At 40.6% G+C, this 231,245-nt stretch overlaps 10 protein-coding genes and 35 non-coding genes across 48 annotated transcripts; 38 read left to right on the top strand and 7 right to left on the bottom strand.

Moving 5' to 3' along the window:
* Positions 1-10,270: 10,270 nt before the first annotated feature.
* On the bottom strand, positions 10,271-17,740 carry LOC133167086 (cyclin-T2-like). Its single transcript, XM_061297631.1, has 9 exons — positions 17,519-17,740; positions 16,975-17,056; positions 16,765-16,893; positions 15,815-15,875; positions 15,109-15,171; positions 14,301-14,346; positions 12,316-12,479; positions 12,172-12,242; positions 10,271-12,103 (listed from the first exon to the last, which is right to left on the bottom strand). The coding sequence occupies exons 1-9, from the start codon at positions 17,674-17,676 to the stop codon at positions 11,099-11,101; spliced, it is 1,779 nt and encodes a 592-aa protein (XP_061153615.1). The 5' UTR covers positions 17,677-17,740; the 3' UTR covers positions 10,271-11,098.
* An 830-nt stretch (positions 17,741-18,570) lies between these two features.
* Positions 18,571-26,133, top strand: LOC133167094 (transmembrane protein 163a). The gene is made up of 8 exons (XM_061297643.1): positions 18,571-19,082; positions 20,339-20,458; positions 23,504-23,547; positions 23,623-23,714; positions 23,994-24,090; positions 25,126-25,237; positions 25,319-25,460; positions 25,535-26,133. Exons 1-8 carry the CDS (start codon positions 18,890-18,892, stop codon positions 25,593-25,595), a joined length of 861 nt encoding a protein of 286 aa, XP_061153627.1. The 5' UTR covers positions 18,571-18,889; the 3' UTR covers positions 25,596-26,133.
* Positions 26,134-26,352: 219 nt separating this feature from the next.
* On the bottom strand, positions 26,353-86,874 carry mgat5 (alpha-1,6-mannosylglycoprotein 6-beta-N-acetylglucosaminyltransferase). The gene is made up of 17 exons (XM_061297618.1): positions 86,702-86,874; positions 82,746-83,195; positions 53,304-53,459; positions 49,467-49,543; positions 49,287-49,376; positions 48,801-48,872; positions 47,727-47,888; positions 46,809-46,978; positions 46,571-46,705; positions 43,706-43,839; positions 40,177-40,310; positions 33,045-33,194; positions 30,500-30,646; positions 30,291-30,407; positions 29,333-29,407; positions 29,076-29,233; positions 26,353-28,975 (listed from the first exon to the last, which is right to left on the bottom strand). Exons 2-17 carry the CDS (start codon positions 82,984-82,986, stop codon positions 28,777-28,779), a joined length of 2,217 nt encoding a protein of 738 aa, XP_061153602.1. The 5' UTR covers positions 82,987-83,195; positions 86,702-86,874; the 3' UTR covers positions 26,353-28,776.
* A 980-nt stretch (positions 86,875-87,854) lies between these two features.
* On the bottom strand, positions 87,855-91,316 carry clic5a (chloride intracellular channel 5a). 3 transcript variants are annotated; one of them, XM_061271376.1, is made up of 7 exons: positions 91,075-91,316; positions 89,871-89,980; positions 89,134-89,259; positions 88,953-89,059; positions 88,712-88,881; positions 88,604-88,652; positions 87,855-88,244 (listed from the first exon to the last, which is right to left on the bottom strand). In XM_061271376.1, exons 1-7 carry the CDS (start codon positions 91,129-91,131, stop codon positions 88,201-88,203), a joined length of 663 nt encoding a protein of 220 aa, XP_061127360.1. In that variant the 5' UTR covers positions 91,132-91,316; the 3' UTR covers positions 87,855-88,200. The 3 variants fall into 3 exon arrangements, with proteins under 3 accessions (XP_061127360.1, XP_061127359.1, XP_061127357.1); XM_061271375.1 differs by having other exon boundaries at positions 88,456-88,652; positions 91,075-91,313; XM_061271373.1 differs by having other exon boundaries at positions 87,855-88,652; positions 91,075-91,313.
* A 2,997-nt stretch (positions 91,317-94,313) lies between these two features.
* Positions 94,314-100,099, top strand: enpp4 (ectonucleotide pyrophosphatase/phosphodiesterase 4). The gene is made up of 8 exons (XM_061271372.1): positions 94,314-94,620; positions 96,311-96,566; positions 96,900-97,193; positions 97,296-97,400; positions 97,955-98,153; positions 98,227-98,400; positions 98,473-98,742; positions 98,846-100,099. The coding sequence occupies exons 2-8, from the start codon at positions 96,312-96,314 to the stop codon at positions 98,947-98,949; spliced, it is 1,401 nt and encodes a 466-aa protein (XP_061127356.1). The 5' UTR covers positions 94,314-94,620; position 96,311; the 3' UTR covers positions 98,950-100,099.
* A 93-nt stretch (positions 100,100-100,192) lies between these two features.
* Positions 100,193-108,945, bottom strand: LOC133148145 (XK-related protein 6-like). Its single transcript, XM_061271378.1, has 4 exons — positions 107,942-108,945; positions 104,153-104,349; positions 103,436-103,853; positions 100,193-102,552 (listed from the first exon to the last, which is right to left on the bottom strand). The coding sequence occupies exons 1-4, from the start codon at positions 108,511-108,513 to the stop codon at positions 102,048-102,050; spliced, it is 1,692 nt and encodes a 563-aa protein (XP_061127362.1). The 5' UTR covers positions 108,514-108,945; the 3' UTR covers positions 100,193-102,047.
* gckr (glucokinase (hexokinase 4) regulator) lies at positions 104,160-119,816 on the top strand. The gene is made up of 22 exons (XM_061271371.1): positions 104,160-104,330; positions 110,884-110,951; positions 111,017-111,134; positions 111,330-111,479; positions 111,552-111,620; positions 111,692-111,760; positions 112,070-112,143; positions 112,318-112,384; positions 112,481-112,534; positions 112,630-112,724; positions 113,324-113,429; positions 113,545-113,663; positions 114,384-114,482; positions 114,582-114,679; positions 114,822-114,898; positions 115,191-115,287; positions 115,367-115,470; positions 115,703-115,780; positions 116,023-116,163; positions 116,289-116,423; positions 116,487-117,948; positions 118,795-119,816. Exons 2-21 carry the CDS (start codon positions 110,947-110,949, stop codon positions 116,598-116,600), a joined length of 1,869 nt encoding a protein of 622 aa, XP_061127355.1. The 5' UTR covers positions 104,160-104,330; positions 110,884-110,946; the 3' UTR covers positions 116,601-117,948; positions 118,795-119,816.
* Positions 117,794-129,375, bottom strand: rp1l1a (rp1 like 1a). The gene is made up of 8 exons (XM_061271377.1): positions 129,229-129,375; positions 127,489-127,741; positions 126,925-127,317; positions 126,090-126,354; positions 122,107-125,993; positions 121,140-122,015; positions 119,996-120,829; positions 117,794-119,027 (listed from the first exon to the last, which is right to left on the bottom strand). The coding sequence occupies exons 2-8, from the start codon at positions 127,720-127,722 to the stop codon at positions 118,812-118,814; spliced, it is 6,705 nt and encodes a 2,234-aa protein (XP_061127361.1). The 5' UTR covers positions 127,723-127,741; positions 129,229-129,375; the 3' UTR covers positions 117,794-118,811.
* A 3,469-nt stretch (positions 129,376-132,844) lies between these two features.
* On the top strand, positions 132,845-132,916 carry trnaa-cgc (transfer RNA alanine (anticodon CGC)). The gene has a single exon. It is a non-coding gene; the product is annotated as a tRNA-Ala (tRNA).
* A 238-nt stretch (positions 132,917-133,154) lies between these two features.
* On the top strand, positions 133,155-133,226 carry trnaa-agc (transfer RNA alanine (anticodon AGC)). Its single transcript has one exon. It is a non-coding gene; the product is annotated as a tRNA-Ala (tRNA).
* A 94-nt stretch (positions 133,227-133,320) lies between these two features.
* Positions 133,321-133,392, top strand: trnaa-agc (transfer RNA alanine (anticodon AGC)). The gene has a single exon. It is a non-coding gene; the product is annotated as a tRNA-Ala (tRNA).
* Positions 133,393-133,486: 94 nt separating this feature from the next.
* On the top strand, positions 133,487-133,558 carry trnaa-agc (transfer RNA alanine (anticodon AGC)). Its single transcript has one exon. It is a non-coding gene; the product is annotated as a tRNA-Ala (tRNA).
* Positions 133,559-133,792: 234 nt separating this feature from the next.
* Positions 133,793-133,864, top strand: trnaa-cgc (transfer RNA alanine (anticodon CGC)). The gene has a single exon. It is a non-coding gene; the product is annotated as a tRNA-Ala (tRNA).
* A 379-nt stretch (positions 133,865-134,243) lies between these two features.
* trnaa-ugc (transfer RNA alanine (anticodon UGC)) lies at positions 134,244-134,315 on the top strand. Its single transcript has one exon. It is a non-coding gene; the product is annotated as a tRNA-Ala (tRNA).
* Positions 134,316-134,409: 94 nt separating this feature from the next.
* On the top strand, positions 134,410-134,481 carry trnaa-agc (transfer RNA alanine (anticodon AGC)). The gene has a single exon. It is a non-coding gene; the product is annotated as a tRNA-Ala (tRNA).
* Positions 134,482-134,575: 94 nt separating this feature from the next.
* trnaa-ugc (transfer RNA alanine (anticodon UGC)) lies at positions 134,576-134,647 on the top strand. Its single transcript has one exon. It is a non-coding gene; the product is annotated as a tRNA-Ala (tRNA).
* A 94-nt stretch (positions 134,648-134,741) lies between these two features.
* trnaa-ugc (transfer RNA alanine (anticodon UGC)) lies at positions 134,742-134,813 on the top strand. The gene has a single exon. It is a non-coding gene; the product is annotated as a tRNA-Ala (tRNA).
* Positions 134,814-134,907: 94 nt separating this feature from the next.
* Positions 134,908-134,979, top strand: trnaa-agc (transfer RNA alanine (anticodon AGC)). The gene has a single exon. It is a non-coding gene; the product is annotated as a tRNA-Ala (tRNA).
* Positions 134,980-135,237: 258 nt separating this feature from the next.
* Positions 135,238-135,309, top strand: trnaa-agc (transfer RNA alanine (anticodon AGC)). Its single transcript has one exon. It is a non-coding gene; the product is annotated as a tRNA-Ala (tRNA).
* A 94-nt stretch (positions 135,310-135,403) lies between these two features.
* Positions 135,404-135,475, top strand: trnaa-agc (transfer RNA alanine (anticodon AGC)). Its single transcript has one exon. It is a non-coding gene; the product is annotated as a tRNA-Ala (tRNA).
* Positions 135,476-135,708: 233 nt separating this feature from the next.
* On the top strand, positions 135,709-135,780 carry trnaa-agc (transfer RNA alanine (anticodon AGC)). The gene has a single exon. It is a non-coding gene; the product is annotated as a tRNA-Ala (tRNA).
* A 566-nt stretch (positions 135,781-136,346) lies between these two features.
* On the top strand, positions 136,347-136,418 carry trnaa-ugc (transfer RNA alanine (anticodon UGC)). Its single transcript has one exon. It is a non-coding gene; the product is annotated as a tRNA-Ala (tRNA).
* A 94-nt stretch (positions 136,419-136,512) lies between these two features.
* On the top strand, positions 136,513-136,584 carry trnaa-agc (transfer RNA alanine (anticodon AGC)). The gene has a single exon. It is a non-coding gene; the product is annotated as a tRNA-Ala (tRNA).
* Positions 136,585-136,817: 233 nt separating this feature from the next.
* trnaa-agc (transfer RNA alanine (anticodon AGC)) lies at positions 136,818-136,889 on the top strand. Its single transcript has one exon. It is a non-coding gene; the product is annotated as a tRNA-Ala (tRNA).
* Positions 136,890-137,122: 233 nt separating this feature from the next.
* trnaa-ugc (transfer RNA alanine (anticodon UGC)) lies at positions 137,123-137,194 on the top strand. Its single transcript has one exon. It is a non-coding gene; the product is annotated as a tRNA-Ala (tRNA).
* A 233-nt stretch (positions 137,195-137,427) lies between these two features.
* Positions 137,428-137,499, top strand: trnaa-agc (transfer RNA alanine (anticodon AGC)). The gene has a single exon. It is a non-coding gene; the product is annotated as a tRNA-Ala (tRNA).
* A 566-nt stretch (positions 137,500-138,065) lies between these two features.
* Positions 138,066-138,137, top strand: trnaa-ugc (transfer RNA alanine (anticodon UGC)). The gene has a single exon. It is a non-coding gene; the product is annotated as a tRNA-Ala (tRNA).
* Positions 138,138-138,231: 94 nt separating this feature from the next.
* Positions 138,232-138,303, top strand: trnaa-agc (transfer RNA alanine (anticodon AGC)). Its single transcript has one exon. It is a non-coding gene; the product is annotated as a tRNA-Ala (tRNA).
* Positions 138,304-138,536: 233 nt separating this feature from the next.
* Positions 138,537-138,608, top strand: trnaa-agc (transfer RNA alanine (anticodon AGC)). The gene has a single exon. It is a non-coding gene; the product is annotated as a tRNA-Ala (tRNA).
* A 94-nt stretch (positions 138,609-138,702) lies between these two features.
* On the top strand, positions 138,703-138,774 carry trnaa-ugc (transfer RNA alanine (anticodon UGC)). Its single transcript has one exon. It is a non-coding gene; the product is annotated as a tRNA-Ala (tRNA).
* A 94-nt stretch (positions 138,775-138,868) lies between these two features.
* On the top strand, positions 138,869-138,940 carry trnaa-ugc (transfer RNA alanine (anticodon UGC)). The gene has a single exon. It is a non-coding gene; the product is annotated as a tRNA-Ala (tRNA).
* A 94-nt stretch (positions 138,941-139,034) lies between these two features.
* On the top strand, positions 139,035-139,106 carry trnaa-agc (transfer RNA alanine (anticodon AGC)). The gene has a single exon. It is a non-coding gene; the product is annotated as a tRNA-Ala (tRNA).
* A 94-nt stretch (positions 139,107-139,200) lies between these two features.
* trnaa-cgc (transfer RNA alanine (anticodon CGC)) lies at positions 139,201-139,272 on the top strand. Its single transcript has one exon. It is a non-coding gene; the product is annotated as a tRNA-Ala (tRNA).
* A 426-nt stretch (positions 139,273-139,698) lies between these two features.
* Positions 139,699-139,770, top strand: trnaa-agc (transfer RNA alanine (anticodon AGC)). Its single transcript has one exon. It is a non-coding gene; the product is annotated as a tRNA-Ala (tRNA).
* A 234-nt stretch (positions 139,771-140,004) lies between these two features.
* Positions 140,005-140,076, top strand: trnaa-cgc (transfer RNA alanine (anticodon CGC)). The gene has a single exon. It is a non-coding gene; the product is annotated as a tRNA-Ala (tRNA).
* Positions 140,077-140,324: 248 nt separating this feature from the next.
* Positions 140,325-140,396, top strand: trnaa-agc (transfer RNA alanine (anticodon AGC)). Its single transcript has one exon. It is a non-coding gene; the product is annotated as a tRNA-Ala (tRNA).
* A 260-nt stretch (positions 140,397-140,656) lies between these two features.
* Positions 140,657-140,728, top strand: trnaa-agc (transfer RNA alanine (anticodon AGC)). The gene has a single exon. It is a non-coding gene; the product is annotated as a tRNA-Ala (tRNA).
* Positions 140,729-140,822: 94 nt separating this feature from the next.
* On the top strand, positions 140,823-140,894 carry trnaa-agc (transfer RNA alanine (anticodon AGC)). Its single transcript has one exon. It is a non-coding gene; the product is annotated as a tRNA-Ala (tRNA).
* Positions 140,895-140,988: 94 nt separating this feature from the next.
* Positions 140,989-141,060, top strand: trnaa-agc (transfer RNA alanine (anticodon AGC)). Its single transcript has one exon. It is a non-coding gene; the product is annotated as a tRNA-Ala (tRNA).
* Positions 141,061-141,295: 235 nt separating this feature from the next.
* On the top strand, positions 141,296-141,367 carry trnaa-agc (transfer RNA alanine (anticodon AGC)). The gene has a single exon. It is a non-coding gene; the product is annotated as a tRNA-Ala (tRNA).
* A 234-nt stretch (positions 141,368-141,601) lies between these two features.
* trnaa-cgc (transfer RNA alanine (anticodon CGC)) lies at positions 141,602-141,673 on the top strand. Its single transcript has one exon. It is a non-coding gene; the product is annotated as a tRNA-Ala (tRNA).
* A 260-nt stretch (positions 141,674-141,933) lies between these two features.
* trnaa-agc (transfer RNA alanine (anticodon AGC)) lies at positions 141,934-142,005 on the top strand. The gene has a single exon. It is a non-coding gene; the product is annotated as a tRNA-Ala (tRNA).
* A 303-nt stretch (positions 142,006-142,308) lies between these two features.
* Positions 142,309-142,380, top strand: trnaa-agc (transfer RNA alanine (anticodon AGC)). The gene has a single exon. It is a non-coding gene; the product is annotated as a tRNA-Ala (tRNA).
* Positions 142,381-220,654: 78,274 nt separating this feature from the next.
* en1b (engrailed homeobox 1b) lies at positions 220,655-224,435 on the bottom strand. The gene is made up of 2 exons (XM_061271171.1): positions 223,594-224,435; positions 220,655-222,038 (listed from the first exon to the last, which is right to left on the bottom strand). The coding sequence occupies exons 1-2, from the start codon at positions 224,117-224,119 to the stop codon at positions 221,719-221,721; spliced, it is 846 nt and encodes a 281-aa protein (XP_061127155.1). The 5' UTR covers positions 224,120-224,435; the 3' UTR covers positions 220,655-221,718.
* Positions 224,436-227,678: 3,243 nt separating this feature from the next.
* On the bottom strand, positions 227,679-228,885 carry LOC133146241 (interferon alpha-inducible protein 27-like protein 2B). 2 transcript variants are annotated; one of them, XM_061269712.1, is made up of 4 exons: positions 228,710-228,885; positions 228,605-228,637; positions 228,347-228,517; positions 227,679-227,719 (listed from the first exon to the last, which is right to left on the bottom strand). In XM_061269712.1, the coding sequence occupies exons 1-4, from the start codon at positions 228,717-228,719 to the stop codon at positions 227,694-227,696; spliced, it is 240 nt and encodes a 79-aa protein (XP_061125696.1). In that variant the 5' UTR covers positions 228,720-228,885; the 3' UTR covers positions 227,679-227,693. The 2 variants fall into 2 exon arrangements, with proteins under 2 accessions (XP_061125696.1, XP_061125688.1); XM_061269704.1 differs by lacking the exon at positions 227,679-227,719 and adding an exon at positions 228,103-228,247 and having other exon boundaries at positions 228,710-228,880.
* Between the last annotated feature and the right edge of the window lie 2,360 nt (positions 228,886-231,245).

Genomic DNA, 231,245 nt, shown 5'->3' with positions numbered 1-231,245 from the left:
GACAAAGTCAGGAACCACAAGAAACAAGACCGACATCAAACGTGACGACAGCAATGATCCAAAAGGGAGTGAGGGGCAGACCGGACTTAAATACAAGACAGGCAACAATAGGCAGGTGACTGTGGTTACATTGATGGAGGTGACAGGAGGGGAGGGGCAACGCAAACAGAAACCATGGCAACATAGACATAATAATCCAAGTTTGCAAATGATGCAAGACAAAGACAACATTGGTCAACAAACGTTTACCAAAAAACAAAAATTAATCACAGATGCAAATTAATGTTTCTAGATTATTATTCTTTTTGTGGTGATTCCAAATCTGCCAAATTTTCTCCGTAGCACATCATGTTATTAGCATTAGTAGTAGTAGGAGGAGGATGAGTAGACGTAAATAATAATACATAATGCATATTGGAAATTTTCATAGGTAAAAAATATAAAAATAACACAAAAACCTGAAAAAAGTAAAGAAATGTTTATGAATCAGCATCCAAATTATGCTTCAGGACACATAAAAACATGGCTGATTTAAATTTTCTATTGAGCAATTTAATCAATAATACAGAAATCTGAGAATAGTTACTGTTCCCAGGATTTTTGCAATTTGGCTTTATTTTCAAAAATAATTTTGGATGAATGTGCTAATCAATTAGCTGTCAATTATTCAATGAATCATACCTCTAATTTTTATGTACCTACGTCAATAGACATGCTAAATTGAGAAGCGCGAAAGAGGAAGTCTATTAAGCTACGAATTAACACCACCACAACCACCAAGTGTGCAATTTGATTGACAATTTTCTTCTTAAATAGAGGCTGAAGTGCCTACAAATCTGCTTCAGACCAATTGATCTTGAAGCCCAACTGGAGGAATGGATTGGTAGGAAATCCGATCCATTTAGGAATGTCTCCATATTATGATGATTCCATGATGGAAAAGAGGGATTTGGATGTCGTTTCGTTTGAGCTCCGCTGCTCTATTCGGGCAGGCAGCGTAAACTATACAAATAATTCATAATTCCATTATAATTTGCATTCACATTCCACCAGGCCGTCGGTTATCCCATTCCGACCTCGTCTGCCTCTAATCCACTTTGGTTCTCTCAGCAAAGAAAAGCGCTCCTCCAAACCCAATCTTGTGTGACAGGTGTGATGGAGAGTGGCCAATAAAAGCCGTTGCTGTCACCGCATCTGAGCGTTGTTTGATTCCCGGCCGCCGTGCTCACCATTGTCATCGCTGTGGGTCCGCAGCCCCTGCTCACGCGTCCGGGCTGGGCTGCAGAGGAAAAAAAAAACAAAAAAACAGACGTAGAGGTCGGGGGCAAGGGGTGATGGGTTTTCTAACTGGAGAATGCCATTACAGTAAAGGAACGGCGCTCCAGTCTGCGTGGTTGTGTTGTTGGCTTTTAAAGCACCACGGCTGATGACAGGCTTTGTCTTTATTGTCACATCATGTGGTGGGACGCCGAGGGGATGGATGATGGATGGTTCCCTGCCGCAGCCTGGCACTAGCTGAATGCTGGCACGGCTCTGCGGGGTGCAACAAAATGATTTTACGGCTGGAGTAATTGGTGGCAGACCATTGCTCATAAGCGGTCTCATTAATCTCATTAAAATAGAGTTTCTGGTTTGCAGACGCTTGGTCTTAAGGGCCACTGCGACGAAAAGAGATTGCTGCTAAAATGGAATTTGTCATCCCGATAAGTTGCGTGGTCGATGATATGACAAGGAAAATGTTCAGCCAGTAAAAGGAAATCAATTGAACTGGATGTCAACCGCTATTCTTTGACTGTCACCCTGCGTGGTGGGGGAGATCCAGCTGTAAAAGGATGCTTTCTCATTGCTCAGCTGGAGGTGGCTTTTGTCAAGTCCAAATTCTATTTATTCAAGATGGCTCTCCGCTTACTTCCCAAGACGCACGGCGTGGCGGGGATTAACAGCAAAATCGCAATCAATTCACCCAGCAAGAGATGAGACCAAATAACAGATAAGGTTCTTAGCATGATTCATACAGGCTCCAATCTGGCGTGGGTTTATGTACGCTCGGTGGCGGCGCGGGGCTTAGTGGCGGCGTGTGATGCCTTTCTTTCAGGCTTTGGTTGGAGAAGCGGTCAGGACTTGACCGTCAATTAGCCGCTCCACTTGCTGGTGGTGCGTATTGTCACACTGGAAAAAATGTTTTTTCAGATTAAAAAATATATATATCCGTGTATCTGGATCCAGATGATTTTATTTTGTGCAACCACTTGGCTCAGCAGTTTCTGCATCATTTGGATCCTTGAGGACACCTGTAGGCTCGAAAAGACAAAAATAAGCAAGCTACTTCCGAAATAAGTATAGGAGACCCCAGTACTCCTCCATGGTTGTTTAGGCTTTCCATGCAATTTGTTTTTGGCAGTGTGAGAAGATGCTAATTCAATTTAATTTCGACCTTGATTTATCCAGCCGGTCTGGCATTTGCAATGCTGACCTGGCTCCGGGGAACAGAGAGAAGAAAAAGCAAAGAAATACAAACTAGTCATCTGTCCATGGAAGACACCACATCAGGGCTATTCAATTAAGAATTCAGTTGGACTGAATGTTTGAAGTCAAGAAATGTACATACATAAACGGACATGCCTCACCTCTCTGCATCTTGCAACTATTCCCGTTTTTAGCACCGCCAGTCGCGCTTCAAAATAACACCGTTAGCAATGCTAGGCTTTCACAGTATCAAGCACTGTCGGAATTTTTGAAATCTTACAAACCGGGATACCCTCTGCTTCTCTTGAATGCAATTCAAATTAGACAGCCTGGACCACAGACTGGGCCAGTCGTTAATTGAATAGCCCTGCCTGCACTAGGTCATTGCGAGGCCAATGTGTCAGCTGAGAAGCATTTAAACCTGCCTTTGGATTTGAAAGGAATAAAAGGCTGGAATCACAAAGACCTTATCTCTGCCCCCGTGTCTGAAAAATAGAGTGATGTTATGACTTTCCGGCAGCCTGTTTGACTAACAAATGAAGACAAACCTTTGCATTGAACCAAAGCAATTCATGTTAAAACCATAATGTGAGTTATTGAAAGAGAAAGCCACACTGAGCTACAGCTTTATCGTCTCGCCCTTTCATGTATTCTGCGGTCCAATGATTGAGGTTAAAAATGAGAAGCTGAACAAAACGCCCTGCCAGCTCCTTTTCACAAGACATCTTTTCATCTCTCTTCTCTGTACCGAGGCCATTGATCAGACATCTCTCACTCACCGACTGCTTTCAGACAGGAATTTCGTCGTGGTAACACTGCTCAGCATGTCTCTCTTTCACCGGCCTGAATCACAAGGTCGACCTTTTACACTTACTTTAAAACTCACATGGCAGCCCTCTGTTAATTTGCAATGCACCATCCATTTTCAGGACTTATTATTTGCATAGGGAGTTTGCTATCGATGCTAAAACTTCCTTGCATTTGCTTCATCTTCTCGAATATTATTGTGTTTCTTTGAGCCAGCAAAAAGGTCACGTCAGCATTGTGATGCGAGCGATGCTAGCAGGGCATCATTACGGAGGCGCTCTGCCTAATCACCTTTGGTCACCTCATGAGAGGCCGTTCCCATCGCAACGCTTTCGGCCCTAATGAGGACAGCCAGCCTTACGTCTAATGAGAGGAGGGGCATTTGCAACAGTCTCGCCAAAAAAAGCATCTCGGATTGCCAAGAATACAAGAAGCGAGAATTGTCAGTCCTCAGTCATCATCAGCCCTCAAGTATTTTTTTCTCCCTTTCCAGCAACATCCTTGTGATACTTAATCACAAGGAGCACTGTGTGATTAAGCCTTCTTCAATAAACGTAAATAGAAGAGATGCCGCTTAATGCGTCTATCAGGTGTTGGATTCGAGTCGTCTATATGCTTAATTCCCATTTAGTGGGATCAGGAAGGCTTTTTCTCTTGTGGTCAAAGGATGGTTCATTCCTCAAGGTGTAGCTTGGTTTCGTTTGGTGTGGAGGAATTTAGACAAAAATCAGGCCGTCCTGTTCAGCGTCAGACATAAATCGTTGATATTTCAGAAAGGCAAGAAAAAAAAAGATCCTGGTCGGCAAAAAAAAAAAAATGGATAAAAATGACTGACAGATATTGCTTTAATTAACTAACTAATAATAAACTGGCCTGGACAAAAATGATGGTCGATCCCCACAACAGTCTATTGTTGTGTTCTTCACCATTCCTTGGTGTTTTTATCTGCCTGTTTTGGGACATTATCATGAGCTGCAGCTTTTTTTTAAAACTGGCCAGAACATTTTACTCCGTGATGCCTTGAATTGAAACTGTATTGTACTTGGCACATATTCGAGATATACACAGTTAACCTTGACAGAGGTCTGCAATCAACTAGGCAACAATGCAGTTATCTTTTGTGATAGAATTGTCAAAACAACAAATCAAATAATGTTTGCACGTTGATTTTGGCGAGCTTAATGTCGACCCATCCATCTATGTTGTCCTAATGCGTCCATATCAAGTGTGAGCATGAAGGTGGATGTGGTGGGCGTGTTTTTGTTCCTCACCTGACTCAAGGAAGCCAACTGTTGTGTGAAATTTTAATGTCGGCCAAGAATCTTGAAGTTTTATTTCTCAGCAGAAACAGTTTACTTATTATCCGGATCTGGGACTTACGCCACCAAATAATTATCACCTTGTAGTTAGAAAAGAAATGAAAAGAACACGAGTTTGTGTTCAAAACTTTGCAGTGTAAAGTTGTCAAAGTAAGTGATAAAACCTGAGGGCATTTCGGAAACCATTTAAAGCATTTTGAATTCATTAAGCACTACACCAGACGAGTTTTTTTAAACTGGTGGTGTTAAAAGATAATTCATGAAGATTGTTCTTGACATGAGGTGACAAAAAGAGCAGAATATAAATAAATGACACCCATAAGAAAAGCCAACTGAAATGCAACACACATCTTTCATCAATCTTTCATCATGTTCATCAGATTCACAGTGATGCTCAAATGTCCACTGAAAGCTTTTGATAAGGACTTCCACAATTGGGTTTGAGTGGGTAGAATCTGGCCACTCAACTGTGGACATCTTCACACCCACTGCCTCTTCTTCTTTTTCTATATTCAGTTTTGCCAGGTTCTCAATTACTGCGCGAGTGGGCCGGTGTGAAAAGACAGGAGGGAGGGTGAGTTGGATATAGCAACATTCCCTGTCAGCCCACACAGAATTATTCATTGTGATGATATAAATCTTATTAAACGCGGTGATAACGGGTCGGTTGGGCGGCGGGATGAAAGCGGTGAGGTGTCCAATGCGTACCTGGAGGAGTTTAGGGGGGCCGCACGATTGAACACACTGCAGACACTTGTGTGTAAAAATAGAGACACGCTTACATAAGTCCAGAACATTGGCTAAGCCAACGCTTTGGGAACGCTTTTGGAACTTGTTATGTCATGTTGACGTCATGTTACGTCAAGAAGCAGAGGTGTCTCATGCATGGGACTTGCCATGAACCCGTGGGTGAATGAGATGGCTCATTAGTCCATTCAAATGCCGAACCTCAGAACTGTGAATCAGATGTTCTAACCACCGGGCAACCGTGCTGCTCTATTTTTTAAAACTCTGTTGTGGTCTTTAATAAATATAGCATCAAGGAATATAGAAAATGCTATAATAGCCAATAAATATAAATCCTACATGTCTGGACATTTTTTATGCTGCTTTTAGATTGCCATCATGCAGTTGCTCCCTGGGCCCTGAAAGAGGATTGACCCAACGAAATCCACCTCTTAACAATCACATAATTAACTAGTATGGAAACCATCAATACGGCACAAAAACGTAATTGGTTGTGACTCGAGACCAAGCGACTGTGATGTCATTTTCAGTCGACAGCTGTGATTTATAAAAACAGGTGGATTTTGCTGCTTAACTCTTATTCCACCAACGCAATGTCATCTTTAGACCAATGGCAGCACACACAACATATTATTGTAAATACATTTTGGGCGTTAGACTGTCCCTTTAAGTAAAACACATTCCAAAACAAAATTACAACTCAATTGGTTTTATGAAATCCGTTTCAGATGGCTCTTACGAAACAGCAGTAGGGCACAATGTATGTTCTTTCATGAGAAGTGTCAGTGCATGCAAAGTGATGAGCATAATGTATAAAAATCTTCATTATCATTATTTTATACATAATGAGCGTTTGTGATTAAATAATGAGTTTCATTTGTTTGTGGCCCATGAGGCAAATGTTCCCCAGCCCCAATATACCAGTAAAATGAGGTGCAGATACTTAAGCTACTTTTCATTTTCATACATAAGAAATAGGTAATGGTGTAACACCTGTGCTCTTTGCCACTGAGAAAAAAAAGTCATCGGTGACATTTTGTCCCCTAAAAAAAACTGCCAGCACTTTCTTGAACATTCAGGAGGGGGGGATGTCTCCCAAAAATACTGCAGCAGAACATTTCTCTATATTATGCAACGCCATGATTTTGGCTCCGCAGTAGATTATCTTCTTTTCAGATGATATTTTAATAACGGCTTTTGGCAATTTTGTACGCTAAAAGTACAGAAAAAGAATGAATCTTTGTACACTTGACAAATCTTTTCCTCGTCCTTTGTCGGTCCCTCACATTGTAAAATCTGTTACGATGTTAAAACAATATACGAGTGCACACCCCTTTGCCGTGCTCTGCTGTTAAAAGTGCTTCTGCTCATCTAGAACTATCAGAAGTGGCTATTTGCATGTTCCCCTTAAAATACCAATGAAGCCTTGGCACTGCTTCACCCCGCCGCTCGGAGCGCAGAACAACACATTTCCACGCTCTGTCGACACAAATCCAGCTTTGGAAAGACTTGACTCCCACCTTTCCCATTCGACGTTCCCCATAAGCAACTCATCCTCCTCCTCACACTCCCACTCGGCCTAGTAATCCATACTGTTTTGTTTCGCCGCCACGCTGATCATGTCTCTCCCACTGAACGCTGACGAGCCAAAGAATTACTTCCGCCGTGTTGAGTACATAATGACCTAGAACTTCCCAATATGCTTCAAAGACATAACTCAAGTAATGTATTTGATTTATATACAAATGTACTGTATTTTCTTTCCCTAAATGCAGTGACTTACTTTCCATTCTAAATCTTTTTGTCAGAGTTTCCTTGGAATAGGTTCCCAAAGCTCAAGTAAATAATACTACTGAGTGATGAATTACTCTAGGCAACACTTAGCATCTGGAGAAAGCTGAATAAAAACAAATGAAGAACATAAATTCGTGATTTTTCAAAGCAGTAAATGGAAAACTTCAGTTATCACTGAATTATGGCTTAATGAGCGTCCGATTATACTACACTCCGAATGCGCAATCTTGTCGGACCTCTGAACAGCAACCTGGCTCTATCCCAAGCCCAGATAAATATGATGCATAGCACTAGGCAGTAAATTGTGATTTTCCAGTTGATTGTGATAATCAACTTCTTTGATTAACAAGCATGTCTTCTCAAGACACATGCCTGTGGGAATTAGTTGCGTGGTGTGCAGCCACTCTAAATGCTATTCACAGCACCTTTATCTTCCTGGACTGTCCTCTAATTTGCACTTAAATTCTTTACATGGATGATTGGCACCGCATAGCCACTGACAACACAATACCTGGCTCCTCGCTTCTGTCCTGCACAGTCCCGTTCTGTCCTACTCACGACACATTGCATCTCTTCCATATGCTGCTGATCATCCACTCCAGTCTTATGTTACTGTTGTCATATACTAGGTATTTTGTTTTTGCTTAAGATTGTTGGGAGCTTAAGATCAGGGGATGCTTTGAGAATAATTGTCCATTTGTTTTGCATATGTGAAGCCCTTTGAGACTGCTTGTGATTTAAGGCTATATAAATAAACTTGACTTGACTTGACTTGACTTGACTTGACTTGACTTGACTTGACTTGACTTGACTTGACCTGCTTGTCTCTTTTTCCCAAACAAACTTCAAGCTGTTTAACTTCATTCAGTACATTTCCGATAAATATCCATCTCAATACAAATGACAACTGAGAGTATATCACCCTAATTTCTGGCATAATACCTCATACACTATGTGTTGTGTTGTGTTGTGTTGTGTTGTGTTGTGTTGTGTTGTGATGGTGTCACTTTTGAAATAAACCAGTAAAAAGACTTGGTCCAAATTTGTTTTTGTCAGGTAGTGAGAGAAGAACAGTGAATACATTTGGAAAGCAGCAGCATAATTAAAAGTAGAGCGGAGCGGCCGAAGAGGTCACGCAACAAGCCACATGGGCGCTGTGTGTTTGTGAGAGCTACTGTAGCACATCATGTTTATGCATGTGTGTATTTGACTGGAACAGGCACCAGCGTCAACTCCATGTGCTGCTTTCAACTTTCATGTGACCTGGACCTAGTTTAAATGGGTCATACTAATGCACCTAAATTAGATCAAACATTCAAGATTGGTTCATTATTGATGACTGGAGACGGAACATTTGGTCAACTGGGCCCAATCAGTGTGTGGTTATTTATGTGTCCATCTTTTCTGTCAGTTTCCTTTTAAATGACAGCTGCTCTGGGCTTCCCACGATAAACCCGGCCACAAGATTTATTTTTATTTTTTTTTCCCAATCAGGTTGTCACAGAAATCTGATTATATTTAAGCCATTTATACTAATGAAAGGGAAACATGAAAATAGAGAACGAAATGTTAATCTTTCATGTCCTTACTTTATTGACAGACCGTTCATGCTGCATAGTGTCAAGAGATCCGAATTAAAATAAGCTTTCAATGTTTTTTAATTGTTCCTAGTTGTTCATACATCATTTGCATTAAGTTTGGTGGTGTACGCTCATGAAACGACGCTTCTCAGAATGTGTTAATTAGATGGATCACATCCAAATGTTTCAAGTCGCGAGCGAGGCACCTTGGATTCATGGTATCAAAAACAACCAGCGTGCCTTTCAAGGTTATTCAACACAAGTTTTTTTTTCCCCCAAAATAAATTTATCTAAAAGTGAGAAATGAGTTTTGCTGGGCACAAGCCTCCCGGTGGGGCTGGCTGGAAATCAGAGCCAAAAACAACACTGCTCTCTAGTGGACACAGCGCGACATAGCCAGTGCTTTGACAATTGAACGCTGCATTACATTACTATATGGTCCGCGGTTTACGTTTACCAGCATTTGCAAAGGACGACATTTCGATGTTATGAACATCGCGCGTGAAAAAAATCACGCGAAGGCACGCACAGTCACCACACAAGAGGATAGTTGCAAAAAAATAACGTTAATCACATTAAACATTACATATCTTGTTTCTGTAGTGTATTCGAATGAATATAGGTTTTTGCAAATAATGTATTCTTTGTCTGTAGATTTTACTCAACAACCCACCCACGAGTGTTTATTAATTATGACTGTGTGCGCGTGCGTGCAAGCGTGCGCGTTGCCGCGTGCGTGTTTTTGTGATTAATGTCATGTTCCTAATTGTATTCATTTGAGAAGTACTTTATTTTCCGTGCGTTTAATTAAACTATTCGATCAAGTTGTTTACATGTGGCCACCCTCTTCCCTCCGTGCGTATGTTTTTCAGGATGTGGGCGTCAAATTCGCTTCTTGGTTGTGCGCTGAGAATAAACCATCAGCCACCCACCAGTGTGACACAAGTCCAGATGGATTTCTTTGCACTTAATGTCCCTCAATATCTCTCTAGTCGGCCTTAAAATTAGACATAAGTGTACTTAGAGCTGGTGGTGATTTTTTTTTTTAGGTTGTATTTCTATTTAAATGTTCCTCCCACAAATGAGCAGAGCATGGTGCACTGGACCAGGTTTAATCTAAACGCAAATGTATATCGTTCGTTTGTCACATTCCTAAAATAATGGCCACGATGATCTCTTTTTTTTATACACTGAACCGCTTATCCTCATAAAGTTGCGCGTTTCTGGGTGAGTAGAATACACTCTGAACTGGTCGTCAGTCGTCAGCATGCGCAGTATTTAAAAAAAACGGACTTAAATTTGCATTATGTTTCCTGATATTTATTTAAGTTGCATCAGACAGTGGCGAGAAAAAAAAAGGTGTTTTCTTTTTCACGAGCAAACAAAAAGGGCCTTAAATTTAATGGGGACTAAATCCAATATTACGATTGCATAATTTGCCCTCACTTGTTTAAAATATGAAGTGAGCCATGTGAAGTAATTCGAGTAAACCGTGTTTCATCCAAGCACATGACCTCACCTCATTTTAAGTATAACTGGCACAGTGAATGACAGAAGTCACTGTAACATCTTTATTTGGGTTCCCAATACACAAATTGAAGAGGAGTCTGCTTTATATTCCAAGAGACAGCAAACGCATTGACCACCAACTTTAAATGTTAACTGCAGTCCTATTTACACCATCTTGTAACAGACACTGTATTTTCAGACAATTCCATGTATCACAAACCATGGAGAGAGAGAGTGCTGTGATTTGCAGTCCAATCAAAAGGCCTCTTGCAATTTCAGTCGATGGAGCAGAAATGCACTTTTCACAGACTTCAATCAACTTCAATTGGGGATCTAAACTGGGCCTGCCCGTGGAGCTCAGGTGCTGCTGCTGGGCGATTTAAACAAAACAAAAAAAAAATAACTACAACAGAAATAGCGCAGACTGTGCCCCAGGGAGGTACCAAGGTTCTATATATTGAATGAGGCGGCGAGTCTCCAACACAAGCAGGTACTGAAACCCAAAGATTTGATCTTATATTAAAAAAGTTCATGACCTGAGATTTTTAGTGGAACATTGGATAAAAAAAACAACAGCAAATTATTTGTGTAAACTGATATGATGGCTGCAAGCACTAGCTATGCGGCTTCCCTTTGTTTTAAAACGTCAAACATGCACATTAATTTCATAAAATGAAAATTTAAGATTGAACATGTCTGCCACACAAAGCTTGATGGATAATGCTGTTACATTAGACAGCTTCACAAGAATCATCAGCAGTGTGGGTGACAAAAAATCCATATAACTTAAGACAAATAAAATCCTTTTTTCATTTCGTTTTCTTTTTTAAAAGTCTATTCAATGTGGTAATACAGTCGCGTGGACAACACTGGAGGTTATAAGTTCATTCCTTGGGCACTTAGTAAAGAGTCCAGCATGTCAAAAGTGTCTTTGTAGTCGGTGTGTTGGCCGTTGGCTGTTAACAGGCCATTGGTACCATCGTGGCCGTGATGCTCAATCATCCGCTGGCTGCTATCCGAGTAGTGGGCAGAGCTGATGGCCGCCTTCGAGCTCCTGCTGCTCTTGGACGAGTGATGGCGGTGGTGGTGGTGGCCTCCATCAGGGTGAGGCCTCTTTCGAGAAGAGCCAGAACCACAGTCACCGGCGTGGCTGCTCGGAGGTCGCTGGGATGCCGAGGCGACGTCCGCCCGGCAATTGGCGCTGAGGGAATACGGGTGGGAGTGAGCGTGTTTGGAGTGGCGGTGGCTCGTGTGCTCCTTGTGCTTGTCCTTGCTCTGATCAGAGCCACCGTGACGCTCTGATGAAACTTTGATCCTCATCTTTAGCTCCTCGCCAGTGGCCGAGCCGTTTTCCGCGAAAGAACTGGGCGCTCGAGTCTTTTTGGAGCTCAATTTCTCTCGTCTAGCATCGCCCGACTGGCCACCCGGTAGTGTCTGACAGCGCTTCTTGTGATGATGCGAGGCAGCAGAAGGAGGTGGCGTGTACATGTCTGTTCCAGCCTCCTCCTTGACGCCGTTCTGCAGAGCCAGCTCCGCCGCATGTTTCTCTCTGTACTTTTCTAGAGTTAACACTTTCTGCGGCCGCAAAAATGGTGCCGCGTTTGCCGTCAGCTGCTGGGGTTTACTAGCAGAGCCACCGGACGTTTTGTGTTCGTGTTTCAACAAGGTGAAGTCCAAATGGGGGGGCTGCGAGAATGAGTCACTGAGCGGCTGGTAGGACGCATAGGAGCCTGTCATGGCAGCGAGGGACATTTCTGCAGAGTCTGAGGTGGAGGGGAAGAAGGAGCCGGAGACACCGGGAAGGCTGTCTAATGATCCCCCCTGGAATACACCGTCCACAGCAGCACCTTCCGTCTTTGGCTTCTTAGCAGCTTGAATGGCCTGGAAGCAAACAAATCAATATGACGCAAAAGAAACCTGGAGCTAAAAGTTTGGCAAACGTCACATACCCTCCAGTTGCGTATTCTCTTCAGCCTGCTGGGCGTCTTCTCCAGGATCTGAAGAAACTCGTGCGTGAGCTCTGCAAACACAAACAGTGGGATCAGGACCCGGCTCCTGGACAAACCATTACGAGAACTGAGCGGCGCCTTCACCGTCCAACAGCTGCAGCGTCACCGTGCGGTCCACATACTCCCACCAGTGCTTGCCGTCGGTCGACACGGGGATCTCCCAGTTGGACCACTTACACGCCAGGTGGATACAGACGCAGGCAACCACAGTGGGACGATACTGCAGGCAGAACGTGGTGAGGTGCAAACTGTAGGGAAAGACGACAACAGCGAGGAGAAGAGACAAAGGTCAGCACACACAGCGCTTTTAAAAGACCACATATTCAATCAGAGCAATACAGCTTTCCACCAAACAGAACACTTCAGTTTGGCATACTCAGTCGGGGCTTGTGTCCATTTCACAGGGTGTAGTATGCCAATCAATAACTAGCTTCGTGCTAAACAACCATAGCTACAGATTGTCAATATTTACTCATTTTAAAAATGGGGGTGAAAGTGTACTGAAGTAAACCAAACTGTGCTGTTTTGATTGAAAAATTCTACATCACATACGCAGGCCCTCAGCTCAAACTTTAAAATACATTGCTCAGTGCAAGTACCTTTGTGGCCTTAGATTTTGACTTAAAAAAGGGGGTAAAGCTCAATGTTAAAAAAAAAAAAAAAAGTTTTTCAAGCAGTTCTTTCATTAAACAAATCCACGGACATTTGTTGGCCCGGAACTAAATATGTGGAATGTGAGGCTGTGAAACAAAAGCCTTCTCTTCCTATACCCACAATCCCAAACTCCACTGCAAACATCCTGTCAGCAAATCAGTGAGAAAGCCTCAACTGGAAAGTGGACCAAGGCACTAACACTTGCTGCTCCTCCATATTGAAGTCTCTTGGGCATCTGATGAGGATGCTCCTTTGGAGAGGTGTTACAGACATGTTCCACTGGGAGGAGCCCCCGGGGAAACCCCAGGACACACTGGAGAGACTATGGCTGTGTCCGAATGTCCACAGTTATCTACTCATCCGCTATATTGTCCCACATCACTAAAACTATTTTTCTCCTCGTTCCATTATCAGATGACCACCTTATGGGTCATGACCAACCGACGCAATAAGATCTATGACAATTTATTGCGAATTAAAGAAAAATATTTAATGCTCCCTGTACATTCAAACACCCCAACAAAATGGCGTGACCCCTTAACAGCGCACTAGATGGGATATAACGTGCGCATTCGGACACAGGCTACGTCTCCCGGGTGGCTTCAGTACCTCCCTGAAGAGTTGGATGAAATTGTTGGAAATGGGATAGTATGGGGATTGCCGCTTAAGCTGCTGCCCTGTAACCCGACCCCGAATAAGCAGAAGTAAACGGATAGAGGGAAGGAAATTATTAGGACATTCAGCCAAGTCAAGAGCAAATTCCCAGTCAATTAAGAGCATTACGTTTTTTTCCCATCAACAAATGTCAATATGCTGTTTTTTTGGTCAATACTCCCTTAGCGACGACAATCTTACAATACAGGACAAGAAGGACATTAGATCCAATATGTCCTAAAATCAAGACTAAAGATGGCCATTAACTCGTACTATGAGGAACGACTTCCCACAGCATTCATTTTGTGCGTGTGCTATAAAATCAGTTTCACGTCACCTTGGAACAAAACTGAAGACCAAATGGTCTTACAAGACATTCATGCTCCTACAGAAGCCACATTCAGTTTGCAGTATAGTTTGGTGGGTATGTGTTATTCAATTTGGGATTAAGAGAGAAAGTGTCCCAACAAAGGCGGTGGTGCCTATACTTCTAACAAGGTACTCAGGCTACCATCTGAGTGTTTTTGACCTATGCACTGTGTACCAAACAATGAGAGGTAAAGGACATCACTACATTCCACGCTATGCATTCAACCCCCCTGTGCCAAAGCCCTTGTACAATACACCGCATACGGCAGTCTGGCTGGTTCTGGATTCCCAGGGTCCAGGTGCACACAAGGTGATGGACACAGGAAGGGGTCCTGCAGGACATGAAGCTATAGTGTGCCATTAAAGTGCAATAATGGGAACAGGATAATAACCTGTTGGTAGCCATGAAATAGGAAGTCTGTGCCAAATCCTTGCTTGCTGTAAAAGGAAGGAGAAAGTTGGTTTTAGAAGCCAGTTAATGGGTTGCTTGCTACAAAACAGTCATGGTCTTTGGGGGTGTCACGGTTTCACTTTCACGGACTTGTGTCCACTTAAAGAAATGAACCTTCACATGGGTCATGTAGAATTCAGTTCAAACAAGCTTCCGGTGTGCTGGATCGGCTCATGCGGTTCATTTAGTTAAATGCCAACGTTATCACCCAAATCTTGGTGCGCGCCAAACAAGTGGGTCGTAAATGGCAGCCTTGGTCCATTTGCCAGCAAACTGTGGTGTGGTTTGGTCAATTTGAGGTCAAAAGCACAGAGACTAGCCTTAAAATGGCATATCACCGCAACAAAATGTGAGCCCCGCACCCACAATTTCATCTGAGCTGGTAAAATAAAAACTGTGGACTGAACTGTTTGGTATTTATTAATTGTGAATTTATGCATAGCCTTATGAGAAAAACAGTAGTTTGACCATCAGGTGAACCAGACCAAACAAATACTGTTCATAAGCCTGAAAGTCTTTATCCAATGCAGATGAATCAAAAGCCTGCAAGTCTTTATCCAATGCAGTTGTGAGAGTAAGTGACAGCATTAATAACACCAGAAACTGTGACACCCCTCATAACGTTTAAGTCACAAGTCATGCAATTGCGGAAGACAAACTCCGTTCCCAAATTTTACCTGTACTAAGAAAAACATCACCTTTATAGAACTCAACCAGGAGCTAAACAAACAACAATAAAAACACTTTACCTCGTACTAGCTGGGAGCACCTCACAACATCTGTGTGTGGATGATCTACAGTTATTTCAAAACCTGTAAACATGACGGCGAAGGGAGAGACATTAAAAAATGGAGGTTTACATTTGTTGCAGAGGAAACACATATTGCACATATCTCTTACTAAGGTTGGTCGATATGTATTGAGCCCTGTGATTGTCTGGCAACCTGTTCAGGGTGTCCCCTGCCTACTGCCCGATGACTGCTGGAATAAGCTCCAGCACGCCCGCGACCCCCATCAGGACAAGCAGAACAGATAATGGATGACTATACATCCATGTGAACTTTCCACGCCAGCGCTGAATGAGGCTCAGGCCAACCAACCACATACCTCCTGTTAAGTTTGTTGCTAAAGCCAGCATTTGACAATCTCACAGAGAGGGAGAAGCACGCAGGCTGTGCGATGTGATATCGGTTCACACATTGCTGTATTTTAAATGAAATTATTAATCGCAAACTTTTTGGCTGACAATTATCCATGTTTTAATTAAAATAGTCTCATTCCACATCCTGTAGGGTTTGTATTTTACTTTGTCTTTAAAAAGATTTTATAGTTTTCACTGAACGCATTGTAATATTCTTGTTGTACTGTTATCAAGATATCTGACATGGGCACGGAGGTATAAAAGGTATTCATATCGCCCAGAGCTAGTCTGAATGTGTGAGAAACAAAGCTCACCCAGGGTTTGCAGGACGATGGTTTCCAGTATTCCAAGCTCTTGTGACTGCTGATGGAATGCCTGGAAAATGCCAAACTGTCAGACTACACAGGTCTGCTGCATGTATTATCTTCATGCTCTGTTCTAGGTTACGCATCAGAAATTTCCCTCAATGCAACAACTATGTGGTGTGAGAAAATCGATTCTCTGATGGGAACGGCTGCGATCCCCAATTATCACGAGGCACACCAATGGTAGATGGAAAATCCTCAATGAAGAGAAAGTATATTGAAAAAATGTTTTAAAACAGCTTAAACTCTGCCTCATGCTTGAATAAATTTTAACCCATTGAAACATTTTATAATTATCAGCAGCTGTACCACCTGCCCCAAAAATGAAATCATATTTAAAACCACGTTCGCAGCACCCAGAACCAATGTTTGGCCGCTTCTGTGTATCCACATGGATCGTTGTAGCTGCGGACACAATATTCCTGTAACAAATGTCCGTAGACATGAAGATGCCCAGGGTGTGTCTCTGCCTGCACACTCACTTGCCCTGGCTTCTGCATTCTCTCGCAACACTTGTGTGCACATCACACCAGTCGTAGATCCCATACTACCCGATACTCTGTTAATACTTTGTGTCACTGCCATTATTCCTCACTGCTGACATGAACAGTAGCAAATGGGTTAGTCCCAAGAATTGAGCTGTTGGTTAATGTTCGACTCATCCACTAGCTTTACTGCTCATGATTGAGCAATATCGCATTACGTCACCGGTACCACAAGCTTTTATTAGCAGCAATATTCAGCGGTCAATGATTTCCGTAAGAAACTACGTAACAGTTGGCAGCTCTGTAAACATGAGATGATGGTCTAAATCATCTGAGAAGTTCAATACCATTTTGAGAAGACAAAATCATCCAACCGCGGCAAAACACAGCACACAAACCAGATGTCATACTCACATTGCTTTTAGTGTCGAGGGCAGGCTCTTGGGGGTTTATGCAGGCATGAGCTATTTTAATGACGTGCTCCAGCTTCCGGGGCTGCTCCTCAACTTTAGCTGCTAGGAACAATGTGGTTTGGGAGATAATCTACGATAACAAATGTCAGTCCGTTAATGACTTTTTCCACACTGCGGGATCTGTTATCAAAGGGCTGAGCGCAGTACTCACGTTTCGGTGGAACTTGGTGAAAGAGTGAATCATATAAAATCTGTGCATGTATACTATTGCGGTGTTTATGATCAGTTGAGAGCTGGGGGTACTGTTAAGGGGGGATTTAATGACGACACCATAACGGTTACAACGAACACGTTCGTGCTAAACATTGAGTAGTGGGTGGCACTTGTACATATTAAAAAACACACTTCAATTACCACTCTGAGAAACAAAAAAAGGGTTTCACTTCACTCCAATGGCGAATTTAACGACACGCGGTCCAATTCTACAGCAATTTGCTTCAGTTAACAAAGAAAGGTAGAAAACAAAAGCTAAGCTAGCGTGAAGGCCCAGACGCTACCAATAAAACGGTACTGACAGGTTTGCTGAGAGACCATCTTGTGTATTTAACAAGCAGATAATTGCCAAAGACCAAGTAACAATGTACAATAATTCATTTTTATATATGTCGCAAGTAAGAATGAGCAGCAAACCAAATGCTAAAGCTAACCGAAACCCGTCCGTTCTCAGGAGAGCTTCAAAGAGGTTGAAAGGATACACGTTGAGCCTCTGGCCGATATCTTGAATTAGGTTGGCGGCTTGTTGTCGGTAAGAAAGCTCCCTGTCAGCCTCGATACCGCAGCGTCGAGACGGCGTGTTTTCAAGCTGTTCCCGGGTGAAGAGCCATTTCGTTGAGGGTCCCCGGTGCACCGCCATTACGCACCAACAACCAAGCCCGACCGGGAGGGAGCTAGGTGACTGGAGCACCGGAAAGACGTCAACAAAGGCCGGAGCGGCTTCCAAACCGGTAGGCCACAAAAGTAACAGCGCCCACTAGCGACTGATTTTGCAAACTGACCTTTCAAACTACTTCAGCTTGTTCGTGGCTATTTTATTTCCTGCAGTTTTCATTTTTCCTTTGCCGTTTGGAACTGATAGTCCCTAAATGTTTAACCAATACCATTTCTTTTCACTTGTTTATTTTTCGGGTTATTCGATTTTTTTTGCGCAAGATCATGTATTACATAGCTCAGTACCAGGTTTTGCAGGTATATTGTCTTTCTGCAGCCAGCAGAGGGAGCTACCACTTCCTAAATTGAATGCAGAAAATAGACCTCATAACCGAATTGCACCCTTGTCCATAAATAGATTAATTGCGTAATCTGGTAGTAACCACAAAGTGAAATATTGTAAGTGTTGAACGTAAAATCAAAACAGACACAAACTATCATTCCGTCCAAAAAATTATAATGGAGTTTCAAATTTTATTTCACTTGCGCTAGAAGTGTCCACGATAGAACAATTGGGTACAGTTGGATGTAAACAATTGTTTGCTCCATTAATGTATTTAAAGAAACAAAGTTTAAATGTTAAAGAACTGAATTAATACAATCTGACAAAAATCTGTTGCTAGATTTGAAATGGATAGAAATTATTCTGCAGCGGTTAGAAAGAGTCGTGCTGTATTTTGGTTTTAAAAATTTGGGCGTGTTATGACAAGTGGCGACGTGACGTGAAGTATCGCGCCCCACGAGGACAGATCACTATGGCAACTGGTGCCCACCCGCTGGGGTGGGTCACGAGGACTTGGTCAGTCTGTGTCATTAGTGGCCATGTGATGTTTTATCACCACGGCGCCATGCACTTGTGCACCGGGGAGGCGCGGTCACTTTGCTGCACGGGACAAAGCACTTTGATGCCGTTTGGTTTGTTACAAATGTTAGTGTTGTCTTGTTTTCCCGTTTTTGTCAGTGTACAAATCAATTAAACCGCGTGATGACCTTTAATCGAAACCGTGTGTAAGGGTCACAAATCAGCATTGAAAGTGAGGTCCTCCCGTCTCTCCTCACGGTCCGCCCCCGTCCACCTTTCTCACGCGGGTGTGACATTTTCTGAGCGCCACATAGAAGTCGCATAGCAGCGCGGCGACATGACGGACCCCAAACTGCCGGACTCGTCCGCCGCCCCGGACTCGGTAGCAGCAAAAGAGCCCACGGGGGGAAACGATCAGTACCAACAGACGGACTCCCCCAACCAGCGCCACCAGGCCAGCAACGGCAGTCAGGGAGAACTGATCAAGATGGACCAGGAGATGAGGATTACCGAGAGCATAGAAGACGGAGGTAAAGTTGACACGTGGATGAATACACGTCACTGTGCGTAAAGGTTAGAAACTTGTGTCAAGTGAAACTCAACACTTTTGAGGCAAGCGAGTTTACTTGGAGGGGAACGCTCCACTTTGTGTATGTACTGAATAATTTGTCAACTATATGGATTCACAGGATATTTCATTTCACATCACACTATAAAATGCTCAGAAAATGTCTGTGCCTTAAAATCTATAGTGTAGTGAGGCCAAGTGGTTTTCCAAAACAAGTTTTATTCCTAAAGACTATATTCAATGCCAGTTTTTGCATAGATTGAATCTCAACACATGCACATATGGGGGGAGGCTGAATTTAAATGGTTTCAGTGAAATGTATATAATAAAAAAATTAAAACAAACAATTCTAAAAGGTTAAATACAATTGGATTGTATATAACAGCCATCCATCTCCGCTTCTCCTCACAAGGGTACACCCTGAACTGGTTGCCAGCCAATCACAGGGCACGCAGAGACAAACATTCACACTAACACCTGTGGGCAATTTGATGGGCCTACCATGCATGTTTTTTTTGGAATGTGGAAGGAGTACCCTGAGGAATCCCCTGCATGCATGGGGGAGAACATGCAAATTCTACTCCAAAGCCTGCACCTCTGAACTATGAGACAGATGTGCTAACCAGTGCTCTTGTATATAACAGTCAAATACAACTAAACTGTATATTTAAAAAAATAACTGTACTCTAATTATACACAATGATTCTTTCACTTACCATTAAAGGGAGCCTGCGTAAATGAAAAATTATCATCTTTAAATTGACATATTTAATAATCCGTCCAGAAATCGGTTATTGTGGAATTTATCGCAGTTTTCAAAGCACAAGACACGGCAGTGTTTACAGAAGTAAATATGGCGCAGCGTGTAGAGGCTCATCTTTCTATCATCTAATATCTTTAGAGGAGTGATGCAGGGCAAGGTAGAAATATTTTGGGGGAAATGAGAACACTTTTCTTTCTTTTCATTTTATGGAAACATCTACTAAAGATGATGTCACGTTATTGCTGGGCTTAATTGTAAAATTGGATGATAGTGACAAAGGAAATGTGTGTGTGTGACAATATCAATCAATGTACAATATAATCAAGGTTGCATAAAGGCTCGCAGGGTGCCATCAGCGTCACAAACAATTGTGCTTCTTAGGTGAAATGATGAACTGTAAGATATAAAAAAGTGACCGGCAGCTTGATCATTGCATCCCGTGATTCTGCTTGCAGGTCTTCTGGAGAGCAGCATGCGCCTGAAACCACATGAAGCACAAAGCTACCGCAAGAAGGCACTGTGGGTGTCCTGGGTGTCCATTGGGGCGACCATCATCCTAGCCATCGCTGCCTTCAGTGAGTGGCCAGTTTCTGAAATCTCTCAAAAGAACTACAAATACGAGGGATCCCATAGGCGAGCTGCACCATATTTTCAAAGAAAATAATGTTCAGCGTTGATTGACATTATAAGAAATGTATATTTAAAATGTATGTAGTTTGCAGTAGTGTAGCACAACACTGCATCATACTGACAGGTGTTTCTAAAATTGTTATCCTCTCATGTACTGTGAAGCAAAAAATAAAAATAAAAATAGAAACACAATTTGACATAATGTAGTGCAGCTCAAATTAAATGGCAATGAATGTTGAGTTTACACTGAAGGACTAGTCAGTCAAATCATGTTCCTATTTTCTGTATGATAATTAATTCATTTTCCAATCCCATTAAATATACTCAGGCCAACACATCCTAAAGACCAGACAGCCCATTCCAAGAAAAACAATTTGGTGTATGCTGCAGTACTGTGAGAAGTTCGCCGATGTGTGTTTATTAGGGACAAGCAGCCACCGAGGAGGCGCATGCTAATATACAGACGGGCCAACTCTTTAGCTCAAAAGTAGTCCATTTCACAAGGCGATGATACTACAGTAGCTACTCAATTGAGTTTAAGACTGTTTAAGAGTGACTTGAGTTGACTTGAGTCCTCTTCCCTGGTATTTTGTGTCAATATCAGTGGTGAGCCAAATTTCACCAGCCCGTCCTTCTTCCTACATCCTCGACCTGGGCATCCTTCCGTCCTCATAATATAAATTATATCATGGAAAAATGAAGCTTCAAATTTGCTTCATCAACCAGCTGTGTTTTTTGACTCCTCTACATGACACTGTTTTAAATAAAGTTGATTAAGGAATTTCAAGTCGGTGAGCCCAATGTTGAACAGATAGTGCCATCTAGAGGAGTCAAAAAATACAACAACAATAAATACAAGCCCCCATTTTTGTCAATGTTATCACTCGAAAATAAAATTGAAAAAAAAATCACTTAATTTGAGTCTCCTTTTGATACCTTCTGCATGAAGAAACAAATGACTGCCTCCATTTCTGGTAGTGTACTGCAGGTTGAAAGTAAGTCCACTTCTTGTCTTGGTATGGTTGCTAGAGTGGAAGGTCAGCCGCTCTAACATTTGGCTTCGCGGTCATGTGAAAGTTAAACTGCTGTGTGTGGCATGCTAGACTCCGACCGACATTACGTTATCTCATTGCTGTTTTAAAGGGGATCTCTCGTCTTCCTTGCTGGCCTATTTCTCGTGTGAATTTTGTCTTGTAAAACAGCGTCGGTAAACCCAGTTTGGATGTGAGCCAATCACACCATCTGCTACCATTCCTTGACAGATCTTTCTCTGTCAAACATTGCACCGTTCGCTCATGTGAAACTTGTCATGTGCAGCGGAGCCGTGTTTACGTCATCACACTGGTCTCTTGTACCTCTTGGCATGTTCACGGGACACCTATAATTTTACCGCCAGCTCGTGCAACGTCTTGTTGACCTCCTTGACAGAATTTAAGCGAGCTCAAATTTTAGTGTGTCTATGTTAAAAAGCCTTTGCAACACTGGAGTTTCAGCAATATGGGAGCCAGCACGCTTGTCAGATGTGACAAGCATGGAGTAGGAGCCAATTAACTAGTGACAGGTTCAGTTTGTAGACTTCTTCATGCCATTCCTCCTCTCAGTTCCTAATGAAGGAAACAGGAACCATGAAGTGTGGAGGAAGAGATCGACATGACTGAATCCAATCCGCAGCTAATAACATTTCAGGCACATGCATAAGGCCTTAGCCTCGGGGTGTTGTGCCACACATTAGATTTAAAAAGAAAATCAGACAGATGGGCCAGGTTATTCAAGAAATTAAACTTTTTAAAATGTAAGAAAAATGTCAAATGCATATCGTTGAAACAATCATTACATTTTTTTAAATGTTATTTACAATAAATCAACTAATTCTTTGATGTGATTAATCTATTCAATCTCCATGCACGTACCAATAGGAAAACCTCTGCTGACTCCAAGTGCGCCAGATACAAGTCCTGCATCGGAAAAAGACCATTCTCATTTTCAAATTTTGACTTGAATTATTTTTAATTTAAAGTTTGGTTATAGTTTGCACATTCCACTGTGGTGCAGAACAAAACAGCGATGCAGTAAGGTTTGACTTGATTACAATTCTCTTCCTTAACATTTTGATCACTAATTGGTAAGCAGGTTGTTGATACTGCCCTGGGTGTGGCAGAAACATTCCTCCATGATGGTAATGCTCAATATATCATGAAACACAGGCAGAAAAAATGTGTAGTGAGATTAGGAAAGTGAAGGAGAAAATGGAGGGGGGGGAAAAAAGCTCTTATCGTGCGTAGCTGAGGAGCGGTTGTCAGCCCCCCCAGTGTTGTGCCTCTTACTAAAAATAAACCTGGGAGGAGAGGTACCCTCCCCACTTCTCATTTGCATCTTCCGTCCTCCTTTGTCTCCTCTTTCAGTCCATTGCAGGTGTGTAAGATGAAACAAAGCAGTGTTTACCATTCACATCTGATTCCTGAAAATCACTGTGCAGAACATTCAGTTTTTTTGTAAACAGGTTTACAGAAGGATTTAACAATAAAAGAACAAAAATATATATATAATTCATTGAAATGCATGTTTAACACTTGAGCACTTGCCTATCATCCACAATTCAGTTGATGCAGAAATTAATACCACGTCTTTCTGTCCCCATTTTACACAGTATTACTGATGCCCTGCCTGACAGCGGATCACAATTTCCCAAACCCTAATGATCCTAGGAGCCAAGTTGTCTGGGGCTTTAAATCCTTGGCAGGTCACCCGTGGCAAAAAGGCCAGACAAAGCACGGCTCATAGATCCCTTATGATGAGAAAAAAATAAAACATATTGGGAACAACATCCTCCCAATTCCTGCGTGTAATAAAAACTAAAAACTAGCAAGATCAGATGAGACAGACACTGTCACAATCAGATTGATTTGTCTCACATAATTTTGTCTCACTTATTTGTGACTCCAAAGAAAACAATACTGTGTATTTTATACCATTGTTCTGGTGTTTTTCAGCTGTCTCCATCATGCGACACAGCGCTTCTGCTTTTGGATTTGCTGTAAGTGACATTTACATGGTTAAAATATCTGAAACGTACACAAATGTTCCTAAATCGTATTTCTTTGTCTCCCAGTTTGACGCTATGCTGGATGTCCTGTCCTCAGTTATTGTGCTGTGGCGTTACAGCAATGCTGCAGCCGTCCACTCAGCTCATCGGGAATACATGTGAGTCGGGTAATAAATGTGTGTGTGTAAAGTAAACATCCCCCACCACGCGTTTAAGGTTTACAATCTTACTATTTTGCAGATTTATTTTTAGAGCGGTTGTAACTCAATTATGTGGTTTATTTTGAAGTGTAATTCCACTTTCAGTCTTTAAACCCAAACGAATGCGTTCATGTAAACGTAGCCAGTTGTTTTGAGGTATTTTGTCGGAAGAGGTTCCACTATATTCTTTTGAAGTCGAGGTTCTGCAGTTGATAATGTGCATTTTCTCTACCACAGAGCCTGCATAATCCTGGGTGTGATTTTCATCTTGTCATCCTTGTGCATAATGGGAAAGGCCATCCATGACCTGGCCACCAAGCTGCTGCCTGAAGTGGTAAGAATTGCAACACGAGCAGCAGATGAAGCAGCACTTTATATTTTAGCAGCAGATTGTGAGCTTAATCCTATCTGAAGATGGAGATCTTCTGTTATAAAACACATGTTATTTATTTAATGGGGGGGGGGGGGGGGGGTGACACACACTGCTGGTTTTCTATTTCAAACCCATCTGCTTAATATTTCACCACTTGAGTCACGCTGGAGTGGAGGCCGGTCATTCCTTGCATCCAGCACAGAAGCGTTACTTCTTGGTAATAAGTACTGCGCATCTTTGTTCGACATTTCTAGAGCAGGTCCTAAGATGAACACATTTGTTAAATGACGGGACATGCGTCTGTGTTAAAAGAAACACATTTTCACCAGGTGATCGTGTTCTTAGCCTGTGCACATCCTCAGCTTTTCTACCCAGTGACAACAAACAAAGACAAACTCAGAAATCTGCATGAAATAATAGAATTTCACTCTGAGCAGAACCAAACCATGAGATATTTGTGGAATAGCAGGATTTACACAACCGCAGGGCACAGAAATCTCTAGCGAAAGATTATCCCCACTTGCTGATGCTCCTTCGATTTAGCTTTTTCAATTCCACAGAGGATTTTTTTTTTTTTTTTGCTGTCCAAAGTAAATGTCAAAGCATAATTCGCATTCTGTGCAGAGCTTCTGTGTCACACAGTCTGTTTTTTTCTTTTTTGGGTAGTACTCTTCTCCCAAATGCCAACGCAAGCTTGGTGTGTGTCAACGTGTTGAATTCCAATGTGCTAAAGGTCACTTTTGGGGCTTGGTTTGGGTTCACGTACAGACTAAGAGCAGCTTACAGTGGAAGCTCTTATGGTGGAATACAATCAAAGAATACGCACAACAATCCTTTTACGACTGTCTGAATTGAAGCTGTAGTGGTTTGCACAACTGCCTTACGGGTGAGAGGTCAAGGGTTAGAATTTCGGCTCAGGGGCAATCAAATCTAGTACTTAGTTCAGAACCCTGAGGAATGCCGCAATTGCACTGTCAAACTTTCCTTTCCCGCTAGGATGACTTCCTCTTCAGTGTCTCCATTGTCAGCGGAGTGGTCTGCATCTTACTGGCCGTGATCAAGTTCATGCTTGGAAAGGTGCTCACGAGTCGGGCCCTCATCACGGACGGTACGCCAGTTACACTCGGGAAGAGCAGACAGCGGTTATCGAACAGCACAAGCAAATAAGCTGCTTTGTTTCTTTTTGAAGGCTTTAACTCAATGGTGGGGGGCGTCATGGGCTTCTCCATCCTTATCAGTGCAGAAGTGTTTAAGCACGAGCCCATGGTGTGGTACCTAGACGGGACAATAGGTGTCCTCATTGGCCTGATCATCTTTGCGTATGGAGTCAAGTGAGTGTCTTTCACACGGTTCCTGCATGGCTTTAAAAATGTCTTCACCTTGTTGACCTTCTTTCTATCTGCAGGTTACTGCTGGACATGGTCCCACGAGTGAGACAAACCAGAAATTACGAACGCTTTGAGTAACGCCACACTGTCTGGCTCATAGTGGAGATGTTGACAAGGAGAGAGAGACTGAAAAGAGGAAGGGGCCGGTCAACACAGCACCCCCTCTCTGCAGAATTTATGTGGCAGATACCGCTCCATTCAATTCTTTAAACTGCATTGAGAATGTTGACTGTTTTAGAATGCAATCTACTCCACACGACATCAACTATCGTTATGAGGTTGATCAAGACGGCTTCGTATTTGAATAAGATAAGGGGACTTTCCCTAAGTTGCTGACACAAACTGCCACATGTTGTTTTTTCCCACAGTCATTCAAGAAGCCTGCCTTCCTCTATGTGGCAGTAGTCAGTCATGAGGGAATTGGACCACAGCAGGAGTCAAAATGCAATAGGAATGTAAAGAACTGTGCTGGTCTGCTGTTTTCAAAGAATTTTCATGATGGCATCGATGAATATAACTGACTGTATGCACGTTGCTGTTAATCTTTAAGAGCATTTGGGAGCTTTTGATGAAAACACAGTCAAATCCAAATAGTTTATGCCTACATAAATATTTTGTATACTAAGTGTAGGGGTACAAAATGTATTTAATTGGAACTACATGACAATAATTTGTATATTATCTATTATTCTGCGCCCGCATTCCAAATGCAGATATAAAAGATACTTTTGTATGATAACAACCAACCTGCCGGGCACTCAGTGAGTCATCTGTCCTGCTGTAATGTCAAATGATCAACCGGTCTGAGCCCTTTTTTCCACAGAAAAAGAAAAGGTTTATTTAAAAATAAAATCACATCCCTTTTATTGAGATTTGTTAACACAAAGACGCAATTGTGTCCTCCTTTTTGCCAGTGGGAAACATTGCCGCTCTGGATGATACGTGACAGCACCAAAGAATATCAAAACATTGAAAGTCATTTGGACAAAGGACAGATTTGTACATTTGAAATAAAGGTCTTGTATCTGGGCCAATATCCAACGCTCCATTAACCGCGTGCTGCACTCAAATTGTCATCAGTTGCTTCCTCAAATAAAAGGACAATCCAGTGGATTTATTCTCTTCGGATGGAAAGGCCAATTAAAATCCCTAATGGATGTTACGTACATTTATTTGATGGGCCTAATAAAACCAGTGATAAATAACTTAGCTGCAGATGTGAAATGCAGATTTACATTTAAGCCACGGTGGTCAATGTAAATGGAGAGACATGCATTTTTTTATAGCAGGCATGGTCAAACGTATAAGGCAAAAAGTAACTCAACTGCACTGGGTGATAACATTACAGCTCACTTGGAGCAAAGCGTTGCAAGCTAACAGTTTAATCCATTGACAGTCGCTTCCAGCACCCAGGACAGTTACCTAATACACTGCTTACATTACAAATGTCAAATGCATTTAAAACAAGATGAAAAGCGATTCGATTCAATTCACTCGAGGAAAGCAGAACACCAGATTCTGGTGATGAAATCACAACAAATTCAAGTTGACAGTGGCAGATGAGTTAGGAACTCCACGTTTGTTTCTATTTTTGGCAGGTGATTGAAGCTTGTGATTAGATGGACGCGGGATTGTAAAGGCACATCATGCTCTGAAACAGAAACTTATCTGTCGAAAAGGAAGAAGATACAATGACTGAATGAAAAAAAAAACAGTCTGTGTCAGAGGCGTCGTCTCTGGACTCACGAGCAAACCTTGAAAAATCGGCTATGAGCGCCTGCACACTGTCACAGTATAATGAGGCACGTTTGCTGCCGCTGCTGTACTTTTTAAAAGACAGAAATGAGAAGAATGAAAGTAAATGATAAATGGCCAAACTGTCTTTGAGTGATATCAACCAAAAATGGGGCATGTATTATTGATCTAACCCAAACAATGCGCCTCCTATTACTGCTCAAACCAACAGAAGCATACAATGCCACCCTCTGGTGGTCATAAACGAAAGACTTTCTCTTCATAAATAAGACACGCCTCATATAAATAAAGGTCAAAAGCAAAAACAAAGATGAACATCAGTATACAAAATAAATAGAAATTTTAGAAACCCATATAAACAGTGTATACTGCTAATAATATTTTGTTAACTTAGGCAAATACAAATGTAGTGCACGTTCACCCACAATGTTTTGGAGTGTTTTTTTTTTAACCTGTTCTTTGAATGCACTGATATCTGCAAGAATTTTGAAACCATTCGGTTGCCATCAGAAGATTTGGGGCCGTTTTGTTTTCAAGGATTAGTGTACGAAACAACATTTCTCCAAGTTTTCCATGTCTAGGAGAAACATTATTTAACATTTCAATCTCTTGCTATCCTCAGGGTATCACTGATCACTGATACAGACCACAGTAATCTATTGTGACATAGTAATAAAAAATCTATCCATGATTAACCCGTGTTCTAAATCCACCAAAATAAAGTCCAGCTTTCATGTGACCCTGAACAGGATAAGTGATGAAAAATATGAATGAATGAATCATAAAATGACAATAATCATAGTCCTGCCGCAGGGCAGTTTTACCTTCAGAAACTGGGGTCTCTGTTTCTGAATTAACCATTTCCTACAACCTACTGGCCTCTATATTCAGCATACGCTGTCGGTCCACTTTACATTTTTACATAATTTAAATTAAGTGTGCAATTTGTGTGAAGAAAAAAAAAAAAACACTTTCATGGCAAAATATCTGCAACTAGACATTTCAGAAAATGATCATACTTACAGGATACAAATCTAGATCTCTATACAATAGTTAACTTTCATGACTTTTTGACAGAGATTTATTACAGTGTAAAACTAGCTGTCTGTTTAGTATGCCTGTTGGTGTTCCAGTGTAAATCTACCTCAAGAAAGAACAGATTCTAATTAAGCAGGGAACACGAGTGGAGGATGTCGGGAACACTATTTAGCTGGCTTGCATTTCTGCCGAAACTGGAGACAAACGGGACGCCACTCACTGATATGTGCTGCATTTCTTCTTTTTAAAAGTCCAAGATGACTCCCTTTGTTGATTCAAGTAATTTTATATTGCCGCTGCTCTATTCCCGTAGAGGTGTTTTTCTTTGAGCAGTCGACAAACGAATAAATATATTGAAAACTCACAGTCCTGTGTTTGTCCAAAATGCTTCCCTCAGAGGAGTCCGGTTGGGTTTCATCAAACACGGCGGCTCTTCTTCCTCTTCTACGGGTGCGCGCTGCCGCTGCTATAGGCAGGTTTTGCACAGCGCCACCTGGCCCTTCATGTAGTCACGGCAGGGGCAGATGCGCTTTAGGGATTGGTGGGCGCCAGCGCAGCTGAAGAGTAGGAGGTCAGACTGAAAGATGCAGTGGCGACGGCTCTCGCTGTAGGCCGGGACCACTGTGTCAGCGCTCGACTCCACCGTATGGCAGTCCACGCCGAATCTGTCGGGTGAAAATAAAAACTGAGCCTTCTGGTGCTTACGAGTCAACATCACAGAAATGTCACAGAAGTCTCATTTGCAGTTTTGCGCTTATACACCACCTGTCCAAGTCCTTGTCCTTGTTGAGGTGTTGAAAGAAGGACGGCTCGCAGATGAGCCGTTGCTCTTGACACACCTGCTTACAGGAACGCCCTGGTTCGGCCATTTTCATTTGCAACGCACTGAGTGGAGGCCACATCACCTGACCGTGACAGAAGTCCTGACGACATATGACAATGAGCCCAATCAATCCATGGGAATTGAAGTTTCTGATTTGCTTAATAATATCTCACACGCGGGAGGGGATTAAGGAATGTACCTGGTTTTCAATGAAGGCATTGACTCTCTGTAGCATCCCCTCACAGGTGAACTCAAATGGCAAATAAGGCTCGATCTGCTCACACAAACACACAAATACAATACTGGCAATATTACAAGTGTGACAGTGCGGACGCAAAAGGCAGAACGAATGTGTGTGGCTAAACATTCTAGTGCACAGGTTAAGGCCCGGGGGCCAGATACAGCCCACCACATCATTTTAGTATGTGGCCCGCGAAGACAAATTGTGGATCAAATTCCTGTCATTACTAGAATTGCAAATTGTCTTCATTTCTAAAAATATCTTCTTCTTTTTTTTTTTTAATTTGACCAGTTTTTACTAGTCTGATTTGAAAACAAGTTATTTGTCGGTTTGTTTTGTAGCTTATACTGTATATAATATGAGGTGCTCACATTTATTTGGGTTGACAGTCATAATGGCCCTCCGAAAGAGACTACAATGCGGCCCGCGAGAAAAAAAAATAAAAGAGTTTGACACCCCTGTTCTAGTGGGATCTGTTGTATTTTCTGTGTGCGTGCGTGTGTCTATAGTTCACAATGAATTGATATACAATATGTTCTGTTGCTTCATTGTATTAAGCTTCTATAGCGGGTTGAAATCAACTGAACTGTACTGTGATTGGGGCTTTTGAACAGGGCAGATGAATAAGTGAGGCTTTTGTTATCGCACCAAATCTTCCACAACTCATACAGTGTCCTTGAGTAGGGCGGTGGACGAGAACAGGGACAGTCAAGGACAAGGGAGGATGTATGCCAAGGCAAGCTGGAGCCTGGCAGGCTCTGGGATCGCAAAGCATATGGGGGGGCTCTGTCCAGTGAACAAAGCAGTTGTTCATAATGTGACAAAGCACAATGAACCAGTAGCAGCAGCCTGATATATTTGCATCTTGGGTTGGTCGGTTAAACGTCATTCAAATTAAAAACTGTGACGTGCTTACCTTCTGGCTGAGGATGGAGCGGATTGCTCTTTCTACTTCAGCGGCATTATCAATATCAACAGTCCACACATGGGGTTGACCAATATAAACCTCAGCGTAGGGATGCTGAGAGGTCAACTGAACACATGGAGGCACAAAATAGGTTCAAATACATTGGGAAGGACTTGGCCATTTCAAATGGTTCATTTTGAGTCTATAAAACGTGTCACCTCTCTCAGGGTGGGCTTTCCTTTGAAGAAGTCAGTATTCTTGCTGCTTTTCGGTGGTTTGAATTTAGGATTGAGGAATGCACACCCATTGGCGATGGCCTCCAGGGGAGCAGGTCCCTCGTAGGGAAAAGACAGACCCACAAACAACTGCAACAGATGTAAAATAGCGACAACATTCGGGTCAATAGAATTTCCAAATTCAAAATCAGTTTAAAAAGAAGAAAATACTAGCAAATACAAACACCAGCTGGCTCTAAGTTGACACTAACCTAACAACCAGGAAATCAAACACTGATGCAGTGTGGCAGCAGCATGTGGCAGCAGCCAGCTCGCAGCTACTAAAGCGAGAAAATTCACAAGGCGTGTGTGAGAAGCCTCTGGTGTTTGCGGATAGAAGAAGTTAGTGTGCTGAAATAAACAAGCCACGGATGAAACCGAAAGAAAATTCGAGTTTATGAAAACAAGCGAAATGCTACGTCAATGTACAGTGCTGGGAATTTTAAGTCCTCATTGGACTGTGCTGAGCTGGCTACAATTATCTTCATTGATATGGCATTAGAAACATTTATTTTTAAGATGTGTGTTGTAAACATGTTCCTTTTTGATATTCAATATTCCCAGTTAGACTAGCACATCTTATGTGGTTAGATAATGGAATACAGTGAATCATTGTCTGTCACAGGGGACACATTCCAAACTCATTTGCAATACTTGAAAATCTGTGCTGCAGCGAGACTGCACAGTATAATCACTTGAAAAAAAATGGTTTTTACCCTTTTCCACACTCACACATTTAAACTTGTTTGAACACCTACATTTTCAAACTTTTCTGCACTATTATTGTCGAATAAAAATGCAAGCATACAATGCTCTTCCTTCCCACAAGTCAGGGAATTACATCAAGTATATTAAAAATATATTAAAAAAATGACCATCTAAATAAATGTTACTGCTTTTTTTCAATTCTGAAATGTATTTCACTATTCTCAAAGTGTTGACTGCAATAAGGAAATGTTCAATTTTTTTTATTTGTTTGGTCTTTGTACTATTTTATTCTGCTTGATGATTGATGTCATTTGTTTGGAGAAAAAAAAATAGTGGTGACATTTTGTTTGTGTTCTTTTTCAATTGGAAAAGCACTCAAAAGTTGGCATCAATACGGCCCAAACTATATACAGTAGGGTAACAGCCAGCCACCAATTATGCAAGTTCTCCCACAATACATGTCCAGGCCCGTCTGAAGTTTGCTAAAAAACCATTTGGATGATCCAGAAGAGGATTGTCATTATTACATATTTTCCACCATAATTTGCAAATAAATACTTTAAAAATCCGATGGATTTTTTTTTTCATTTTGTCTCTCATAGTTGAATTGTACCTCTGATGGAAATTACAGGCATCTCTCATTTTGTAGGTCGGAGAACTCACACGATTGGTGGCTTTGCCCCACTGTAGTAGTTATAGATTGTCATTACAAGTTAACTTCACCAGCTCCAGTCTGGTTGCAAATTTTGGATTTTGAAGTGTCAAAAAAAGTATTAAATATCAAATTGAATAAACATTCATATATATTAATATAATATAAATATGAATTGAAAGAAACAAACATTAGTAACTCATTCTACGAAGACAAATGCAAGCAACTAACAATATGCACAGCATTACATTTTGGAAGTAACTTGGCATGTTACAGCTTGTTGAGTTCACTCAATGCAAAGGAGACCCTGGCAACATTTCAGCAGATACCTGCTTACTAGCAAGTTTCAAACAACAGGTGGCAGCAAAGCACACCACTTCTCTACATGTGAGCTGTGTTGTGTAAGTGCAGGCAAAAGATGATCTTCAACCTTGAGGAACAGGCAACCTCTATTTATAGGGACTACAGAGTTGAGGGGAACAAAGACAGACACCGAGAGAGCTATTGTAGCTGAGAGGAGTGCATGCTGAAATATTCAAAGGCAAGCCAGCTGGACCCCAAATGATTAGGTCTATAGCACTCAATGATGAATGACTGCATTTTGTTGTTGTAGAACAATAAAGCTGACCTTTTGGATGGAAAATGTCATCGCTTCCTCATCTTATTGTGACATTTGTGCAAAATGTTAAGATGAATGGTGCTAAATTCACCACTCATGGTCACAGAGATGTTTTGTGAAGTCACAGCGGTCTTGACCTTTAAGTGAATTTGAATGGCTCCATCCTCATGTAATGAGTTCCACATGTGGTCACAAATATTAAAACCAGATCAAAATGACAACGGCGTCATCCACAGAGATGTATTTTGCACCATGAGGAGAGGCAGAGCTGAGCACACTCAGTGAGTAAATATTTAGTGTTAGATGGAAAAAAAACACAGACGGACGTTCCCTACGGACATTTTCCAGTACAGCTGAATGTTCAACCCCTTGAGGCCAATTAGTTCAGGTAGTCTCTTGATTGGTACACAAAAGGTGAGGAAAACACACCCTTGCAAGACTGTTCAGTTTCTGTACACCGAACTGACACTCAGAAATGCTTTGCTTTGTTTCATGAAAGACGAGCTAACCTTGGTTTCTCGGAGGAGGAACTGCAAGTCTCGTCCACTCAAGATGCCGTGGTTCCTCACGTAGCTTGGGAGATGGACAGTGCTGGTGCCATGCACGGTGCCGTGAATTTCCATGTAGCTGTGTATGATGTCAAGGTATTTTTTCTTGTCCTAAGACAGACAAAAAGTGTTCATTAGGGACAGGTCAACCCAACTAAATTGTTTGTTTTGATTTCATGATGACCACAGCAACAGTATTTCTATTACAAAAGATTTGGCTACAGAAAAAAAGTAAATAAAATAAAATGTCAAACAAACTGTGCAACTTGTTTTGATTTCATGGTGACCGCAACAGTATTTCTATTACAAAAGATTTGGCTACAGAAAAAAATAAACAAAATAAAATCTGTAAAACAAACTGTGCAATGTGTGATTTGGCTACAGAAAAAAAATAAACAAAATAAAATATGTACCGTAATTTTCGGACTATAAGTCGCACCAGCCATAAAATGCCCCAAAAAAGTGAAAAAAAAACCCATATATGTATAAAAGTCGCTCCTGAGTATAAGTCGCCCCCCCCACCCAAACTATGAAAAGAAAACGCGACTTATAGTCCGAAAATTACGGTAAAACAAACTGTGCAATGTGATTTATTTCCTTAATAAATTAGTTCAGAGCATGTAAAAGATTCATGACAGACTAAAAACAGATGCCGTGACCATGTACGGTAACCCTCAATAACTTTTCTAAATCATAGTGGGATGAATGAGGTCAATGATGTATCAGTACAGCAGGCACAGTCACCTTCCTGCTGCTGCAGACTTAAGCAAGGAAGACAAACATTTACTTTACTACTGTAATGCTAATAAATCAAACACACTAAACAATAAAATAACTGACATCTGCATGATTCACACGCTTCTCTTCAAAACTGCTGCTATGGACCAGGTTCTCATTCATCTCAGCAGCTGGTGAGGACACGCCAAAGAGGATACGGATCTATCCATACAATCCCCAAGGTGTGATGAATCCTGTTAGAGGACTGCTTTCGTCATCAAGGAAACCTTGGTGGTGCGCTTCCCCTTGGTCCAGAACAAAAAAAACCGAGCACCCTCCCAATGTGTCCAGTGCGAGACCCAGAAGCGATCATTCTCATCTTTCCTTGCCGTCATTGGAATGGCACCACTCACTAATAAGCCCACGAGGAAGTGATGTGCTTTCCAAGCTGCTTGGTAATTCTAGTCTTGAAGAAGAAACAGTTTTTACAAACTTGGCTAATAAAGACGATTCTGATTCCATAAATTTCTATAAATTAAATTATAAATTATAAATTAAGGGGGACATTTAATTACAGGATTAGGAAGGCACGTACAACAAAAAGGACATTCTGTATTTCAATATGTGGAGTTAAATTATGGAATACTTTGGAGGAAACGCTCAGGGAATGTTCAAACATCTATCAGATTAAAAAAAGATATAAAGAAGAAATTATTTTTACAAGGTACAGGAATGAGGGTGTATAAGTAATAAGGGGTGCTTAGTAATTATTGATTTACGTTTCTTTGTTGGTTTTGTTTGTCTGTTTGTCTTGTTCAGGCTGTTTTTTATTTTGTTTTTATTTGGTTTATTTCTACCATTCAGGTATTTTGTGTTGTATTTGAGGTATGTATGAATGTTAAGTGTCTGTGTGTGAAATATACGTACGTATTAATAGTGTGTTGGTGCATGTTTAGTGTCTAGTGAGCAGCAGGTGGGGGATAATTTAGTAATTTAGTACTTTGTTGGGATAACTGAGGCAAAATGATTTATGGCTGGGTATTTAGGGATTATTAAATAGGGGGTGGGATTAAATAAGTTATACTTCTTCCTACTCCTTTTCAGACATGTGAATGTGACTTATGGTTCTTTTGCGGCTATATGTATATGTATGAATGTAGGTACGTCTGTATGTGTATATGCATGTATTTTGTCATGTCCTTTATTGTGTACAATAAGCTTATTCTTCTTTTTTCACATGTTTGAAATAAATAAATAAACGAATAAAGCTTACGGACAGAATCAGTGCCAAACGGTCAACAATTGACAAAGTGGTGCTTTTTCCCTATAGCGACAGAATTCATCAATGGAGCATTTCCCAGGGTGTGTGCTCTGATGCACTCAGAGAGTGTTGATTGATTACCAATACGTAACTTGAAGACTTCTAGGGGTAGATCGGCTTCTTTTTTGCTGAGATCTGCAGTTTAAAATTTGCATACCAGCCGACTTAAAATGCAAGGCAGCCTTTTCCTAAAAAGTTGCTTCCAACACATTTGACTGCTCTCCCCCATGTGTGGCTCAGTGCTTGGAGCTCAAATTTCAGGTAGCCACTTGTCAAATTCCCAGTGGGCCAGGCTATCTGATGCCTCCAGCCGCCCAGCTGTAACTAAAGCAGGCAGGTGTGTGTATGCGTGTGTGGATGAGAGAAAGATGAAACAATTAGAAAATGAAATCACTCCACTGTAATCTTTTCATTCGGGGGAGCTGAGGATTTGTATGCACGGAGGTGTGCTTGACAGCAGGTATCTATTCAACTCATTCCCAGGGGCTGTGATGTCGAAACGATTCGGAGTGCAACTTACTGTGACAGTGAGGAAGTAGGCGTCAGTAATACTTTCCAAGCAGTTTCCTGCATCAGTTTATTTGAACAGGTTTTCAGTTCCTTTTTCCTTTTCTATACGATCACCAACCCCGTAGCATTTAAAAATGTTTTGTGCATCATCAGGAATTTGTTAATGCCACCATGTTCGATAATCAGCTACTAGCTGAGGACATTGTAGCCAAAGCTCCTCAAATATTTCCTCCATATTCTAGGTGCTGTCTAATCTTTTAATGCCATTTTGTCTTGTGCACCATATCCAATCGCTCATCATAAGTCGGAGCGCACTGTATTCCTTCTGGTCAATTGCAACGAACCACTCGACTGACATTGTAGGTTATGTCACACTATCCGGCAAGACAAATAGAAATTCGGACATGCCAGACTTTCATCGAGGTGGTCGTGAGCGACCGTTTGGCAAACATTTGTGACGGCCGCTTAGTGGAGTAGAGGCTTCACTTAATTCAAGCATTATTTAAGCAAAGGGTCATGGGGTCAAGAAAAAGGTGGCTCGAGATGCGTGCCTCGACAGTAAACAGGTATTCATGGTTTTGAGTTTAGACCTACAAAAAGTCAGTTATGAGTGGAACAATGTAATTGAACCCCCCAAATGCTGTTTCGTAACTAAAACCAAATTAAAAGAGGAAAATTGGTTACTTGTTACATGCAGAGAAAATATCATAACTTGAAGCAAACTAAAAGGCAAAAGCGTGTGTTTTTTGTAAGCTCTCGGCTTGAGCATCTGTGCTTCACTGTCAGAGCACATCACTCGCCAAATGCTATTTGAAGCATCGCTCTCAAACAACTGCACCCCATTTGCAGATTGAGAGAAAGAAAAAGCAAGGAAATGCAGAGAAATTATGGTTATGATAGCAAAGTCCTCAGAAAAAAAACAGACACAACTTGACCGTTCATTCTTATACACAAGCAATATGTAATGTGAAACCAGGAAGTGGATCGATTGCGGGAGGAATAAAAATAATTGCGTTAGCTAGAGAGGTTGATTGAAGTGGGCCAAATGGAGGAAGATGAGGTGAGGTAAACGATCTTATAAATCAGAGGGGATTGGAACCCCCTAGCTGGGAGAAGAAATGGGAAAGACGGCATCGGCTTTCTGCCAGCTTAGACAAAGCGCGGAATGGAATGAACCCAAAGACTTAATACCTTGATCCAACAATCTCCAAACAATGGATTACATTTTGTTCATAATATAATGGAAATAATGCAGAATTATTGTTTACAGAGGCCTGCAGAGGGAAGTCCTCTCTATTAAATGTACAGATTGGACTGAGATCAAAAAGTTTGATTCTGGAGTCAATCAGACATAACTCAGAGAACCGCTATGTTTACAGTGGTTGAAGATTTAAGTGGCTATCTGAAAACTCTGCTCTATAAGGTTGGGGCTTATCAATAATGAGATATTCTTAGTTCACACTAGGCCTTGTGAAGCTGCAACCAAATAAAAGGTCTTATGTTAAAATGTCACTTTGGTCTGTTAAGATGCATTTGATCATTTGATTTCAGCAAATCCAAAATTCAAATCCGGAAATGAACATGACTCTTTTCAGTTCTTTACAAACTGTGAAAGGACTTAAAACAGTGCCATGCATAATTTGGAAAACACTACTTGCCCGTTTGAATTTTTGTTTTTCACACTGAATAAAGATCTTTGCACGATACAATTTCAATTCACTTTTGTAGTTGAAAGAACATGTGAAGATGATTTACAGTTTATTAGCGTACGAATGTGTGTGGGTGTTACAATCATCCACATTAACAGACTAAGTGCATACGTATGTATGTGATGTGGTGGAAATTAGCTGCAAAGCTAGTGTAGAAATAATGGAACTGAATATTGGCCCGTTTCCCTAGAAACTCATTTTATTTTATTTGTACTGCAATATACTTTCCATTACAATTCTAACCAACAGTTGTTCCCACATAGCGCATGTAAACTTGAACCTATGGTTTATGTGGCAAACGCTTCCTGGAGTCAACATTTCCAATCATCCTTCCACCAATGTCCACTAAAACACCGTCATGCATCAGTAACATTATCTTGCAGATAAAAAAAAGTGTTCAAGTAAACTCATAAACCAATCGTAAAACAAGGGCACACTGTTGTCTGTTTATGAGAGGTGAGCCTGTGGGTTGCATATGCCGACTTTATTGAGCGTAAATGTGCCTGTGAGCTAGCTCAGTGTATTTCTCTATGTCGTCTGATCTGCTGCCAAGGGCCTGAAGCTCTCCTTCACACTCCCCCTCTCATTCCTGCTCTTATCATGCTCCTTCTGCTTTATCAGAAGGATTAATTAGAAACTAAAATGGTAGAAACTTGAATGGAAAACATCTCAGTCGCTATAATGGTTGGATGAGTGGGGTGCATTTTGCATAGAAAAGTCTTAGTCCACTTATTTAAAAAAAAAAAAAAAAAACATGTATAACTGCATACACAGACTGGAGATGGCATTTGAATGATATTTTCCAATTGCTTAGAGTGGGCTTCTTTTTTTAAAAGAAAAACAAAATTGAGGTATCGATGTTTGTGGCTACTACAGACAAAGCTCATCTTTCGTGTTTCCTTTCCAATACTTTAACTGGGTTTCCATGGAAACTGCTCTTCTCAGATGTCACTCCATTTTAATTTAGGATGGAAAACAGTTAGTCAAATCCTGAAGTGAAAATAAACATCAAGATGAACTCAAAATAGAGATTAGAAAGACGTTAGACTAAATGTCTGTATACGAAGCGAGAGAACAGTTTGTATAACAAAGCATCTATTTAGCATCTCATTTGACTTTCAGTACAATGGTAATTGCTCTATTGTAATTTTAGAGAAGAACAGTAAATAATAAATACGGTGGTCCTAAAATATTTACTGTAAGGGCTTAATGCAAAAGAAAATACAATAGAGTCTCTAATCACGGTTCTATACCAGTGGTGCGGGGCAATTTACAAACAAAGAAAAACAAAATCACAAAATATTCTGCCTCACACAATTATTCCCAATATTTTTTTGTCTCAAATACAGATATGGCATCCACCAGAGATTCTGAATAGGTTAAACCCAGTTCTTACCGTAATAAACCTTGAAATATTATCGGGCTGACTTCTTTTTCCAACCTCAAACATGAAAGCACTTGCCCCACTTTCAATTTACAAACAATCATTTAAAAGTGATAATGATAACATGGATTCCCCCAACATGAACAAAGGGACGGGAGGAAAGACAGACCAATTTAAAAGATTGCGGGAGGGAAACAAAGCAAGCCAGTCGGCTACTAGTTATCAGTCGGCCCCAAAATGGCCCTTTAATTAAAAACAGGAGGTAATGAACACACTGGGAAATGTGATTAGCAGCTAATGCCTCATGCTGTGAACTGATGGGTCTCCCTGGTCAGCCTTTTGAAAGTTAGCATGAATGGAACACTGCTGCGTGAGGAAATCAGAGACCATTGACCTCTATGGAAATCAACAATTAGTAGGGCTTTTATTCCTGTTGATAATTTTGGATCTGGCTTCTTAGTACTGGAGGCTGGTCCCAGATGATCCTTGTGTCGAATACAGTCTTGCACATTGCTTTTGGTTCATCAAAAAGTCTGCGATTCACTTGCAAAGGGAGTTGGGCACATTGAGCTGGGAGAGCTTGTCTTGGAGTAGAACTGGGAGGATGGAGTTAAAGGGCTGAGCGGAAGTCCATAAACAGGATCCTGGCATAGTTTCCAGAGGAGTCTCAATGCTGCAAAGGTGAACGGCCAGGTTGATTGCATTGTCTAGTGTGATTGACTTGAATTTTGGGAGGACAATGTGGTCAACTTCATGACTACACTGATGTCTGATGTTTAAGTCTCAAAACGCAGGGCCATTCTCACTCAAATGACCTTTTTTCGCATCCATTCATACGTAAACACTTAAAACATGCGAGCCTGCATTTTCAAGCGAACTCCAGCTTGTTTACAAACAAAGGGGTCCATCCTGCAGAACATGCATTGGAGGACTTACGCAAGGTAAAAATCTATAACTTCAGATACCAGGTTGGCTCAAGTAGAAAGAAACGAGCCTTCCAAATCAATGAATTCATTTAGGTCCAAAACAAATCTTTTATCCATTAGGCAAATAATGAATGCGACTGATCCACTGATCGGAAGGAGCTTACTGATAAACTGTGTGTGAAACCTCTAAAACCTCACTAGGACAGGAGCAGTAATCCTGCTAGCCACAATATGCTAAACAATGTGCAAGTCTGTCCAAGTCTCATCATTTTCGTTGGACACTTTGCTCTCTATGCTGCAGTGTGAGCATGAATTTGAATATATTACAAGTCCACAGAGAGGCTGAAAAGCAGAATTGGGTCATCTCTACTACACTGCTATTTAGTTGTCTGCAAGTTTTACCCATACTTGTCCTAAAGAGTGGAGAGCACTTAATGATCTGGGAATTGGTTTCTCTAGGGTCGGGGTTGTTCTTCATACAAAATTAAGCAGTTATCGGCGATGTGTTAAGGATGGGTTGTCCTACCTTCCAGAAGTTGTCAACCTTGCCGTAGACTAGAGACTGATTTTGTCTCTTGATGTCATCAATGTGTTTGATGTCGCTGGCATTAAGATGTTGCTCCACTACAAAGCCCAGGAAGCTGTTGTCTGGAGTGTGAGCTGGAAAGGAGAAAAGCAATGATTTATTTTCATACAAACTAAAGGAGTTTTTCATTATTCATTATTTTGTTGGGTGCCTTAAATCAGAAGCTTTATGGCACTTTAAGTATTCCAAGGATAAAGATGACAGAATATGCCTCTGTATTTTTACACACATTTTACCCCTAATAAGAACCTAATTTTTGTGTGACAAGTTGGCACAGAAGGATGAAGGTCTGCACAGAACTACTCTTCCTGAATGCTGGCATTTTGCACCCTCTGTGATGTTTTGTTTTTAACAGATTTGTGATTACTAAGGTAACTAAAATCCAGGCTGCATCCATACCATGAGTGTACTTTGCTTCTCGCACAAAGAAGACAAGTGGTATAGGAAATAGATGATTCAGTTGGAAATTAGAAAAGGATAGCCCGAAAAAAATAAAAGATCATTTGTTCTTGAAAGAGAGCAAAAAATAAAAAGTGTCTGGGGTTGTTATAGTGTGTATTTGTGGGAACCTAATACTGTGGTCAGACCAAACGCAAGCTAAACATTTCTGTCGGCCTGTTTCCATATATAGGCATTACAGTTTGCACGGTCAGGCGCAGTTGCGTGTCGTTTGAAGCAAAAATTTTGTTCCCCTCTCCTATTTTGCTGAGGTGGGCTAAAGTAAACGTTTGGAGGCGGAGACAGACACACACACACACACATAATATCTGAGACTATATCACTGCGAAGAGCTTAGAAGTATACAACACAGCCAGTTTCAAATACAGGCCGGGGTCGAGACCAAAAAGGAGCAGGGAAATGGTGAGAAAGAAAGTGTAAGAAGATTGACTTGTTTCGAGCTGTTGAACTGTTAACCAAGATAGCTCAGCCAACACAATCACAGGTCACCACATTGACTTGCATTATCTGTTTCTGTCAGAGAACCCCCTCCTCTTCTCCACTTAACGCAACCCTGATGTAGTCAGTCACTTCTGTCAACAAACACGCGATATTTCTCGTTCGGTCTGAACCTAGCATTATGGTGTTGCTGTGGTCTAAGTTCACTTACCAGAGGCCAATTTTGGTTGGCTTTTCCAAAGGAAATCGGTTTCGCAGAGAAAATAATAATGTTGGAACCTGTTTATGTTAAAACACCTGCTCTAGATCTCAAATGTATCTTAACTGATGTCCATAATTTATTATTTATTATTACTCTTATTATTTATTGTTTGTGCCTTTTTGTTTATGATGTTTTTTACTTTTGCGCTATGCTTGCTGGCTCCGTTTTGCTCCTCTTATTTATTGTGTTATCTGTTTATTTATTATTTATTCATCACTCTTACTATTGATTGTTTGAATTTTTGCCTTCTTGTTTTTATATTGTGTCGCGTACTTGTATGTCTATCGTGTTATGTGTCTCGTCACCGTGGGATAGAGAAAAACGTAATTTCGGTCTCTTTGTGTGTTGTGACATGTGGAGAGATTGACAATAAAGCTGACTTTGACTTTGATAACTTAAATGCATGTGATGTTTTGAGATTAATAATACGTTTCTCCAAAGCGTTTCATTTGTACAATGTGATTTTTTTGTAAACTGTGATGCAGCCTGTCTTAACTCAGGAGCCTGACACACTTTCCTGTCTGGACATGTTGACTAAGTAAGACGTACGCTGTTTTTTGTCTGGGAAGGGTGCCATACACTTGCTACTACTACGATGAAAGGTTGTCTTCACGCTGCAAGTGATTACAAATGTCAGTAGTTGGCATGCAGTCGGTTTGCGCATTAGATTTTGTTCCGTTTGCTTTTGTACTGCCAAGCAATGTTACGCACAGTGGAGGCTTTTGTCTGCTCTGCCATATGATTTCAGGGACTTTGTATCACATGTGAGGGTTAGAGCACAGGAAGCTAAAAGCAGTAAGACCTGTCAGGCAATTCTAATTCTGAGTGTTTGTTTGTGAGTTGTTTTACTTTATGAAGCTAAAATACCTGAAACAAACTCATTAACATCAATGTATTTATTATCTGTAAAATGTTCTCCACCAGGTTGTAGGTTTAAACAACACAGAGGTCAAAAGGGCCACTTGGAAATGAGTCAACTTTAATTGATTAAAAGGCGATTTTTTTTTCTTTTACTTGTTCCAAGCAATTACAGTGGACTCCCCGTATATTGTGCTTGCTGTCAGTCAAACCATCCAGCAACCACTTATTCTCGGCAGACTAATCAATATTTTGAAGCTGATGTAATCCCTCCTCAGCTGTTTACGTTTTTCTTTTTATAGACCACGGTGACACCCAGCGGGTCTTTAAAAAAACAAAACAAAAAAAAAGAAGCCAATGCTGATTTACAATGAAATGAAATAAATTTATTAGATTGACGGTCGAGAAGTTGAAGGAATCAAGTCGTAAATATTTTGAAATTGCCATTGATTTGGAAAATAGTTTAGTATTTGTCAAGATTTTGGGGTGGGCCACAACAGTAGAATAAAACGGCTCTCTACATTCAGGGCCAAAATAACAGCAATTTGTAGTAACATGGTGACAACTTTTGAAGCAGTTACTTGAAGATCAAAATGATAAGTTTGGACCTTGACTCGTGACAGAAGAGGGAAAAAATATTTTGCTTTTGAATTATTAACTGTGGCACAGTGGCCGACTGGTTAGCACATTCACCTGACCTTCAGAGGTCATGCGTTCAAGTCCGAGCTCCAACCTTCCTGTGTGACGTTTGCAAATGTGGCCTGTGGTGTGTTTTCCCTGGGCACTGCGGCTTCCTTTCACGTTCCAAAAACACGGTAGGTAAACTGAAGACTGAATTATTCGTAGGTGTGAATGTGAAAGAGAATGGTCGTCTCTGTATGTGCCCAGTAATTGGCTGCCAACCAGTCTAGGATATACACCACCTCACGCCCAAAGTTAGCTGGGATATGCTCCAGGACACACTAGTAAGGTTGAGCACTCCAGAAAATGGAAAAATGATTGAATTATCTACATTTGCCACAGTTTCTTTGCATGAAATGAAATATGAAAAGAACTATATTCCTATCTTCTTTTTTACAATTATTTATTTATTAGTTGTGGTGTTTGCAATCAGGGGTGGGGCACCCAGAAGGAATGTGGGTACAACAAGTACAAGCTAATCCTTGTGCAATGCAGAACTGCACACGCTAATCAGTGCTGATCGTTGCCAACTATGTCTTTGTTACCGGCTGATTAGGGCGGGTATTTAAACCCTGCAAGCCCATCAGTCTGCAGTGGTTCGTCTGCCTCCATACTTGGTTCTGTTCTGGCATGAATCTAAGTGCAGTTTTGTCCGTTATGTACACCATTTAAAATTTTCTGTATGCATCCCAGCCTTCTTTTAGCCATATAGAAAGTTATCGGAAGTGTTGTGTTGAGGGATTCATAGCGTGTGGTTTTCTCTCGACTTACGAAACATGGTGTTAAACTGCTGAGGATTGAGGTTCCACTTCCCCCATGGTGTCTTGTGACCTTTGGACTGGGCATAATGGGCGTGATTGAATTCTGGTTCTGTTCCAAAGGAATCCAACACCCTCAACATGCACCTGCAGAGAGGACAAAAAAGGTTTAGTGCACAGCAACAGAGACTAAAACAGTGATATAAACAAGTTATATATAAACAAGTTATATAACAAAACCACTGATGTTATTAAGTATTTTCTTTGTCAGTTCAAGGGTGGCTATCATGACGTAATGCCAATGTTTCTGGTTCCACACCCAATTTGAAGTACTTAGTAAATGGCATTTGTTCCAACACATTTTTTCTCATTCAAGCTATTTAACAAGCATGACAAGCCGAGTAGTGAATGGACAAACGTGCTGTATAAGAAGTTGGACAATTCTCCATGAATGGTCGGAAATATTAAAAAAAATAATACAGTAAATACAATGCGAGGCATACTCTTAACTTTCAACAACAAAAGTGTAAATGACGAGTTTGAAAATATTATATCTGTCAATATTTAGTTATGGGTCCTAATAATCAAATTGATGGACAATCACTGATAAAAATAGAAACCCAAATAAGCAGAGAAACAAGGTCAGTTTTGTCAAGATTCTTTTTTTGTTTTATTGTTGTAACCACCGAGCAGACCTACATTGTGTATTATTATTTTACTGGTTGAAATGACTAAATGGATCAAGGGAGCAACATTTACAATCATAAATCAAAAAACATCGACAATCATCATAGGAGCACGATAGAATTCTATCTACATTTGCAATAACATTGAGTGCTTGGACATGAATAGCAGAGGAAATAAAAGAGTGAACAACAGCTGGAGCTTAGATAACATCTGGACTTTAGATTACGCCTTACTCTGACAAAGGGAACGGATGTAAACGGTGCTATCTCAAAGTGAACCAAAAAAAGCTGGTGACAAAGAGGAGGAACCACAGGGGTATTAAGTTCCCCCGATTTACTGCTGCTATTTTTTGCTGCCAGCATGAGCTGATGAGTGCTACTTCAAATAAAAACAAAGAGAACTCGCCTCCAGTTCTCAATGGAACAAGTGGACAGAAATCAGAATTGACAATCATACCAACAGCCTTTTGGTTTGCTTTGTAATGTATGAGAAGACAATAGACACATTGTCTCTACTACAGCCCAAAATGTCCTTTCTTTATTTTGTTTTAAGGTTGCGAGGGCTTATGTAGTGGTTTGCTGCTGGCTAGCCCTGGATCCAAATGAAAATAAGAGAGCCCTTGTAAAGAGTAAAAAGCATTGATTGTTAAGTTACTCTTGGAATGACACTTCATCACCAAGCAGCTAAATCGCACTTATCAATTAGTGTAATGATCCAAGCATGTTGCAAATGGTGCTTACATTGCTAAGCATAAATTGCACCCCCCACTTGAGAACAAGCTCTGAATGGCTTGCTTACAGACAAGTCTTTGGAAAAAAGGCATCTTAAAAAGAGATTTCTTCAGTTGGACAGTCTCACGTTTGAAGGGGAAGTCAAGTCAACAATTTTCCTTGGAGTTTATAGTACGTAATACGTTCTCAGTGCATGTGCTGTATTCTCATTAATATTGCATTTGTGGAATGAATTAAGCATATTGTTGTAGATAAATATCAAACTTGTTTACTCGATTTTCATTTTAATGGCTGCAGAGGTCCAACGATTACAGTAATTAGCAGGAAAAGCAAATTTTGCTTATGACTTGCTTGAATAAAACATTCTCAAAACATTAAGCTGCAGCTTCAAGGCCAGGATGCATTAGCGTGACAAAATGCTGAACGTGTGACTGTGTGTTTTGCCAACAAAGACGAATTCTGTGACTTCCAAGAAATTTTGCAAGTGGGTGTTTGGGTAGTCAAATCAAAAGAAAAGCAAAGTTCATACGACAGCAGTCCTGTCTGAAAATGGCCAGCGACATGAGCAGGTGTTCAATGAATGAAAACAAAGACAGAGTCAGTCTGAAGAATTGCCATTTATATAAGTAGTGGGGCGTGCGGCATAAGTAACATGGTTACTTTGGACACTGATGTGATTGCCTTTGTTTAAATCTAATTGTTCAATAGCACCCCTATTTTTCATGGCTATAAATAGCTGGGAGGGGCGCTGTGACGCCACTTCATTCCCATTGCTGCTGAGGTGAGTTGGGTCGTGCTGTGCACTTGCTATTAGCTAATTAGATTAAAAAGCTAACCTAACAATTTAGCTTTTAGCGCGCCCATCAGGCGTGTGTTTTGTGCAGAAGTGTCAAAAACAATCACATCTCCTGGCACTAATTTCCACAACACAACGCAGAGACCAGGAGATTTGGACTCTACAGTGGAACCCTGGAAGCCAACCGCCTCGGAACTCAATATTTGTTTTTCAAAGCAAAATGTCAGGAGCTGAAAAAGGGAATCATAGACAAGTATGAAAGAGGCGTTTGAGTGACGGACTTGGCATCGGAATTCAAAGTTACGAGATTGACCAGATCTTCATTTTTGAGGAATAGAGAGGTGATAAAAACTGCAAGTGTTGCTAAGAGGTTTATGAGGGGTTACCAGCGAAGTCCCAGTGGACAAAACAAAGAAAGGAAAAACCCTGACAAAATGTAGCCACCTGATTTTTTGACGTAAGAGGATTTCCCTTCCAAACAATGATTCGCCCCGCACCACCTCTGCATTTAAAGATTCAGCGCCACATCAATGTCAAGATTTCTTATTTCATTTATATTGTATACTCAACTCTGTGAATTTTCGCACTCTAATTGCATTGAAATCACTTGACAATAGAAACCTGCAAATTTCAGTGTTTTAATTGAAAATAGAAAACTACTTACTGATAGTGGACCCATGAAGGTCCAAGCGTTTTCTTAAACTGGGTGAGCCCCACAATATCAATGTAGATGAGCTCAACAACCTTGTCACCTTGAGTGGGGCAACTGGACTTATTCCCCATCACTCGCCGCATGATCCTGGAGAGAAATGTTTGCAGCCATTTAACAGTAACTGTGGGATACCTTCTTTAACAGAAGGATACAAAGAAATGTCTCCCTAAGTGTCCTTTGCTGTACTTACTCTTTGAGCTCAGCCAGGGAGGCAGAGATGCGGACATCGTGACCTAGCAGGTAAAGCGTGGTCATGAGGTCACTCCACTGGACCAACTCCCCCAGCGGGCCACCACTGAAGGCATTTTCTGCTATTTTGAAGCCTGACTCCTTTGTCAACAGACCCAAGTGCACCAAAACCTGATAAAAAAAAGAGAAAGTAAGTCATCCAAGGGTGCAATGTCAGGACACAACACTCCAGGGAAGATGTATAGGAAAACCTTAGCTCGATGGTCAAACGGTACAAATGGGCCTGTTGTGGCACAATGTGAATTTTGTGCACCAGCTCGGTCATCCTTGATCGGTATGCAGGTTAATTACACTAGGATGAAATATGTATATGTCTGCCCAACCTTTTAAAATGAAGAATCAAGGACTGTAGATTTTAATGTGCAAGCACAAATGGTAAGAACCAGGTTGAGGTCATACCTTTTAACTGAACGCACCTTTCATCTTCAGGATACAATGAAACACATACACACTTGCGACTTCCACTCTGTAAAACCGACCTGAGCAAGGTCAGCAAACTAAGCAACAGTTTTACATCTTTCTTTCATTATTTATTTGACAAAATGTCGGATAATAATTATAACAGAATAGCTTCATTTTTTTTTAGCAATTTTGTAAATCTACAACCATTTAAGGAATAACTTTATTTGTCATTCGTTCAATCATTTATGTGCAGGTTAGGGCTAGGAAATTGTAGCAAGATTTAAATTGATAAAAATGACAATATAGTGAATGAACAATTGTATATAGAAACAACAGTTTTACTTTCTTAAATGTATAAGAACATTTATAAAAATTATTAAAGGAATATAAAATGATTCCTTTATTTAGACTGAGAAAAAAAAATAGTACGAAACCCTATGTTGCACCAGTGTGCTACCTTCTTTCTCCTCCGTTTGGTCAGGTTCTGCTTGGCGGCCAACGATCGAATAGCACGGACCCATGGCTCAGCCATACGTTTGATCCTCAGCATCATCCAGCGGAACTCCTCCCGTTGAGACATCACACGGTATAGTTCCTCAAAACTGGTCCGGATCTCCGCCTAAATATTTGAAACAACGTGGATCCTCAGAAATGTCTATTTAGATCCGTATACACAATAAATTGGGCTAAGACAGAGTGAAAGACGAGAAGATGATCGGTAAGTATATGGCGCCATAGAACAAGGTTGCAGTGGTACATCAGCATCCCCTATAATAATGACAGGATATCATTTCTGCTGAACCTATTAAAATGTGAATCTGAATTAAAAAAACCAAAGCCTGTCAATTGTACTTCCTCACCACAGAGGGATCAGGTCTGTTGATGTGTTCAGAGAGGATAAAGAGTGATTAGTATTGATTCAACCACAGCCGTGAAACTGGGACTTTTTTTTCCCCCAGCACTTATACCATTCTCTGTCCCAGCACTTATGCTGTGGTCTGTCAGCCCAGAGAAACACTCCAAGTGGGATTTGAATGAACTGCTGCATGGATAAGACCATTTAAGATCATTCCCAATTAATGGGCCCCATAATTCTGGCTTTGGCAGTGGAAGTTGCTCATTCTTTGTTATGCTATTGAGAGACTGGGACTATTGCATGTTGTTACGTTGTTGCATTTGGGATCACAGTCATCACGGAAACTATAGCTACAAAAAATTAATTTGATATCGTTGTTTTAAGCCATCCAAAACGGTCTAAAATGTAACAAATGAGCTCTCAGCAGCAGCTTTTTGGAACAATCTTGATCTGTGACAAGCATAACAAGTAGAGATTCGGTAATATTGGGAAGCTCTGCGTTTTGTCATATACACCCTGGCTCATTCGCAGTTTTGATGCCTTTGTTTGAGGTGCAAAATACATTACGTAGCAAACAGCGAGACTAAACTGCTTATTATGAACAAAGCGAAAGATGACCGTAAGAACAGACCTAATACAAATTTCTCGATAAAAGCAACATTCCATGTGCCATACCTGCCCCCTCCTGTCCATGTCGTCATTCAAGCGCTTTGTCCTCCAAGGCAGATGAGGACACCAGTTCTCCACCTAACAAAAAATAATGATAACTTGCAGGTACTGACCGCATTCCTCAAAATTCAACACTTACAAAATGAGTAACCCGAACTAGTTCTCTTTCATATTCTAGCATAAAGTTAGACAGAAATAGCTGGTGCTCTTTTTATACACAAATTTTCTTATTAGAATAATCTAGTTTTTTTAATGCATTAAAGCATCAATGTAAACAAACCCTTAGATTAACAATAGTCAACCTTATCTATTGAAGAAAAGATGAAAAAAAAACATCAAGAAAGTGACAGCAAATGATCTGTTTGGAGGACTGAAAGAAAAGCCAACATGCAGATTGATTTAATTTTTAATCATAGTTTGTGGACATGATCTTGATTAAAAACAATCTTGCTCCCGTTACATGTCTGCCATCCTTGCAGTGTATGTACTCACTTCACTGAGGTAAATGAAGAAGGAACAGGTGGATCCATCCACACCATAATTGGTATAGCAAGAGTCTGAGCGCCACATCTCCTTCATCCACTAAATTAAGAATTAAAAGAAAAAAGAATGAAAACATTTTGTTGACTTGCATAAATCACAGTGACTGTTTGGTGTGTAGACTGATTTTACCTTGAGCTTGCCCTCACAATGAGGAAATCCATCCAAAGACGGCAGCTCACACTTCTCCTGGGCTCCATTAAGAAGATCTGATGAGAACAGCGATGGAAAGGGAAAGAAAATCAATAAGGTCAAGGGGATTGGTTACAAATCCTTTTATTGTCCAAGGAACATCATATTTCAGACTTGGGCAAGGAAGAAAAATCCTGCCGTGGTACATTCTCAATATCTGTGGATAGCTAATATGGCCGATGGCTACACAGACATAGCTTGAAAGCAAGTTTGGATTCAAGATCACCTTTTTGGATGCCCACCAACAATGACCTTTACATGCTGTGACAGCAACAGCCATTGCTGAATGCTAAATGAAGACAATGTTAAGTCTTACTGCTCAAGTAACAGAGTTTAAGAATTTGACACCCTATCATGGCCAAAATTATCATGCCCTGTATCTTAGCAAATAAATGTGAACAACAAAAATTATACACACGCTGAAAAAACTAGGTGTGTGGATTTCCTTGAATTTAGGTGATCGGTGTAGGCTTGTGAAGACCAATGCGGATAGAAGAATAAGACGAACATTAGTAATCAGCAGTTATTTTCCCTGAAGATATTTATGAACGATTTTAGAGGTGTTGGGTGAACGGCTCATTCCATGTTTTTTTTTACAAAACCTTCAAATCATGTTGCTTGTCACAGGAGAATGGGAACATCCAAACCAAGCAGAATGTGAGTCATAATGCATAACGACGACTGCAGTTAATAGCATAAACATGAAGCTGGCATCTTAGGACGAGGACAATGTCTGTAGTTTGGTCATATTTTTCATTGGAAAAAAACAATGGTACAAGAGTGACATGTAAAACAAGTAGGGTCGAGGAATAAAGCATTTCACAAGGAAATGAAACTTGGTCATTTCAATACTAGACTTGGTCTTTGATACGCACAGCACTGAAACTGGATTTTAATTGTGACTGAATGTAAGGTTTAGTAAAGGGGCTCATCTGGCCAGGATGATATTATACCAAATAAACTATTTTCAACCAGGATGCTTGCATTTTCAGTTTTATCAATTTGTTTTGAAGAAATCTGTGAATAATTCCACGTCTATCCGTTTGTCTGTCCATTTGCTCGTTCCTTTGCCGTCCACAACAGGAATAAAAGAAGATGCTATACGTATATTCTATCTTCTTCCCAGTCAACCAGGGAGTGCTAAATCTTCCTCTCTCTTTAATCAAGCGGAAGGGCCCCACTGCTGTGAAGCAGCTAAATATAGCACGCTTCAGATTCAAATATTGAGGTGTAGGTTGAAATACACTAGCCTCCTTCACCTCTCTAGAGTGAATGACTGATTGTCTATGATGGCCACCAAAAAGCTTATTCAGATCATGCAGAAATGAACTTGTTAGCATTGACTAGGGCACAGTGTCAAAGTCAAGGCCCGGGGGCCAGATACAGCCCGCCACATCATTTGATGTGGCCCGCGAAGACAAATAGTGCATCAAATTTGTGTGTCATTACTAGAATTGGAAAATGTCTTCACCTTTAATTTTTTTTTTTTTTTTTTTTTAATATTCAACCAGGTTTTACTCGTCTGATTTGAAAACGAGTTATTTGACAGTTTGTTTTGTAGCTTTTACTGTATATAATATGAGGTGCTCATACATTTATTTGGGTTGACAGTCATAATGGCCCTCCGAAAGAAGCTATGACTACGATGTGGCCCGTGGAAAAAATGAGTTTGACACCCCTGGACTAGGGTGCCATGATGGCAGATGGGTGTAACAGACCAAAATTCAACGTTGGAGCTAAAACAGAGAGTCATAAAACTGATAAAAGCAATAGAAAGAAAGATGGCACCAGGAAATGAAAGTGAGTTAAAGGGTGATGTAGCAATCCAGCAACATAAAATGACAAAACAAATGAGATCATAATTTGACAAATCCCAAATCGATTTAGGGCATCTGGTTTATGTTAAATGCGGTTTGCTTTTTATTCTCTTGTTTTCTTCATGTACTACGCAGCTGCTGTCAGAAGTGAAACATCCCCACTATATAACCTAAGTAGTATTTTTGAAAAATAGACATCATCAGACATCATCTTGGTTTAATGCAACAACCACTGCAACCTTTGGTTTTATTCCTTGGGAGAAGTTTGGCAGTTAAACAACTCTGTCTCCTTGACTTGACTACAGCCACAGTCAAAGTCCAAATGTTGTAAGGCACTTAAGGGTGGGAGCGGAAGGAAAGGACGGCTGAGGTTATTCTGTTACAGATCCTATCTAGCAAGACTCATGAAGAGGCAATAGAATCTCATAGCACCAGAAACACTCACTGGTACTTGAGAAAAGCTGTCCACCAGAAGGCAAATATGCAGCTGTTTATTAAAGCAAAGGGGCTTCCCAGAATAGAAAATAAAATGGGGAAGAAAAAAAAAAACTGCAGTGCTCTCAGTAAGGTTCTGGACTACAATAATCCAAGGTCTCTTCTTTTCTCTCTCAGCCCTTGCTAAAACATGCCGAAAATAAATCAGGGTTTTGTGCAACAGCAACCTGTTAATCACAGATTTTGCTCTTTAAAAGAAATTCACGTGATGGATGCAGGATTTGAAAATGATTGTAGGTCAGGGACACAAGAAAATCATGCTTTGGTGCAGTCATTGCTAAGCTCCGGCTCACGTTTCTCTCTTTTTCCACTTGTGCAGGAAGCTGCAGAGATGTGACCAAAGGGCTTATGTCATGTGACTGAGGAACCCATTGTGGTGGGAATCTGAATTGAAGCAAAGAAGGTCATTGATGAACACACTAAGCTAACTGAGAAATGTTTTCTGTTCCTCTTGAGGGCCAGTACTGAGGAAACTTGTATGTATTTCTTGTAAGTGATGCAAGAGAAATGCCGTGAACAACCAAGTGAGGAGTTGGATTATGAATTCAACATTGAGAGCAGACAAAATGGTAAATTATATATATTATATAGAGAGTTACTATATGTGATTTTATGAAAAACAGTGCAATTTTGATTTATCGGCTGGAAATGAACACTAAGTGACGAGGGTACTGCAACACACAAGCACCTATTTTGGTGTTTTGCGACTTCCTTTTTGATAGTTTAGAAGGATGTGGGTTGTGATGACAGCATTCTTCAGGCATTTATTTGCACTGAGTGTTTTATTTTCGTACGTGTAGTTATTACTATTGATCTGGACACTGGGAAAGTAAACAGGCTAATGAAGACCACAAGCCATCGTATAAATTTAAGAAGGCCCTGTGAGAGCATTTTCCTGGCAGATTGAATTCTAAATATCCCACTTCTTCTGCTTTTACGGCTCCGCTTCAACAACAGAGTGTCTTAATACAATTTTAAATAATTGAATCTCTTTAATAAAACCTTTTGGGTAACATATGGTGTCGATAAAGCACTGTAGAAGCAAACAAACTCATTTGCATTGTATCATTCCCCTCACCCTATCAGAAAAATGAGACAACTGATAAGGAATTCAGGTCATTAACAATATTGATAATCAAACTGGAATCCATATCTTTTTAATTTCACCTCTTAATAGTCTGGATTTGGCCTCACAGGCTGTGTGTTTTCCAGCAGTCCTACACCAATTAGCATGGTGCTAATTTCTGCTGTTACTCATTGTTTCTGGTATTATACTGGTGAATTATGACTCATTTGTGTGCACAGTTCCAGTGCCAATATATCCCACAATTCTTCATTTTGTTTACTTTTGCAAAAGAATGGATTGCCAAATGATCTACCACAGCTGTTTCCTAACCCTTTTTTGCACCACGGACCGGTTACATGTCAGCCTAAGAATAAACCTTGCTCATAATCCAAAATTTACCTGCCACATTGACTTTTTCTGGATTGTTGGAGCTTGGTGTTGAGCCATTGGTCAGATTATTTCCTGTGCCATTGTAGATGTTGTCAACCTTGGATTCGAGCTTGTCCAGCCTTAACATGATGTTATCTAGCAGTACTGCAAGGGTCTTCTTTAAGTCTGGAATAAATGGGGTCAATTAGAGTCAGGCACAACATTTTCTTTTTTGTTTTAAACTCAACCAATAAATACGGTAGATAGTAAGGATGGGACGAGATTTCGTACCATGAGATCTCGCGGGATTACAACGCCAATGGATTTTACGTCCTTGCGCAGGAGGACATCTATTTTGTTCAGGATGTCTTTTTGTGTTGTTTTGACTCACCCTCGTTCTGAGACTCGCACCGGAGTGAATGTAGCCGATGTTTTAAAGTTATCTGTCACCAATTTAGAGCTTTCTAGATGAAATCATGGAGTCGCTGTTGTGACCGACAACTCATGCAACTTGGAAGCGGTGATAAATGAGGCTGAGTGCACACAACATATTTATATTGGTCTTAAATTTAGCCAGGTATCACGGTTGCCTGTATGCACATGTCAGTCACCACAGTTTATCTTTTTTTTTTTCTTCTCCTCAACAACAGCTGCACTTTTGACATTCAAACGCACAAATATGGAGCAACTAATTGTGGACGTTGTCAGGCACCATAGATGCCTTGATACGGTGGCCCATATTAATGCTATTTGCTCAATGTTTGGCAGAATGAAAGTATTTTTATTTGTTGAACTTTTCAGTAAAAGGAATGAGCTCAGCTGCAGCTGTTATTCCAACAGCGTTGGAAAAACGAGCCTGTAACAAATGTGTTTATGTTCACATTTCAACTTTAGCGCTAGATCGTTCTTTTTCTTGCGCTCTGCTCGGTAAAAAGTTGGAAACTCAAACATTGATATTCAGCATGATTTTATACGAGACATTTTGCAAAAATCTCATCTCATTATCGTGGACTGGATCTCGGGAGACATCTCATGTCGTGGCATTTGTTTTCTGTGATACACACCTATAAAATATGACAAATAAAACTCTGCGTTTAATCCCTTATTGTGTGAAGGCGAAGGCCTTCACACATATGTTATTCTACACCATTCTCTATTATTGTGTGAAGGCGAAGGCCTTCACACATTGATATTGTACTTTATTATTAAACAACTTATTCCTCCCACTTTTTTGACATCTAACTACTCCCACATGCTTCAACCGATTCACCTCGTTCAAACTTTCACACGTTCCAAAAATTCATGGCACGCTTGCCAGTATTTTTCGCGTTCATAACATTTACCGTTTTTAAGTAATTAGCAAATTTGTGCCTTTTATTTCCCCATTCATTCTTAATGGCAATGTCAACCCGAGCCAGTTTCCTGTAGTGGGTTCGATTCCCACATTGGGCGTCATTAATTATTTTACTCTTTATTCTTCCCGCTTATCATTTTCAACGCTTATCATTTGTAACTAACATTCGCATTCAACATTCATTACATTAAGCAATTTCCACCACTTTGATTACGTATTCGCATTCAACAAACACATTCATTACATTAACCAAATTCAACCAGTATGTAGACAGGGACACAATTAGCTCGTGGGAAACACAAGTGATTCCAGTACACGAGCATCTTTCCCGAGTGGTATCAAAACCCGCGTCAGTTCGATTCCCACATTGGGCGTCATTATTTATTTTACTCTTTATCCTTCCCCTTATCATTTTCAACGCTTATCATTTGTACCTTTTTTGTAACATTTGTAACATTTCATTTTTAACGCTTATCATTTGTACCTTTTTGTAACATGTATTTGTAACATTTTCCCATTTATTTCACAATAATTTATTTTCCCTTTCTATTCTTCCCGCTCATCATTTTTAACGCTTAACGTTTGTAAATCAACATCTGCCTTCGCCTTCACACGCAATTTCTTCCGAAATTGCAATTCTAGTTATTATTATTCTCTTTTATTCTCCACACTTTTTTGACACGTTTCATCTTCCACATAATTCATCCGATTCACTCCATTCCACTTTTCACGTATTCCAAATATTCACGCGACGAGCGCTTGTATTTTTCTCGTTCCGAAAATTTTCCGATTCCGCAAAATTCCCAAAATTCCGACAAATTTTTCCCCATTCATTCTTAATGGCACATTCGACATTTCACATTTACGTCGTTCCAATTTGAAATTCACATCATTCAGCACATTCTAATCACATTCGGAAGGATTCTCGACATTCCCAAAATTCCCAAATTCGAAAATTTCACGTTTTCACGTTAAAAATTCCGACAAATTTTCACAAAATTTCGTTTTTCACCTCTAACTTCTACATTTTTCAACCGATTCAACTCGTTCCAACTTTCAACTGTTCATCTTTTGCCTACCTATTCCACAACGTCCCACTTACCAAAAGCTTCACATCTTTTATTTTGAAATTCAACCAAAATTCTCTAAAATTTCGTTTTTCTACTCTAATTTCTACATTTTTCAACCGATTCAACCCATTCCAACTTTCAACTGTTCATTATTTTTCTACTGATTCCACAACTTCCCACTTACCAAAAGCTTCACATCTTTTATTTTGAAATTCCCACCCAATTCCTTTTCCCTTCTCATTTCTACATTTTTCAACCGATTCAACCCATTCCAACTTTCAACTGTTCATCATTTTTCTACCTATTCCACAACTTCCCACTTACCAAAAACTTCACATCTTTTATTTTGAAATTCACACCCAATTTCCTTTTCCCTTCTCATTTCTACATTTTTCAACCGATTCAACCCATTCCAACTTTCAACTGTTCACTATTTTTCTACCGATTCCACAACTTCCCACTTACCAAAAGCTTCACGTCTTTTATTTTGAAATTCACACCCAATTCCTTTTCCCTTCTCATTTCTACATTTTTCAACCGATTCAACCCATTCCAACTTTCAACTGTTCATCATTTTTCTACCTATTCCACAACTTCCCACTTACCAAAAACTTCACATCTTTTATTTTGAAATTCACACCCAATTTCCTTTCCCCTTCTCATTTCTACATTTTTCAACCGATTCAACCCATTCCAACTTTCAACTGTTCATTATTTTTCTACCGATTCCACAACTTCCCACTTACCAAAAGCTTCACGTCTTTTATTTTGAAATTCACACCCAATTCCTTTTCCCTTCTCATTTCTACATTTTTCAACCGATTCAACCCATTCGAACTTTCAACTGTTCATCATTTTTCTACCTATTCCACAACTTCCCACTTACCAAAAACTTCACATCTTTTATTTTGAAATTCACACCCAATTTCCTTTTCCCTTCTCATTTCTACATTTTTCAACCGATTCAACCCATTCCAACTTTCAACTGTTCATCATTTTTCTACCTATTCCACAACTTCCCACTTACCAAAAACTTCACATCTTTTATTTTGAAATTCAACCAAAATTCTCTCAAATTCCGTTTTTGTACTCTAATTTCTACATTTTTCAACCGATTCAACCCATTCCAACTTTCAACTGTTCATCATTTTTCTACCTATTCCACAACTTCCCAAATACTTCACATCTTTTATTTTGAAATTCACACCCAATTCCCTTTTCCCTTCTCATTTCTACATTTTTCAACCGATTCAACCCATTCCAACTTTCAACTGTTCATCATTTTTCTACCTATTCCACAACTTCCCACTTACCAAAAACTTCACATCTTTTATTTTGAAATTCACACTCAATTCCCTTTTCCCTTCTCCTTTCTACATTTTTCAACCGATTCAACCCATTCCAACTTTCAACTGTTCATCATTTTTCTACCTATTCCACAACTTCCCACTTACCAAAAACTTCACATCTTTTATTTTGAAATTCACACCCAATTCCCTTTTCCCTTCTCATTTCTACATTTTTCAACCGATTCAACCCATTCCAACTTTCAACTGTTCATCATTTTTCTACCTATTCCACAACTTCCCACTTACCAAAAACTTCACATCTTTTATTTTGAAATTCACACCCAATTCCCTTTTCCCTTCTCATTTCTACATTTTTCAACCGATTCAACCCATTCCAACTTTCAACTGTTCATCATTTTTCGACCTATTCCACAACTTCCCAAAACCTTCACATCTTTTATTTTGAAATTCACACCCAATTCCTTTTTCCCTTCTCATTTCTACATTTTTCAACCGATTCAACCCATTCCAACTTTCAACTGTTCATCATTTTTCTACCTATTCCACAACTTCCCACTTACCAAAAACTTCACATCTTTTATTTTGAAATTCACCACAAATTCTCCAAATATTCTACATTTCTCAAGTAATTCAACACGTTTCAACATCGTTCGGCAGCATTCCCCGAAGAAGTTATTCATACATTTCGCCTTCACACGCAATTTCTCCAGAAATTGCAAAATTCTAGTTATTGTGTGAAGGCGAAGGCCTTCACACATATGTTATTCTACACCATTCTCTATTATTGTGTGAAGGCGAAGGCCTTCACACATTGATATTGTACTTTATTATTAAACAACTTATTCCTCCCACTTTTTTGACATCTAACTACTCCCACATGCTTCAACCGATTCACCTCGTTCAACCTTTCACACGTTCCAAAAATTCATGGCACGCTTGCCAGTATTTTTCGCGTTCATAACATTTACCGTTTTTAAGTAATTAGCAAATTTGTGCCTTTTATTTCCCCATTCATTCTTAATGGCAATGTCAACCCGAGCCAGTTTCCTGTAGTGGGTTCGATTCCCACATTGGGCGTCATTAATTATTTTACTCTTTATTCTTCCCGCTTATCATTTTCAACGCTTATCATTTGTAACTAACATTCGCATTCAACATTCATTACATTAAGCAATTTCCACCACTTTGATTACGTATTCGCATTCAACAAACACATTCATTACATTAACCAATTGCAACCACGACATAGTAAGGGACTCAATTAGCTCGTGGGAAACACAAGTGATTCCAGTACACGAGCATCATTCCCGAGTGGTATCAAAACCCGCGTCAGTTCGATTCCCACATTGGGCGTCATTATTTATTTTACTCTTTATCCTTCCCGGTTATCATTTTCAACGGTTATCATTTGTAACTTTTGTCATTCGCATTCAACATTCATTACATTAAGCAATTTCCACCACTTTGATTACGCATTCGCATTCAACAAACACATTCATTACATTAACCAAATTCAACCAGCAAGAAGGAAGGATCCTCGTTAGCTCAGTCGGAAACACAATGGAAATGTCAACCTGCGCCAGTTTCCTGTAGTGGGTTCGATTCCCACATTGGGAGTCATAAATTATTTTACTCTTTATTCTTCCCCCTTATCATTTTCAACGCTTATCATTTGTACCTTTTTTGTAACATTTGTAACGTTTCATTTTTAACGCTTATCATTTGTACCTTTTTGTAACATGTATTTGTAACATTTTCCCATTTATTTCACAATTATCTATTTTCCCTTTGTATTCTTCCCGCTCATCATTTTTAACGCTTAACGTTTGTAACTTAACATCTGCCTTCGCCTTCACACGCAATTTCTTCCGAAATTGCAATTCTAGTTGTGTGAAGGCGAAGGCCTTCACACATTGTTATTCTACTTTATTATTATTATTTTTTTTATTGTGTGAAGGCGAAGGCCTTCACACATTGATATTGTACTTTATTATTAAACAACTTATTCCTCCCACTTTTTTGACATCTAACTACTCCCACATGCTTCAACCGATTCACCTCGTTCAACCTTTCACACGTTCCAAAAATTCATGGCACGCTTGCCAGTATTTTTCGCGTTCATAACATTTACCGTTTTTAAGTAATTAGCAAATTTGTGCCTTTTATTTCCCCATTCATTCTTAATGGCAATGTCAACCCGAGCCAGTTTCCTGTAGTGGGTTCGATTCCCACATTGGGCGTCATTAATTATTTTACTCTTTATTCTTCCCGCTTATCATTTTCAACGCTTATCATTTGTAACTAACATTCGCATTCAACATTCATTACATTAAGCAATTTCCACCACTTTGATTACGTATTCGCATTCAACAAACACATTCATTACATTAACCAATTGCAACCACGACATAGTAAGGGACTCAATTAGCTCGTGGGAAACACAAGTGATTCCAGTACACGAGCATCATTCCCGAGTGGTATCAAAACCCGCGTCAGTTCGATTCCCACATTGGGCGTCATTATTTATTTTACTCTTTATCCTTCCCGGTTATCATTTTCAACGGTTATCATTTGTAACTTTTGTCATTCGCATTCAACATTCATTACATTAAGCAATTTCCACCACTTTGATTACGCATTCGCATTCAACAAACGCATTCATTACATTAACCAAATTCAACCAGCAAGAAGGAAGGATCCTCATTAGCTCAGTCGGAAACACAATGGAAATGTCAACCCGAGCCAGTTTCCTGTAGTGGGTTCGATTCCCACATTGGGAGTCATAAATTATTTTACTCTTTATTCTTCCCCCTTATCATTTTCAACGCTTATCATTTGTACCTTTTTTGTAACATTTGTAACGTTTCATTTTTAACGCTTATCATTTGTACCTTTTTGTAACATGTATTTGTAACATTTTCCCATTTATTTCACAATTATCTATTTTCCCTTTGTATTCTTCCCGCTCATCATTTTTAACGCTTAACGTTTGTAACTTAACATCTGCCTTCGCCTTCACACGCAATTTCTTCCGAAATTGCAATTCTAGTTCTTATTATTAAACAACTTATTCCTCCCACTTTTTTGACATCTAACTACTCCCACATGCTTCAACCGATTCACCTCGTTCAAACTTTCACACGTTCCAAAAATTCATGGCAAGCTTGCCACCTTTTTCCCCCTTCATAACATTTACCGTTTTTAAGTAATTAGCAAATTTGTGCCTTTTATTTCCCCATTCATTCTTAATGGCAATGTCAACCCGAGCCAGTTTCCTGTAGTGGGTTCGATTCCCACATTGGGCGTCATTAATTATTCTACTCTTTATTCTTCCCGCTTATCATTTTCAACGCTTATCATTTGTAACTAACATTCGCATTCAACATTCATTACATTAAGCAATTTCCACCACTTTGATTACGTATTCGCATTCAACAAACACATTCATTACATTAACCAATTTCAACCACGACATAGTAAGGGACTCAATTAGCTCGTGGGAAACACAAGTGATTCCAGTACACGAGCATCATTCCCGAGTGGTATCAAAACCCGCGTCAGTTCGATTCCCACATTGGGCGTCATTATTTATTTTACTCTTTATCCTTCACGGTTATCATTTTCAACGGTTATCATTTGTAACTTTTGTCATTCGCATTCAACATTCATTACATTAAGCAATTTCCACCACTTTGATTACGCATTCGCATTCAACAAACACATTCATTACATTAACCAAATTCAACCAGCAAGAAGGAAGGATCCTCATTAGCTCAGTCGGAAACACAATGGAAATGTCAACCCGAGCCAGTTTCCTGTAGTGGGTTCGATTCCCACATTGGGAGTCATAATTTATTTTACTCTTTATTCTTCCCCCTTATCATTTTCAACGCTTATCATTTGTACCTTTTTTGTAACATTTGTAACGTTTCATTTTTAACGCTTATCATTTGTACCTTTTTGTAACATGTATTTGTAACATTTTCCCATTTATTTCACAATTATCTATTTTCCCTTTGTATTCTTCCCGCTCATCATTTTTAACGCTTAACGTTTGTAACTTAACATCTGCCTTCGCCTTCACACGCAATTTCTTCCGAAATTGCAATTCTAGTTATTTTTTTTATTGTGTGAAGGCGAAGGCCTTCACACATTGTTATTCTACTTTATTATTATTATTTTTTTTATTCTTATTATTAAACAACTTATTCCTCCCACCTTTTTGACATCTAACTACTCCCACATGCTTCAACCGATTCACCTCGTTCAAACTTTCACACGTTCCAAAAATTCATGGCAAGCTTGCCACCTTTTTTCCCCTTCATAACATTTACCGTTTTTAAGTAATTAGCAAATTTGTGCCTTTTATTTCCCCATTCATTCTTAATGGCAATGTCAACCCGAGCCAGTTTCCTGTAGTGGGTTCGATTCCCACATTGGGCGTCATTAATTATTCTACTCTTTATTCTTCCCGCTTATCATTTTCAACGCTTATCATTTGTAACTAACATTCGCATTCAACATTCATTACATTAAGCAATTTCCACCACTTTGATTACGTATTCGCATTCAACAAACACATACATTACATTAACCAATTTCAACAACTCCATAGTAAGGGACTCAATTAGCTCGTGGGAAACACAAGTGATTCCAGTACACGAGCATCATTCCCGAGTGGTATCAAAACCCGCGTCAGTTCGATTCCCACATTGGGCGTCATTATTTATTTTACTCTTTATCCTTCCCGGTTATCATTTTCAACGGTTATCATTTGTAACTTTTGTCATTCGCATTCAACATTCATTACATTAAGCAATTTCCACCACTTTGATTACGCATTCGCATTCAACAAACACATTCATTACATTAACCAAATTCAACCGTCACTGAGGTAGGAACCTGATTAGCTCAGTTGGAAACACAATGGCAATGTCAACCTGCGCCAGTTTCCCGTAGTGGGTTCGATTCCCACTTTGGGCGTCATAAAGTATTTTACTCTTTATTCTTCCCCCTTATCATTTGTACCTTTTTTGGAACATTTGTAACATTTCATTTTTAACGTTTATCATTTGTACCTTTTTGTAACATGTATTTGTAACATTTTCCCATTTATTTCACAATAATTTATTTTCCCTTTTCATTCTTCCCGCTTATCATTTTTAACGCTTAACGTTTGTAAATTAACATCTGCCTTCGCCTTCACACGCAATTTCTTCCGAAATTGCAATTCTAGTTCTTATTGTGTGAAGGCGAAGGCCTTCACACATTGTTATTCTACTTTATTGTGTGAAGGCGAAGGCCTTCACACATTGATATTCTACTTTATTGTGTGAAGGCGAAGGCCTTCACACATTGTTATTCTACTTTATTGTGTGAAGGCGAAGGCCTTCACACATTGATATTGTACTTTATTATTAAACAACTTATTCCTCCCACTTTTTTGACATCTAACTACTCCCACATGCTTCAACCGGTTCACCTCGTTCAAACTTTCACACGTTCCAAAAATTCATGGCACGCTTGCCAGTATTTTTCGCGTTCATAACATTTACCGTTTTTAAGTAATTAGCAAATTTGTGCCTTTTATTTCCCCATTCATTCTTAATGGCAATGTCAACCCGAGCCAGTTTCCTGTAGTGGGTTCGATTCCCACATTGGGCGTCATTAATTATTTTACTCTTTATTCTTCCCGCTTATCATTTTCAACGCTTATCATTTGTAACTAACATTCGCATTCAACATTCATTACATTAAGCAATTTCCACCACTTTGATTACGTATTCGCATTCAACAAACACATTCATTACATTAACCAAATTCAACCAGTATGTAGACAGGGACACAATTAGCTCGTGGGAAACACAAGTGATTCCAGTACACGAGCATCTTTCCCGAGTGGTATCAAAACCCGCGTCAGTTCGATTCCCACATTGGGCGTCATTATTTATTTTACTCTTTATCCTTCCCCTTATCATTTTCAACGCTTATCATTTGTACCTTTTTTGTAACATTTGTAACATTTCATTTTTAACGCTTATCATTTGTACCTTTTTGTAACATGTATTTGTAACATTTTCCCATTTATTTCACAATAATTTATTTTCCCTTTCTATTCTTCCCGCTCATCATTTTTAACGCTTAACGTTTGTAAATCAACATCTGCCTTCGCCTTCACACGCAATTTCTTCCGAAATTGCAATTCTAGTTATTATTATTAAACAACTTATTCCTCCCACTTTTTTGCCATCTAACTAGTCCCACATGCTTCAACCGATTCACCTCGTTCAAACTTTCACACGTTCCAAAAATTCATGTCACGCTTGCCGCCTTTTTTCCCGTTCATAACATTTACCGTTTTTAAGTAATTAGCAAATTTGTGCCTTTTATTTCCCCATTCATTCTTAATGGCAATGTCAACCCGAGCCAGTTTCCTGTAGTGGGTTCGATTCCCACATTGGGCGTCATTAATTATTTTACTCTTTATTCTTCCCGCTTATCATTTTCAACGCTTATCATTTGTAACTAACATTCGCATTCAACATTCATTACATTAAGCAATTTCCACCACTTTGATTACGTATTCGCATTCAACAAACACATTCATTACATTAACCAAATTCAACCAGTATGTAGACAGGGACACAATTAGCTCGTGGGAAACACAAGTGATTCCAGTACACGAGTATCTTTCCCGAGTGGTATCAAAACCCGCGTCAGTTCGATTCCCACATTGGGCGTCATTATTTATTTTACTCTTTATCCTTCCCCTTATCATTTTCAACGCTTATCATTTGTACCTTTTTTGTAACATTTGTAACATTTCATTTTTAACGCTTATCATTTGTACCTTTTTGTAACATGTATTTGTAACATTTTCCCATTTATTTCACAATTATTTCTTTCCCTTTTCATTCTTCCCGCTCATCATTTTTAACGCTTAACGTTTCTAAATTAACATCTGCCTTCGCCTTCACACGCAATTTCTTCCGAAATTGCAATTCTAGTTATTATTAAACAACTTATTCCTCCCACTTTTTTGACATCCAACTACTCCCACATGCTTCAACCAATTCACCTCGTTCAAACTTTCACACGTTCCAAAAATTCATGGCAAGCTTGCCACCTTTTTTCCCCTTCATAACATTTACCGTTTTTAAGTAATTAGCAAATTTGTGCCTTTTATTTCCCCATTCATTCTTAATGGCAATGTCAACCCGAGCCAGTTTCCTGTAGTGGGTTCGATTCCCACATTGGGCGTCATTAATTATTTTACTCTTTATTCTTCCCGCTTATCATTTTCAACGCTTATCTTTGTAACTAACATTCGCATTCAACATTCATTACATTAAGCAATTTCCACCACTTTGATTACGTATTCGCATTCAACAAACACATACATTACATTAACCAATTTCAACCACTACATAGTAAGGGACTCAATTAGCTCGTGGGAAACACAAGTGATTCCAGTACACGAGCATCATTCCCGAGTGGTATCAAAACCCGCATCAGTTCGATTCCCACATTGGGCGTCATTATTTATTTTACTCTTTATCCTTCCCGGTTATCATTTTCAACGGTTATCATTTGTAACTTTTGTCATTCGCATTCAACATTCATTACATTAAGCAATTTCCACCACTTTGATTACGCATTCGCATTCAACAAACACATTCATTACATTAACCAAATTCAACCGTCACTGAGGTAGGAACCTGATTAGCTCAGTTGGAAACACAATGGCAATGTCAACCTGCGCCAGTTTCCCGTAGTGGGTTCGATTCCCACTTTGGGCGTCATAAATTATTTTACTCTTTATTCTTCCCCCTTGTCATTTGTACCTTTTTTGTAACATTTGTAACATTTCATTTTTAACGTTTATCATTTGTACCTTTTTGTAACATGTATTTGTAACATTTTCCCATTTATTTCACAATAATTTATTTTCCCTTTTCATTCTTCCCGCTTATCATTTTTAACGCTTAACGTTTGTAAATTAACATCTGCCTTCGCCTTCACACGCAATTTCTTCCGAAATTGCAATTCTAGTTGTGTGAAGGCGAAGGCCTTCACACATTGATATTGTACTTTATTATTAAACAACTTATTCCTCCCACTTTTTTGACATCTAACTACTCCCACATGCTTCAACCGATTCACCTCGTTCAACCTTTCACACGTTCCAAAAATTCATGGCACGCTTGCCAGTATTTTTCGCGTTCATAACATTTACCGTTTTTAAGTAATTAGCAAATTTGTGCCTTTTATTTCCCCATTCATTCTTAATGGCAATGTCAACCCGAGCCAGTTTCCTGTAGTGGGTTCGATTCCCACATTGGGCGTCATTAATTATTTTACTCTTTATTCTTCCCGCTTATCATTTTCAACGCTTATCATTTGTAACTAACATTCGCATTCAACATTCATTACATTAAGCAATTTCCACCACTTTGATTACGTATTCGCATTCAACAAACACATTCATTACATTAACCAATTGCAACCACGACATAGTAAGGGACTCAATTAGCTCGTGGGAAACACAAGTGATTCCAGTACATGAGCATCATTCCCGAGTGGTATCAAAACCCGCGTCAGTTCGATTCCCACATTGGGCGTCATTATTTATTTTACTCTTTATCCTTCCCGGTTATCATTTTCAACGGTTATCATTTGTAACTTTTGTCATTCGCATCCAACATTCATTACATTAAGCAATTTCCACCACTTTGATTACGCATTCGCATTCAACAAACACATTCATTACATTAACCAAATTCAACCAGCAAGAAGGAAGGATCCTCATTAGCTCAGTCGGAAACACAATGGAAATGTCAACCCGAGCCAGTTTCCTGTAGTGGGTTCGATTCCCACATTGGGAGTCATAAATTATTTTACTCTTTATTCTTCCCCCTTATCATTTTCAACGCTTATCATTTATACCTTTTTTGTAACATTTGTAACGTTTCATTTTTAACGCTTATCATTTGTACCTTTTTGTAACATGTATTTGTAACATTTTCCCATTTATTTCACAATTATCTATTTTCCCTTTGTATTCTTCCCGCTCATCATTTTTAACGCTTAACGTTTGTAACTTAACATCTGCCTTCGCCTTCACACGCAATTTCTTCCGAAATTGCAATTCTAGTTGTGTGAAGGCGAAGGCCTTCACACATATGTTATTCTACACCATTCTCTATTATTATTGTGTGAAGGCGAAGGCCTTCACACATTGATATTGTACTTTATTATTAAACAACTTATTCCTCCCACTTTTTTGACATCTAACTACTCCCACATGCTTCAACCCATTCACCTCGTTCAAACTTTCACACGTTCCAAAAATTCATGGCACGCTTGCCAGTATTTTTCGCGTTCATAACATTTACCGTTTTTAAGTAATTAGCAAATTTGTGCCTTTTATTTCCCCATTCATTCTTAATGGCAATGTCAACCCGAGCCAGTTTCCTGTAGTGGGTTCGATTCCCACATTGGGCGTCATTAATTATTTTACTCTTTATTCTTCCCGCTTATCATTTTCAACGCTTATCATTTGTAACTAACATTCGCATTCAACATTCATTACATTAAGCAATTTCCACCACTTTGATTACGTATTCGCATGCAACAAACACATTCATTACATTAACCAATTTCAACCAGTATGTAGACAGGGACACAATTAGCTCGTGGGAAACACAAGTGATTCCAGTACACGAGCATCTTTCCCGAGTGGTATCAAAACCCGCGTCAGTTCGATTCCCACGTTGGGCGTCATTATTTATTTTACTCTTTATCCTTCCCGGTTATCATTTTCAACGGTTATCATTTGTAACTTTTGTCATTCGCATTCAACATTCATTACATTAAGCAATTTCCACCACTTTGATTACGCATTCGCACTCAACAAACACATTCATTACATTAACCAGATTCAACCAGCATGAAGGAAGAAGCCTCATTAGCTCAGTCGGAAACACAATGGCAATGTCAACCCGAGCCAGTGTCCTGTAGTGGGTTCGATTCCCACATTGGGCATCATAAATTATTTTACCCTTCATTCTTCCCCTTATCATTTTCAACGCTTATCATTTGTACCTTTTTTGTAACATTTGTAACATTTCATTTTTAACGCTTATCATTTGTACCTTTTTGTAACATGTATTTGTAACATTTTCCCATTTATTTCACAATTATTTCTTGCCCTTTTCATTCTTCCCGCTCATCATTTTTAACGCTTGACGTTTGTAAATTAACATCTGCCTTCGCCTTCACACGCAATTTCTTCCGAAATTGCAATTCTAGTTATTGTGTGAAGGCGAAGGCCTTCACACATATGTTATTCTACACCATTCTCTATTATTGTGTGAAGGCGAAGGCCTTCACACATTGTTATTCTACTTTATTATTATTTTTATTAAACAACTTATTCCTCCCACTTTTTTGACATCTAACTACTCCCACATGCTTCAACCGATTCACCTCGTTCAAACTTTCACACGTTCCAAAAATTCATGGCAAGCTTGCCACCTTTTTTCCCCTTCATAACATTTACCGTTTTTAAGTAATTAGCAAATTTGTGCCTTTTATTTCCCCATTCATTCTTAATGGCAATGTCAACCCGAGCCAGTTTCCTGTAGTGGGTTCGATTCCCACATTGGGCGTCATTAATTATTTTACTCTTTATTCTTCCCGCTTATCATTTTCAACGCTTATCATTTGTAACTAACATTCGCATTCAACATTCATTACATTAAGCAATTTCCACCACTTTGATTACGTATTCGCATTCAACAAACACATACATTACATTAACCAATTTCAACCACTACATAGTAAGGGACTCAATTAGCTCGTGGGAAACACAAGTGATTCCAGTACACGAGCATCATTCCCGAGTGGTATCAAAACCCGCGTCAGTTCGATTCCCACATTGGGCGTCATTATTTATTTTACTCTTTATCCTTCCCGGTTATCATTTTCAACGGTTATCATTTGTAACTTTTGTCATTCGCATTCAACATTCATTACATTAAGCAATTTCCACCACTTTGATTACGCATTCGCATTCAACAAACACATTCATTACATTAACCAGATTCAACCAGCATGAAGGAAGAAGCCTCATTAGCTCAGTCGGAAACACAATGGCAATGTCAACCCGAGCCAGTGTCTGTAGTGGGTTCAATTCCCACATTGGGAGTCATAAATTACTTTACTCTTTATTCTTCCCCCTTATCATTTTCAACGCTTATCATTTGTACCTTTTTTGTAACATTTGTAACGTTTCATTTTTAACGCTTATCATTTGTACCTTTTTGTAACATGTATTTGTAACATTTTCCCATTTATTTCACAATTATCTATTTGCCCTTTGTATTCTTCCCGCTCATCATTTTTAACGCTTAACGTTTGTAACTTAACATCTGCCTTCGCCTTCACACGCAATTTCTTCCGAAATTGCAATTCTAGTTGTGTGAAGGCGAAGGCCTTCACACATATGTTATTCTACACCATTCTCTATTATTATTATTATTATTATTATTCTCTTTTATTCTCCACACTTTTTTGTCCACTTTCATCTTCCACATAATTCATCCGATTCACTCCATTCCACTTTCCACGTATTCCAAATATTCACGCGATGAGCGCTTCCATTTTTCTCGTTCCGAAAATTTTCCGATTCCGCAAAATTCCCAGAATTCCGACAAATTTTTCCCCATCCATTCTTAATGGCACATTCGACATTTCACAAAATTTCGTTTTTCACCTCTAACTTCTACTTTTTTCAACCGATTCAACCCATTCCAACTTTCAACTGTTCATCTTTTGCCTACCTATTCCACAACTTCCCACTTACCAAAAATTCCAAATTTTCAAATTTGAAATTCAACCAAAATTCTCTCAAATTCCGTTTTTCTACTCTAATTTCTACATTTTTCAACCGATTCAACCCATTCCAACTTTCAACTGTTCATCTTTTGCCTACCTATTCCACAACTTCCCACTTACCAAAAATTCCAAATTTTCAAATTTGAAATTCAACCAAAATTCTCCAAAATTCAGTTTTTCCACTCTAATTTCTACATTTTTCAACCGATTCAACCCATTCCAACTTTCAACTGTTCATCTTTTGCCTACCTATTCCACAACTTCCCACTTACCAAAAATTCCGAACTTTCACGTTTGAAATTCAACCAAATTCTCCAAAATTTCGTTTTTCCACTCTAATTTCTACATTTTTCGACCGATTCAACCCATTCCACATTTATTCCCTTTATTCATCTTATGCTTACCACATTCACTCCCATTCACCCCCACTTCCACTATGCTTACACAATTCAACCCTTGACCCCCAATTCCAGTGTGGCGGCCATCTTGGATGACCCTGAAGTGCCACCAATGAACCCAGAATGAACCGGAAGTGCCCCAAATCAAACCGAAAGTGACCCCAAATAGACCGGAAGTGACCTCAGGTAAACCGGAAGTGACCCCAAATCAAACCGGAAGTGACCCCAAATTTACCGGAAGTGACCTTTTTAGACCGGAAATGACCCCTAATAAACCGGAAGTGACCTCAGACGAACCGGAAGTGACCCAAATTAAACCGGAAGTGACCCAAATAAACCGGAAGTGACCCCAAATAGACCGGAAGTGACCCCAAATAGACCGGAAGTGACCTCTGGTAAACCGGAAGTGACCCCAAATCAAACCGGAAGTGACCCCAAATGAACTGGAAGTGACCTTTTTAGACCGGAAATGACCCCAAATAAACCGGAAGTGACCTCAGCTAAACCGGAAGTGGCCTGTTTTAAACCGGAAGTGACCCAAATAAACCGGAAGTGACCCAAATTAGACCGGAAATGACCCGAATCAAGCCGGAAGTGACCTTATTTCAACACTAAGTGCCCCAAATAGCTACATTTGCGCTAACGTCTTCGTTTTTTGTCCGATTTAACCCGTTTCAACATTTTTACCCCAAAAGTGAACCTCCTGAGGCTGTTTTTTTTTGTTTTGTTCGGAATTTAGAAAGATTTTGGCGCAATTGCTTTTTTTTATTTTCCCCTTCATTCTCTATGGGGATTCAACATTTGCTCTAACTTCTACATTTTTTAACTGATTCAACCCGTTCCAACTTTCAACTGTACATCTTTTGCCTACCTATTCCACAATTTCCCACTTACCAAAAATTCGAAATTTGAAATTCAACCAAATTCTCCCAAATTTCGTTTTTTACTCTAATTTCTACATTTTTCAACCCATTCCAACTTTCAGCTGTTCATCTTTTGCCTACCTATTCCACAACTTCCCACTTACCAAATATTCCAAACTTTCAATTTTGAAATTCACCACAAATTCTCCAAATATTCTACATTTCTCAAGTAATTCAACACGTTTCAACATCGTTCGGCAGCATTCCCCGAAAAAGTTATTCATACATTTCGCCTTCACACGCAATTTCTCCAGAAATTGCAAAATTCTAGTTATTATTATTATTCTCTTTTATTCTCCACACTTTTTTGTCCCGCTTCTTCTTCCACAAAATTCATCCGATTCACTCCATTCCACTTTTCACGTATTCCAAATATTCACGACATGAGCGCTTGTATTTTTCTCGTTCCGAAAATGTTCAGATTCCGCAAAATTCCCCAAATTCCGACAAATTTTTCCCCATTCATTCTTAATGGCACATTCGACATTTCACATTTACGTCGTTCCAATTTGAAATTCACATCATTCAGCACATTCTAATCACATTCGGAGGGATTCTCGACATTCCCAAAATTCCCAAATTCAAAAATTTCACGTTTTCACGTTAAAAATTCCGACAAATTTTCACAAAATTTCGTTTTTCAGCTCTAACTTCTACATTTTTCAACCGATTCAACTCGTTCCAACTTTCAACTGTTCATCTTTTGCCTACCTATTCCACAACGTCCCACTTACCAAAAACTTCACATCTTTTATTTTGAAATTCAACCAAAATTCTCTAAAATTTCGTTTTTCTACTCTAATTTCTACATTTTTCAACCGATTCAACCCATTCCAACTTTCAACTGTTCATCATTTTTCTACCTATTCCACAACTTCCCACTTACCAAAAGCTTCACATCTTTTATTTTGAAATTCACACCCAATTCCTTTTCCCTTCTCATTTCTACATTTTTCAACCGATTCAACCCATTCCAACTTTCAACTGTTCATCATTTTTCTACCTATTCCACAACTTCCCACTTACCAAAAACTTCACATCTTTTATTTTGAAATTCACACCCAATTTCCTCTTCCCTTCTCATTTCTACATTTTTCAACCGATTCAACCCATTCCAACTTTCAACTGTTCATTATTTTTCTACCGATTCCACAACTTCCCACTTACCAAAAGCTTCACATCTTTTATTTTGAAATTCACACCCAATTCCTTTTCCCTTCTCATTTCTACATTTTTCAACCGATTCAACCCATTCCAACTTTCAACTGTTCATCATTTTTCTACCTATTCCACAACTTCCCACTTACCAAAAACTTCACGTCTTTTATTTTGAAATTCACACCCAATTTCCTTTTCCCTTCTCATTTCTACATTTTTCAACCGATTCAACCCATTCCAACTTTCAACTGTTCATCATTTTTCTACCTATTCCACAACTTCCCACTTACCAAAAACTTCACATCTTTTATTTTGAAATTCACACCCAATTTCCTTTTCCCTTCTCATTTCTACATTTTTCAACCGATTCAACCCATTCCAACTTTCAACTGTTCATCATTTTTCTACCTATTCCACAACTTCCCACTTACCAAAAACTTCACATCTTTTATTTTGAAATTCACACCCAATTCCCTTTTCCCTTCTCATTTCTACAGTTTTCAACCGATTCAACCCATTCCAACTTTCAACTGTTCATCATTTTTCTACCTATTCCACAACTTCCCACTTACCAAAAACTTCACATCTTTTATTTTGAAATTCACACCCAATTCCCTTTTCCCTTCTCATTTCTACATTTTTCAACCGATTCAACCCATTCCAACTTTCAACTGTTCATCATTTTTCCACCTATTCCACAACTTCCCAAAACCTTCACATCTTTTATTTTGAAATTCACACCCAATTCCTTTTTCCCTTCTCATTTCTACATTTTTCAACCGATTCAACCCATTCCAACTTTCAACTGTTCATCATTTTTCGACCTATTCCACAACTTCCCACTTACCAAAAACTTCACATCTTTTATTTTGAAATTCGCCACAAATTCTCCAAATATTCTACATTTCTCAAGTAATTCAACACGTTTCAACATCGTTCGGCAGCATTCCCCGAAGAAGTTATTCATACATTTCGCCTTCACACGCAATTTCTCCAGAAATTGCAAAATTCTAGTTATTATTATTCTTCTATTTTATTCTCCACACTTTTTTGACACGTTTCAGCTTCCACATAATTCATCCGATTCACTCCATTCCACTTTTCACGTATTCCAAATATTCACGCGACGAGCGCTTCCATTTTTCTCGTTCCGAAAATTTTCCGTTTCCGCAAAATTCCCCAAATTCCGACAAATTTTTCCCCATTCATTCTTAATGGCACATTCGACATTTCACATTTACGTCGTTCCAATTTGAAATTCACATCATTCAGCACATTCTAATCACATTCGGAAGGATTCTCGACATTCCCAAAATTCCCAAATTCGAAAATTTCACGTTTTCACGTTAAAAATTCCGACAAATTTCCACAAAATTTCGTTTTTCAGCTCTAACTTCTACATTTTTCAACCGATTCAACTCGTTCCAACTTTCAACTGTTCATCTTTTGCCTACCTATTCCACAACGTCCCACTTACCAAAAACTTCACATCTTTTATTTTGAAATTCAACCAAAATTCTCTAAAATTTCGTTTTTCTACTCTAATTTCTACATTTTTCAACCGATTCAACCCATTCCAACTTTCAACTGTTCATTATTTTTCTACCGATTCCACAACTTCCCACTTACCAAAAGCTTCACATCTTTTATTTTGAAATTCACACCCAATTCCTTTTCCCTTCTCATTTCTACATTTTTCAACCGATTCAACCCATTCCAACTTTCAACTGTTCATCATTTTTCTACCTATTCCACAACTTCCCACTTACCAAAAACTTCACATCTTTTATTTTGAAATTCACACCCAATTTCCTTTTCCCTTCTCATTTCTACATTTTTCAACCGATTCAACCCATTCCAACTTTCAACTGTTCATCATTTTTCTACCTATTCCACAACTTCCCACTTACCAAAAACTTCACATCTTTTATTTTGAAATTCAACCAAAATTCTTTCAAATTCCGTTTTTGTACTCTAATTTCTACATTTTTCAACCGATTCAACCCATTCCAACTTTCAACTGTTCATCATTTTTCTACCTATTCCACAACTTCCCAAAAACATCACATCTTTTATTTTGAAATTCACACCCAATTCCTTTTTCCCTTCTCATTTCTACATTTTTCAACCGATTCAACCCATTCCAACTTTCAACTGTTCATCATTTTTCTACCTATTCCACAACTTCCCACTTACCAAAAACTTCACATCTTTTATTTTGAAATTCACACCCAATTCCCTTTTCCCTTCTCATTTCTACATTTTTCAACCGATTCAATCCATTCCAACTTTCAACTGTTCATCATTTTTCTACCTATTCCACAACTTCCCACTTACCAAAAACTTCACATCTTTTATTTTGAAATTCACACTCAATTCCCTTTTCCCTTCTCATTTCTACATTTTTCAACCGATTCAACCCATTCCAACTTTCAACTGTTCATCATTTTTCTACCTATTCCACAACTTCCCACTTACAGAAAACTTCACATCTTTTATTTTGAAATTCACACCCAATTCCCTTTTCCCTTCTCATTTCTACATTTTTCAACCGATTCAACCCATTCCAACTTTCAACTGTTCATCATTTTTCGACCTATTCCACAACTTCCCAAAACCTTCACATCTTTTATTTTGAAATTCACACCCAATTCCTTTTTCCCTTCTCATTTCTACATTTTTCAACCGATTCAACCCATTCCAACTTTCAACTGTTCATCATTTTTCGACCTATTCCACAACTTCCCACTTACCAAAAACTTGACATCTTTTATTTTGAAATTCGCCACAAATTCTCCAAATATTCTACATTTCTCAAGTAATTCAACACGTTTCAACATCGTTCGGCAGCATTCCCTGAAGAAGTTATTCATACATTTCGCCTTCACACGCAATTTCTCCAGAAATTGCAAAATTCTAGTTATTATTATTCTTCTATTTTATTCTCCACACTTTTTCGACACGTTTCATCTTCCACATAATTCATCCGATTCACTCCATTCCACTTTTCACGTATTCCAAATATTCACGCGACGAGCGCTTCCATTTTTCTCGTTCCGAAAATTTACCGATTCCGCAAAATTCCCAAAATTCCGACAAATTTTTCCCCATTCATTCTTAATGGCACATTCTACATTTCACATTTACGTCGTTCCAATTTCAAATTCACATCATTCAACACATTCTAATCACATTCGGAAGGATTCTCGACATTCCCAAAATTCCCAAATTCGAAAATTTCACGTTTTCACGTTAAAAATTCCGACAAATTTTCACAAAATTTCGTTTTTCACCTCTAACTTCTACATTTTTCAACCGATTCAACTCGTTCAAACTTTCAACTGTTCATCCTTTGCCTACCTATTCCACAACGTCCCACTTACCAAAAACTTCACATCTTTTATTTTGAAATTCAACCAAAATTCTCTAAAATTTCGTTTTTCTACTCTAATTTCTACATTTTTCAACCGATTCAACCCATTCCAACTTTCAACTGTTCATTATTTTTCTACCGATTCCACAACTTCCCACTTACCAAAAGCTTCACATCTTTTATTTTGAAATTCACACCCAATTCCCTTTCCCTTCTCATTTCTACATTTTTCAACCGATTCAACCCATTCCAACTTTCAACTGTTCATCATTTTTCGACCTATTCCACAACTTCCCATTTACCAAAAACTTCACATCTTTTATTTTGAAATTCACACCCAATTCCCTTTTCCCTTCTCATTTCTACATTTTTCAACCGATTCAACCCATTCCAACTTTCAACTGTTCATCATTTTTCTACCTATTCCACAACTTCCCACTTACCAAAAATTTCACATCTTTTATTTTGAAATTCAACCAAGATTCTCTCAAATTCCGTTTTTGTACTCTAATTTCTACATTTTTCAACCGATTCAACCCATTCCAACTTTCAACTGTTCATTATTTTTCTACTGATTCCACAACTTCCCACTTACCAAAAGCTTCACATCTTTTATTTTGAAATTCACACCCAATTCCTTTTCCCTTCTCATTTCTACATTTTTCAACCGATTCAACCCATTCCAACTTTCAACTGTTCATCATTTTTCTACCTATTCCACAACTTCCCACTTACCAAAAACTTCAATTCTTTTATTTTGAAATTCACACCTAATTCCCTTTTCCCTTCTCATTTCTACATTTTTCAACCGATTCAACCCATTCCAACTTTCAACTGTTCATCATTTTTCTACCTATTCCACAACTTCCCACTTACCAAAAACTTCACATCTTTTATTTTGAAATTCACACCCAATTCCCTTTTCCCTTCTCATTTCTACATTTTTCAACCGATTCAACCCATTCCAACTTTCAACTGTTCATCATTTTTCGACCTATTCCACAACTTCCCACTTACCAAAAACTTCACATCTTTTATTTTGAAATTCACACCCAATTCCCTTTTCCCTTCTCATTTCTACATTTTTCAACCGATTCAACCCATTCCAACTTTCAACTGTTCATCATTTTTCGACCTATTCCACAACTTCCCAAAACCTTCACATCTTTTATTTTGAAATTCACACCCAATTCCTTTTTCCCTTCTCATTTCTACATTTTTCAACCAATTCAACCCATTCCAACTTTCAACTGTTCATCATTTTTCGACCTATTCCACAACTTCCCACTTACCAAAAACTTCACATCTTTTATTTTGAAATTCGCCACAAATTCTCCAAATATTCTACATTTCTCAAGTAATTCAACACGTTTCAACATCGTTCGGCAGCATTCCCCGAAGAAGTTATTCATACATTTCGCCTTCACACGCAATTTCTCCAGAAATTGCAAAATTCTAGTTATTATTATTATTCTTCTATTTTATTCTCCACACTTTTTTGACACGTTTCATCTTCCACATAATTCATCCGATTCACTCCATTCCACTTTTCACGTATTCCAAATATTCACGACATGAGCGCTTATATTTTTCTCGTTCCGAAAATTTTCCGATTCCGCAAAATTCCCAAAATTCCGACAAATTTTTCCCCATTCATTCTTAATGGCACATTCGACATTTCACATTTACGTCGTTCCAATTTGAAATTCACATCATTCAGCACATTCTAATCACATTCGGAAGGATTCTCGACATTCCCAAAATTCCCAAATTCGAAAATTTCTCGTTTTCACGTTAAAAATTCCGACAAATTTTCACAAAATTTCGTTTTTCACCTCTAACTTCTACATTTTTCAACCGATTCAACTCGTTCCAACTTTCAACTGTTCATCTTTTGCCTACCTATTCCACAACGTCCCACTTACCAAAAACTTCACATCTTTTATTTTGAAATTCAACCAAAATTCTCTAAAATTTCGTTTTTCTACTCTAATTTCTACATTTTTCAACCGATTCAACCCATTCCAACTTTCAACTGTTCATCATTTTTCTACCGATTCCACAACTTCCCACTTACCAAAAGCTTCACATCTTTTATTTTGAAATTCACACCCAATTCCTTTTCCCTTCTCATTTCTACATTTTTCAACCGATTCAACCCATTCCAACTTTCAACTGTTCATCATTTTTCTACCTATTCCACAACTTCCCACTTACCAAAAACTTCACATCTTTTATTTTGAAATTCACACCCAATTTCCTTTTCCCTTCTCATTTCTACATTTTTCAACCGATTCAACCCATTCCAACTTTCAACTGTTCATCATTTTTCTACCTATTCCACAACTTCCCACTTACCAAAAACTTCACATATTTTATTTTGAAATTCAACCAAAATTCTCTCAAATTCCGTTTTTGTACTCTAATTTCTACATTTTTCAACCGATTCAACCCATTCCAACTTTCAACTGTTCATCATTTTTCTACCTATTCCACAACTTCCCAAATACTTCACATCTTTTATTTTGAAATTTACACCCAATTCCTTTTTCCCTTCTCATTTCTACATTTTTCAACCGATTCAACCCATTCCAATTTTCAACTGTTCATCTTTTGCCTACCTATTCCACAACTTCCCACTTACCAAAAATTCCACATTTTCAAATTTGAAATTCAACCAAATTCTCAAAAATTCAGTTTTTCAACTCTCATTTCTACATTTTTCGACCGATTCAACCCATTCCAAATTTATTCACCTTATGCTTCCCACATTCACTCCCATTCACCCCCACTTCCACTACGCTTACACATTCAACCCTTGACCCCCAATTCCAGTGTGGTGGCCATCTTGGATGACCCTCAAGTGCCCCCAATGAACCCAAAATGAACCGGAAGTGCCCCAAATCAAACCGAAAGTGACCCCAAATAGACCGGAAGTGACCTCAGGTAAACCGGAAGTGACCCCAAATCAAACCGGAAGTGACCCCAAATGTACCGGAAGTGACCTTTTTAGACCGGAAATGACCCCTAATAAACCGGAAGTGACCTCAGACGAACCGGAAGTGACCCAAATTAAACCGGAAGTGACCCAAATAAACCGGAAGTGACCCCAAATAGACCGGAAGTGACCCCAAATAGACCGGAAGTGACCCCAAATAGACCGGAAGTGATCTCTGGTAAACCGGAAGTGACCCCAAATCAAACCGGAAGTGACCAAAAATAAACCGGAAGTGACCTTTTTAGACCGGAAATGACCCCAAATAAACCGGAAGTGACCTCAGCTAAACCGGAAGTGACCTGTTTTAAACCGGAAGTGACCCAAATAAACCGGAAGTGACCCAAATTAGACCGGAAATGACCCGAATCAAGCCGGAAGTGACCTTATTTCAACACTAAGTGCCCCAAATAGCTACATTTGCGCTAACGTCTTCGTTTTTTATCCGATTTAACCCGTTTCAACATTTTTACCCCAAAAGTGAACCTCCTGAGGCCGTTTCTTTGGGTTTTGTTCCAAATTTAGAAAGATTTTGGCGCAATTGCTTTTTTTTATTTTCCCATTCATTCTCTATGGGGATTCAACATTTGCTCTAACTTCTACATTTTTTAACTGATTCAACCCGTTCCAACTTTCAACTGTTCATCTTTTGCCTACCTATTCCACAACTTCCCACTTACCAACAATTCCAAATTTAAAATTCAACCAAATTCTCCAAAATTTCGTTTTTCTACTCTAACTTCTACATTTTTCAACCGATTCAACCCATTCCAACTTTCAACTGTTCATCTTTTGCCTACCTATTCCACAACTTCCCACTTACCAAATATTCCAAACTTTCAATTTTGAAATTCACCACAAATTCTCCAAATATTCTACATTTCTCAAGTAATTCAACACGTTTCAACATCGTTCGGCAGCATTCCCCGAAAAAGTTATTCATACATTTCGCCTTCACACGCAATTTCTCCAGAAATTGCAAAATTCTAGTTGTGTGAAGGCGAAGGCCTTCACACATTGATATTGTACTTTATTATTAAACAACTTATTCCTCCCACTTTTTTGACATCTAACTACTCCCACATGCTTCAACCCATTCACCTCGTTCAAACTTTCACACGTTCCAAAAATTCATGGCACGCTTGCCAGTATTTTTCGCGTTCATAACATTTACCGTTTTTAAGTAATTAGCAAATTTGTGCCTTTTATTTCCCCATTCATTCTTAATGGCAATGTCAACCCGAGCCAGTTTCCTGTAGTGGGTTCGATTCCCACATTGGGCGTCATTAATTATTCTACTCTTTATTCTTCCCGCTTATCATTTTCAACGCTTATCATTTGTAACTAACATTCGCATTCAACATTCATTACATTAAGCAATTTCCACCACTTTGATTACGTATTCGCATTCAACAAACACATTCATTACATTAACCAAATTCAACCAATAAAAGAAAGGGACTCAATTAGCTCGTGGGAAACACAAGTGATTCCAGTACACGAGCATCTTTCCCGAGTGGTATCAAAACCCGCGTCAGTTCGATTCCCACATTGGGCGTCATTATTTATTTTACTCTTTATCCTTCCCGGTTATCATTTTCAACGGTTATCATTTGTAACTTTTGTCATTCGCATTCAACATTCATTACATTAAGCAATTTCCACCACTTTGATTACGCATTCGCATTCAACAAACACATTCATTACATTAACCAAATTCAACAGTTACTGAGGTAGGAACCTGATTAGCTCAGTTGGAAACACAATGGCAATGTCAACCTGTGCCAGTTTCCTGTAGTGGGTTCGATTCCCACTTTGGGCGTCATAAAGTATTTTACTCTTTATTCTTCCCCCTTGTCATTTGTACCTTTTTTGTAACATTTGTAACATTTCATTTTTAACGTTTATCATTTGTACCTTTTTGTAACATGTATTTGTAACATTTTCCCATTTATTTCACAATAATTTATTTTCCCTTTTCATTCTTCCCGCTTATCATTTTTAACGCTTAACGTTTGTAACTTAACATCTGCCTTCGCCTTCACACGCAATTTCTTCCGAAATTGCAATTCTAGTTGTGTGAAGGCGAAGGCCTTCACACATTGATATTGTACTTTATTATTAAACAACTTATTCCTCCCACTTTTTTGACATCTAACTACTCCCACATGCTTCAACCGATTCACCTCGTTCAACCTTTCACACGTTCCAAAAATTCATGGCACGCTTGCCAGTATTTTTCGCGTTCATAACATTTACCGTTTTTAAGTAATTAGCAAATTTGTGCCTTTTATTTCCCCATTCATTCTTAATGGCAATGTCAACCCGAGCCAGTTTCCTGTAGTGGGTTCGATTCCCACATTGGGCGTCATTAATTATTTTACTCTTTATTCTTCCCGCTTATCATTTTCAACGCTTATCATTTGTAACTAACATTCGCATTCAACATTCATTACATTAAGCAAGTTCCACCACTTTGATTACGTATTCGCATTCAACAAACACATTCATTACATTAACCAATTGCAACCACGACATAGCAAGGGACTCAATTAGCTCGTGGGAAACACAAGTGATTCCAGTACACGAGCATCATTCCCGAGTGGTATCAAAACCCGCGTCAGTTCGATTCCCACATTGGGCGTCATTATTTATTTTACTCTTTATCCTTCCCGGTTATCATTTTCAACGGTTATCATTTGTAACTTTTGTCATTCGCATCCAACATTCATTACATTAAGCAATTTCCACCACTTTGATTACGCATTCGCATTCAACAAACACATTCATTACATTAACCAAATTCAACCAGCAAGAAGGAAGGATCCTCATTAGCTCAGTCGGAAACACAATGGAAATGTCAACCCGAGCCAGTTTCCTGTAGTGGGTTCGATTCCCACATTGGGAGTCATAAATTATTTTACTCTTTATTCTTCCCCCTTATCATTTTCAACGCTTATCATTTGTACCTTTTTTGTAACATTTGTAACGTTTCATTTTTAACGCTTATCATTTGTACCTTTTTGTAACATGTATTTGTAACATTTTCCCATTTATTTCACAATTATCTATTTTCCCTTTGTATTCTTCCCGCTCATCATTTTTAACGCTTAACGTTTGTAACTTAACATCTGCCTTCGCCTTCACACGCAATTTCTTCCGAAATTGCAATTCTAGTTATTATTATTATTCTCTACGTTTCTCCACACTTTTTTGACACGTTTCATCTTCCACATAATTCATCCGATTCACTCCATTCCACTTTTCACGTATTCCAAATATTCACGCGACGAGCGCTTGTATTTTGCTCGTTCCGAAAATTTTCCGATTCCGCAAAATTCCCAAAATTCCGACAAATTTTTCCCCATTCATTCTTAATGGCACATTCGACATTTCACATTTACGTCGTTCCAATTTGAAATTCACATCATTCAGCACATTCTAATCACATTCGGAAGGATTCTCGACATTCCCAAAATTCCCAAATTCGAAAATTTCACGTTTTCACGTTAAAAATTCCGACAAATTTTCACGAAATTTCGTTTTTCACCTCTAACTTCTACATTTTTCAACCGATTCAACTCGTTCCAACTTTCAACTGTTCATCTTTTGCCTACCTATTCCACAACGTCCCACTTACCAAAAACTTCACCTCTTTTATTTTGAAATTCAACCAAAATTCTCTAAAATTTCGTTTTTCTACTCTAATTTCTACATTTTTCAACCGATTCAACCCATTCCAACTTTCAACTGTTCATTATTTTTCTACTGATTCCACAACTTCCCACTTACCAAAAGCTTCACATCTTTTATTTTGAAATTCACACCCAATTCCTTTTCCCTTCTCATTTCTACATTTTTCAACCGATTCAACCCATTCCAACTTTCAATTGTTCATCATTTTTCTACCTATTCCACAACTTCCCACTTACCAAAAACTTCACATCTTTTATTTTGAAATTCACACCCAATTCTCCAATATTTCCTTTTCTCCTTCTCATTTCTACATTTTTCAACCGATTCAACCCATTCCAACTTTCAACTGTTCATCATTTTTCTACCTATTCCACAACTTCCCACGTCCCAAAAACTTCACATCTTTTATTTTGAAATTCCCACCCAATTCCTTTTTCCCTTCTCATTTCTACATTTTTCAACCGATTCAACCCATTCCAACTTTCAACTGTTCATCATTTTTCTACCTATTCCACAACTTCCCACTTACCAAAAACTTCACATCTTTTATTTTGAAATTCACACCCAATTCCCTTTTCCCTTCTCATTTCTACATTTTTCAACCGATTCAACCCATTCCAACTTTCAACTGTTCATCATTTTTCTACCTATTCCACAACTTCCCACTTACCAAAAACTTCACATCTTTTATTTTGAAATTCACACTCAATTCCCTTTTCCCTTCTCATTTCTACATTTTTCAACCGATTCAACCCATTCCAACTTTCAACTGTTCATCATTTTTCTACCTATTCCACAACTTCCCACTTACCAAAAACTTCACATCTTTTATTTTGAAATTCACACCCAATTCCCTTTTCCCTTCTCATTTCTACATTTTTCAACCGATTCAACCCATTCCAACTTTCAACTGTTCATCATTTTTCTACCTATTCCACAACTTCCCACTTACCAAAAACTTCACATCTTTTATTTTGAAATTCACACCCAATTCCTTTTTCCCTTCTCATTTCTACATTTTTCAACCGATTCAACACATTCCAACTTTCAACTGTTCGTCATTTTTCGACCTATTCCACAACTTCCCACTTACCAAAAACTTCACATCTTTTATTTTGAAATTCGCCACAAATTCTCCAAATATTCTACATTTCTCAAGTAATTCAACACGTTTCAACATCGTTCGGCAGCATTCCCCGAAGAAGTTATTCATACATTTCGCCTTCACACGCAATTTCTCCAGAAATTGCAAAATTCTAGTTATGTATGACATTCTGCTCTTATGGATATCACCCACCATAAGCTGTCATGGTGCCCACATAAGGCCCATCCATGACACTTTGGTTCTCCTCAGCTAGTGCCTTGATGTAGCGCTTGCTGAGATCCAGGATCTGTTGCCGGAGCATACCGCTGTTTTCATGGCTGGCTCGCTGCTGGATGGTAAAGTGTAGCAGCATCATGCCCCAGATAAATCCAAAGCTGACCAGGAAAAAGCCAAGCTTTTGGGACGACAGCTTCCACAAGAAGGGTGTAGCCATGCTCACGAGACAGCGAGTGGAAGGTCACTAGTTAAACTACCGGAGAGCTGCAATGGTGCAGGTGGGGATCAGGATGGGCTGTAAGGCATGGCTGTCTGTTTGTTTGTGGGGCTGTGATTTTTGTTGGGCACGGATCCTCACTAATGTGATTTCCTTCTTTGGCTTATCCTGACGACAACGCAGCATCTCAGGCTCCAACCTTCTTCATTCTACAGGAGAAAAGACAGAGGGGGTACCAGGTTAGATGATCATTGATAAAACAGCTGTGTTATCAATCAGTAACTGGAAATTGTGCATAAAGTGGCTCCGAACAACCCTATCCAACTACCGTCCCATATCAATCCTCCCACCTATATCAAAACTTTTAGAAAAAATCCTGTCAAAACAATTTATAGAACATCTTAAAACAAACAACCTTCTCAACAACTCACAATTTGGCTTCCGATCAGCTCATTCAACACTATCTGCACAGCTACTTTCTAGATTTCCGTAAAGCCTTTGACACAGTTAATCATCAAATACTCCATAACAAACTAGCTTTCTTTCATCTCTCCCCCTCAGTTCTAACGATGCTCTCTTTATACCTCTCGGATAGAATCCAGGTTGTTAATATTTGTCAGGCCACATCTACTCCATTACCATCTCCCACTGGTGTTCCCCAGGGCAGCGTACTGGGCCCATTATGTACATCAATGACATGCCCAAAATATGCAAACAAACTCAAATCATATTATATGCTGACGACAGTTATTTACACCTCAGATCCGAACATCAAAACCATAAACTCCAAGCTTACTTCTGATCTCCAGCTCCTACATGAGTGGCTAAAAGTAAACCATCTGACGACCAATATAAAAAACCCCTGAAATAATGTATTTCCACCCCCCTAGGAAAAAAAATCTCCATAACTGTCCCCATTACTCTATCCGATCGAACTCTAGTAGTCACTGACACATATGAATATCTTGGAGTACACTTAGACTCCCACCTCACCTACAAAAAACATGTTAACACTCTCACTAATAAGCTCAAACAGAAAATATATGTCTATAACAAGGTTAGGCCCTATCTCACCCATAATGTCTCAAATATTTATCAACATTCTATCATACTGTCTAACTTATCATACTGTCTTCCCATCTGGTCTCTCACCACAAAAGAAACTCTGGATCCCATAGCCAGACTATACAATAGAGCATACAAAAACGGTTGCGCGTTCGGCGGTGCGCTGCAGTTGCGCGATCGGACAAAATGAAGATCCCTGCGCACTGATGTCCACTTAAGTTTTGGAAAGTAGAGCAGGACTTTAAAAATAAGTTCTAAATTTCTGCAACGGCTCTGTCACAATATTGCGACCAGTGCGGTGCAGTTGCGCGGTTGGCGACGCGCTATGGTTGCGCGTTCGGCGGTGCGCTGCAGTGGCGCGATCGGACAAAATTAAGTTCCCTGCGCACTGATGTCCACTTAAATTTCGGAAAGTACAGCAGGTCTTTAAAAATATGTTCTAAATTTCAGCGACGGCTCTGTCACAAAAATGCGACCACCGCGGTGCAGTTGCGCGATCGGCGACGCGCTACGGTTGCGCGTTCGGCGGTGCGCTGCAGTTCCGCGATTGGACAAAAATGCGCAAATGAAAAAAATGCTTTAAAAAGGTGTTTTTTTTGGTTGTTCCTTGGAACGGATTAATATTTTTCCCATTATTTGTAATGGGAAAATATGATGCAGAATTCGAACGATTCACTTCTCGAACAGCCTTCTGGAACGGATTGTGTTCGAAAACGGAGGCTCCACTATATATATATATATATATATATATATATATTATATGCGCCTCTGAAGCAAATGTCCTTTCTTTTCCCCAGGATTTATAATCCCAATGTCACGTGAGGAGCAGGATTTGGACCCAGAAGCAGACATAACTGACACAGAATACACGGGGAAAAAAAGTAGACGCTCTACTTGGAAGAAAGCTTGATGCACAAACAAATTGTCACAGCGTAACGCAAGTTTATATACTGTGAGACATCAGGCCTCTATAGAATATGCTTCCATCCATCTATTTTCCGAACCAGTTCAGAACTGGTCACCAGCCAATGGCAGGCCACGTTCACATGACCCAAACTCATACCTACTATGGGGAGATTTGGAGTGGCCTCCCATGCATATTTTTTAGGATGTGGGAGGAAACCAGAGTACTCAGAGGAAACCCACACAAGCACGGTGAGAACATGCAAACTCAACACAGGAAGGCCAGCACCGGAACCAAATAAAAAAAACTTCTGCACAGCAGCTGATATAATCGATGACAGAATGAACACAATATTGACAAACACCCAGTCACAACACCCAAGGTCTTCGGCGGCTGAAAGAGTTCTTTGTAAAGACAGAAGGGCTAGTGATGGCAAATCACCTCTTGATGTTCATAACTCTGCATTACTTTCAAGCCTGCAGCTTAAAGCTTCAGCTAGGTCACGCTGAATTATATAATAGTGCAAATTATTTAACCTACAAATGCTCACGATGAACTGTACAACAAACTTTGTTTGTAGTATGTTGTCGTATATTTTTCATTGATTTATTTGGGCTAGTCGCCTGCTGCAGGCTGAAAACGGCTCTCATCCACAAATTGGGATGAGATGCAAAAATATATGCAAGTCAACATTTTATTGCACCTATTACAGTGACAATAAAGTTCTAGTCTTGAACTCAAGCATCTGTCTTATCCTGCAAGACTGATACGAGTTTTGGGTTTTGCTGTCTTTGCAAATTCTCATACCCGCGGTAAGTATGCAGGTGTAGCCGAGTAAATATTGAGTCGCAGTTAAACCATCAAACATTAAGATATCGTGCAAAGGCTGCCACAACATCGCAGGACAGGTTCTGAAGCCTCCGGCAGCTCTTTGCTTTGACTTGAACATCCACTTTTTCATTGATTTTCATATTACGTATTTTATGTGCAACCATTGCAGCCTAGTGATCCTTCCATCTGTGGTCCCTTCTCCAGGTTTCTCATTTTTCCCCTGGTAGGTTTTTTTCTTTTTTTCTTTGAGTTTTTCCTTGCCCCTTTTGGGAGCTTAAGATCAGGGGATGCTTTGAGAATAATTGTCAATTATTTGTCTATGTGAAGCCCTTTGAGACTGCTTGTGATCTAGGGCTATACAAATAAAACTGACTTGAAGCCAACACAACTAACAGCTCACCTGGCAGGTGATGACCGAATAACAGAACTTTGTTAAAGAGCGAACTTAAAGAGCAAAGTAAATATCACAAAGAGTCGCCCTGGTGAATACAACATGCGCACGAGGTCGTAAGGACAATATGCAAGGGGAGAGCAATTTTGTTCGAGTATGGTCCGAAAAAGTATACGAAATGAGTATCCAGTGTTCTCTGCAGAAAGATGCTACTGCGGGTGAAGATCTTCCAATACGCTACATTAGCTCGTACACCTGCAGAATAAAAACAATGAGGCCGCTTGCATGCGACGCCAAGCAGCGCCATCAAGCAGTCAATTCGACCAAGCATTAACGCGAGCACAGCGGTGGTAGCCCCGTTTAGTTGCGCAAAGGCGCCTTCTTGGGCGACAACAGCAAGTCGGAGGGTGGAAGTAGCCTTGGTTAACCACCGCTCACTCCATGACGAAACGAGATCCCCCCCCCGCGCCGCGAATGACATGCCAACAAGCGCAGAACGAGCAAGACGGGTGTCACCACCTTACCTCATGTGTCACTTTGTGTTGAGAGTCAATTGCAAGGCGGCTCAATCGGGAATGGACTGATAAAGCATCCATAAAGAACGGCGAAGGGGATCGCGAATTGGCCCGCCTGGTTTGTAATTCCAGATACAGCGCACAAGCCTCCCTTGCTCTGCCCACGAGCAAAAATCGAGTGGAGGAACTATCTGCAAGTGTCCAACCCCCGTGGAAGCGTAAAACCACGTCCGACACAATTAGGATTTTTACTCTTTTATATTTACTAGACAATTTTCTTTTAAAATATTTTAGCTGTGTTTACATTTTTTTTCATGGGATTTCAATCGTGTGTATTCGTTTTGAAATTGTTTCAACACAAACACGGTGACAAAAAACATCAGACGCTCTCTGAGAATCCGTTCAATGAATGCTCTGTTTTCACTGCCACCTTCTGTTTAGGAACAGACTTACATACAATCTGCACCGAGTGGTGAAGTGCGCCCTCTTGCGTTTGAAAGCAAAGAAATAAAGCTGATGATTCTGGTGGGTCAAACTGGGTGTCGGGTACATTGGGGGGGCAGCTATTAAAACTGACAGTGGCTGCTACGCAGTTGTATTTATGAGATTATCATTAAAATATTACGAAAATAAATGGGCATTGTTCTTGATTAAAAAAAAAAATGCGGCGGCTTTGCAACAGGGAAAGACACTGTTTAAGACAACACTAATTGTACGTGTACAAATGCACGCGCGTACGTATGCGCGTCCGCACGCACGCGCATTACGCACGCACCCACGCGAACAAAAACACGCACTCACACCAACAGGCTGTTAGGATCTTGAACTCGCTTCCCCTTTCTGCGTAGCGTCCTGTACTTTTGCGCTATGCTTATTGTCTGCTGTATGCACACTGGCTCCGTTTTGCTCCTCTTATTTATTGTGTTATCTGTTTATTTATTATTTATTCACCACACTTATTATTTATTGTTTGTGCCTTCTTGTTTTTATATTGTGTCGTTTACTTGTATGTCTATCGTGTACTATGTCTTGTCACCGTGGGATAGACAGACGTTTTTCCACAGTTTCATAATGAACAATTGTAGTACATTAAATTGAGTAATTTATAGCAGAGTAGACTTTATGTCATTACAAGGGAAAATAATTTGTATGAATACAAATGTAAAGAAGTTCATTGTCTTTGTTTGTTTTTTCAGAACATAGTAAGTACTTCAGATCATCTCTGAATTTAAATCACATTACATCCATAACCAGCTGACACAGCTGCAGAATAGTGCAAAACAACAACACAGTTACAAATCATTTTGACAAAAATTCCCATTCACGTTGTTATACACAGTTTGCAGTAGAATAGAAAGAGAGAATATTTATGTCCAGCCAGAAACACAGAATACAATGCAATGTGAAAGCCTACTGCACTAAACTTCTCATTTATTTGTGCGTGTGCAAATGTTGAACCCATCCTATCAAATGCAAACTTAAGTGGCTTTTACAGTCAAGTATGTCAACTATGAAAGTGTACATAGGGATATAGAAGTGAAAATCATTCCATCTGAAGAAAGACGAAAAAACATAAAAAAATCATTTAGTGCATTTTGCTCGGTTATAAGACAGTGTTCGTTCACAAAAATATTCTAGCGATATTCTCATCGAGTTAATTGTAGGACAGCAATTATTCAACAATTATTTTGCCATAATCTGATTTGCAAATTGGTCTGTTTTCAGACGCACAACAATAAATTGTGTCAGATGCACAATTTTACCATTATGAAAAGTATGACAGGGATTTTGCAGCTCATTTTCCGAGTGTTTTAGCAACATCCTTGTAGGCTAGCTCAATTTCCACATCAGCTGCACACGTGTTGGTGAATTCATCTCTGCTGTAAGCGTTGCCAAGGTAACGCCACACACCTCTATACTGGGAAGGGATGTCGTAATTGCGGTATTTCTTCGCCACCACCTGAAAGTTAGAACCACTGTCAACGCAGGCACCGAGGTAGATACACCACTTCAAATTACCTTGACGACATGAAGTTTGGGAAGGAGGTTGCAGTCAGCCAGCGTCAGCTCATCACCATCCAGGTATTTGCGCGTAGATTCTCCATCGACAAGATGAACCTCATTGGGTAGCGGGTTCATCAAATACTCGTCCAGTTTTACCAGAGCCTTGTTGAGACTCTGCTCTAATGCTGATGAACAAATTACAAGGTAAAAAGAGAACGGAAGCAGCGGGATCATAATGCTTACAAGTTTGACTCACCCTTATTCTTATTGGGACTTGTGTTTTTAATGTAAGCTGAGAACTTGGCGAACACATCGTTTCCCGCTGTGTTGGACTGGTGGTTCTTCGCTGCAAGTTTGGGATACCTGAAGAAGAGACATTTTTTACCTGGAGGAGGTGTGTGCGTCTGAGTGCACGTGAGTGAGTGTGTGAGGCCTACTTGGGTGGAGCCAGCATTTCCTCCAAGTACTCCTCTATTTTATTGACATCAGTGAGCACCTCCCCCTGGAATGTGAGGAAGGGTGGGTGTGTCCCTGGGGCCAGGTTGTGAAGGTCAGCTGGTGTCCTAATAAGAAAGAAAACACGTACTTTACACTGTGTTCCTAATCTTGACGCAGATGCAGTTTTTATTTTTGTAAATACATCTATAATATCCTGACATTTTAATGACTACAGTATATTTTTGTGCAAGTTTGTAATTAGCATTTTCACACACATCCTGATAGAGTGAAAAATTTATATTTTGCACCATTATGTGTATAAAGTCAGTCAATTCTGTCATTCCCTTTAAAATTGACTCGCAAGTGCAGACCTTTTGACATATCATAAGCAGAAGCTGATTTGTTTAAAGTCCATGCAAGTGGTCAAAAGTACATTTAGGCCTATAAGGAACTCCAAACAGAGCGTCACGGTTGGATAATTTAAAGTTGTTAAGGGAGTTTATGGATCTGAGAATTGATCACCTAACCTGATCGATTGTCCTTGATCGCTGCACACCCTCCAAATCAGTCTGTTTTTTTCAAAGTCGCATTAGACTATCTGCGCCACGACTAGTTAGCTGTGGTTCCAGTAGGCGTAAAGTTTAGTCGACTTTCAGGTTTCAACTACGAAATTATCAGGTGCGATAGGCACAAAGGAAACAACAATGATTGATAGTTGTGCTATTATGATTACTACCTTTTGAGGTCAACTGTGGTGACATTGAAGACCACGCCTTTCAGCCAAAGGATCATGAAAAGACGTTGTGAGAATGGACAATTTCCAATGCTCTCCCCATCACTGCCAGCCTGCGCGCGCACACACACACGCACACACACACGCACGCAAACACAATGGGGATTTGTCAGTAATAGGTTCAAAATTCAAGTAAAGTAGTATCTTTTATTTCTGTTAGCACAGACTACACAAAGAGATTAAAAAGAAAATGAATCAGTGCCCTTTTTTTGTACGAGGGAAACCGGGTGGTGTGTGTGAGACAGGACGTGTAACACGAGCCTAAAGTCAGCATGAATAATCCACATTGCTTCCATTAGTTGCCTGACTGCTCACAATGACTTTTTCCTGTGGTTTTCCATTGAGACTTTGCCACCTTTACCTTAACCTGACCATCGTCATTGCTTCTATGATTTTCACTCAAAATAGTAACTAATACATCAAATGCATCGAATTTGTCTGCAGACATACGTATGTAACTCGTGTCGGTAGCAAAAAGTTGCACGTGCAAGCAAAACAAACAAAATAAGGAAATCATAGCATCAACATCCTCTTGCATGACACGTACAAAGACAAGATGAGTTACTGTTTTAAATATGCAGGAAAGATGTGAAATAATTGTGAATAATTTAACAAATTTGAGCTAATCCAGAGAAATTCCTGTCAGCAGCAGATTACTATAATTGCTATTATAAGAAAGGTAAGAAATATTTATACGATTTTCAAAGTAGCAAGCACAATGTTAGGTACACAGTCAAATGAGATCTAGTTCAAAAGCTGTATCAGAATGTTTGTCTAACTTCCTCATTCTGCGTTATTGTCAAATGAAATTAAACCTTGAACGAAACAGGATGCAAAGTGATGCGGGTCTGATATGTTATCTCATCAATTTTTATTCGTAGTAAGGAGCCGAGCATCATTATTTGTCAGTAGGCTGTCAGAAAATAACCACTTACAGACTCTTCATATAAAACTATTTAAAGCTGCAGCGTTCTACAAAGAAAGTACTCTGCTAATAATTTAGTGAGAGGGATAGAGAGTGGTTGCCCATGCATGTGGGTGTCAGGTTCACACAGGGGGAAATCAACATAACAAAAACATGTCCTGTACAGAAAGCCTACATTATCTTTGTATTTGCATTGTTGCACACACACTTATAACACCCCACCTTGACGAACAATTCGATGTCTGGGTCCTTATCTTCCTCCGCTGCGATATCGGTCATAGTCAAACACACACACACAAAAATTGCTGCTTGTGCGCCTCCGCTCCACAAGTGTGTATTTGTGTTTGCAGATTCTACTCCACGTCCATTAAGTGTAGCTTGGTTGGCGCTATAGCGGCTCTGTCACAGTCAGCTGATGACCACCAGGGATGTGTGTGTGTGTGTGTGTGTGTGTGTGTGTGTGTATGTGTGGGTGTAAGTGTAAGTGATAGGGAGAGGTGTTCAGTTTGTACCCATGGGCTCAGCGGTGGGGCATGACGTGCCAGTCAAAAATAGCCCCCTGGGTTGAGCCAGGGTGGGCTAAAAAAACAAGCAGTTGACAGTAAAACATGAATGCTCATTTGACTCACTTATAAATGATCATTTTGCTCCACGATGCAGCACATTGCCTTTTACAACAATGGAATGCTACAAATAAGTCACCTTTACTCTTGCGCAATTCAACCTCCCATTGTATTAGTGTAATTTACAACACTGGGTTGTTCAAAGTGCCAGATTTATAAGACCCATTTGGACTTTAGCGTAGGCAAAAGGACTGATGCCACAATGACAGCAGTTGGTTAATGAGTGATCACATGATTCTCGAGGCTGCTGGACAGAACATTCCCCCCAGTTCAAGTTATATTTGGAATCATAGCCACTCCCTCTGATGCGAAACACACACACTGCCACTCAATGTGAAGGTGGCTGACAGGTATAAGATTAACGTCAAAAAAATAATAAAATCAACCGTGCAAATAAACATGGTTTAGGTATCTGACTTTGCACCTCGACCCAAGTGATGTTATCTTCATTGTATGACAAATTTGAGGGTTTATTTGATCCAGACTTCTACTGAATTAAATATTTTGCCCATACATAATAATTCAGCTCAATTTTGATTGAACATTTTTTATATGTTTATTAGTAGTTGTCAGTGGTGTAGAACTGCAATACATCATATTAGATTTAATTATGTTGTTGTCTTGGATGGCGAAGAGTATAAGCCTACATTTAAATCAGCTGCGTTGCCCCTTTGTTTGAAATGTTCGTTCCTTGACAATAACGGCCCTATTTTCTGCCAACTGCAAGCTTAGCACATTGCACAGTCTAATTGCATTTATGGGTGAAGTTGTTTTTTTCTGTTGGTATTTTCGTAACCTATGTTAGTCAGAAACGGGTGTTTGCTCCGTAGTGGGAGTGAACACAGCTGACTTGTTTCCCAGCCAATGGAGGCAGCTCTTTTGCCTTTAAATTCAGAGGAGAGACACATGGTCTACATGGTGGAAGCATAAATTGACTAACTGGAGTCCATGGAGGGGATCGGCACATTCAGAATACAGTTATAGGGAAATGCAAAAACATGCTTTGAACGGATATTTCTTGGCTTCATTGACTATCCATTTTTGACAAAGAAAATTTGTTATTATTTGTTTTTTTTAAACTTTTTTTTTTTTTTTTTTTAAGTCTTAAGCGTAAAAGCCGTGTGTCCTTGCGTACACTGTCAACTACGTTGATGTACCGTTGCTTCAAATGTCACTGTCGTAGAGAAATGTGGATAATATCCTTCAGTAAAGGTTAGTTAGGGGTAACCAATGCCAAACAGGGCTTAAAAGTTGTATCAAGGCACCTTTCCTAAAAATTCAATTCACGACCAGTGGCCTATACTGTACAAGAAAGAAAAATCCTCATCTCGTACCCACCTTAGCAAACAAAGTGACTTTAGGCTTGTCCTTCTCAGACTCTTGGTTCGACTTGGGTGTCTCTTGCTCTGATACGGTTGAAGATGTTGATGATGAAACTCTGCGTTCCAAGTTCCTACTGTCCACCTCCATCTTTGGAGACACACTCCCAAAATGTGACTCTTTGATACTCTCTACAATTTCCATTGTTTCCTCCGTACAGCACTTGTTCTCTTCATTCTCTTCATTGTCAGAATGTGAAGAGGAAGATGAAGAAGAATTTTTGCAAGATTCCTTGTTTGGTGCAGCGGGTGCTGGAAACAAAGGAGGATCTGGTACTCTTCCAATAGCCCATCCAGTATTTTGATACTCTGGTGCTTGACTTGAGGGCCCATCGTAAGGCGACTCGTATATAGCAGCTGATGTCTGGTTCTGGTAGATCTCTGGGTTCTCATACATGTGTTCCTCTGAAGGATCCATGGCGAATGAAGAGGACACGAAAAAGATTACCTTGAGTCTATCAAGGTGCACACTGACGTGAGTGTGATGCCAACTCTATATTGACAGTATCATCTATCATTCCAGGACTTTGGACTCAGTTGTAGACAAGTAGTGCCAACTAAGGAAAATGGTCGTCCGTAAAGGAGAATGCAGCATTCACAGTCTTTGAAAAAGACAAACTTGATGATCTAATTTGAGTGACAACCATAAGGGTTCTCCTCATCTAAACTCATAAATACTACTAAACACTTAACTACAATAAAAGCATTGTGGATTGTGCCTTCCTTTAAGGTTTTAATTATAAGTGCAATAGCCAATGACAGCAAGCTCACAAAGAAAGGCCTTGTGATCGTATCTGAAAGAGGATTTGCAGTGATTAAATGGGCAAATTAAGTTTGTGTGAAGCTCTGAACCACTTAGGCCACTTGATGTGGAAATTGTGTTAATCAGTTACACTGACCGCTAACAACAAAAAGCAAGGAAGCAGGACACGCACGCATGCAGGCACACACACACAGAGTGAATATTACGTTGTGTTTAGACATGAATGTGTTAAAATGGTATTGATGAGAGAGTTCTGGAAATTAAATGTCGTGGTTTGTGTATGCTTTGGTAACTGTAACAAGCAGTGATGATTTAACTTTTAAATGCAACTAATTTTGATTATTTAATTGGTAATCAGTGATTTATAACAGTTTGACTACTAATATTGGTAGTCAATGGAATATCAAAAATATCCCTTTGCCAGATACAAAGTGTTAGAAAAGTTAGGCAAACCACTACAGTATTTATTTGTTTGTTAGTTATTATTTATTATTTATTTAATTTGTCTGAGCGTCCCGGTTAAGATTGTTTGAAGTCTAAATCTCACAAAATGTGGCTTTAGGTATGAAACCGTTCCTAATAAAAGCAAATGAATACCAAATTAACTCCGCTTTTCCACATCCAAAATGGTGACGACGTCGACGTAAGAATTAATGCTCTGGGCGCGCTTCCAGAATAGTGCATTCGCATCATAGTAAATGCGCTTTGTGTTGTTGCCTGGTCTTGACAGCTGTGGCCTCAATAGCGTTACATGATGCATTAAAGAACTTTCTTCTTCTTTGCCAAGAACCTTTGCCTTATCTGAACTTGCAAATCATTTTCTTTTTCAGCAAAGTATATTTATTCCGAAAGGTGCACCGGAAATAACTGCATGTGGAAAGTCGTGAACCTTCGCTTCCTGAAATGTATCATTTTAGATTCAGAGAATCTCTCGGTCGTGGCTGGATGATAGGACACAAACATCAAGAATAAACATTGGAGGACAATTTGTCAAGTCTGTAAGGTAGGGCTGCAAGGACCTTTGCGTAAACGTGGCATCGCTAATAACCGATAATGGTTCGATTATTTGAATGACAAGCTCCAACTTAAAGGTTGTTTTAGAGCCAGACTAGTCACCAGACCTCAGTCTTACCCCACAAACAACTGCATGCGTGAGTGCATGCGTGGCTCGAATGGAACGGTGCAAACGCGCTAATTTGCAACATGATAGGCTGTTGCACATCAAACAAAATGCCATTAGTTATTTTTATTTTTAAAATCTGTAGACTACTCAATATTAGGGTTTCTTAACGCAAAATTAGAAGCTATTATTATAGGGACTTCTGCTACTTATTCACTTATTTAGGGGGGTATTCTAGAAATCAGGTTCAACATACTCTGAGTCAATCCCTGAACTCTGATTTGACTTACTCTGAGATGGGAGACTCTTGAGCAGGGGTGTCAAACTCAATTTTTTCGCGGGCCGCATTGTCGTCATAGCTTCTTTCGGAGGGCCATTATGACTGTCAACCCAAATAAATGTATGAGCACCTCATATTATATAGGGTAAAAGCTACAAAACAAACTGACAACTCGTTTTTGAATCAGACGAGTAAAAACTGGTCAAATATGAAAACAAAAAGATATTAAAAGTGAAGACAATTTGCAATTCTAGTAATGACACGAATTTGATGCACAATTTGTCTTTGTGGGCCTTATCTGGCCCCCGGGCCTTGAGTTTGACACCTGTGACCTAGAGTTACGCGAGTGCACAACCACTATAAAAAGCTATCATCAATGGAGCCCCAGTACCACGAGTCATCATGACAACGGAGGAAAAACAGATCACTTTATTTTACCACAATGGAGTTGGAGGTCCTTATGCAAGTCTACGGCAATCACGAAGCGCAAATCTAATACGGCTGCAGCAGCAAAGTTGAGAGAGACGTCATGGGAGGAAATTGCTGTAACATCTAACCATAAGATCGTAGCTTAGCCTATAGTTATGAATTTAAGTAGGAATGAAATCGGATTTTCAGTTAGGTGCAATCCAACAGGAGAAAGAAAAGACTTGGAAGCAGCTCAAAATAAAAAATAAACAATTAGTTAAAAAAGTAAGGCGTGTTTTGCTAGACTGTGATTGCGCCTCACTTTGATTTTAATTTACTTATTTTAAATGGACTCGCGCTATTAAACAAGGTCAATATTAATTTAAACTAAAATATTAATTCAGTGGCTACTTCTAATAATTTAAACCCCAAAGAAAATGTTTTCCAACTTCCTCTCAGTTCATTCTACACTTTAACAGTTGACACAAATGCATTTATTTTTTCAGACCAATTGTAGTCATTTAAAATGTGACGCTGTAGCCTACAGCAACACTCATTAAAATACTATTTTAAAACAAATATTGAGATCTGCTCAGCCAACTGAAAAAAAACTAATGCTCTGCATCCCTCCCCCCCATAATATAAAGAAAACGGCATTTGCAACTTTCTTTATGTGGTTGAAACAGGTTGAAACTCTGGGTCTCTTATAGTAAACCTGCCAGCGACCAGGTTATGTTCACTGAGTAAGATTTCGGTTCACCACCTGATTTTTTGCTCCTGCATCTGTGAACTCATTGACTGTGCATTTACTTTGACCCAAGTTTCAGTTCCTTTCCCCCATTAGTAGCAGAGGTTCACTTTACAGTTTATTCTTTCTGTTTTCAGCATGTTTCCAAGAATACTTGTACAGTTGGGTCTCCTGTATGGACTTTGGACTCTGGCTACTGGAAACATTACTGGAAACACGGCATGTCAGCATCAGCCTCTGCCGCTGCTGCTTGTATCATTTGACGGCTTCCGAGCCGACTATCTGCAGAGGTTCCCTATGCACAATTTGACCCTTCTGTACAACCAAGGGGTCCTGGTGGAGCAGCTCACCAACGTGTTTGTCACAAAAACCTTTCCCAACCATTACAGCCTGGTGAGCCAATCTTAATACGTATCACCGTATCATAAATGAAAGCGTAATGATGGCTTGAAAGGTATACAACCACAAATGAAATGAAACAAATACAACAAACATTTGGTTTGATTGAATACATAAATAATTGGTGCAAGTTTATAAAAGGCAAAAGATGCATGAATTAGTAATTCACTAAACATCTGTTCACACAAATGTACGTATGTCTTGAGTTTGCCTTTAAAAATATGAACATTCTGAGCAGGTGCCTCACCGCAGGTTTTGGTTGTTGTAGTGAAGTGATGATCATTACGGTCTTACGTTATTATTACGGTATTTTGTGCTCCCTTCCAGGTGACGGGACTCTATGCAGAGTCTCACGGTATCCTTGCCAGCTCCATGTACGACCCCATCAGCCACAAGCACTTCCATGTGAGCAACAGCAGTGACCCAATGTGGTGGAATGAGGCGACACCTGTCTGGCTCTCAGCAGATCAAACAGGCTACAGGACGGGGATTGCCATGTGGCCTGGCTCTGATGTGGAAATCCACAACCATACGCCCACACACTTCTTACCTTACAACCCTCATGTGACCTTCCAGGAGCGTTTGGGCAATGTGACCAATTGGTTACTGGGAAGTGAGAAGGTAGCTAATTAGCAATATGTCCTACTTTTCGACTGTATAGGTATAGCGGCACGGGGTTATTTAGGAAGTTTTGCTTCATGTGTAAAAGTTGTCTCGTTCCAGGAGGAAGGAGTGATGTTCGCAGCCATCTATTGGGAGGAGCCAGACCGTTCAGGACATAGATTTGGACCTGAAAATACTACGGCCATAGGCAAAGCGCTGAAGGAAGTGAGAACCTTTCTAAGTTTACTCATTGAGGGTTTAGCGATGTTGCCTGAAATTCATCACATGGTATAAATTGAATCCCTTCACAGTGATGACGAGTGTAAACCTCATAATGAAGGTAGACAAGGGCTACTTGTCATAAGTGTATCTTATTTGCTGAAGCAGAGGAGAGATTCACACCACGCAGCACATAGCTTTCGGGGTTGCCATTTTGCCACTTTTCCTATCAGTTTTCAGCTTCAGAAAACTGGTGAGACCTATCAACAGTGATGTCATTTTCAGTCGCTAGCAAGTGGCAAAATGGCCGGATAAAAATGGTTGCATTTTGCTGCTTAACTCACCTCATATTCCACAAGTTCAATATTCATCAGAATGCCGTGTTTAGACTAGTGGAGGCACATACAACATATAAATGTAAAGACAATGTTTGGGTTGACTTCCCCTTTAAAGCTAAGTCATTCATCTAACTGGTTACCAGTCTAGCTCAGGTGATGTAATTGCAGGGAAATAATGGACGGATGAGTTGATATTTCTCACATGCGTGGTGCTTCTCCCAGGTTGATGACAACATTGGCCTGCTGATGTCGGAACTAAAGCGGACCGGACTGTGGGGTCGCGTTAACATTCTGGTGACCAGTGACCACGGCATGGCTCAGTGCTCGGTCGATCGCCTCATCCGACTGGATGATTGCTTGCACCCCGACAACTACACACTGGTGGACCTTTCTCCCGTCGCAGCCCTTATCCCAAACAACAGTACGTAGCCACCAAGCAAAGCATCAGGACTTGCTGCTGGCATGAGCGTATCGGCTCTTGTGTGTTCTTCTAGAGCCAGAGGCTGTCTTTGCCTTGCTTGAGAACTGCCACACCCACATGACTGCATATTTGAAGGAGGCCATCCCTGATCGTTTGCACTACCGCAACAACGAACGCGTCCAGCCCATCATACTGATTGCCGATGAGGGATGGACCATAATACAGCGAGGGAATCGACTGCCGAGATGTACAGTATGATTCCGAATGTAACGTGAAATACTTGATTCCGTAAAGCTGATGGCTTTGTTCCTTCCCTCAGTGGGCGATCACGGTTATGACAACTCCCTACCCAGCATGCACCCCTTCATGGCGGCTCGGGGACCCAGCTTCCGGAGTGGCTACCGACTGAAGACTTTGCAGAGTGTGGACATATACCCGCTCATGTGCCACCTGTTAGCTGTGCCCCCGCACCGCAACAATGGTAGCCTGGCCAAGGCCCGTTGTATGCTCGTGGGCGAATGCAGCCAGGATGTGCTGATGATTGTCGGTCTGGGGATGGGTGTCTTAATCATGCTTGCCACATTACCGGGTATGGTATGAGTAGTGATCATTCAGATGCTACTGGATTCATGATTGCATACTTTGCAAAGCGAGGGAAGTGAAATGTCCTTCAATTTGTTTTTCCCCCACAGTTCTGTTCAAGCTAATTGCCCGGTGGCTTTGGCCATCATCTCCTCGAACCTTCCAGAGACTTGAAGTGGATCCCAATGATGAAGAGGAATCTCTGCTGGAATAACTCACCTCAAGCTTCGCCTGCTCATGCACTTTATCCAATGAGGTAGGAGAACCAAAGCCATTTAGATCAACTAGCAGCTCATAGTTTTTTTCTGGAGTTCTACATTGTTACTTGAAAATCCTGTTTGAGGAGCACTGTCATATGAAGGAGTTCAACCTCCGTCCGTAGGCAGACACTTTCCTGCTGTTGAGGTAAGTTTTAAACCAGTCTGTACGTTCAAAATTAAGTTCTGTCTTCTTCCGTCCCCTTTTATGACAAAGCAAATTACCTTAATTGATCTTATCCAAGTCAACCAAAAATCTTGCCAAACAAGTTTCCAAGTCGTGTGTATGCAACACACAAAATGGCATAAGCGAGGTTTAATCACCCAAACAATGTTTTACTTTGTTACACATAAGATTATGTCTAAATTCCTCTACAAATATGTTTGGTAAAGTTGATCTGTATTGTATTGTTTTTATTTTTGTATAGGTCATACTACTTTTAGTCAGCAGAGGGGGTCAATAGCCTATTAGTAGAACGCATTGAGGTATTGTAGGGAAACTGAAGTATTTGTGGATAATTTTATGCATTGATGAAACGATCGTGGCACGCGTTACATAATTTTCCACAATAAAAAGCAGCAGTATGAAGTAGCACCTTGCAAAGAAATTGGTGGTTTGTTATTAAATAACATGGATGTTATTAAAACTATGCTTTCTCAGGGATCTAATCTCGACATAAGGATAACAGGAAAGTAAAATAAGTCATAATTCCTTGTGTCTTTGTGTCCTTGTGGCTTTGTTTTCAGTGTTTTTTGGGTTGGTTTGTCACTTAGCGTTCAATTCTATAACATTTGTGACATCCTAGACAGACAACAAATTTAAGCAGACTTCTGGTTGCATTATTTCTATTGTAATTTTTCCTGGGATTCCCAAGAATTGTCACTGAGTCTACATGGTACTGGTTTGGTAAAATGGGATGGATTCATTGGTCAAACTATGTGTGTCTGACCTTTTAGTTATCTTCTGTGATGTTGCATAACTGTATGTTTTGCACATTTTATTTTATTTCTTTTGGGCGTGCACTGGAAAGACTTTTCAGGTGTATGAGATTCTTGTAATGCCATGAGATTTTTTTTGTGTGTGAATAAACTCCTTGGAATTGGTAAGGTTTTCTTTTGATTGGTTCAAAGAAAAGGAAAATATGACTCATATTTGGAAAAATTAATTCATAATTCTTTATTATATATATTTTTCTCCATTGCAGTCACAACAAACGATACAGTATAACAAAAGGAAAGTACTGTATATAAAACAATACTGACATACATACTCTTGTTTCTGTGTATTTATATATATTCTATTCGGCATGTCATTACTTAGCTACATTTCTACATCACTGTAAATCTTTGCAGATAAATAGACTTTTATTTTCAGGAGGTATTGTAAGAAAAATAACTCAATTTCTAAAACTGGCCACAGTTGAGCCATTTGTGAAAAATATTTAACTCTTTCCCAGAATGATTTGACAATATTGTAGACACAGCATATCAAGAAACCAGTGATACACAATGCATGCTTGTGTCACTGGTTTCCACTGAGACATTTGGTGTGAGTTTGGGGATTTCTCCCCACAGACAGGTTGGTTCCTGGATAATTAATTGTGCAGTGCACGGACATTTAAAATGGCTGACGACTATAACCACCACTAAACTTGCTTCTCCGCAGCTTAGGCTGCTGGAGACTCTTTGATTCGATAAAGGCTCACCTTAACCCTTCCATGAAAATTAACTTGCTTCAAATTCCCTCAACTTGGCGAGCTGTTTCCATTTTATGCTAAGTAAATATGATACTGTAGCTGCATGACCAATGACTAAATCTAAATCAGATTTCTATGATTGTTGTAAATGGAAGAATTAAAATGCGTTTATTTCTATGCATGTGAACGAATAAACCAATTGGTCCTTTGGCAGAAGCCTTCACAAAACTTGATCGTGTGTACAGACACTTGTATCATTTATCATTGTGCTTCTATTTAGGACAACACGTTGGCACAGACTCCTACAAAAAAACATCTGCACTGTATATTTCTTCTCTCACTTTACATTCTGGATATTTATAGAGAACATTTACAAGCCATGGAAGGAATGAGCAATCTACAAGTATACTCTGCCAATATTGAGCAAATGAGTTTACACAAAAAGAGCTATTTACAATCAAAATAAAAAAAAATTAAAAGCTACTTTCGCACATCTTTAGCACAGTTTCTACAGCTACTCATTTTCAAGCTAAAGACCACACTAGAAATCATGTACACACAAAAACTTTTTTTTTTTTTTTAACAAACCTGATATAACTATAGTAGGAGGTGATACTTTCACAATTGTGGAACAATCATTCTTTCTTTTTTAAATTTAGCTTAATAAAATGTGATGTGACTGACACACATAGCCTCTTATAGGCATTATATGCTTTGCAGACCCTGATAGTGGAACATTTAAGTACTTAAACGCACAAAAAAGTTCTGTTTCTTCATGGAAAGAATGCACATTCCTCAGTCGGGGATACCAGTTATTCCCAAGGTTCTCTTTATCGTTTAAAACCCCTTCTTAACTTATTTGAAAACATTCCGAATTAGTCAACTGTTGAAAAAAAAAAATCGACAAATGCAACAAAATTAGGAGGAAAAAAGCACACACATTTATTCTCCCTTGTAAAAGGCAAGAAATAAAAAGTAATGGTGCCCAGAACCTTTACGTATGTAATCTTGCATAGCTGTGAATGTGAAGCCATACAACAGGGAAGAAATGCTGTACTGAAACGGAGAGACCTGTGCACGTACAATGATGCAGAGTCGCCTGTAGCTAGACCAAAACAATGAGGAGAGATACCTGAGGCTACAATCAAATCTCCCACTGAGGCAGCTTGTTGAGTCATAGCCAAAGGACTCGCAAGTTGAAGGTGCTCACAAGGAATGTGTGTGTGTGTTTTATGTGGGTGTGTGCGTTAAAATGTGTCAGATTGCTTTCGTGTCTCTGTGCTTATTCCAAGTGTGACCTGTGTGTTTCTTATTCCTCTCTGAATGTGTCTACTCGTGAACAGAAACGTGTGTGCGCGTCAAAGTGAAGACTCATACTGTAGAAGTTCGTACAGCAGTGGTCCATCCCGGTATCGGATGCCCACTGCGGCCGGTGTGATGTACTGCAAGATGTTTATAGTCCTTCGCAGGCGCCTGTCAACGTAGTGGGCGTCCCACGCCGGGTAACGCTTCCTGGGCATGTCGATCTTTATAAGTGGGCCCTCATGCTTGGAAGTGGGGGGCACTGACCGCACCTGGAAGACGGGAAGACACGTCTCAGCCACATCCTCTTCTGTCTGGGACTTGGTCATATGCGCCGGGGTAGGTGGGGCGGTAGGTGGCGCAGAAGGGGGAAGGGGAAGACCCCAAAGCAGCTCGGCGCAGCAGGAGGAGGCAGGATTTGGCTGGAGGTGACCAGTGGCAGGGTGCAGGAAGCCGTAGTACAACAGCATAACCAGGACACCACCAGCAAATGTCAGGTAGACGCTGCACAATGCCTGGATGGCGTATGAGTCGGTCAGCACGGGGTCCCTGTAGGCGTACCTGCATGTGTCGCAGTCGCGTTAGTATCGTCTTTGGTGGACTCTTTCGTAATGTCATCATAATTAATTTAAATCCACACTCAAGACTTGTTACTTCACTGTTCTCTGGAACTATCTGCGTTTTCCTGCCTCACCCCTATGAGATCTGGATTTTGGCCCGTCTCTGCCACTCCTCATCCCTATCCTGCTCTCAGAGGTAGCTCAGTGTCAATGAGCCAAGTGAGTCTTTGAAGGACTCAGAATCTTCCGGATGGGATAGGAAGAGGGCCACGTGCCAGAAGGCGACGAACAGCAGAGCTTCCTTTCGTTAAACGGACTATTGTGCTGTTTGGACTAACATCGTACCACATATATTTATTATGTCACGTGATTACCATTGCCCACTCCACATCCTAGAAGGTGGTTCCCTCCACGCTTGAACGGTTTTCAAGGGTTATTTCTCTCATAAATAGGATTTCAGTTTTTTTAAAATTATCTTTCTAGGTTGATATTTGTTAACTGTGGCCTTGTGAAGCCCTTTGAGAGTCTCGTGTGATAAAGGGCAATATATATATATATATATATATATATATATATATATATATATATATATATATATATATATATATATATATATATATATATATATATATATATATATATATATATATATATATATATATATATATATATATATATATATATATATATAAGATGATTTCACATTGAAAATTACAGCTCACGTTTCAGTTATGTAAAACTAAACCAAAGTAGCTTCTGTTGTGCTAATCGAGGATCCTAAAAATCATAAATAAGAAATGTTACATGGAAACGAAATGACACGTTCCACATTTAAGTTTCATTATGATTTCATGGAGCATGTGTTTTGAGCATTTTTTACTCACCACAGGCCAGTGAGGATGGTGTTCTCTGCCAACACTACCGTGTAGTAGGTAATCATTCTGTGGCGCGTCTGGCCTCCCTTCACGTTAAACCAGCAGAAGATGTAAACGATGCCCACCACCATGTTGAAAAGCACCTCCTCCCACTTGGACATGCAGAAATCAGTGCCGCCGTGCACCACCCAGAAGGCCATGGCGGACCAGTGGACCACCACAAAGATGCCAAAGTAGATATGAAAGAGCGAGGCAAAGAGGGCAAGTGAGAGGACACGCGACGAGATGGTAAAGAGGCGCCAGAAGAGGTGGAGCAGAGCCCCACGGTAGCTCATGCTGCGCTGGTCGTCACGCGAGTCCCGCAACAGTTTGTGGTAGGAGGCCAAGACCCAGGCGAGAGACAAGAGGGAGGCGAGGGAGGAGATGCCTGCGGGAGAGGGACAAGTCTCATGCTTCATTTCCTTTGAGTTAAATCCATTTGGAACAAAGTTTGGAGGAACTTCGAGTGAGTAGGCACAAATGAGGGTTGAGCTAGTTGGACTTGTCAACTGGAACCAAAAGACTTAACACGTAGATAATTATTGGACATTCCTCAAGATGATTTACTCTAGAATCATTTGATACTATCATTCGCGTCAAGATATGGTATTAGCATATATAACTAGCATTTGTGTATCTTTTGTTTTGAGTGCTCTTTTTGTGAACCATGTCTTTTCATTCACTTACACTGCAGCGTCTCAGCCCGGTTCTCCTGGATCATGATACACAGCTGCAGGACCAGCTGAGGCGCCGATTCCAGGAACGTCTCCAGCAGCCGAAGCATGTTGACGTCAGCATACTCGAACATCATGGCCCAGTACCAGCGGCGCTGATGCTCCTTCTGCCGACGCGACATGAGGCCGAGGTAAAGTGTCCTGATGTACCTGCGGCAGTCATAGGTAATGAAAAAATGTCATTCTTAATAAAACTGCTTTCACCAGATGGTTTATATACACATGCAATCACGAAGGCTCTATAAAAAAAAAAAAATACTTGAGAAAGATAATAGCCAGCTTTGACAAACCTTTCTGGGTGATTAATTTTTGGTGGCGATCACTTAGTGTGCTATTGTCTTTCTGCAGCCAGAATTGATGATCCCACACTAGTAATTTGGCTCTTTCAGTGGCTCTCAATAGACTGCGATGCGTGTATGAGTAACATAGCAGCTTAAATAGCATTAGGTCATGTAATTTAGTACAAAAAAGAATTATAAGTTTAAATGACCTAGCACCTTTTTTAATGGAAATTGGTTTATAATGATAAAATTTCACTCAATGTGAAAAAGATTGTAAAAAAAAAAAAGAAAAAAAGATGATTTCAACAGTAAATGCTGTGAATTATTGTGGACCTGAGCTACTAATATTTTGACGCTTCTTTTTATCATTACCACCTAATGAATAAACAGACAGACAAGTAAAATATGCTCCTTTCTTGGTCGTTAAGATACAGTGACGGCTTAAGTGGGTGAATGCAGATTCCAATTAAAATGCCCCTCAGCTTGTAGTCACCAGCGTGTGTGTGTGTGTGTGCTTAAATGATAGTTAGTGCTTGCTTTTATATCATGTCTTAGTCTTCTGCTTTGCAAAAACTACCAGTTACAGCCACATAGCATGAATAATACAGCATCCATAGAGGAGCTCATATACACTCGTGCCCTGGAAGCAGCTTGGCTTATGGCTTGACCTTTCGTTTCAAAAGGTGGTGTGAGCTTGACCTGAGAATTATCTTGATTATTTTTTTTTTTTAACAGCTTGGCTTGGGTGTAAACATAACACAGCAGCCTTTTTGGTTCAAAGATGGAGTAAGCGGGTCACCCTGACAGCTGCTTGCATTCGATAATTGCAAACAGTGTGGAGTCTTCTACATCAACCCTCCCCCAAGCACTCTCGCTTTTCTTCTCCCATCCCCCTTTTACTGGTATTGTGTGCGAGCAACCTTTTCCCACATCTTCCTCTCCTCATCTTATTCCTTCCATTGGCTTCTTCCTCCCTCCTCCTTTTCTCCTCTCTTCTCTTTGACCCTTCATGCTTCTTCTCACTTCCTTCTTCCCTCATCTCTCTCCCCCTCCATCTCTTAACGATCCATCTCAATCAGTCTGAAGCCTTTTCCCTGCCCCCTCTCCCACATGTTCCTCCACTTTTACCAGGTAGCAGAGTCCATTCTGCAGAATTGAGGTGTGTGTGCATGTATGTACGGGTGGTCGATTTAACCCTTGAAGCTGACCAAAGCTGAAGAGCTTCATTGGTGTTGCCTTTCTCAGCAGGATATAAAGAAACAAACACACGAAGGCACGCAACTACTCGAGCTGCTGTCTGCCTAAAGGCAAGTAGAGACCATAAAAGAGAGTTCAGCAAGGAGGGGAATGAGAGAGTAGTGCACAATTGTCTTTGTGGCTGGTCATTTGGATCACTGGTGCCATGTAACAGCTTATGATTGAATGATTTTATGATGGCTTGTAATAAACTTGCCTTTTGTGGTTCAAACAAATATTTCATTTATTTCTAAACTACCGTAGTTTTCTTAGGGGATTTGTAGTCACTGATTATTCTCTTTCGGAGTTTTCCCACAGAATTAATGTCTACTAACTGAAGCGTGAGGGAGAGGCTTGCTCATCGAGCTGTCGTTGTGAAGCAAGCTCTTCTTCGACTCAGCTTTATCTACTCGACACCATACTTTCCCTTTAGAGTGCCCCAATTTACGAGAATTTGTCACGTTATTGATTTTTTGACTGGTTGTGGACATAATTTGAGTTACGAGCGAGCTTCAGGTTTCCCTGAAGCGGTGCTTGAGTGAAGTGAAAAACAACAGTTTGCAATTTAATGCAGAGTGTTGTTAGCAACGGTGTTGTTAGTTGGTAGTGGTGTTTATTATCTACGTACTATTTATATAGTGTAGTTTAGTGACAAGGCAAGCGCCATTTGCGGTAGTAGTGTAGCTAGCAATTTAACAATTCAAGGGGCGAATTCTTGACTGATAGTTAAGTAATGAACTGAATATAGTAAAAGAGTAGATAACTTCAATAAGCATGTAAATAGCGTAACATAGTTACCATGTTGTTGATTTTCAATTTGTCCCAACGTACAGAAACATTTTGGGGTTGCTGACATATATTCACATTAAATATGGTGTACATGACAGACATATATTCTATATTAGAAAATAAATCACATCATCACAATCACATAAAAAAAAAATTACATCAGGTATTAGAAATGTTTTCAATTTTGTTTTACAGTTTGACCAATAAAAGCTTGTGCAACATGCAGTTATTTATACGTGAAAACACCTGTTACTGAGCCTAACCCTTAATTTATAAATATAAATATTGTCATTATTTTTATTATGATTACCGTACTTTTCGGACTATAAGTCGCGTTTTTTGTCATAGTTTGGGTGGGGGGGCGACTTATACTCAGGAGCGACATATATATGTTTTTTTTTTCACTTTTTTGGGCATTTTATGGCTGGTGCGACTTATACTCCGGTGCGACTTATAGTCCGAAAATTACGGTATTTTAAAAATGTAATGCGCCAGGGAAAAAATTTGTGTAGATTTGGAATCAGTGCAAACAAAAATATAAATAAATAAATAAATAAATAAATAAATAAATAAATAAATAAATAAATAAATAAATAAATAAATAAATAAATAAATAAATAAATAAATAAATAAAACATGCATGGTAGGTCGATTGAGCACTCCACTCTCCCCCTAGGTGTGAGTGCGAGTGCGGATGGTTGTTCGTCTCTGTGTGCCCTGCGATTGGCTGGCGACCAGTTCAGGATGTCCCCCACTTGTCAGTTGAAATAGGTTCCAGCACGCCTGCAACCCTCATGAGAAGAAGCAGTTCAGTAAATTTGCAGACTAGAGCTATTAGCCTGCTCGTGCAGGGCTGCTGACGAGCGGTTGGGGAGCAACATTTTAAACAATGATATCTTTTTATTTAAGTTAATTTACATGCAGTAAAAAAAAAAAAAATAATTTGCGTCACAAGCTTGGTAAATAATTAAAATATCACGTGAGAGAAGTCTGGTTTGAAGGGGTGTGTCTTTGGGGGTAGTAGCTTGGTGTGTTGATATATACCGTATTGGCCCGAATATAAGACGACCCTGATTATAAGACGACCCCCTCTTTTTCAAGACTCAAGTTTGAAAAAAGACTTTTTGAACACCAAATTTAATTTTTATACAGAAAATAATTACAGTACATCTGAAACAAATGATTATAACAATATATTCGAGAGAAAAAGCATGGAATTTTGATTTTGTGTGTGCATGTGTGCAGATAGATAGATAGATAGATAGATAGATAGATAGATAGATAGATAGATAGATAGATAGATAGATAGATAGATAGATAGATAGATAGATAGATAGATAGATAGATAGATAGATAGATAGATAGAACGTTTTTTTGTGCTTTGTTGATATCAGTTGCAGTTTCACCCCCACCATTGACAAGCCCACTTAACTTACCTCCACACTTGCCCCAACTGGAGGATGTGTATGGTGGCCTGCCACAGCCAGATGGTGGCCAGCTGCAGGCGATCCTTGCCGGGATAGTGGCACCCCAAAGCCACCGCACCCCGCTTTGTCAAACCCTCAACCTCCCCGAGCCCTCCTCCAGTATAGTCCTGCACAAACCAGCGGAAACTCAAAATCTGGACCAGCACAGAAGGCACCAGCACGAAGAAGAGCGTGAGGCCAAACCACAGGTAGTCCCGCCTCTGGTAATAGTCCACCGCGAGGCACAGGTCCGTGCCAACGTCCCAGAAGAAGACGAGGAGGGCCAGTATGATCCAGAGGCAGTCCAGCCACAGCTGCTCCGGGGGTGGGCAGTGAGTCTCCCGGACACCGACGCCCCCGGCGGGGGGTTGGCCCCCGCCGGGCAACGATCCGAGACAGGCAGATCGGCACCCCCAGTAGCACGCCGAAGTGCGGCAGCACTGGCAGATGTGGATCGCGGCCGAGTCCATCGGCTCGTCGCCATCGACGTCATAAAGCTGGGCAAAACCCACCCCGGCTTTACCGTCCGACTGCGCGGCCATGTTCCCCTTGCCGCTGGTACCCTCCGGTGAATAGCACGACAGCCGCACCGTGGTGATTCTTTTTCGCGGGGCGCGGACGCCGCGTCGCTTCCCAGATACCTGCTGCAGCTGTACGTTTCCCTCGGTGTCTCCTTCCAGCCCGGGGCCTGGAGAGCCATCAGAGTTCCCTTTCCCGGTCCATTGAAGACCCCTTCACCAGAACCTGAGTCCGAGTCCACGAGCCCTGCATCATCTGGTCATATTGGGAGACAGGAGCCTGTGACGTCATTCATCACGCCTTTTTTCCCCCCCCTTAAAAAATAATAATAATAAATACGCCTGACAGCTTGAATGGACGCGCTAGTGCCATTGCCCTTTCTGCCCCGGTCGCTCGGCTACACTCGCATGGCTTTGAGAAGTTGCACAAGAGGATGCAAGTGCAGCCATAGACCGTGCGTGTCCCACCCGGTCCGCCTGTCCAACCTCTTCCTACGCTGCTACGCTCCATCTCACTCCCCCCTGCATCGGTGTACCGAACACAGAGTTTAACTTTCTCGGTTGATTGTCCTGTCAGTGTCGCTGCCATATTGAATGTGGCAAACGTGCTTGTAAAAATTAAACTTACTTCACAAAGCAACAAGAGGTTGACAGCCAACAAAATATTGAGACAACACGCACACACACGAGCATGGGCGGTTTTACAGGGAGGCAAGGGAGGGCAGCTGCCACCTTCACCCGAGATCGATACCTCCTCAGTTGTCACTCCTACTGGCAATTTATCTATTAGCACTAAATTCTCAATATTTATATAAATGTTCCTGAAATTGTCTCCATACCGTTTATAAATCTTTTATTCATCAGTTTAGAATTCTCTCCTCCGACAGCCCCTTAATTCTTAATTAATTATTTCCAGAGGGAAACGGTTGCGACCCACTGCCACCAATTTGGGAAAAATATCAAGTCCATAAGTGAATGATAACTTATTACATTAAGCTGTATTCAGCATTCAGAGCAAGCATCTATTTACAGGACTCGGAATACAGCACCAAGTTAAAATGCTTTACAAAATAAAGTCACTAACGCTGTCTTCTATCATTCACCAGTTCTGCTCGGCTATGAGAAAAAGGTTGTGAGCATGCACCTACACGACAGTGTCATGTAACCCAAGCTGAAATGTGGTCTTTTACTCCTATTTATTAAACGCTTTTTATTTTATATAACACATCATAGTTTGTGTTTACCATTCAAAATAAATCAAGACTCTCAAAACGTTTGACAAAATAAATCAAAACACACATTTCTGTGTTTAGTGTCACATGAGCAAATTCACCTCCGAGATTGCTTTGTAGGATGTTTTCTGGCCACCACAGTATCCACTGTTTTAAATCAGCTAAAAGATCTTTGTGAATATATTGGATAAATATAGACATGAAAGACTGGTGATTAAAACAAAAACTTAAATGCTAATTGTTAAGAATTGTTATTTTGCGGTTAATTGCTATTTCATCGCCTACAAGGCCCTTGACTGCACGCTGCATGAATGAGTCATTAATAATAATAATAATAATACATTTTATTTATAAGGCCGTCATTGTCATCAATCACTTCACTTTTGTCACATCCAATATGGGAGTGATGCTGACGGAGGATTCAGTGCCTAAAATTGTAACTCAAATTGAGTGGACTTTGGAGCGTGAGCATTTCACTCTCATCAACCTCTCCACTCTTCATTAGTGTGTGTGTGTGTGGATAAGAAAGCGAGCGCAAGAGAAACGAGACAGATATAGGAATGATTCTGTCCATGTGTTAACATGATGGATGACTGTTAGAAGATGAATCCTGATGAAGGTCATGGCTAAAGTAATTACATAGATTCAAGGCGAGTAGCTTGTTGTAGAGTGTTCTTCCATTTCCACTCTTTCCTTCTGATCCAACCTCTTAAGTAATAGTTTTCCCCTTGAATACAAGACATTCACCCCCCATCCCCTCGGCATGCTTTGGAAACAGCCCTACTGTTGTCATGGCAACTGTAGGTGTGTAGTTGCTACATCTTGGATCTTAGTTGAGCGACCCTTCACCAATTTGGTTGAGGTGGTTTGTTATTAACAAGGTAGGCCTTGACACCGTATATTATTATTATTATTATTATTATTATTATTATTATTATTATTATTATTATTATTATTATTATTATTATTATTATTATTATTATTATTATTATTATTATTATTTTTATTATTATTATTTTTATTATTATTATTACACTCCATTGAAGTCAACACCACTTCAAGCTAAAACCATAATAATAATTAGCTTGTTAAATGAATGCCTGACATATCTAATATTCTAATATCATTAGATCATGGGACTCTTTCCTCGGCTGTGTTGCAGGAGGGAGTCAAGGAAAACAGGCAGGACAGCAGCAGCCCTCCAGGACAGGAGCTGCATTAGATCATGCAGTAAGTGGATCTTGTCATCTGGAATGGAGCTTTTCAAACTTCCCTTTGCCACTTTCATCTCAAAGGTCTATTTGTGGACTTTGCCACTCCAGAGAGATCTGGGCGCTGACTTGTCTCCATTGTAAACCTCACAGACAGAGTTTGGCTGATTCCTGTGTTCTCTCTGCAATGCATGAATGGGAGGTAGGATTAAGGATTCTCCACAGTCATGCTGAAATCTTTATTATCTTTTCTCTTTTTGTGTTACTCTCTGTCTCCCCCTCTATCACTCCCTCACTTTCTCTTTCTAGTGCACCCTTTCTCCAACTCTTTCCACCTTTTTCTCTCTCTGTCTCTGTCACATAAACTAACATGACTTGATGTAACCATTGTCATTAGTCTTTAGATTACGAGCCCTCACTCCCTGTTTCGGAGAAGTCAAACCCCCTGACGCAGGACATTGACCGAGCTTCACCTAGTTGCATAGTGAGCATGTTGCAAAACTGTGACGCCGAGATGTTTCGCAAAGAGATAGCAAGCACTTACCAGGTTTGTCAAGTAACAACAAATTGTATTTGCGAGTCTTATAAAAGGTTGAAATGAATTTCAATGTTATTTTAGACACTTTTTTGTGACGAAGTGGTGAAATCCATGTTGGAGGTGGCTAAGATAGTGGAGCTCATCCTCAAGGTATCGCCCCACTTGTGTTCCTGTTCCATGATTTATGTCTGTGACCTGTTAGCGCATGCTTTGTTTCTTAGGAGCCAAAGGACAGCCTTATTGTCTTGAGTGGCTGCGGAACTTCAGGTCGCCTGGCTTTCCTCGTTGTGGTAAAGCATTCAGTACTCAACATTTGAATTTGAATGTTGACATTATACAGTTACAAATACATAATAAAAAATACACAATAGGGGCTGCAAGTTGACGAAAAATGAAAATGACGTGGCATGCTGGTTTTCGATCACAGGTCTTGGATTTTTGACACATCTGTTCAATCTTATTGCCGGGCATTAGCATGCTGTGATGTATTGATCCTCATTCCTTTATTAGCTAGTCAGCGTTCACTGAGGAAAGTGTAGTTTTCTGTTGCAACTTCACAACAGAATAATATCACAACACCGTTGTTTGCTTGTGTGTAGTCGGGGTTCAACAAAGCACTGAAGGAGATGAACCGCAGTGAGGTCTATGCATACATCATTGCTGGAGGTGACAAGTACGTGTTACACTTGTTCACTCACTCACTCACTCACTCACTCACTCACTCACTCACTCACTCACTCACTCACTCACTCACTCACTCACTCACTCACTCACTCACTCACTCACTCACTCACTCACTCACTCACTCACTCACTCACTCACTCACTCACTCCTTTCATGTTTTAAGAGCACTGCTCTCCTCCCAAGAGGCCCCAGAAGATGACCCACACCTGGGCATGAGCTGTCTTCTGAAGGTCAGGAGTGTGATGGAAAACGTGTGCAATGTGTCTGTCTTCTGATTTGGCAATGAGTCACGTATCATTTATTTATTTATTTATTTACTTCACTAGGTGTGCAAGGGGAAGAAGAGGGTCTTGTTCATCGGGATCTCCTGTGGACTTTCTGTGAGTTAGATGCTTCATTAAGGCACCCATGAAGATGCTGAATGGAGCTTGATTTTGTGCCATTTATTTAAAAAATGTTATTGATGTACTTTTAGGCTCCATTTGTGGCAGGTCAGTTGGAGTTCTGCTTGCAACACCCGGAGGTTTTCACTGCTGTTTTAGTTGGTTTTAACCCGGCACATCAGGCACGGTATGTTTACGTTAGCTGGTCAAAACCCTATGTGCACCTGCACAATGGCATTCAAGATGAGACTTCTATCAGAAATTCTGAAAAAAACAACAATGCGAAATTTTGTCACGACAATTTTAATTACTATTTAACACTTTTCTTTTTGTTGTTGTATAGTGTGCATTGCATCATACCACATTTGTCATTTGGGTTAGGCTCCAGCACACCCGCCACCCTCATCAGGGTAAAGGTGGCTCAGACGATGGATGGATGGATGGATGGATGGATTGATGGATTGATGGATTGATGGATTGATGGATTGATGGATTGATTGATTGATTGATTGATTGATTGATTGATTGATTGATTGATTGATTGATTGATTGATTGATTGATTGATTGATTGATTGATTGATTGATTGATTGATTGATTGATTGATTGATTGATTGATTGACGGACGGTTTACTCATTTAACTCTATGTGTGAGGGAAAGTCTTATATGCATGATGCAGCTCTGTCTTTCCCTTATGTAGGCATGTCAGCTTTTCCGAGTGTCTGGGCATGTACAGTTTAATCCAAGGACGTCTTAATGCCTAATCTTGAAATAATGTCTGTGCAGGAATGAACCAATACCAAACTGCACATTCACTTTCCTCAGCGTGGTCCAAAGAATGCAGGTGCTTGCCAAAAGTCGAAGGGCCTTTCTCATCAACCCATCAGTTGGGGTGAGAGCTTGTCACTGGATTGTCACTGTCTCTGCACACCATATTCTCTTGACAAAATTATAGGTCTTGGTGTGTGTATGTGTTACCCCTGTCCTTTGTGTGTGTTTGAGTTCAGCCAGAGGCCATTAGTGGTTCTTCCAGGATGAAAGGAGGCAGTGCAACTAAAATGCTCCTGGAGGTCATCCTGTGTGCTGCTCATGCTGCCGCTTTCTCTCACGTAACCACCACACACCAGTAAGAAACTGTGAAACCGCTGCTATTGATTCCTGCTGTGCCACAACCCTAAACATTTTCCCTACATAAATGTGTTGTGTGTGCCCCATCACGGCATTCTGATTGTTATTGTGTTTGTAGAGTATGAGTTAAGCAGCAAAATTAATCTGTTTTTTGATGTTGACTAAAAATGACATCACAGTTGCCAGGTCTCAGGTCACAACCAAACACAGCTCAGAAAATTGGTGAGCCGCATATCGGCTAGACCCTTCTTTTTCGAGTCGAGTTCTAGTGCGAGTGAGATAAGGACGAAACTGTGAGATAATCATCAGTAGCTGTTGCACTTAAGATTTGGACAAAGATGTTCAGGACAAAAATGAATGGAAACTACTTGTGCTCAAAAGGAGCCAATCTGTGCGCCCGATTCAGTTTGGGCCTGCACGGGTTCTCTGTGAAGTATGCAACAAAAAACATGCAACAGAGTGTAAATTGAATTTGACCAGAAATCAAATCTTTTGGGTACACCTCTGAACAACAAGAGGTGCATTTACGGGTTAATTTTCATCTTACGTCTCATCAATGTTAATTACTTGCATAGAGTGATGAACAAATATGCATATTATTTGTAGTAAATATTAAAACTCTGAAATTGAACATCTTTCTGTGATGCACTGGTTGGGAATCACTGCTGTGTTTTACTTGTTCACAAGTGGCTGCTCCTCTGTTTCTTCTTTCCATAAGGGCTATCATAAAGCACCTGAAAGCCTATGAGAAAACGGTTGAGGTCACATATGCTCATAACACAGCCATTGCTGGTTTGGTGGCTGCAGCTGGGAAGAGGTCAGTCAAACATAATTATCCTCCCAACAGCACAAGAGAATAAAATGTCCAAGCAATAAAAAATATGGGGCTGCATTGAATGATTTGTGCATGTTACAGTTTACTCTCTAAGAAACGTGTGTGTTACCTGGGCTGGGTCAGCCTGGCTGTGCTGGGCCTCATTGATGCTAGTGAGTGTGAGCCAACATTTGGAGCAGGTGAGCAACATTGCTGTAGTCACAAATGTGTTGCAATGAATTGGATTTTGGAAAACGGAGACATCCTCCTCATTGTTTTGTGTGCGTGTGTGTGCGTGTGTTTGTTTGTGTGTGTGTGTGTGCGTGTGTGTGTGTGATATAGCCTTTGGCGATATTCAGGCGTTCATAAGTGGAGGATACAGAGCGCTCAACAACAAAGAGGGTTCCATTTCTTTTCTGGTATTTATGAAAGAAACTGCTTCAAGATTCCCTTTAAGGTTCTCACAAATTAATGGCGAAAACAATAGTGTCGAAATAATGCAAAAACAAAATCTAATACACCATAATGTTGTATGGCAGTAAAATCACATCTTTGGAGAGATTTAACATTTCATCATGCCCATTGTGATTGTGTGAGGCCTAATATATGTGTAATCCTGTGAAGTCAAATGAAACAAGCTCTTATTTTGAAGTGTCATGACACACCGCATTGATGACGATAAAAGCACATCTCTGTAACTTGTCCCTACAGGGTCCCCAGTTTTGCATTGCGCATGAAGAGTTTTTGCTTCACGTCCTACCCACGCTTGATGACCAGGACACTGTCATTCTCATCTACACACACACAGGTGAGAGACAACGCTAGAGCTTGACTGCGGTCTGTCGTCAAACATCCTCTTCAAACATCCCGATGTCTTCTTTTCTCAGACAATATCACTGAAGTGATGAATGTAGCCCACCGAGTGAGGGAAAAGATGTCTAACCTCCATGCTATTTATCACCAGACTGATGGATATTACGCTGATGTTCAAGTTGGTTATCTCCCTGACTAAATTTGAATTACCAACACATACTGTACCTTGTGTAATCCTTTTCTTGTATGTAACATTTCCTTGCTTGTATACTTCCCAACCAACCACCTCAATAGTGCCTGCCTGTCTCCCTACCCTATCTACCTATATACCCCCCTCGCTTTTAATGAAATCCTTAATGCTTGTATCTGTCCTGAATACATTCCCTTAATATCCACCTTTTTCTTTACAGGAAGAAATAAAAGTGTTGTGTAAATCCACTTTAACATTTTCTTGGCAATTACCGTCTTCTGGAAGTCTACAGCACATGGTACATCACTCACTCACTCACTCACTCACTCACTCACTCACTCACTCACTCACTCACTCACTCACTCACTCACTCACTCACTCACTCACTCACTCACTCACTCACTCACTCACTCACTCACTCACTCACTCACTCACTCACTCACTCACTCACTCACTCACTCACTCACTCACTCACTCACTCACTCACTCACTCACTCACTCACTCACTCACTCACTCACTCACTTGCTTCTGTTGTGCAGTGGGAGCTGTCCACCAAGTTGGTGCTGAACGCTGTGAGCACAGGCGCCCACATCCTAAAGGGCAAGGTCTTTCACAACCACATGATCGACGTGCAAGTTACCAACAGCAAACTTTACCGCCGTGCTACACATTTAATCCAGGTATCAGATTTTCTTGGTAATAAAGCATTAACATGGTTAATTGATATCCTCACTTCTGCAGCCTTGAGCGCATCTGCAAATTTGGTTATAAAAGAGTGATGACACCCAAATTCTTCTTGTGCTAGAAATTGTCTGGTCATCCTGCGGCCAAGTGTGAGGAGGCTCTCCTGAAGGCTATCTACCAGGTGGACCACCTGACTGAGGACATTACCTCCTATCCTGTGGCCACACATTTTGCCACCGGCAAAGAAAGGACAAAGGTAACAATGACAAAAAACAACAAGTATTGTGTGCCATGTTTCTTCCATTTTTTTTGTGAGCAGGTAGTGCCTTTGACCTTGGTCTCACTGCTGAGTGGTTGCTCTGTCGAGGATGCAAGGTCTTTTCTGGATTTGCAGCCAATCATACGGAAGGCCGTAGAGGCCTATGTGCAGTAATGCCCAAGATATAAACTTCAGCAACAAATTACATCAGACATTCTTCTGTTAAATTAGTTGAGTACTAATGAAGATGCACCTTGTTTATAAATGTTTCCAATCCCATGAGCTTCACATTATCCTCAATTTTTATCCACATATATTTTCAACGCAGCATGAATTGCCATATTCATTCGTGGATGAGTCAGACAATAAACAAGGCTGGAAGAAGTTTAATTCATTTTTTAGTTGGCTCACATTCCATGCAGTTTTTTTTTTTTTGTAGTACCAGCATACTGGTTTGCAGAGAAGAGTTTGTCTACTTGAAGAGTGTTACACAATAAAAGAATGAACTAATAAATAAAAATTATATTACATTTTAAAATATTTTAGGGGTGACACCATCAAAGCCTTATGGGAAACCAACATCCGCATTCGGCAAAATGAGATGAATCATGTCCTTCTGGTTCTTTCTGTTCCCGGAACAAAGCACAAAGATTAAATGTCTACAATTTAGTTTTACACAACGACTTCCACAGATGAGCACAGCAGACATTCAGACTAAATGATATGGATGAGTTTAACTATGCCTGCCCATACATACCTTAACATTACCATCACCTTAGGCCACTCGACCCAAAATGTTGACATCAGCAAATCGCTCAACCACACAGCGCCATACGCGCGCTGTCTGCCATCTGCCCTGCTCTGTGAAAACTGTGATTTATCTGTCAAGAGAACACCACTCGCCACAAGTTTTCCAAAACACCATTGCAGACTGTTTGTGGAACAGAAATGAACATCGGATTCATGAGCAACAGTCATGGTGGACATTCTTGGAGTCAGCATGTCAAATTTGAGAAATGTGTGGCTTTGTGCTGTTTGATGAAGCTGCACATTTTTGGAATAGACACATCTGTCCAAGAAATGTACTATCGGTACTTTGAAATGCCGCATCTGTGAGTTGGATCGATCCGTCTTGGCAAAGCAACAGTAAACATTGTCAGATTTAGACAGATTTGGGATCATTTGAGAGGCCTTTGTGTGTGTGTTTTAATTGTGCTTATGAAAAATGATCTTTTTCATATTTTTGCCTTCGCTGACTGACAACCCATGAACAAAATCAAACCTGGACTTAAACTGTATTTTTTGCTTTGACTTTTGTACCGTTTCATTTTCCTTAAAAAACAAACCCAAAAAATCTTGTGCATTGCTTTTATTTTGTATTAACATCATATGTCCATGACTTTAGGTATTTCAGGCAAAACAATGAGTACACAAGCAGCCCACTCTTCAGCTCATCCACTTGAGCATGGCCCGAGTCCTTGTTTCTATGGATTCACACTCATACTGAATAACCATGGTGACGGTAAGGCATCAGTACTCAGTAACACACGTCACGCTGCTGATCCACATCGCTGCTCACGCACACCCCAACTGAATACATAGCATGTGAATATCCCACAAGTCATTGATTCCGTTAGTTCGGCTAGAAGGAAGAATCATGTTGCTCAGACTCCAAAGCACTGAAATCATAATCACAATGAGAAATATTCAATACACTTTTTATGTTTATATTAGTCTAGCATGATACAGGAAAGAAAAAATACCGATAATATATGATCCTCTCCTCAAAGTGAGAAATAATTATTAAGGCTTCTAGCTGTTTTAGACACACAGCATCGAGTAAATACTAACTATTCGGCGATTAATGTCTTCCGATCCGTTTAAATAATTAAAAGATTACGCTTATAATCTTGAGTGCGTCATATTTTTAAATTTAAGCTCCTAGTTAGGTAACTGTTCAGATTTCAAAAACAATTGTGGCAGTGATATAGATAAATATTTAACAGAATATATACTAGAAGCATAAATACACACTAACCATAGTAAGTGCAATATCAATAACAATATCTGGAGGTCTGCAAAGTCAGCAAATGATTAAATGCAAAACTTGGACAAAAAGAAATGCTCATGAAACAGTAATTCTGCATTCCTTAGATATACAACTTCCAAATATACAAATAATTAGTATATTTAAAGACTGTAGGCTAGATTGCAGTTTCAAGTTTTATGTCACTGTCCAAATTCCAACAGCAGCGAGATAAAGTGCATCAAGTGTTCTGGTGATTCCACTCGTTCTAATCAGTCTGTGAAGAAGAGAAAAATAACAAGAGTCGCAGACTTGATACGCAAAGTGTCGTTTCATGTTCAGTTTTTCAGACGGGGATCTCAGTCTTCCAAGGACCCCAGCTGGGACTCCACTGAGGTCTTGGTGAACTGATGAAGCAGAGCACCATCTGCTGTTGCGCCTCCGTCCATCCGCCCTGTCTCCTTCTGCTTTCCTGACTCATCAGCGTCGGTGTCACGTGGACCTTTAGCGTCGGAGTCTTCAGCATCGGCCTCCTCGTCCCCGGTCGCATCGATATCACAGGTTGAACTATGACCCTGTCAGTTAAAAAAAACTGAACTGACAAGTTGGACACCAATTAAACGGTATAAACCGTTTGATCAAAGAACTCCCACAAGCATGCCGAGCTAAGTTAATTAAGGTAAGTGGTAGGTAAGTAGACTTACATAATGCCTTGTACAAACCGGGCCACTTCTCTCCAAATGCATCATAAGACCGTTACAATGATGTGAAAAAATACTTGTCCTCTTTACAAATGATTTCTTTTTTGGCATAGATAGTTTACTCACTTAACTGTTCAAGATCATCAAATAAATATAATTGCTGAGATCTGTATTACTTCTAAAAATACTTTTACTCAAGTAGAGTATTGGACCACCTGTGGTTGTCAGTAATTATGCAAAGTGGTTGCAAGAAAAGAAGTTGCAAGTCTTACCTCTTAAAGTGGAGGCAAGTTGTTGCAAAAACAAAACAGATCTGTTCAGTCTGTCTAATTGGATAGCGAGATTATCTTCTCTTGATGGCTTAGAATTAGCATTTAGACTGCACTAGGTCACATTCGTCTTTGAGGCAGACTTGAACCCCTTCGTCCCGCTCACAAAGAGGAGTAGTTTTCTTCACTCAACAGCCCTTGTGGCTGCGAATAGTTTTTAATTGAAAAAAAATAAATGATGACGTCCATCGATATCATCGGTATACTTGTACACCTGTACACTGAACTCCAATAGATGCAATACAGTCACTGCTTTAAAAATAATCCACTGGCACAATGAATAATAAAGGTGTTGATTCAGTGTGTTTGACCAATATTCAAATTCTTTAACCATTTATTCCCAATTTTTCAGTTAATAATACATCTTGCTAAAAAAATGCACCATGTTCACAAACCAGTTACCCAATTCATTTAGATTAAATTATTTTGTCTATACTGAGAAGACTTTGCTTTTTATTCTATTTTTTTAAGTGCAAACTGTGTATTTAACCTGTTTAATTAAAATGTCCTGACCTTGGGTGAAGCTCTTTCTTGCTGCAACAACTCGCCTTCTTCTTGACACTCTCCCATGTGATCCTTGCTCTCCTCCTCCACATCATCATCTGCTCCTGCAGAAGCACTGTCGTTTCCCTTCTCCTCCAAAAGTGTTGAGTCTTCATGATCTGGATTTGGAGAGTCTTCTGTGACCTTGCACTCTTCCTGTTCTTCACCAGACCCATCTTCAGTGATCTCTCCTCCATCTGCCTTGTCGCTCTCGCCCTTCTCTTCATCGTATTCTGCTCCAACTGCCTCCTCGCCTGTCTTGTCCCCATCTTCAGTATCCTCCTCCCTTTCACCTTCCGTGTCATTATTATTTGTGTCACTCTCTGGTGTTTCTTCCCTCATGCACTGGCAGCACTCTTTCTCGCCATTGATTTGTGAGTCCTCAGCTTCATATTTCTCCTCTTCATCTGTATCCTCCTCATCTTCCTCAGGAAGTGTCTCGTGAGTTTTGAATTCCTCGCTTGATTCGTTGTCTTCCTCTTCCTCTTGTACAACCTCTAAACTCCTTATTTCCCCTTCTACTAAGGCCACGCTATCATCGCGCCTATTTGTAGGCTGTGACACAGATGCAGGGACTGGTGCTGGGGTCTTCCTGAGTTGAAGAATCTTAAGGAGATCAAACTCCATCATCACCGGCGCTTCAGCTGCCGCCGGGTTCATTTTCAGAGGCCGTGCTGCTAATTTTTTGCGTACGCATGCGTCACAGGGGCAGTATTCGTCATCACTTCGTTGGTCGCTGAACTCGGGTGTCATCTCACCATCGTTGGAGGAGTCGGCAGTTTTGACTGACTGGTTTTTCATGACCTGACAATTAAATAATACAATAATTTCCAACTTTCTGCAACAAAATCCTGCCAAATCTAATGTGTTGAACAGTTTTTTAAACAAATCACATTAGACAGTTATCTGTAAGCATACACATCACCTGAGCATAACAATATATTGCATTATCTAACGCTAATGCTAATGCTAAAGCTGTATGAGACAGTCTCGCCAAGATGTAGGAGACCAAATATCTATTTTTTGTATTTTGGCCACATTAGAATCTGGAGATCTGCTTCATACAGTGTTTTACCATTTGCATAAATGGAAAGTTGAATTTTGTTGGATTTACCTTCAGCATCCGTCGGCGCTTCTCTGTCATGGTCGACTCCCTAGATAGATTAGCCCCCTTTGGAGGCTGAGGTGACTTTCCGCTTCGGCCACATCGACTATGGATCTTACTCATTTCCCGCTTAATGCTGTTCTGGATTCGTTGTCTCACTTCATCACTCAACTCTGAAATCATTGTGTCCAAGATGAGACTGTCGTCAAGGTCCCAACGGACTTTAAACTCCTCCATGGCATCAATGTAGTGGTTCATAAATTCTTTCTCCAGCTTCTTCAGAAGGTGCAACACCCACACTGGATCGGGATCTTGGGATGGTTTATTTGACAATGGTGCTTGCAAAATTGTTGGTGGTGTTGCTGAACTGGAGTTGGAGTCAGCAGAGCTTTGGTTAGATAATGAAGGGTCTGTATCCTTTGGACTTTGCGGAATTTGAGGGACTTGACTTGGATTATCACTATGCCAAGGTTGTTCTTTTGAAAATACCTCACCCTTAACTTCTACTTTGTGTGGTTCTGTTGTCTGCTCTGAAGCTTTCTCCACAGCCTCATCCTCACGTGAAGATTCTTTGGGGAGTGTTTCATCCCCTACTTGATTGTCTTGGTCCTTCCCTGAGCCACCAGAGCCACTGCTCATGCCTACCCCTGATGAAGACCTTGGTGGGGTCCCTTGTTCAATGCCGGTGTCCTTGGTCTCAATGTTCCTAGGTTCGGTGAGCCAAAGGGATTGGAGAATGTCTATAATGTCGTTGTACTGCCGGTGTCTGTCCTCATGTTTGTTGCAGCTTTGACCTCTGACAGGCTCAATTAACTGAAGCTGAGCCAAACAGTCCAGGAGGCCTCTGGCTGATGTGCTTAGTCTACGCCCATAAACTGGAGACACCTGTGGAATAGATTTCATATCATTTATGTCATGTTCTTGTTACACAAACACATTCCAGACAAAATAATTACTATTATTTATGTTGCTGTACCTCAGGCAAGCTTCTACATCGTCCGAGAGAGGAGCCGAGAAGAACCTTCATGACTGCAGTTGAAGAGCGCCAATCTTTAGGCAATGCCGTTCCACTAATCCATGGAGAGTTGGGTTGGGGAGGATCTAATGCATCACCACCTTTAGCCAGATCTATATTTTTTTCATTTATTGTAGCACATTCCTCTTCTTTCTGGTAACCCCCAACTTCCTCCACTTTGTCTAACTTATCTTCGGCAAGATGTTCCTCTGATTCTATAACAGCTTTAAACATCGCTTCCTTGCTGTGCTGATCATCAATGAGCTCATCAAGAGCAATCATGTCGCTGTTAGAAGGAATGCTCCGCAACCAATCATTGACCACTTCACTGGGGGAAGCATTGGGTAGACACTCAGGGGTCACTACTGTCCCCTCATCCTGATCCTTTTGGCTGCTCTTCATCTCATGCCTGATGTCTTTCTCTAAATGCTGTTTGCCACTGGTTTTGCTAGACTGCTGACAGTGTTGATGTGTGGCCTGAGTGTCCTGGACAAGGTCAGCAGCAGACACGGTTCTTTCAACATGTGACTTCTTACGACAAGGTCTAGAGTTGCCCTGCTTTGAGGACTTGACTGACATCTCTTTCTTTGTAGAAATGGATGTTTTGACAGTTCGGACACTGCCACTCTCAGATGGGTCAGCAGTACCTTCTCCTTTACTCTGCTTCAAGCCGTTCACTTTTGCATCACCTGCCAAGTCACGCGACAGGGAACATAGTCCACTGGAGTTTGCACTAGCCGCCTTGTTGATGAGGCTATTCTGTGTTTCTTCAGCTCCACTTTCTGACTTTTTGGAGCCACTATTGTCAGGATCAACAGTTGTCTCAACTTCGTCAGGCTGCTGAGCAAGCTTAGAATTTTTAACCTGTGCACAAACTGATGACAGTGAAGATGAGATCCTGTTGTTATTGCTTTTGCAGCTTGATGCTGGGCTAGCACAAATACAGTCCTCATGGTGTTTGTCAACATCCCCATCAAATTCAGGTGCTTCAATAGTCGGGATGTCGACTGCTCCGGGACTCTCAGTGACTCTGGAGTTATGAGATAATCTTGACTGGGCTTTTGGAGCTGTTGTTCTCATTCTGTCCTTGTGATTCTCTACATGGGAAATGCAGGACTTGCAGCTGTCTGTGTCACACATTTCCTGGTCATCTGGCAATGCAAGAGACACTGACCCAGAGTTTTGACTTAGTGGCTCAGTGCTTCGTGAGTCCTCCACTTCATTTTGTTCCATTGTTTTTTCCTCTTTCTCGGCTTCATTCTCATCGCCCACCCCTCTTTTCGCTCCCTCTTCAAATCCCGACACGACAACACACTGGCATTTAAAATGTCCAGATTTAGCAGAAGTTGCTGAGTGAACTGAGCACATACTCCGGGCTCTTACCTCATTAGGACCGCTGGGTGATGAGGCTCTAACTTTCTGCAATGATCCCGTTTTTTTTGGTGACAACATTTGACCATAAGAGTGTTCAGAAGTTTTACTTGGCGTATTTCTTTCTTCCACATCTTCACCTTCAACAATTATTTGTGACGTCTCTGTTGCCTCACTTACCATATCAACCCCTTGTGGTGTTTTAATGGTGACTGCATTTGGTTTTTGAGATGCTGGTTTTAGATTCTTGATAGAAACTGACTTTTGAGAGGCAGATGAGCCCCGGGAAGATTTTGACTTCATAGACATGGCGCTGGCTCCTCGCTCTTTATCTTCATCTGCCTTATTTCCATTCAACTCAATAGTAGAAACTTCCTTCAGATCAGGAAAGTTTGGGGCACAGATTGTACGACAAGAGGTTGTTGATTTTGTAGACAAAGCACTGTTTGTCCTTTCTTCAGCTGTGTTACAATCTTCTTTGTTGCCTTCGATATCTGGATTTTCAAGGCATGTGTCTGTTTTTTCTGTTTCAGTTGGACATTGGCTATTTGTGGACTTGCCGTAAGATATTTTGGATTTTCCTGACTTTGATGATTTCGTTGAGAGGGCACTATTGGGTCTCTGCTCAGTGCCAGACTTGATAGAAACAGAATTTACAGAAAGACAACTATGAGTTCTACTGTTTTCCAAGTCTGCATTGTCAGATGGAGAGACACTTGAGAGAGTCTTAGTTGAAATACAAGATGTTGCTTCTCTTTTGAACAAGGTTCCTCCCTCTGCTCCTTCTGTTGATGTGACATTGGGACTTTCAAATGTGCCACTCAAGTTGGACTTCTGAGACTGACCTGACATAACACTGGAGCTTCTCAAGTTATTTTCTGTTGTTGTATCAGTAGAAACGGATTTCTGAGGTGTGTTGGATTTATGGATGATAGCTGAGGTGGTTCTGTCTTGGTTTTCTTCTGTTGTCTCAGGACTAGACATTCTGGAAATGGCACTGGCTGTGTCACTTTTCAGGACATCAGGGATGGAAGATCCACGTCCTGTGAGATTTGTTTTGTTGGATAGTGTAGATAAAGCATCATCGTTCATTAAGTAATTTGCATTCTCTTGGTTTTCGAGAGGCGAAGTTGGGTTTGAAGGGGCTTGTGGAGGGTCACATGATCTCTGTGAAGCTCTACTACTGCTATTGGAGGTGACTACCCATTTGCAGCCTCCACAATTACGACAGACACTTGACAACCCGGATGGGCCGGAGGTGCCAGACGAAGCTTTAACTATGCTTTGTATCTCTTCGCTCTCATTTGTTTGGTTTACAATTTTGGTCGACCTACAAGAAGCTCTACTTACATTTGAGCTGAATCTGAGAGTTTGATCTATCATCTCAGATCCACATAGACAAGAGGTGACAGCAGATGTTGTTTCACACTCTTTATTGTCCTGGTCCTCTGGCTTGTTGAGCTCAGTCGAGTGGCAAATTGGCTGACGGTTGTTCAGGTGAGCATTTGAGGATGGTCCACTTCTTTGTGAACACTGTGAAGCACTAGGTGGCAGGTCATCATCAACATCTTGGTCTTCTTTTAATGATCGCAGTACATGCGAGGAGCTGCTGACTCTAGACAGTGGGTGGTCCACCTCTTCCTCCATTGGCTCATCCACGATTGACCTCTCGCTAGGAGATCTTGCATTGTCATTCTTGATGATCACTTCACTGCGACTGGAGCACCTGCTCATCATGCACATGTCTACGTTAGTGTCTTCATTCTGCGCCATGTCTAATATCTGTTCTACCTGTTCCACTACACATGTTTCTTCTTGGACAAGTTGACTATGCTCTGAATCCGAACCTCTTCCACAGTTGGAGAATTTTGCCCGGCAACGCACTACTCTCATCGAGTTACAAGATGAGGAAGAGCCAGAGGAATGTGTGTGTCTTACTGTAGTGTGAGTCTGGCTCGACATATATTGGGGTGGGACAGGTGGCTGCTTATGATTATGTATTGGGTGGTCCCAGAGGTTGTACTTCTCTTCTTGCATTTGGTAACAGCAGCTGCACTGACTCACATCCAATGGATGATGGAGTGATTGATTGGAATAGTCCATATCATCTGGGTCAACAGTTGCACAATCAGAGCAGCTTTCGGATTGGTAATTTTGCAAACAAGGGGTGTGGGCATGACTTGGAGGGCAGCAGTCACTTGTCAGAGAGGGTGATTTTCCAATCTGCGTGGACCACTGCAAGGTCTCATCATTGCGGAGGCGAAAACGAACTCTCATCTCCACGGAGAGACTGCCATCCTTGTTGACTAGGACACGCTTTTCAATGTCGTCGTTCATAATAGAAGGTCTCTGTTGCGTGTGTGCCCTTATAGCGTTGCCAAAGGACTTCTCTGAGGACAACGACAATCGAGTGGAGCGGGTAGATGAATCAGATCGACGGTGGATGATGCTCTTTTTTGTTTCTAGACCAAAGTTAACTGAAAGCAGAAATAGAAAAATCAAACAATAATTAGCGCTGTGTTGTAAATTCATGTGTCTGCACATAATGTATATGTCAATAACTGATCGCCTACCACTTTTCCTGCTCTCCTGTCCCTCACTGCATTCACTGGCTCCGGATTGAGCTCCATGAGGGGTTGATCTTGCTTCTTGAATACCTGGGGATCGAGCTCCACTTCCAGGAGTCCTAGGACCAAGACCAGGGGACTTGCTGCTCAAACCTGGGAGTTTTTCCTCTGAGCTCTTTCGCAGGATCTTCAGTAGCAAGGGACTGAGGGCCTCTCTGCCGACACACACCAAAACTCCAGGGCATGTCATCAGACTTTGAACGTTGTCAACCTAGGGACCCAATTGGAATGTTTCAAAATGTAACCCAGATAAGTCAAAAGTTGAACTAGAGGTTAAGTGCACGGTCTCAGTTTGTCATTGTGCACCGTTAGACAAAATACATTCATGTGCAGATTCTGTATGACTTTGCCTTTGTTAATCCTATTTATCATTATATCATCACAAGTTTATGATGCATGAAGCTGGATGATAAAAAAAAAAAGCATTTGCAGGGCATAGAGGTCTATGGATCTAATTCGCAGGTGTCAAACTCAAGGTTTACGTGGCCTGTGAAGACAAATCATGTGTGATGCCTTCATGTTTCTTGCAAATTGTCTTCACTTTTAACAACACTGGGATGAGATAATGCCAGAATGTTCTATACCAACCCCCCCTTCGAATTAAATGGAAAAATGTACTGTTTTTTGAATTCGAAACTGGTTATCCATCATTTTTCACAGTTGTAATGGCCCTCGGAGTTAAGCTATCGCAACGATATGGCCTGTGACAAAAACGAGTTTGACACGCTTGATCTAATTAGGGAGTCATTGATGTATGGAAGTTAAAAAAAAAAATCCTCACCCTGCGTCCTTCAGCAGTGTAAACCTTTCGGACATGGAACTGCATCACTTCAGACACTTCCTCAAGAAAGGCCCTCATACTTCTGATTGACCGCCTGCTCAGTACCACACTCCTTCGCATCCCTGGCTCAGTATTTTTAACCAGCAGGATCCGCCGATGCCTGTGAGGTAGATGGCCAGGTAAGGATGTGGACGAGGTTTCTGGTTCAGTGGATATGCGGCTGTAATGGTGCCAAATGCTTTGGCTTTTTTTGGCATGTTCCATATTGATTGGTTTAGGCTGACGCCGGTCAGAGCAGAGGTAACAGCCCCCATCCTGGAGTTCCTCCAGATGTTTGATGGTGCGGGTGCCGCGGGGCGTGGTCACAGTCCGCACACCAAAAGGAAGTGGCACCTATACAGACATAAAATAGTTTTGTATAAATGTTGGATCTAGAAGTTATCGTCATGCTAAAATGCATTCAACAGACAGTACTCAGTAGATAAAAAAAAAAAAAAATTGTATCGGTTTATATATCTTAATCCTGCTGTTCCTGTTTTGATACCCGACACCTGTCCTACTAACCTTTTGCGAAAGGTCATCTAGCAGTGCATCAAAGCATTTGAAGCTACGCTTGTGGATGGCCATCCTGACACCGCCAAACTGGCTGTCCCCGCTTTTGTAGAAGGTTATCCTCTTGGCTGGTGTGGCTGTCTTCACGTGGGCGGGGCGCGGGTCAGAAGGTGGTCGGGGCATGGGTGTTGAGGCATGTTTAAATGTATGTGGAAGGCCCCACCTCCCTTCTTGGACAGTTGTCATGCTGTACTTTCACACACACCTGATGGTTGTAAAACAGGGCAATAATGAATGTAGTGATACATTTCAAGATATTTTTCTCGTCCTTTTTATATAACCATGTGATTAATCTGGTTGTTTGACAAGGAGGATTCAGGTCAGAATATCCCCTAACAAGTCATATAACTCGAATATATTCTAATTTCATAGGTTTATTTTAATAATGCCCAGATCAGGGGTCAACAATGCGGTGCTCGTGGGCACCAGGTAGCCCCCAAGGATGACACGAGTAGCATGCGGGAAAGTTCAGTTATCATTTGAAAATGTTAATATTTGCAGAGCTGTATATAAATAGCGTTGCTTATTTATATCTATCTGCTTCCGACCATGTTAAGTCATTCTTGATACTGGGAGAATTCATGAACATGGTTAGTGTCTCCACAAACATAAATATCATTCTTAACATATGCTTCAATGTTTTTTTTAGCAAATGCAGAGGTGTATATCCCTTTGCAATAATCAGTCCTCCAGAAGTAGTTGTTTCACTGTCAAAAAGGTTGGTGATCATTTTTTTAGATGTACTACATTGTTAATAAGGTACTTTTTATCAATGCACTACATCATATTAACAGCCATATCTACTATATTGGCTATTTTATTTAATTACATGACAGAATCGAATCAGGACGACTTGGCACAATGCCCTAAAGTTTTATACAACCTGAAATTACAATCACATTAATAAACACATTGTAAAATGAATACAATCAAATCAGAATTATATCAATTTTGACACAACTCTATACATATATTTACTAATCTAATAATTCCTCGGGGGCAGTAAAAGGGCAAACCACTTTTCCTGGCCCAAGACAACCTCAACGTGACGCTCAGCATCTTAATCTCTCCTAACAACCTTACACCTAAAACAGCACCAGGCTCTTTTTAAAAAAAAAAAAGGAAATACCCATTTAGAGTTTACAAGCTAGTAGTTTTAGTTCACCAGTTGTTCATACTGTATTTAGTGATACAATCATGACACCTTTGGAACTCCCTTGTTAATAGAACTGCCTCATATGACGCAGGTCAAAAAGAAGATTGAAGAATTACTCTGTAACCATCTGAAGAACAATTTTCCTTGTTATCATTACATTTGTCTGAACTCTAAGACAAAACAAAAATAGCCACAATTATTTATAGTAAACTTACCTAACTTAAAAAAAAAGAAACATTTATTTTAAAAAAATGTATAAATATGTTCAAAAATTATACTATCTACAATGCCCATAACTACAATACATCAATAGTTTATTTATTTTTTTAAACACTATTTTACCAGATTAATCTAAGGTTCATTTCAGTTTCCACTATATTTAACTGTTAGAAAAACCGACAGTAACATTTACGCAAAGATCTCAACAACAACAATAATAATAATAATAATAGTAATAATAATGTAATAAGAATAATAATAATAAGAAGAAGAATACTTTAAAAGAATAACAATAATTATAATAAATTGGGACTCACATATTTAGGAACCATGGTCCAAAGGCAATTTAAAATTCAGTAGGAGAACGCGCTTGACCCTCCGAAAGGTCTAACTAGTTGAGTCCAATAGCAAAAGTTAACATATTCAAGTTACTCTAGCTCCGCAGTTTGAGTCATGAGCTGAGACGCTTCTTGAGCTCCTAGAATAAAATGGCAGTCACTAATCAGGAACAGGGTAGGAGGGAGGACAAGGATAGGGTGGGGGTATGGGAAGAGGCAAGGGGAGGAGGCTAAGGATAGAAAGAAAAGCCTGCTTAAGAACCTGTGTGGAGGTTGCTATGGTGAGAACAAGATGGTGGAGAGACAAGTGATGCTCCCATGTGACAGGATGTGATGCATGAAATGTGCTATTTTAAACACGTCTTAAAAAAGTCTGTTTCTTTTTAACATAGCGATCAGCAGACATGATCAACACCTTTAATATTCTGGAAGTTTCCTGCGGAAACTTTGGTTTCTCTCACATTCTTAAGACATGCATGGTAGGTTGATTGAGCACTCAAATTGCCCGTAGGTGTGAGTGTGAATGTTTTTTTGTCTATGAGTGCAACCAGTTCAAGGTGTGCTCCTGACCCTTGTAAGGAAAAGCGGTTCAGAAAATGGATGGATAAATGGTTCAACAGCGCCTCTCTCTTTCATGGTAAAGGACCTATGTATACCTGTTCTTGTTTTATATCCGCTGTCTGTGAAAGATATGATAAAATGTTTCAAGTGTATGCTTACTTTGTGAGGTAGCATACTGGAGATGGACGGAATGATGGCTGGATGGCTGGATGGATGGATGATGGATGGATGGATGGATTGCTGGATGGATGGATGAATGGATGGATGGATGGATGGATGGATGGATGAATGGATGGATGATGGATGGGCTGTCATTAAAGAACGACTAGGGCATAAAAAGGCATGGAGAGCAAGAACATAAACAACAATGAAGCAACAAGTTCAGACGCAAAAAAAATCTCTATCTTCTAGCATTTAAAATGTCTGTCTAATCTTTGAAAAAAATAAATAAAAATTTGACCTTCACTTAACAAATAAAGGAGCAGAATAAATAAATAAATAAATAAATAAATAAATAAATAAATAAATAAATAAATAAATAAATAAATAAATAAATAAATAAATAAATAAATAAATAAATAAATAAATAAATAAATAAATAAATAAATAAATAAATATTCTGGTCAATGCCATCACGCTCATGAAGAAAGCCAATGAGATTAAATGGTGCTTTTGTTCTTTCTATCTCCCTCCGTCAACCCGTATCCTTTATAAGTGCCACTGACCGGTCACCTCTCAACTGACTGGCTTTCCCACTCGTTTCTAGAGAAATAAATATAAAAACACGTTTTCTTACCCACGTGGACACATCACGACTACAAGTGTCAACATTGCATTAGAATACCATGGAGAAAAGACTAATCGAGCCGTATATCCATCTCAGGCTTCTGCAGATCGCGCATAAGGGGCGCACCTGAGATTGTCAAGCCACTGTTCGGAGAATGCCGGCATCTACCCCTCCAAAACAAAACTTCAAATTCATGGAGTTTGACAGAAACAAGAAAGCAAACTTCCTTCTTCGCTAATGAGTCTTAATTTACTTGCGTTAGTGTGCCCAGTGTTATTTTATTTCATTAATGTTCTTGTAATGTTTCTTTTAGTATATCTAATGTTTGGTTTTGTTGTTTACTGTAAAGTAATTTGGGAATGTTTGGCTTCCAATTCCATCGCAAAAAAAAATAAACAACCAAACAATCAACCAACCAAACAAACAAACAAACAAACAAACAAACAAACAAACAAACAACATACCATACAGTAGGAGTGCTAAATAATATAACAGTTCAATCAAATGTAGATTCTTAAGTGGTCAATAATAATAATAATCATAATAATCATAATAATAATAATAATAATAATAATAATAATAATAATAATAATAATAATAATAATAATAATAATAATAATAATAATAATAATAATAATACATTAATGTTATCTTATGTCATTTTAGATCACTTTTAATGAATGAATGAACAACCCATTATTAGGAAGACGGTAGAACATGGGGGTTGGTGGCTGATAAGTGAGTAGGATTCATGTAGTTAAAAGAGGATTAGACTTGTTACACCATCTGTGATCCTCAGACAACAGCAGTCTGCTGGTCTAACAGTGTCTAGTCAAACAATAGAAATCCTCAACTCCATGAAGATGCCTGGGTCATTGTTGATATGTGCAGTCTCATTCATTGTCCTTTTGATGCACAAGACTTATTTATGCATTGTATTTCCCCTTAAATGTCAATTTTAAGTAGGCTTATTATCCGCTTCTTTTGTAGTTGTGCTATGTGGAACTGCCCTTTGTCCCACTGAGGATTGTCTTAAATATTACACTTCATTGATGCAATCATGGCCTGACATTGACGTTGACACATGTATTCTCAGCGTTACTTGCCACAGTTTTAAATTTTCACAAGCCAAGAAAAATATGTTTGTCAACAAGGGAGGGGGATGGGCTGAATATATGCATTTCCCATTTCCTATCTCCATGTTATAGGGTCAGAGCAGCTTCCCCCCCACCCAACTTTTTTTGATTACTTGTAGTCTATGTTTTTTCTTTCTGTATCGCAATGAGATTTGTCAGCAACGTGGCACGGTGGTCCACTGTTAGAACATATGCGTCACCCTTCGGAAGGTGTGAATTCAAATCCACTTCTTGCCGTCCCTGTGTGGAGTTTGCATGTTCTTCCCGTGCCTTTTCTCCTGGCACTCCGGTAGGTAGGCTGATTGAGCACTCCAAATTGCCCATGAGTGCGAGTCTGGATGGTTGTTTGTCTCTGTGTGCCCTGGGATTGGCTGGCAACCGGGTCAGGGTATCCCTTGCCCACTACAAGATGATGGCTGGTATAGGCTCCAGCACACCCGCGACCCCTGTGGGGACATGCGGTACAGAAAATGGGTACATGAAATTATAGTTTGTACAATAAAATGTGCAGAATTTTTATAAACTCCCACCCCGCATTGATCAGTTAAAAAAAATTCAATTCACCGCTCACCCCGGAAGCGTGCAGGGAAGAACAAGGAGCCCATTTTTAGATGGGGATGTAGCTCAGTGGTTGAGCGCATAATTTGTGTCCTTGAGGTTCTGGGACCTCTGGCATCGCCAGGTTTTGGTAGCTCAATCTGTTAGGGGTTAGGATTTAGGGTTAGTGGTTAGGGGTCAAGGTTAGGGATTAGGAAAAAAGGTTTAGGGGTTAAGGTTATGGTTAGGTTTAGGGGGTTAGGTTCTCCATGTTTTGGTAGCTCAATCTGAATAGATTAGCTGTCTGTTGTTGAGTTACCCATGTATACAAACTAACTTTTACATGCATCGCATACTAGAACCACCTATCTCATGATGGCCGTGGAACAACCAATTGTTCACTGGCTAATGGGGATGTAGCTCAGTGGTAGAGCACATGCTTAGCTTGCTTGAGCTCCTGGGATCGTACCTCAGCATCTCCACTTTTTGGGTAGCTCTATCTGACTAGATTTTCTTAGGAATCGCATAGAACCACCATGGCAGCTGGGGACCAACCGCTCGATCTTAGGCGAGTGGGGATGTAGCTCATTGGTAGAGCGCATGCTTCGCATGCATGAGGTCCTGGGATCGATTCCCAGCATCTCCATGTTATGGTAGCTCGGTTGGTTAGGGTTAGGAGTTAGAGATGGGGGATGGTCAGTGTTAGAGCGCATGCTTTGCATGTGGGAAATCCTGGGATTAATACCCAGAAGCTCCAGATTTTGGTAGCTCAAAATGAATGAATCACCTTTCTAAATTTGAGTTAACCAGGCATGCAAACTCAGATCTGCATCGCATAGAACCACCATGGCGGCTGGGGACCAGCCAGTATCCCTATGGTAGATGGGGATGTAGCTCAGTGGTAGAGCGTATGCTTAGCATGCATGAGGTCCTGGGATCGTTCCCCAGCATCTCCAGGTTTTGGTAGCTCAATCTGAATAGTCTGATTTTGTAGGAGTCACATAGAACTACAATGGCGGCTGGGGACCAACAACTCGTCCCTTGGTGGGTGGGGATGTAGCTCAGTGGTAGAGCGCATGCTTAGCATGTATGAGGTCCTGGGATCATTCCCCAGCATCTCCAAGTTTTGGTAGCTCAATTTGAATAGTCTGATTTTGTAGCCATCGCATAGAACCACCATGGCGGCTGGGGACCAACCGCTCGAGATTTCGCGGGTGGGGATGTAGCTCAGTGGTAGAGCGCATGCTTAGCATGCATGAGGTCCTGGGATCGTTCCCCAGCATCTCCAAGTTTTGGTAGCTCGATCTGAATAGTCTGATTTTGTAGGAGTCACATAGAACCACCATGGCAGCTGGGGACCAACTAGTCACCCATTTGCAGATGGGGATGTAGCTCAGCGGTCCTGGGATCGTTCCCCAGCATCTCCAAATTTTGGTAGCTCAATCTGAATAGTCTGATTTTGTAGGTATCACATAGAACCACCATGGCAGCTGGGGGGAAAACCAGTCACCCATTGGCAGATGGGGATGTAGCTCAGTGGTAGAGCGTGTGCTTCGCATGTATGAGGTCCTGGGATCGATTCCCAGCATCTCCATGTTTTGGTAGCTCGGTTGGTTAGGGTTCGGCGTTAGGGTTTAAAGTGAGGAATAGAGATGGGGGATGTTGGTCAGTGTTAGAGCGCATGCTTCGCATGTGGGAAAGTAGCAGTATCTCCAGATTTTGGTAGCTCAATATGAATGAATCACCTTTCTAATTTTGAGTTAACCAGGCATGCAAACTCAGATCTGCATCGCATCTATTCAGATTGAGCTACCAAAACATGGAGAACCTAACCCCCTAAACCTAACCATAACCTTAACCCCTAAACCTTTTTTCCTAATCCCTAACCTTGACCCCTAACCACTAACCCTAAATCCTAACCCCTAACACCCCACCATGGTGGCTTGGGACCAACCAGAAGCCCATTGGCAGATGGGGATGTAGCTCAGTGGTAGAGCGCATGCTTTGCATGCATGAGGTCCTGGGATCGTTCCTCAGCATCTCCAATTTTTCGTAGCTCAATCTGAATAGTCTGATTTTGTAGCCATCGCATAGAACCACCATGGCGTCTGGGGACCAACCGCTCGAGCATTGGCGGGTGGGGATGTAGCTCAGTGGTAGAGCGCATGCTTAGCATGCATGAGGTCCTGGGATCGTTCCCCAGCATCTCCAAGTTTTGGTAGCTCAATCTGAATAGTCTGATTTTGTAGAAGTCACATAGAACCACCATGGCGGCTGGGGACCAACCAGTGGCCCATTGGCAGATGGGGATGTAGCTCAGTGGTAGAGCGTATGCTTTGCATGCATGAGGTCCTGGGGTCGTTCCCCAGCATCTCCAAGTTTTGGTAGCTCAATCTGAACAGTCTGATTTTGTAGGCGTCACATAGAACCACCATGGCGGCTGGGGACCAACCAGTAACCTATTGGCAGATGGGGATGTAGCTCAGCGGTAGAGCGCATGCTTTGCATGCATGAGGTCCTGGGATCGTTCCCCAGCATCTCCAAGTTTTGGTAGCTCAATCTGAATAGTCTGATTTTGTAGCCATCGCATAGAACAACCATGGCAGCTGGGGAACAACTAGTCACACTTTGGCAGATGGGGATGTAGCTCAGTGGTAGAGCGCATGCTTAGCATGCATGAGGTCCTGGGATCGTTCCCCAGCATCTCCAAGTTTTGGTAGCTCAATCTGAATAGTCTGATGTTGTAGGAGTCACATAGAACCACCATGGCGGCTTGGGACCAACCAGTAGCTCATCGGGTGATGGGTATGTAGCTCAGTGGTAGAGCGCATGCTTTGCATGCATGAGGTCCTCGGGTCGTTCCCCAGCATCTTCAAGCTTTGGTAGCTCAATCTGAAGTCTGATTTTGTAGCCATCGCATAGAACTACAATGGCGGCTGGGGACCAACCGCTCGTCCTTTGGTGAGTGGGGATGTAGCTCAGTGGTAGAGCGCATGCTTAGCATGCATGAGGTCCTGGGATCGATCCCCAGCATCTCCAAGTTTTGGTAGCTCAATCTGAATAGTCTGATTTTGTAGCCATCGCATAGAACCACCATGACGTCTGGGGACCAACCGCTCGAGCTTTGGCGGGTGGGGATGTAGCTCAGTGGTAGAGCGCATGCTTAGCATGCATGAGGTCCTGGGATCGTTCCCCAGCATCTCCAAGTTTTGGTAGCTCAATCTGAATAGTCTGATTTTGTAGGAGTCACATAGAACCACCATGGCGGCTGGGGACCAACCAGTAGCATATTGGCAGATGGGGATGTAGCTCAGCGGTCCTGGGATCGTTCCCCAGCATCTCCAAGTTTTGGTCGCTCAATCTGAATAGTCTGATTTTGTAGGAATCACATAGAACCACCATGGCGGCTGGGGACCAACCAGTGGCCCATTGGCAGATGGGGATGTAGCTCAGTGGTAGAGCGCATGCTTAGCAAGCATGATGTCCTGGGATCGTTCCCCAGCATCTCCAAGTTTTGGTAGCGCGATCTGAATAGTCTGATTTTGTAGGAGTCACATAGAACCACCATGGCAGCTGGGGACCAACTATTCACACATTTGTAGATGGGGATGTAGCTCAGCGGGCCTGGGATCGTTCCCCAGCATCTCCAAGTTTTGGTAGCTCAATCTGAATAGTCTGATTTTGTAGGAATCACATAGAACCACCATGGCAGCTGGGGGGAAAACCAGTCACCCGTTGGTAGATGTGGATGTAGCTCAGTGGTACAGCGCGTGCTTCGCATGTATGAGGTCCTGGGATCGATTCCCAGCATCTCCATGTTTTGGTAGCTCGGTTGGTTAGGGTTAGGGGTTAGGGTTTAAAGTGAGGGTTCGAGATGGGGGATATTGGTCAGTGTTAGAGCGCATGCTTCGCATGTGGGAAATCCTGGGATCAATACCCAGTATCTCCAGATTTTGGTAGCTCAATATGAATGAATCACCTTTCTAATTTTGAGTTAACCAGGCATGCAAACTCAGATCTGCAGCGCATAGAACCACTATGGCGGCTTGGGACCAACCAGAAGCCCATTGGCAGATGGGGATGTAGCTCAGTGGTAGAGCGCATGCTTTGCATGCATGAGGTCCTGGGATCGTTCCCCAGCAGCTCCAACTTTTGGTAGCTCAATCTGAATAGTCTGATTTTGTAGCCATCGCATAGAACCACCATGGCGGCCGGGGACCAACCATTCGACCTTTGGTGGCTGGGGATGTAGCTCAGTGGTAGAGCGCATGCTTAGCATGCATGAGGTCCTGGGATCGTTCCCCAGCATCTCCAAGTTTTGGTAGCTCGATCTGAATAGTCTGATTTTGTAGGAGTCACATAGAACCACCATGGCAGCTGGGGACCAACTAGTCACCCATTTGCAGATGGGGATGTAGCTCAGCGGTCCTGGGATCGTTCCCCAGCATCTCCAAGTTTTGGTAGCTCAATCTGAATAGTCTGATTTTGTAGCCATCGCATAGAACCACCATGGCGTCTGGGGACCAACCGCTCGAGCTTTGGCGGGTGGGGATGTAGCTCAGTGGTAGAGCGCATGCTTAGCATGCATGAGGTCCTGGGATCGTTCCCCAGCATCTCCAAGTTTTGGTAGCTCAATCTGAATAGTCTGATTTTGTAGGAGTCACATAGAACCACCATGGCGGCTGGGGACCAACCAGTAGCATATTGGCAGATGGGGATGTAGCTCAGCGGTCCTGGGATCGTTCCCCAGCATCTCCAAGTTTTGGTAGCTCAATCTGAATAGTCTGATTTTGTAGGAATCACATAGAACCACCATGGCGGCTGGGGACCAACCAGTGGCCCATTGGCAGATGGGGATGTAGCTCAGTGGTAGAGCGCATGCTTTGCATGCATGAGGTCCTGGGATCGTTCCCCAGCATCTCCAAGTTTTGGTAGCTCAATCTGAATAGTCTGATTTTGTAGGAGTCACATAGAACCACCATGGCGGCTGGGGACCAACCAGTAGCATATTGGCAGATGGGGATGTAGCTCAGCGGTCCTGGGATCGTTCCCCAGCATCTCCAAGTTTTGGTAGCTCAATCTGAATAGTCTGATTTTGTAGGAATCACATAGAACCACCATGGCGGCTGAGGACCAACCAGTGGCCCATTGGCAGATGGGGATGTAGCTCAGTGGTAGAGCGCATGCTTAGCAAGCATGATGTCCTGGGATCGTTCCCCAGCATCTCCAAGTTTTGGTAGCGCGATCTGAATAGTCTGATTTTGTAGGAGTCACATAGAACCACCATGGCAGCTGGGGACCAACTATTCACACATTTGTAGATGGGGATGTAGCTCAGCGGGCCTGGGATCGTTCCCCAGCATCTCCAATTTTTGGTAGCTCAATCTGAATAGTCTGATTTTGTAGGAATCACATAGAACCACCATGGCAGCTGGGGGGAAAACCAGTCACCCGTTGGTAGATGTGGATGTAGCTCAGTGGTACAGCGCGTGCTTCGCATGTATGAGGTCCTGGGATCGATTCCCAGCATCTCCATGTTTTGGTAGCTCGGTTGGTTAGGGTTAGGGGTTAGGGTTTAAAGTGAGAGTTAGAGATGGGAAATATTGGTCAGTGTTAGAGCGCATGCTTCGCATGTGGGAAATCCTGGGATCAATACCCAGTATCTCCAGATTTTGGTAGCTCAATATGAATGAATCACCTTTCTAATTTTGAGTTAACCAGGCATGCAAACTCAGATCTGCAGCGCATAGAACCACTATGGCGGCTTGGGACCAACCAGAAGCCCATTGGCAGATGGGGATGTAGCTCAGTGGTAGAGCGCATGCTTTGCATGCATGAGGTCCTGGGATCGTTCCCCAGCAGCTCCAACTTTTGGTAGCTCAATCTGAATAGTCTGATTTTGTAGCCATCGCATAGAACCACCATGGCGGCCGGGGACCAACCATTCGACCTTTGGTGGCTGGGGATGTAGCTCAGTGGTAGAGCGCATGCTTAGCATGCATGAGGTCCTGGGATCGTTCCCCAGCATCTCCAAGTTTTGGTAGCTCGATCTGAATAGTCTGATTTTGTAGGAGTCACATAGAACCACCATGGCAGCTGGGGACCAACTAGTCAGCCATTTGCAGATGGTGATGTAGCTCAGCGGTCCTGGGATCGTTCCCCAGCATCTCCAAGTTTTGGTAGCTCAATCTGAATAGTCTGATTTTGTAGCCATCGCATAGAACCACCATGGCGTCTGGGGACCAACCGCTCGAGCTTTGGCGGGTGGGGATGTAGCTCAGTGGTAGAGCGCATGCTTAGCATGCATGAGGTCCTGGGATCGTTCCCCAGCATCTCCAAGTTTTGGTAGCTCAATCTGAATAGTCTGATTTTGTAGGAGTCACATAGAACCACCATGGCGGCTGAGGACCAACCAGTGGCCCATTGGCAGATGGGGATGTAGCTCAGTGGTAGAGCGTATGCTTTGCATGCATGAGGTCCTGGGATCATTCCCCAGCATCTCCAAGTTTTGGTAGCTCAATCTGAACAGTCTGATTTTTTAGGCGTCACATAGAACCACCATGGCGGCTGGGGACCAACCAGTAACCTATTGGCAGATGGGGATGTAGCTCAGTGGTAGAGCGCATGCTTTGCATGCATGAGGTCCTGGGATCGTTCCCCAGCATCTCCAAGATTTGGTAGCTCAATCTGAATAGTCTGATTTTGTAGCCATCGCATAGAACAACCATGGCAGCTGGGGAACAACTAGTCACACTTTGGCAGATGGGGATGTATCTCAGTGGTAGAGCGCATGCTTAGCATGCATGAGGTCCTGGGATCGTTCCCCAGCATCTCCAAGTTTTGGTAGCTCAATCTGAATAGTCTGATTTTGTAGCCATCGCATAGAACAACCATGGCGGCTGGGGAACAACTAGTCACACTTTGGCAGACGGGGATGTAGCTCAGTGGTAGAGCGCGTGCTTCGCATGTATGAGGTCCTGGGATCGATTCCCAGCATCTCCATCTTTTGGTAGCTCGGTTGGTTAGGGTTAGGGGTTAGGGTTTAAAGTGAGGGTTAGAGATGGGGGATATTGGTCAGTGTTAGAGCGCATGCTTCGCATGTGGGAAATCCTGGGATCAATACCCAGTATCTCCAGATTTTGGTAGCTCAATATGAATGAATCACCTTTCTAATTTTGAGTTAACCAGGCATGCAAACTCAGATCTGCATCGCATAGAACCACCATGGCGGCTGGGGACCAACTAGTAGCCCATTGGCAGATGGGGATGTAGCTCAGTGGTAGAGCGCATGCTTTGCATGCATGGGGTCCTGGGATCGTTCACCTGCATCTCCAAGTTTTGGTAGCTCAATCTGAATAGTCTGATTTTGTAGCCATCGCATGGAACTACAATGGCGGCTGGGGACCAACCGCTCGTCATTTTGTGGGTGGGGATGTAGCTCAGTGGTAGAGCGCATGCTTAGCATGCATGAGGTCCTGGGATCGTTCCCCAGCATCTCCAAGTTTTGGTAGCTCAATCTGAATAGTCTGATTTTGTAGGAGTCACATAGAACCACCATGGCGGCTGGGGACCAACCAGTAGCCCATTGGCAGATGGGGATGTAGCTCAGCGGTCCTGGGATCGTTCCCTAGCAACTCCAAGTTTTGGTAGCTCAATCTGAATAGTCTGATTTTGTAGGAATCACATAGAACCACCAAGGCAGCTGGGGGGAAAACCAGTCACCCGTTGGCAGATGGGGATGTAGCTCAGTGGTAGAGCGCGTGCTTCGCATGTATGAGGTCCTGGGATCAATTCCTAGCATCTCCATGTTTTGGTAGCTCGGTTGGTTAGGGTTAGGGGCTAGGGTTTAAAGTGAGGAATAGAGATGGGGGATGTTGGTCAGTGTTAGAGCGCATGCTTCGCATGTGGGAAAGTACCAGTATCTCCACATTTTGGTAGCTCAATATGAATGAATCAACTTTCTAATTTTGAGTTAACCAGGCATGCAAACTCAGATCTGCATCGCATAGAACCACCATTGCGGCTCGGGACCAACCAGTAGCCCATTGGCAGATGGGGATGTAGCTCAGTGGTAGAGCGCATGCTTAGCATGCATGAGGTCTTGGGATCGTTCCCCAGCATCTCCAAGTTTTGGTAGCTCAATCTGAATAGTCTGATTTTGTAGGAGTCACATAGAACCACCATGGCGGCTTTAGACTAACCAGTAGCTCGTCGGGAGATGGGTATGTAGCTCAGTTGTAAAGCGCATGCTTTGCATGCATGACGTCCTCGGGTCGTTCCCCAGCATCTTCAAGCTTTGGTAGCTCAATCTGAATAGTCTGATTTTGTAGCCATCGCATAGAAGTACAATGGAGGCTGGGGACCAACCGCTCGTCTTTTGGTGAGTGGGGATGTAGCTCAGTGGTAGAGCGCATGCTTAGCATGCATGAGGTCCTGGGATCGTTCCCCAGCATCTCCAAGTTTTGGTAGCTCAATCTGAATAGTCTGATTTTGTAGCCATCGCATAGAACCACCATGGCGGCCGGGGACCAACCGTTCGACCTTTGGTGGCTGGGGATGTAGCTCAGTGGTAGAGCGCATGCTTAGCATGCATGAGGTCCTGGGATCGTTCCCCAGCATCTCCAAGTTTTGGTAGCTCAATCTGAATAGTCTGATTTTGTAGCCATCGCATAGAACCACCATGGCGGCCGGGGACCAACCATTCGACCTTTGGTGGCTGGGGATGTAGCTCAGTGGTAGAGCGCATGCTTAGCATGCATGAGGTCCTGGGATCGTTCCCCAGCATCTCCAAGTTTTGGTAGCTCGATCTGAATAGTCTGATTTTGTAGGAGTCACATAGAACCACCAATGGCAGCTGGGGACCAACTAGTCACTCATTTGCAGATGGGGTTGTAGCTCAGCGGTCCTGGGATCGTTCCCCAGCATCTCCAAGTTTTGGTAGCTCAATCTGAATAGTCTGATTTTTGTAGCCATCGCATAGAACCACCATGGCGTCTGGGGACCAACCGCTCGAGCTTTGGCGGGTGGGGATGTAGCTCAGTGGTAGAGCGCATGCTTAGCATGCATGTGGTCCTGGGATCGTTCTCCAGCATCTCCAAGTTTTGGTAGCTCAATCTGAATAGTCTGATTTTGTAGGAATCACATAGAACCACCATGGCAGCTGGGGACCAACTAGTCACCCATTTGCAGATGGGGATGTAGCTCAGCGGTCCAGGGATCGTTCCCCAGCATCTCCAAGTTTTGGTGGCTCAATCTGAATAGTTTGATTTTGTAGGAATCACATAGAACCACCATGGCAGCTGGGGGGAAAACCAGTCACCCACTGGCAGATGGGGATGTAGCTCAGTGGTAGAACGCATGCTTCGCATGCGTGAGGTTCTGGGATCGATTCCCAGCATCTCCATGTTTTCGTAGGTCGGTTGGTCAGGGTTAGGGATTAAGGTTTAAAGTGAGGGTTAGAGATGGGGGATGTTGGTCAGTGTTAGAGCGCATGCTTCGCGTGTGGGAATTCCTGCGATCAATACCCAGTATCTCCAGATTTTGGTAGCTCAATATGAATAAATCACCTTTCTAATTTTGAGTTAACCAGTCATGCAAACTCAGATCTGCATCGCATAGAACCACCATGGCGGCTGGGGACCAACCAGTAGCCCTATGGTAGATGGGGATGTAGCTCAGTGGTAGAGCACATGCTTAGCATGCATGTCGTCCTGGGATAAATCCCCAGCATCTCCATCTTTTGGTAGAACAATTGGTTAGGGGTAGGTTTAGGAGTTTCACATGCATCACATACTAGAACGACTTTTACATGAATTTACGAGACCCACTTATCTCATGGTGCCCGCAGAACAACCAATAACCCAGTGGGAGATGGGGATGTAGCTCAGTGGTAGAGCGCATGCTTTGCATGCATGAGGTCCTGTGATCGTACCCTAGCATCACCAAGGTTCGGTAGCTCAATCTGACTGGTCTGATTTTGTGGCCATCGCATAGAACTCCAATGGCGGCTGGGGACCAACCGCTCATCCTTTGGTGGGTGGGGATGTAGCTCAGTGGTAGAGCGCATGCTTAGCATGCATGAGGTCCTGGGATCATTCCCCAGCATCTCCATTTTTTGGTAGCTCAATCTGACTAGATGTTCTGATTTCGGTATCGCATAGGACCACCATGGCAGCAAGGGACCAACTGATCACCTTATGGCAGATGGTGATGTAGATCAGTGGTAGAGCGCATTCTCTGCAAGTATGAGGTCCTGGGATCGATCCCCAGCAAACTCCACATTTTGGTATTTCACGTGCCTTGCATAAGACCATCTCTCCTTCTCTGGTGACTGGGTGGAGCTTCATCATTAAAAACATTTTAGGTCCGAACCTTTGCCCTGAGAAACTACTTGGCGTGGTAGCCCTCCGAATTTCTACTGAATGTCACTGATTTAAGATAATTAAGAAGACACATTATACTTTTAATAAAATATGTAGCTTGTACCAGCATTCCTGAGTTTAGTCATAATATTTATGTTTGATGGTAAAAATGTAACAAATGAAGGCCTTTAATTAGCATTTAACAACATTATCTTTTGTTGGGTATCTTTTCTCAATGTCCGCACGCTGTCTTCATCCATGTTATAGTATGTATTATACCACCATCGTGTGGCCACAGCAAATGGCCGTATCTGATGAGTGCAGACACTAACATTGTTTTTTTGAAGCAAAACTTTAATAAATAACAAGAACTAAATAACAAATAAATAGATACATAAATGGTGTCTCGGTGGGGCACTGGTTAGAACGTGCGCCTCGCAGTTAGGAGGGTGCGAGTTCGATTCCACCTTTGTCCCTCCCAGTGTTTGCATGTTCTCCCTGTGCCCGCCCGCTTGAGATATTCTCCCACATCCCAAATAACATGCTTGGTAGTCCAATTGAGCACTCCAAATTCCGCCTATTGCGACTGCGGATGGTTGTTGGTCTCTGCCCTGCGATTGGCTGGCAACCGGTCAGGGTGTCCCCTGCCTAGCACTACTAATAATAAATAATAATTAATGATAATTGTAAGTGCATTTTTAAGTATAACAAATCCCTTTCCCACAAATTACATGTGTACAGATGCACTGCTAGGCCTAATGTCCCTCAATTGAATAACAAATAAATCTCGCTTGTTGTAATCTATTCTAGAGCATTCATCCCCGGTTGCTTTATTATATCTGTTACCATGGTTTCTGTTGGCGTCGCCCCTCCCCTCTCCTCCATCAATGTAACCACAGTCACCTGCCGCTTGTTACCTGTTTTGTATTTAAGTCCTGTCTGCCCCTCAACACCCTTCGGATCGGTGATGTCGTCACGCCTGTTGTCGTCATGTCTGTAGTCTTCTTGTCTCACGTCCCGGTCAGTCAGTCAGTCCCGTTATTGTTTTGTTAAGTCATGTCAGTTTGTTGGTTCTGTTAGTTTGTTCCCCTTATCCTCTCTTCCAACTACCTTTTCCCTTCAGTAAACCCTGGTCCAAGCTGCATTTGGTCGCCTTGCTCCATCCGATCCATGACACCAAGTTAGTGACAATATGTTCCCGACCGCTTAACTAATGAATGAGCAAATGTCCCCGCTTTAATTCAGATGAAATTTCTGTGTCAGTTCTAACCTTGTCTTTGCAAATGATGTCCAGGTGATGGATTCTGTGAGACTAAAGGGATCAATCTGTGTCTTACATGACTAAATCAATGATCACCCAACCGAGACGAATGGGGCAAAATATACTCCTACTGGCTCTGTTGATCCCCCAAATTAAATTTGAGGCTTACAACAGTTTTTCATAATGACTGAAATAAAAATATGACTATGAAATTCTATTAATTAACAGCACGTATTCCATCACATGAGATAATAAACTAAACTTAGAATATATATCAAGTTAATTTGCTCAGTCCTCAAGGACACTGCGTGTATGTCTGTAAATATCCACTAGATGGCGGGATCAGCAAACAAATTGAACAAATTAAAGAAAAAAAAAGATACAAAGAAAAGCTGCCGCAACTAACAATGTTACTTATGATACTATCCTAGAGATTGTTTTGTTTTACTCACTGCCTTTTTTTAATTAGTTTTCAATAATAGGCTGTAATAGATTCGAACCTATTGAAATCCAAATACACACCTTATTTTTCTTCTGCCTATAGAGGTGGAAGTCTGGAAAAAAAATAATTGGGCGGCAGTTCATAGTCACCATTGTTACCGTTCTCTCTTACCGCCACAGATACTTGGACATGAACCAATTTCTCAAGCAGGAATCCATGCAGAATTGGCTTCAATAGATGATGCATGTCCTATTGTCTTTTGCTTAAATTACCCTCTGTTGTTGTTGTTGCCAGTTTTTTTTTTTTGTTGCATTTTGGACCTCTGCCAGATACCTCAATATGAGGCGCTTTCAGGACTTGTTTTCCATTATCGTGTCTGAATTTACACAGTAAATGAAAAGCAAATAAAATGGAGAGCTTGTGTTGTTGTTTCTACTTTATATAGACTACTGGAAACATGCACATCTTTGAGTGGAAAAGAGTATTTTGAAATTTTTGTCAGTTGTTGCCAGACACAAATTTGATTTTTTTGTCTTCCAACGCTTTGCTTTTATGCAAAGCTATTTGCATAAGCTCTGTCTCATATTGAGCTGTTTTCGCCCTTTAATTTTCCTTTAGCGACTCAGACGTTTCCCTCAGCAGTTGCCTTCAACGTGACAGTTTGAAAATGAGAGAAATAAAGCCTTCTTTGACATAACACATCTCTATTAATTGAAATTGTTTATTGTTTTTCCTCTAATCCACTTTATTAGGAACACAGTCAGATATAAAGGCTCCTCAGGATGTAGGACGACAAAAAGATACACCACAGCATGTGCCATCCCTGCACTTAGACGGCGTCCGTCTGAATGCACCATCGCGACTCCCTGTCATTTATCACCATTAGGGAATTGAGGCTAAATGTAGTGTGTGAAGGGTTAATTAGACACAACAGAGGAGGTCAGAGGTGTATGTGTCGCCCACATGTGATCATGAGCAGGCTGGACCTTTTGGAAATGGGGGGCGGAATTAAATAAGGACCCTCCAGAGATGATTTATCCGTGGGCTGTGATACGCAGACAAATAGTGGTGATAGGTGAAGGCCGTTGGTGTGGAGGCCAGTCAGAGAGATGAATTGTTTGTGTGTGCGTGTGTGTGTGTGTGTTAGAGTAGAAGCACAGGCCTAAATAGGATGCCAGGCCATATTCACTTATCACCGACCGAGTTTGCCGCTCTTTGAAATCTGGTGTTGACAACCAGCAAGGACCCCACTTGCCTTGCTTGTTTCATCCATGCTTCTGCCTTTCACCTTATCCGGCTCCCATCTTTTATACACCCATCCCTTTGGCCTTCAACTAACACATCCCCCCACCCGAACCTACCTCCTCCTCCTTTAGTGCCCTCAGCAATATCTCCCTAGCCTCTCAGCTTCCCATATTACACCGCTAGTGATAAGAGGGCAGAAGGGCCCGAGTGACGGGAGCCCCAAATTAATTTACAAGCAACGATGCCATTCCCGGGCTGATAGAACAGTCTTTTGACAGTATCAAGGGATGGCTTCTCGGCTCCTCCAGTAAGACCGTGCTATCTTTGTAATTATATGGAAGAACCTTGAGCCTGCTCTCTCTTTCTGTCCTCTCTTTCTTCCTGTCGCGATAACTACACAAGAAATTCCACAGATAAATACAAGTAACACATTGCAGGCAATAAAAAAATGAGCCATCTAAGTTTTCCTTCAGTGTACAAATATTTTCAGGACTAGTGATGGTGATTCAGCTGATTTTTTTAATAGTAAAGAATGCTTATGGTCATGTGTAATTAGGTAAGTGTTGTAAAGCAGCTGAGGCACACTCGAGATTTTTTTGGTGTATTATAAGATAACCCCCCCCCCACACACACACACACAAAATGAATGAAGACATTTTGTATACCTCTTGTTAATTCGTTTGGGATTTTAAATTTGCACTGCATTTTTGGCTAATCACACTCTGGACTTCAGTAGAAGTAAAGATACTTGAGTAAACATAATACTCGGCGCAAAAATAGTAAGTATGGCTTCTGCTCCTTTATTTGTGAAGTAAAGGTCAAAAAGTTCAGAGAGTAAAACTTACATCAGTTCAAATGATTATTTGTTTTTGTTCTCAATTGCGTAATTCCTGTTTTGATGACATGGCCAAAAAACTGCACACAATAGTTTCTGTCTTTTATTAACTTTAGTAGTGCTAAAATGAAAAATATATTTGACACAGCTTTGTTCCAAGTTGACAGCAAAATCAGGACTGAACAGACAACCGCTCCCGCAAATAAAACAAAACAATCGTAATTGCTAAATTATCTCATGATAAACGCAAAACATGTCACCTGAAAGAGTGCTTTTTTTTATTTTCAAATATTAGATGAAGTTTTAAATGCCCGAAGATAGGGATTTTTTTTCAGATGGCCATGGATGCGGGATATTTTGCGTCTCTGAACTTCACTGTTGTTAATGTTCGATAAATCAAAAGCCCCCTTGTTCGTGCTCTCCGTGCCTTTTTATGTCGGAGTCGTTCTTTAATTACAATCCATCCGTCCGTGTCCTTCCCTCCATCCGTCCGTCCGGCCATCAGTTGACTTGATCTTTCTTTTTTTTTTACATAATTTTTTCATTGTGCTGTCATACACGGAAGTTGAAAAAGCGTAATCTGACAAAAAAAGAACAATAACAGAAAGAAAAGAATTTGTGATTAATTTTCCCAATCGTCAATCAAGTGTTCTTGGATTGTCCATCTCCATCGCAAACTAGCTCTTTGCTATTCAGCCTCCCGCTGCTTGTATTTCAACACTCATTGCATGATTTGCCACAGCTCTGTGGTCTAATAGGCTTAGTGTGCCATCAAATCCAAGTGGATTAACGGAATCAGTTTTCCAGGCTGCATTCACAAGCTGCATGTTCTGCCAACAGTTGATGATGAACAGACTTTCTGGCCAGTGCGACCGCTCCCTGACAGCCCCGGCAAAATGAAGAAGTAATGCAGGAGGTCTGGATCCAAACTGGCACACGGCTTGCTCCCACACAGGCTGGACTGAGCATCTCGCTTTGGCAAAACTAAGCACATGACGAGACATGACCGGATTGCAGTGGCAGAGGAACAGTTTTTTTTTTTTCTTTCAGGACGGTTGCATCATATAGCTTGTTAACAGCATGTACAATGCTACCATTCATCGGTTGCCAGTCAAAGTGAAGTGACATGATGATGAGACGGAGAAATAACCAGCAATGTTTGTGCTGGAAGAACTGATAGATATATTACAATCACATGTGAGCAAGTCTTTTTCCAAAAGAAGGAACGGATCGGTTCTCATAGTTCGGGGTGGCGGTGATTTGTGAGCTGTGAAATGGGTCGTTTGTTGGAGCCAGCATTCGGGGGGCAGCTGCACGCAGTTCCACAGTTGTGATGGCGCTCCAGCGATCCGACACACACGAAACCCGTTCAGTACTAGTTTACACGTTGCTGTTGAATTCCCAGCCATTCCTGCTCGGGATGTTTAATGCATGGGTCGTGTTGTTGCTGAGTAAGCATCTTCTCATATCCAGGGATAACCTCAAGAAGCCTGCTTTTTGTGGCTCTTACAAGAGCTCCAGCAGGAAGTGTGGAAAATGAACATTTTGAATGCTTTGCAAGTGCAATTAAAAGCTGCAAAAGGATGAAAAAGATAAGTATACTCTAATTTGAAGTCTATTGGCTTCCATCTGCGGTGTGGTAACCTCAGGTTTCCCTGTGATGACACTGTGAGAATTACGGCATGAAGAAGAATGGCTTGAGGTTTGGACACCAAGCAAACGCTACTTAGCAACAGTTGCATGAGATGATCAGCACTCTGTTGCAACAGACAGATTGCGCTCATGTATGGTGGCTGCTCCTCACAGAGCGGCACAAGTGTACTGTAAATCCAAAACTGAAAACTCCATTAGGACAAGTCAGTCATGCATCCATGTGCTTCAGTGCCAGACAGCTCTGCAAATCCGCTTTTCTTTTCTTTTTTTATCCCTATCTTAACTGAAGAAAACAATATGGGTTGTGTCTGAGCACACACACACGCACACACACACACACACACGGTCTGGCTTTGTCAGAGTGAGACCAAATGCTCAGCTGTATCCAGGTTGAACTAGTGACATGTGCACCTGTCACGCGTGGGCTGCTAAAAGTGTTTCCTTCTGTACGTCCTGCAATATGAGAATTTTGTTGGCCAAAGGTGGTTTGTGCTCCTCTTTAAGACTAAATCATGATGCTGCTTTGGTAAGTCTAACAATCATTTGACTAGATAGAAACAACATATGGAAAAGACCAATTTATTATTAGGTTTTAAATATAAATATTCAAACACATTCACGCACATCAAAGATCACTTCAAGTTTTTGGTAGTTGACTTCAAAATGTGCTTCATCTGAGTGACTATAAAGTCAAGGGACTTAGAATGTGTGTGTTGGCCAGTAAAAGCTGACTGAGGCAAAGCAGGTGCGAGACACTTGTCTGAGGAATGTGGAGGGCCAGACCTCAGACCTCCCAGCAGGCCTGAGCTTCTTCCATGCTGCATTTGTGTGTGCGTTACATATGGAAGATGCATGGGTGGCGATCCCCACCTGCTCTCAGACTAATTTCAGTGTTGCTCAGGACCCAAACATTGTATTGCGCTATACAGGAGTTTCATCCCGATGGAGGTTGGTGAAATGACAAGACTCCGTCCAACATGAGTTTTGAAGAAATGCTTCATTATTACGCTAATGCTACACTTGGTCGTAATGTCTCTCGGTGGTCTGTATCTATAATTTCTGATATACCAGCCCATGACAATGCTAACTGTTGGTGCTAAAAATTACAGCATACTAAAATAATGAGGCAATGTATTTTTCAAAACCTCTTGTTGCAAAACACGTAAGCACGTTAGCTGCAGCCAGCCAATAACAAACATCTGAGGGCGGGACCAGCAAGTGTGTCACTCGGAATTCAGTCGGAGGGATAAAGGGTCATCTGGCTGGTGTGGCTCATTTTCACTCAAAACCTCTGTGTGTATTATCTGATCAGAAAAATTATATTAGCTTGACTTTCAATTTTATCAAATAATTTTAGAGAAATCAGTAAATGATTAACTTCTCCCAAAACCATCTTTTCTAGTCAGCATTATCGCCACGCCTATGTTTTCGGTTGTCGATGGAAAAAGTAGAAAGAAAAAAAATCCATTCAAACATCTTTAGATTACATTATGCACCATAACAGCGATCAAAATTTCTGAGGACATCTCTACTTATTCCCTTCTTCAACCTCTGAAAATATCACAAGGATATTGGAAGAAGGAGAGCATTGAGGAAATGAGCTGCTTACAAACACTTCCTTTCATGCTAGATTTAATTTCTTTGATACGTTCCAAAGATATGAACACAATGCCTCTAGAGAGGCTTTGCGTAAACTGAATTGTTCATTGGTCATTATAAATTAAATTTCAATTCATGAGGTTAGCTAGAGTAGTCTGGGAGCAAGCCTGCCTATCTGCCGATGGAGTCTGACAATGCTTAAAAAAACAGCATAATATTTCCGATTTTGTGGTGATACTGTTTTCTCATCATGAGAGGTTACATCTAATGAATATCAAACTATTTTTGCCAATCATCTATTTTCATTGGTTGAAGTGGACAAGAGTAGTGCTGTGCACATGATTTTTTTATGGCGCACGCTGTTTTCAGACACGAGGTGACAAAGGAATGTGACAGAAAACACATTACAATACTACCAGTCAATTTTGGGATATAGCAATTTGTTCTGAAAGTCATCCTAAAAAGAAATCTGAAAGAGTTTTTCAGGGGGTTGAATTTTCGCTCGGCCCATTTCCTCCATAAATAGCGGCGTTCACTGTATTTGCACATCCAAAGTCCAAAATCAGCTTTATTGTCAATCCCTTCATATGTCAGACATCGATTTCAAGAAATTAAACAGTCAAGCTGTGGACAGCCAGATAAAAAAATAAAACATTGCACGGCCAGATCCCAAATTGTTAATCTTAACTCACTGGAATGGAAATGTGCATTGAGACCACACAGTGTGTCATTTGCATTTAATCTCTTGCTGTCTGAGAATTTTAACAATATGTTAATTTAGCAGATTTCCAGGCTGATGTGAATGCCTTGCAATTAGACAATGCAGCAATGTGGAACCAGTTAAGGGGTAGATGACTCCTCCATATTTTACCTGTATCTGTCTGCAAATTTAGCTATCGGATAAATGTGTTTAGGTAAGCATTTCCCCCAAAGTGTCTCATGGGCCTATGACAGGCGCTGAGAAAACTGCACAGTTTCTTACCATAGATGAGAATTAAAAGTGGGATGAATTCATGCTTATTAGGGTAACAAACCGCTTTAAATTAGTGCGGCTCAGCAGATATGTTGCCAAGGTCTTTAATGTAGATGAATGTTACCTGTGTGTGATTATTCATTACATTTGCGTGGTCTAATCATAATCACTAACGTCAGGACAAAATATCGATATCATGATGTATTGATATTATCTCTTAGGTAGAGTATTGACACAACAAAATATAAATATTGAAAGTTGTCATTTCCAGTTACAGTATTTGAATATGATCATATTCTACAGTGTTGCCTTGACTTGTTATTAAAACTGTGGAAATGTTGCTGCAAACTGAATATTCACTTTCAAGAGCTCCGGTGCCACTGAATGAAGGTGAGGCTTTTGTCCAGTCCATTTATTTATCTAACTCTCTTCTCAATTCTTCTCTCTTCCACTACTTGTTCTTTCCTTTCTTTCCTCCTTCATTTTTCCAGATGTCAGGATGACTGATGGTGACCAGCAGAAGCAAGTGTCCGGCATAACACTCCAACAAATACGGTCTACTCGGGCTAGGCCTTGGACCAGACAGAAATCAATATTTCACCATTTAAAATCTATCAAAAAAGGATTTCTGAGCACGTATTCCTTTCCACCCAGCAGACACCCCCGCCACCCCCCCTCACCCCCTCTCTTGCCGTGCCACAAACACTGAATCAGACACTTTGTAGTTACAACTAGTAATCAATAAGCCAGCACCTTCACAGATCTTAACCACGGTCGCCTCGGAGTGGTGATGGATGGCGAGGAAGGCCACGATTCATTTTGTCAGGCCATTACGCCGGCAAATTCTGTCCACTTCATCCTGCGAGCGATCATTTTTCACACTTCATAAGAGGCAGAAATGGGTTGCGATGGTGCTGAGGCAGGCGGCAGGAGGGGGGGGGGGGGGGGTTGGTCGCCTAAGAGAGGGTGGCCAGAGAAAGAGAAAGGAGGGATGAATCATGGGAAAACATGGTAAGGAAAATAGAGAAGCAGAGGAAAGTCATTGCTGGCAGTCTACACAGAATGGAAGGAGACAGCAGAATCTAGCCCTTTTAGCTTTTTTGCATACTCACCACAATCCTTGTCGTTTGGCTAACACTTCACATTTAACACAACATGAATTCCCTACATTCTTTTCAAACCAAAGACAACGTGTGCGTGTGTGTCAATGCATGGATGTGTGCAACTGAGTCAGTCAGGGGTGGAAATTGATTTTTTTTCTCCTCTCACTGAGCGCATCCTTTCCCCATAAAACACACAAGAGCAAAGTAACCATGAACTAGTCAAACGTATTGTGTTCAACACAACAAACTGGGAAATTAGGTGAGCTGCAGCGCTTCCGCTCAGTGAAATATGGTTCATTTAGAATGCTCTGTGTCTAATAGGGCAGCCCCAAGAAATTGTCTTAAGCATCAATGCTCTCTTTCTTCTTGGCTACTTTCACCTTTCTTCCCTTTTCTTGCCTTGGCCCGGCTCCCGACTGCACCGCAGTGCTCTTGTTGAATCCGTTTTGCCTTAGAAAACAAGTCACAGCTGCTGTGTGTGTGTCCCTTGGTCGTGGCCTCGGCCCATATGTTGGCCCTCACCTGCTGATAGGCGAGGATTACGAGCTACACGCTCTTATTAAAACCGGATTTGTTTACCCTCCCGCTTGCATGCCGCGACAAAAACAGTCTGACCTCTCCGTTAGTGGACACGTTGAGCAAGCCGCTTCTGACTCAGACCGGTATCACCTCAAATGACTAAAATCTTTTAACACCGGTGACCCGATTGCAGTAAAAATCTGAATAATAATAAAAAAATAAAACTCACCCATAAAAAGCCTTTTTTTTCTGTACTTGTTTATAATATAATCCCTCGATTTGCTGGTATCGTTTATGATCAGAGTGAATGATATGAAAGAATAAAGGTTCAAAATATACCGACGGCATTTAAATGCATTTAAATCCAGAGGAAAGACAATACTTTTCCCCCACGCCTCAAATAAGGTCATTCAAAGTATGTTTAAAATCACGTTTTCTTGCTTTGTACATACTTTTATTATTTTTCTTCATTTTGCTTTTGAATCTCTTCAACCCTCTTTTTGTACCTGGTTTTAAACGTTATATGTATGTAATGTATGTATTGTAATTTCAGTATGTGAAGCGTGAGTTAGGTTGTGTATGAAATTGATAAAACATTTTTTTACAACATCTGGGCACCTAGGTACTAATGATTGTTAACCCATCATGAGACACCTCCTGAATTGGAAATTATTTGGGGGGTATGGATAAGATTTTACACATCTTGTAATACTATACTTCTTTATGAAACATTGCCTAAATATTTCGTGTTCCTTCTGACTTTCATTTCCAGCTAGATCATTTTAATCTAGCATTTTCAGGCTTTGATTTTGGGAGACAGTGCATAAGAAATGAAGTGGCACACAGTATGTGCGTAATTCCCCGTTGATTAAAGGTACTGGAAATGCCGGACAGAATTTTTCTGTTTAATTTGCCCACTTTTCCTCCTCACCATCACCTCCCTCCCTCCCTGCACCCTTGAGTCAAGTAATAGACCCTGATGTCTTCTCTCCTCTTCAGTCGAGGTTCCAGTGTAATATGTTGTGTCACGTCTCACTGCCCCCCCCCTGTGTTTTGTCTCCCCGCACATGAGGACAACTGCCTTTTTTTCTTCTGACCCCATATCTGTCTTACATTTTCATTCATTAGAGTAGGGTGGCTTTTCTCATTTTGGTTTCTCCATCTTATTATCTACTCTTTCTTTGGGTAAATATTCCCATGCAATTGCCACTTTCACATCACCTTTTAATGCGTTCCCGTTATTTATTTGTCTGGTAGAGGAGGAGTAGAATATTTATGCTGGACAATGGAGGATAATTCCCTTCAAGGTGATTGATGAATTCTTCTAAATGCGCTAATAACGTTATTAAAATGATACCGCCTTCACTTTTCTTCTGTATGTTCCAATATCTGTTTGGAAAGTTATGCATATTGCGGTGAAATAACCTCTTAACATAAAATGTTTGCCCAATGTAGAGAGCAACTAAAAATCCTCATTAGGCTCGCACGCTGCAGGCTTTTGGCCCTGCAGCAGTTTGAGAGCGTCCGCCGCTACATAACTACAAGCCTTGCTGCATCTTCTATCACAACTGCATCCACTGGCCACTCGTCGCCTTTCACCAGTAGGGGGCGGAGAACCACTGTTATATTGTCTTTACGAGAAAACTGGAGAGGAGTGAAAGGCCTCAAGCTAGTGCTGGCAGCTATTTATTTTCATTTACTAAAGGTTAGATATTATCACAAAGACACGCTGTCTCTTTTTTCAAAAATTTAAACTCATTAAAAATATATTTATTAATAATGAATAATTAAAAATTCCCCATCTATGTTATGAAATAGAATTTTTATTGTAGCCTATGCTACTATTTCTTGATTTCTCCATCAAAAAAAGAGAGAGGATAAAAGTACATCTCATAAAATAACGAATAAATAAATATGACAAACTATGGTTGCTTCAAAATTCAATAAGAATGTGAAGATTAATTTTTCTCCTAATGAGTCAGTGGTACTAATTACACCATGGTGGTACATATGTGTTCGCAGTGTGTAAGGACTGTTTTAATAAATGAGAAATCAAGGCAGGTTAAGTAGCTCAGAGGCGGGGACAAAAGCCAATTTCCTGTCAGCTTGTTGCCTTTTGTGCCAAAGCACATTGGAGGATTGAACCTGTCAATCAAGGGTGTAAAAGGCATGTTGCCACTGCTGCAGGACAATAAAGCCCCAACTAAGATTTTGGCGCGGCTTTTAAAGGCACTGAAAAAGTCCCATGTAATATTTTGACAAGATTAAAAAAATGTAAACGCTTAGCAATGATGTCATCATAAAAAGTGACTTCTTGAATTCACTTTCTGTCGTGCTTGCTGCACTTTTGACTCTCGCCTTGTCACTTTCACAAATATAAAACTGAAGGTGTGGAGGATGCTTTTTTGGTTTTTATATCTTAGGTATGTATATCTCTAAGGCCACAGGAGGAACGGGGTGAAAAAAGAAAAAAAGCACGGGGGAATTGGGTGCACAGATTGCAAAAACCTCCCCTCGACCGGCCAAGCGTCACAAGCATCAAAGTGAAGACATTGTTTGGGAGGAACAATGGCTGCAGTCACAGTCCAGGAGTTTGTGTGTCGTTGCATGTTTGCGCTCCCAGAATCCCCCCGCGAAAGTGAAATCACTGGATTATCAAAGCAGCAGATGCACATCACAGAGAACAAAGTCATTGGCAGCTCTCAGAGGGGACTCTTCAGAGGCTCCTCTCCCGGTGATGCACAGATAACTTCACACAAAGAAAAAACATTGAAAACTCACCGTTTGCTTCTCTGACAAATATCAATTTACTCACATTTTAAGGTGCATGATGGAATAAGTTTTACATTTTACTTAGTGTGTAAGTTTCTTTGGAGTGTTTTGTACAACCACCTTAAACTACGCAGGCTTTTAAATAAATGTATTCCATTGGAATTTTCCTTTGAAGAAAAAAAGCAACTTTATTCCTCAAAATTAAAAGACCTCCTCCCAAGGGTTTAAAATGATAAGGAAGCTCTGCAACCATATGGGAATGTCATCAGACTGACATCCATACAACCTTCGGGATGCATTAGCCGAGGAGGTCCAGGCAGTGATCCTCAACCACAGACAACAAGAGAAATGATGTCGAAAAAAAAAAAAAGCCGAATGGAAAAGTAGATTTTCTCGGACCCGACAATAGTCCACCTATGCACATCATCTGACTAAATAGATAATCGATGAGAAACAGCATAGTGGCAGGAATAATAGGTTAATGATCACATTCCTGAGCAATTTATGAGCAGAGGGCAGCAGGATTGATTGTCTGGTAACTTAATTGGATGCTTGGTGCGCTTTATTAAGCTAACCTAAATAGAAAAAATAAATAAAGATGGAGGGTATAGATCCAAATGAGAGGAACAGCAGATACGGTAAATACAATGTCAAAATACTTGCTAAGGCAGCTTTTCAGTCGTCGCGCTCACCAGAGTGACCTTTACATTTTGAGTGCGTGAGCCACAAGTTACCATCTTTAGCCTAAAACCTTCAACTGTGAGAACAGAGCATTTTTTGTGTTGAATCCTTTCCCCAATTAGGATTCCAATCTTTGATTTTGTGAGTGTGTTTCCGCACTCGCGGTAAGTCATGATTGAAGTGGTGCTGGGGTGGGTGGCAACAGGCAAGATAAATGATGTGCATAATAGTTTTCCATCTCCTGCTGATGGTGTGTTTTCCCCCTAAATGTACAGTTTGTATTCCCCTGCACAGTAAAGCCACCGTCAAATATGCTGGGGGAGTGTTTGGTGATGACCTGTTCATCATTTCATCCTGTAATGAGTCTTAATTTATTTTTATTTCACGTGAGGCAAATGTTATACTTTGACCACAAACAAGTAATCACTTTTCAAGATGTAAATCATAACTCAAAAGAAGACAAGAAATGTCAGTTTAATTACCCATTTAAAAAAATATGCAGAGCTAAAACAGCCAGTGTCCTTTTACAGTATTTAATGTACCCAATATAATAATCACAAAATGCAGACTCAATCAAGTTAGTGTGATTTGTTGTAGCTTTGATTTGCTTTTTGAGCTTGCCACAACCTTTTCCTCATCCACTGCTTCGCTGCTAAACTCAAGGTCGGTGACCGTTAAAATAATAAAGAACACCCACACACACAAAATAGCAACCTTATTAGGCTTCCAACAGTTGCACGCACGCACGATGCAAACCAGTCCTTCCATTGCTGTCAGGGAAAACGTGGCAACCTGCTGGGTGAAAAAGGGCACAGTGAGAAATGCTCAATCACTTTCAATTAATCCCCCCGCCCCCTTTCTTTTTCATAAAACTTAAACTGCCTCCTGGCTGTGATAGCACACACAGATATGGATTTATTACACCACGCCCCTTCCGCCCCATAACAATATTTATAGCTACCAGTCCCATCGGTATCGGTGCAATTGGCTTTGAACACAGGAGGAGACAGGAAGTGACTCTTAAAACAGTAGGTGGCAAAAATGATATGGCAGCCATTTTCGAACTCTGGTTCCACAGTGATCTCTAACAAGGAATCAGCCTTGTTGTGATTTAAAGACAGTGCTTATCGCATGCTAATAATGCAGCTAATGATAATAAAAGAGTGTGTGTAGCGGTTTGTGAGAGATCTGGAGCGACCCTGCTTGAAATGATTAGAAGGTTGGAACCATTATGAGCTCCTCTCTTCCTTTTGTATCCACTGTAATGAATATTGAGGGGGGTATTTGGAGCACTTTGAGGAACTAACAGCCTTTTTAATCCTTTAATCCTGAGAAAAACCAATTTCACCCAAACACACACACGCACACACACACACGCTGTTTGAAAGGGGTGTCAGTGAATGCACCGTGTGTGTGTTTAACCTGCTCTCGTTAATTTCCCGGCCCATAGACCTGGTGATTCTGGAGATTAGGTTCATTAACATCACATATTGTGTGTGTGTGTTTGCATGTGTGTGTGTGCATATGTGTGTGTGTGTATGTGTTGGGATCAATGTGCAGATAGGGTGAGGCATTGGGTGTTGAGGTTATCGCATTTAGACCCTCGCACACACACACACGCACACACACACGCACACACACACGCACACACACTCACACAACCTGGAGCGGCTGCTGTCAGCAGTGCTTGACCCCGATGAAACAACCTGCTATGACAAGTGCTACCGTGACCTCTCGGAACTTTTATCTCATAAATAAAAGCTTTGCTTTACCACCTAATGGACAGTACCTTTTAAGTTTTTCAAGCCATTTCAAAATTCACAGTGATAGGTATTGCTAATATTTTGACTCATGTTGAATATATTGATGAACGCATTAGAATTGCAAAACGGCAACATCTGTTAAATGTATCATGTCGCAAAAAAATATTTTTAAGGATATAGGACATTAATCATAAGTAAGACATTCCTTAATGCAATGCTTAAAAATGACAGACCTAACAGCTGCTTCACTTGAAGTTGTTTTGAATAATCTATAATGTTTAAATTCCCCAACTGTGGCACTTTTCTACTGAATACCACTCATATCAAATATAAAGTAAAATTAGAATAGAAAATATTCATTTTGTTTTTTTCTTCAGATTGTGGGCCTGGGGCTTGATATAATTGAAAACGTGTTTTTGAAAAAGACTATTTTTTTACACTTGTGCTATTGCGATCACACAAATTAAATTTATGTACGGTTGTAAATCATTTTCACACGTTCCAGCTATGCTCACATGTACTGCACGCCGCAATAAATGCAAAGAATACTGCTTTAGGATTTCACACATGTACAGTTGTCCTCTGCAACTCTGGTTATGTTTGTGCTGCACAATTTTTGAAGCATTCTTTGTAATACCGTCACAGTGCTGAGGACTTGAATCTAAGACTAACGTTAACAAATAATATCACGTTTTGTCAGTGTGTTAAATGGAAGAGAAGTGCTTGAAGTGGCGTAGGTAGCAGTGGTGGTGGTGGTGGGGGGGTTGAGACGAGGGCTTGCGAATCATGCAGTAGGCTGATAAGGCAGCTGGGGAAGCGTGAGTGTGAATTATTTCTATGCTGCACTTTCCCTCATATTCCCTTTGCTGTATTTATACGTATTGGCTAGCATGGGAGCACCGGTCCAGGCAGCATAAAGGAGGGGTGTCTGGGGAGTTTTATCACAGAGTCGGGCCGTCCCGGGGACTGGGGAATTGTGCTTCGAGCCCCCCCACAACGCTGAATAGGTGTCAATGTCAATAGGGCAGGACATGAGAGAACCAGAGAAGGAAATGGTCCCTGCCGAGCATGGCACGGGGGCCTCTCTCAATCCCTCTGTATAGGTAAGTAGCAGCATAATTAATAAGATGGAAAAGAAAGAAGGGAATGTGGAAGCACAGATAAGGTCTAATGGAGGAGGAGATACGATGGAGAGGGAGAAAGCTAAAGATGATGGAAGGTGCATGAGTGGAAACACTGACGTTGTCACGTATAGCCAAAGAAGGACCAGGTTAAGGTTATAGGAAGCTTTTCACTTAAGCTAATTTCCTAAAGGTTCTGTCTGTGTGTGTTTAATTGTGAAACAAAATGTTTTCAAAATATTTTTCTTTTCTATTTTGTAAGAATGTGAAACTAATCCCTCCTTTTACATTGTTTTGGAGTTTGGATGGTTAGTAGGCCACAATGAGATCCAGAAGAAGTAATGGTATCGATTAACGGCGTCAAGATGGATGAATACCCGGCAATAAGATGATCAATCATATCTTCTGGAGTCCCGGGCCACATGTTTTTAGCCTTCGCATTAATTCAATCTCCATTATATGAGGTAAGAGGAGCTCTGTAATGGATTTGTGCACTCTAACAGAAAATGGCTTTTTGCAAAAAAGGCACAATTAGCACAAAGAGTTTTGGCAAACCAAACTGGTATCGTCAACTTAATGGGGAATAAACCCTGCAAGCTGAGTTAGAAAATGCAGGGTTAATAATGTATATGATTTTTTTTCACGCTTAATTTATTATTATTTGAGAGAGCATTGATCAAAGCAAGCTTTTCATATTGATTTTAATATATATTCAATTTTGTTAATTTCCTTTGTTGTTAATTTGCTGTCTGCATTTAGCTAACTGCTGGCATGAAATGAACAATAATTATGATTATTATACTATACACCGTTACAAATGTTTTTTTTCGTAGTAAATTTGACAAACAATCCAGGTAAGATATGTGCAAATCTGTAACGCACTCTTCAAAACAATCAACACAACTGAAAAACAAAGAAAAATGTTTTACTCTATTCATGGCATTTTATTTTGGTTATCTTAAAGCAGTCAGGGTTTGCGCATTTTATTTTTACCATATTACCTTCACTTCAAGGCCCTTTTTTTTTTCTTCTCTCCAGCAAACTTTATGTCTCATCTCATCATGAAGAACTTTATTGTACACTATCACATTCCTGTCACAGGGATTAATGGAGCTTCAATGCCACTCATGTAAACCAAGGTAAAAAACTACTTACACAAAAGATGAAGAGCAGAAAAGAGACTAACATAGAGTTCGACTCTCTTTTTTTTTTCTTCTCATAAAAACATGATGACTTTCCTGTTAGGTAAACAAAGCCCCCTCTCCTGTTAGGTAAACAAAGCTTCCTCGCCTGGTAGCCTAATACTCTGAAAAAGTGCCAAATCAGCCAGCAAGGATTCAGTGTGCGGGGGGATTAAAACTCAACCTGCAAGGCCGTGCGTGACACCCCTGTATGCAAACACAGTCGGCGACGTGAACCCAATCTGGTATCACAATGCATAATCTGTTTTTTCTGCGCTATTTTTAACACGTAGACACACACTAGCGCATGCACACACACCACAGTAATCTCTTCCGGCAACTATCGGGGTGTGACCTCCATGGCTAGATACCTGCTGAGTGACAGGCAGCTCATCTCTGCACAGGAGCAACATACACATATTTGTACAAGCACAAGTGACATCTATTTTTTTTTTTTTTGCGATAGTGTGTCTGGTCAGTGCGCATCCAAAGCACAAAGTATTCATTTCAGCTGTAAAACATGACCTTGGCTGTCAGATTAAAGCCTCACTGGCGCTTATCAGTCCTGAACTGATGTGTGACACCTGCTTACCATGATACAAATATTGTGTCCATGTTTTAGTCTCTAATGACTTGTGCCTCTTAAAAGCTTATACTTTACAAAATTGTAGAAAACTAGTATAAACTTGGGCCTGTTGCTGACTTGAGTTGCTTCGAGTTAGGGTTGCTGTCATGCATGATGTCACACAAGACCTCCCTGGAAATCAGTTCAGCAAACATCAGAGGATTAACTCTGGGCATGTTTTTTTGTTTTTATTTGGCTTTTTCTAACACTTATTACAAAAGGTATCTTGTTGACATAATACACAAGAGTGCCTCAGCAAGCGTCAAAGGATTAACTGTGCTTATTTTTACTTTTTGTTTGACTTTTTGGCAACACAAATTCCTAATGTAGGAAAACCATCAACATGGGTAGATGAGTGGAAAATAATGTGAAAAGGGAAGAAAATTTAGCAAAATACTCAAAGTAAACAGATTTACATTCAAAGCAAATTTAGTTTTTTTTAATGTAGCACAACACCCCCAATTTTCCCAATTTTTCATTTTTATATTTTTGGTTCGGCTCAAACTTACGTTTTACTAATTGTTCAGTTTTGCATGAAGTTCGTTAATGAACATTAACAAAGCTACATTAGCTTGCTTTCATCAGTCTGGACAACGCCCATGATCTGTCAGCCATATTATAACACGGACAACTAGTTTGTGTACTGTTTAGAGGGTTAAAGCGACTCTTGAGGAGGAAGACATGACAATAGCTTTTACCGCTGTCCACTGGCATTGTTTTCGGTTCATTCATGTCCACACGGAAGCCCACATGTGGACTGGGAGACTTGAAACAAATCACATAAACAATACGGTCATTTACATTCTTCTCTCAACCATGATGATACATGCAAGGAACTGTGTGAATAGTGTCTGTCTCGGTTGAATGATGTTGTGGCCAACAGGCTAACATCTTGGTTAAAAAAAAAAAAATATATATATATATATATATATATATATATATATATATATATATATATATATATATATATATATATATATATATATATCCCTTTCCCTGAATACAAGGAGCAACTATCCACTCACCACTCTTCTACTAAAGTATATTAAATAGCTGTCATCTTGTTATTAGGCTAAAACTAATGTTACTTTAGAAAAACAATACCATGGTTTTGTCAATACGTGACCACAAAAAAGTTTTTTTTACAGTCAAAAACAGTTTTTCAATTTAGATGTAGACTTTTTTTTTTCTATGGTCACACATTGACAAAACCATTAACTGTGCACACAAATGACTCATTTAAATACAAATATGGAGGTTTGGTTGATTTGGTCACAACATATATTTTTTTGCTGTGGTTTCGGTCCTTTGGCCCTATCGATAGAATATAAAAAACAATACTGTCTTCCATCCGTAGTGCAAGAGCCTTGTTGATCCTAATTAACGGTGCACTGAAGCCAAACACTTTTCCAAAACAGTTTGTGGTTGTGTGCATGTTTCACCAAGTGGCAAAGGACACAATCTCCCTGTTCACAGCGTGTGTTCTACTTTGGACAGTACAGGGTCAGGTTGACCTTATATGCCAAATTGCACAAGTTTTAAACGCTTCACCAATTCTTCGCTTTCTATCTGCACCTGGCACACATCGGACCTGTGGATTTAGGGCAAATACCCATTGGTTGGACTTTTTTCAGGCCATTATAGGTGCTGTGCAGATGTGTATCATTGTGGGCATTGATCCATGTCCTCCCGTGCAAAGGTTGGCCCTTTTTAAAGGTTAATTGGAGCACACAAAATGAACGGAAGACTCTCTGTCAAGCTTAAGTACTTAGTTTGTCAATTTAATGGTTGCTTTTTTTGTCACTACAGTTGATGCAGAAAATTATGGGTGGTGAGCTTTGTCCTAATATGTGCACTTGAGACTTGAAGCCTAAGAGAAGAATCTTCAAGATTGTTCTCAAACACTTCTATTTACAGGTTTGTGCTTGAAATCATTTTGTCAGTCGCTGGCCTTGGAGCCCAAATAGGGAGTAGAGAGGCCCCTTCAGCTGAAGATGACCCACTTTAACAAGCAATACATCAACTTGCTGTCGTCTTGACTTGTATGAAAAGCCCTCCCCGATTTTTAGGTCTCTGTCTAATCCTAGGAGAGAGAGGGAGGGAGGGAGAGAGGAAGAGAGAGCGAGACGGGTTTGTGCTATGGCGTATCGATATCTTACCACAATATCGCCACTAATCCGGCTTAGTTGACTTAATGATGCCACTTGTAGCGCGGCGAAGGCCACAGAGAAGTCTATAAAAGCCTTCCATTAAAATGCAAATGCAACCTGGTGGAGAAAAGCTAAGCGACAGAAATGCAGGAGAATTTGACCCCTCTTTTCACCAAACAGCGGTGCTCTCTCAACTAATAACTGATTCTGTGATTAGGAGCAGTGCTGGAAGCTGTCCATGACGCCTGTCCTCTGCGGAACAAAACGAGAAGGTGAAAACTGGGCATAATTCCATTTCGCCTGAGCCTTTTGCACTTCTCTCCCTGTTGTTGTCAGGAAATGAACAAATGGTTATCAATGTTAGAAGGGGAAATATCCCATCTCTGAGCCAGGTTTTCTCCGCTGATATAATGTTTTTTTTTTTGCGTACAGGGCAGGAAATGAAATTTCTCTGCACCATATCTCCTCTCATCCTACACCCGCCTCCCTCGTCCACCTTTTTATCAGGCTATCCCTTCGTGTCAGCGTATGGAGCCGCCTCTCTAAACAGTGAACTTCTCTGCAGCAATATGACGCCATACAGATGATACACACACCAGTAGTGCGGTTTCAATTTACAGTATTATTTGTTACAACAAGGGGGCATTTTTTTCCTGAAAAAGGGATTATCCTGTGTCAAGTCACTGTCACACGCCACTGTCTTTGATACACATGAAACGAGGCCATCATAACATTGTACAGCTCTGCCTCCAGTAAACCTTTTGACCTTTTAGAACGCGGACATTTATTGAGGTTGAAGTGCAAGGGTCCTCGTCAGAAAGTAATCACTGCTCATCAGGTCATTTTATATTCATTTAGATTTATTCATCAAGTTTGATGTTGGTTAAAGTAATAATCTACATTTTCCACAATAAAATACCCTGAAAATAATTATGCAAAAATGACACGGGGTTTAACAGGGCTACCCAAGTCCGGTCCTGGCGAGCCCCTATCCGGCCAGTTTAAGATGCATCCCTACTGCAACACACCTTTAGGATCGTTATCAGGCTTTGCAAAAGCTTGCTGATGAGCTGATTATTTGAGTGAGGTGTGTAATAGTAGGGACGCACCTAAAAAAACTTTTTTACTGGTATTTAAAGAAACATAAAAATGTATGTATGTGTGAAGTAAGTGTCTCTTGAAACAAGGACAGCAAAGAGTCAAAATATAAAAGAACCAAAATGAGTTTGGAAACTTTGGGCCTCGAACAGTTAAGAACGCGTTTGGCACTTTTCAACGACCACTAATACATTTTTCTTAAGAAAACTCAGCAGATTACAAATGCAGATTTAAGTCTGTCTTGGCTGAGCAAAATAAAAGTTTTCCCACGTCATTTATCATAATGGTTTTGTTTGAAGTCAAGGATGCTTTGCTTTCTATAAGAATAGGTAGCAAAGAACATCCAGATATATTTTTATCAACCACCTATCTTCAGTGGGTTGGTAGGTGAGCTGGAGCTTATCCCAGCTGACTCTCTCAAGGCCAAATTTGTGGTTTGAATACTCCACATCGGTCCTGCTGCACAGGCCAGTCAGCTCAATTTCTCCGAGGTAATTTCTTACAGTGATGAACAATGTAATGTACATTAAAGTCATTGGAAAAAAACATAATATGTACAGTTAATTCTTAAATGCTTTTATTGATGAAACATTTCCTGAGCGTTGCTGTAACCAACATATTTTGAATGCCTCAAATAAAGGGGAAAGCAAAACATTGGTTGTGTTAAATGTGAATTGTAACAAAGTAGCTTTGGCTTGTAATTGTGCATTCAACGGGTATGATGTTTGATTTGGCTCAAATCATGTGGACTAATTTTTTGTAGCAGTGAAGGATAATTAAAAGGGTGAGACTAATACAAGCAATATTGTGCTTCTGAACAATTTCTAGTGTGTTTCAACTTACAGAAATATAATACTGCATGGATAAGAGAGGTCTGTAAAGTGTGGAATATTTTACATCCATACTTTGGCAAATGAACTGCTCCGAATAAATGTACCATCTGTGCTAATTGCCTGGAGGGAATTTTGAGAAATGAGGAACTAACACTCACTGACAAAAAAAAAAAAAAATGGGGCTACATCAGAAACTTCATAGAATGCATTTGCCGAGTACTACCAAATATGTTGAAGTTGTAAATCAAATTACACACACCCAATACACACCCAATGCTAAAAGTAGGATCAAAACTTTTACCTCTCAAATTCTGGAATCAAGTCCCGATCAAATTAAAATTGTCTACACGCTAAAAGAAGAAGTCCTCCCAAGAGCGTGTTGACGTCTTGTTGGAGCAGGAGTGTTATCTAAGCTGAGAGAAATGGAGGGTGTAAAGTGGGAAGGGCATGATGAGAGGGAGAGATGTGGGGAGCATCTGCCTGCGGTCATGGTTCACTCACTTTGCCGATGGCTTCTGAGCTCTTTGAGAATGCACCGTGTGCACAGGAAGGGAAAAGGACAACAGGGGGCCCACACTTGATATTCTCCTTATATTTCCTTTCCAGTCACGTCATATAACCCAGGGAATTGGTACTTTTACTTTTTAAGTCACCATCAATCCCTCGACTCCTTCATGAGCTCTGCTGGGGAAGTCAATAATAAGAAGGAAGCGACGCCACAGTCAGGAATGATGCGTGTCATCTTCCAGCACTCGCAAGCTGGGGGAAAGGCGTTCTTTCTGGGCTCATTCTTATTGCTCGCTTCCTGGGAATTTTTATGGTGCAAATATGTGAAAAAAATGCCCCGAGCCACTCTGAGGGATTTTCTGTGGTTTAGACAGAGGAAAAAAATAGCACATCACATGCACAAGTCGTTTTTTAAGTCCTTTTTACAGTTACCGAGGAAATTACGTCTTTGTCTCTGTCTGTGTGTCTGTCTGTCAGCAGAATTTAACAAAACACAGAGAAAACAACGAGGGCCAATGGGGGAAGCTATGACTTGAATCTGGTTGTTATATATGACCAAAAAAAAGTGTTTGTGTTTCCTTGTCAGCTGAAATATATGTAAAGTCTCACACAACTATCACAGAAATTATCACAGGCCAATCAAGGAGCTGTACATTACAGGCATTTATAAGTCGCTGCTCTTTTTGGAAATAATTGGCATTTATTTATCAAAGTAAAAAAAAAAAAGATAGCTAGATGAGACAAATCTTGTTTCGATACATAGCGGACGCTTCGGGTTGAATCAAATCCAATCAAATGAGGCTCCATCACGAGCTGTCTGAGGTTCCCTTCTGCATCTTGGGAAGGCCAAGCCTTTTGGACGCTCCCAGGGCAGGGAATTGATCCAAGCATTCAGAGTAACAAAGGCTGAGTGTTTGTATGCTAAAGAATATTCCTTTAGGTAACCAGCAGCCGTCAAGGTCACATATTCAGTCTTTCAGGGGCCTTGAGCCCGTGGATGATAAGGCAACCTAAGCCAGCACATTTGACAGGGGGAAGATGTATCTACTTGTGATATCGCGCCACGCCCGCTGCAGCCGCACATACTGACCCGGAGTCGTCCCCCATCAACCTTAAACAAAATAAAACTCATTTGCTAATCACAAGTCGACTTCAACATATGCGTTGGCGACAATTTACACTCATTAATGTGACTTTGGGCTCGGCCCATATGGGGTTGCTACAGCAAGTCGCTTAAATTATTATTATTATTATTTTCACTTTTAACCCAATGTCCTCCCTGACGCAAACGACCGTTTTATCAAATATTTTAACATTTATTTATTTATTTACTTATTTATTTAGATTACGGACATAAGACCAGCACTGTCAGGGTTTGGACACATCTCAGGAAACAAAGGAGGCAGCATTTACTACTACATATCCAGTGCTATGATTACATTTATTAATACATTCTAATGTTTTTAACACAATTTTGTTAAGTTAAAAAAAAGTACACCCTTTGCATTTTCTGTCTACATACTGATCAAGGTTTATGGCATATATGCATGCAATTCAAATGGCCAAGAAACAAGACAAAAGTTCCTCTGGCCATAACATTTTGGCTTTCTTTAGGGACCATATGAGTGAATTTGATTTGTAGTTTGTTTCTCATTTTCTCTTAGCAGCATTTCTTTGAAAACGACACTCCTTAATTTGGCGGTCCTTTGTCCTCTCGCTCACCAATTGGTCCCATTAACTCAGACTGTCAAGGCATGCCCATTGCTCGCTTGCTGTCCCTGAGCCAGAGCCACGGCTGAGTAGGACAGATGGTTGTTATGGAGGTTGCCAGGGCGGATCATTACACCCGTGCGTGTAATCTCAAAGCCACAGTTCACCGTTGGACAATGGCTTTTCTGGTCCACGTCAGGATTGGGTCATAGCATCAAGCGGCGACACAATAATGCTGCTGCCTGTGAGGGTTGCGACCTGGAAACGGGAGCCATCAGAAATAGCAGCTTGGCCTCACAGTAGGGAGGACACCTTGCCAGTGTCACCACGTCGCAACGCGTGAATGTCACCGTCCTGCCTTGCTCGCCTCACCCACACGGCTCCCTCCTTTCTTTTGACTTCAAAAAAAGAACATGAAAAGCAGAAATGGAAAGAGAATGAATAACAGGATTCACAGATGATTCACCGCACCGGACTCCTTTCATGAATCTGTGTGAAGACTCTTGTTTTGCTTTATGGTTTGTCAGCTTTGCGTGTCTTCTTTGAGAATGGGCTGGTTTGACTGAGGCTATAATACTATTCTAAGATTAGAGCTCTGTATTTAGCCACTTGTGGTACATCTACCTACTCCATACTGAGTCAGAACAGCAGGGACTGGCCTGATGAAAAAGAAGGAACTGGATATAAGCGGTGATTTGTAAATTATTTCGGATAGACATATGAGATTCTATCCCAAATATACTATTTCAAAGAAAAAAATCTGAATTTTCATGACCTTATTTGTTTCTGGCTGAAAATATGTTACCTCGGAACAACTTATCAAAGCAGCAGCAGCAGTTATCAGTACTCATCATTTTAAAGACGAATTGAGACCTTTGTGTGCATGTAAATTAAACTTGGCTCAATTTGAAAAAGGACAGATTATGCCCAGCAGGTGAGTCTGTGGGTAACAGTGACAGGTTGCAAGGATTGGCGCCACATCCCGACAGCAATAACTCTAATGGAGCACTTTCAAGGCTCCTGGGAGGGGAATCAAACGCTGTCAACCATGTCATAATTCAGTCCCAGCCTTGTGAAAGACACTAAAATGTACATGAGGGAGACAGGGTGGGGGAATGGTCAGTGGGCTGAAATGTATGAACTGAGAAGCATGTAGTCTCTTGACCATGACATTTACCATTGCCATTTCAAAATGCAGACAGCAAAACCACACTTTGTGTTAAGGAAAGCTCCTAAGAAAGAGTCGTCACTTAAAATCCCAGTTCTACATGTCCACTCTCAAAGTTTACTTGGGCAAAACTCATAACCATTATTGTAATTATTGTATCTAATTCTAAATATTAGAGATATCTTTGTGGGGGAAAAAAATATGTTTAAATTTGACATCAATTTGAATAATAACAACAATCAATTAATTTCGTTGTTAATTTCCTCAATCACGAAAATACAGTCAAACTGCCAAACCTACTGATGATTAAATTGTAACACACTGCAGTGACCATTATAGCCCAATTAAATCCTGAAATCGTTGGCCTGTACAGCTGCAAGATTGTCCTCTTTATAATGTACACTATCGTTCAAAGGTTTGGGGTCACCCAGAAAATTTTGTGTTTTCTATGAAAACGAACATAATTACACAAGGGTTTTCTAATCATCCATTAGCCTTCTTACATGATTAGCAAACACAATGGACCATTAGAACACTGGAGGGATGCTTGCTGGAAATGGGCCTTTATACACAACCAGACATTAGCAGCTAGAATAGTCAATTACCAGATTGAAAATGTACAGAGTGTAATTAGTGATTAGTTTAACGTTATCCTATTGAAAAGAAAATGGGATTTTATTTTAAAAGTAAGGACATTTCTGAGTGACCCCAAACTTTTGAACGGTAGTGTACGTGATGCAATACTGGGATTGTGGCAACATAAAATCCTTTGCAATTACCAAAACTCCACCTTCAGAGATTATGGCGATGTGTGCGTGGCTATGAGATGGTCGTCCAATTTGGACTATTTGGCTGGCCGACTGATGACTTTACCTCCAGTGTGCAATGACACCATAGCACAAAAGAGCACTCCGTGTGAAACGAAAGCCTCTAATTGTTGTTGCCAGCGGCCTATGAATCCAACGGCTGCTTATCGATGAATCGAATTAAAACAATTTGCTTTCAAATGAATGTGCGACCCCACCCGGAGATGACTTTTGCATCCATGCCGTGACTCGTAATGTTTTTTACAGTTGGACCTCAGACAAAGCTGCTCCAATACCACACCGAGCGCCATGATTGACTACATAATACGCGGTGGCAAAATGTGCCGCCCAAAATAGTGTGTTGTGTCGTCCAGCTCATCCAGGGCACCAGCAGTGCTCTGACTGTGATGGATGGTGGATGCTGGTGGTCTGTTGTTGTGGATGCAAACAGCCGGGCCATTTGGTCCTATTGTTAGCCTTTGTTAAAGAGGGCTATTGAGGACGAACCCTGGCTCTTTGCCTGAGGTCAATGAGGTTTGATGACGTTGTAATGGTTACAAAATGACTATTTAAAGAAGTGGCGAGATTTGCCGGCTGTGTTTTCACATCTTATAAGCACATTTTTTTTAAATAGGGCACTTTCTTAAAAGTAAACATCTGTTTACTCTGTGAAAATCATGACAAAGCAATGTTAGTTGTCTTCTCTCCTCATTCAGATAGCAGATTATGCATGATTGTCGTGACAAACTCTCCACATCAAAAAATGTTTTGTTCAAAACCAAGCAGCTATTTGTGTAGTGGCTTTTGCATGGTGAGTGTGTGCGTTCGGGGAGAGCCAGCCAACGCTCAAAGGCAGATATTTGTATGTACGTGTGTGTGTGTGTGCGTGCGTGTATGTGTGTGCATGTTTTGCTTTGTTGATGTTAGAAATGGCAACAGACAACAGACCGAGGCGCTCTGCTCTCAATGAGGCTGCACTGCTGTGCTCTCATTGCACCACTAGAACGTGCCCTACTGCAGGTTTCTGGATTTCACGCACAGTCAAAAAAAAAAATCATTTAGCAGTATTGGAAATAAATAAAAAAAAATGGTAAAAAGTCTCATTCATATTACAAAAGTATTTAACTGATTTATTTTAATTCAGTATTTTTAAATGATTTATTTTCTTTCTACTTTTAGGTGCTCACACACACATTCCTAAATTCTAACCCGGAAAATCCAAACCAAAATATTTCACAAAAAAATTATGACCACCTGCTCTTGTATATACTAACATTCTATACAAAGTCCATATCAAATACTGTGCCTATAAAAGGCTTTGGTTTTGATCTTCCCTAAAAGGGAATGTTAACTAAACAATGATGCCATGGGGGTGTTAGTTATACAGAGCCGTGGCACATTTTGATTATTTCACATTGCAAGCTGAAGTCACTAAAATATTACACAACTGCAATTTACAACCACAACAATTAACATGCTGTTCCATGAAAACATTCTGTGTCAGTCAAAATGTGAATCAATTTCATTTGTAAAGGCACAATATTTGATGCAGATCTTTTATTGGCTGCCATTAAAATGTACAAATGATCATAATTTGTGGCTTCTCAGTACCAAGCTTGCATTGATTTTGTTTGTCTGTGAAAAGCAGATTTGTTGGGCAACAGAGATGAGGGGTGGGGCTAAATTTAACCGATAGCAAAAATGGTCGCGTCGTGTGTCTGTGTGAGATAGATGGAGGGAGGGCTCCCATCAACTCCATTCTCTCAAAATCTGTCTCTGTTCTTTGTCCACAGTTCATCAGCAGCTTGCCGTTTCATTAAAGGTCCAATCAGGCTCACTCAGTAAAGACTCAAAGAAGAATCCATGTCGGTAGTTCTATACACTATGATGTGATACATTTGCAACAGGCTTTTGATTGCCACACACAGTTGTACTGCTATATTTATTTGCAAAGCAAATAGTAAATAAGGACAATTATAACCAACTTCACTGGCGTGCAACAAAGGACCATGTATTAATGGCACAAAGACACACATCATCATCCTGAGATTGATGGGCAAGACATTTGTAAATAAGCTAGGACCTGTCCGTTTATTAGATTTGTATGTATTTAACCAAAACGTTTCTATTGAAACATCTCTTCATAGAGCCACAATGTCCTCAGAAATACATAAACATGCCCATGAATGTTGATCTCATTGGGTGCTGAATCTACTACAATGGAGGCACTCACTCCCACTGGGCCTCTGTCCCAGAGGACTTTCCTCGAGTCTCCAGTGTGTCCTCTATCACTCTTAAGACAGTAATTATTTCTTCGTTTTCAATTTGCGTCTGACACCATGTGTCCAGAGAGGATGTGGCTATTTCCTGACATAAGAGGATTGGCTCTTTTATGGCTGTGATTTAGTATCAAACATTACTGGGGGGGTTGGCACACACTGTTCTTCTGACAAACCCAGTAATGAGATCAATATATCTTTTGTATCATTACTTTGCAATATTTACTGGAAATGATTTGTTGTTGGTATGTTTCACATCAACATGAAAGAAACATAACTGTTTAGGACACTTTTCTCAACGTCAACAAATTAATTCTAAATTGGTGACTGTCGAAACTGCTGTCAACTCAGCCAAGCTTCGAAGATAAAGCAAAGTTCAGTACCAAATGTACCAATGAAGAGTCATGTCAATCTGTTTCTTTTTAACTTCGACACTGTGACCACTGTCTTGTTGCAGCCAAATTTAGATGTTGTTTTTCAGCTCACTTTGCATAAATAGAAACAAAGACTTGGGAGTTGGCAAGCACAGCGCATGCAAAGAAAGACAAAAGCACCTCGAGTTACTCGATAATTACAAGACAAAAATCCACTGAACAAATAATGAAGAGGGCCCGCTCAGCAGCATTGCTCTTGCGAAACAAATATACATGTATTTCCATGGAAAACGGTGAAGGATTAGAAAATGTCAGAATCAAATGCTTTTTCTTCCGACGTCACTGCGTGCAAGACATTTTATTGAGAGGCAGTTTTGAGTACCAAATCTCTCATCCAGATCATCATCTATCTGTCAAGCATGCATGAATTCTGCTCTAATGTAGTCGATCAAAAACAGGACCAAATGTCAGACTGCATTTATTGGAGCCAAAGTGATTTGATTGAGGTCCCATGTGCAGCAGCTGTGGGTGGAACATCAACGCGAGACCTCGGCACATCAAACGCAAAGTCTCCAATAGGATAGTAAGTTTAATGCTAGATGTGCAGTATGCGCAACCTTACGACTCAATGCAAGTTAGTTCAAGTCTGGAAAGAGAACCAACACATTATATAAAGGATTGGCATAACCTGGGGATAGCGGTCCCCCCTCTGTGAATTCGTACGTGCTCTTGCGGGAAATGTTGCCGGCTTCATGTTTAATTAGCTTTTTCGTCGAGCGTCAATGAAGAAAACAATTGGTCTTAATTAAAATTTCCTCATGCCGTGGTGTGGTTTCATAGCACCACTACACGCATAATGAACATACATTACATCAATTTTCCATCATTTATGGGAAATAAGCTTTAGAAAATGATCCTTACTGGCTAGGAAAACTTCAATATGTTTCTGCTTTTAATTAGAACAATAAGGATAATTCCGACTCTGTACTGAAATGGCATTATTACCTTTGGATACCTCCTTAAATATTACTGTATTCCTTTAGTCTATTGCAGTCAATCAATTGATTGAAAAGAAATGATATAAAAATAAAGGACATGGAAATGTGTGGAAATGTTGATGAACCAAATGGTGATGAAATGAGACAGCTAAAATCACATTAGGTAGTCATTGTAAATGACTCTTTTGTCATGGTGACACTTTAAAGTAGGACAGTCATTATTTTCCTGAGAGCAAATGTGATTTTTTTTTTTTGTCTCTGCGTGGGAGTCTCAGGCTGCAGAACAGCAAGCACAATAACGGCACAGGGGTGTGACAAAGAAGAAGGGTAAATATTGCGTATATTTGAGAGGTGCTGAGGCGAAGCAGTAGCCTAAAGATGTGCTTCTGAGGACACAAGCACACACAAATTCAGTTTAATATGTAGCTTTTCCAAATGGGAAGTGAAGCAGAACCCTTGCTGTTCTCCCAACAGAAGGCTAGTGTGTATTTGCAGACGTGTGCATGTGTGTTTGTTTCTGTGACCACACTTGAATCTATTATTCAGCCTGTTCATATTCATATTATTGCTTCAGAATGAAAAACACATGGAGACCCTAGAGGACTATAGGAGCTGGTGATTATTATTATTGTTGTTATTGAACATTAGAAGCTAGCAACATGGGAAATAAGTTAAAATCAGCATATAACTAAGGCAATCATTAAATTCCCTCATTCTTATTCAGCATAACTAATTAGGTGAATGCTCACAAGTTTCAAGGTGACACATTATATATATATGTATATAGATAGATAGATATCTTTCCTATTATATATAATACGTGTTGCCACCACCTATGGGACTAGAGCAGAACATTATTTCAACCTTTGAGTGTTCATAATTACACCCAAGCCAGTGCACCATAATTCTAATTAGTACCTGTATTATTATTTTTTTACTTCCTTAAGAGCCCTACCTGTATGTTTCATATTCAAAATGTCATTTTAGTTTAATCATCTACCATGTCAGTATTCTGAACCAATTCAAAGGAGCTTAATTAAACTAATTATCCAACCAAGAGTAGCTTAGATTGTCAAAGTGATTCTGTTAAATAGTGTATTATCATCATTCTCTAGTTTTCACTGAAATTTAGAATTAATTGGAAATCATATATACGGTGCACTGGGCACATGGCTTTTGTACATGGCTCAGATAAAGCTAACCTTTCTCCTGCAAATTCAAGTTAATTAAATATCCTTTTAATTGTATTTTTACGCAAAAAACACATTATTGCTCTTACTGCCACTCCTCCCCAAAAATCTGAAAGCGTTTAAATTGAGGAAGAGAGAAAAGCCTAAAAATAGTAATTTTCCTCCTTCATTTTCTAAGAGAAGTGAAGTGTCAGCGAATTAGAAGGGGCGAAGGCAAAATTAATTATTTCAGCTTGATAAAGCTTTTCATCTGCCCGACTCGGTGCACTGAAAAAGCCAATTAATAATGTCAAACATGCTCTCCCTCTCTGAGGACGGCCTCTGCTCGAAAGAGTGTGTTTGCCGCAGTGGGATAGGCTCGGTGTCTGTGTGCGTGCGCATGTGTGTGTGTGTGTGTGTGTGTGTCTCCCAACCCAGAACAGGACCTTCCTTCCTAATCAAAGCCCACCTGTCAGGCCTCTGTCTCATTATCTATATACAGGGAGAGTGTTTTGTCAGGGCAGCCTCTCCAGCCGTCACACTGTCCTCTGGCAGATAATTCACTTAATTATGGGGTAGAAGTAACCCGCAGCAGGAATAGGTCACCGCAAACTGACACAGAGCTTAGTGCAGGGCTCACACGGACTCAACGATCTGCCGGGAGACGACACATTTTTCCCATCTGAGGAGCGATTAGCTTTCTAATTAACTGACTTGTATCTGATGCTCCCCTCGATCTATTAGGTCAGAGGTCACCATCGGCTCCGGCGGGAGCATCTTGGTAGCTCGCCTAATACAGCAATGTCATTTTTCTGTTCATAATCAAGGTTTGCATTGTCACGACCCTTTGAGACATACTATGGAAAACTGTTTAATTATTTGTATCCAAACAGTTGGTTCTCTGCTGGGCCTGTCATCACATCAAGTGTGAAATTAAACAAAATTAGTAAATCTTTGCTTTTCATCTATTTCTCTGAGCATCCATGAGCGAACGCTTCTGATTTTTGTTTAAAATGTTTCTTACTGACGCCGATTATACCTATATCTGAAACACTTTTGTTGGACGCTCAGATTAGCATTAGCTTCTGCTAAGCGGCACATATCAAATACCATCTCAATTTAACATTGATAATAAGGGACTGCACAAATGTGAAGTTGGGTTCTTACTAAATCGTGCAGTTACTTCTTTATCTCTTGCCACCATGTTTTGGAGGTTGATCCTCCTTAAGGAATAAGTCAAACTAAAAAAAAAAAAAGTCATAGGACAAAGATATATGCATAAAAGTTTTCCCAAGTATGTTATTAGGTATCCTTTCATAAACCAAGGAGACTTGCACGGAGGGGGAAAAATGTACTGGAAGGTTTGTTGGAAAGGAGCAGCAGAGAGATGATTGTTTATTCTTACAGGAAAATAAGAAGCCAAAGTGCATGTTAGGGAAAATCTGCCTAATGTTTGGGAAGACATTTCAATTCTGACTTCCAAGGTATGTCAAGGACAGGAGTCCAATGAGTTGCAAACATTCAGTAGTGTCTTGGGATGAATGACAGTAACAACATCTTTATTGGGTTATTGATAATTATATGTGTGAGCTAGCTGGGATCCGGACAACACACAGATCATCATCAGAACATGTCATGTGACACTATGTTCTTGAATCAGTGGCATGTGGACTCGAAGTGAGAGGGGCTGCTCAGTGACAGCGCGATCAAGATACATGGGACGAGAGCAAAGTATACAAATGGCGTCAAGATATCATATATATATATCTGAGAGATGATCTGCAGTATCACGCATGGAACAGACACTTGTGTAATGTCCGCATGGTCGTGGACACTTGGACATATTGAAACCATGTGGGCCAGAGTGTGTCCGACATTCCAACCATCATTTTACTCTCCTACCCAAGGCTCCCTCATTATTTTACCCCATGTGTGTGTGTGTGTTTCGTCAAATTTCTCCCTGTCAGGCTCCTTCAAGCATACGGATAAAATTAATTCCTCCTTGAATTAAGTCTCCCTTTTTAACATCTCTGCTTGCCTCGCAGCTAATGTAGTCATCAGTCCGCCGCACTACACATCGCACGTGTGTTTGTATTTGAGACATAGGAGTTATGTCTCAGTCTGGGATGCGCTATCAAAATATCATTCTCACGTTCAAAGGGAGCGGAACCAGATGTTGGCAAAAACAACTCTTGGACATTGGTAGAAATACAGTATTGGGCCTCTTGTGAGGTGTGGTTGACATGTTTGTTATTGTTTCAGTCTTGTTCACAGCTCCACAAAAACAAATATTTGGGACTCGAAAACAGCCGTCTGGACAAAGTTCGTCGAGTGAAACAGTGGCCTTGCAACATTATCAAGACATTTGCAATTCCTCTTTTACATAAAATCAATTTGATTCCACTGTTTTCTTCTTATAGTTTTGCAGTGAAGATTTTACTCTCAGCTACCAGCTCCTCACTTTAGTTTAATGGTGCCGACGTGTCTCATGGGAGTTTGTTACTCTGCGTGTGTTTATGTCATCAGATGACATATCATTTGATCGGATAGAATGTAAGATACTACCGGTGGAATTTAACATCCCTCGGCAGAAACATGAGCCGGCTACAAGATTCACTACATTTCCTTGATAAAAGAAAGAGGAAAAAAGTAACAGGTTAAATATTTTACACACAAGGCATATAGAGTAACCACAGGAAGGAGTTGATTTATTTGTGTCCATCGCTCTGAATTTCAAACTGTGACCACATGCAAAGGTTTTTATGATGCAGTCTTCACATCCTGAGTACATTTATGATGTCAGGTTAAGCTTTGCCAAGAAAGTTCAGTTTTGCATGTTTCAGAGCCTGACACCGTCGGCCCCATGCAGAGGCTTCTAGTTATCACTGTAACCATCTGATCAATGACTCAAGACAGCCCACGTCAGATTATATATAGTAGGTGCACATTGCCTGAATATTAGTGGATCATATATAAATTGAGAGGTGAAATCTAACTTTAGCAGCTTCCTCTCCCTTTAGTTGTCATCACATCTCATAAACAACTAAAGAAGCCAACTTTCCAATAAAATAATGAATAAAACCGTAATGGTAGAGTAATGAGTGCTGGGAAAAACTCTTTTTGCAAATCATAAATCCCACTAAACTAACATCTGATTTGTCTTTTCCATGCTGATCCTCTGTTGACAGACGTGACTCTCTCGCCATTCTTTGTGTCTCTGCTCCTGGTTTCAATTGAGAATTTGCTTTTTTTTACATGACTGGAATTCAACATATTGGCAGTGTGGATGGAGACCGAGTGAAATATGATGAGCTAAATAAAAACGAATGATCTGAACGAACATCATTCACTAGCCATTCATTTGACCTAAACAAGCATGGTGGTGTTTGCCTTTTGTGGGGTATGCATAGTTTGTCTTTGTTACCTCCCAGCTGTAAAAAACTGCTTGAGTTTCCATCACAGGCTTGTGTGAACAGGATGTTGGTCTTTAATATAAAACCACCAAATGATTTTAGCACTCTAAGATAAATTTGTTGAAAGTCTCATTAAGTTTTATAGTTCTCAACATCTTTGTATGTTTCCTGTGGTGCCTCTACATATTTTCAAGGCACAGTTTAGGTCGCAATGCATCAGTATCGAGTTTCCAAGTTTTGGGAGTGGGTGTTTGCTTGTCCTCCCTCCCTCCTACGGTCTTGCAACACAACCTCTTCATAGTATACATTTTATGATCCCGAAAAGCCATAAAGGCTGACATAAGCATTGCTCAAAAGTCCATTGACCGATCTCAAATTACCCTTAAATACTAATTTCAGATTTCTGTTCCTCTCCCCTCAAAGGGGTCGGCTATCCTCTTGGATTTGCCGTCTGGTTCCCACGAGCTGTGGAACAGGATCCTGATGAGTAGAGAAGTGCTGACCTACAATGACACCTCGATTGCCTGACCTGCTAAACTAGCATTCATTACTAGTCAAACGTGATTGGACCCTCACTTCAAATAACATACTGGATGGATGGATGTTTTAATAAGTTGCTTTTATGCCATATTGGCATGCAAGCGATGTCACAATACATTCAATTCCAATGAATTGACTCCTTTCAATACAAACAGATGAACCCAAAGAGTAAATCTGTATTCTCCACAAGAGTTTCTGGACAGTGCTCTCAAAATTCCTAAACAGTATATTCAACATTCACATGCCAGAGAAAGAGCTCCATGATTTTGAGTGAACTTTGATATGGGACATGCAGCAAGGATCGAAGATCTAAGGACACATTCCTTATCCCCTCAGAAGCAATCTTCCAACATTTAAGTCAGGCAGTTCAAGGAAGACATCTTTTGATAATGAATGAGTTCTGATTCAAGATGGCTGAAGCTGTTCGGATCAAAGGTTATGTGTTTTACTGCTTGAAAGTTCTAACTCATTTTGACAGGCAGTTCACTTTTTTTTTTTGAAGATGGAGTGGAAGAATTACCTGTTTCTTTAAGCCATTTTCCTTCACTGTCAACCCCAGCAACTCATGCTCGTGATTGCAAACCCCTGCAAGCGATGACCAAAAGAATATGTTTATGATAAGTGTAACCAAGTGTACGCGCACATCCAATACATGTCTTGTCTTTTGCCTTTTGCATGCATGCCAGTCACTCAGTTGGTCGCTCTCTCTATCTTGGTAAAGTACGAGAGTGAGTGAAATCCCCTGACAACCCTTGTGACCCTTGTCCTCTATCTCATCCAAACTTCTCTGTGCATGCATCTCAATGTGTCAACTCTGATTGTAAGGATTTGTTTTTATTCAAACTTTGCGCACTCTGAGAAACGCATTCAAGCTGGCGTACGCCGACCACCGTGTTCACTCTAGGCGGGAAGTAGAGAAACAATGCTGTGGCAAAACTTCGCCATAGTAGATGGCAAGGGTACTAAACTCCGAATCAGCCCTTTACCTAATTTTTCCTGCGATGATGTTGCGCTCAGAGCCATACGGCTGGATGTCAGGATACAAAGAGGAAAAATAAGCCGGCGAAACAACCCAGGAATGACATCCAGCTTTTGAGTGAGGCAAGGGCATGCCAAGTGCATGTATCTTTGAAGTTGGCCTTGGCAGTTGTGAACCCCGGGCGCTCGTTGAAACAGCACATTGAAATGCCATCATCTTTCATTATTCTGATATGAGAATCAGACAAACAATTCACTCAAGGTTTACTTTAGGTCTCCATACCCCTTTGACAAAGCAATTGGAATGTTCAAATCAGTGCATGGAACTTTGCGCACACGCATGATATTTTCCTCGGTAACTGCATTGAGCTCACTTCAGATTAAGCAACATGGAACGCATTCATCTTTTTACTGCCATTCAGTAGTGATACGTCCCAGTCTGTTTCATGTTTTATTATTTAGAATACGCAAAGACATAAATACACACACACTCACAACCACATCTGCTAATCCTGACCACATTTGTTTTGACAAAAACGTTTGCCTATTGCCTTGATTTGGTATCCATCAGCAGATTATTCTTCCATAAAACAAAACATTCCATGTCTTCCACTGAACGTTTCAAAATTGTTTCACAATAGAGCATTGCACTATTATACTGTCAAGGGTGTTTTAGTACACAATGAAACTTTTGAAAATTGACCCAACAAAGCCCCAAAACCACCGGGCCATTTTGTAAAACAACAACTGTCACAGCCAGATATACTTTTGAGTTTCAATAATCTTGATCAGTATCAAGAAGTAAAAGTTCAGGAAGACTGTAATGCTTTTTGCTACAAAATATTCTCTCTTTTTTTTGTGAATTAATAGACCCATAACAGTTGTGTGCGTGATGGCTTATTCCTGCTGTGGTCTGTAACACATTTTATCCAAAGTTTCTTTCTTTCTTTCTTTCTTTCTTTCTTTCTTTCTTTCTTTCTTTCTTTCTTTCTTTCTTTCTTTCTTTCTTTCTTTCTTTCTTTCTTTCTTTCTTTCTTTCTTTCTTTCTTTCTTTCTTTCTTTCTTTCTTTCTTTCTTTCTTTCTTTCTTTCTTTCTTTCTTTCTTTCTTTCTTTCTTTCTTTCTTTCTTTCTTTCTTTCTTTCTTTCTTTCTCCATGTGGTACTGTGATACGAATGATTTTATTGTCATGTACTATTTTTATTGTGCTTAAGAACAAAAACAAGGGCAGATTCAGAATCAACACCAAAAAAACATCATCCAAAAAAATCTATTTGCATCTTGCATCTGATGTAAAAAGTGTAATACTTTGTTGACCAGTGTAATCATGAATGCTTTATTTAGCAAGATTCATTTAGCACTTTTGTTTAGTGTAGAAGATATTGCAAGTAATCACTTCCTGTTTTCAAACTAATTCGGAGACTGCCATGACCACCAAGCTCCCATAGAATGGGTAGTGTGTGATGATGATGCTGATGACGATGACGTGTGTGCTTTTCAGGCAGGAGCAGCCTCTTGCCATGGCCTCTGTTCCTGTGACTGACAGGTTACAAGGCCCCATTAGATTTTATTTTCAAAGCGCCATGTCCAATCAAAGTGTCAGCCACAGTATGAAGGGAGGGTCAGACAGGGATACAATGTCATTTTTACCCCAATGATTGACAAGTAACACGCTCCCATTAGCTTCTCTGTCACTCACAGGTTGTTGTTGTTTGTCCGCCTGAAATATCACTCAGCCCAGCTGTTACTTAGCAACAGCAACAACACCCGTTTGTGTGACTGTTGCTTCACTCTCAAAGGGAAAGGGTGCAAAAGTGCTGCGAAAGCCCTTTTGAATGGGATCCTTTAGGATGTAATGAGATGCTGAGGGTGCAGCTAATCCCCATTCTTCTGCCTAAATCAACTGTTTAACCAGGGACATGAATATATGCTGGGCAAATGGCTTTTCACTCTGCCCTGGAAGCAATCTGTTCACTTCAAAGCTTCAGGGGGGGAATCTACATTTATTGTAACCCTCTTCTTTGCTCTTCTAAATCCACCCATCAATCTGTTTTCTATAGCTCTTATCCTGTGAAGGATCACATGGAGGGACTGAGGCATATCCCAGCTAACTTTAGGGTTCGTTTGTACAAAAACAGATACGTAGTACCGTTTTGGCAGAACATTGACATGTCAAAAGCATTTTAGAGTCTGGAAATCAATCTCGCCAAAATGCTGGACCACAATTGAATCACATCATTTCTAAAGCATTACTATGCTTTAAATCTTCACTCACATTTTGCATGCACAATATATGAAGCAACAAACAGGTTTCAGACTGTTTTAGACTCACAAACATTTAGGAAATCAGACAGATTATGTTTTGGACTGAAGCTTGGAGAAAGATAATGCAATCACAGCAGTAATAGAAATTAATAAAAGCAGTAGTCTCTTCTTAATGAATTGTCTCTTTTTTTTGTGCCAGTTTTGCTTCCAGTTTGCTCCCCATATAAGATCCAATACCCTGGGAATTCAGGTAAAGTCCTGATGAGCTTGACCAGCAGAAGCGATAGAGGGGAGAGGCGGTGGATTCTTTGATTTAAAGGCAAAGTAGTGGATCAGAGAGATCAGAGAGCCACTGCTCTAACAAAAAAAGGGATAATCTGTGAAATCTGTCCAGGTCAGGGGTCGATTTCCAACCAGTCTTGTGCGTCGTGTGGGTGTGTATTTGCCCTGTGTGTGTGTGTGTGTGTGTGTTTGTTAGGATTAACCCAAAGGGGGTGCGGAGGAAATGAGGTTAGAGTTAAACGGGGGTGTTTATCCTCTTTAAACTCACTTCACAGCCAGCACACTGGGGAGCCTCCAAGTGAGGAAACTGAGGGGGGGGGGACTGCTCGTATTATCCTCCGTCTGAGTTAAAGCATACCCACTGTTCTTGTATGTCTTTGTGAATCTTAATCATTTTTCACCTGTCTCGTTCAAAGTACATTGCAGAGCTTTCCGATATAGATGTTTTAATTCATGTTTTAATCCAGTCTTGAAAAAACACGCAGGGCAACATGTAGTGGTTTTATTACAGAAAACCAATTTTGTATGGATGGCTGGATGGCTTGACATTATTCAAGCCATCAATATGTCTATGTATATATAAAGAATAAGGGTGTTTTATTTAGAATATTCAAAACCATCACATTGTTATGATTTGGAATTTAGAACTGTGTATGAATCAAGTGTGTGTATCTATAGTAATTAATTATTGTGTCGTTTTGCTTCAATGTTTAAACGTGACACGGCCCGTGTCACCTTCCTGTGGCCACTGCAGGTGTCTTGGGTTCGAAAGAGCACATGAGGTCAGAGGTCAAATGTCAAGGGTTTAGGGTCTGTAAATGCTCCCACTGGGCCAGACACCTGTCACATATGTGGGAGGTAGGATAAGCTGCCAGCCTGTGTGTGAGTGTGTGCCTTCGTGTGGGTCAAAATGACACCCACGTGCCTCGTGGGATAGGAAAAAATGTCCAGAATGCGCTGCGCTTTAATTGTGTCGCACGTGCACGAGTGTTTGTTTACACAGAGACGAAACACCTTGCACACTGCACCTGTATGCAATCCTCAACGGGCCTCTGAGGATATTTGAAGGATATTTGTAATGAGGTAATTTGAATGTAGCATGAGAATATTTTATCCTAAATGTTTTAGTATGCACTTTTAAACATACATTGTCAGTGTTAAATATATCCATTGAAAATATGGTTAATGAACAAAGATCTGCATTATTCATGGTAACGCAATATGCTGTATTAATTTCTAGATTAGTTGAAAATTTAAAGAGCACATATAATCTCTTTTGAAGTTTAAAACAATATAAATGATACACTGACTCGTCAGAAGAGGAAAGAGGAGGTCATTACACAACACTACGTTGCTGTACAAATTAAAACCAGTCAATCAACCAACCCAACCTTTCATACTGCCACTTCAAGCATAGTTCAAGCAACAGACACATGCTCATATAATGTAATGAGCTATGGCTGGGCACAGAGAATCCAATTGGGGGAAAAAATAATAATCTCAGGGGGCCGTCTGAAGCAGAAGCAGACAACATCCTGCGGCCACAAACACAGCCCCTGTGCAGCGGCTTATATTGCAACTGAGGTGCCAATGAGGCAGAACCATTGCACAAAACAAACCAGAAAGTTGCATCAACTTTACCCAGAGAATATCAGTCCACTTTTGACCCAAGTTGGGTTATTCTGACCCAAGCATTTTTAGAGAAGGAATAAAACAGTTGAAATGAAATATTAATTAAAAGCTAAATGAACTGGTGGGTCTTGAGATTGAACACTCCTTACAGTACTGGAACGATGATTTTGTGTCCTGACAAACAAAAACTAAAAAGCCAGAACTGGAGGGGCCTGAGAGGGTTCATAGGGTAAAAACAGCTTAGAGATAAGAAAACAAACAAGAAGACCTTTGAGACATTTTGACACCAGTCAAAATATGTTTAAATCAGTACTGAGACACACAGAGAGGAAATGCAGTGAAGTAAATTGTGCTTCAGAGTATGTTCTTGAAGTGATAAAAGTCAGATTTTGTTTGTGGAATTAAAGTGAGCTCAGGGTCTGATTTAATGATTTAAGTATTGTTACCTGTGAGGCACTAATTTAGTTTTGTGTTTCTATTGATGGGCCTCAGGACTTTGTCATCCAGGACTTGATGTTTAAAATACAGTTAAAAAATGAAAATGTACTGGTGCATATCGAGAGACATGAAAATGTGCATATCGTCACTATAGCTGTGAAAATTCACACCGTGCCTCCTGAAAAGACAACGTTCATTTCAGGACATGCTAGGAATTTTCATTTGCTTAGCTTCAATATGCATTTCACTATATTACATTGTTTTATTCCAGAGGGAAACATTCTCTTTCACTATGCTGAATAATCTTTTCACACCAAGACAAGGTGACATACTGTAGAGGAATGAGGAGATGCAATGGTGCTGCAAGCATGAGCTGACACGAAGGTTTGCACAAGGATACCTCAACAGTGCTTATAAAGCAGAATAAAAGTATTGCACTCAGGAAATAATAATATAATAATAATAATAATAATAAAAGTCCAGATTTTGAGAGATTTAAATCTTTGATCAGGCTGAAATGAATTGTTGTGCCCTGTGCATCTAAAAAGCCTTACAGATCTTCCTGGCTACAATAAGAGGGTTCTACACTGCTTCAGAAATATGAAATATGAAACCACCACAAAGAAATGTTCCTGCAATGAAATAAATAAAACTAAATATTTGTCAAGTTTCTGCCATAATTGTTGCAGTTAATAAATGATACATTATTACCCTAAGTAAATATATAATTATGTATTAATAGTACATTACCTTATATAAGTTATTATATAGTACAATATTTTGTGTGTGTGTTCTGCTTAAAATAGAGCTGTGTGTAACACAAAAATATGTTTTGTAAAATATGTACTCCATGTATAGAGTTACATACAGATGAGCCTTTTGAGCCAAAAATGCAGCCCACAGGGCAGCAGCATAAAAATATGACATGTAACCTCAACAACAACACAAAAACAGCAGCATTGTTTGGAACATAAGTGCTGGATGGTAAAAAATAGCCCGCTTTGCTGTCAGCACTTCTCTAAGACACTTCCTTGCGCTTTGGTCTGCTGCATATTGTTGTGGACAGGAGTTTGATCTGATGTTTGGTCTAATGGTGTGTTTGTTGTGAGCATTTGCTGGAAGCTTCTGTTTTCCACGTGTGGATCCTCTCCTCTGTGTCTGACTTCCCAAATTTACTTGGAAGCAGATCCGACGTGGTTCTGCCAAGTCCGCTGCATTGAAAAGAGTTGGGGCTCCTTCTGTATTACATGGAGGTTCACATTGAGAAGAGCCAGATTTCATGTTGGAGTGGATCTTTGGCTCTCGTGCATCTCCGGTGAAGAATATTTACAATGATAATGACAACCTTTTTTGCACTGCCAAGTGTTTTTAAGGGGCCATTGCACCGATTTTCCAGCGGTACATGCAAGAATGGTATTGATTGGGATTTCTATTTATGAGCTAACTCGGAGTACCGAATGCTGTCAGTTGCATTGCAAAGACAGACTGCATTACTTTGAATTAAACCGTGAATCAAATATCAAAGGAAAAAATCACAAAGGCAAATTTTGTAATTAAGGAAAATCGTAACATGACACCTCGAGCGTGTGCGAAACGAGAGAGACAATGAATATGTTTACATTGACAGACATCCTTTGTTATGATGCTGATTTTATTAAACCAGACTAAAATTAACAATCAGGAGCAGCAGCATGTGCTCGGCAAAAAAAGCCTAAAGACTTGTAGCACACACTGACTGGTAATTAACAAATCAATAAAACAGCAAAGAAAAAAATTGGCTCTGGAATTATGCCATTTTTTGCACGCATGTACAAGCCACACGCTAAGTGGGATAATAATACAGTGACCCCAGGAGGCAACGTGATTAAATTATAATCAGCACGGATTAATTAATGTATAATATTTATTCCTATTATGGCAAAGGAAGAGGAGGTGCGTCTTTTCAAAAAGGTCTACCGCTCTTTGTCTCCATGAAAAGCGGCGCTCGGGGGCGAGAGGGGCGACAAGGCCCCCTTGACAACGTAGGCAGAAGGTTATTGCTGATATCAAACGCCCCGCATGCAATTATCTGTCACAACAAATAATTAAGAGGGCTGATAATGAGGAAATTAACATTTCCATTGTGGAGATCCTTTATTGTATGCCTGGGTCACTGCAGAGGAGGCAGTGAGTCACAAAATGAATAATCTCGCCCTCGTATGTGTGCGTGTGCGATGTCGTCCATAGAGTATGATAAGCAGACACTGTAGCAAAGTGTAGAGGTATTTTTTCGTGAACACTACCGTGTTCTTTAAAGGTGAGGCTAAAGATGTGGAAAGAGAGGTGCCTCAAACAGGCAGCTGGGTTGGACATGGTTTGACAATTACCCAAAATCGCAGCAAAAAGCGCTGTTACTATGGCAACCGTGTGTTTAGTCACAGAGGAGGAAGCAGGGAGTGAGGAGAGATCTGGCTCCATCTGCGGATGAGCCCGGAACATTGGGTGGGGGGAGGCTGCACGGACAGGTTGGGAATCTCTGGGTGGGATCTGTGTTTTCACAGGAACTTGAACGCAGACACACACATGCACGCACAGGGCCTGGCTGGCTGTTCAATTTGATTGACACCTCTTTTTGACACTGTGCAGCCATGTTTAACTCGCGTACATACGTGTATGTGTGTGTGTGTGTGTGTGTGTGTGTGTGTGTGTGTTTGTAAAGGAATATTTCCTGCCTTTTGAACTCCTCCTGATTGACACAAATGGGTTTGAGACGGTACCCCCCACCCCACCGCCCCCCACCTGCTATCTCCTCATTGGTCAAAGTGTGTGTACGTAGTATATTTGTGCGCCTGTGTGTTGACTTGACAACCCTCCCCCACCCCTTTCTAACCCCCTGCTCACTCCACTCACACCCCTTTTGGCTCATATTGAGACTGATTTTAATACCCCAACATGTTTAGGAAGAGGCTCTGACACAGTATTGTTCGTTCACAATAGAGGGTAGACAGAGGGAGCTAGAAGTCGTGGGGGGCTCGGGTGGATGGTTCGGGCTGGCGAGGCACCGGACAAAACGAAGAGCAAGCACTCGCTGATGGTTTCCTTTGGGCTGCTCTGTCTAGACGCCGATACGCCACGCAGGGCCTCAGAAACAAATGAAAAGTGAGAGAAAGAATGGAAAGGAAAAAAAGCCACTAGGTGGTGAAGGGGGGTTGAATGCACTCTGGTGGTCTGAGGATGACCTTGACAGAAAACAGGAAAGGCTGACAAAGGCCAAAAAGGTCAGTCTGTCATTTTTGGAATGTGAAGGCATAGCGATGGTTACAGCTGTGATTTTGCGCTCTCACGACAAGATAGAAACCGTGAGTGTGACGAAAACTGAATCCAGGGTCAATTATGATCATTGTTTCATGATTCATACTTCAAATATGCTTTGTTTTGATTCTTAAAATCATTGGCTAATACCAATTACTCATGATTCAAGTCTGAGATGAAAAATCTATAGACAAATTAGCCTACTTTTTCCACACAATAGCAACAAATTGTTGTAATGTTTAAATTACAGGAATATCAAATCTCCGTATGGCACTTGATTCACAAACAGGGTGTCACCATAAAGCCCCCTAGTAAACAAGGGCTTAGCCGCTACAAGGCAGTCTCCATTGTGTTCATTAATGTCGGCACGGGTGTGTGTGTGTTTTGCTGGAAACTCTGGGCAGGTGGCGGAGACTCTGAAGTGTCTCTTCATCGTTTACTTATTTTTGTCCTGCACTAACTAGTCCGTTCCAATAAACCCTTCACCCTGAGGGCTGTAAATCGCCAAGCAACTGCTGTGGTCGGCCTTGCCACCCACCATGACACGGCGGCCATGTCGAATGCCATCCGAGGGGAAACGCCGGAGGCTCTCTGGAGAAGCTTTGGCGAAACATGCAGGTTGGCTCCCGGGAGATTTAGCAGTTTAGCCCACTGGTAGTAATAATAGTTGTGACAATAATGGTTCTAAGTACATTTCTTCACACAAGATGGAACCTAAAGCGGTATATGTCAAGTAAGGTCAAATGAAAAAATAGTGTGGCTGATACAAATCATAGCCTGAATTTTGCCACTCAAAAATAATGCATTGCTGACTGACAAATCAAGAAAAATGTCAAATATAATGTCGGAATAAGGGCGTAGCAATGTTTAGATTTGCATTTGGAGCTCCTCTAAAATTAGGTTAGTTCTCTATTGTTGAAAAACAGACAAACAAACACCAACATAAAACAATGCTACCACTAAATGTAAAATAATAGAATCAGAAAATCAACATTCTATATGATACTTAAAAAACCTCTTGGATAAATATCAGACTACCTGTAGCTTTAATACATACTTTTATTCTATGGGCCATTCCACTCAATGCACGATTAAATGTTTTTTATAGTTACCCAAAGTGTCATACAGAATGTTCTATAATTACTATATATTTATGAAATACTATTACAAAGATTAATTTAATGTCTAAAAAAGTAGCATTTGTTGCCCGTCCTTTCTCCATAACATTATTACTTAACAAATGAATATAAATCCTAAAAGTTTCAATCATTTCTAAATGTTCCTATCTCTGAAAAGAAATTACATTTCTCTTTATCCCAAGAAAGTGTTATTTTTAGTTTAGTTTCCCTGCATTCTAATCACCAATACTCAACATGTTACTCAAATCATTATAAAACATTTATGACAAAATAAAGTTGTCTGATATGTGCCAAACAACATTTTGAGCAGTTTGATGAGTGTATTAAAAAATTACGAGCTAGAAAATGGAAAAAAGAGAGAGAAATTTTACTTCATTTTGAGCTAGATCGCTGGCCCATGTTTGCTGGCCACAATAAGCCAACCGAATCCAACAATATGTGCACCATATCAATATGTAATGTAATAATATAAAGTATTACACAAAATACAAAGATTAAATGACAATGTTCAGTTTTCATTGACATTGACAAATATTTTTTTAATTCATCAATATGGTTTTGCGGGGCTGCAGCGTAGCTGTTCCGAAGCTGTGCCTAATAGTTTAAACTTTCTCACGTATAACACCTCTTTGCATAATGCAATACAGCTGTATACCACTGCAAACTACAATATTGAATGTATTGTTAAATTAATAAACACTGTCTATCAAATCATAGCAAGATTAGCTTTTGTCATACAGCTCTTGTATTAAATCTTATTAGGCTGGCTATAATGTTGTGTCCTATCAATCTGTAATGGCACTTGGGGCTAAATTAAATTGAATTTAGACTAAAGATTAATTTTTCTGCTCCTTTTTAAATCTATTTTTAATTCACATGTACTTAGTGGAAATGTTGTATTTGTTATTAAATGAAATGTATATTACATACTTCCTAAAATGATAAACTGAAGTGATTAATTGTGGTTCTGCTGTAAATTATTTTGCATTTCCACTGCATGCATAGGTCAGAGGTGAAAATGCTGTCTTGATTAGATCATGATTACATTCATTATTGACTAATCTGATCATTTGTTTCTTCAACTGTGTCATTAATCATCAAGGGGGAAAATCAGCAAGTGTGTCAAATTATTTCTCGCAAAAACAAATCAATGTCGATCCACACGCAACATTTGCAGCAATGCATCCTGTGCCTGAATATAGACAAAACTGATTAATTTCATGATTCCACTAAATGCGTTTTATTTTCTCTACAGGGCACTTGACATGCTTTGACTCTTTGTCCCTTGAACTGTCCCTCCACATGTGAGTGTCTCCTTTCTGTTTCCCTGCTGTTGTGCATCGCTTCCTCTCTCCTGGGCGCTGTCCCTTTTGCTCCCTCTCTCTGCGTGGCCTCTCATTTTCATATGAAAGCGTGTGCAGGAAAAGGGGAGGGGGGGTCTTGGTGGTCCCCAGAGCAAACGCGTGTCCCCATTCGGTGAGTCCTCAGTGAATAACTCAAAGTTTTGCTCGGTTACTGTCCAATAGCAAATCAACCGGCAACACCTGCAAGCTTGCCTCAGCATGTTTATGCAGATGCTATTTTTCCTATGAACACTTTATTATCCCTGGACTGATTTGTTTTACACGTGTCCCTCCTCATGATATGTATCACACATGTAGATCATTGGCTCCACAAGCATCCATGATTTGTATTTTATTTTTTGGACTGGAAATTGTGTTTTGGCGGCTGGCTCCCTTGCTCGTAGAGTTCTGTAATTATGATCCTGTCACCTTCTGATGCAGACTGAGCTACGGTGTCATCCACACGTTGAACACAAGCATTTTATTAAAGGGGCACTACAGACCAAAACGGTATATGAAGGAAACATTGACCTGCTATCTATGCCGCACACACATGCACACACATTGTCACCATCTGTCAATAAATGGCACAGCACTTAGAGGACTCATTCACCTAATTAGCAATCAATTAGCTTGTTACCACCAGCAGTAATTACCTTTTATAGGGCGAGAGGGGAGTGCAGCTGCTACCACTAATAAAATCTCCACCATCCTCCTTCTCCTCCTCCTCCTCACCCTCCTCGGCCCTCCACACCTAACAAGGCCTGGCTGACAGAGAGTTATAGGCCTGTGTGTGTAAGGGGAAAGTGTGTGTCGCAAGCAGGGGGCCCAGCAGAGCAAACACGGTCCCCATGGGGCCTCTCTTCTCTCCCTTTCAAACAGCTTTAAATCCTCTTTTAATGAATATAGGGTCAAGCTAAATGGGAAATCCATCATGGTAATAAAAGCAGGAGGTTTCAGCTGGGGATGTTTTGACCTAGCTGAGCAGGACAGTGCAGGACAGCACCGTCGGATCAAACTCTCGCTCTTAGATTTGGACTATTGACTGGAAACTGAATGCAAACTGAATGCATGACGAGTGTACACCATTGAGGACAAATAGTTTCATATCTACTGCTACATTCTTGACCCACTTAACCAAAGCAAGTTACCATACCGCAATGAGAAGAGTACCTTTTTAAAATTTGCGCGGGAGAAGGCTTGACACAATACAAACTTTTCTGAATATTAAAAAGCGATACACCAGTATAACCCATTCATCCATATAGTGACAGCATTTTAAAGCTTGAGTTAACTAATATGTGAGGAATATATATCTAAGCAAAACATAGAGAAAAGACAAAATTAGAATTACTGTTGGTATTTGTTTTTCACCCGAGTGCCTTTTAAACACTCTGGATGAAATGGTTTTGTTTATATTGCGGTATCTTGGTTACAAAATGCTCACAATAATGCTGTGGGAAGTCACAGTTTCAGACCCTGCCAGTGAACACAACAGTGGTCAACTGTCTCTGAAATGACACACTGCTCTCTGCTAAAGGCTTTGGCTCATCTCTTTTTGTCCGGTTGCAGTCATAGAGAGGAAGAGGAATTGAGATTCAACTTTTATGTCTTGCTCCATCATGACCCAGGTAATGCTACGTTTTAGAAGAGTCAGACGTTTTTGACCAGGAAAAGTTCACCAGAGCTTCACTTTGAACTGGAATGTCCAAGTTGCAAAATTGGGGATAAAATAACAAGCTTGACTTGACCTGCAGCCTGAAAGCACTCAACAATAGTAACCTCCATGGAGCCAAGTGTGTGAAAAGCAAAACATCATCATTTACAACATTATAAAACAAATGTTTATCTATCTGTATTTATTATTAGATTAGTATATTTAGCATGTAACACAATGTGATTTGAACTGTCTGTGTGAATAATATATTCCTTTATCGATGCAAATAAAGGTAGATATGAAATAAAGTTTGCTGGTGGGAACTGTGTTGCTCCTATAAAGGTATGTATGACAATGTTTGAAGCATTATTGCAGCATTTAAAAAAAGCATCTGAATAAAGGTCACGTGCGCCCTTACCGAGACCCGATCTCAAGACCCTGTGTTATTACCCACCCACAGATCTCTGACAGACTATGAGAGGAATAGTATTTTTTTGCGCCTGAGCCATAGATATGTTCTCCTCTCATGTTTAAGGATCCAGGACATCTCCTTTGTGAAATTTCCTTTTTAATCCACCTTTCTCCTTCAGCTGACAATCCAGCCTTTAACTAGTTATGAAACGCAAACTTTGAATCCTTTAATCCTAAATGTAGAGCTTAACCCTCTCAAGCAGTGAGAAAATAAATCAGCTTGATTTCTACCCCCCTTCAAGCCTGATGTCACCACAGCCACGTGTTTTCTTGTTGCAGCATGCCGGCTAACAAAGGCCCCAAGTGACAGCCAAGGTTAATCCTATATGTCGCCATTATGCGAGGTCAAGCTTCCTAGCCGTATATTCAGTGTGTCATTAATTTCCAACCTGCTAGCACTGGTGCAGGAGCAAGCTGCCACTGCACGTTTTCCCCCGTGCACAGTCGTACACATGCAGATGGTTGCACACACACAGACACACACACACACAATGACTCGCTACATTAGCTAAATGGCCAGCGCTCGGTCTTTCTCTTTTCCTCTCTAATGAGACGGGCTTCTGGATCGTGTAGTCTATTCATCATTCTGCTTGTTCCAATCTAGTTCTTCCTTTATCAGGGTTTTGTTCAAGGGCCGAAGTCGTCTGGAGCGACATAAATCACCTGTCAGCCCCGGTCCCTTGGCTCCCATAATGCTCTATTAGCACTTCCACCACTATTATTGACAAAGCAGTGGCCAGGTATTACATTGGAAGTGTCTACAAGCCTTCCTGCTCATCTGTTATCTCGCAGGGGACATTTATTGCTACTTATTTCCTGGGAGTACTTTGCAATTGTAGATTCTGAATCTCAGTGGAAGCACCTTACATACTTTTTGACAATGAGAAGAATGAGGAGCACTGTTCCTTGCTACAGTTTTAGCATGTGTCAAGCTGTATTTTTATTCTTTCTGATTTGTTGTTTATGATTGTGATTATTCAACCACAGAGTAGGACTGGGAAATTAATTTCAATTTAGGCATGTTTGGTTGATTTTACAACCATGAGAATTGAAGCAAAACGATTAAATGCGCTGAACAACGTGGCGTTTGCAAGTTACCGACATTGTGAAAGTACCTTGAATACACCCATGTTCCTTTTGCAGCAAGCGTGTGATGTATATGTGATTCCGCACTCCGTGTGCATGCTTTAATCAGTTTAAAGACACCCCAGTTGGAGTTTACCGTGAAATTAACCACACAACCAAAATAATTTCACACATTGTGATGTGCTTTGTTTAAAAAGACAGTGCTAATGCTAAAATCAATGTAAAATTCCATTGACATGCTAAGGGTAAATTAGAATCGACTGCTGGGGATGATATTCCTTCCTTATACACAAACACTGAAGTTGAATAAATACTACATTTTGAAAACATTGAATCATTGATCATAATTTCAATCTCTATCAAAATCATGATTTTTATTATTTTCATAATCCCCCAGCCCTTCCACAGACAGTGAGATATCACCCTGTGATTGTACACCATCAATACAACCTTAAATTAAACTGATTGTCTAAATCAAATGTATCTCACTTTTGAAAATTCAGCTACTCTTCATACTAAAACACAAAAAAGCAATAATATAATTTGAATGTAATATTTCAGAAGTGTGTATCAAACTGGTGGCCCTTCACATTAACCAGCAGCCAAGAAATAGCCCTCATCTCCAAAAAGGTCAGTGACCTCTGCTTCATAGTGAATCTAGAATGGCAATAAGCACTAGATTAAGTCAGTACTTTTTGAGTCCTACTATTGATACGAAATTAAATACAAGTGAACCACACTCACTCACTGACACTCACTATTGCCCCCTGAAGGTAGTCGATAAATAGAAAGAAGTTGGACACTGACATGTTTTCTTCATGTAAAAGCTATCCGAGTGTGAATAAATGATTTACCATGTGCTAGAGCTACACAAAATGAACAAAAAATGCATTTATTTTTTTACGTGACATGTGCTCACAGACAATAACAAAATCTAAGCGTTTATTTCTTGAGAGGTCAAGTGGTAATCCATTTGTTCATGCAAGTCCAGTCTAGATGAACTCCAATTTTTGTTTGAAGCCCTTCCTCTGGTCACAGGGTCACAGATGAGGTCATATCCCATCTTTTCTGATCGCACCTGTGGGACCATCTGCAGATGTGAAAGCTCAGAGGTCTGTTTTTTCATGGAAAGAGATAGCTAACATCTCACAGGACACCAGTATTGAAGTGATTCTTTGTTTGTCTCAAGGGTATTAAATATGTCAATCTCAGTGACCACAACACATTGAGCACTGTGCATCTTATTGATTTCATTTGTCATACGAGACAGTACAAAGTATTTTATATTGTTTTGCCCCAATTAGGGCTGAAATCTCCATTCTCAGCCCACCCCACAGTCGCGAACAAATGTTGCAACACTGTGATACCCAAGGAAACACAGCTTTCTATTGGTTTGACAGCACTGTGTGGACCATCTCAAAACTCCTCTTTTGTCTCTTTCTGTCTGCACTGAGGTTTCCTTCATGCGTAGTTAGACTCCCATCAGCCTCTGGCACTGAACACTGTTTGTCTGCTCATGCCTGTCTGTGTACATTATACGTGTGTGCGTGTGTGTGTGTTTGCATACATGCACTCAAGACTACGGCTCTCGACGTTCCTTTCCTTTGTTGAGCGCCGTATGCGACGAAATTTCGTTTTGTGTGCACCGAGTGCTTACAAAATGACAATAAAGTCTGTCTAAGTCTAAGACAAAGGACGGGACCACTCATGATAGAATTGCAGTATCTGTGCGCATGCACACACACACACGGACGTCATGTGGAGATAGAGGAGGCGGTCCGTAGAGAGGGGAAAACATGGCGGGAGATGGAGAAAGAGAAGGAAAAAAACAAAAGCTTGAAGGAGATGCGAGACCCTCTCTTGCTGTCTGGTCGACAGCCAAATGCATAGATCAGTCCGAAGAGAACGTGCAGTCTGTACACCTGTTCTAACCAGCTGGCCAATGCTACCTGTTTTTGTGTAAGACACACTCACACACACGCACAAACACACGCTTTCACTGAGTGTATTATTGTGCGTTAGTGTATTGCCTAGAAACGGTATGACATCGAAAAACAAGGGGAAATAAATAGCCTTAATATCTCATTTATATTCGATGCAATCATCTTACCAATCCACGTTGTCCTTGTTTCAACAGTGAAACTGTACATCTTGTGATATATGTATATTCAGACTATACACAGAGTAAAACCTTTAGATACTGTGAAAGCAATGTTTTGACTTAAATTTTAGTATCCTTGTCCTTCAGCACGGAGTAAAAAGAAGTTAACTGCAGTTCATAGTCAAATTTAAATAGAATAAATTGTGTACATACCTTTAAAGACAAAAGTACATGCGGAAGTGTACAGGGAGGATTACAGTTTATTACCTGAGTTTCTTTCTTATTATTTTATTACATGTAATATTGTTGGATCTTTCTTTCTTGAGGAATTAGTTTGAATTCCAAATTTTTCAAATCCTGAAATGATCATCAGTGCTGAGAACGGATGTCAGAAGATTGGCACTTCCCTATTTTTGCACTTTTTGGACACAAGATACCTCGCAATTCTCCTCTCACACTGTGAATAATGTTCCATGCTTCGGGTCTAAAAATAAAAAAATAAAAAGATTTATTAAATAGTTGTGTTCTCATAAACTCTCACAAAGGGGTCTAAATTGAATAGGGTAAGATTAAAAGAAAAAAGAAATACTGCATGGCAATAGAAGAATAGAAACCAGAAGTGGAAATGGAAATTCTGTGGCGAAAACGAGTGGTGATCCCACCCCACTCGACCCCATCCCCTAAGTCGCCGCTACACACGTGCGTGTGCACTGGGTGATAAACGGCAGGCCAATTGAAGCGATGAGACACCAGCCATATTAAAAGGCCTGAATGGCATTTGCATGGCGTAATTACCGCTGGCTGCCCCGCTCTTTGTGTCCACAGCCATCGGGGGCCTGTTCAGAAATGAGCGTTGAGAGGGTGCCAATGAAAGGAGGCGGCGAAAGGTGTCCGGCCCGGGTGGAGGCCACCACCGTTGCTTGACATTTTTCATTGTTTTTGTATGTCACTCTTTCCTTTAAAAACACCTAGATGCATTTCCAACACCCACGCGCACACACACACAAACACATCAGAAACATTATTAAATTCCTTGCAGGCGTAATAATGTTTCTGATGTGGAAGATCACGTTCAGCTGACATGACACCCTGACACAAGCTGCCAAGGCCTGCGTATGTAAATCCCACCAGATAAAACTGTGTGTCTCTTTTTGTGTGTGTTTGCGTGTGTGTGTGGAGGGGGGTGATCTGCAAGGGATCATCCTGTTATACATATAAGACATTTAGGTCTAAATACATAAGGTAACCACACTACAGTAGTGCTCCATAATCGAGAGATTGTTAAATAATCGAAGATGGATACGATCTTTGTACAGTATAAAGAGATGTGGGAAACGAGTGTATATCTGAGTGTCCTGAAATAGACTTGAAGAACCTCTCAATGGGACCTGATTGAGGTTCTGCTAAGTAAGAAGGCACCTCAGCCACTTGACGTTTTAATTTATGCAATGTTTTTAAGAAGCTTGCTCATCTACTACAAGTGAGATGTTTCAACAGAAAGCATGTGGGTGGATTCACCCACAAAGATCTCAAGCTTTATCGACTTCATTTGCCTTTTTGATGTGTGTATGCGCGTGCGTGTTGTTTTTCGGTAATATTTGTGTGTGTATCTGGCCTGGCACCACCAAGCATATTTCAGGGGGTAGTGCTCCCGCAGTCCCCCACTAGCTCCGCCACTTCCACTCACCAGATTGACGAGCGATTAAATTTGTTATAAATACTTTATCTTATATTTGATTTGCAGCTAAATTTTAGTGTACTGGTTTTTAATTTTGAAAATCTAGTCATCTACTTTAGTAAGAACCAACCAAATACCACTTTTGGGGCAACCTATGACATAATTCTTGTGGTAAACACATTTCCCATCACACCTGATAACCCCATCATCACACTATCTGGATGTGTTTTACAGGATTAGACTTGGCTGACTGATCAGTGAGGCATGATATCTTATTTTTCCTCCTGCGATCTATCACAATGTTAGCATTGCAGCTTGAAGATTTTATCTTGCGTATTTTCTCGTGTTAAAATGCTGCGCATTGGTTTACCAAGCCACTCGTTGGCTGCGCCTTAGAGCACATACAAGAGAATACATTGTTTTGAACCAATTTTGTGCCCATTTTCAAGGCTAGCATATTCAGTAGCAATATGAATGGTTGATAGCGTAATTGTGAGTGTGCTCAACAAACAAAACGGTTCCTACAGAAACGCTTAGTATTTGATGTGTGTACGTGTGTGTGTGCACTGGTGTCTCCAGTATGTGCATGTGTCAGCATCAGCGCTCCATCTCCCTCGGCTTCCCCGAGAAGCTGACAACTGGATAATAGCTTTTTACTTTTCCAGAGCAGGGCTCCGGAGAGAACTAATATGATTATAAATCATTATTCAAATAGAAAGGTGCGGCGGGGCGCACAGCATAGTAAGAGAGCATGATAATAGCATCATTAACTTTTAGTTATAATTCATGTTTTTCTTTTGTTTTCTTTCTTTCTTTTATTTTTGCAAAGGTGGCAACTAAATTGTAGTGCAGGGATGAAAATGAATACATTTATAGAATTATATTTGAAGAGCATACATCGTCCAGTTATGTTTTTGATTGGTTCCTACCAGTTCTTGAATTAGAGATACTGTATGTAAACAGAATACGCGTTAGCTTTGTAATCATGGTCTTTATAACTTTACATCTGAAATTTTTATTTCACATTCAGAAAAAGTGCAAAGGCAAGATGCAATTTTTTGACTGTCATTTGTTTGTTGGATTGAAAATGGTTTCCACATATTGAAGTGGTGAAGAAGACCTCAATTTAACAAAAATCCACTTGTAGTTCATTAGTATTTTAATTTTGCTGTTTGGTGTGAAATTATTTTAAAAAAATGATTTTTAAAAAATCCACTTGTACTGTATTATTATTTTATTTTTGCTCTTTGAGGTAAAATGATTGTGACCCAGTTTCCAATGATTTACTTGTTCTTTCACTTGTTTTGCTATTTAGGTAAATAAAGACATTTCTCTACCACAGAATATAAAATGGTACAGTCCCACCATCTGCCATTCAAGGTGTGTCTGTTGCTGCACCACACATTAACTGGACAGAGATATCAGTCATTGTCATTTGTCATCTAATTTCTATCAGAGTACACGCTTCAATTGAAACTTCTATTCTAATCGTCTGTAACGCCAAGATTTCTTTTTTTTCATATCTGTTAAGAATTGAACCTTGTTGGAGTTCTCTGCTCTGCTTTTCATTTGCTCGGGCAAGACGTTTCTTTGTACCTAGGAAAACCTTCTGCCTATTTGATTCATCTGTGATTGACTGAACTTGGCTAACCTCGACAGTTGAATTGTTTTCATGATTAAAATCATATTCCTGTTCCTTTGTTGATGTCAGGAGCAATTTGGGCTACATTTGCTCTCGGGTGTGTTTCAAGATTCACCTGATACGCTGATATGCACACGCACACACTCCAGTTATGCGCAGGCAGGGAAGCCCTCTGTATCTTAGCTAATGGCTTGATCATTTCATTGCTGTTGAGCTATGAGCTCCCGAAGAGCAGGCTATATCTCAGAGGTCTCAGAATTCAGATAATTTTACAGCCGATTAGTCATCAAGCTGGCGAGAGAAGAGCAAATATGTCTTCGTCAAAGCACACGATGATGCTTTCTATCAATGTATCTTTCCTATTCCCATTGCCAAAGTCAAATAAAGTCGATCTCTTGTCACCAACACTTTAAAGGAGCCATATTAAGAACACACACACACAATTTAAACTGTGTCTCGGTCTCTTAATGAAAGGGTCTCCAGTCAGAAAAAAGACTTAAGAGGGACACTTGGATGGAACGAACAGTCCTTGCAGCGTCAATTTCGATAAATACCTTCAGGACATACCCGACAGTCAGCTAGTTGAATTTTCAAAGTTGCACTTAAAAGTTTCAGAGCACTAGAATCTCAGCGATGAGGGTGACTCTTCAGCCGAGCGTGTCCATTTCAAGCACCTCATTTTCGGATTGTGCGACGTGGACTTTGGGGTAAAAGTAAGTCAAGCTAAGTCTTATAAGGTTAAATTTAGTATATGACAACATGTGAACAATTCAGTTTACAAAAGGCCTTGAGGAATGCATTATGTTGCTTATCTTAGTGACTTATGAAAGAAAGCAGACAGATTTGACAGCCTACTTATTTCTTGCTCTTTGAAGTCAGCCATGAAAATCATTTTGGAATGTTTTTAGAGATTGAAGTGGGCCTAAATAGAGACGTCCACATATATTTTGGGGCCGATTGATCACCAAGATTTTGACATTATTATTGATGTATTTACAATGATTTGGATGGACAAATAGTCTTTGTCCTTCTCGTGACTCCTACCAAGATATGAAAGACGGGGAGGAGGCGTGGCCATTATTTCCCAGGGGGCGGTTAACTTTTCAAATAGTTATTTAGTTACTGATTTCTACAAAACCCAATTGATAGAAATGAAAATTCAAGCTAATATTATTTTCCTGGTTACAAAATACATTGACTGACCTCTTCAGTAAAAAGTGGACCAGATGATCCCTTGAAGGGGGTGGTTCCGTCTCATGCAAATGCAAGTACAGCTTTTGTTTATATGACAACCAGGGGCGGTCGTAAATGGTGCAAAAATGTGGGTGCTACGGAGAGTTACCAACTTAGTGACTTTGTCTCGACAATTAGACTTTTTGAGATGATGTGACTCCTTTCAGAGCAGGAGCTTCACTACTCTCTGCATACGGTTAAAGTCTGCTAATCATTATCCGATCATATTTTCCTACAGAAGATCAGAATCCTAAATACTATTTAATCCTGCCGCGTAATGAGTCGTTCCGCTTGTTGTCTGTCAAATGCTGAAGGTGTGGCCTAAATTGTGTGGTCAAATGTGTGGATGGCCTTTCATGACGTACCACTGAGCAGGAATTTTACCATTTGTCATCCAGCTGATTTCTGTAAAGTCACTTTATTTTTAGCCACTTCTAACGCCTAACACATGTCACAGCTCTTCTGCCACCACTTGTTTAGGCCTCTGAGGAAATTATAGGCATCTTGAAAAAAAAATGATTTAATATGAGGCCCAGATCCCCAAAACTTGTTAACTGCTTAGAAAATGACAGTATTTTATCTAGTACATTATGATGTACTGTAAACATATTTATATCCGTATGACCTTGTGGGAAGTTTTCTCAAACTAAGAGATGCTTCATGTGAATGTGAATACTTATTTAAACGTGAATAATTTTCAACTGATTTGTATTACATTTGTACTGCACTATAGTTTTTTGTTTCAAAAACACATGGGGCACACATACACAAACAACTATACACACTCCCAATTACACTTCGGTCAGCCTACCATGCATGTTTTTGAATGTGGGAGGAAACCAGATTACTCGGAGGAAACCCACGCAGGCACGGGGAGAACATGCAAACTTCATACAGGAAGGCCGAAGCCAGAATCGAACTGAGGCTAACCAGTCCTTCACCATGCTGCCCTTTCATTATTATTCTTATTAACTTTATTTTCATTATATATTTTTTTTACCATTTTGCAGTAATACATCCTTGGCTTCAATCTTTACTAGTCCTTACATAAAGCTTGGCCTGGACATAGGAAAAATGACATTATACAAAAACAGCTTTGCCACTGACGAGGTCCCCTTACACCTGTAGGAGGAGCCCTGAAGTTAAGAATCTTCCTTATTTCTGCTTTAGCATTCCAACATTTGTCAGCATCAAACCGTGCATCCCATATTGATGTGAAAGGCTTTATCTGATCTGTGCAGGCCTTGAGTCATGCCAGAGTCACTAGAAGATCAACATCTACTGGACCAGTAACAATTACACTTATCGGCTTCTCCATTCCCAACTATTACCAGCATCCTCTTTTCAAGGTGTGTTTTACAATTATTGTTAAGTTGCCCTTAAGCAAGGCTCTTTAACATGTAATTAGTAGCTTTGTAGGTCACAAAGAACTTTTTGGGAGGAGTAATTTTCCCAAATGAAAATCAAAAAGATACAGATTTCCACTCTCAGCTATTGATATTTTAGTGTTTTGTCACTGAGATAACTTTGGAGTGTGTGTTGAATCACAGCCAGTGCAATAAAAATGACTTTTTAAACCTGCGGTGACACATCATAGTCTTGCCGCACGCTGTCAGGGCTGCAGCCCTTTGCTGAGAAATGATAAAATGAAGCGAGGTGGAAGACTTGACCTTGTAGTCCACAGGAAGAGGAGGGGGACACCATTAGTGGGGCACCAGGAAGGTTATACACATGACCTGACAACCCTCGCTGTCCTGATAAGAGTGAAGGATGAGTCTGTGTCGCTTACCTTTTCTTCCTCTCCTCCCCCAGATGCTACCGTGTTCTGCAGTCTAAATGCAAGCACGGCAAAAAAGGCTGAGAGCTTTCATTGCCTCTGCACCACTTGTTCCTATGGTTCCTCCTCCCTCTCCATTCTGGATGACAGACAGCACAGACAATTGTTTAACCAATGAAATCTGTCACATTTGAGCAAATTAATCTTTCTCTTCTGGAGAGTGTCTTCAGAAGAGCAAATCTGATTGACCACGTCTTACACTTTTTGTCAAACTACAATCTGGATATTGTAAAGTGAGATGACGGAGCTGCTAAGTCCCGCAACCACGTTGACGATGATGCTGTGACTTGTAGTGCTTGAGATATGTTGTAGTGATGCTAATGTCATGAAAGTTGAGCGAAAGTCAATTAACAGGTGACACAATTGATATTTTCCAACACAATATTAATTTCACATTTTAGATGCCGCCGGTCTGGTGGTACATACATTTTAACCCACACCTCCATCCCTCCTCCAATCAGAACAGTCAAACCTAGAAAGTTTAACCACTATTCCTATCCACAACCTTTTTTGGTACTACTTTATACTTTAGCTGTAAGAAATAATTATCAAATACAGATTGGTATGTGAATACAAACATTGGATAAATAATATCTGATATCAAGAGCACTGTTACGTTAGCAACATTTTGGCAGTTAACATATGACCTCCTCTAATATACTCTTATTCTGAAAGAGTATACCACTTCAAGTAAAATGCAATAGATCCATTCATTCATCTTCCGAATACAACTTTGTTTACATCGCACATTTCACAATATCGACAAACTTCATCGGTTACACAGAATTAATTGTAGCAAAATTAAGATGAAGGCTCTTCATTTGCACGACTTTCAATTACCCTATGTCATCGAGTAGTCCTTAAACCACCATGGTACCGCAAATGTTTTCAATAATGCCCATGAAACCGATCATCTCACTATTTTAACACAAAGATACATGTCAAACATCCAAAAGATCAAGTCGGTTTTCAGAAAGGGCCAAGAGTTTATGTGGTTGCGTCTCATGCTGTGTACTGCCTTGTAGGGTATATCAATAAATCTGCTTTTAGTGCGTTATTAAAATTGTGTTTTCAATCTACTTGGCAGCAACAAAAAGTTATTTCTAAGTTGAAACATAGCATAGATAACAAGAAGAATTTATGAAGAAAGAGGCCCTTTTGCTTATAATCATCCATACCTTCATCCATAATCTCAATTGTTTATCACCCAATCTAAAGTTTCAAGTTAATTTGACAAAGATATACTGACATTTGGAATCGTCAGCCATAGAGCATAAAAGTATGACCTCTTGAACACGCAACGTTTCCGTCCAGCAGTAACAACTCATGTCATGTTTTGTCATAAATCCGCTATAGATTCATCCCCTTTTGCCGTCTGGGCCAGGTACTGTAGGACCGTCTGGCAGCGGGACGGCAGCATGTGAGCCTCTAAAGTCAAAGCTTCATTAAGTTGCTGCTCACTGCTGATTGTTACCAGCTGCACTCCGCGCCGTGGCTCGTGTGTGCATGTTAGCATCTTGGGCCGTCAGTTCATAGAGTCGGCAGAGGTCGGTCGGTGAGGCACCGTGAATTATGTCTCGAACTGATCCAATGAAAGTCCTGGAGAGGAGGAGGACAAGATACTCTTGGTATGTCCCGCATACCATGGTAACGTGATGCCAAGTTGTCTCTTTTATGGTTTTCTTCGCTGCGTCGGAGCAAAAGAAAACAATATAGAGTCCCGTGTTTGTATAACCAGAGCAGAGAATTCCCAGATTCAATTGACAAAACCATCTTCTGGCCACCGTGACGGAAATAATGTTGAAATAAGTCCTGATTACGATTGAAAATAATACTTGAAGTAATTTAGTAGCACTTTGTGTCATCACTGACATGTTAGCACACATACTTTCCTCCCACATGTCAGGAAATCACATTTAGTCATAATGGCGCTGCTTGGAAAGAGTCCTCTGAAAAGCGTTTGGTGCGCTGAGGAAATCAGGGGAGTGTCGGCTGTCAAGGACGACCGGTTGAAATAAAAGGTTGCGCCGACTGAGTTGATAGGCGTTGACTGGCCCTTCACAGAACTCAGCACTGTGTGGATTTAATAAAATCGCACATCGACCTCAGCGGGACTTCGGCTCTATCGCGATGGATTGTTTCTGACCCTCCCCTGACGTCCTAAACCAATAAACAGCTATCAGACACTGATGAAGGAGAAATGAGACTGTTACTTTTGGCTCCCGCTCTCTGCTTTGATGCGAAATCATGGAGGACCTTGTTCTGATAGGCTAAATACATGCAGGCATCTTTTCACAGTTCTTTCACCGCTGATGAAAATCATCTGTCAGTCTTGAGATTGATTGCCCGAATGGCCAATTGAAAACGCGCTTCCCTCCCCTTCAAATTGGTTTCGTGTAAACCAACAGCGTTTCCACTGGTTTTTCGTCTCATTAAATGCACTAGGATTCTGGCTGTTTTCATCCATGGCTTGTATTGAATGAAAGACAGCCATCTAGGGCCACTATACGAGAGGAGCACTATCTAAAACCATGTGTGGAACAGTGCAAATAATTCCACATTTCATCCAAAGGAATGGGAATGGGCCTGTAGGGTAGAGAAGAGAAAAACAAAGCGTGTGCCAGAGGAATTAGAGGAGTCTATATCATGCTCGATGACTTATTTACCGAATGAGGGTCGTGTACCTGCGCAGGATTTAAGAAGCACCCATGAGCTATCATCCCATCATTCCACACTGTCAGTGCCTTATTTTTTGGAAGATCAGTGACGCTCGGATCATATTTCCGTCGCTTTCAGGAACCTTCCCATGCAGCCCTGCTGGGCCCACTCATAAGCAGGGGAGTTTTAGAACTTCATAAGTTTTCCCAGAGAGAAGCCGCAAGACTGATTTAGCTGTAATCTTATCCTATGTCTTTATAGAAGCCAGATCTTGCGTGTTGTGAGTGGCGCAGTCGGACGCAGAGGTTATAATATGAGCCGTGGAAATGACAGAGTCACCTCTTACGTTTGACCGACCAGCCACTTAAAGCTCTTTGCTGACTTATTCTCTCATGGACAATTCTACAGTCTGCCCTGAAATATCTCTTCATCTCGTGCCTTAACCTCATGGTGATAATTAGTCAATATAAACAAAATATTGTGAAAACAGGCTGTTAGAATTACATTGTGGAGTCAAGGTTACAACGTAGACTCTTGTGGGAAGACTTCTCATAGGATTTTGGGATGCGTCTGTGGGAATGATTTTCCATACGTGCAAAGAACATTTGTGAGTTTAGTGGTCCCTGATATTGGATGAAAGGATCAAGTTCACAATCTATTGACTAGCTCGTCCCCGAAAGCTGTTTGATGCATGCTGGGGTCAAAAGATTTAAGATTCACGAGAAAATCATTTGTCCAAGCAAATCGCCGGTTGGGTTTATTATTATTATTATTTTTATTCATTATTATTTATTATTGATACGTATATTTATTTCCGATTTTTCATTACAAATAATGGTTGGAGAATAAGTATGCATGCAGTTTTGCTATCAATGTGTTTTATTGGGCTCCGGTGATTTATCAGTGATTCATTTCAATTTTCCAATAACTCCGCTGTCGCGATGTGCTCATTTCATATTCCCTATCCAAAGTGAAGCTACAGCATGTCACACAACCTGATAGTCACGCCTACCTCACTGTGTAAAATATTAGGGCACGATCGCAACAGGATTCTAATGACATATTAGTGCAAGGCTACTTGTATACCTCGCGGCTGGATGGGTCAATTTAGAGCACAGCCAGGGTATAAATTAATCAGGGAGCTTGGGGGGAGAGAATTTCAATTAAGAAACCTGGATTGAATTGTGCTGCTCTCCTCAGCTAAATGGATCCTTCATGGACTTCTCAGCTGCTGCTATATTCCACAATATTGAGCACAAAGCATACTGAATTTCCATTGGCACATTTCCAATAAGCACTGCACTGTTTTGTTTTGTCTTTGTTGTTTTTTTAACAGTACGATATCACTTGAGCACCATCATTGTATGCTTGGTCACAACAGCAATCATCCAAACTTGTTTGGCTGGCTCTACCTACACGAGACGTTGCACATCAGTTTATCCCAAATGCAGATGTCAGAGCAGGCTCTCGCTTTGTCTAATCTGACACGTAACATGGCTCGTCTATCTGAGCACATGCAGCGTGAGACGAGGGATGAAAATGCTCCTTTGCCTACTGCTCCCCCAGTGATGTATAGACTGTGGTTGTGGTGAAAAATGGTAAGCAGTCCAGTTTGGCTTTGCTGGAAGCCAATCCTAAAAAAAAGGGATAAATCCAGTGCATCCGAAAAAGGTCCGGACGTGGTTCAAATGCCGGCATGCACTTGGCTATAAGGGTCCACGGTCGAGTGAATTATCAGAGTGACTCAGTGCAAAGCAAGTTCTCAGCCTCGGATGCCTCATTGGCAGATAGGAGCATCTTGCAGATTGAGCTGGATTGACAAGGAAGGCAAATCTGTTGAAGAGTTCAAAGATTATTTGGATTCTAACAGCATGTAAACATTTGATTATTACATTTCACATTTGACAAAGGATGATGAGAAATAAGATCCAGAGAGATTCAGTTCAATTCGAGAGATTCAGTTTGACAGATTTTTATGTTCTTCTTGTCACTATCATTTTGAAATAAAATTCGGAGTTAGGATTTTCTAAATAGTACTATTGTAAATGAAAATTCTGAAACGCTCTAATTGGAATGAAAACTATGGACAGTTTTAGGAAGAAAAAAGAACGTATTCCCATAAAGGTGTCAAGAAGTCAAAATACTGTCTACAAATTTATTGTGAAAAGAATCATGATTGTTGTGATCCCAATGAAAGTTATCTCAGTGTTTCTCAGCAGAAAGAGATAATTGCCAGAGCTAGTTATCATAAGAGGGAAGGGTCTTTAAATTGATGTTGTTTGGACCACAATTAATGTGGAAACAGGAACAAGTAGTCTAACTTACATGACCACCACATAGACGTACCGAGACGTACCCCCAGCTATGCGTAGCATTCTACTGCGGAGGAAGTTGGCCTGCATTCCCGCCATTCAAAAAGTTCTAGTGCTGAAAATACCAGCAGCTGAACTCAACCACAAAACATGCAGCAAGCTCATTTCCATAGCATACATGCATCAGTGAGCAGTTTTATTTCTGGAATGTGACCACGGACTGGTAGAATTGTCGAGATCGCTGATCGCCACTTCGCTGACAGCGCTTTGACCATATCAAAGACAACTTAAACCGGATAACTCTCCCACTTAGAGACAAAGCGAGTTGCGGGGAATTCAAGCTGATGAAGAGCGAGCTGGTTAGTGGCTGTAGACGTGAACTCTGGCTGAACCACCCCCACCTCCCCAACTTCTGGCGGCCTCGACGGGTTGAGGCATTTGGGTACGACTCTGAGAGCCTGACATCAAACCGACAGCACGACATGATATCTTATTTTCCTGCGCCGCGCTGACACAAATTCAGCTTTCGACTTATTATTTTCTCATGCCTGCGGAGAGAAAAGAAGTTGCACGCAAGAAGACAACTCAGCAGCTCCCAGATGTGAATGTTGCTTCCCTTTTAATCCAAATATTTTACTGATTGTTTTCATGACATGGGATAAAGACATTCCTGTATGTCAGAACTTTCTGGTTGAAAGAAATCCTTGACCCTCTTGTGGCTTCAAATTGAGCTGAAGGAGCATGATTGCATGTGTGTGCAATTGCGTGTGTCAATCTCAGCCTGACTGTAAGACATTTGTTTGTGCGTGTGCGTGCGTGTGTGTCTGTGACTCAGGACATGAAGGGGCAGGGATGGGGCTTGCTAGTCAAGTTAGATCAAACTATACATTACAATTAGTTTGCCGCACGGAGTGGCTGTCACGTGCCGATTGCGGATTTATCGCACAGCATCTGACACCGCAACGTATAAGTGCGGAGCAATTTTGCGTTCTACTCGTAGCGCTGTTCATTTTGAAACGCGGTATCGAATCGTCCTGATCACGAGCCAACGTGTCACCTTGCCGCAGCTGTGCTCTCGGGCCTCGCTGACAGAGGCTTCAACAATTAGAGCTGAACAAATAAATGGCTCTCATAATCAGGCATGGAGGTGAAACCGGCTCGCTTCAGGCGTGTCAATCAGAGGAGTAGTGTATTTGGATAGAAGAGAGGCCATGTTTCTATCAAGTGTTTGAGTAGGTCTCGGGTTGTCCTTCAGGCTGTGGATACATTCAAATATGGCAGCATGAAAGAAGTTCAAGTGTCTCTTCTAATGAACATAACGGAGTAGACCACTTGTGAGAAAAGTACTACCACCCCATGACAGCTTGTGTGTCTATGTTGTGAGGTACTGTTATTTTTGACACGAAATCACTGAGGTTACTGCTTGCCTCTCAATTTCCTAATAAATACAAATTACAACTGTTTAATGGCTATTACAAAAATATGGTTTCTACATGAAGCATTAATTGGTTTGATATTGTCATGATCTCATGGTGACTGATGCTAGTATTCACCATGGAGTCATTCTGCAGACAGAGATTGACTTGGTTTCATCTTTTCTACCATCATCACTTTTATTGAAACAGATGAAAAACTTTTTTTTTTCTCAGCCACAAATTGGAATAGCATCGACGCCCGTCAGTAAATTGATCTGAGTGGTGTTCCTGCAGATCAGGTGCTTGTTGATCAGGCTGTTCAGCAAAAAAACGGGACAGTCGTGGCACAGTCCGATCGTGCAAAAAAAAAAAGGGCCTTTAAACTGAATTGCAGAGCAGAGGAATGCCTGCTGAGTAATGTAAGCTACTGATGATTTATTTTTTCAGTAAAATCATATTCTAAAAAAAGAGGACATCTGGTCAGTATAATTTGATGGTTCCACTTTCCACCTAAATAGGTGCCAGTGAGTCACTCAGTACGTTTACACGCAGTTTATTGAAGCTGGCAATCAAATTCCTGTCTGTTTTTTTCCTTGTGTCTTAATGCTTTTTGGTTTTTTTACACGTATGTTCAAAGTCAAGTTTCAGATGGGCTAAAAGAATGAATTTGATGAACAACATATTTTTGAGCATTCCGACATGAGCATGGAGCAACAAAAGCATGACCGTGCAATCCAATTTGCACCTCATCTGAGCAAAAATTCTTCTCGAATGGATGCACTTTTCATTCCGCTTTTTTGCCTCATTTCCCAAGAAATTTCTGAACTTGGGGAGAAGCATGCGACAGCTATTGATTAATTTGTTGTCAAAGGAATTAAAACCAGATTTTTTTTTAATCACCCGAACGGGCTTCTCTTTATTTCTCTTCCATGCTCATCTTCAATCTCTGAAGTCACCACAAGAGCAAAACGAGAGCATAAGGATGCCAGATGGCTTAAAGCAGGGCTCCACAAACGTTTTCCATCCAGGGCTGCATCAAGAAAAATCGAAAGATGCGGGGGGCTACTTTGACATTCTTCACCATTAGTTTATTAAACATGTTAAAACCAATCAATCAGTGGAGAAACCTTAAGCAGTTCTTGTTATTTTATGTTTTGTGCATGGTAGATACTTGAATATTAAACAGCCACAGCTCCCTATGACTTCAGTGGAAATATATTTTTTTTACCATTGTGTTTTATTATTACACTACACTTAAGAACTGTCTGCTATTATGTGCTTCACAGCAATGACACCACACCCTCTACTTTTCTACTTCTGCCTTTAAAGGGCAGCCCTGCAGCAGGAAGACATGCTTGATGTGGGCTATATTGAATCTATTTTTTTTTAAGAGTTAGGTCAAAATAGGGCAGAAGGCAGGCCTGGGTTGTCTACTCCTATCTTCAACTCTTTCCATCTTATTTTACGAACAGGACAACTAAAATGCAACAAGAACCAAAATCCTATTCCAGATGTCTTTCCAAATGTCACTCCTCTTGTTCCTCGCTTCAATTAGTGCAACACGTCATAATGTGGTTCTTCTGCTGGAACTTGGTAATAGCTATAACTGGAATTTGATTTGTGACTTTTTTTATTCCTCCATACAGAACGCCATCAAGAAAAGGTTTTATACTCCCCAGTCAAATCCCACTTGGTCTCCAAATAGCCAAATAAACAAAATAATAGGAATTTAGTATTCTCTGCTAAATAATAATAATAATAATAATAATAATAATAATAATAATAATAATAATAATAATAATAATAATAATAATAATAATAATAATAATAATAATAATAATAAAGAAAAATATATATAAATAATAATAATCTTCAATTTATTTCAGCTAATAGAATTATAAGATCAGTTCGAACATGTTCTGCTTAAATTGGTAGACTCTAGATGCACTGTCTCTCTGCACTTATTTGTACAAGCTTTTTTCATGTTCCCCCTCCGGTATAATTTTTTTTTTAAAGTGCCCAGTGTTTTGTCAAAGTATTCTGAACCAATCCATGTTTCACTGCAGCTTAAAGCTACATCAGCATCTGTTTTCTACATGTAAGGGTCTTTCAAAAGGGGCTTGGTACTGATTAGCCGGGTCTCTTTATGCCTCGTGTGGTATAACACACTATGTGAATGACAGCGGGAGGTAATAAGTTAAGTGTTACAGTAGGGGGCCGGGCACTTTAGAATTCATCTGCCCGGGTTCTGCTTGGTCATTTATGAGGATCCTCATAAATATCTCTCGCCAGATCATCAGCCGTACTAAGCGCCATTTTCCAGCGTGAGCCTGAGCTGTGGGCTGGCAAAGACGGGCTGTGATGGATGCAGTGTGACGCCGCTGCTCTTGGCGCCGTTAGCCCGGCTGATAACACCGGTGGGAGTCGATGCAGCTTATGGAAGACAATCATACTAATGTGTTGCTAGATTTTTTTTTCAAGAGAATGAAATGTAAAGTAACAAGTCATTTTATTAAGCCACTGTGGTAAATAGAAAATGGACTGTGATAAAAGTGCATTTGTTATGAATAACTGAAGGTAGTAAAGACAAAAAGAGCTGTGACCTTCTCTAGTACAATACTGTATTTGGCAAAATGATTGTAACAGTAGCTATTCAGATCTCAGCATGGGCCAAAATTCCTTTGATGAGATTTAGATTTTTTTTTTTAAATAGATTCAATGTGATTCAAAATGTAGTTGCTGATTTTGTATGAACAGACAGAAAATGTAACATCAGTTTTATGTTACCAAATGTACAGTATCAAAAATAAGTGTGAAGATGCAATTACGTGAGCAATGAATTTTGTGAGAGGATTGGCTTGCAACATTTGTATTGCATGGACAAACGTTGTTTCATTCAAAAATGCTTGTGTTGCAGCAAATACAATTGACCACTGAATACTCCATGCCACCATTCTTTTTTCGCCCGTTTTGCGGTCAATATACCGAAACCAAAATTCACAATTAAAATTATAGCAAAGACAAAAATCATTTAGGAGGTCTTTTGAGCCATACTTCTCAAAGAGTATAGCAGAAGTATTCGATCTGATACGTTGCTACAATGTTTTCACACAGCTTTCACTTGCCCTTGGGGGCCACTGGAGGACTACCGAAGAGACACCAAAGCTTAAGGAAAATACAAATGATTTAAACGTGCGAGCCAAACTGCAGCTACACTATGTTAAAAATGCACTCCATTAACTTTTATTGGTGAGAGTCTGGTGAATAGATAACTGTGGCTATGTTAAAAATGTATACATATCTACAAAGAGTAAATGACAAAAACCTTGCATTGACATTTTAAATTATTGTTGATAATAGATTTTACTCTGGGCTTTTACTTTGGGATTACAAAACTTTGCAAACCCCTGGTCTTGCTTATTAGCTTTGCTGGCCGCAGGTTTTTGGTTCATGTTTCTTCATCTTTATAGAGAAAGGAAATTCCAGAGTGTAACGCAGATGAGGTATTTCCTCAAGGCTCCGGAAGATGCTCAAGTAGACTCTCGTATTTAATGGCAGACATTAACATGGAGCCTGTTAATGTGACAACCACTACATGCTTGTGCCAAAATCTATTAGTTGCTGCGATCTCTCCTCGGACAAACATGAAATCTGGGAGTTGGTTGCTATTTGTACGCTTGTGCTGCTTGTAAGGGAATTATTCGCTCTTGTCTGCGAGCCGCACTTGTGACAAGATTGCGGAATCGGGCCAATGGAATTACAGCTGTCAGGCGCGGTGGTCACAGGTGCCAAAAGCAGTTTGCTTATTGTCAGGCTCTTTGTGTTGAAGTGCAATGACCTAACATATGAAACAACTGATGAGCCCAGCCGGGTCACAAGAATTAGTCCGTGCGTCAGGAGGCGTCAGCACCCGAAATAAGCAGTCTCGGCTTGAAATGAAAGTCGAAAATAAGCCGGTAGGTTGACGGCAGTATTCGCCTCGTCCACCGCCACCTCACAGCTCCTCGGCAGCTCACCCTCACCAGGTGGTTTGACTTTGCAGCCACTTTTCCACTTGAGGACTTAATGCAGACACACAGTCCCAGCTGGAAGCCATTAGGCCCACGGCTCAGTCGCTCAGGCCAAGAACATAACACCACCTCAATCAGCTGGTGTTGGAGGCCTCCAGTGGAGAGGAAGCGAACAGGAAGCCATCGAAAGCATTTTATGTTCGAGACAGTCACGTCACACAAATAGGTCGTCTGTCCTCTGGTGTTCTCAAGTTAGAGATGTATGGACTGAAATGCAATAGATACAACTTTGCCTCCTGTCTGCTCAGTAAGCAGTTTTTGTTTGCAGTGTCAAATTACAAACTGGACTTCATCGGTTTACCTCTAACTTTAAATGATTCTGTATAGCTGAGATTGTGGGTGGTTTCTTTTGCCTGTGAATTGACTCAGGCTCGCCCCGCTACGGTCTGGTCTGCATTTTGGGAGCGGTGTCTGCATCGAGGGTCTTAGGAGGTTTGTGAGGTCGCTGAAGGCAAAGTCGAGCTGAACAGAAAGACATCTGTCTGGGCCTGGAAGGATTTCACGCTTCTGGCCATCCAGATGATTTAGGCTCTCGAGGGCTACCTGCTGGGAAAGGCTCCCAGAGGGTTAACCTGACACAGATGGATCCCCACGCCATTGCTGAACACACGCATAGAGGGAGACACACTAGCAAGTGCGCAGGCAGGCACATCTGAGCGTATAAAGACGAATCCAAGTGTGTACATACAAGTACAAAAACACGCTTTTGTAAAAAAAAGTCAATGAGGTTTGAGCAAAACAGATTTGAAACACCAATGCTTATCTCTAAGAGTTGTGGGCATGGCACTGACTAAACACGCATGGTGGATTGTCAACTGATTATTATTGCTGAGGTTCCTTTGGACTTTGTTTTTTTTTTCTAGTAAGATAAATAATTCAGTTTCCATTCATTCATTCATTCATTCATTCATTCATTAAGCAAATACTGCACTGAAGTGAATTAACCACAACAATGTAGCCCGACTATATGATCCTAAACTTGAATAAATTACTAGGCACATTTATAAATTACTTCATTGTAAATACAGCAAGAAATTGTTGAGTGTTACTGGCCATGATGTTATAAATGCAAAAGTCAACCATGTATATAATTATTACATATTACATTATTACAAAAAATGTATGTAAATTGGCATGAGAGTGAAGAAAAAAGTGTACACACACACTCACTTAAGAACAACATACTTTTTTTGTTTGTTTCATTCTTAAGAAGAATCAAGAAGTGACTGCCAAGAGAGCAAAGATCATATGAATGAACCTGCTTCATGCCCTATGCTTGTGGGGTCAATTTTGGTGCTGTTTCCAAGCAAGTGAAGCAAATGTTTGAATCAAGTCACTTTGTGAGTTTCCTCTGGGAGTACCTTGCTTTCTCATTAGTTCACTGGGAGCTTTGTTCTACACACATTAGTGGTTAATTAGCATCAGCACGCAGTCATAATGAGGATCCTATTGACCTGTGGCTGTATATATTGCTGTAGCTTAATGGAAATACAATCAACCCACATTTTCCACTTTACAGCACTGGCTGTTGCCATAAATGTAGTGCACTGTTTGGATTGTATGACACTGACATTGGGAATGTGTGAAGCAAAACTCAAAAGCAAAACTCAAAAGCAAATGTGCAATCAGCACTATATGGAATTGAATGGCCATATATCCATTTATCAAAATAAGGAATGGGCAACTGGTGGATGCGGCGCACAACCGTGCTCTGAGTGCTCCATGATTAATTTGAAATAATAATGTATACTTTAAAAAAAAGAATTAACAAAACATTCAGAATAACAAATGTTCAAAAACGGTTATAATAATTGCAATATCGTATATTGTCTCAAATCAGTAACATGAAAGCTATATGTCACACGCATGGACGCGAAGTTGCGAGTTCTGATCATTATCATTCCAACAGCGTTACTCACCTGAAACACGTAGCACAACAGCCGCAGTTAGTCAGACCCTGTGAAACGGTCTCCTAACCTTCGGGTACAGAGGAAACCTGTAGTTGTCCCAGATGCCTTATTGAAATCCCAAAATGTGTTCGGAAACATATTCACAAAGCAATTAAAAAAAAATGAATTAACATGGCGGGTGAGTATGATGGTCCATTCAAATGTCCCAAAAACCACCATGGGCCCCACACTTATATGGTACAAAAATTGCTGTCATAAAGTGGTATATGTTTTTTCTCTGTCTTGGAAACTTTGGGAATGTAAACCAGTATTGCAAAACTTTTACAAATCTGTGCTCTCTGAACAATCTAACTTTAAAAGCACTGTCGAATTTTTTTGACAGACCAAAGTTTCCCTCACGTGCAAAGTGACTGACATTTGACTGAATATTTGTGAACTTCATATTGACTATAAGGTCATTTGAAACTCTAAAATGATGGAAACCTTTTTTTCTGAGGCAGGATAATGGCGGGGTTTATTTTTTTGTTTTGTTTTGTTCGGGGGGTTTTCCATGTCCATTTTCTTACATGGCAAGCTACTTTTGGGTTCATGGAGAAAGACATTAGGATAATATAAGCTTTAATTATTTTTTATAGCAATTGGACAGAATAGTTCTATTGTTATTGATACTGTAATAATAAACAAATATGATCTTCAATATTTTCCAGATGTAAAAGTGATGAGCTCTTGTTTGGTTCACATGACCAGTTTTGTGTCACTGTGTAGTTTTGATGTATTCAAAGAATTGAATTGCAACAATGGCTCTTGTATAAACTGTTGCGCTTGGCTGTAATAAGTTGTTTTGCCAGTACAGCTTGATGGTGAAACGTCACCCTGCTCTGAAGTCTGTGTTTATGCATTCCTGCAGATTAAGTGCAGCAAAAACGGCACACATACTTGCAAGTGAGGAACACAAACCTCTAAATGTGCATCGACTGGCCAAGACGCATTTTTCACATTTCAATCTCCGTCGTGTCTAATGGCCCTTTAACCGCATGCTGTCATAATGCTGGAGTGCAGCGACTTTGCTGGCAACATTGCAGCTATTTAAAAAAAAAAAAAAAAAAAGGAATATTGTTGCCATTCCTTATGAGAATTATTTTACTAAAACTCATACTTGTACCTGTCACCAGTACGGTTTTAGCATGAGAATTTTCCAGTACTGTTGTAGGTCATACTCGCACCAATACAAATGGGCTCCCTAAACAGCTGTTTACACGACCCATCGTCTGTCTGCAAACATCTGTAGTTCGTCTCCACAGTTTGACAGGAAGTACAGGGCATCAGCTCACTCCTGCTCTGCTTTGCTCTCAAAGATCAGTTTGTTTTTTGTCTCGCGACCATCTGCTACCCATGATTTCAGAATCCACTGCAGACGCAGGCGGAAGTAGCTGGAGAACACATTCAATTGTTGCTTGTAGTCTACTTACAGGGATTTTCCTTCTATTTCAAATCACTGACATTGTGAAGCCAGTTCTTTTGTGTTTCACAGCTGGTTCTGACCGGCGCACCTTTCGCATGACATGTTTGAACTTTGAACCCTGCGATTGGTCACAGGCAGCTTGCAGGTGTTTGAGCCTCAGTCATTTTTTTGCAAACAGCAAGCACCTGCACTTTGTTATCTTTATTCAACACATATTTTTCAAAAATTCATTAGGAATAACATTAGCAGGAACACACACGTTAAATACATTTAGGTAAAAAATAACCCAACATTTTTGTGAATGTGTGTGTGTGCGCGTGCACGTGCGTGTGCGTGTGTGTGTGTGTTTTTATAACCCAGCCCCTGAGTTATTATATTAACAACAACAGTAGTTAATCTGATCCAGCAGGATGAGTTGGTCAATTGAACCCAAGACGTGAAATGAATTATTTTTTAAATGGCTTGGTCAAGTTAACTGCAGTTTTTGGTTGTTTCACCCATATGTTTTCATTTTCTTGAAATGCTGAGTCAAATCAATTATAACTCTGTGTTGTTTCAACTGCCATACGTATTTTTTGTTCAGTAATCCATCTAAATGCTTGGATATGTGAAGTTAACAATACTACATTACGATATAATCTCTAGGAATATGAATTATATTAGAGTACAGCTATCTAAGACACATGTACAATCACAAATTGATTTTGTCATTTAAAGCATGTAATGTGCAAAATACAACACTGGACATCTACATAAAATGTAATGGAAAAATATTAATAAAATCACCTTTTAGTCAAGAATCAAGTCAAAATGGTGTGAGACAAAAAGAATAATAGCAACATGACATATTGCACATGGTTTTCTATACTAATATACTTTCAATAAATTGTACCATGCTGGGTTTTACTTGTGGCATTTTAGACAACTATTTGGTTTGGACATGTAGATTGTGTTTTCAAGTGTTAACCTGATGAAGATAGAGAAAGAATGAAATTACAGACCTACATGGGGACTAGTTAAGAGTACATAATGATTTCGTTTTAATGTATAAAATGGAACAAATTTGGAATAGAAGGTTTCACCCGACAGTGACAATATATATAGTGAAAATGACTAATCGCTTTCCCGCAATACCTCCCAACAACGTAGCTCAGCCGTGACGAGAAAAGATTCAGAGGAAAGAAAGGAAGGACAGAATGTGAGAATTTTTCTTTGGCTGAAAAGTAGGCAAGATGGTGGTCAGACAGAGCCAGTAAATCTGCCTTTGTATATATATTTATATAAATGCCACCCATGAACTCGAAAATATATTTTGAATTTGAAACACGCACACACACACTCAAAGTGAAAAAAAACTAACTTTAACTCTGTTCTTGTTCAGTAATGAATTTTAATAAATAATATATGAGCATGCATAGGGACCTACGCACAGTCACTTATTTCTAACTTAGACAAATGTTATCTTACGGATGCCATGAACTCTTCACTGGGTCAAGAGTCGGCCGTCCGTTTTGCCGTCTGCTACCCTTGCAAAGCCACAGAGCTTATTGAAGATTCTCTGACAGAGTTCCAAGAGATAAAGACTATTTGTGACGAGTCACTACACAAAATTCTGTAAAATATCCCATATTTAGTGATCCACTCAGAACAATAGCAGTAATCCTCACGTCATTTTAAAACAAGTATCAACATGAAGTACCATTTATTTAGTGGGGCTATTGACCTAGTAGCACAGCTTCAAATCTGTTGTTGCTGCACCACCACATTTCTTTCGTTGTCGTGGCAACTCTGAACAAACTACCATAGTGCTTGACAGTTTTAGCGAACGACCCTGGACACCTTTCATGTTGTGCACCATTGCATCTGTGCTAATATTACAGGTCACTCGTGTGCCAACTGCCGAGCTTGTGTAAAGAATAATGACACAACGCATACAAGTTAGTATTTAGGCTTCATTGATTTGACTTCTTGAGCTTCTGTCTTTTGACTTGATAAACGCACATTGGATTCAACATCATGGCTTCAAAGTTATATCCACTCGCCAGCACAGTTTTATCACACAGCTGGCATGATGTGTGGTCTGTGACATACCGTCTGAAGCTTAACGCTGTCTGCCTGTGTATGTATGTATAGATAGATAGATATACATACATGTGTGCGCATCCATGTATGTGTGCGTGGATGTTTGTGCGCATGCACACACTTGTGCGAGATCAAACTCAAGTGTGCAGCCGTTTCATCTTCATTTCGGTTAGCTGTTATTCATTATGTGACTACAGTCACAAAGGCAAGTGTGAGGTTGCGTTTTTATGGGTCGATTTGCTTTGTCTGAGCTAACGGAGGAGTTTAAAAAAAAAAAAAAAACATCAGAGTGTTATTTTGGGCTTTTGTTGCAAGTGTAGAAATATTAGTTGGTAAAATGGCAGTAAAGGTAAATCCATTCAATTCTCAGATTGTTGACCTCACGTACAAACATCACAAGTCATGCATGCACACTTAAAGATTAAAGTGCCACATTCATCATCACATCACCACCAAAGTGATATACCCCCCCCCCCCCCCCCAACCATCACCCCCGCTGAATGAGGGGAAGGTTTTCTTCCCATATGGCGGGTGGCCTCAGAGGGCCCCACGCACACATGACATCAGCGCTCAGCCTGGAAGAGCCCATGACAGCCGTATGTAAATTGAATATGACTAATCGCTTTCCCGCATCGCCTCCCGCCAACACAGGCCCGGCGCGATGAGAGACGATTCAGAAGGAGAAAAGGGAAGGACAAGATTCGAAAGCTCCACAAGTGTGTCTTCTTTTTACGGATGAGAAGAGGGCAAGACCGTGGCCAGCCAGGGCCAGTAAATCTGACTTTTTGTATGTATTTATATAAATGCCACCCATGAACTCCAAGAAACCACACACGCACACACACACACACAACCACGCATGCAAACAAAAAAGGACAGTCAGTCAACCTGTTCTTCATGATGAAGAATTGACATGATGTTAGTGCACATATCATTGTGCACTATATTCTCCCGCCTAGACCTCCTCATGAAGTAGTTCACTCACTCACACACACACACACAAAGGAGGAGAGGGATGATGAAGTGCTTCCACATGTGGAAAGCATGAAGAAGAGGCTGAGGTGCATATGACCACCCATAGAAGAGGGAATCCCAGGTGTCCTTTGCCTTTGTTCTCACCGTGTGTGTCTCTCCGTGCAATGTATGTGTGTGCGCTAATAAACCTGTCCCAAATTTGCATTTAAGCATTAATCCACATGTCCATCTGTATCTTCATGTCACTTTGCAGTCAAGCTCCTCGCACTGATTAACGTGCCAATGCAAAGTCTATGTGTCTGCCAACGAAGCTGCGGCTGGAGATGCACTCTCATTTCCTGACGCTTCCTTTTTAATCAGACCAGAATAACTCGCCCCTTAAATGCACCGCCTCCGAAGTGACACGCTATGCTTTATGTTAGAGGAAATCTGTAGCTTTGAATCAAAACAAGAGTTTGGTGCATAGGAACAAAGAGCTCCACTGGATTTATGTTTTTCCAATCCATCAGTCTTATTTTAAGAAATTAACATCCCCAGCTTTCACGTAGTTGATGTAGTTCCTTAGAAAATGACATCTCACCCTCACACTTAGAGGTAAAACGAGTATGCTCTTTGCCCAGAAACCAATGTAAAGATTGTAAACACAAATAACGCCCCCCCCCTCCCAAACACACACACACCACCACCCCATCCCAATCATCCATGAAGGGCAAAATAAACAAATTGCGCTGCCTGAATCCTCCATGTAATCTGGATTTAGCTCGCTAAAATGGTGGCTGCCACCCAGCTGCATTGTGGCAGCTTCACACCATGACTCCTTTTGTCTATGTGCGTGCGTGTAGGTAGGTTGATAGGATGACAGCCGTCCAGAGCAAACTTGACCATGGTGAGAATGCTTTGTGGAAAAGATGTTTTAAGAATTTGCCACCGCCACACTTGCACTCTCATAACGTTAGTTTTCACTATATCGTTAATTGTTTTAGAAAATGAAATAAGAAGAATACAAGAACACAAACGTGAACTTCTATCTGAAACGGAAAAAAGGAGGTGGCAGTAAATGTACATGAATGCAGATGGTATATTAAAGTAAAAGACAGGACCATTTTTAAAAAGTGCATTGTAAGATTTGGTGACACCTGGTAATTTGTCTAAGTTCAAAGTGATCGATCCCCTAATTTTTCTTTTTTTTTTGGTTACATTTTGCACCTGATTTTTGGCAGAAAGCATTTCTCACACTAATTTTCTAAACGTGTGCACGTTCTTGAATTGTCTTCTTGAAATTAAATGTTTTAGTTTGATGTTTTGTTTTGACTAAAGCAGAAACCAATAATAAATATTTCCTACATGCATTTTCTGGATCTTATGCAAGAGGAGAAAATATCAAATAATCTCACTGTGTGGTGCTACCTTTAAAAAAAGAACAAACAAAAATAATGTTATCCGTATGCATGCATTATTTTTTTCATGTTGTAACATGTCAAGATGGAGTCAATGTGAGTCACTTCCATAGTTCAGTGTCTGTGAAAGTGTTTGTGATAAAAATGCAACATTGCATCATAATATGAAAATACTGATTTGGTCATAGCGGGGGATAGAAAATGTCAATGTGCTTTGGCAATATTCAAAGACTTCAGAGATATGTGCGTGAGCGCGCTTGCGACTGTGCGTTTATGCGAATGTATGTGCGCGCGCGAGCGAGCGGGTGCGTGTCTGCTTTCCTACAAGCAGGCATGTTCAGACTCATAAGCGTAATTTTTCCCAACTAGTTTTCCCCATGACGTCATAAGAAAATATTCCTCTTTTGAGGTGCACCTGTACGAACCTAAACGCGTTATATAACATCAGCATTGACCTGATTGGCTGAGCTACTTGTATCGTTGATGCTACTTGATCTGAATCCAAACTCTTTTCCCCTTTAAACATGTGAAATTTCCAGTGTGTATTCTCCTTTTTATTGCTTTCATTTGCATATAAATTAAATCCATATTGTGCCTGCAAGGCAGACTATGCTAACTATGCAAACGATCCCTGGCTTTTCTTTGTTTTACAGATAAACCCTTGGCTTCCCTAAATGACGAGGTGGGATGGAGGGGGGTCTTCTCGCTGTTTCATAATTGTATGAATTTTAAATACACTGTCATAAGATCCTCTTCCGCATTCACAGCACGGAATTTGACTATCATTATAGTGTTCGAGCCGTGGGCTTGGCTGACCGTGAAGAGCCTTTTCACCTCCGTTCACACATGCAGGCCAGATGGCCAAACTGAATTTAGAGGCACATTAAGGCCTGCGCGCGCGTATGTTTGTGTATGGGTGTGAGCTCGCGCGTGCGCGCTGGGCACACGCGCGTGTCTTTTCCAATCAGAAACCTCCGAATTCATTCCTATAATTGACATGAACACTTGACGACAGCACCAATGCAATCCATACAGAGACATTTGTGAGGGCTTATATTGAATTAGATGGCAAAAAAAGAATGGCGGCAAGGAAAAAAACACCATGAATATTAATTAGTACATTTTAGTGAATTGACATTAAAATATTCGCTATTGCCCCTCCCGGAATTTCGGTGAGTCACACAAAAAATATGACTTAAACTTTGATGTCCCCCCACCCCACATACACGCGCGCGCGCCCGCGCACTAATAACATATATCGGTTCGTCATTCTAAGAGCTATAACGCGCTGACTATACCATATACGCACATAACAAGATCTAATAGACACCCTAGCAATATTCTTGGGCTCGCAACTGCGCTAAGGTATTTTGGTTGTCGTCTGAACTAACTGGCCAGTACGATCTGAATTTAGATTATATCACTGCAAATTCTCTGGCAATCGCTCAAAAGTGTCATTAATACTTTTGTAAATGATCTTATATTGGACTGTGTGGAGGTGCGGTAAATGGAAGCCGTTAAGTGCAGTGTTGTATTATTTTCCATTTAGAGGGGAAAAAAAGATTCACTTTTGTTTCCTACTATTCTATATAATAGGCCTACTGATTTACAGGCACAAAGCCCAGTGGAGCATTTAAGCGACTGAAACACTGAGGTGAAATATCAATTATATTTCAAAAGCAGTCGAATAAACCGCATAGAAACTAGCATGCAGCAAGTCCCTGTTTATCATTACTGAAATCAATTAGAAACACAGAGCGGGCTTATTAAATTGCTGCTTTATAGGCAGAACCCAACACTAGCTGCTTGAAATAATTAAAGGCGCCGAAAAAGCGGAGGGCCGTGAAGTGTATATGGCGCTCCTCTGCCGCATAGGCTTGTTACCTCTTAATTACACCATATCATATCCACAATCGTTTGTGTACGGACCATATTCCAATAGGGGAGATAATAAAAATAATTCAGATCACAATCAATGATGCAGAAGCCCATGGGCATGTATTTCTGGTCCAATAACAATAATAAAAAATAAATAAAGATCACGAATAATTTGAATATTTTGAAAGAAAAAAAAACATATACTATTTTATGCACACAAGGTTGTGTTACATTATGCTGAGTTGATTTTGTGTTTCTGTGACGGAGGACAAAAAATATTTTAACATTTTAAAAGCATGTTATCAAACTTGGATGTGGTCGGTCATGTTATATTATTAAGTTTCTTTCGCAGACAGTGTTTGTTTCACTAAGACGGATATTTAATAGCTTGTTTACGGCATTATTAAAATTATTCATTTAAGTTTTTGTGTACCGTGTGACCTCTTATGAGAAATTAATGAAATGCAAGTCGTTATGTAGAAGTCAAATTTGTGTAAATACAGGCGGCGCAAGCGTGTGTGTACATGTGCGTGCGTGCGTGCGTGTGTGCGCGCGCACGAGTTTGACTGCGCTTCAGCTTGACGAGGACGCTTCCTCTAATTGGTTCCGTCACATTGGTCTGGCTTCTAATTTTGCAGCGCTATTGAAAATGAGAGCGTCGCACACTTTGAGCGTTTGGCTTTGTTCACAAACAACCAGCCACACCACTTCAACGCCTTGAGTCGCGTCAACTAAAAAGAAATCGGGAAAAAAGTCCAGCGATCTTGCGTCTCTCTCTCGTTCTCTTTTTAATTTTACATTTTGAATCCATACATGTGAACATATGAAAATCTTTGGCTTTTCTGAGTTTGCGATGTGTGAAGGAAACTTGAAGGGGCACATTATGCATCTTCAAAACAACCACGGGATAGAGATGGGGGACCACGGGGGCGGATGTAGGGGGTGGGGGTAATTAAATATACTCGTATACCACATGATAACTGCAGCGGCTATATAAACTTTTAATAGCAACGATGTCCATACGCGAGCAAACGCGCGGCTACTCGCTGTCCTCCTTCTCGTCCTGCACGGTGGTGGTCGAGTGGTTGTACAGTCCTTGCGCCATGAGCTGCAGCGCCAGACCGTTCTTGTAGCCCGTGGCCTTTTTTATCTTGGCCCGCTTGTTCTGGAACCAGATTTTGATCTGAGACTCATTCAGGTTGAGTTCTTGAGCCAGCGACTGTCTTCGCTGCTCTGTGATGTAGCGGTTGGCCTGGAATTCAGCTTTCAGTCTCTGGAGCTGCTCGGCCGTGAACGCCGTCCTGGGCCGCTTGTCCTCCTTGCTGCTCTTCTTCTTCTTCAGTTTTCGTGTCCTCGGCCCTGGTGTGGAAACAACAATGGCACGAACACGTAAATATCCACGTGTCAGCCGAGAGAGCGTGTGAGCGAGAGCCGCCGAAGCGGACCGGGGGAGTTGATGCGCGGGTGCGAGCATGCCCGCAATAACGTATACTCCTCTTCACGTCCACTCACAAAGGCACATTGGCATGAAAACGCTCCGGTGATTGTTGTTCAAATCGAGTACAAAAATAAAACGACCGACTGCAAGCCTCCTTTGACAGCTGAAGGACTTTGATTGCGAAGGAGCAAGACTCCTTCCACGCCGCAATTTAAGAATCCGACTGTAGGCTTTACTATGAGTCACATTACAGCTTCGTTTGGAAATAGCCTAAATCTTAACAAATTGGATCCTGGGCGAGGGGGGGGGGGTATAAATAATCAACAAATGACGTCCCAGACTGACAATAACATCTAATCGCCAAAAGGGGGGGAAAATAGAAAGCAGTCAACACACCAAGAAAATGAAGTCTGTCTTAATAGCACGTGATATGTCCTATCGAAATTAAAGTAAACCGTGTGATCAAAAAGTAAATTAAGTCACTATTCTGGGACAATTACTTACTGCATTATTATTATTATTATTATTATTATAATATCAATAATAATAACAATTATTATTAATATTATTATTATAGTTATTATTATTATTATCATTATTATTATTATTATTATTATTATTATTATTATTATTATTATTATTATTATTAGCATTATTATTATTATCATTATTATTATTATTGTAAATAATAATGTTTGTTATTATTTAAAACACTACAGACTTTCTGGATTAAATGTATGAACTGTTGTGAAAGCGCTATATGAAGATGTATTGTATTGTAATGTGTATATATATAATGGAAATAGACGTTATACTGTGTTTTTTTCTTCTTCTTCGTTTTGGATATTTAAATATTAAATAATAAATAGTGAGCACCGCTTCACGACAACTAAATAAATTGATAAATATTCATAATAGAAAATATTCCTTTAAAAAAAATCAGCATTGAGCTTGTGCTCCTCGGGTGTTATTGCAATAATTGTCTGTCAAGGTTTTATATTCTTTTAAAACACTATTAAGGATAATTTCTTGATAAAATTAGTGCATTATGGTGTACATCGATTTACACTGCACATAAATTTCAGTTTTAAAAGTCTGCGTGATTCAATGCAAAATAATTAATGAAAACGTATCTCCATGATGAGAGTCGCAATGCCTGTCGACGAAATGCTGACATTTAATGAAAACAATTTGAATGTACGCATCCTTTTCTTTTCTATTTTAATCAAATGTAGGCTACTTGCGATTGGCAGAGTTAATGTCACAGATTTGCGGAAGACTGAGGTAAATAATGTTTAATTGCAGGCACATAATGGAAATATATATTTATTATATATTATATCTAGAAACATGATAGACAAGTTTTATGCTGATGTTTTGTGCCAGTGGTGCTCTGCAGTCTGATAAAAGTCTGGTGGTGAACAATAAGTGATGGAATAAAGTCGTGTTGTGGCTGGGGGGCTTTTAGCACCTTACCAGATGAGGGCCGGTCCGAGTAGCGCGTACAGTACACCCAGGCTGGCCACAGCATGGGCTGATCCTTGGCCGCCGGCAGAGACGCTCCATTGCTCCCGTTCATAACCACGATGGCCGAGGGGCTGTCAGCGAGTCTGCCGCTGCCGTTGCTCGCTGCTTCCCCTTGTTTGGCCGAGTTCTGCTTGGACGAGGGCGACGAAGACGACGATGATGAGGACGGCGACGACGAGGCGCTGTCGCTGCTGCAGTTTGAGTCCAAGCAAAGGCTACCGGCGTGTGGCCTCGCAGCCAGCGGGTTGATGTTTTCTCTGCCCGCCGTCTGGTTCCGCTCGCGGTAACCCGGCTCCTTTTTGCAGCCGAAGTCTGGTCGCAGGATATTGTCGATAAAAAAGTTGGTGGTTCTGTTAGCCTGCTGGGCGGCCTGGTGCGGGAGGATAATGGGAGGCGATGGCAGGTTCGGGGACAGCGACACGCTCTCATCCTCGGTTGAGTCCCGGCCGCTTGCGGGCTCCTTTTGCTCTTCCATGGCTATAGTGAAGGTGACAAATGTCGGCCTCTCCGGGACACACTCCACTTGTTGCTCTCCCGCCCCTTTGTTATCCAATTTAGTCGCACCGCATGTAAAAAATAATAAAATAAACCTTTGGGGTCCTAGTGAAGCCGATCGAATAAGTTTAAAGCATTACCCGCAACGACGCATGCCTTTACTTCATAATTCTCCAAGAGATGGCATAGCGAGCGACTAGCTCCGCGTTCTAAACACTGGCTGCCTCGGCCCACTGCAGGCTAATATGTGGAGGACTCTCCCCTAAGCGGTGTCGTCCTTCTCCGGTTCCGGTCTGCCTCTTACAACCGAGCCGCAGCGCAAGGGCAAGTACACGCGTGCGGCCCACCAATCCCATCGCGAGCTCGTCTCTGTCATAACGCGCCTCGTCCAATCCGAGCGCAGGATTCTTGACAGCGCGCACAAGCGTTCTTGCCGGTCTCGCGCATGGAGCGGCCAGCTCAAGGCGCACTTGCACTTGCGCCACATAAAAAAACAATAACAACGAATTAACTCAACTGGTTAGCAAGCCACCAGACAACATTTCCATTGCAGTCGTATCGGTCACTTGCATACGAATCACTCGCTTTTGACGTCCCCTCCCCCCCCCCCGGGGAATGAACCATAGTAAAAAAGGAGAAAGGAAAAGAGAGTAAAAAGTCAAATACTAAAAAATAAATACATAGGCCTACAAAGTACTTACAATATCTTATGATCCATTGATGATGAAATATTACACATTTGATCTATATGGAGCACAATGGTTTTCACATGGGAGTGAAAGATATAACATGCGGACACATTCCAGTTATTAAAAAAAAGAGCTAAAGCTTACTTCTAATATTGAATCGTTTAAAAATGACAAATTACCTTTTTCAACTTTTATCATCCTCTATGGAGGTCAATTATGTTTACAGCTATAAGCCGGAAAACAGCAATCCTATAGCTTCGATAATGGTCTTAACATGTCTGAGGGAAAAGTTGCTTCACGCACTAATTGGCGATTTGGAATAATAACATTATTAATAATCATAATAGGACGAAAGCGCAGACGTGTTGATGTTTAACGCAATGAAATCTTTATCCCACAGGCCGGAGTCGGAAGCCGTGGCTACTTAATTAAATTCCAATTAGGACAGTATCAGTATGCTGTTTAGCCACAGCACCTTTTGTGCGCAAATGAGCACTCAGTCTGCTCTTATCTTGTGCCGCAAAGAGGGGCTGCTTGAGAGGGCCTGAAAAAGATAATTTATTGCTTTTAATTAGTCTTCATTCCGCCCGATCGGGCCGGTGTTCATCACCGGCAAAGGGCTGAATAAAAGCCCAGTGAAAAGCGCTGTCACCGGTCCCTGGCAGGGCCCTTAATCAAAGTGAAGCAGGGGCCCGCGTTACAAGCCACGTCATTTCCAAGGTGCTGATAAAGCTGGTTGAATAATAGCCGGGGCCCTCAGAGACACTATTTACAGAAATGACTTTATTGACGGCTTCACGTTGGTAATTCATTTTAGCGCTCATGTATTGGGAGTCAGATTTGTCGCCGTAATAGGATGATAAATGCACGGACGGACTTCAGCCTCGCTTTTATTGAGTAGCCTATATACTACGCGTACCCAATCCTCCAACACACACACACACACACGCACACACGCACACACACACGCACACACTGGGAGTAGGACGAAATGTAATGGTCTTCGTGAAAGCAAAATGCATGGCGGTGTTGCAAATTAACAGCAATACTTTACATACTTTCATTTATGACACGCGTATATCCGGCACAAGTTGTTACCACTTTTCAAAAATGTATTCAAAATTACCCTAATTGTTGTGGTGCAAGTAATGTCATATGGCATTGTTAAAAATATAATACCCCTTGGCTTCGTGTCCATCATAGCGTCACTGTTTTATTTATTTACCTCGAAGAGACATATATTGACTTTATGTCAAATAATCACTCTTCAATGTCAGTAGCCAACAGTGTTTATAATACGAGACCTGGTTGAAGTGAAATCAAATCAGATAGATTTAGTTTTTGATTAAAATCAAAATAACGATTGTTCTCATTATTATAGCTACATATATAATCAAAATAGACTTTCAAAATCTGTGTGTATATAGCTGATGGACTTGGGACGCCGCCGTTCTTTTGCAACAGCACATTTTACAATTTCAAGCCCTACTTTTTATTTCACTTCCACTTGTAAATATATCACATTTAATCTTGCCTGTCTGTGGAAATGAATACATGAAAACCACATCACCAGATGCACTCTATGTCTCATGCCCTCAGACGACCAAATAACTGAGACGATCGCAATAGGGTGTTCTCTGTGACGGTTTGGCTGACACCGAGTGGTGGAAAGAGGAAGTCGCAGGAAGCATTTTTGACCTTAGCCCCTTAATTTAGTTTTATAACTTGGGGAACTGAATGTGCCCAAATGTGTATAAATAAATAAATAAATACATGACTCGATATGATAAATGTAGTCCTCCGGTTTCCTCCCACATCTCCAAAACATGCATGGTAGGCCAAATGAACACTTCAAATTGCCCATAAGTTTTAGTGCGAGAGCGAATGGTTGTTCGTCTCTATGTGCCATGCGATTGGCTGGCAACCAGTTCAGGGTGTCCCCCGCCTCCTGCCCGATGACTGCTGGGATAGGCTCCACTTGAATGAATGAATGAATGAATGAATGAATGAATGAACGGACGGACGGACGGACGGATGGATGGATGGATGGATGGATGGATGGATGGATGGATGGATGGATGGATGGATGGATGGATGGATGGATGGATGGATGGATGGATGGACGTTTACAATGGGTAATCTTCATGACGTTTTCTGCATGGAAATAGTATTTTTTATTTAAAAAAAATAGAAAGTCCTCTTGTGACATCTACTGTCAGAAGTGTAGAATGCATTTTGACTTGAGTTTTAGGGTGCATACACACCTCAGGGAGAATGAAAGATCCAAACAAACATGCGAATTGAACACGTGGCCCATTTATTTCATGTTAGGGGTGTAAATCGCGGGTTTTGTCACGATACGATATAATATCGATATAAAGAACTACGATACGATATTTGCCGATATCTTAAAGCCTGCTGCGATTCATTCACGATATATCGCGATATAGTGCTCTACGATCGATTTTTTTTTTTTTAATAAAAAAATATAGAACAATATCCTGATTTATAACAATTCATACGCAAAATCAACAAGGTACTGCAAACTCTTTATTTAGGAAATTACAAGAGTATTGTAGTATACAAATTGCTTACTTTAACACTGAACTTTGATGTCGTGTTTTTTCTTTAAATGTGCGGCGAGATTTGTGCTCCCTGAATATTTGATCACCGCATGGCAGGATTTACAAACTGCACGTGTCTTGTCCGTTGAGCCATCTTTTCTTTGGAATCCAAAGTGCCTTCAAACAAATGACTTGAAGCCTAAAGGGGAGCAAATTTCCTCGTGTTTTTGGACACTAGCCATAGCACCAGCCCAGGAGCCGCGTACTAGTTGTCGACTCCCCTTTCACGTGCCTGCTCTGCTCACAACACAACACGCCGCCGCGCCACTGCTCCCGGAAAGAGGAAGCAAGCAAGAGTAATGTCAATTAATATCATTACACTAAAACAAAAAAGCTATTTTATTTCCAGAATTGTCTGTCTATAATGTTTGCCTATCATAAATGTGTTAAATATCAGTTTTTATAGTTTTATTTTAATCTTGCACATAGGTGACATGTACTTGTTGTGGTTGATTAACTTATTACAAATCTAGATATGTGAGATTTAAAAAAGGTATATTCATCTCATTACAACAGAAAAGTTTCCACATCGTTATTGACATTTAATTTCTCCAAGCTGTCTCGTCTAGTCTTGCTTTGACTTTTATCTGTCTTTAATCAGCAAAATCAAACATGCTCAAATGTACCACAGACTATTATGACACCAAGTATGAAATTGACCAATTTCATTTATTGAATTAGGATTCATATTCGTATCACATCATTCATATTATATGAAATGGTATTCATTTTGCAAAAAGGTTTGGCCTCAGACGATTGCAACAATGAGTGCTGCCGCACCTCCTGCACCCGCACCTACAGAAAAGTAACATTGCATTTATCTACTCTAGTGTAACTTTAATAGCACAGCAAAAGTGTCAAAGTGTGGAATTGCATAGTTTTTCCGCGGCTTACCGACGGACTGCAAGATAGCCACCGCGCTCCCTGCTACCACCCCTCCTCCGTTGGCGATGGCTGCGGTGGACATCATGCTCGCGGCCCAGGAACCTGCCACTATCCCAGTTGAAGTAAAGCCGAGAGCTCCCAGGGCCACCGGAGCCACAATCACCGAACCCGCCGCTGCACCTTAAGTTAAATCAGCCACATTAGTGCACATCCACAAAAGGCTGCATAATCCCAAAATATGTTTTGATTATGCCAAATACATCTTACTTGCGCCCGCAGCACCCAGAGCAAGAGCCGTCACTGCAAACAAAAACACACGCATGTTAAACTATTTTCTGTTATAATGGGGTGTAAAGAGCGAGCGATACTTACGCAATCCCATGTTGTCTTTTCTGTTCTTATGTGGATGGATGTGTGTACTTTCAGCCAGCAGGCTCGATATTTAAGTGAGTCCGGTGTCAAATAAAATGTCAATCTGCTACGCCCCCCAGATATGAAAAGCTTTGCATTTTTTCAGGAGAAACGAAACTTCCCTTCATCTACTGGGAGCCTTTTCATTGGATAGGAGGTTAGTTTCGTTTTTCCGGAAAAGACTCAAAACCTGACGTCACATGATCATCATCACATGGGCGACCTAAGAGAGCCTCATTAAAATTGTTCTATGTATAACCTGTGCAGGAATTCTTCATTGCATTTTTTAAAAAAGAAAACATTTACCATTGTGGTAGTAATTCAGGTATAAAGTAATGTAAACAAAAGAAAATCTGTGGGAGTAGATATATATCAAACCATCAATTCATTCTCAGTTCTGCTTGGTCTTTGTGGTGGTGCCTATCCCAGCAATCTAATGTGAAATTGCAGTAGATATATTGGATATCAACATTTAGGCGTATATAAGCATACACGTTATTTAAAAACTGTTATAAAAAAGTGTTATAAAATCAAGATTACCCCACGCCACGGGGGTCGCGGGCGCGCTGGCGCCTATCCCAGCCGTCATTGGGCAGTAGGCGGGGGATACCCCGAACTGGTTGCCAGCCAATCGCAGGGCATCTCCCTGGCACTTTAATGAGGTACAAAATGCAAATTACAGAGCGATTTCACGTGCTTCTTATCTTATTCTTTATTTGTTTATGACCCCATTCCGGTTGAAACAAAATGGAGTCATAAAACTGAAACGAAGTGAATATTTAAGCTGTCAAAGTATGAAAGGTCGGCAAGTATTCTGTGAAACATGACCTGAACATATGTTTGTCATTCTCTTTCCTTATATATAATTTTGACTTGTTTCTTACTGAATTTATTGACATATGTGTATGAAAAGAAAGAATGTAGCCACTTAGAGGAGTAAATCATTTGTGAGACTAACAACCACAGTGCATACAAAACACAAACTTGTGGAATACGTTATTTTTTTATACAAGTTTTTCTTTTCTGTAATGTGAATGTTATTGGGAGAGCAGCTATGAGAATTGTGGAGTATGCATACTGTGTGTTGGGAAGCAAAGTTAAGCCATAGGTCGGCAACTAGGGGTGTAAGGATTCATCGATACACATCGATTAATCGATATAATGCTCGACGATTTATTGGCATCAATGAACTGGATTTCAAAATAAAGTCGCGTCTAATGTCCGAGGTCAAACACGGCGATATAAATCGATGTTTACGTTTAGCATCGATGCCAATAAATCGTAGAGCATTATATCGATTAATTGATGTGTATCGATGAATCGTTACACCCCTATTTCATGCACATTCTTCTTTGGGATTAGTTTCAAATACCAATAATAATAATTATTATTATTAATATTATTATTATTATTATTATTATTATTATTATTATTATTATTATTATTATTATTATTATTATTATTATTATTATTATTATTATTATTATTATTATTATCTTGCTTTGCAATACTGTATTTGTCCAATAGATGTCAGCGTCGAGCCGCTGCAATGCGAATGTTCAATCCAGAGTGCTCGCCTTGACATGCTCCGGTTTAGTAGCCGGGTTAACGGGTTAAGATTAAACCATTTGTTACTTCAGGCTCACTTGAAATAACAAATACTGGAGAAAATTTCTTAAACAGTTTTTGGTGTACTCCCTTGAAGACTGTAATGCCTTCAATGTACAGAGGACAAGCTTCCATCTTTTATACTGATGATGCTCACTGGAGTTTTTGGCCTGTTGGAGCTTCTCCTCACAGACATTGGGCGAGAGGTCTGGTATACCATGGACAAGTCACCATCTAATCGCGGACATATATATTCAAGTTGCCATCCAAACTCACTTTCATACCTAAGCATATTTTAGGCCATATTTTTGGAATAAGGGCATAAATTAGGAACCCAGTGGAAGAACACGCAAACTCCATATAGTCGGGTCTGAACCAAACCTCCAACTTTAGAATTGTGAGGCAGATGAGCTAAACACTTACCCACCGTGCCACCTTCGAGGACAAGTTTGCATACTAAATGTTAATTATTATTCTCAGAGTTTCTGGTCTTGGTCTCGCTATCTGCCAGGCCTCCTTCAAGGTCCAGGCTCTCTCCAGTAATAATACATGAAGGGCTCCTCATACTCATCCATTAATCAGGAGCGAAGCTAAGAGCTGATCTTTGGCCTTTATACGTGCACACACACCCTAACCTATCATCAATAATTAAACTAATATTAATGCAGATAAATAATTAAGATTTGGGGAACCTTTTTAGAGTCCTAATGAGACTTCGGTGACAGATTACCCCCATCGTTTTATTGTGTCTTGCTGAGAAGTTTGCTTAAGCTTAAGGGGAGGACAAACGGTCCCATCTAATAACTGGCAAATTAAATCAATGCCGAAACTTTGCTGGGCTTTCACTGAAACTAGTGCAAAGGATACACTCATGTCATTGTGCGTTCAA

Source organism: Syngnathus typhle, linkage group LG2, assembly GCF_033458585.1.
Source record: "Syngnathus typhle isolate RoL2023-S1 ecotype Sweden linkage group LG2, RoL_Styp_1.0, whole genome shotgun sequence".
Lineage (NCBI taxonomy): Eukaryota > Metazoa > Chordata > Actinopteri > Syngnathiformes > Syngnathidae > Syngnathus > Syngnathus typhle.
Note: the sequence above shows the minus strand (reverse complement) of the source record. Positions and strands in the feature narration are given on the sequence as shown.

Bases quoted from the DNA above. Each gene is read 5' to 3' on its own strand.
- LOC133167094 (XM_061297643.1), top strand. From the start codon at position 18,890: ATGACGGACCCCAAACTGCCGGACTCGTCCGCCGCCCCGGACTCGGTA. The intron at 20,459-23,503 runs GTGAGTGGCCAG...GGTGTTTTTCAG, and splicing joins CCTAGCCATCGCTGCCTTCA to CTGTCTCCATCATGCGACAC. The intron at 23,548-23,622 runs GTAAGTGACATT...TTTGTCTCCCAG, and splicing joins CTTCTGCTTTTGGATTTGCT to TTTGACGCTATGCTGGATGT.
- LOC133146241 (XM_061269704.1), bottom strand. The intron at 228,518-228,604 runs GTAAGATGTATT...ATTTAACTTAAG, and splicing joins TCTGGGTGCTGCGGGCGCAA to GTGCAGCGGCGGGTTCGGTG. The intron at 228,248-228,346 runs GTAAGCCGCGGA...ACTTTTCTGTAG, and splicing joins GGCTATCTTGCAGTCCGTCG to GTGCGGGTGCAGGAGGTGCG.
- enpp4 (XM_061271372.1), top strand. From the start codon at position 96,312: ATGTTTCCAAGAATACTTGTACAGTTGGGTCTCCTGTATGGACTTTGG. The intron at 97,401-97,954 runs GTGAGAACCTTT...TGCTTCTCCCAG, and splicing joins TAGGCAAAGCGCTGAAGGAA to GTTGATGACAACATTGGCCT. The intron at 98,154-98,226 runs GTACGTAGCCAC...GTGTTCTTCTAG, and splicing joins AGCCCTTATCCCAAACAACA to AGCCAGAGGCTGTCTTTGCC.
- LOC133167086 (XM_061297631.1), bottom strand. From the start codon at position 17,676: ATGGCGGTGCACCGGGGACCCTCAACGAAATGGCTCTTCACCCGGGAA. The intron at 14,347-15,108 runs GTAAAGTGTTTT...TTCCTTTTACAG, and splicing joins GTGCTCCCAGCTAGTACGAG to CAAGCAAGGATTTGGCACAG. The intron at 12,243-12,315 runs GTGAAGGCGCCG...TTGTGTTTGCAG, and splicing joins GACGCTGCAGCTGTTGGACG to AGCTCACGCACGAGTTTCTT.
- LOC133148145 (XM_061271378.1), bottom strand. From the start codon at position 108,513: ATGGCCGCGCAGTCGGACGGTAAAGCCGGGGTGGGTTTTGCCCAGCTT. The intron at 104,350-107,941 runs GTAAGTTAAGTG...TGACTGCCGCAG, and splicing joins CAGTTGGGGCAAGTGTGGAG to GTACATCAGGACACTTTACC. The intron at 102,553-103,435 runs GTGAGTAAAAAA...CGACACATGCAG, and splicing joins ACCATCCTCACTGGCCTGTG to GTACGCCTACAGGGACCCCG.
- en1b (XM_061271171.1), bottom strand. From the start codon at position 224,119: ATGGAAGAGCAAAAGGAGCCCGCAAGCGGCCGGGACTCAACCGAGGAT. The intron at 222,039-223,593 runs GTAAGGTGCTAA...TTTCCACACCAG, and splicing joins CTCGGACCGGCCCTCATCTG to GGCCGAGGACACGAAAACTG.
- mgat5 (XM_061297618.1), bottom strand. From the start codon at position 82,986: ATGGCTACACCCTTCTTGTGGAAGCTGTCGTCCCAAAAGCTTGGCTTT. The intron at 46,979-47,726 runs GTAGCACACTGG...TTTTTTTATCAG, and splicing joins CCAAACGGAGGAGAAAGAAG to GTTTTGGTGCACTTGGGTCT. The intron at 33,195-40,176 runs GTAGGACAACCC...TGTCTGTCTTAG, and splicing joins AGGTTGACAACTTCTGGAAG to GACAAGAAAAAATACCTTGA.
- rp1l1a (XM_061271377.1), bottom strand. From the start codon at position 127,722: ATGACAACTGTCCAAGAAGGGAGGTGGGGCCTTCCACATACATTTAAA. The intron at 126,355-126,924 runs GTGAGGATTTTT...TTGGGTCCCTAG, and splicing joins ACACTGCTGAAGGACGCAGG to GTTGACAACGTTCAAAGTCT. The intron at 122,016-122,106 runs GTACAGCAACAT...TCTATTCCACAG, and splicing joins GATGTAGAAGCTTGCCTGAG to GTGTCTCCAGTTTATGGGCG.
- gckr (XM_061271371.1), top strand. The intron at 112,144-112,317 runs GTACGTGTTACA...TCATGTTTTAAG, and splicing joins ATCATTGCTGGAGGTGACAA to AGCACTGCTCTCCTCCCAAG. The intron at 115,781-116,022 runs GTACATCACTCA...TCTGTTGTGCAG, and splicing joins CTGGAAGTCTACAGCACATG to TGGGAGCTGTCCACCAAGTT.
- clic5a (XM_061271373.1), bottom strand. From the start codon at position 91,131: ATGACCGATATCGCAGCGGAGGAAGATAAGGACCCAGACATCGAATTG. The intron at 89,981-91,074 runs GTGGGGTGTTAT...GTGCGCGCGCAG, and splicing joins ACATCGAATTGTTCGTCAAG to GCTGGCAGTGATGGGGAGAG. The intron at 89,060-89,133 runs GTAGGCCTCACA...TCTCTTCTTCAG, and splicing joins GAAATGCTGGCTCCACCCAA to GTATCCCAAACTTGCAGCGA.